We start from the raw sequence: 288,358 nt of genomic DNA on the forward strand, positions 1-288,358 counted from the left end.
TATTGCACCTTTTAACTAGTTCGTTTATGTGGTGTCCCCAGTTTAGCTTTGAGTCATAATGCATTCCTAAAAATCGTGCTACTTTTCCGAATTTAATTTCTTGATTTTGGATGGTGAGTTTTGAAAACTGATTTTGTAATTTACGTTTGGTGGTGACTAATACTGCTATGGTTTTTTCGTGGGATAATTTGAAACCCCATTTATCAGCCCGTTTCCTTATTTTGTTTAAACTCGTTTGAATATCGCTGATTACTTTGTGGTTGGAGGGGTTTCCTGCTCTCCATAGTCCACTATTATCAGCAAATTGTGAGAGTTCAATTAGTTTTGATGTTAAGTTGGTGCCCAAGTCATTAATCATGATGTTGAAAAGGGTTGGGCTGAGTACGCTCCCTTGTGGTGTACCGTTTTCAAGTGTGTGTGGTTCAGAGTAGGTGTCGCCGACTCTGGTTGATATTTTACGGTCAGCGAGGAAGTTTTCAATGAATTTAAACATTCGACCTGTGATGGCGTAGTGGTTGAGTTTGGCTAATAAGCCTTTGGTCCATACAAGGTCGAATGCCTTTCCGAGGTCAATAAATACTGCAATTAAATTCCTATCAGCTTTGCGTTTGGAGTTGAACGCTAATTTGATTGCAGTTTCCAATCGTATTAGTTGATCCGTGGTGGATCTTTTGTTTCTAAATCCGCATTGATTATCGGAGATTAAATTATTGCTCTCTAGGTGGTGTTTGAGTAGGTTGGTGACTATGGTTTCCATGACCTTACAAATGTTGTTTGTTAGGGAAATGGGTCTGTAGGAGCTAATATCGTTAGGGTCTTTTCCTTGCTTGGGTATTGGAATTACTATTGCATGCTTCCATTTATCGGATAGCTTGCCTGAGGTCCATATTTGGTTTAGTAATTTAATAATTGTTTGTTTAATGTTATTTGGGATATTTTTGTATATTGTGTATCCTAATTGATCTTCCCCGTGGGCTGATTTCGTTTTTGGTTTTCAATGCTAGGTCTTATTCGTAAGCTGTAATGTCTTTATTTAGGTTCGAGACTTTGGGACCGAGGTCTTTAAAGAGATTACTATGGGTTCTTTCTACTTTGTCCCTATGTAATTGAAATGCTGGGGTGTGGTTGGTGTTGCTACTCATATCTGAGAAATGCTGAGCTAGTCGGTCAGCTTTTTCTTTATTAGTAATGACTCCAGCTATTTTTGGGGTGGTGTTAGTTGTCTTCCCTCTAATTGATCTAATTTTATCCCAGACTTGTTTGGTACTAGTTGTGATATTGATATTCGTGCAGTAATTATGCCAAGTTGATTCCTTTGCCTGTTTAATTATGTTTTTAAGGTTTTTCTCCTTTTGTTTATATATAGTGAAATCAATAGAGTTTTTAGTGCGTTTGAATTTATTGAGGGCTTTTTTCTTATCAGTGATGGCTTGTTTGCATTCATCATTTCACCATGGGACTGCTTGTTTATTTGGGTTACCACTAGTTTTTGGTATGTTGGTGGTGGTTGCCTTTAGTATGGCATCAATCAGGTTTTCGTAATAGTTTTTAATATTATCATTTTCTAGGTTTTTGGTGTCCACTTTGCTTAGTGTTTCATTAAATGTGGTCCAATTTGCTCTTGAATATATCCATCTAAGGGTTCTTTTTAACGAGTTGTATTGGACCGTCATCTGCAGGGTGACTATTACTGGAAAGTGGTCACTGCCCAAGGGGTCAGTTTGATTCACTCTTCAGTCAGTCACATGGGTTATTGATGGCGAGCAAATGGTGAGGTCGATGGCGGACATAAGACCGTTTTCTGTGTTGAGGCGTGTTTCTGTACCGTCATTTCAAATGGTTAAGTTAGATTCTGCTGTCCATTCTTCAGTCAATTTGCCTCTTTTGTCCGTCACACCGCCCCCCCCCCGCCCCCCGGCCCCCCGCCCCCCCCCCCCGCCCAATAGCTCGTTATGGGCATTGAAATCTCCACAGATGACGATCTGATCTACTCGTTTATGATCATTTATTTGTTTGGAAGTAATTAAGTTGGCTGTGCCTGATTTTCCCCCAAGGTCATAAATGCTGAATATTTGTATTTGACCCTGTATGAATTATGAGGGACTGAATTTCGAATGCTTCGTTGCTACCTGGGTTTGGTGTTATGGTCATTGTTGTTACATTCGGGATGTTATCTGCTATATAGATGGCTAAACCCTCACCTCCTTGTCCCGTGGTTAGATTTTTCAAGTGACCTGGGGCGTATCCTGGGAGTTTGGGTATTTGTTTGGCTCTACTTGTTATTTTTGTTTCTTGAATGCATATAATATGTGGTTTGTGTTCTAAGTTTTGTAATTTGGCTTTGAGTTCACTGATATTAGTTATTAGCCCTCTAGCATTCCATTGCCATATTATAATGTTGCGGTAATCCATTATTGGGGTGGTCCTTTATTGATTGTTTTGTGTTGAGGGTTATGATGTTAACTTTAAATTTGATTCGATTTTGCTTATTATCTGTGTTATTTTATCCACGATGGAGTGGTGGTTGTTGATAAGTTCGGCTTTGATCTCTATGAGTAACTTTTCTATTGTCGGGTTTGACAGTGATTTGGTTTTGGTGTTAGTGTTCTCTGATTCTTCGGGGTGGAGTTGTGAGTTTTTGTGGGATTTGATTAAGAATGTATCTTGTTTATTTAGTCTTGTTTGACCTTGGTTGACCTTGTTTGACCTTGGTTGGTTGGGTGTTTGGGCTGTGGTTTCTTCAGTTGCTGGTTTGTTTGGGGTCATGATATGGTGATGATTTTTAATACTGGGGGTTAGTTTTTTCGCCGCATGATACGGGATTTGCTTGTTGTTCATGATATCTATGGTTTGATATTCCTTGACAGTGTTGGGGCATTCGTGGGATTTAGGTAGGTGGGGGCCCCTGCAGTTGGTACATTTGGGTGTGGTTCTACGACATACACCTTTGTGGTTTCCCCCGCATTTGTAGCATAGTTGAGTATATCTACATCTGTTACAGAAATGTCCCCAGTGTTGGCAGTTGCTGCAGAACCTGGGTTTGTTTATGTAGGTCTCAAGGGGGTGGCGTGCCCCTGAGTGACCTAGTCTTATCATGGTTGAGAGTGGGGAATTTGATTCTAGTATCGCTGTGTTGGTTTCCTGTCCCAAATGATTTTTGAGTTTATACGCCCTATTTATGAGGGTACCACTGTCTTTGAGTTTGGCAGTGATGGTTTCATTGCTTATCCCTTTATTTTGTCCTGTGAATTTTAGAACTGCTTTAAATGTGGGGTTGTTCGTGCAGGTGTGTGTGGCTAAGTCATTTGTTCGTGGTTATTGTTTATTGCTATGAGGGTCTGGTTGCTATTGTGTGTTTTGGTTATTATGTTCTTTGTCCCTATTTGTTTATCTTTCGACTTCAACCCTAATGTTGTTAATAATTTCAATTTCTAGGAATTTGGCCATTTGACTGCGAGTGCTGCAGTGTACCTTGTGTATCTTGTGTTTGGCCTGAATATTTTGAATTGTCCTTGATGAACCCTAAGGTGGGCCTGTGTGAGACTGTTAACAGTTAAGTTTATCAGTTTATTGGAGTTGCTACTGATATAAAGTGTGTGTTCTATGGGGTGGTATGAAAATTTGGCTTGGTTCTTTGGTTCTTTGGGGGTGGGTGAGTTTGAATTATTTTGGGGGTAGGTTTGTTCTTGGTAAACATTGGTCCCTTCCCTTTACCCTTGCCACCCCACACGTTAGGTTTTGATTTAGTAGTTGTGGTGGTTGGGTTAGCTTGTGTTTTGTTTTGGCTGCTGAGTAATTGTTCTTCAGTTAAGGGTTTTGATGGTCCAGGGGTCTGACTGGTATGATATTTCAGTTTGTTGTTACTGATATGAATGGGTGGGAGTGGAGTTATCGTCCCCTTGGGCGCCATTTTGGGTGTAGTTTTTCCTTTGTTACATGAGTCGGGCGCTAATTTCGGTCGGTTTTCTATTATCATGGCTATAGTTTTTTTTTTCGGGGATTGTGCAATGGCCATGTATTTGGGGGTGGGTGGCTGGTCTTGTTTTTGGAGTGGCGATATTGGTGTTTCTATAGGTATTGTATCGTCCAGTTCCTTATTTGCCGATGGATCTAGTAAGTTTTTGAAACTTACAGTTGAGTTGATACTTAAGTCGGCTGCTGATATTTGAATTAGTTCATTTCTCTCAGGGGTGGTTAGATGTGGTGTTGTTAAATCATTCCTTTCAGGAATGGATGAGAAGTTGAGTTTCTTCTCGCAAAGTTCAAGGTGCTTGGAGTTTGCACTGAGATCCAATTTCCACATGATTATGTGCGGGTTTGGTGTCATAGGGGTTGGGGGTTTATGTGATTTCGTTTCCTTTTCAAGCCTATTGTTTCTCTGAATTTGTTTTCTAGTGTTAAAGTTAAGTTTGTTTGTGATTGATTGAGACATTCCTACTTTGGTTTTGAATAAGGTTTAGGTTAGTTATTGTTGTTAATAGCGGTTGTGGTTACGACGAAACAAGGAGAGAGGAGATTCTGTTACGTTCCGTGTATCGGAAAATCTCACAGCGGTTAGCTTGTGCTGTAACGTGTGAGGAGTCTGACCAGGCGTGGTACTAGTGTGCTTCCTAGTGAGTGTTTTCGGGAACAGTGCTAACAGCTAGAGTTGTTATTATGAGAAAAGGTAGTGGTTAGTTGTGTAATTTGTCGTATTTATTCTCTATGATTGAAAATCACACAATGATATTTGGTGCTTTTATCATGTGTGGATTCAATCCAGTTGGTTCTAGTATGGTTCCTAGAGACTGTTTAAGAGAATAGGAGGAAAACTAAGTAGATACGGAATTTAGTATAAGTAAGGTAAAATATATTATATTGAGATTTAAACAGCACAGAGTTTTAATTGCCCGCAGGCTTAGTAATTTTCCTACATTGTACTAAAGTACTTAGTTATTAGTACTAAAGTACTTACTTAGTACTTGGTATGATCCAAAACGTCTGCGTGGCGGGCTGCTTGGCTGGATTTCCTTTGTCTGCTCTGGTCAAGATGGCGGCTAAGGGCTGCTAGTCGGTCAGGTTAGGTCCGATTTTAATGGTCTTTCTCCCTCTGTGGCTGGATATGTAAGCTATGTGGATTTGGCGGTCAAAGGATTTGCAATCTAAAAGTCGAAGAACAAACCATCTATCAGGGCGGAGTGCGTGCCAAGATCGGTATAGCGTATTGGTCCGGTGTCAAATTAGGTCTTCTACCCTTAGTGGTCTTGATGTGAATGATTTTCCTTTGGGGTGATGATATGGGTAATGTAAGTTTTGGTCACAGGATATGGTTTCCTTCACGTCCGTGCTCGACCCATATAAAGGGAACGCTCGTCAGTCTGGGTACCCATTGTCAACGAGACAACAAATAGAAGATGAGCAGAATAAGCAAAATGATTGAACTCCAGATGCATCTGGAATACACCAGGCGGCTCCTGGATGAGCTGGCATTATAGGCGATCGAAGAGGAAGTCAGGATAGAGGTGGAAGAGCAGAGGAAAAAGAAGAAAGAAAAGGAAGAAATAATCCTACTTCACCTGTTGCCGAGGCAAAGTTGTGAGGTAAAGCGTATGGCGAAGACGCCTCCACAGATAGCATCAGCACCAGCACGACAGCCACAGCCACAACAACCACAACCACAAGCTGAGCAACAAAGAGAACAACAGCATCCACGGCTCTGGCAAAGACAGATGGAAGTCTTCAGGGTGCCACAAACTGAAGCTTGGGATTCTGAAGCCAATCATCCCCCTCTGCGGTGCCAGCTATACGTATCAAATGAGATAAAGATTGGAGTAGGCCACGTGTTTGTGGTGCCAGGCCGGGGAGATATCATCATTATTCAGGTGCATCGGGAGTTCCAAAAAAGTCCTTTTCAGGGCTAACCAAAGCTCTATAAAAGAGACACTATTCAAGTTGCCAATTTGTGCGAATGTGAAGTAGTGTGAATATAAGCGCTCACTCATTTACTAATATGATTATGTGTGTGTATATGTTTGTATGAGCTCACGTACATTTGTGTGGATAGTACTTATTGGGGCGTGGATATTAGAGTGTGTGATTGTTTAACTTTCATTCTGTGTGGATAGTATAATTCGGGTTTGATTTTGCTTTTTCGCTTGTGTGGATAGCATATTTTGGTTATGTTTTTGCTCCTTCGCGTGTGTGGACAGTATAATTTAGTTATGTATTTGCTCCTTCGCGTGTATGAATAGTATAATTTGGGTTTGAGTTTGCTTCTTCGCGTGTGTGGATGGTGTATTTTTTTTGTTTTTTGATCCTCACCTCTGTGTAGATAGTATATTGTGGTTATTATTAATATATTTCGGGTTAATATTTTTCCTTCCCGTGTGTGGATAGTAGATAATACGTGAAGTGAGAGTAGGAGATGTTTTCCTTCACGTCCATGCTTGACAAATATAAAGCCAAAACGTTCGTCGTTCACGCCATTCAACCTTAGATGGCAGCAGATACTCCGACGACTATGCGAGATCAGCCGGTCCATCAATGATGTTTGCAAAAGACACAACTGATTAACCAGAGCACAGAAACGTAACAATGAATGCAGCTGGAACTGAAGTTGCATCAATGAATGAAAATTATAACCTGGGTTTTGCAGCACGCAGCTCAATGTTGAACGGTGATGAGGAGTTTTCATGCGCAATTCCACTGTCTCATATTTTTGGGTTTTGCAGAGATGTTCGAAAAGTTATATTCGGTGCTAAACACACAGTAGTAGTTGTTAGAAAAGCCACAAACAATGATGCAATATGGTGTCCTGATGGAGTTGATCCTGGTAAAGTAGTACTAACAAAACTATCATTGTGGATGCCATTAATGACTCCCTCGATTGCTAAAGAAGAACGATTACTTTCTTTGATAATCACAGGCGGTAAATCAGCGCTATCATGGTTGACAATGACCTCAAATAGTACCCAAATTAACGCCGCTGGTATGTTTACGTGGGAAACAGCATCACAACAGGGAGTGGCAGCACCACGACATATTTATCGCGTTTCAGGACAGTGCCAGAATAAACAACAAAGAAATCCAATGATATTTGACGACATATTGCTGGATTTTGAACGCAATCATGTTGCACGTGCATATCATCGATTGATATGCACGTGCAACATGATCAGAATGTTGACACTGTGTTGCAGATTTCACAGCGCGATTTCGCAACTCTGTATCCAATCTATTACTTCTCACTGGAACACTTGGATTTATTCAGACAATCTGACGTTGATATACACTTCCGAACTCGTATAGGTAATTTAAAAGCTGGTGGCGGTAGAGCAATCGCGGTCATACTCAGCGTAAAAGCAATGTTACTCAAAGAGTTTGGTGGCCGAATGAGTTATTGATGCACCAGTAGAAACTATGTAATGTTTTGAACAAGCAGTGTTTTGAATATGTAATCACGCGGTGATTTAAAATACGAGTATTATCATAAATGTCATCAAATCACCATATTAGTGTCAGTCTGACTCTTGGTCAGATTAAAAAACTACAGTCCGCATTAGTGAAAAAATCTGAACCACAATAACGCTAAAAAAACCCAGTCAGATTACAGGTGGTCAAAATAGTTTGTCGTTGATAGAACATCAGCTTGAACATCTTAATAAAGCCAGACAATGCAAGACTGCAATATGACTTGAACTTTCCGCCGGAGTCATCAAATATACTGCTAAGACTGGGGCTATATTTTCACTTCTCGTGGCGATACCAGCGCTGATAGCTGCTGCAGCTCCAGCTATTGCAAAAGCAGCTGCGTTAGGTGCTGTTGGAACAGCTGCTGGAATGACATTAAAAAAGCAACAGGAAAGGGTCTGAGATTAACAGGAACTCCCTATCGATACGGAAAGGGTCTGAGACTTCCGGAACACTTCGTTGATTTCACCTATGTCAAATTTTGATTTAATTGATGCTGAGCATCAAAAACTTTAGAGGTGGTTTTGTGCGCGATCAGTTACCGCAACGACCAAACAACACCGATACATGTATTATTAATCTTGATAATAGTACCGGTGCAGGAACTCATTGGGTAGCATACGCTATTGATCCCCGTGGAATTGCTTATTTCGATTCGGGGTGGCTCCACCGCAGGAATTTATCAACTATGTCGCACCACACAAAATACCGGTTTGGTATTCAACATTACCAATACAAACACTAACTGATCCACCAAATGCGGCCGTGAAGCAATTGTGGTACTCAACGCTGTATCAAAGACGCCGTCGCTGCCCCCTCACAAAGTCGTGAACAATTATAGAAGTGAGTCGTTTATGAATAATGGTAGATATTTACCGAAGATCACGCGGCGATAATACTAAGAGTAAAAAAAAGTCGAGGAAATAGATTTGTCAAATTACGCGACTAAAGACGAACTCGCTGATATTATGAACCTCTCGAGAGTTGATCTAGATGAAGTTATTGTTTTTCAGGATAAATACGGCGTTTAAAAACGAGTAACATCAAGTGGAATTAAATAATTCGTAAAGTTCTTGGTGCTACCACGGATAACACACCTGTGTTTACTGACGGAGGTAGAATCAGGGATACAAATATATCAATAACAACTATCAGAAATGAAATTGCAAGAAGCATTGCTAATCGTTTGAAGAATACCGGCGACACAACATAATGACAGGTGAACTCAGCATGAAAGTAAATAAAATTATCGTGCAAAGAGATCCAACATCTGACGAAGATGCCGCAACAAAAGGTTATGTATACGTTAACTAGAATGACGTAGACACTAAGTTATCCACGTTGCGGGCCGATTATGATGTTAATATGTTCATGAACACCAGTAGAAATTTTCAAAAACTCAATAAAATCGCAGACAATTTCTTTGGCACCTCGTTGACTGTTGACGTGAACTCTCTGATATCAAGACGAGCACTGAAACGATTAAAAAAACACTAGAAGATGTCAAAAGTGGAATTCCTGGAATAGTTAACAAAATTAATCTAATTAAAATTCCTCAAAAACAGATTGCCAACATAGTATACATAGTGTCTTTGGGATTCTCAACATGGTCACAGCAAAATACTATTAAACGTACCATGGAAGTCACTGGTGTGTACAGACTATGTTAAGCGCTGAAAAATTTAGTATATACACTACATATCCCGGGGGGCATTAAACCAATAAGTTTTCCGGGGTTGTGTCTATTGTGTTAAATAGCGGAGACAAAGAAACATTTATAATGAATCCGCTGATAAGAAATTAACCACAGCATCTTACTGGTGGTGTCTGGAATTTGTTGCTGAAACGCCTCAATTGGTTACTGTGTAAAATATAAAGGACATTCAAAAATTTAGATATGATCAAGTAAGTGAATGACAAACAGCTCTAAAACCATCGTTGAAAAGTATACAACGAAAGTAAAAAATATAGAAGATGTGCAGTTCTCATCGATGTTGTAGTATACTCAGTATCCGCACTCACTGATGTTACCGGCGTAGTATTATCAGCGCTAACACCAGTGACAGCAACAGTAGCACTGACAATGTGTTTCATCAACGGCAACCTTCGCTGTGGTTTTAAATATTATAGCGAAAAAGATATCCACGTGCACAAGCACAAAATTGCACGCTTATGTTGTAGAATTACAAACGGCAACACACACGTATTCTAAATTATTATCGCTGATATCATCAAGCTTTAACGATGAAACGATATCAGATTCTGAATTTGGCACAATGCTTAAGCCATACAATGAAGTAATTGATTTAGAAAACAACCATTTGAAAAATAATGGTTTAAATAATGACAGAACTACTTCACCAGATAGTCGCAAATACAAATTCGCTGAAAACCACGATGATATCAGAAAACTCCACTAACCTTGAGTTCAGTATTAATTTTCCAATTTCCAGTAAAGTAAATAGCTCTTGTGCAATTGCAAGTATCCTACAGTTGGTCCTATATTAGATCAAGATTATTTGGTACGCTGCCGTCAAATAATTCGTTGGCATTTGCAAATAAAAATAAACCAGATCGTACTCCTGATTGACAGGTTGTTTTTTTTACCGACTGGCAGTTATCAAATCGAACAAATCAATGATGAATTTCAACGCAGAATAAAATAGGTAACGGAATGAGAATCCAAAATAGGCATAACGGTTCATGATCCAACGCTATCATCCGCAATAGAAATAATTTCACCGGATTACACCGTTGATATATATCAGTCATCGATTAGATCCGTGCTAGGATGGCCTGAAGATGCTTCTCCGGCACCTGCACCAATACCTGAACCAAAACGATCTGATTTCACGACAAGTGATACCTCATATCCAAGGGGGGAGGGGAATGAAGGTATTTTAAGATATTATTATTATGATCCTACCAGAATTATAATGAATCAAATGTTGAATAAACATCACATGTTGGATAAATATAAGACGACCTTCAGTACTATTAATGATACCCTGCAGTGGATATATTTTGGCGGTTATGAAGATGACGGAGATATAACGTCCGTTTTAAGTGACATTAGTCGTAGACAAACATTTTCAAGAAAAATTACGCTATAGTTTTACGGAGTATATTTTAGATATAACATCGTAAGAATATCATCATTACAGATAGAAGTACTAAATAAATTATATCCAATCTTGATTACGTAAATCAAGACGCGCTAAAAGCGGTAATTAATTTAGACAACAAAATAAACAAAAATGGCTTTAAAAATACTCAATAACAGAAGCTGATCTACCGATATTTAAAGTTCCAGAATATAACCCACACGAATTAAAAAAATCCGTCAACGATATCATTGATGATTTTTTTCCTAAGATACTAGTTGAGTGGAGAAAATTAATCCCACCGCCAAGTATTCTCCGATACAACAATGGTCAGCACAGTGAATGCCGTCATATTTCGCCAGGAATTATAAATATAACCTCAACGAATGCAGTCAATCTTTTATGTGACGTAATTGATGGCAAAAATCAGACAAACACTGATATATCACCTCAGGCGCAGCAGATATATATCTTATTTACTTTTACACCACATGTTCCGCCCGGATATCTGATTGTGCAAGAACCGATTAATCCGGTTTACTTACGATGTCATAATCAGCTATTATCAAGAATAAATTTCAAACTTGCTTGACTTTCGTGGAGAAGTTTTGAGTTTAAATTTATATGTGAGGTCTTAATGATTTTTAATCGTAGATTGTCAAGGACAGCACATACTACTTGGAACAGGAGGAAAAATGCATAATAATCTCCCTCCTTGACTTTATCAAGAGGGACATTTTTTTTACTGACAAATCGACTAAAATCAGTGAAATAAAGACTAAAATCTGACACACTTTCAGTTTCTTTTACACGAAATGGCCCTAAATTTCATTTTCATTACTACAATCACTGACAGTTTCTGACATAATCCTCCTTAATTGTCTTTTGCGAGTCTTGATTGTCTTTTTAGCTTCGTATTCACGAGACAGTTCTAATCTAATTTTTTCTATTATGCGAGAGAGAGGGTGACGAATTCCTCCACTTCAATTTCTTTTACTTTAGCCAACAAGTGAAACAAGGCCCCTTGAATTCGATTTACAAATTTGCATTCTGATGGTAGTGTGTATCCCCTTTCGAATTTACGTTCTTGTAATGTTTCGAAATCGGAAATAATTTTTTCAAGATTTAGTTCATCAGATATATTTATACCGTCATGTATTAACGTTTTAATAGCAGAAATAATATCATTGATACTTTCATAGTTCACTATATACTAAATATACGTTTAAAAGAAAAATATTTTACACACTCGTGTGAATTCCTAGATTGTCATATGACATTCTAGTAAGTCCGGGAGGGTGTTTTACACTAAGGAGGGCACAAGCTCATGTGAGCCCCTACATTACCATATCATATTCTAGCAGGCTCAAGGGCGCACGAAACACAACCATCCATGTGAAACCCTAGATTGTCAAACAACAGTCTAGCAGGCTTTAGTAGAGGACGGCCCAATACATAAATCTTATCTAACTTAATTCTAAGGACAACACAACTCCCGTGTGAAGCCCTAGATTGTCAAACAACAGTCTAGCAGGCTCATAAGGATATATTTGCAGTGAACCTTAATTCTAAGGACGGCACAACTTTCCATGTGAACTCCTAGATTGCCATATGACATTCAAGCAAGTCCAGGAGGATATATTTAGAGTAAGGATACACACAATACATATAGTATTGACAGGAAATATAATTTAAAGGACGGCACAGTACAAATAGTAGCATATTTACAGTATATACAATTTTAATTTTAAGGACGGCACAATAAATAAATCTTATCTAACTTAATTTTAAGGACTGCACAACATACACAGGAGCTATTATCTACGTTCCACAGATTTCAAACCCCCACCCCCATCAACCCCGGGAGAGTGCAAAAGAATACCCACCACGGGGTGACATGGTTGGAGGGTGTATTTGTCTGTTGAATTTCGAGCATATAGGGAGGACCCCAATGATAGAACGGGTCGTATAGCATATAACGTACACAATACTTGGAACTCTGAAAATAGCTCACGCGATGGGCGTGGCTTTTTTTGCTGTTTGTATTCTTATGTTTTCTTAATTATAATCGCAGAAAAAATACAGATGAAGCAAGAAATCCAACGGATTCATTAAAACGAGAATAAAGTTTCTTAAAATAAACACCATTTATCTTAAATAAACGATTACACCTAGCTTCACTGACAGTCTTTGATTTTATCAAGGGGGAAATAATATTATAAAAACAACGGAGACAGCTGTCAGCAATAAATCATAAAAACCGAAAGTAGATATTTTTGTTTGTTTTCCTTGAAATATAACGCTATTCCTACAGAGGCTAGATTGTTGCGATAGGCCGCTCTCTTAAGACCACAGTAATTCTCATTCAATTTCTTCCTGTCCAGTTAACATTACAGTAATAGGTGCTGCGCTGAATCCTTCGTTTTTCTAACCGTTAATTGTGACTTTTATTAATACCTGACCCCCAAATGGGACTCTTGGAAGCTACATTCCGGAGAAGGACTGTTGGAGAGAACCTCCGGGAAAAGAATTAACCACAAAAAATATATTAAGTTTACAAGTCAATACTATTCTGAAATCTATCTCCTTGAGAGTCAAGGACAACGATAACTCTATTAACGGCGTTAACATACTCGCGACAGAGTATCTCCCTTGACAAAATCAATGACGTTGGCTGCATCCAACACAAACGGGAGATGCTAAAAATATTCTGCTTGTATCTTTAAGAATATGCTGACTTGTATATTTTATCTGCAACACGTTGTGCGGAAGGTGCGTAAATACCGAAATACTTGCCAGCTGTTTTTATTGATTGAAACATTATTTCTTCACTAGTCTCAGTATTTACGGATCTAACGACTCTAGGAATCTTTTTATACTTTCCTGTTCACCGAACTTGCAATTATCGCGCTGGATGATAGCTTGCAGATTATCCAAAGAGATATTGCGTTTTCGCACATCAGTATGATCAATCACAAGACTATCTTTGATCACCTCAACGTAACATTCGTATACAAATTTATGAGAGAGATAAATCTTCCACAACAGTAAATCTAAAATAACCAGCATTATCAACAACACCAAATGGTTTTTTTTTTCAGCTGACAGTGTCTGATTACAACATCACGAAATGCTTCATAATTCTTGATGATAGGATGTCTGACAAATTCTTTTTACTCCATTTTATATATAATATTATTTGTCTAAATTATAATTTGTTTAAATTATTATTGTACATAATTATGCTATATATTCTTCAGGGTTTCTTATAACCTTATCGTGTAGAGTTTTTATCAAGGTCCTTGACACTGGCAAGGTTATTTTTTTATCATAATGTCGTTTTAGTTCTCTATTTTTTACCACCACATTGCACACGCAACTGCATTTTCCCTCTAACTCCAACACCACACTGTAAGTACGGGTTTTGGAGCAAGACTCCCTCTCTGTACACTTTGCAAATGTTGTCCGCAGAATTCATTTACACAAGATTTGTTACGAGTAGTTGCATCCCCTATCATCAGCCACTTGCATTGATTCTTTGTTTGATTCATTGTATATATAATATCTTAATTTAAGTACTTGTTAAAATTATAATATGGAAGAGGTTGAGAGATTATCTACAACCTAGCCTTGGAAAACTTTGTTTCATGAATCCAGATTCGATCTTGACAGAAGAACCCCTAACTGGCCGATCCGACGAATAATCTGATTAATAATATTCGAGATGCTAAAAAAGAATTTCGCGACGATGGTGCATCTCACGTATGGTCTACATTCAAAATTATACGCTATGACAAATGTGTCGACGAAGTCATCGATGCTACAATGAACGATGAGCGGGCGGAAACGATTATTAATTATATCAACGATCAAAAATATTTTTTTCCGAATAAAATTTTTTGATTATCAGAAACAGACAATCTCAGTGATGGGTGGATTGTCCGTGACAAACGTGACCCTGTCCTTGATAATGGGAAAACCGCTGTGCTAGGTAAAAATTCCAAACCAGGAATGTTGACTGTTATTGACAGACCATATTACGAACGAGCATATCCTATAACAGAGGTTATTTATGGAATTTATTCGCTAAATGATAAAACCAACGTCGATGATCTTGCGCCGATCAGATTGTCAAGACAAAATTGTGTAGCCCAGCGAGTAATCGAACATTTTACAAACGTAGTACGTGGAAATGGGTTAACGGATCAACGATGTGAAAAAAATAAACAATTGTGCTATATTATTGAAGGATACCGGAGCTATAATAAATGATGTCGCTCAGTTAGAAAAAATACTAAATTTCCCAATAATAATAAAAACGATAACAGAAGAGATTTTATACGATTCGAAACATTATAAAAACGAGGGAACTCCAAAAACTATCGTAGATCATAATGCGCACGGGTGGACTAGCGCAGTAACAATACTTCCATGAGATCGAACCGTAAGATTTTACCCTCAAGACTCTGGGGGAAACATGTTTGATTTTATTCACGAAATAAGCAAAATCGATCCTGTATCAGTATGGCTGTTTAAGAGTTCCGATGATGAAAAATATGATCAATTTGTACGACCTAACGGCGAATTATATCGTAAAGAATCTCTTCATGAAGAAATGAAAAATCTTGCGTAGAAATTTTCAACTGAGAATACTGAACAATTCTTGAATAATTGTTTTACAGTTCCATCTATTTCAGCTCACTTTGCAAGAGAAAAAAATTCGTGGAAGCCAACAAGATTTGAATTTCTTGACGATGTGAAATTTTGTTGCTGCGAGTATGGTCATGGCGGATTATGGAATACTAAGTATGACCACAACGATCTTATCTCGGTTGATATGGTCGCGTTTTATCCGGGAATATTTCTTGGTATGGGAGAATGTTCTGGATATTTTAAAAGATTTGGTCACCCCACACACGAGATGACTAGAGTATCAATAAATGGACCCCTACCTGATTTTGATCTAACTGGATTCGTCCGTTACCACCACAAAATTATTCTGATTACGAAAATAAAATCGCATAAGTAGAAGAATAATTGGTAAATTTACTCAAGGCGGAGCATATGATTATAAACGACATTATACATGATTGATCATAGATGATGTTGAATATGATTTTATAATTGCTGATGCAACGAAGAGAAATATATTTGTAAGTCGAGAAACCGCTAACTTGTCTAACGGAACACGATTAGATACAATTTTTGGTTATATTGATGGCGTGTCACCTCAGTTTACTCATTTAAGGTCTTCAATGCTTGCTTATAAACTTATTATCGTTGATAAACAGATTCCCTACCAATGCAGTCAGAGTTGCAACATATTTTCTTTATATTGAAAGAAAATAATCAGAATTACTGACTCAATTTACCGCTCTTGATGCATCGTGGGGTGAATTGAGAACTAAACAAGAAATGTTATATAATTATTCTGAATCCGCAGATGTCGCGATTAAAGATATTTATTATAAAAATAATTAGATATCAGAATTATCATTTGCACCGTCCGTACATGATCCAGTATCCCGACACAAGACTGTTTATCTAAATGGACCCGGTAGTTATGGTAAAACAACTCGAGTGATCGAATTATTTAAACAGAATTCAGATGATATGGTTGTTTAATGCCTACACACAGACTCGTAAGAGAAATGAAACAACGAGGAGTATAGTCATGTGCTTACCATACTTTCTTCCAGTGGAAGAGGACGCATGGACTCTTAACCGAATGGGCGAGAAATACATTCCAAGGATCACCATTTGGGATGAAGTAGTCACAATCTCTAAGGATAAGTTAAACAATGTTGCTCGATTGGCTGTTATTGAAAAATACAGCTGTGATAATGTGCGGCGATCATGGTCAACCACCGCCGTTTGTTGGGTTACCTCCGCAAGAATGGCTAAAGAATTTTGTAGGTTATTATGAAAACGTAGCTGATGATCATATATCTCTTGATCCAGAATTAATGGAATTTAAGAAATCAATCAGACTACAACCAAATAAAATTCCGGTGTGAAATAATGCATAAAATAATTTCAGAAACGTCTATGAACGATGTTCTGCAAGTGTGGAGACCAAATGTTTTTATAGTGGCAAGTAGAAAGATAGTTCGTGATACACTTCAACAGCGATTATTTCAGTTGAATAAAGATTTTCAGATCTACGTGTACCATTCTGTTATAGACCAGCTGATACACGACGACAGATTATCGAAGTTGAAATTCCCGGTTCCACGGAAAAACAAAATCTCGTATTAAATGATGTTGTCGTTGTTGATGCTAGTGTTGCTGAGGATGCGCTGAGCGCGAATAAGACTCCATGGACACTGGGATACACAATGACAATTCATTCATCTCAGGGGTTAACCATCTCCGATACAGTTGTTTGGATCGTCGATGATTGTATCGAATGGTCAAACCTAGTTTATCTCGCAGTGTCTCGAGTCAGACAAATATCTCAGTTGCGGAGAATTGTCATAGACGCTACCGAAACCATTGATGATATGACAGCGATATAGTAAGAACAAAATTAGCTGGTTATAAAAAAAATGTGACAACAAAATAAAAACGCGACTTTGATCTAGATGTTGAATTTATCATGACGTTGAGACAACAGCAGATAAATCGTTGTGCGAGCTGCAATACAGTAATGTTGTGGCAGTACTCGAGTAATAATTCAAGACAATTTACCTTAGATAGAAAAGATAGTAGTCTTAGTCATACACGCGAAAATGTGATGCTGACCTGTCTTGAGTGTAATATAAGTAGGGGCGCTAGCTTACAAAAGTGATCGCCGTGGTAACTGTGTGTATTCAGGAATTACTTGTAATTGTTCTCGTACTGATATCCAAATAACCGCGTAGCAAGCGTTTGATTAAATCGTTCAACAATTGCCTGTTCACGATGAATTGCAGTATGTCCTCGTCGTATTTTGACGTTATGTTTTTTTCCTTTTGCCAGAATCAACCTGAAATAGTTGTGGCCATCGTAGGGGTCCTCGCTGATAAATTCGCTCGAAAGCAGATACAAGTTCAGCAGCTATTTTAGCTGATAGTCGCTCTGTTTCTTTATATCTACTTGCAATATCAACGACAGTTAACGTATATTTGTATGTTAATTGAAGTCTACCAATTTTGGTAGCATCGTGTGGTAAAAATAAAATATCAGCCTGATGAACTTCATTTGGCACACTAACATCAAAATATGCATATTCGATTCGTTTATGCGGTGGTAGATAAATTTGTCATATTGCCTGTCTTGCTAACCATTTTTTCAGCAACAACACGAGTAACATTTGCTGCTTTAACGAGTTTACTAATCGCTGCTCTACCCCTCCAATATCCTCTTGGAATATAATAAATCGACTCTGTTATAATAACAATCGGTTGAATAATTACCAGCTCCTAATGCTAGTTTACCCTTCATCGCAGATCTCACCAACCAATTAGCTAATGATTCTTTGAAAGATTATTTTAATGGAATTTAACGCATGAATTAATTTTACGTCTGCAATATGTCGCTGTTGAAGATCCTTACTTTTATAAACTACATCATGAACGTGACATGCTTTATTAATAGCGTTTACTGGATACTCACCAGGCCTTGCCTGATCTTGGTTATCAAGTGGGATATCAAGTCGGATATCAAGTCTGGTACCAGGACCACAATAATTATATCCTGGAAAAAGTTTTTCTCCTGGGTACTTAGCCCATGGTGTTGCTGATAACTTTGTTAATTGCGCTGCAATATCAACTCCTTTGTTTAGTCTTGCCAGTTGATTTGTCAGCGGAAATAAACTACATTTTTTGTACCACATCGTACACACTTACCCGTAAGCGCTTGTCGTTTGTTTTTCGTCGCTGTAGTTGTTAGTCCACTTGTGGGGGTACGCGTCCTGCATTTTACACAATAGAAATCCATATCATTTATTATATTTCTACATCATGGATTTAATTGATATTTCAGCGAAACGAAAGCAAAAGCCGGTAAAACATCATCCAGCGCTACCACATTATGTCCCAATGATTATAATTGACCCATCCGGGTCTTGCAAAACACAACTGTTACTTAATTTAATAATAAGGTGGATCAAATGGGATAAATTGTATTAGGATGCTCCGTCAGTTGATGATTAACGATGTCATGAAGTACTTAAGGATTTGAATGAAAATGCAAGGATTTGAATGAAAATGCAAAGTTGTTAAACGAAGACGTTATTAAATGTATTACTGATATGAATGAAGTGCCATCCGCAGATGGACTTGATGGATTTATTAACAATTTAGTTGTATATGAAGATGCAATGCTAGACAAACAGTCAAATCGAGATCGGATAATATCGCGTGGAAGATATAAAAACACGTGTGATTTATGTTACTCAGCGTTATACACCAAAAGTGATCAGAGATAACTGCAATATTTTAGTTGTATTTAACGGAGTTGATACACATACTCTGCAAAATGTTCATCAGACAGGTGCAGCGGAGATATGGACATAATTAAGTTTAGAAATTTATTTAGTCAGGCTCAGTCAACCGGCATGGATTATAGCAATAACCTTACACGACCACCGATCACGATATCGTGTAAGTCTTGATAAAATTTTCGATAGCAGCAGGGAGGGTGTAGCCGCGGATATGTGGCACGGTGGGTAAACGCGCTCGTATTTACTCGAAAATACAACGCAAAAAAGGTATCAAAAACAACTATCCCAATTAGAGAAACTCTCGGAAAGTTAAAAGATTTGGTTTCACGTTTCGTTTTTGTAAAAGCCTTAGTTTTCCAAAATGGACCTTCTAAAATGAGGTGGGTTCGCCCTCTCTGCTGCTTCAGTTCATGAACATCTAAAAAAACACATTTCAAGAATATTTCCTGTTCAGTTCAAGAATAATTCATATATTTGTGAACTTGTTCACAATATGAAGAAATCCATAGAGTTCACATGGGCAGGTGAACCTTGTAAAAATTAAAAAATGTTGAGATTTACGATAAAATGGGACATACAGACAAAAAGCACAAGTCCGATTACCAAATATTCATCTTCCGAGTCGTGCTGGAGGCAAATAGCCAGTCAAAACAACGTGTATGACATTAAAGAAACTGTCGATAGAAAAATCCCTTTGAATCAGCCATGCTTGGATTCCTTTGGACATGAGTTGGAAACTTTCCATTCTATAAACAGTTTGTGTGAAAACGTGAACCGGCTCACGGTTTGATTGAGTTGTATGGGGACAAATATGAATTGAGGTCAGTCGGTGTTGGACTGAAGATTGGTCCTTTGGACCAATGTGCTTGCATACATGTACTATCTGCCACGAGGACTTGAATATGATCAATCTTTTTAACCTCAGGAGTCCTCTCAATTAGGATGATCAGGAAAACTTGACCATTTTTTAATGAACATTATTTCTTTGTATTTCAGAGGTTGCCATTGATATGGGACTTAATCCTGCAAATGGTACAATAATCACATCACTAGGCCACATCATGATTTTCCGATTGAATATGTGCACTCAAACTACTTTCATAGATTACTTCAAACTTCCAATAGACCTTTGAACAACACAGCACCTTCCATCTCAGACAGATTTTCGCACAAATCCATAATGTCTTGTGTTGGTCCTAATGATTTCACCTCTTTCACTTGGTCTTGCTTCAGCACCAATAGTTTCCAACAATGAAGAATCTTTTAGTTTCAGATCATCAGACTCCTATTTTGAAGTTCATGCATCAGCTGCTGTCATGAAAAAGAAATTTGGAAGAGCAGTTATTTTATCCAATGGATCAGACACCCGATTTGACGAACTTGCATCTGCTTTTGTCATGAATATGAAAACTGGGAAACCCTGTTCTGTTTCATCGAGTAGTTATGATGCAAGTCAGGTGTCAGAGCCACAACCTATGCTTGGACTTTGGTCAAAAGACAATTTTGCAGACAAAATTGGGCCACTGTGCTCCATATTTTGGATGATAAACGTGCTGAAAAATAACTTGAAAGTTTATCAGGTTGATATTTAAATTCAAGTATTCTGGTTTTGTGATGCATCCTTTAATCGAATAAAAGCTCTGAAACTGGGGTTTAATTTTTCGCATCTGGGCAAGTTATTACACATACTAAAACTGAACAGTCTGATTAAATTTGAGACCTATTTGACGTAGCGCCGATCTGGCGGACACTGATACAAGGACTTGTATTTTGACCAGTATATTCACTAGTCAAATTACAGTTTCACAGTTATGGAAATAACAACTTCATTTACAAACTAATGTTTACAATGGTGAATCTTGCTGATACAAATGCAGTACTTCTGATACATTGCTTTAAATATATGGACCATTAATTCCAAAATATATGGAACAGGAATTCCAAAATATATGGAACAAGAATTCCAAAATATATGGACCAGGAATTACAAAATATATGGACCATCAATTTCAAAATATGTGGACCATCAATTCCAAAATATACGGACCAGGAATACCAAAATATATGGACCAGGAATTATAAAATATATGGACCAGGAATTCCAAAGATCAGCAGAACATGATCTCTTGTCAGAGACTACTAGTTTAAATTAATGTGTTTCATTAAAGCTTAAAGTTCTTTTATGGAGTACCCTTGTTTGCAAGCACAAATGAAATGCAACCTAAACAGCTTTCAAAAGATGACAGTAGGTTTGAATTACTTATTGGATTGAAAATGAAGTTATATTCAATTGATTTAAAATACGAATACCAAAGTGTAATTCTGAAGTTGTTTTTTTTTTTTTTGCATTCATGATGCAAATTTCAGTTTTTTGCTCGTGTGTTGCAATTAGTTTAAATTGATTATTACATACATCAGTGTTTCATGTTAAAACAATCTCAGTATTTTCAGGGAAAAGAAATTGAGTGAGAATTTCGGGACTGCCAACAATTGTTAAAAAGCTGCAACATTTGTTACTAAACAAAAAAACTTGCCAAATAGTTCATTAATTCCATTGAAAAATAAAATTAGAAATAGTTGTCTTACATTCCATTTCTTAAATTCAGCCTTGAATAGCAATTAAGTAAGAATTGTTACATGTATTATTTGTGTAGATAAAATGATGTACTGTAATTAACACTGACAAGTTTTTCCAGTTCCAATTTCATACTGTGTGAAAGTGAATGCGACACAAAATGTATCAAAATAGAAAAGATGTCACATGATAGTGGTTATTTGACATTTCACAACCGCAAGAGCCAAGCACCAAAATGACATTGATGAATGGTGTTCTGGTACATGTATTGACTTTCATTATATCACATGATATATATATATATATATATATATATATATATATATATATATATATATATATATATATATATATATATATATATATATATATATATATATATATTGCAATAATTTTAATTTTAACTTTTAATCTTAATTTTCATTGTTTAGAAAGTCATATTCCTAAAAAAATGTACATTTAGCCTTGCCAAACTCTAATTATCAGGAGTTCATGATCTCTGTCTAGAAATCTGTAAATTTAAAAATAACTTCCAAGCAGTGACCGTTATCTTTAACAAACACCATGCAAAACATGCTAATGCACTTTTAAATATCTCCTCCATTTATTTTTGAATCGTTGAATGCATCTTATCAGGGTGTTTGTTTAAACTTGCATTTAGCTCTACTGGTCAGAGACTATATGAATTTGTGGGATGGTCAGTCATCTGGCAGTCCACTAGCACAAATTTGGTATTGCTACTCCTTTTACACTGCCTATAGGATTGTCATAATGCTAGGCACTCACATTTACCCAATGGTCTAGTTGGACCTAAATGAAAATAATGCCACTTGGACATCAGAGATGGTGCTTTTACTAAAGGACTTCTATCCAGTTTGCCGTAAGAAAACAGGGCAATATGACCACCACAGTAACTAGCTTGAAAATCTTGCTGCTGCTCCAGAATATAAAGTCACTTTCAGGTGAATTTTTCACATGAAGATTTCTTATAATGCCTTGTTGGTCCTGAATGAAAATGGTGCCAATCTGTACTTCAATATGGTGGCCACAATGGCCATATTGAAATTATTGTTATCCCTACGTTTCCAAGTTGGCTAGTAATATGGACATTGTACCTTCACTGGAAGACCCTTACGATGTATAGTTGGGCTTGAATGGAAGTGATGGATATCTGATGTCCGGTATGGACACCATTAAAATAATTTGGAAAATCTTGCTATTGTTGCTCCTGCAATGTTTAATTTACCTCAGTGGACCTTTTATGATGTCCATTTCATACTAAATTCAAATGATGCTGTATGGGCATGCAATATATCATTTTCCCCAGTGGACTTTGTATGATGTCCATTTCATACTAAATTCAAATGATGCTGTATGGGCATGCAATATATCATTTTCCCCAGTGGACCTTTTATGATGTCCATTTTATACTAAATTAAAATGGTGCTTTATGGGCGTGCATTATTGCCGCAGAGTGGAAAATGCAGTTGTTCTAAAATAGCAGAGATAATTTCATTACTTAACAACCACAAACTAGTGGAATATTCTTGTCTTGAATTCCTGGAAACCCTTGTCAGTAGAGAACTAGTCTATTAAAGCAGTTTTGATATTATATGTTTAGAGCAAAATACATACTTAACGATGGTATGTATCTACAGAAATTCATACAGATTATATTGGATTCTTTCACTACCGCAAATATAAATATATAAAAGTAAAAAGTCCATGACATGTAGACAAGAGATAATGTTAGAGGAATAATTGTTGTGGCATTAATTCAAACTTTTGTTAATTTAGTTCTCCTGGCCATAAGGCCAAGTTAATTACTGTATTGTCTGTCACCCATCATGAATATCTTGATTACGGTATTGTCTGTCACCCAATCATGAATATCTTGATTACTGTATTGTCTGTCACCCATCATGAATATCCGATTCCTGTACTGTCTCTCACCCATCATGAATATCTTGATTACTGTATTGTCTGACACCCATCATGAATATCCGATTACTGTATTGTCTCTCACCCATCATGAATATCTTGATTACAGTATTGTCTGACACCCATGATGACTATCTTGATTACTGTATTGTCTGTCACCCATCATGAATATTTTGATTGCTGTATTGTCTGTCACCCATCATGAATGTCTTGATTACTGTATTGTCTGTCACCCATCATGAATATCCGATTCCTGTATTGTCTCTCACCCATCATGAATATCTTGATTACTGTATTATCTGACACCCATCATGAATATCCGAGTCCTGTATTGTCTCTCACCCATCATGAATATCTTGATTACTGTATTGTCTGACACCCATAATGAATATCTTGATTACTGTATTGTCTGTCACCCATAATGAATATCTTGATTACTGTATTGTCTGTCACCCATCATGAATATCTTGATTACTGTATTGTCTGTCACCCATCATGAATATTCGATTCCTGTATTGTCTCTCACCCATCATGAATATCTTGATTACTGTATTGTCTGACACCCATAATGAATATCTTGATTACTGTATTGTCTGACACCCATAATGAATATCTTGATTACTGTATTGTCTGTCACCCATCATGAATATTTTGATTACTGTATTGTCTGTCACCCATCATGAATATCTGATTCCTGTATTGTCTCTCACCCATCATGAATATCTTGATTGGTACAAAATTAAAATTTTGTACAAGTTTTCAATTGTTCAAATTCTGTTGTTCCTTAAATTGTAGAAGGTTTAATGTTTTTGTCTTGTATTGTACAGCTGTTAATTTTTCTTCTTTCTTTACTTAAAATGTATCATATATACACAGTACATCATTTTATTTATTTAGCTAGGCAATATTTTATGCTGTCTTATGAAGGTGTGTTATTACACATAAAAACGTAATCTTCACTTTCGAGTTCAGACTATTAGAATTACGACTATGAAGGCTTCAGTAAATCAGATAAGCTCCAATGTTGATGTACAGTTTGTATAATAATGTTAACTATGAATGTATCCATTAACACTGAGTACCATTTAACCTTGGCTGTTCTACCCCATTCTCATGATAGATACCATAGAATGCCACCATCCAATTCACATACAAGCATGCTTAGATGCCTACAGTAAAGAAACAACCATTTTGGAGCTGGTTTTCATAGCACCACCTTCAGGGAAAGCCCATTTTTAGAAATTACTATCATAAAGGTAATTGACCATAATTTCACATCACATAGTTACTATTTCAGATCCAGGGGTAAGCTGCTATTTAAAGTAACCGAGCTAGATTCTTCACTCTTTAAATGGAGGCCATGGGTTTTGCTCAACACTTTTGAGTTCAAACTATTAGAATTACAGCTATGAAGGCATCAGTAAATCAGTTAAAAGCTCAAATGTTGATGTAGGCATCATATTTTTAAATAATTGATCAAATGTGAATGGGTTTGTGATGTATACTTAGATAATGAACTGGTAGACTTCTAGGTAAAGAAAGGTCAGATACTATTTGGTCACACAGCTTCATTGAGTTGTACTACACTTGTATAAATTTTACAGGCAGGCTTATGTGCATCAAGTCTCTTCGGTGACAGGTATTCTATTTATATCACACTTCACTGTGTGTCCTGGTTACATGCATTAGTAAGCGTCTCTCTGAACATACAATTATTAGGCAGTCAAATCAATGAACTATTAGTTGTCTGTCTTGTAATGATTATCCTATGGGAGATAGTACTTTCCCTGCTGTAAATTGTATTCCCCCCACCCCCAAGTTTGACTGTCTGAATATTGTCAGTGAATACAGACTTTTTACATATCTGAAGAAGCACCAATCCATCAAGAACATTGCATTTGGATCACATGAACCTGCATATAATGCAGAGAGTTGTACAGCGATCCCAATTTGCAAATGAGAACATGCACCAAATGTTGACTCTGTTCAATGTGAAAAAGTTCAGGATCAAAATTGGTAAATGAAAACCTTGAAATATCGCTCCTTTTATCTTTTAAAAATATTGGTTAAAAGTAGTGACATAATACACAATGTTTTTGATTCACATATATCTTGTAAATAAGGGAATTTATACCAAAATAACACAGCTTCATTGGAAACACTCTGGGTATCTTGTAAATAAGGGAATTTGTACAAAAATAACGCAGCTTCATTGGAAACACTCTGGGTATCTTATAAATAAGGAAATTCATACAAAAATAACACCGCTTCATTGGAAACACTCTGGGTATCTTGTAAATAAGGAAATTCATACAAAAATAACACAGCTTCATTGGAAACACTCTGGGTATCTTGTAAATAAGGGAATTTATACAAAAATAACACAGCTTCATTGGAAACACTCTGGCATCTTATAAATAAGGGAATTTGTACAAAAATAACACAGCTTCGTTGGAAACACCCTGGGTATCTTGTAAATAAGGGAAGTTATACAAAAATAACACAGCATCATTGGAAACAATCTGGGTATCTTGTGAATAAGGGAATTTATAGAAAAATAACACAGCATCATTGGAAACAATCTGGGTATCTTGTAAATAAGGGAATTTGTACAAAAATAACACAGCTTCGTTGAAAATACTCTGGGTTTCTTGTAAATAAGGGAATTTATACAAAAATAACACATCATCATTGGAAACACTCTGGGTATCTTGTAAATAAGGGAATTTATACAAAAATGACACAGCTTCGTTGGAAATACTCTGGGTATCTTGTGAATAAGGGAATTTATACAAAAATAACATAGCTTCGTTGGAAATACTCTGGGTATCTTGTAAATAAGGGAATTTATACAAAAATAACACAGCTTCGTTGGAAATACTCTGGGTATCTTGTAAATAAGGGAATTTATACAAAAATAACACAGATTCATTGGAAACACTCTGGGTATCTTGTAAATAAGGGAATTTATACAAAAATAACACAGCTTCGTTGGAAACAATCTGGGTATCTTGTAAATAAGGGAATTTATACAAAAATAACACAGCTTCGTTGGAAATACTCTGGGTATATGGTAAATAAGGGAATTTATACAAAAATAACACAGCTTCATTGGAAATACTCTGGGTATCTTGTACATAAGGGCATTTGTACAAAAATAACACAGCTCGTTGAAAATACTCTGGGTATCTTGTAAATACGGGAATTGATACAAAAATAACACAGCTTCATTGGAAATACTCTGGATATGTTGTAAATAAGGGAATTTATGCAAAAATAACACAGCTTCGTTGGAAACACTCTGGGTATCTTGTAAATAAGGGAATTTGTATAAAAATAACACAGCTTCGTTGGGGGAAAAAGATCTTTATTGACAATTATTCTCAACACAATTTTTAAACAACTATACATCCATAAACAACAACATACCCCCAATTTTTCACACTGTCCAGTGTCAATTTGTTTGAGATGCTTTGGTAAATTGCACCCTTGCATGTAGTGCATTCCACGTATTTGTCGTATCTGTTTATAATACCAATGGAGAACTACATTTTGAACTGCAATCTTTTGGACCAGATGATGAAAATAGAACCAATTTTCCTAATACAGTGCAGGTCTCAAATTGCAGACATTGTCACTTGATACCACTAAACACTACTAAACATCACTAGTCAGCATTTTATTGATTCCACTTGTTACTGCATACTGATTTTAAAATGCACATGAATATTGTGTTGGTTTTCTCTTATCCATGTTTGAATTTATTTGTGAACACCTTTATTTAAGTTCTTTTCTGCTTTCTTGTCGACAAATATAGCATATATAATTTTTGATTTTTTGGGAGACAGAGTTCTCTTGCCAAAATCTGTTGCTTTACTATCCACAAATATAGCATACATAATTTTTTAACTTTTTTTGTCAGTATTCTCTGGCCAAAATCTATTGCTTTATTATTCACAAACGCATAATGCATAATTTTTAATTTCTTGGGGTCAGTATTCTCTGTCCAAAATCTGTAATTCAAGCTCATATACAGCATATGTGCATCAAGATACAGAAAGCATAAATTGTACATTTTTTAAAATTTGTTTTCTTTAATAATGGTGGACTTGATACATTTTTAATTTTAAAAACTTCTAGCTTATATTTGTATGCTTATTTGTTTCTGTTTCTGCCAAATTCCATTGTTAAATTATATGTGGATGTCTACATTTGTTTTGATTTTAGTCTCTCTTTAGTCACTGAAAATGTTTCAGTCTCATTTTTATAATGTTGGAATGAAGAAAAATTTTGTGGAAACCAAGTTATGTGAATCCATTTTTTAATCTGTATTACTAGGAGATTTGCTGTGAAACTTCACACAACATATTCATCCCAAGGTCTAGTTCACACAACATATTCATCCCAAGGTCTAGTTCACACAACATATTCATCCCAAGGTCTAGTTCACACAGTATATTTATACCAAGGTCAAGTTCACACAACATATCTATCCCAAGGTCTAGTTCACACAACATATTCATCCCAAGGTCTAGTTCACACAACATTTTCATCCCAAGGTCTAGTTCACACAACATTTTCATCCCAAGGTCTAGTTCACACAACATATTCATCCCAAGGCCTAGTTTGCACAAAATATTCATCCCAAGGTCTAGTTCACAAAACATATTCATCCCAAGGTCTAGTTCACACAACATATATATCCCAAGATCTAGTTCACACAATATATTAATCCCAAGGTCTAGTTCCACAACATATTCATCCCAAGGTCTAGTTCACACAACATATTTATCCCAAGGTCTAATTCAAACAACATATCTATCCCATGGTCTAGTTCACACAATATATTCATCCCAAGGTCTAGTTCACACAACATATTCATCCCAAGGTCTAGTCCGCACAACATATTCATCCCACGGTCTAGTTCACACAACATATTTATCCCAAGGTATAGTTCACACAACATATTCATCCCAAGGTCTAGTTCACACAGTATATTTATACCAAGGTCAAGTTCACACAACATATCTATCCCAAGGTCTAGTTCACACAACATATTCATCCCAAGGTCTAGTTCACACAACATTTTCATCCCAAGGTCTAGTTCACACAACATTTTCATCCCAAGGTCTAGTTCACAAAACATATTCATCCCAAGGTCTAGTTCACACAACATATATATCCCAAGATCTAGTTCACACAATATATTAATCCCAAGGTCTAGTTCCACAACATATTCATCCCAAGGTCTAGTTCACACAACATATTTATCCCAAGGTCTAGTTCGCACACCATATTCATCCCAAGGTCTAGTTCGCACAGCATATTCATCCCAAAGTCTAGTTCAAACAACATATTTATCCCAAGGTCTAGTTCAAACAACATATTCATCCCAAGGTCTAGTTCGCACAACATATTCATCCCAAGGTCTAGTTCACACAACATATTTATCCCAAGGTCTAGTTCGCACACAATATTCATCCCAAGGTCTAGTTCGCACAGCATATTCATCCCAAGGTCTAGTTCACACAACATTTTCATCCCAAGGTCTAGTTCACACAACATTTTCATCCCAAGGTCTAGTTCACACAACATTTTCATCCCAAGGTCTAGTTCACACAACATATTCATCCCAAGGCCTAGTTTGCACAAAATATTCATCCCAAGGTCTAGTTCACAAAACATATTCATCCCAAGGTCTAGTTCACACATCATATATATCCCAAGATCTAGTTCACACAATATATTAATCCCAAGGTCTAGTTCCACAGCATATTCATCCCACGGTCTAGTTCACACAACATATTTATCCCAAGGTCTAATTCAAACAACACATCTATCCCATGGTCTAGTTCACACAATATATTCATCCCAAGGTCTAGTTCACACAACATATTCATCCCAAGGTCTAGTCCGCACAACATATTCATCCCACGGTCTAGTTCACACAACATATTTACCCCAAGGTCTAGTTCACACAACATATTCATCCCAAGGTCTAGTTCACACAGCATATTCATCCCAAGGTCTAGTTCACACAACATATTCATCCCAAGGTCTAGTCCGCACAACATATTCATCCCACGGTCTAGTTCACACAACATATTTATCCCAAGGTCTAGTTCACACAACATATTTATCCCAAGGTCTAGTTCGCACACAATATTCATCCCAAGGTCTAGTTCGCACAGCATATTCATCCCAAAGTCTAGTTCAAACAACATATTTATCCCAAGGTCTAGTTCAAACAACATATTCATCCCACGGTCTAGTTCACACAACATATTTATCCCAAGGTCTAGTTCGCACACAATATTCATCCCAAGGTCTAATTCGCACAGCATATTCATCCCAAGGTCTAGTTCAAACAACATATTTATCCCAAGGTCTAGTTCATACAACATATTCATCCCAAGGTCTAGTTCACACAGCATATTCATCCCATGGTCTAGTTCATCCTCTGTGAATATGGAGCTGCTCAGATATCAGATCAGTTGCAGCTATATTGAAAATCTTGCCACTGTTACTCCTGAGATGATGAACATCAGAAAAAGTGATTTTTTATGTATCGGTCCTTAATAAAATTTTGCAGATCAGACATCCAATATGGCCACTGTCTTGAATTTTGTTTATACCACTCATCAGGAAGGGAAAGTCATATTGATGTGGTGTTTTCATTCTTTCTTTCAATCAAGTTGGTCATAAATGAATATGGTACATATTAGACATTAAATATGGACAACGTCTTGCTATTGCGTCTCCTTTTGGGGCTTTTGATGAAAAGACTAATTAGTGTCCAGTTGTTACTGTATGAAAATGGCACCAATCTGTCATTCAATATGTCTGTCATCTTGAAAAGCTTTTAATGCATACTTCTCCATAAACAGTAAACAAATTGACATAGGCTTTGCATCAAAAGACTTGATACATCATCTAGTTGTTCGAAAACATGGTGCTGATCTTTAATGCGTCATGGTGCCCATCTTGCATCTTATTGGTACTCTTTCTGGCTGGGATGGTCATATCAATATGTAGTTTTCACTAGAAGACTTCTTGTAATATTTAGTCGGTCATAAATTAAAAAACTTTTGATTTTGCAATTAGTATGGCCGCCATGGTATCCATCTTCAAAATATTCTTGTAGATCAAGAATATTGTCGAGATTTTCAACTCTCGGCACTTAATAATAAGAATGGACCTCATCTTGGATGCCTATAAATCCTTTTTAACCAGTGTATAATCAGTTCCTTTGAACAGAGATTTGAATGCAAAATGACTTTGAAGTACTTTATCAACAGGCATGGCAGAGATCTAAATGGGAAATGATTTTTCAATGATTTTTAAAACAATTTTTTTCTACACTTATAGTATTAAACTTGTCACAATTTCATACATATTACATCTCAACTTTTTTTTGCCAGTTTACAGATTTTCTGCATTTGAACCACTGTATAGGTTTTGTCTTTGTTTAGTTTTATAGAAATTATTACAGTAAGTGTACTTGAGTCATTCTTTTATTTGCATATTTAAAATGCACAGACTGTGTAAATGTGTTGTCCTATGTCCACGTGTTTTGTTCCTTCTGTTGGACATATAATAGCATTGTTAGAAATGCATAGAGATAGAATAACAGTGTTAGAAATGCATAGACATATAATAGCATTGTTATAAATACCTAGACATATAATAGCATTGTTACGAATGCCTAGACATATAATAGGAATGTCTAGACATGAAATAGGAGTGCCTAGACATAGAATAACATTGTTAGAAATGCCTAGACATAGAATAACATTGTCAGGAATGCCTATTCATGGAAAAGGAATGCCTAGACATATAATAGGAATGCCTGGACATAAAATAGGAGTGTCTAGACATTGAATAGCATTGTTAGGAATGCCTAGACATAGAATAGGAATGCTTAGTCATATAATAGCATTGTTAGGAGTGCCTAGGCACAATATAGCATTGTTATAAATGCCTAGACATAGAATAGCATTGTTAGGAATGCCTAGATGTAGAATAAGAATACCTAGACACAGAATAGTATTATTATGAATGCCTAGGAATAGAATAGCATTGTTAGAAAGGCCTAGACACGTAATAGCATTGTTAGAAATGCCTAGACATATAATAGCATTGTTAGGAATGCCTAGACACAGAATAGCATTGTTATAAATGCCTAGACATAGAAAAGCATTGTTAGAAATGCCTGGGCATTGCATATCTTTGTTAGCAATGACATAAACATCATATTAAAAAGTTCTAGATAAAATTGCTTTTATGGAAAATATTGCAATTTTTTAGAGTTTGTTTTAAATGTTGGTATTATTAAAATGATTTCAAGCTTATGTTACAAATGTGATACAAATATTTTCTAGCATTCTTGACTCTTCAAAAAGTGGTAATAGATTGTGTGAATTTAGATTTTGTTCAATGTTGCATAATCTTGCCATATTTTAGTAACAAAGTTTAAAATCAGCTGTTGTAGTTTTAACTATCATGATTTTGTTTTTATACTCAGGACAGTTCATTATTTTTGTGTGGAAGAGTTGGGATGAGTTTTAGTGTTTTGCATGTTTTTGTATTTATTCATTGTTTGGTACTACATGGACACTACGCCATTTTTGATTTTTGACAATTGGTATAGAGATGGATCTCAAGAAGTGGAATATTCCAGTACCAAACTAGGTCACAGTTATTTTTAACATTTGGACTAGAGTGGTTTATGTATCTTCTGTGAGTGGGTCATTGTCCTTGCTTGTGAGAATTGGAATGTGCATGCGAAGACATTTGATTGTGATTAGACTTGGAATATGGACTTATGTAAACATTAATCATACAGATTGTACACAAATTGAGGAATGAGTGAGATTAATGCATATTGTGAGCTTGATGCCATTCTTGAAGTCGTATCTTTTTGATGAAACATGGAAACGTGGAATGTGGGTATGTATTGTCAAGGTGTCTTAGAAGTTCAATGATGGGCAGGATCTAGACATCATTTAGGTGATATTGCATTTGATCGACTTAGTTTGCTACCTCTTTGTAAGCCATATTTCTTGTACAGTTTAGATCCAGCTTTGCTACCCCTCTGGAAGCCATATTTCATATACAGTCTAGATGAAACTTTGAATATGGGCTTGTAACCTCAAGATCAGGGATGAATTTGATAATGAACTAATTGTTTGTGATTGGTGTGATTTTAAGAACTGAATTAACAATCTGATTTTGACGAAACTTTGTAAATGGACTATAAATACGACTCATCCATTCATATAAATAAGATGATATTACATCTGATTAGTTGTTTTAATGAAAACTAAGGCAGCTCGATTTCTCATAGATTTGTGTCGGATTTGATGAATAAGCTAATCTGATCAAGGTGTTGGGTGTGTGTGATTTGGATTTTTAACGTAGCTTTAACATTTGTAAAAATTTTCAGGCATATCGCTACAATGTCTGCAGTGTGGGAGTTTATAGTGACGTCTAGCACTGGGATATCATGCCGCAGACATGTAGCATAATGTCCCACTCAGTCACATTATCCTGACACCAGGCCGACCAGTGCTAACACTAACCTCTTAATGCTGAGCGCCAAGCGAGGCAGCAGTTAGTACCATTTTTGTATGTCTTTGGTATGACTCGGCCAGGGATCGAACCCACGACCTCCCGCATCTCATCAAGGTGTTGGATAAACTTAACTAGAAAGAGCACTTGATAAATCAATCTCCTGAAGGTATTGGATAGACTTGATTACAAAGGACACTTGATAAGTCAATCTCCTCAAGGCATTGGATAAACTTGATTAGAAAGAACACTTGATAGATCAGTCTCCTCAAGTATTGGATAAACGTAATTACAAAAGACACTTGATAAGTCAGTCTCCTCAAGGCATTGGATAAATTTGATTAGAAAAACACTTGATAAATCAATCTCCTCAAGCATTGGATAAACCTAATTACAAAAGACACTTGATAAGTCAGTCTCCTCAAGGCTTTGCATAAACTTGATTAGAAAGAACACTTGATAAATCAGTCTCCTCAAAGTATTGGATAAACTTATTTTACAAAAGACAATTGACAAGTCAATATTCCCAAGGTGTTGGATCAACTTAATTATAAAGGACAGTTGATAAGTCAGTCTCATCAAGGCGTTGCATAAACTTGATTAGAAAAAACACTTGATAAATCAATCTCCTCAAGGTATTGGATAAACTAAATTACAAATAACACTTGATAAATCAATCTCCTCGAGGTATTGGATAAACTTAATTACAAAGGACATTTGTTAAATCAGTGTCCTTAATGTGTTGGATAAACTTTATTACAAGGGACACTTGTCAAGTCGGTCCCCTATAGGTGTTGGATAAACTTAATTACAAAGGACACTTGATAAGTCAATCTCATCAGGGTGTTAGATAAACTTAATTACAAAGAACACTTGATAAGTCAGTCTACTTAAGGCGTTGGATAAACTTACTTACAAAGCACATTTGATAAGTCAATTTCTTCAGGGTGTTGGATAAACTTCAGTACACAGTATGTTTGGTAAGTGAATCTCCTCAAGGTGTTGGATCAACTTTATTACAAGGGACGTTTGGTAAATAAGTGAATCTCGTCAAGATGTTGGCGCAACTTATTTAAAAGAATATGTGATAAAAAAATATTGGAAGGGATACTTGATCAGTAAGCAAATTTGGTCAAGATGTTGGATAAGCCTAATTACCAGGAGACCTATGAATATGTATTAAGTCAGTGCTGTCCAACCCGCAGCCCGCAGTCTGATTTAAATGGCCGGCCAGAGCTCGAGCAGCTATACAGTCGTTGCTTTTCGGTTTTCTGCTGTGGCCCTCGGCTTCAAGAAAAACATTTTTCAGTGGCCCATGGTGTCAGAAAGGTTGGACAGCACTGTATTAAGTGATCTTGAATTCGATCATGTGAGATTCTTCACTGGGGAGACTGAGATTTGATTGGATGTGAATGTGGTAAAGCCACTTTGATTGTCATGGTCTCGGCTTCATTAGAGAGTGACATTTATGCATAATATTGTGAAGGGCTGTCATGGTGTCTCGGTAATAGAGTTCCAGACTCACAATCCAAAGGTCAGTTTTCCAGATCCAAATTGACCAATCCTGTTTCAGCTTTCATGGCGTGTCTCTCGGCAAAAACAATTTAAAATATCATTGCATTCGAACAAAACAGTGATTTATAAGCTGTTGAACATGCATCAACCCAGCTCAACCCAACTTGCCCGTTACATGTCAAAACATAGGGACTGTATATATCATGAGTTTTCAATAAAACTTAGTATAACCGTCAGTATAATTGAGATAATTGACATGTATAATTGTAAGCACAATGCTATGCATATAAATTAGCCTTTATTTTTATAAAACTGACGTGAAATAGTAACAATTTAAATGTTAAAAGTTTGCAAGCTTGTTTACTTATGATGACCTCTTATGGTATACAAGCCTGCTTGCTGAAATGGTCAGCAGTTGAGTTGTGTAAACCTGATATGACCAAAGGCTAACTTTGGCCTACTATTTTCATTAGTATCAGTTTGCTGTATTTGCATTACTTGGTTTGACTTGAGTAATCAATAATTTTGAAATATCTCATTTGCCATTTAAAGGCACTTATTTGATGTTTCTTTTTGGGTTTGGCGAATATTAGTGACAGTGTTTTTGTTTAGTGATTCTGTACTTTTATTTCAGCAAATATTGTGTCACTTCACATGGTTACTTAAACAGGTATATCTAAGATAATTTCATGCAACTGTTCCATATATACAGGTTTTTTTTAAATGTAATTGACAATTTTAGTCAATAATATCTATACCTGTACCATTTCTAATGATGAGAATGTAAAATGATAAACTGTAAACACCTGATGATACATTCTGCTTGTTTATTTTATGTGAAGGAAAATCAGACCGACTGAATGAATCAAACTTTGGCACATCATAAAAATGAAATTTAATAAGTACATGTAAATATGCGATTGATGTTGAACATGTAACATACAAACGTTTGTTTTATTCATGAGGGTGATACTTCTAGATAATATTAAATTCTGTCCGAATGACTTCAGAAAATAATACAACTTGTATGTTTTAAGATTCTTCATTATTAGCACACGAGATAAGCCCTCGCAGCCAGTGATGATTGGGGAAAATGTGTCACTTGTCCACAAGATGTAAATTAATTTCTGTCAAAACATTTAAGAAAGTTCACAGCTTTTTGTCACTGTTTCACATTAATAAAGGCTAGTATCTGTATTGACATGACAAATGGTTTATGCTTATAATCAAACATGACTGGAAAAGCCCAGGGAATAAAAGTAATGGGGAAATTTGAGAAGACAGAGAAAATTCTCACGTTGAACAAGCTGTGTATCATTTCACATCAAATGACAAACAATACATGTATCACTCTCATCTCATCATGAACAAGTTGTTTAATTTTTTATAACGTCTATTTGTTGAATATCCAAGATGTTTTTTACTTGTTCATATCAATAAAGTTGTTTTTAGTTCATGTTACAGTTGTCATTTACTCTGGGACATTTTCTCACAAAAATCGAGAACATGTAGGATCTCTGTTTCCAGCCATCTATCCATCCATCAGTCCATAATGGTTCATTACTACTAGGAGATATGTACCACATAATTAGTCTAATCGTCACATTCCAGGTCACAGCTTGGGATATAATGTTTTCCATTCCGCCTTCATAAGATTGAACTTTAAAAAAAATGAAATTGTTAAATGAAACTTAGAATACTTTTACATCATCATTAGTCGCGATGTTTGCAACATCATTGTTATCATCATCATCATCATCTGCTTCTTCGTATTATCATTATTATTATTATTATTATTATTATTATTAGTAGTAGTAGTAGTAGTACTAGTATCACAATTATGTTATTTAAACTGTGTAGCAAAACGGGTATTTGTTGTTGTTTTTTTTTTTTTGCAAAATCACGTTCCACGCAATGAAATATGACAGCATCCTGCCCACTTTAATCCATCCAATAAATGAAATAATCAGACTTAAAAATTTACACCCATCTTAGTTTGTTCGCGCTGTTAAACAGTATATGCATTAATCATTTGCTCCAGTCACCGATATTATAGGACAGTTGACCTGTGTGAGAAGGCTGTGGTAAACAAGAAATCAAAAGACAGTCGAGCTGTGTGAGAAGGCTGTGATGAACAAGAAATCAAAAGACAGTCGGGCTGTGTGAGAAAGTTGTGAAGAAAAGGAAATTAAAAGACGGCCGCACTGTATGAAAGGAATGTGATGAAAAGGAAATTAAAATACGCTTTATACGGTTATTCATTGTGACACGTCAACTGTTTTTATAGACATAAATTGAATCACCTCTGACCTTATGAAAAGGGATGTAACTCGTGTTTCTAATGAATTCCTCAGAGATATCTTTAATTCGCAGTAAAATAACAGGCAGTGTAGACACTAGTTTCCCACTGAATCAAGTATCTATGAGGCGAATAGATGAATATAACTAAATGTAACCATCATAATAGCATACAAGGTAATTTATATTTGTTGCGACTAATACAACCACTGTTGTTCCGACCCGCTGGCTGCCATATAGTTTCTGCCCTAATGAAAAAAAAAGCCTCACATTCGAATTAGACATTACTGACACGTTGTGAACATGACTGGAGTTACAAGAACAGGCGTGTAAAGCAATGATTGTACACAGATTCATGTGATATTCCTTTACGGACCACAGAGGCAGGTGACCGTTGCATAAAGGACACACACACACACACACAGAGGCGAGTAAGGCGTTAATCGTTATTAAAATTACTTGTGACATTTCATTGACGTGCGTTTGGAAATAAAAGTCACTCGTCACTAACAATGAATCACCAGGATATCATTCAACGCATTAGTAATGAACCGAAAATATAACACCCGCACGCGTTGTTTATGATCTGTTGTTTATGTGGTAATTAACAGGAGGAGGCCGAAGCAGCAGAGAGGGCGAACAGACCATAGAATTCCGACAAACAAATAAAACAAACAAAATAAAATCATCTCGTAGAAAGGTCCAGATTTTTACAAATAAACGTTTCCTTGAGATGATTTTATTTTTTGTTCAAACCAACCCCATCAATAAAACCTTAGTTCGAAAAGGTAGCTGAAAAATAAAGTACTCTACGTGTTTATTTATTTTTTTGTTTAATTTCCACGGACGACTAACATTGGTAGGCGCCCTCTCTGCTGCTCATCAGAAACGTTAAAAGATTTTATCAAGACCCACACGATATCTTGTTCTTGGATCATGTAAATTTATTGTTATAAATCCATGCGGAGTAGCTTGCGCTCATGAGAAGAAATTTCTGAATTTAATTATATCCATGTCACCACCACACCAAGTTTGATGAATATTTCGCAGCGTGTGTGTGTCTACGCCATTAAACACAACTCAAATATTACAATTGTCTCTGATTACTTTTGGTATTTGTGTATATCGTTGAGTAACATAGATCACATCTGTATTTTTATGTCTGCCACGAGAAAATATTCTAGCTGGATTTGTTTGTTTATCTAGCATCACATCGTCGTATACAACTAAATTATTAATAAATCCGTCTAAAACATCTACGGATGGTGCTTCATCAATATCGGTTATAAACTCTATAACATCATTACCTTCGTCCAGTAATCTTGCGTTTTCATTGAAATCTTTAAGTACATCATAACATCGTTGATTATCAGCGGATGGTGCTACTAAATATAATTTATCCCATTTTAACCATCTCATTATCAGATTAAGTAATAATTGCGTCTTACCCGATCCAGATGGTCCTATGATAATCATTCTGATGGAATTCGGTAGCGCAGGATGATGCTTAACAGGTTCTCGTTTTCTTGTCGCTGAGAAATCAATTATATCCATATATATTATAACATGAATTTATATTGCTTACGCTGTAGATCTAAAACTCCAACTACTGATTTAGCTACGGTTACAACAAAAAATAAATAAATAGCGTATGGTGGAAAATGTTATGTGTGCGGTAGGAAGAAATTTTTGTTTTTACCTAATAAGCGCGGTGGTGATATTGCTAATTTGATGTCAAAGTTTCCAGGTACTCCATGGGCTAAATACAGCGGAGAAAAACATCTACCAGGATATAATTATTGCGGTCCTGGTACCAGACTTGATATCAGGCTCGATAATCAAGATCTACCAAAACCAGGCGAGGAGCCAATAAACGCTATTGATCGAGCTTGTCACGCTCATGATGTAGCTTATAAAAGTAAAAATCTACAAGATAGCAGATGTGAAATTAAATCACGCGCTAGATTCTATAAAAAATAAAAATATCAACAAAAAAAAATTAGCTAATTGGTTAGTAAGATCTGCGATGAAAAGTAGACTCGTATTAGGGTCTGGTAATATATAATGGAATTAATTTATTATTCACCAAGAGGATACTGGAGAGGCAAAACAGCAATTAGTAAACTTGCTGATGCAGCAGCGGTTAAACATTCTACTGCTAAAACGTGGTTATCTAAACAAGCAATATGGCAAATTTACCTACCACCACCGAAACGAATTCAGTACACGTATTTCGATGTCAGTGTTCCTAATGAAGTTCATCAAGCTGATATTCTGTTTTTACCACATGATACTGTACGTAGAAAAACATACAAGTACGCGTTAACCGTAGTTGATGTTGCAAGTAGGTATAAAGAAGCAGAACCTCTATCAACGAAAACATCATCTGAAGTAGCCGATGCGTTTGAACGAATTTATCAACGAGGTGGTCTGCGATGGCCAAATCTATTACAGGTTGATCCTGGTAAGGAATTTCTTGGTCCAGTATCATCGTTGATGAAACGACATAATACCAAAATACGACGAGGTCATACTGCAATTCATCGTGATCAGGCAATTGTTGAGCGATTTAATCGAACACTTGCTGAGCGGTTATTTGGATATCAATACGCGAGGGAATTTATTCAAGATAAAAGATCTCGCGAATGGGTTGCAAGATTACCAAGCGTGATAGCTGCATTAAATAATGAGATTACATGAACAACCAACATGAAACCCATTAATGCAATTACAAAAAAATATACCAACACAACGAAAAGATGTTGAAAAGCAAAAATTATTGGGTGATGTTACAGTCAGATATTTATATGAACCGGGTGAACTTGAAGGTGGTAAAAAAGAGCGACGGATCCTATTTGGAATGTTACCACACACAAAATATCCCCCGTGACAAGATCCTCAGGTAGACCTGCAATCTACAGATTAGATTCGGCTGCTCCTCAACGTGGATGTACACGTGAACAACTACAAATAATTCCCGAGAATACACAATTACCACCGCGATCACTTAACTAGCGCCAAGGGTGCCAGCACCCCGACGTCGATTACACTCAAGACAGGTCAACATGGTATTTTCTCGTGTATGACCGCGACCATTATCTTTTCTATCTACGGTAAATTGTCTTGAATCATTACTCGAATACCTCCACAACATTATACAATTGCAACTTGCGCAATGATTATTCTGCTGCTGTTTTAACTCAATAATAAATTCAGCATCAAGATCAAAGTCGTGTTTATTTTTTTTATCAGATTGTTTGTATCCGATTAACTTTTTTCTTATTATATCATCATCGATGACGTTAAATTTATTAACGATTTCAGGAATTATAATTCTACGTAATTGAGATATATTTCTCACCCTCGATACCACTAAATAAACTAAATGTGACCACTCGATGTGATCGTCTACAATCCAGACTCGTGTGTCAGAAATAGTTAATCCCTGAGACGAGTGGATCGTCATAGCGTATCCCAACACCCATGGAGATTTGTCAGCGCGTAATGCATCTTCGACCACAATGATATCAACGGCGACAATATCATTTAATACGAGATTCTGTTTTTCAGTCTGTCCTGGAATATCAACATTAATATTCTGTTTTCGTGTATCTGATGGTCTATAACATAACTGTACGGGTAATTCTGAAAATTTTTCTTTATGTAGTTGAAATAACTGTTGCTGTAAAGCGTCTCTGATTATTTTTCTGCTTGCTACTATCAAATCGTTGGGTCTCCATAAATTTAAAAAAATCGTTCATTGAGGTCTCTGAGATTACTCCGCGTATTATTTCACACTGAATTTTGTTTGATTGTAATATGATTAATTTTTTAAACTCCTTTAAATTTGCATCGAGAGCTCTATGATCATCATCTATTTCCTCGTAATAATCAACGAAATTTTTTAACCAATCATGTGGAGATGGTCCAACAAAAGGCGGCGGTTGACCATGATCGCCACACGTTATTATAGCGGTATTTTTCGTCAACAACCAATCAAGAAACATTTTTAATGTATCTAATGACACCGTGCATATCTCGTCCCAAATAATTATTTTAGGTATATATTTTTCTCCCATTCGTTCAGGAGTCCATGTAACCCCGCGCCACCGAAAGCAACTATGATACGTGCACGATTGTACTTGCCGTTGTTTCATCTCGCGTGCAAGTCTATGTGTGGGTGTCAGCACGATCATATCTGAATTTCTAAAAACATTAATTGCTTGAGTCGTTTTGCCGCATCCACCAGGTCCATTGAGATATGCTGTCTTATATCTAGTTATTGGATCACTCAACGATGGTGCTTTCGACATTTCTGATATTTTATTACCCTTACGATAAAAATCTTTCATTGGAACATCTGCTGATTCTGTGTAATTGTGTAATATTTCTTTTTTTATTCTCCACGAACCCCATCGTTCATCATTACTTGTAAATTTCATAACAGATTCTAAATATTTACTTGAAATATAAAACGAATCTGTTGCGACTCTGACTGCGGTCTCAGGAAATCTATTAATCATCGATAATAAATTTATAGAAACATAAGCCAGCATGGAAGATCTTAGATGAGTATACTGTGGGGAGACGTCATTTATGTAACTAACGATCGTACCCAATTTTGTTCCGTCGGATAAATAAACACTTTCTCGATTTACAAATATATTTCTCGCTGTTGTATCAGCGATTATAAAATCGTACTCGGCATCATCTAAAATTAATCGTGCGTGATGTCTTTTATGATCATATGCACCACCTTGAGTAAATTTACCTATAATTTTTCTACCGAGATGTTTTGCGGTTTTAAGTTTAATCTCGAGAATTTTAGGAGCTTCTTTGATAATATCATCTTCGGAAACATTAGGACATTTTTCCTTAAACTCGCTAATAACTTCATCAATACTGATAGAATCTGACATGGGCAACCAAACTTCGGTCTGTGCATGATATGATATAATCGCCTCACTGACCACCAACGATGTCAGTATCGCACAATCTAGCATATATCGTTATAAAACTATAGGCACCCAACGTTTTTCACAAAAATGTCTGCCAAACCAAACCTAACAAATCTTGTGAAGATTTTCGTTAAGCTCGAATGATTCAACACAAGCAAATCCAGTCAGATCAAAATCAGGTAATGGTCCATTAATTGCCACTCGCGTCATCTCGTTTGTAGGGTGACCAAATCTTTTAAAGTACACAGAACAATCTCCGTATCCTAGAAAACGTCCCGGATAACATGCAACCATATCAATCGAAATAACGTCGTTGTAATTATATTTAGTATTCCACAATCCGCCGTGTCCGTATTCGATCCTCGAGTAAATCAAATCGTGTTGGTTTCCATGAATTTCTTTCTCTGGCGAAATGAGCCGCAACAGATGGAAAGGTAAAACAATTAGTTAGTAATTTGTCAGTATTTTCCGTGGAGTGCTTGCACTCTAAAACCTTTTCCGCGAGATTTTTCATCTCGTCATGAAGGGATTCTGTTCGATATATTTCACCGTTTGGTCTAACAAACTGATCAAATCCACCTTCTTCATTACTTTTAAATAACCATACTGATACAGGATCGTTTTTACTTATTTCGTTAATAAAATCAAACATATCCGCCCCCATATCTGGGGGTTAAAATCTAACAGTTCGATCACGTGGAAATATTGTTACTGCGCTAGTCCATGCGTGCGCGTTATGATCAATAATATTTATTGAAGCTCCTTTCGATTTATATTTCGATTCGTACAGTACTTCTCCCGTTATTGTTGATACGGTTATTGGAAATTTTAATATTTTTCCTAATTTCAGCAACATCTTTTATTATAGCACCGGTATCCTTATCTGAATCAGCCCATGAGTTTATTTTTTTACGTCTTAAATCAGTTAATCCATTTCCACGCATCGCGTTTGTAAAGTGTTCTATTACTCGTTCGGCTACACAATTTAACCTTGAAAATTTCATGGGTGCCAGTTTATCAACGTTGGGTTTTTTATTTATCTCATAGATTCCATCAATAACTGCTGTTACAGGATACGCTCGCTCATAATACGGTTTGTCAATACCCGTCAATAGACCCGGTCTGGAATTTTTACTGAATATGGCAATTTTATTATTACCAAGGACAGGATCATATTTGTCACGGATAATCCAACTACCTGTTTCTGTTAGTACAATAAAATTTACTCTGAAGAAATATTATTGATTACCCTCGTATTCAGTGATGTAGTTAATGATAGTTTCCGCTCGCTTGTCATTCACTGTGGCGTCCTTGACAGTATTGCGAATAATCTTGAACGTTGACCATACATGAGATGCACCATCCGTGTAAAATTCTTTTTTGGCGTCGTGAATTTTCGAGATCAAACTTTTATTTTTCGGATCAACCAGATCTCGTACTGGTAAGTTAGAAGATAATCTGTCGAGGGTGAATTTATATTTAACAGGCCTAGTTTGGGATAATTTCTCAAATTCGTTCATATAATTAAAACAAATATTTAAATAAAAAATATTATATATACAATGTCTCAATGCAGATGGTTGATGATCGGTTCAGTAAATCGATGCAATAAATCCTGTAGAGGTGAATTTTGTTGGATGCACTTACAGGGCATACGGCAGGGGAGTCTAGGACCAATACCGTGTCTGCGATGTGGTGTTGGGGTGCGAGGCAAAACAGAATTATGTGGAAAGTGCGGTGGAAAACGGTTCAGAGAACTTAAAAGATATTAAGAAAAGAAAAAAATGATGGTGAAAACACTATAAAATCCGTGGAGGATTATATATCAAGATTTCAGACAAACAATGATTTAAACAAATAATATTATTGTATAAATGGAGCAAAATATATTTGTCCCACATCCCACAATAACAAACTATGAGTCAGATCGTAATGGTGTCATCAGACACTGCAGATTAAAAAGACCGGTTGGTGTTGTTGATAATGCTGGATATCTCAGATTTACTGTTGGGAAGAAAAGGTATCTCTGCCATCGATTTACGTACGAGTGTTTCTTCGGAGTGATCAAAGACGGTCTTGTTATTGATCATGTTGAAGGAGATCCTCAAAATAATAGTTTATCCAACCTTCGAGTTGTCACACAAAGCGTGAACTCTGCATGTGGTAATACTGGAAGATGTAAGACAGTTTCTAGAAGGGTGATCAAGGCCACAAACACAGAAACTGGTGAAGAAATTATATTTCGTTCGATATGTTCTGCTGCGAAATATTTTGATATTCACCCGTATTCAGTACAAAAGCAGCAGAAAATATATATAAAACCGCTTTCTCAAAACAATGTAAACAGAGAATCACCTTCCGACATCAATAATTATCATCACCACATTGAATTATTTTTTGGTCAGAAAATCTCTCAATCATGGGTTTTTCCAGGTTTCTCCACTATATATACTGGCCTCATACGCCTCTAAACTTGCTAGTGTGCGGTGGCAGACTAGGAGTTATGGGGCCTCCTCTAAACTTGCTAGTGTGCGGTGGCAGACTAGGAGTTATGAGGTTTAATATTGTGTTTTGCCTCTAAATTTGCTAGGCTGCGGTGGCAGACTAGGAGTTATGAGGTTGTACTGTCTTTGTATGTATCCTTGAACTTGCTAGGCTGCGGTGGCAGACTAGGAGTTATGGGATTTCTTGTACCCGTTGAACTTTGGTAGAATGCGGTGGCAAGCTACGAGTTCTGGGTTGTAAATATATGTTCTGTGTGTCCTCTAAACTTAGTAGAATGCGGTGGCAATCTACGAGTTTAATGAGGATTATCTTTACCCTCTTGGGCCTCTAGACCGTTGTTTGACGGCTTAGGGGCTCTCACAGGCGGTAGTGTTTCGTATACCCGTTGAACTTGGTAGAATGCGGTGGCAAGCTACGAGTTCTGGGTTGTAAATATATGTTGTGTTCTGTGTATCCTCTAAACTTAGTAGAATGCGGTGGCAATCTGCGAGTTTAATGAGGCTGTAAATACGTGTTGTGCCGTCCCGACGAACTCGCTATGGGATAATTTTTCTTATTTTAAAGATTTATATATTACCATGAAAATATCAAAGACGTTATTTCTGCTATTAAAAAACTAGAAGAAAACAGAATTAATATATCTGATGAACTAAATCCTGAAAAAATAATATCTGATTTTTAAACGTTAGAAGAGCTTAAGAATGAAAATAAGTACGTTCTATCATCTCAATATAAGTTCATAAAGCGGATTCAGGCAGCTATGTTTCAATCACTAGCTATGGTGAGCGATGATCAAGTAAATGAATTTGTTCCTCTTTCTGTCGCAGTAGAAAAGGTCAGATCGGGATTATCCAGCGAGTATCAAACGAAAAAAACAATCAGTACCCGCATAAGATACTTAAGAAAAATTATGTCAGCAGGTAACCAAAGCAACCCTGTCTGAATTATTATTTATTGATTCTGAGATTATATTTATTTATTCTGAATTATTATTTATTTATTCTGGGATTATATTTATTCTGAAATATTTTATTTATTCTGAATTATTATTTTTTTTTTCTGAATTATTATTTATTTATTCTGAAATATTATATTTATTCTGGAATATTTTATTTATTCTGAATTATTATTTATTTTTTCTGAATTATTTTATTTATTCTGAAATTGATGGGTTAGTTGGTACTCAGAATTATGTGAAATGATCAAATTCATAATTTTGATGGGTTAGTTGGTATTCAGAATTATTTCTGAATTATCATATTTATTCTGAATTATTATTTGTTTCTGAAATTGATGGGTTAGTTGGTATTCAGATTTTTTCTGAATTATTTTATTTATTCTGAATTATTATTTATTTATTTTGAATTTGATGGGTTAGTTGGTACTCAGAGTTATGTGAAATGATGAAATTCATAATTTTGATGGGTTAGTTGGTACTCAGAATTATGTGAAATAATCAAATTTATAATTCTGATGGGTTAGTTGGTACTCAGATTTATTCTGAATTATTTATTTTTTCTGAATTATTATTATTTTTTCTGAATTATTATTTATTTTTTCTGAATTATTATTATTTTTTCTGAATTTGATGGGTTAGAATCATACAAGCAGATCAAATTTATAACTCTGATGGGTTAGTTGGTACTCAGATTTATTATTTATTTTATTTTCTGAATTATCCATTAGATCGTCGGGTAAAGTTGCCTGATTTTCTAATTGATTTTAATTGAATAAAATACCAAAACCAGTAAAAATTACAAAAAATCAGTAAAATTAGCTCAAATATCAGTAAAATTAGCTCAAATATAAGTAAAATTAGCTCAAAAATATGTAATTTTTTACTGATTTACTGGTTTTGGTATTTTATTCAATTAAAATCAATAAGAGAATCAGGCAACTTTACCCGACGATCTAATGGACAAAATCACCCAAAATGGGTAAAATACCCCTCAAAAACACGAAATTTGTTGATTTTTCACTGAAATTCAGAAAAAATAAAATATTTCTGATAAAATAAATTATTTCTGATAAAATAAAATAAAATAAAATAAAATAAAATATTTCTGATAAAATAAAATAAAATAAAACATTTCTGATAAAATAAAATAAAATAAAACAAAATAAAATAAAATAAAATGTTTCTGATCCACTCCTTATTTTATTTATTCTGGAATATTATTTTTTTTAGTTGATCGACTTTAATACAGGAGTGTGCATAATTTAGAATCTGATCTCTGTTGCAAATGATCTCGATAATATGTTTTTGACGGAGCTCATCTAACTGTTCTTTTGTTAATAAGAAATCCTCACTTCCGTATTCATCAATAACTAAATTAACGTTAAATTGTTCTGTATTTTGTGAAAACACTGTTCTGATGGCGTTTTCAAGTACTTCTTTGTCATGTATAAAAACCCTCACGTGCTGGTACATTATATAATATTTACTTGATTAATTAAGATTTCACATATAGATTTATCACAAGCTCTTCTCCACGTATGTCAATTAAGCGATTAAGGTGGTCTGTGAGCTTAAAATTTATTCGTGTTAACATATTATTGTGACACCGCAAATACACTGGATTAGTTGGTTCTTGCACGATTAAACTTCCAGGGGAAACTTGTGGTGTAAATGTATATAAAATATATCCTTGTTGAACCTGATTTGATTTTCCGAGATCTATTTGATAGCTGCCATCGACTACGTCACAAATCAGATTGACCACGATAGTGCTGGTTATATTAACGATTCCCGGAGATACGTGCCTGCCGCCGCCTTGTGGATCATTATTATATCTTAAAACAGCTGGAGGTGGTATTAGTTTTTTCCACGCATCGAGTATTTTAGGAAAATATTCATCAATGACATCATTGAGTGATTTTACTAGTTCTCCAGCATTAATCCCTGGTATTGCAAATGTTGGTAATTGTTGTTCAGTTATTTTGTAATGATTGAGAAACCATTCTCTAGCGTTATAATTATTAATAATTATATTACCGTATTTAACCATATTCACAATGATGGTTTTATTAACGTATACAAGATCTGATATGACCTGATTTAGATGTTTTATCGTCTCAATGATTTGCTGTTTCACATCATCGCTGTAGCTATCAGAAAATAAATTTCGTAGTTTGTTGATTGACTGTTTAATTTCAAAATTAACAGGATCAGAATATGACTGAATAAATACCTCATTGACGAGTGGAAGTGTTACAATTTTTCCACCAACAGTAAGTTGACCTTTATCTATTAATTTAGGAAGGTTTTCACCATCATCTGCTGTCATAAAAAGGGAAAGAACGGTCTGTTTCCACGGATATTTACCTCGATATTCAGGAACTGTCATAAATTTCCTTTCATGTGTAATAAAATCAGCCCGAGTTGGTTCAGGTGGTATCGGTGTTATCTGTGGTGGTGATATTTCAGGCCAGCCTAGTACGGATCTTATCGATGATTGATAAATATCAACGGCATAATCGGGAGAATGTATCTCAACCGTCGAAGATAGCGTCGGTTCATGAACGTTAATTGATATTTTTGCTTCTTTTCCGGTTATTGATTTTATTCTACGTTGAAATTCCTCATTGATATCTTCAATCTCATAACTACCAGTTGGTATTCCAACATCTAGCCAGTCAGGAGTACCATCTGGTTTGTTCTTGTTAGCAAATACAAGCGAATTATTTGCTGGTGTACCATTAAATGATTTTGATCTGATATTTGGCCAGCTGTAATATACCCGTAATTGAGCTAATGCTATTTCTTTTACTGGATTTGCAGTAGGAAAGTTAATACTAAATTCAGGATTAGTTGAACTTACCGAGATCATCGTTATCTTTGGCGGAGTTGTGTTAGTCACGATCTGCTGGAGTAATTCTGTCATTATTAATACTTGTATCTTTAATACCGATATCGTCATGATATATTTTAGTCATCATTGAAAACTCGAAATCAGATATAATTCCATCACTGAGACTCGCTGATAACAACGAGGATAATTTTGAGTATGCTACCGTCGCTGTGTGTAATTTTATTATGTAATCGGATAATTTTTCGTTCGTGCAAGTACATATTTTTTTTGCGATGATATTAAGCACACCTGCAATAGTTGTTGCTGCTGAAATACAAATAGTTACGGCTACTGGTGCCATCATTGTCACCGCTGATAATATAACACCAGTTCCAGCAACAACAGCGGATACTGAATAAACAATCACATCAACGATAACTAATCGTCGTCGATATTTTTTTACTTTTACTGTATATCGTTCGACTTGATCTTTTAGCGCCGCCTGCCATTCACGCGCTTGATTGTATCTGTATTGTGCACCATCCATATATTTTTATGCAGTAACCAATTGAGGTGTTTCAGCTACAAATTCCAAACACCACCAGTAAGATGTTGCGGTTAATTTCTTATCAGCTGCTTCCAAAATAAATATTTCTTCTGTTCCGCTATTTAATATAACAGATACAACCCCAGAAAACCTATCGGTTGAATGACGCCATGGATACGTTGTAAATATTTCAAATTTTGCAGCACTGAACACAGATAGCCTGTACACGCCAGTGACTGTTGCAGTATATTTGATAGTTTTATTTTGCTGCGACCACGTTGCAAATCCAGATGATACAGTATATACGATGTTTGTGATATGTCCGGGAGTTATTCCGGCTGGAATTTTAATCAAATTGGTTTTATTGACGATATCAGGAATCCGCGCTACGATGTTTTGCTGTGTTTGTTCGATCGTGTCTAGGTTACTTTTGATATCAGAAAGTTTCATGCCGATGACGGGGGGAGTTCCAAAGAACTTATCCGTGGCATCATCGGTTTTTTGAAAGTTTCTTCGAAGTCTTGTAAAAGCGTTTACGTGAACATCATACTCAGCCCGCAGCGTGGATAGTTTACCATCTACGATGTCGACGTATTTGTTTGTTGCTGCGTCTTCGTCAGATGTTGGATCTCTTAAAACTACTATTTTATTTCCATTCATGCTGAGTTCACCCGTCATTGTGTCGCCGGTGTTTTTCACGCGATTAGCAACGCTTCTTGCAATTTCATCTCTGATAGTTTTAAACGATATACTTGAATCCCTGATTCTGCCGCCGTCAGTAAACACGGGAATATTATCCGTAACTGCACCAAGTACTCATCGAACTATATCATTCCATCTGATATTGCTCGTTTTTAGTTTACCATATCGATCTTGAAAAATAACAACCTCATCTGGGTCAACTCCAGCCAGGTTCATGATATCAGCGAGTTCATCTTTAGTTGCGTACTTTGACAGATCAACGTCGGATTTTATTTTCTAACTGGTAGAAGAAGATTTTCCGTAAATATCAACCATTATATTTTAAGATTCAAGATCTGTTTAAAGCGCTTTACGCGCAACGAATCGGTTGCTTGTATAATCATGCACAACTTTATGTGGCGGTTTGGATGATTTTGATATAGCGTTAAGTACATTAATTACTTCACGGCCACATATTGGCGGATCTGTCATTGTTTGTGTGGGTAGCGTTGAATACCAAACTTGCGCGTGAAGTGGTGCGACATGCTTGATAAATTCAACGGGTGGAGCTAACCCGTACGAATCAAAATAAACGATTCCACGTGGATCAACCGCGTATGATACCCAATGAGTACCTTGTCCTGAATTCGAGTCGAGATTAATAATACCTGTTTCAAGTTTATTCGGTTGTTTTGGTAATTGATCTCGCATAACAACACCTCTAAAGTGTTTTATTTTTAATTTTTTAGCAACATCAAGTAAATCAAAATTTGATGCTGGAACGTCTAACGTGGAAGCCTTAGACCTCTTCCCCAGCGAGATCCGGGTAATCTTAGGCCGCGTCCCTTTTTTTGTATCCATTTCCAGTTGCTTTCTTTAGAGCCATTCCAGTAGCTGTTCCAATAGCACCTAATGCGGCTGCTTTTGCTACGGCTGGAGCAGCAGCAGCTATTAACGCTGGAATAGCCGCAAGAAGTGGAAATATACCACCCGTTTTAATCATGTCTTTGATGGCGCTCGGAGAAAGATGAAATTGAACTCCAGTTTTTGATTCTAGGGCTTTATTGAAATGTTTAATCTGATTATTTGTCAACGATAATTTGTTGGATCACCACTAATCTGATCTCGTTTTAGTGATATTTTAGTTCCGCATTTGTTGGCGGCTTTTGATTGAAGCTTTTTTACCTGACCAGGAGTCAGAGTAACATTAACATGACCATACGACATTTTTATATAAATAATATTTTTCTAAATAACATGATTAAATATTTTCCACTGGTGCATCAACGACTCTCATTCGACCACTACCGCCTTCAAGTAACAGGGCTTTATCGCTAAGTATGACCGCGATTGCTCTGTAGGTGCCGCGAATAAGAGGTGGACCAGCTATATCAGGAGGAGGGTTAGTAACACGAGCTCGAAAGTGTATATCAACGACAGATTGTTTGGATAAATCAAGATGTTCTAGTGAAAAATAATAAATAGGATATAGACCTGTAAAATCTAATTGTGATATGTGCAAACCAGTATCTATATTTTGATCACGTCCCATGAATGTCATTAAACGATGATATGCACGCGCTACATGATTTTGTGCATAATTTAGTTGTATATCCTCGGATGGTTCTTGATGTCCATTTATCCGTAAGGAAACTGCATTAACTCCAAGGTTGTCAAATATCATATGTGAACGTTCTTGATCATTCGTCTGAGCATTATCTTGCAGCGCAATAAAAATATGTCGTGGTGCAGAAACACCTTGTTGTGACGCTATATGCCACGTAAATAAACCATTAACAGAACTTTGAATAGCATCTGTGGTTACTGTTAACCATGATAGCAATGATTTACCGCCTTGATCCATAAAAGAAATTAATTTTTGTTCTTCAGTAATAGATGGAATCTTTACTGGCATCCACAATGAAAGTTTTGATATATTTACTTTACCATCAGCAACACCAGCACCTCGCCAGATTGCATCATTATCATCACCTTTTCTTACGAGCACAATTGTGTGTTTAGCTCCAAAGATTACCTTTCTAACATTTCTGCAAAATCCAAAGATGTGAGATAATGGAATTGCACACGAAAAATTTCTATTATCTCCCAACAACGCTGCTCGGCGTGTTGCAATCCTAAGTTGTAAGTTGCATTAAAACTTCCTATAATATCAAAAGCAGCACCTGGTCTGTCTGCGTGTTCAAAATCAACTAGTTGTGGATCAGATGCAGTATCTCGAGGTGTCCGTATTTTAGTATACTGAACATGATCAGCGTTGTTGGTAATATCCTTGGCAAACATCATTGTTGGACCAGCCGATCTTGTAAAGTCGTCAGAATATCTCGCTAGACCAATTATTGTTGTAGCAACATCAACATCTTTCTGAACTGATTCAATATTTTTTCTATCGATCATGTATGTGGAGCTATCAAACAACGCCATAATCCCGTTGTTGACAAAACCAACACTCAAATTAGCAGCATATGGCGTATTAGCGACAACATTCGTTACAAGTCTACCTTCTACTTCAATAAACGCCTCAGCGGGCAAGAAATATCTACTTGTATCATGAACCTGTAATTCGATTCTCCCCCGCTGATTTGGTTGTCTTGCGTCATAAGAATAAAACTGATAATCACGTACAGATTCATACTTAAGGACAGGTGCCTCCATATCAAATGCTGGGTCTGATTCGCGCTTGAACATTTTTATTATAATTACCATTTTTCAAATGATGATTTAAATCATCGTCAACGAAGACCACTTCCTGCTATTAAATTTGCTGTTATATTTTTTCTGCTTCTTCTGATATCGCCGCTAGTTTTTGGTTTGCAGCCTGATTTATTATTTTACTTACGTCTGCGGGCATCGCCTCAGTACTTGGTAATTTTACCGGTTGTTGTTTTCGTCGCAATAATCGTGCTAGTCTTTCTTTGATCGTCGAGAACGCCTTACCAGCAACATTGACAATTGCTCCAGGAGCTTTATCACGCACAATATCGATAGCTTTCATCGATAATTGTTTTGCAACAGGTACTGCTTTTGGAGCTATCCTTGTAAATAATCCCTGAATAACATCAACAAGTCCATCTCCGTAAGTAGCTCTGTAGATTGGTAATCGTGAGTTTACCGCTCTGACCTGCACGGGTTTACGATGATTATCATGTATGATCATCTTATTTAATTTGCTATTTATCTAACAACTAGTTATCAACAAGTTCATAAATAAGTTCTCGGTAAACGCCGATATACATGATGCCACCTTGAAATAATCGCCGACAAATATCAGATGCTTCATTAATTATTTCTGGTGAATTATTTCCGGCACGTTTTCCTCCTATGAGAACTTCTAACCGTGACACATCATTAATAATATTATCAGGACAAATAAAATTATCTCCCAGACCACTGCCAGTAGCTCCTTCGTCTGTTGTTTCTGTGTCTTTCTTAGATAAGGATCTTCTTGTTTTTTTTAACATACTTTATAATTTTCGACAAAGAAGACTGTTGTTGTCCCGGAGGTGGAGAATATTGTTGTTGTTCTATTTGTCGCAGAAGTGGAGAAGACTGTTCTTGTTCTATTTGCCGCAGAGGTGGAGGAAGTTGATACTGGGAAAGTTGTTCTTGTTCTAGTTGTTTCAGTCTCTCTTTATAAAGTCTTTTTACTTCTTCTTCAATAATTTTATATTCTCGACCTTTAGCCTGTTTTTCGTTGTGATATACGCGATATATATATCTAATAGTATTATCATCACTTACTTTTTCATGACGAGGTTTAAAAATATCAGATTTATTAAATATACTATTTAATATTTTTTCGGGTAATTGTTCTTTTTTAGTATTTCTAATTTCTTCAACAACCCCTTTCCTAAATTTTGCAATCAATTCTACGTTTGTTTCTACTAGTTCGGGTTCAGGTATATGTTCTTTTTGCACGTCGGCGACTTCAGCACGAAGTTTTCCAATTTCTTCAAGTATTTCCTCACCAACAGGTGGAGGTTGAGCCGCAGCTATTTCCCTGGCTATGCCAGGTGGAAGATCTCGTAAAATCTTCTTTGTCTGTTTAGTTCTTCTTGCTATTTTTTCGGTTTGTTCTGCTGTTTGTTTTGATACCGGAAGAAGATCCTCTTTGATGACTGTTGTAACTTTCTCAGTAGCTGCAGTGACGGGCTTAAACAGTTTTTTTAGTGTCCTCTTCGTATTCAACTCGTGCTTCTTGCTGCACTTGTAGATTTTTTCTAAAGGAATCTTGCACGGGAAGAAATTCTTTAATTGCTTCTAGTCTCTCTCGTGCTATTCTTGCAGTATGAGATTCTGGATGTACCATTATTTTTAATATAAGAATTTTATAATTAATAGCAGCAGAGAGGGCGTCTACCAATGTTGGTCGTCCAGTAAATAAACAAAAAATAAATAAACACGTAGAGTACTTTATTTTTCAGCTACCTTTTCGAACTAAGGTTTTATTGATGGGGTTGGTTTCAACAAAAAATAAAATCATCTCAAGGAAACGTTTATTTGTAAAAATCTGGACCTTTCTACGAGATGATTTTATTTTGTTTGTTTTATTTGTTTGTCGGAATTCTATGGCCTGTTCGCCCTCTCTGCTGCTGCCGATAAGTAAATACTGCTTGGCAAATATTAAAAGGATAAAAATAAGTTTTCTCAAAAGTCGGCTTGTCAAATATGTTGATGCATACTGGTAACTTCAAGGTGACTAGATGATAATTATGAAATATATTGATCAAATCAGTGTTTAGAAATCTTTCAGTTGCGAGTATAAATGAATCATTACAAAGAGTTAATCTTTTCCCATTCTTGACGAAATGAGTTAATTAAATGAGCCCGCTGCCTTAGGCAAGAAAAGGAAACTTGTCGAAGTTTTTAGCTCTAGTGTATCCGGTTTACAGAAAAATAAGCAGTATGATGATGTTAAAAGTACAAGAAAGTTTCAATCGTCAGGGATTAATGAGTATCCATCGTTACTTTAACTCTCTCTCTCTCTCTCTCTCAAAAATCTATTTCGAAACCATTTTCTACGTGACCATTGTTGGGGCAAGCTGAATTTTCCCAAGGGCAAGTTCAATTTTCCAGTCAGCCATCTCACCTCTGTCTGCATGGGCTCGAGTCTCGGATTCGGCCAATGTGGGTATGTGAGAAAGCTTGCCAGTAGCTTCTGGTGGGTCGGTGTTTCTTTCTGGATTTTTCCTGAGTTCTTCCTCCACCATTAATACTGGCTGCCATGTATAGCCTATCTTGTGCTGAGAAATGGCGTTAAACCATACAACAACAACAACAATATCATCACTACCATTATCACAGCCACTACTATCATCGTTAGTACGGTATAAGTCGCCATTGCTGTTATGGCATTTCAACAAAGACACTATTAACATCTGTTGTGATGGTTTGATGTAATGCTAAGATTTGGCTTGATTTAGTTGTAGCAACAGAGATAATAGTGGTAGAGGTAGGTGTGGTTGTTGTTATTGTTGTAGTTGTTGTTTTGGTGATGCAAGTACGAGGAAGAAGAGAATGTAGATGAAAGGGGAACTGGAGGATTTTTAGTCAAAGTAGTTGTAATTGTTGAAGTGACAAATGGATCGATGCAAGTATTCGGGCTATTAGATAAAAGAATATAAACATGCAGAAAGGCTCGTATGCAAACATTGCAGTTCTACTGTGATAATTAGATACGAATTCATTCTTCCCTGTTACTGTGTTTTCTCTACGTTTGACTGCCTGCATTAAGCTTGCACAATCCACATGAACAAAGTAGCCATATAGTTATACAGTGATATGATCCTCGAGACGTCCTTGAAGTAGTAGTTTGAAACAACATAATTCACCCAGATAAGGTAATATTTGTATAACCCAGCTGGCGGGTCATCCAGGCAAGTTGACCTATTTATAACCTAGCTGGCTATACGCTTCGGAAATTGTGGCAGTGTTTGTTTTAATTTGTTTATAGCAACAGGATTTAGTATATGGAAAGAAGAAACATACTTTGTGTATATTCAGGAAGCTAGGATATTGAGAAATTTATAGAAAATCTGTAAGTATCTTTCTTTTTCAAATAATTTTAAAACTGTACAAATACATATTCATATTTCATGTGGTCACAACGGGTGACAGCTACTCAATCGATGTATTTTGCGCGTATCAGTCTGACTACATACTTATTCTTTTATATCACCCGTGTTCTTCTCTAGTCAGTGTATGGAATATATAATAGCCAATTGAGGACAACATATTTACCATTCCAAGAAACTGAACAGTGTACATATGCACATTTTTCTAAACGCTGTTCGTTGCCGTCTACAACTACGAAGTAACCCAAGTGTGTGAATATACAGAAATTTGTGTCATCTGAGAAAAATATGTACAAGTAAAAAAAAAATCTTTTCTTTGATATATAAACAATTGGGCTGCTCTCGGCCATCGTAGAAACATTACTGGAATTACATTAGTTTAGAATGTGTTTATTATCACGTATTGACACAAATATATAGAATGGATGAGGTCAGACTTGATACAGACACATATCATGGTTGAGGTCAGAATTAATACGGAACTATAAACTACCAATCGTTTTGGTAACAACTTAAGTGTAGGACGATAGTGATTCTATCACCACCATTATCATCACCAACACTGTTAGTATCATCATGACCATTATCCTCATCACCACCATTATCATCATCACCATTAGTATCATCATCACAATTATCGCCATCGTCACCATTATTATCAGCAGCACCATTAGTATCATCATCACCACCATTATTATCATTACCATTAGTATCATCAACACCATTATCGTCATCACCACCATTATTATCATCACCACCATTAATGCCATCATCACCATTATCGTCATGACCACCATTATCATCATCACCACCATTAATATCATCATCGCCACCATTGTCATCATCGTCACCATTAGTATCATCATCATCACCATCATTATCACCACCACTACTATTACCGTTAGTAAAGGTGAAAGTTGTCAGCACTGTTATGTCACTTTAACAAAGGCACTATTAACATCTTCCCGGGGTTAAACCCAACAACAACAACAACAGCATCAGCAACACCGCCATTAGTGGTAGAAGTTGGTGTTGTTGTTGTTTTTCTGGTTATGCAAGTACTATGAAGAGAATGTAGATGAAAAGTAAAATGGACGATTTAAAGTAAAGAAAAAAGTTTTATTTATTTGACTGACAAATGGATAGATGCAAGTACTCGGGTTACTAAATACAACTCCGGTGGCCTAGTGGTTAGAGCGTCCGCCTCGGATGCGGGATGTCGTGAGTTCGATCATACCAAAGACATCGTAGCGATATGACTGAAAAATTGTCAAAGCTGCTTGAAATAATGATAACAATAATAATAGAGAATGTGGGTTAAGAATAATTATTAGATAAAAGCATATAAACATGCAGAAAGGCTCGTATGCAAACATTGCAGTTCTACTGTGATAATTAGATAGGAATTCATTCTGCCCTGTTATTGTGTTTTCTCTACGTTTGACTGCCTGCATTAAGCTTGCACAATCCACATGAACAACGTAGTCATATAGTTATACAGTGATATGATCCTCGAGACGTCCTTGAAGTAGTAGTTTGTAACAACATAATTCACTCATATAAGGTAATATTTGTATAACCCAGCTGGCGGGTCATCCAGGCAAGTTGACCTATTTATAACCTAGCTGGCTGGTATACGCTTATAAAAATGTGGTAGTGTTTGTTTTAATTTGTTTATAGCAACAGGATTTAGTACATGGAAAGAAGAAACATACTTTGTGTATATACAGGAAGCTAAGATTTTGAGGAATTTGTAGAAAATCTGTAAGTAAATTTCTTTTTCATATGATTATAAAACCGTGCAAATACATATTCATATTTCATGTGGTCACAATGGGTGACAGCTACTCAATCGATGTATTTTGCGCGTATCAGTCTGACCATATAATTATTCTTTCACCCGTGTTCTCGGATTCAGCCAATGTGGGTATGTGAGAAAGTTTGCCTGTAGCTTCTCGTGGGTCGGTGGTTCTTTCTGTGGTTTTCCAGGGTTCTTCTTCCACCATTAATACTGGCCGCCATGCATAGCCTATCGTGTGCTGAAAAATGGCGTTAAACCCTACAACAACAACAACAATCACCCGTGTTCTTCTGTAGTCAGTGTATGGAATATATGATAGCCAATTGAGGACAACATATTTACCATTCAAAGAAACTGAACAGTGTACATATGCACATTTTTCTAAACGCTGTTCGTTGCCGTCTGCAACTACGAAGTAACCCAAATGTGTGCATGTACAGAAATTTGTGTTATCTGAGAAAAATATGTACAAGTAAAAATTGAGTTTTCTTTGAAATATAAATAATTTGGTTTCTCACGGCCATCGTAGAAACATTACTGTAACTACATTAGTTTAGAATGTGTTTATTATCACGTATTGACACAAATATATAGAATGGATGAGTTCAGACTTGATATATAGATGCGTAGAATCTTTGAGGTCAGACTTGATACAGACACTTGTCATGGTTGAGGTCAGAATTGATACGGAACTATAAGCTACCAATCGTTTTGGTAACAACTTAAGTGTATGACGATAGTGACTCTATTACCACCATTATCATCATCACCACCGTTAGTATCATCGTGACCATTATCGTCATCACCACCATTATCATCACCATTAGTATCATCATTACATTTATCGCCATCGTCACTATGATCATCATCACCGCCGTTAGTATTATCATCACCACCACGATTAGTATCATCATGACCATTATCATCATCACCACCATTAGTATCGTCATCACATCTGTCGTCATCGTCACTATTATCATCAGCAGCAGGGAGAGCGAATCCCACAAGTTTTTTTCGTGAACAAATCATTCTATTAATAATTTTACAAAAATAACTCTTATTTTGGAAAACAAACCCTTATTTTAGTAAATATGACAATAAAGGTGTCTATTTACTAAAATAAAAGGTTTAATCATATAATCTAATCTTGGAAAACGTTATTGCGGTAATGATTTAAATGTTAAAACCATCGTGGATTTGCGCCCTCCCTGCTGCTCTCTCTCAGCGAGAACGGGAGATATTTTTTAACTGAATAACGTATCAAGTCCAACTCGATACCGTGTCCGAGGATTATGTAAATTTATTGTTACAAGACCGTGTGATTTTCGCTGTGCATGACTGAAGAAATTTCTGAATTTATTGATGTCCATGTCTCCGCTGCACCAAGTCTGATGAATATTTCGTAACGTGTGTACGTCAACTCCGTTGAACACCGCGAGAACGTTACAGTTATCTCTGATCACTTTTGGAATTTGTGTATACCGTTGAGTTACATAAATGACATCTGTGTTTTTATGACGACCACGGGAAAATATTCTTGCAGGGTTTGTTTGTTTATCCAACATCACATCATCGTACACAACTAAGTTGTTAATTGATCCATCGATGTCATCAATGCCAGGTGCATCATTGATATCAGTTATAAAATCAACTACGTCTTCATCGCGTTCACTGACTGCTTTTGCACTCTCGTTGAAATCTTTTATCACATCATAGCATCGCTGATCGTCCGCAGATGGAGCAATCAAATATAGCTTATCCCATTTCATCCACTTCATTATCAAATTTAACAACAGCTGTGTTTTACCCGACCCAGATGGTCCTATGATAATCATTCTGATTGAATTTGGTAACACACTAACATGTTTAATTGGTTTTTTTTCTTCGTCGCGGAAAAGTCAGTAACTTCCATTTGTATACAAATAAATAATATTATGGATTTATATTGTGTGAAGTGCAAGGCACGAACCCCAACAAACGACCTAACAACGATTACAACAAAAAATAACAGAGAAGCGCTTTCTGGTAGATGTGCTCGATGTGGCACAAAAAAATTTAGATTTCAAAAAAAAAGTTTAGCGGAGGCGACATTGCAGCCCAACTTGGAAAACTCCCTGGAGCTCCCTGGGCAAAGTATCCCGGGGAAAAACATCTTCCCGGATACAACTACTGCGGTCCTGGAACCAGACTTGACATAAGACTCAACAGCGACGATAATCAACCAAAACTTGGCGAGTACCCGATAAATGCTATCGATGCAGCTTGTCATGTTCATGATGTAGCTTATAAAAACCCTGATTTGCAGCAACGACATATCGCAGACGTGAAATTAATTCATTCACTAAACGCCATCAAAAATAAATCCCTCAGAGAATCACTCGCTAACTGGTTAATAAAATCCGCAATGAAATCTAAACTAGTATTAGGCGCTAGTAATTAATAACAATGCAAGCATTTCCAATGGAGGCGATTTATTATTCCCCAAGCGGATACTGGAGAGGTAACGCAGCAATTAATAAACTCGCCAAGTCAGCGTCGGTGACAAGTGAGGTTGCCAAAAATTGGCTATCAAAACAGGCAATATGGCAAATTTATTTACCACCGCCTAGCCTAATCAACTTTGCACATTTCAATGTTAGTGTACCCAACGAAGTTCATCAGGCTGACATACTATTTCTGCCACATGATGTTGTTCGTCGGAAAACATATAAATACGCGTTAACAGTGGTTGATGTTGCAAGTAGATACAAAGATGCGGAACCGTTAACAACTAAAACGGCGTCTGAAGTAGCCGATGCGTTTAAACGAATTTATCAGCGAGGACCTGGACCACAAGGTGGTCTACGATGGCCACATCTGCTACAAGTTGATCCTGGCAAAGAATTTCAAGGTGCGGTATCATCGCTGATGAAGCAACATAACGTTACCATACGACGAGGACTTACTGAAATTCATCGTGATCAGGCAATCGTTGAGAGATTTAATCGAACACTCGCCGAAAGATTATTTGGATATCAATACGCGAAAGAATTTATTCAAGATGCGAGATCGCGCGAATGGGTTGCAAGATTACCAAGTGTGATAACTGCGCTAAATAACGAGATCACCCGAGCCACTAACATGAAACCTGCCATCGCGATCACAAAAAAATATATACGACATGATTCTTCAACATTGGCAAAGCCAGCGCCAGTGCTGGGCAATGTTACAGTTAGATATTTATACGAACCAGGCGAACTTGAAGGTGGTAAACGAAGAGCGACTGATCCCATTTGGAGTGTTACCACACATAACATATCCACCGTGACAAGATCAACTGGCAGACCAGCAATCTATAGATTAGATTCAACTGCTCCTCAACGCGGATTCACCAGTGAGCAGCTTCAGTGATTCCCGATGATACACAATTACCACCAAAATCACTAAAGTGATCCACACTTAAATAGCTGCAGCGGCGCCTCTGCGTCTATTACACTCAAGACAGGTCAACATGATAGTTTCACGTGTGTGGCCAAGTTTGCTATTTTTTCTATCTAACGTAAACTGTCTTGTGTCATTTTTCGGATATCGCCATAACATTACACAATTGCAATTCGCGCAATGATTATTTTGTTGTTGTCGTAGCGTAATTACGAATTCAACATCTAAACATTGATCAAACTCCCGATTATTTTTTTTTGTCGCTGTGTTTGCAATCGGTTAATTTTTTTCTTATCGTGTCAGTCATCGCTGACTCATCAACGGCTGATGTCGTCGACGTATCTAATACAATTCTTCCTAGTTGAGATATTCTTCGCACTCTTGACACAGCCAAGTAAACTAAATTGGCCACTCGATGCGATCATCAACAATCCAGACTTTTGTGTCTTCGATGGTTAATCCTTACGCGGAGTGAATTGTCATAGCATATCCTAACACCCATGGAGATTTATTCATAGCAAGTGCAGCATCAACAGCACTCGTATCAACTAACACAATATCATTTAACACTAAATTCTGCTTTTCCGATTTTCCTGGAATATCAACATCGATATTTTGCAATCGTGTATCATCTGGTCTGTAACATAACGGTACCGGCAACGTTGGGAATTTTTCTCGATGTAGTTGAAATAATCTCCGCTGAAGTGTGTCTCTTACTACTTTTCTACTTGCCACTATGAGATCACTTGGGTTCCAACTTTGACAGAAGTCTCTCATGGATGTCCTTGGAATTACCTTACGCATAACTACGCATTGAATTTTTATTATTCTGCAGCCTAATCAGCTTTTTAAACGTCTTTAGTTTTTCATCAAGTGCTCTATGATCATCAGACACTTCTTCGTAATAATCAACAAAATTCGTCAACCAATCATGCGGAGATTCACCTGTAAACGGCGGTGGTTGGCCATGATCACCGCACATAATAACTGCAGTATTCTTCGTCATCAACCATTCAAGAAACTGCTTTAGCGTATCCAACGGTACAGTGTCTATTTCATCCCACAGGATATTTGGGGGGATATACTTTGTGCCCATTCGTTCAGGAGTCCATGTGCCTCCGCTGTATTTGAAAAAACTGTGATATGTACAAGAATTAACTCCGCGTTGTTTCATCTCCCTGGCAAGTCTATGTGTGGGCGTTAACACTATCATGTCAGAATTTCGAAATAACTCAATTACTCGAGTTGTCTTACCACAACCACCTGGTCCGTTTAGATAAACAGTTCTGTGTCAGGCAACAGGATCATACACAGATGGTAGCAACTTGTTGGAAGATATTTCAATCATCGCTGATTCACGATAAACGTCTTTAATTTCAACATCAGCTGATTCACAATATCCGTGTAATCTTTCATTTTTCACTCTCCAGCATCCCCATGATGAAGATTCCGTTACGACGCTATTTACCAGCGGTAAGTATTTTTTTGCTATATAAAATGAATCTGTTGCAACTCTCATTGCGGTATTGGGAAATCTATTTATCATATCTAGCAAATTTATAGAAACATAAGACAGCATTGAAGATCTCAAATGTGTGTATTGACATGATTCTCCATCAAGGTAACTAACAATCGTACCTAATTTTTTTCCGTTCGACAACAACGCATCTTCACGGTGACAAAATACATCTCTTGCGGCGGCGTCAGCTATTATAAAATTTAATTCGGCATCATCGAAAATTAATCTATTGTGATGTATTTTGTGATCATACGCTCCTCCTTGAGTAAATTTCCCTATTAATTTTCGTCCGAGATCCTTCGCTACACTTTCACTGTTTTTAAGGTAAATCTCAAGCATTTCAGGAGCTCCTTTGATAATAACATCCATGGGGGTTTCTGGACGTTCTCGAGCCCATTTTTCGATAACTTCTTTTTCAGTAACAACAATTGGTGTTGGTAACCAAACTTCAGTTTGACGACTATAACATATAATTGCTTCATCGACCATCAGCGACGTTAGCACGCCACTGTCAAGCATGCATCTCAGCAACACCATGGGAACCCAACCTTTCTCTGCGAAATGTCTACCGAACCATGCATAATTGATCGGGTGCAAATTCTCAGCAAATCGAAATGATGTCACCCGGGCGAATCCAGTCAAGTCAAAATCAGGTAGCGGTCCGTCAACGGATACTCTTGTTATCAAGTTGGTCGGATGTCCAAATCTAGTAAAATATTCACTGCATGAGCCGTACCCGAGAAAGCTTCCCGGATAACACGCAATCATATCCAAGGATATCATATCGCGGTGATCATACTCGGTATTCCACAACCCGCCATGACCATATTCAACACAGCTCAGCTCGATATCGTCGAGGAAATTACCGCGAGTTGGTTTCCATGAATTTCGTTCCCTGGCTATGTGAGCAGCAACACTTGGAACAGTAAAACAGCGCGTCAGCAACTGATCGATGAAAGACTCGTCAGATGAAACTGAGTATTTTTCCGCGAGTGTTTTCATTTCGTGTTGTAACGACTCACTTCGGTATACTTCTCCGTTGGGTCTCACAAACTGATCATACTCGGAATCTTCATTACTTTTAAACAACCATACCGACACAGGATCGGTTTTGCTCGCTTCATAGATACAATCAAATATGTTTCCGTGATAATATCTTACAACACGGTCTCGCGGAAATATCCTAACTGATTCAGTCCAAGCATGACTGTTATGATCAATAATTGCTATTGGTGATCCATAACGGTTGTATTTTGATTTGTATAACTCTTCTCCGGTCAACGATTCTACCCTTATAGGAAATCTTAATAAGCGTTCTAACGCAGCAACATCCGCTATTGATGCTCAGCTATCTCTGACTCGATTAGCCCATGTTGTTATCTTGGATTTTCTCGACGGCGTTAAACCGTTGCCTCGCATTGCGTTGCTGAAATGTTCTGTCACTCGTTCGGCTACACAATTCAACGTCGAAAATCCTTCGGATTTTGTCGACGACGTAGTCGTACACGTAGTCATTCGCATCGGAGCGAGTTTATCAATTTTTGGTTTTTTTACAACATATAACCCGTAAACAACTGCAGTTACAGGATACGCTCTGGCATAATATGGAATATCAATTCCAACGAGCATTCCTGGTCTGCAATTACGACTTAACAAAACTGTTTTTCCGTTGGCAAGGACAGGATCACGTTTATCACGGATAATCCATTGTTGATCACCGAGTTCATCATCGACACCGACGATAAATTTTATCAGAATATAATATTTGCTATCATCAAGATATTTAACAATGTTGCCCGCGCGCGCATCTATCATCGTACCGTCGATGACATCATCCTGGAAAAGATCTTCAAATATATCTTCGGAGACATCTTCAGAACTCTCACGGATAATTTTATACGTCGAGAATACGTGACTTGCACCATCATCACGAAATTCCTGTTTCGCGCGTCCGATGATGCTATTCAGCGTTGCTAAATCCTTTCGTTGCGCATCGGCGGTTAACCTATCAAGGTCAAATCTCCTCCCGGTTGGTCTTATCGATGACAATCTGTCAAATTCTTCTTCCATATATAACGGTAACACAAATACGTCTAATTAAAAAAATAGCAACTATGTCTAATTAAAAAAATAACATAATATATATGCCTGAGAACTATTGTCAATGGAGAATCGCAGGTACTAAACAGCGATGCCAGCGAAGATGTGTCGGCGAGTATTGTGCATCTCATAATCAAAATTTCAAGCGAGGATCCAACGGCGGAGTTACTTGTGCCGTATGCAATATTGCAATCCGTGGAAAAACAAAATTATGTTCAGGTTGCGGCGGTAAGAGATTTCGTGAGCTCGCCAGGTATTACCAGCGTAAGCATAATCGTATCCTCACAGAACAGGAATATATTAACAACCACCCGAACTACTATTTAAACAAACAAAAGGCACTTAGTATAGACAAATGGAATTCAGAAGACATCCAATCTACACCAACTACGAAGCTTCATCAGATGGAACAGTCAGAAACTGCAGATTAAAAAAACCACTTGGACTTATCAGTAACTGTGGTTATAAACAAGTTATGGTCTATAAATCCGGCGAAGGAAAAAATTGTTATTCACACAGATTTGTTTACGAATGCTTTCACGGACCAATTCAGCGAGGACTTGTCGTTGATCATATCAACCGAGATAAATTAGATAACCGTATCGAAAATCTAAGAACTGTTACTTATCGCGAGAACTCTTGTAACACAACAAGAATTCCTCAAAGGCTTCCTCCGCAGCCTGTTATTGCTGTTACAGATGACGAAGAAATCGAATTTCCGTCAATATATTCTGCTGCTAAATATTTTTCTATAAACTCAGGATCTATTTATCGAAATATCAGACTTGTAACAAAGTTTATATACTCGGAAAAATACGATAAATTTATATCTTTTTATGAACCTGCCTAACGTTGACATCGTATTAAAGACAAAAAAATGCTAACATATATGAACGAAGAAATCATTGCAACACTTACCGATGAAATCCATGCCGTGAGAAAATTTACCACAAACAGTGAAATTTTTAATTCTACGTGGTTGACAGATCAATACGACAGCGTAGTAGAAGCTCGCGCACAAGGTTATAAAACTCATAAGCGCGAATACAGAATAGCGAAGATGCTCAATGATGAACTTCGATATAAAATTATTCATCAACACCGAGACCAAATTAAAATTTTCGTGCCGGTAGCCCGCACCATAGCGAGGATTCTCAACGACATCGGAAAAATATTCAAGCAAGAAAAACTCTCAAAAGTTCTTTCTGATCAACTCGATAAATTACTCATCGACGAATAAATTTCCATAATTTATTATGGGTAATAATTCCTGATAATAATTTCCTGATAAAAATTACCCATAATAAATTTCCGGAAAATAATCTCCGAAAAATAATTACCGTAACAATTATTTTAGCGAACAATTGCAGTGTTTTTGACAAAAAAAATTTTTCGCATATTTTTTTTACCGTCGTCATAATAATTTTCCATAATTTATTATGGGTAATAATTATCCGGAAATTATTTTTTATCGCTGTTACCATATGAAGGTAATTCTCGATGTCGAACAAGTCAAACAAATTCAACTTCAACGTGGAGTCGTTCCGATCGCTGATATCGCCAAACGGTTTCGTGTCGGTTATAACAGAATTTATGAAATATGGCGCCAATGCGATCCTGACTCGATCAGACCAACGAAACCTAATTACGCCGAGATAACATCGTTGACACGTCAGCGAGATTCTGCAACAGAGCGCTGCCAGCAACTCGAAGAAAAAATAGCGCAGTTGACGGCAGCTAATGACCAACTCGTCGTCGACGTGTTAAGTGCCCGCGAGGAATCAACTAGATTAGCAGCCACAATAACTTCCATGGATGCAAAATGTCTCGAATTAGGTGTAACCATGCATCTTGAAAAGACGATTCAACAGCTAAAAAAAAACAGAGCTGCAATCGAACAAGACTTTACCCGACAACATCAGCGTAATCAGGAACTCGGCGAGAAGCTCAGCAAACTAAAACAAGATAACAGCAAATTAGCGAATTCATTCGCCGCGCAGGCATCTGATAAAACCGCCAGTAAAAAAAGAAACGAGTAAAGATTGCCCCTATGGGTTTACCCAACGCGACAGATACTGACTGGGAGCAACAACTGCGTCAACTTGAAGCGGTGTTTAACAGGGATTAATTCGATAACACGATTATCATGATTCGTTCAAGAAATTTAATCGCATCATCGTCGTGGTAGGGAAATTTATTAGTTTCATGATAATCCGAAAACAATCCATCGCGGCGGTAGGTATAATAAAAGATTCCTACGAAAGAATATTTGGTATCGTCTCTGTATTTGCAACAGTCAACGCAGTCAGCGAATAATTTCACGTAGTGTCGTCTGTAGTCAAAGCCCATCTTCATATTAATAAATTCTTGTTCATCATAGCCGGGCGGTTTTATGATAATATTATAGATATCATTATATTTTAGTTCGACAGCAGGTTTACAAGGATACGGGTCCCAATACTCGTTGCGTTAATATGAAAATATCATCGCGCTATATTTGCTTGAATATATATGTTTAAATGCAATATCAAGGAATATTTCCACCCGTGAGAACGTTATCTAACTGCTCCCGGGACAAACACGAATGTGCATAGTTCAAAATTTCATCATCGCTGAAGAACACGTAAATGTAATCACGATCGCGCAATCGTTCGACATCGTCGTGACTCAGCAACATCTTATCGGTGCCGTCGCGGAAACACCGTATTCGGGTCCCCCCAAGACGATGATGAAATGGTGCATTAAATGCGGCTCTGATCGCATCGGCAAGTTCCCTTCGGTCAAATATGTGCACTCGAACATGCTGGTAAAATCCTTTAGGATTTCCATTTTCATTTTCAGTCATTATATGTATTTTTTTATTTAATATAATTTATCACGACGGTGCTGTTGCTGATTGTGAAACACAAGGTGTTTCTGCCGTTTCCCACCGGGGAGAAGCTTTCAGCTTCAACATCGGAATCACTGGAATCACTTTGTGATTCAGATTCAGATTCACAATCAATTTGTGTTTCAACACTTTGTGTTTCTGAATCACTTTGTGATTTATCGGAAACACTTTGTGTTTCTTCACTCGAAGATTTCAGGGACATGCTATTATGCTATGATATCGCTAATTGAAAGATTTCACCAGCAAGTTTACACTGATGGTCTCCCCACGCAGGTCCAAAAGTCTGCCCTGTTGGTCAGTGACTTTAAAATTTATCCTTGTCAGCGTAGGGTTATGACACCGCAGAAATACTGGATTGATTGGCTCTTGCACAATCAAAAATCCAGGTGGTTCTCTAGGAGTAAATGAATACAGTATATAACCTTGCTGGGCCTGATTTGATTCCGTCGTGGTTACGCTGTAACTGCCATCGATTACGTCACATACAAGATTGACCGCGACGACATCAGTGATATTTACTATCCCCGGAGAAATATGCCTGCCATCACCGCTGGTGGAATTGTCAACGCCGAAGTTACCGGGTTCTGGTAGTGTTTGCTTGTGCGCTGTCATGACATCATCGAAGGATCGATTCAGCAGCGCGGATAACAACGCTAACATCTCAGGGACAACATAACCGGGAAATTTAAAATTTCGTAATTCAGCTTCCGTTATTTTATAAAACTCCAAAAATTTTTTCTTCTCGGAAGCATCAATTACCATCTGAACCAGTCGCCGGTTATAATATCTCATTTCGTCGATTATTTGATTTATTATCTCAATATGTTTAATGATTTTGTCACGTGGACTGTATAAATCAGAAATATGTTCCTGGAAGGATTGTTGTAGAATTTTAAGTTGTGTTTTAAATAACTGGTTAAATTGATTAAAATCGCCTTCGATATCCTGCCGAGTGATGTTCCTTACGTTGGTAAATACCCAGGGGGTGAATTCCCAACCTGGCACTGCTCCGTCGTGTTGATCTAAACGATCAATATATTTTTCGTTATGTAATGGGTCCTTCATAATTTTATAGAACTCGCGTAACGTGGTAGAATTTCATGATATGACATGGTATCTGTGTAATAATCGGATTTTACAGGTTCTGGTAGACGTGGTTTTAAATCAGGTTTTTCCGTTGGCCACCCTAGCACGGTTCTGATTGAACTGTTATAAATGTCTACGTGGTAACCCGGCGTTGAGATTTCAATGATTGTTGACAACGTTGGCTCGTGTGCAGTGATTTATATGTTTGCTTCTTTTCCGGTGATACGTTTTATTTGACGCTGTATTTCTTTGTTGATTTCTTCGATCTGATAAGACCCTGTTGGTAACGCAATGGTGTTCCAATCTGGTGTGTCATCAGCGTTATTCTGATATGAAAAAACAAATGAGTTATTCGGCAACTGTCCGTGAAATGATGTCGACCTGATGTTGGGCCAACTGTGATATACTCGTAATTGTGCCAGCGCTATTTCTTTCACTGGAATTGCAGTTGGAAAATTAACATTAAATTCTGGTTGCGTCGAAGATATTGATATCATTGTGGTCCTTACCGGAGTTGTATTTGCTGCTATGTCGAGTAGCGCTCGATTCTGAAGTATCTCCGTCATTATTTATCTTCATCGTTTTAAAATTAAGATTCTTTGCACGCTCGTAATCGTTGTATGTGCTGGACATCAACGTGAATTCGGAATCTGATATTGTTGTGTCGTCAAGGCTGGACGATATCAACGAGGACAATTTCGAGTAGGCGCTGTTGGCCGCGTTGGCTAGTTGTTGATACTCGTGTAGTTTTGTTATCGCGCACGAGGATATTTTTTTTGCAATGATGTTAGCAACTCCTGCGATCGTCGTTGATGTCGAAATTGCGATAGTGATCACGATTGCAGTTGTCACTGGTGTCAGCGCTGATAATAGAACACCCGTGGATGCAACTACCATGGATACCGAATATACTGTAATGTCTAACGCGGTTACTCGGCGTTTATATTTTTTTATTTTTGTTGCGCATCTGTCAATGGTGTTTTTCAACGTTGATTGCCATTCGCGTACCTGATCATACCGGTATTGTTGAGCATCTAACGTTGTCGTTGATAATGATTTCATTATTCAAAATCATTGGTGATTTTCAATTACGCGGTAACCAATTGAGGCGTTTCTGCGACGAATTCCAAACACCACCAGTAAGATGTTGAGGTTAATTTCTCGTCTGCGGCTTCAAGTATAAATATTTCTTCGGTTCCGCTGTTTAGTATTACAGTTACAACCCCGGAATACTTATCGGTGGAATGTCTCCAGGGATATGTTGTGAAGATTTCAAACTTAGCGGCGGAAAACACAGACAATCTGTACGCGCCAGTGGCTGTTGCTGTATATTTGAGTGAATTATTTTGTCGGGACCATGTTGCGAATCCCGATGATACCGTGAATACGATGTTGGTGATATGCCCGGGAGTAACTGTAACGGGGACTTTAATCAAATTGGTTTTGGCAACGATATCAGGAATACCCGATACGATATCCTGCTGTGTTTGTTTGATCGTATTAATATTGGTCCTGATTTCAGAAAGGTTTACGTCGACGACTGGAGGAGTCCCAAAGAACTTATCCACGGTCTCACCAGTTTTTTGAAAGTTTCTTCGAAATCTTGTAAACGCGCCCACGTGAACATCATACTCTGCCCGCAACGTGGCTAGTTTACCATCAATGGTGTCTACATATTGTTTGTTTGCGGCATCTTCGGGACCTTCCGGATTTTTTAGAACGGTTATTTTGTTGCCGTTCATGCTGAGTTCACCTGTCATTGTATCACTGGTCTTTGCCACACGTCCTTCTGCGACTTTTCGTGCATCATCTCGCAGCATCGCAATTGATATCGACGAATCTCTGATTCTGCCGCTGTCAGTAAATACAACGATGTTGTCCGCGACAGCTCCAATAACCCTGCGAATTATGTCATTCCACTTAATATTACTGGTTTTTAGTTTGCCGTGCCTGTCCTGAAAAATAACAACCTCATCTGGGTCTATCCCGGTTAACGTTAGCAGGTTGTCAATTTCATCTTTGGTCGCATACGCTGATAAATCAATATCTTTTTTTTTCTTCCTTGGTTCTGCTTGATCTTCCGTAAATATCAACCATTATCTGTTACGTGGTTGTTTAAATTTGGAAATCACATCTGTGATTTCAACGTGTATTCATGCACGACTTTGTGAGGAGGACTCGCTGTTCTCGAGATCGCATCAAGAACATTTAATACTTCACGACCGCATATCGGAGGATCAATCAGTGTTTGTGTTGGCAGCGTTGACTGCCAAACTGGAATGTTGGAAAATCTTTGGACGTACCCGAAAAACTCAACTGGCGGTGCTAGCCCGTACGAATCAAAATAGATAATTCCACGTGGATCGATCGCGTAAGCAACCCAGTGAGTTCCAGGACCGTTTTTATTATCGAGATTAATAATTCCTGTTTCTGGATTATTCGGTCGTGCTGGTAATTCATCTCGCATAAATACACCTCTGAAGGATTTTATACGCAATTGTTTGACAGCATCAAGTAAATCAAAATTAGAAGCTGGAAGCGTTTTTAAAACCGTTTTGGGTACCATGACGCGGAAGTTCCTGGTAGTCTTAGACCCGCTCCGTATTGGTCCACTGGAAGTCTTAAACGATTGGGCTGAGGCATAGTTGTCTTTCGGGGGCGTCTTGTTGGTTTTTGTGTTCTTGTTTGTCTTTTTTTTAGGCTTTCCTTGTGTAAAATTCCTTTTCCGGTTACTTTCTTTAGTGCCATTTCATCAGCGGTTCCAACTGCACCGAGTGCTGCGGCTTTTGCTACAGCTGGTGCTGCTGCGGCAATCAACGCCGGGATTGCTGCGAGAAGAGGAAATATTCCACCGGTTTTAACCATGTCGCTGACAGCTTTTGGAGCAAAATCAAGTCGAACACCGGTTTTTGCTTCCAGTGCCTTATTAAAATGTTTGAGCTGGGTCGTAGTCAACGACAGTTTGTTTGGACCACCAGCAAGCTGATCTCGCTTTAACGTTATTGATGTCCCGCATGTGCTTGCGTTCTTTGATTGCAATTTTTTCGTCTGACCTCCGGTCAAGGTAACATTAACGTGACTATATGACATTATATTTCAGGGATTGATCTAATTGTCTACATATTTTCCACTGGAGCATCGATGACTCTCATTCGTCCTCCAACACCCTCAAGTAGCATTGATTTATCAGAGAGTATAACAGCAATTGCTCTGAAACCAGCGGGGCCTGCAAGTACGACGGGAGGTCCGGCCGCATCAACTGCTGCAGGTGGAAAATGGCCCACTTCAGCCTTGAAGTGTATATCAACGACAGATTGTTTGGTTAAATCCATATGTTCGAGAGAAAAGTAATGAATCGGATACCGCGATATGAAATCCAACTGAGATATCTGTAGACCGGTATCAATATTTTGGTCACGTCCCATAAATGTCAGCAGACGGTGATACGCACGTGCAACCTTATTGTCGTCAAAATTTATACGTATATCTTCGGACGGTTCTTGATGTCCGTTTACCCGCAGCGAAACCTCTCTGACCTGAAGTTTGTCAAATGCCATAGGATTTCTTGTTTGATCGTTTAATCTTTTATATTCTTGAATGCAACGAAAATATGTCGTGGCGCTGATACTCCCTGCTGTGATGATATATGCCACGTAAATTGCCCGCCCCCGGAACCCACAATGGAATCTGTTGTTGTCGTCAACCATGATATTAATGATTTACCACCTGAGTCCATGAAAGAGAGTAGCCGTTGCTCTTCAGTGATCGATGGGGACATCACTGGCATCCACAACGCAAGCTTGGATAATACTACTTTGCCATGAAGTGCTCTAGTTGCGGCAACATCAGCACCCGGACCGTGCCAGATAGCATCATTGCTATCACCTTTTCTGACAAGTACAACCGTATGATTGGCTCCAAAAATAACCTTTCGGACACCTCTGCAGAATCCAAAGATGTGAGACAGCGGAATCGCACACGAAAATCTTCCGTCATCTGATAACATTGATTTGCGCGCTGCAAATCCCAGATTGTAATTAGAGTTGGGAAATGGCATAAGTTCAGTATCAGCATTATCGTTTCCGGCACGATTTCGTGGTCGTCTTAAAATATTGGGTCTATGATCCGGATAATCAGAATTATCCTTAGCGAACATCATAGTCGGACCAGCTGATTTGGTGTAATCATCTGAGTATCTTGCTAATCCAATAATTGTTGTGGCAACGTCGACGTTATCCTGAATTGTTTCAATTTCTCTCCCGTCAATGCTATATGAAGCAGTTTTGAACAGCGCCATGATGCCGTTGTTAACAAAACCAACTTGGACATCTGCTCCGTATGGTGTGCCATCGTTTTTTAAAATACTACCTTCGACTTCAAGGAACGCTTCCGCGGGCAAGAAATATCAGCTTGTATCCTGAACTCGTAATTCAATTCGGCTCGGCTGATTGGCTGATGTTGCTTCGTAAGAATAATACTGATAATCACGCACAGATTCATCTTTAAGCGTTGGTGCATCCATGTCGAACGCTGGATCAGATACACGTTTGAACATTATATAAAATTATTGTCGTCTAAAACGAAGACCACTTCCTGATATCAGGCTTGTATTTATTTGTTGGGGTACTTGGTTTACTAGCTCCGCAAGTTTTTGATTTGCGGATTGATTTATTACTTTACTGACATCCGCGGGCATAAGTTCAGTGCTCGGCAATTTTACTGGCGGTGGTTTAACCGCTTTTGGTCTACGTGCTAACTGTAACAGTCTGTCCTTGATTGACGTGAATGCTTTACCCGCAAGATCAACAATTGCTCCAGGGGCTTTATCCTTGACAACATCAATCGCTTTCATCGACAGTTGTTTCGCAATCGGTAACGCCTTAGGGGCTATCCTTGAAAACAAACCCGTAACAACATCACCGAGACCATCTCCGTAGGTTGCTCTGTAGACCGGTAATCATGAATTCACTACTCTGACTGGACTGGGTCGAGTATCGTGTATGATCATTTTATTTAATTGTTGTTTTCTCTAACTAAAATTATTAGTCGCTGTAATAACCATCTGCGAGTTCATTAACAAGTTCACGGTAGATGCCGATATCCATGATACCACGCTGAAATAGTCGTTGACAGATATCTGCGGCTTCATTTATAATCTCGGGAGAGTTGTTTCCGGCACGTTTTCCTCCGATGAGCACTTCTAACCGAGATACATCATCGACGATATTATTAGGACAATCAATAAAACCGGATCCCAAACCCTTTCCTGTTGTCGGAAAAATTCTTGGGGATAAAATATCTTGCGGCAAACTTTCAGGAGACGTTGTTAAGTCAATCATCGGCGACCTAGTTTGTTGGGATTTTTGGCCACGCTAACTTTGTTTGGATGCAGCCTCGTATTCACTTAACGGGACCAGGTCGGGGTCTATTACTCTTCGCCGTGAAGGATATTGATGTTGCTCTATCTTTTGCAACGGCGGAGGAAGTTGATATTCCTGTGTTGTAACTCGCTCTCGCTCTTCTTCCTTTTTACTTTTCCTTTCATCTTTCAAAAATGTATTATACCCGGTTATACCCGCTTTTAGATATTTATGATCAATATCATCTTTATTTATCTGAGGAAGATCTCGTCTTATTTTATACACATAATCAGCCCATTTATCTCGGGACATACCTTTATCAGCTCCTGGTTCTAAAAATTCACGTCTGCAAGGAAAATTATCAACAATCCAAACAGAAAGTCGTTTAAAATCTTCCCTGGTATTTAATGGAATAGTTTTTATTTCCTTAACAACTGCTTCAGTAAATTTATTTAAAAATGCCCCTTTGATTGCTTCTGGTTTTCGAAGTTCTTCTATCGCCTGAAGTAAACTTTTTTGTGGTTGATCAGGATCAGGTTTTCCTACGATAGCCGTTGTAACCGCTTTGGTAGCTGCTGTTACAGGTTTGAATAATTCCTCCGCGGCCTCTGCGAGACCTTCCTTTACTTGCTGTCTTACTTGTAATTTTTCTCTGACACTATCTCTGACAGGAATAAATTTTTTGATTGCTTCAAGTCGTTCTCGAGCTAGTCTAGCAGAATATGCTTCTCCGATGTTGGCCATTATTGTTAACCTAAATTTTTAATTCCACTGCTACGTTATTCAGTTAAAAAATATCTCCCGTTCTCGCTGAGAGAGAGCAGCAGGGAGGGCGCAAATCCACGATGGTTTTAACATTTAAATCATTACCGCAATAACGTTTTCCAAGATTAGATTATATGATTAAACCTTTTATTTTAGTAAATAGACACCTTTATTGTCATATTTACTAAAATAAGGGTTTGTTTTCCAAAATAAGAGTTATTTTTGTAAAATTATTAATAGAATGATTTGTTCACGAAAAAAAATTGTGGGATTCGCCCTCCCTGCTTCATCATCACCACCATTAGCATCATCATCACCACCATCATTAGTATAATCACCGCCATTATCATCATCACCACCATTAGTATCATCATCACCATTATCGTCATTACCACCATTATCATCATCACCATTAGTGTCATCATCGCCACCATTATCATCATCGTCACCATTAGTATCATCATCACCACTACGATCACCATTAGTAAAGGTGAAAGTTGCCAACACACTGTCGTGTCACCTTAACAAAGGCACTATTAACATCAGTTGTGGTGACAGTACTTTGATGTATGCTGAGATGTAGTTTGATTTTACTTGTAGCAACACCGCCAGTAGTGGTAGAAGTTGGTCTAGTTGTTGTTTTTCTGGTGATGCAAATACGATGAAGAGAACGTAGATGAAAAGTAATATGGACGCTTTAAAGTAAAGAAAAAAGTTTTATTCATTTGACTGACAAATGGATAGATGCAAGTACTCGGGTTGCTAAAAGCAAATAAATAAACCGAAAGACGTGTATGCAAACATAGGAGTTTTACTGTGAAAATTGGAGGCTTATTCATTCTTCCCTTTTATTGTGGTTTATCTACGTTGACTGCCTGCATTTGATTGAACAACAACATGAACGAGGTATGCATATAATTCTTAATGTAATCTGATCCTCAAGTAGTAGTTTGCAATAACATAAATCACCCGGCTGTGATAACCTTTCATAACCTACCTGGCGTGTCATCCAGGTAAGGTGACATGTATATAACCTAGTTGGCTGGTATACGCTTGGGATATTCTCGAAGTGTTTGGTTTGGTTGTTGATAGAAACAGGGTTTAGTACAGGGAAAGTAAAAGAATACTTTGTGTAAATTCAGAAAGCAAACATTTTGAGGGATTTATAGAAATTTTGTAAGTACCTTTCGTATGATTATAAAACTGTATAAATACATATTTACATTATAAGTGTTCACAGTGTGTGGCAAATACCAAGCCGATGTATGATTTAATTTGATAGTAATTTTCATAAAAGATGTACATGACCTTTTGTTCTGTCCAAGTTCGTTTATAAATGGTTATCTCAAAAGAATGCAAGACGTATTTACAGCCTGAAATGGTTAATAAAGATGAAGATCAACAGACCTCGAATGGCCAGGTGGTCTAAGGGGTCGTCCATTAATTATGTCAACAAAATGGGGGGGAGGGGGTTTCAAGAAGTTTGACAATTGTTGACATGGGGAGGGGGGAGTTTAAGATAAATTAACGTCAACAATGTTATTTTTTACAATAAATTTAATAAATAAAAAAAAATAGGAAATTAATGAATCAGCCACTGTGCCCATTATAACAATTGAGGAACATTTGGCTTCCCCATGGGAAGATGATAGAAGCTAGAATATAAACTCTCGATTTTTTCATGAATTCAAAGTGTTATAGTCAATTTGAAATCTGTTAAACAAGTAAAAAATGTATTAAAATTTATTTGTAGACCTTTTAATTTCCATAATTCTATTTTTAGCATAAAAGCCAGCCGTATAAAATATTGTTAGTTTGTGGGGGGGTGGTGGTAACATTTTATTAGGGGGGGTCACTGAAAGTTTGACAGTTGTTGACAAGGGGGGGGGGGTAAAAAATTGCCTAAAAATTGTTGACATAAATAATGGACGTCCCCTAAGGCGCTAGCCAGTTTGATTTAAATCATATTTCCGTTGTCCTAGGTGACGATCTCCCAACTACCATACCTACGAACCTAGAAAGATTCATGCATACAGCGCAGAATTATAGACAGCATGCACTGCGTTATTGTTTCGCATGGATAATCAGAAAGTATAGCAGTACATGCATGTATATTCAGGAAGGATTTACGGATAGGTTATTAAAGTCTATACCTATTTTCACGAGAATGTTAAGGTAATAGATCTATGCTTTATTGTAGAGATGAACTTTCCTACAAGTTACAAGTGGATCCTAGATTGGGGTTTTATATATGTATAAAGAATAGAAAAAGCACAAGTAACAGCAGTATTAGTATCACGTTAATTATCATCATCATCATCGCGTACCCCACCGGCATTCATACATATGTATGGATCAATATCGCTGTTATTAGGCGTTTAATTTGCCTTACCCAACGTCTTTAGCATAGAAACTATTACGTAATAGATATGCTTATAATAGTTTATTATAATTTCTTTTTCACTCTTACACAGTAAGCTGACCTGGAATCGTTTGCTTCGTGTGGACCTGGCAACACTTCAAAAAAAATGTACAAAAATAGCCATGTCTGCTTATATCAATTATGTTGCTGGTGGTATGAGATGATGATGATGATATTCTTTTATTCCTCCATTTTCTGAAGATTCTAAGACAAAAAAGAAATGCATTTATATACATAGAATCACAAAAATAGTAGATTCGTTACTTATTGAATTATTTTCAATAGCAAACGAATAAATAAATTAAAATCATTACTAATCTAGATAGAGATATATATACGATAGAACATTTGAAAATGTATCCTCACAACAGAAATAGTTTCCTACTCGCTTTGCAATCCAGTACAAGTATTTCTTTCCTTATATTTTGAGTGAGTTCTCTATTCAATCGAATATATAATATCCTTTATCTTAATGAAATACTTGGTAGATAGTCTGACCATATTTATCCATGCCTCAAATTCTAAACATTCTGATATATCATTTAAACCACCAAGTAGTATAATCAGTATAACATCATCGATCTGATCACAGAAATCACGGTAAATCACTGGAGGCATATACGAAAATAGACTTTCCATCAAGTGGTTTCTGTCGTCTGAGGTTAAGGCACAATTCATCGAAATGTGCAAAATACGGTCATGACTCATTTTGCCACATAGGGGACACAGTCCAGGTCTTGCTTGCTTTCCTCCAATACGAATTAATGTCCCATATTCCATTTTTCTGCTTGACTCAGTGTAAGCTATTTTCCATGGATGATGCATTTTTAATCCTGGATTAATTTTTAAAAATCTACCAAATCCCTCTGATGGATTTCTGATACTCATTTCATGTTTTCTCTTCTCTAATATCTGTATTCTTGTCCCAATTAAGTTTTTCCATGTTATTTTGTCTGGAAATTTTCCAGTGAAAATAAAGTCGTTGAGATAGTCTTCTAAATCATACTTTTTTAGTACAGTATTTACATCATATATAAAAGAGTTGTAGCTATGTTGGGGGTCAAAAATAAAATTTCCAACAGCCCAGAGGAAAACCTTTTCAGCCGTTAAATTTGCTGATGTTCTACACATACGACCAAGGAATACGAGTTTTTGCTTATCTATGCGAGCTTCCATTGATATCATCCCCAAGCACGATGTCGTAGATCCAATAGGCGATCTTTGAGGGAAACCTTGTACTCTCCGGGCGAAATATCGTTGTATTTTCTCCATTGATTCAATGCCCTGATATGACATATTAAACCAGAGTTCTGAGCCATACAAAGCAGATGGCAATATAACTCTTTCCCAGACTTTCACAGAGACTATAGGATTCATTCCATTTGCATTTAATCCAATTGAGCATAGTGAGTTTGTTACACGTTTAGCTTTATCGTAGGAATAGATTATACGATCATTAGTTTTCATTGATTGCGAAAAGGTAACTCCTGCATATTTCACTTTTTTTGCTCTAGGAATATTCTGTGATCCCAGAGTAATTCCATTTGATGAGTACACTTCATTTCTTTTACTAAATATCATCCAATTACTCTTGTTAGAGTTATATTTCAATTTCCACTTCTGTGCATACTGATAAGCTGTATTCACGAGTATTTGCAATCCATTCAGCGTACAGCTTAGTAGAGTAGTGTCGTCTGCCAAAAGCATGCCAGGTATGTTCATCTGATTCACTGTTGTCCCGCAATTAGTCATTACTAGCTCATTCAATAGGTCATTTATGTACACGAGAAATAAAAAAGCCGACATTACACGCCCTTGACCAACGCCTCTCCGTAATGGAAATGTGTTAGATATACATCCTCTACAAGCTACACAGGCACTTGACTGTGTGTAGGAATGGGCGATTATTCTCCATATTTTTGCATTAATTCCTAATATTTTTAGTTTTTTTAATAGTCCACAATGCCACAGTCTATCGAATGCCTTTTCGTTATCCAGAAAAACAGCATATACATTAGAGTTATGATTATTAAAGTACATCAAACGCTGTCATTCGTCACATGATCTTGTTTGCTACGTAGTAGCTATCCTATCTACAAGCTGGCATGTGATCATAGCACGTGATTGAAGCACAGTTTAGGCCAGCAGATGCCTTGGGGCAATGTAGAACAGATTAAGATCAAAGACGTTTTAGAAGAGTCGTCGATATGAGAGGTTGTATATCAATAACACTCACTTAATTTAGTTTATCAGCTGAAGAAGTAACAATAGCGGTCTTGGTGATCGCAGTTCAGTACGCGATACAGAGGGTGATATATTTAAAAGAGGTAGCAGAAACGGAATTAGTGAGATTGGGTCGATACTGGACCAGAACTATCTTTCAAACGTTATTTACCGGGTACTTATTGGTTTATTTTGCGTCGTAACAAAGATTTTAAACCAAATAAAAAGTCCTAGACCAGTCAGACTTGTGTGTGGGTATGTGTAATTTGGATTTTTAACGTAGCTTCAGCAATTTTTCAGTCATATCGCTATGATATATGGTGGCAGCTTAAAGTGATGTCTAGCACTGGGGCATCATGCCGCAGACAAGTTGCACCATATCCTACCCAGTCACATTATCCTGACACCAGTCCGACCAGTCCTAACACTATCCTCTTAATGCTGAGCACATAGCTAGGTAGCTGTCAGTAACATTTTTATAGTCTTTGGTATGACTCGGCTGGGGTTCGAACCCGCGACCTCCCGCATCCGTGGCGGACGCTTTAACCACTAGGCCACCAGAGCGGTAAAGTCAGACATGGAGACTTATGACTGAAATTGTATATTTAAAAATGATGCACATAATCATGGTTTTTTATTAAACCGAAACCTTTGTTTTATTTTATATTTTGCACTTATTAAAACATTAAACACGTGGCTTAAAAGGTGACTAAGAAGTAATAAAAGATAGTATTTCAAATTAAAAAAACAAAAAATATCAGATGAATGAATTAATAAAGCAATGGAATATCTAAGAAATAAAAACAGCTTAAAAGGTCTCTTACTTAAATAAATTATCCGGAAAAATATAAATTCAAGAATTTAAATATATTACTAGGATAATCATCTGTTTTGAATACAGCATGTGCACGAAATGATTAATACAGACCCTATGAGGCAGATACACGAGGAACAAAGCCTACGTTTCATTAGGTAAACCCATCATACATGGGAATGAGCGATGTTTACCTGTGAATGAAGTATTAACTGAAAAATATTGATAGTCGTGGTCCACTTTTCATCTTGTTATCAAAATATTGGTGTAGAGTAGATTGAGTGCTCCATGCATAGAAAGAGGTAGAAATATTGGACTAGTAATGCCTATGTAATGGGTAGGAATACGTGTGTCAGCTCTGATAACTCAAATGGTAGAACGTCCGTCTTGAGTTAGGGATATCCTGGTTTTCATACCCGGCAAGGCCGTGCGTCCTCCCTGTTGCTCCGGTATTATTGTATTCGTTGTCGTGGACGTCACCATGATCATCATAACACTTGCCAACCACCTTCAGTAACTGTATAGGTAAAAAATACTGTGATGGCAGTCTAAGATACGGTGAAGTTGTTTGAATTTATGGTGGTTACTTTTGCGTATATGTGTGTGTTAGAGAGAGAGAGAGAGAGAGAGAGAGAATATATTACAAAATGCAAATGGAATGCACTTCGCACGAACTGAGTTTTATAATGAGGTCAATTTTAGATAATGCGTGTTTCTATCTCAAAAGTTCTTCGTCTGTACAAAGTTATTACAATAAGGTGTGAGGCCACGAATGGCTGAGTGGTCTAAAGCGCTCACCGTTACGGATTACTGCGATCTCACCTCTGTCTGTGTGGGTTCGAGTCTCGGATTCGGCCAATGTGGGTATGCGGGAAAGTTTGCCAGTAGCTTTTCGTGGGACACTGTTTCTTTCGGTGTTTTCCTGGGTTCTTCGGCCATCATTTTTACTGGCAGCCATATATAGCCTATATTGTGCTGAAAAATGGCGATAAACCCTACAACAATAACAACAATAAGTTGTCGAATACAAGTCTAAAAAATAGAGCCTCTAGAGTTATTACATGCAAGAAAGTCCCAATAATGTGTACAATGGCTATTGATAATCCAATATGCGAGGAAGCCCCAATAATGTGTGCAATGGCTATTCATGATCCAACATGCAAGAAAGCCCCAGTAATGTGTCCAATGGCTATTTATAATCCAACATGCGAGAAAGCCCCAATAATGTCTGCAATGGCTATTGATAATCCAACATGCGAGAAAGCCCCAATAATGTGTACAATGGATATTCATAATCCAACATGCGAGAAAGCCCCAATAATGTGTACAATGGATATTCATAATCCAACATGCAAGGATTCGACAGTAACAGTTGTTGTTTAGAATCTAGCACATCATCTCATCCAATCTCTCACAGATATAAGAAAGATTACACCCTACTCATAACTGACTCCTCTAGACTGATTGTCAAACAGTACCAAGGACAACGGACGACGGACACAGCAAACATTTTCTTTACATTAGATGATACTGAACTTAGTTGATTATATATGATGTTATCGATATTATTACATTATTACTATTAGGTGAATACACTTTGCCAGTTTGATAAAGCAATAATCCACGATATTTATATTTGCACATGTACAGTCAAGACATAGTGCTGTAGTGCTAAACGGTCAGTATTTACATGATGCCTGTAAGGACACAGTCAAAACCTTTTTTTTTTGTTTTTAACAGTACACATTTTTGCACACAAGCTGATATCTACGTTAATTTCTAAATTAAATGGTAGTCATGTATATGGATTTTGGCCGGGAGTTTGTTCTTTATTCTTTGCTACTCAGTTCTAACACATATAATATGTTAGGTTGGCGACTCATTTCACCTAAAATCGATACGTTTTTATTCACAGTCCATTTAGACGATACGATGGCCACATCAACATCACGGAAAACTATTTGCAATCTGGTCTATGCTAGGACTCTGAAACTAAAAGCAGAAGGTATGTGATATACATATAACAACCTTGTTGCTATGTTTTTACTAACACATCAATACGTATACATAGTGTTCCAGAGCGTGCTAAACGTGTTAGGCGGAAGTTATACACCATCGTCAACATTTTTATCAGTCGGAATCTTGATGACATAGTTCTCTTTTATTTGTTATTTCAGGTCTAATATACTTCATCAGATTATTCAATAAATTGATACGTAATGCAATTTTAAACAGTAAACGTATTGAGTATTGTTTTAGTTGCCTGATATTAAAAGGTGTCCCATATATAGTAATGAAATGTGTTAAAAAATGAACATTTAAAAATAAACTCTACTTTATCTGATGCCGACGGTGTATTTGGCCTCTTATAAGTTCGATTTTCATGGTAGGATTTTTGTTATTTTTTCTTACTACTGACAATAATGTTTCGATGTTCGTATACCTCTTTAATATTTTGCAGTATCTATGAAAAATAAAATAAATTTTCAGTGTGGTTATTTTTGAGAAGGTTAAAAGTATGACAGTTTGTAAATTGTCTATGAAGCCAAATGTATAGTTCCTTTCGTACGAATATATTTTTTCAGGAGCACAAAAATAACATGTATCGGTGTTACGCTTTTCAATAGTTGAACATTAATATAAATACAAAGTGAGAACCCTAAAAGTAAGATCTTTATTTCAGCTCTCAAAAACCGCGAAGTTTATTTGTTATTATTTAGTGTTTCGACCAAAAACAGTGGCGAGGTTTATCCCCTCCATTCCCATATTCAAGTAATTCATGCAACGCGCCAATATGATTTGATGGCATTACGTCATATTTCACGGATTTATTGGATGCCATAAACATGTTTCCGTGGACAGCATGTGTTCCACTGCATAAGTCTGGATTCTTTGAGATAACACGATCCACCCTAATGATTAGACATATATAACATAATCAACCCTAATAGACACATATAACACGATCCCCCTAAATGACAATTCACAGATAACATGATCCACCCTAATGGTTAGTCACATATATCTTGATCCACCCTAATGGTTAGTCACAGATAACATGATCCACCCTAATTACTAAACACAGATGACATGATCCACCATAATTGATATACACAGAGAACATGATCCATCCTAATGGTTAGACACATATAGAATGATCCACCCTAATGTTAAGTCACATATAACATGAGCCACTCTAATGGTTAGACACGGATTGCATGATCCACCCTAATGGTGAGTCACAGACAGAACGATCCACCTGATGGTTGGACAAATATAGTATGATAAACCCCAATTGCTTGACACGGATAGCATTATCCACCCTAATGGTTGGACACAAATAACATGGTCCACCCTAATGGTCAGTAACATAGAATATGATCCACCTGAATGGCTAGACACAGATGGCACGATCCACTCTAGTGAAACAGCACAGTAAACATCATCAACACATATAACATGATTCATTATTATTATTATTATTATTATTATGAAGTATAAACAAATATTTAAAATTCAACGTAACTTAAGAAATTGATGTATTGATATTGTTATAAAGTTTTAAGTTGATAGTATCACAATGTTTGACACACACACACACACACACACACACACACACACACACACACACACTGGTGTACTATACATAGTTAAACACTTCGATGGCCCAAGTGGTTAGAGCGTCCGCCTTGGATGCGGGAGGTCGCGGGTTCGAACCCCGGCCGAGTCATACCTATGACTTATACAAATGGTACTCGCTTGACGCTCAGAATTAAGAGGTTAGGACTGTTCGGCCTGGTGTCAGGATAATGTGACCAGGTGGAACATGATGCTACATGTCCGTGGCATGATGCGCCCGTGCTAGACAACACTATAAACTGCCACATTGCAGACATCGTAGCGATATAACTGACAAATTGTTAAAAGTACATTTTAAACCCAAATCACACACACACACACACACACACACACACACACACTACAGAATTACGATATCAGTATTACACCGACGATCAAAATACTGCGTAAATATCATTATTATGTCTAAATTCAATTTCATGATACCATAAATTGTGTTGAATTTATTACATTATACATTACATTTTTTTTCAAATTCTGAATTTAAACTTTTTATCAACAAGTGTTGCAAGGGGGAGGGATGGGGTAGTAGGTTACATTAAAAAAATCAGTCCAAAGTTTTTGGGCATAGGCGAAGTTATAAAATATGTAAAACTTCAACTACAATTTGATTTAGAACTTTTCTGCTATCCACTACATGTATAATACCCCGTACCTATACACTACACGTATAATATCCCGTACCTATACACTACATGTATAATATCCCGTACCTATACACTACACGTATACTATCCCGTGCCTATACACTACATGTATAATATCCCGTCCCTATACACAACACGTATAATATCCCGTGCCTATACACTACATGTATAATATCCCGTACCTATACACTACACGTATAATATCCCGTGCCTATACACTACACGTATAATATCCCGTACCTATACACTACACGTATAATATCCCGTGCCTATATACTACACGTATAATATCCCGTACCTATACACTACACGTATAATATCCCGTGCCTATACACTACACGTATAATATCCCGTACCTATACGCTACATACAAAATAGCCCGTGCCTATACACTATACGTATAATATCCCGTACCTATACGCTACACGTATAATATCCCATACCTATACACTACATGCATAATATCCCATGCCTATACACTACACGCATAATATCCCGCACCTATACACTACATGTATAATATCCCGTACATATACACTACACGTATAATATCCCGTACCTATACACTACACGTATAATATCCCGTACCTATACACTACACGTATAATATCCCATACATATACACTACATGTATAATATCCCGTACCTATACACTACATGTATAATATCCCGTACCTATACACTACATGTATAATATCCCGTGAAACTCTGAATCAGAGGAAATAGCTTTAAGAAGTATACTGGGTTTCCTTAGTTTTCGAGATCGATTTATTATTTGTGTATTATTTGCCATTTCCAAGACAACGAAATGTACATGCATCATGTGAGGAGAACCACAACATATTTTCAGGTGGGTTTTTAAAGTGTTTTCAAGGGCCTAGTTTCATTCAAGAAACAAGACAATACATTCATCGGTATTCATGTCATTTATCTACACTTTCAGAAAATATTGTTGAAATTAAAAGTGAATTTGTTGACAAATCGCCATTTCAGTCAAGCTGACTTCCGAGTTTTCAAAATTTTAACTCAGTTTTAAATCTCGCAGTACCCATCTGTAACCCTAAACGTATGCCAAATTGTTAAATTTTCGTCACGTATCTCAGTCCATATAAGGTACTTCTGTATTCAGTTGTTTACATGGACCTATTTTCGAGATTATGCTTTGCGAATATGTAATATGTGAGAGTACGAGGCCACTAGTTAAATTTAAAATAGTTATATATCTTCGACGTATACCCACACACACACAAAATTAAATACAAGCGCCATTAAATAATTCATATGCCAGGTCCCTGATGCATTACCAAACAATCCTCTCATATATATTTCCAACTTGATCGGACACTTTAAAATAATATATTCCTTGCTGTTCTTCTTATTTTATTTTCATTTCTTTGTTGGAGGAGGGGTAACTAAAGTGTGGCGTGTGGTAAATATTTTTCTGTTTAGCTCTAATTATTACAGACAACGATAAATTAAAGGCTAGTCTGTTGAACATCATCTCCCTGCCTGCCGTTCTTTATTATTAGTTTGTTAGCACCGGTATAACCCCACAGTGGTCATCTGTAAAAAAAAAAAAAAATTCTTATTGTCGCTACTCATTCTAAATGGATGTCATACGAGTCATGAGTTTTCACTAGAAAACATATTATGGTGTCTTGTTGTTGTTGTTGTCGTAGGGTTTAACTCAGTTTTCAGCACACGATAGGCTATACATGGCGGCCAGTATTAATGGTGGAGGAAGAACCCGGGAAAACCCCGGAAAGAACCACCGACCCACGAGAAGCTACTAGCAAGCTTTCTCACATACCCACATTGGCTGAATTCGAGACTCGAACCCACGCAGACAGAGGTGAGATGGCAGTGATCCGTAACGGAGAGCGCTTTAGACCACTCGGGGCCCCTATTATGGTATTGGTGTCTCTTTGGTCCCATATGAAAATAATGGCGATTTGATGTCCAATGTAGATGCACAATTAGTTGTTTAAACATACTACTCCTAAATAGATGGTCATATTAATAGAGGTTTTATCTGATTCTAGTACGGTACCATATGAAACTGGTGCCCATCTGATGTTCCATATGGCTGCCAAAGTGACCATCTTGAAAGTCTTGTTATTGCTGCTCCTGGTGAATTAGAAGAAATGTTCCCATAAGGTTTCACCAAATGATTTATTGTTGTGCCGTGTTGATCCTAAATCAAAATGGTTCCGCTTGCAAGTACAGAATGGCATCCTTTGTAGCCATGTTTAAAATATTTGATCGCTACTAGTACTAATTTAGACCAAGCTGTCTAAGATCTTGTCTTTACAGGTCCGTCTTTCTTCCGGGGGGTCTTCTCTGATTCTTCCTCTATCACATGTTCTGGACGTCATGTACAGCCTATGATGCTATGAAGAAAAGTGTTAAACCTATAAAGTTTTCATTAACTGATAGTCGATCTACTAGCCAAATTATGTGATTCTGGTGTGTACCAGTGTTCTGTTCAACTGAGGTAATCGGGATTTTTTATTTACTTTCTTTTTTCTGTCTAACATTGAGATCAATACAAATTTGCCTGACGTGCATGTTTTGACTTCAATTTGTATTTACATCTGTTACAGTTTAGAAAAGCATTATTTTGAAAAAGATTTCTTATTGTTACCTACATATTTTGCTTCCGCAATTCATTTTAACGGAAAATGTTTTCTTTGGTAGATGAGTCGTTTCTAATTTGACATTATAGAGAGTTTATGAGAATTTGATATCATACTGTAAATTTTGACGAATGCAAATGTATCTGCATCAAAAACGTAAATTATTCATTTCCATAACGTATAATGTTAATAATTGTGTTGTAAGGATTGACGCTGCTTATTTTAAGGCTAACAATCTTTCTATCAGGGTTGACGCTGCTTATTTCAAGGTTAACATCCTTTTTATCACGGTTGACGCTACTTATTTCAAGGTTAACAGTCTTTCTATCAGGATTGGCGCTACTTATTTCAAGGTTAACAGTCTTTCTATCAGGATTGACGCTGCTTATTTCAAGGTTAACAGTCTTTCTATCAGGATTGACGCTGCTTATTTCAAGGTTAACAGTCTTTCTATCAATGTTATAATCACCAAGCGTAATATATAAATCTTTATCTTTTCTAAAATATTACATGATATAGTTTTGGTTTAGAATTGACAGATAACTATTTGTATTCTCCTGAATGTTATAACGTAACAGATCTATGCCCACACCCTTTCCCCATCAAAACTTATAAACAAATACACATTATCGTTTAATACATAGACTGTTGTTTTCATATTAAACTTGTACAATATTTACATCAACTCTCAAAAAAAATATCTGAATTGATCATGGTATAGTTGTAAGTTATTATTATAATGTGCATGATTTTTCCCATTAATTTTCGCGCTACTAAATGCAGAATGAAGATTAATATTTGAGTCTAGAAAATAAAGTGCATCTTTTGAAAAAGAGCGATCCATACCTTGAATATTATTTGAGTCTAGGAAATAAAGTGCATCTTTTGAAAAAAGAGCGATCCATACCTAGAATACCGCTAGGGTTAAGGACTTTTGAAAAAAGAGCGATCCATACCTAGAATACCGCTAGGGTTAAGGACATGATACTGATTTTGTTTAAAATAAAAAATAAATATATGAGTGATTCGGAAATGCTCTGAAAGGAAGGAAGTGGTTCTACATTTGCTTTAAACATATTAAGACAAGGGCTCGAGTCGTTTCTTTTAAACATGAGTGGTTCAGGATTCAGGTGTACTTTGAGTAGAGAATTTCTAGACATTTCTCGACGCATTTTAAATTTTCCTATGAATTAAAAGTCCCATCCAATAATACGTATTATTTCAAAATCTTAAACGATCACGGAGAGGCATTTTCATATCTATTCATTCTCACTCCATGCTTAACATCCTGTGGGGTGCTGGGTGAGGACAAGGAGTTGGATGAATATATTTTGGGAACTGCAATCTCTACAGAGTATAAAGGTTCCATCCATTGAATATCAGAATGCAAATGAGGTCTCTCGCCATCTTTAATGTGATTGGTGTCCTCTATATATAACATATCTATAGTTACATACTTTAGAGATTAAATATACGTACCTATTATTTCCCAGTTAGGTGTAGCTATCAATATTAAATATAATAGTTGACAGAAAATAATGCTGATGAATTTATAATACATTATTTACAAAATAAGATATTATATATTCAGATGCTGATATCATTAAATTATTTACAAAAATATCTATTCAAATTTGTGATATTATAAATGTTTTTAATTTGTGATATCATGAATTCAAATATATGGTATACATTAATTCTCAATATTAAAAATTACGTATAAATTGGAATTAGTGATGTCATAAAATAAGTACATATAAAAATATTATATCAACAAATAAGGAAAAGTAAACCCAATGACCGCTTCAGCGTAGTTGGACCAATTTTATTTTAATGATTAGCAGATATTGTACAATTTTTTACATTATATCTTTATTTATTTATTTATTTATTGTACTATGCATATACCAACCATTATTTACAGGCCTCAGATATTGACATGGAATGCAAAGCAACTGTAAATATAAATTTCAAGTATATGAGATGAAAAATACACCTATCCCCAATTAAGAAATTCTGATATATGTAAAATATGACCGCACTGAAAACCCCATCTTAGGCCATCTTCTAATTTACAAATCAAGTAATGTTCACGCACGAAATTGTTGCAAATTTTCTTTAAGCCTCGAATTTGGGTATGTGAGAAAGCTGCCAGGAGCATCCTGTGGGTCGGTGGTTGTTAGTCGCGATTTTCACGGCTTCTTCCTCCACTAATTATACTGGTCGCCATGTATGGACTATTATGCACTGAAAAATGGCGTTCACCCCCCCCCCCCCCCAACACCCCACCTTCAGCATTCTCAGTCATCCACGATTCACCGACTCATCCTCTTGAAAAATGATACGCAGTTTGATAATCCTCTCTTAATCTGTGTAACAATCCAGGTTACAAGAACAAACGACCGCCGGACAGACGGAAATGAAGATGATTCACAAAACATCGCTGGGGGTCATTTTACAAATACATAATAAATCAAAGTTCTGTCAAAGGACCCATCCATCCCCCAAAAATGGGAAGGATAAGATTAAGCACGAGGATGATAACAACAACAATAAAAACGATACAAACATATGCAAGACAACGAACAGGAATAATCATCCTAATTATTATTATCATAAAATAATTTTTCTAACGATCGTGCCGCATACGAAAATAAGGAGAACCTATAGCATATTTATTTATTTATTTATAGATTTATACAGACTATGCATACATCAATAATTCTTATATACATAGGCATGGGGTGCTAAAGTAGTTGCAAAAAAAATATCAGTTATACGAGATAAATGGTAAGTTTAAATAACATGGCAGAGAAACTGTAACTTGCACAAGGGAATGACTGGATCAATATTCAAAACGTAATTAAACCAAATCAAGTATAGATGTTTCCCGATAAGATCACACTAGCAGACGATTTTCTGCCCATTACCTGGAGCATGGGAAACCTGGTAGTTTCTCATATATGCAACTTCCAAAATTGGCCATTTTGAACATGGTGCTCTGAGACAAAATAAACTTATAAATTACAAATATGGATACCAACCGAAAGCCTGATTTGCATTCGGTTTATGTATGTTTTGTAACAATTTCTGGAGATTCAGTTAATTTATTTCAACTTCCGAACACTATATACAATCTGCCAGCATACCACAAATATGGCTGCCGATGACGTCATTCTAGCTCTACCCCATTCTCGGCATGCATGATCCAAGACCTTCCCTGTCATCTACTCCTCCTCTTGATACGTGATACCCAATATGATAATCCTCTCTTAATCTGTGTAGCAAGTCAGGTTACAAGAACAAACGAATGACAGACAGATGGAAGAGAAGACCAATCAGAATATCTGCTGGTTTGTTCTTAGGGATGACACTTTACCGCAATTGTTAAAGCATTAAATGACCTACTTGCATCTGATGTACCTTAGAACACCAAATCAAACCAAATCATGTTTTGTGTGACTAACAAATATGATTAACATAATAAAGAAGAAAAAGAGAAAAAAAGACATTGCTTTCACACATATTTATGATATTTCAAAAAATGGAGAGAATAAACATCACACACTCTGCTCATAAAACATCACTGAAAACACTTTCCAACTCCATAATAAAGTTTAAGTTAACAGAAAAAAAACCCATCCCCCCGCAACAAACCAAAGCCAAAAAGAACAAAAAAAAAAAAAAACAAAACAAAAAAAAAAAAAACAAAACAGAAACAACAGAAAGGATAACATTAACAACAACAGCAATAGCAGTAAAAACATCAGCAAGTAAAACAATAGGAATAATCTTCATCATTACCATCATCATCACAACAACACGAAAATAATAGCAATACGAGGATCGAACATGACCATAATACCAGCGATGATGATAATATTTATTTAAATGGTTCCTGTACCATTATTTAGATACCCACTCTAAAATCTAAAGTTCCAATTATTTTTTCTTGCTAAAGTTTGGAATCCAACCGATGACTAAACAATGTACGTTACACTTGAAAACCCCATGGCCCTGCACCGTGCATACACCACACAGTACAGCAGTACTGTAAATCAGACAGTAAAATGCCAATGGAAAAATCACACCCTTTAATAATGCAGCACACTCTATTTAGATCGCATTTGGTGCCTAAATTTATTGCAGAATGGGAAGAGTTTTTGAAATACTTGGGTGAAATAGGCCAGGGATTCTTTCCTTGCGGCGATGGAACACAGCTCTGGCGATGTGGAAAGGCTGAACGCTACACACGTCACTATGCATTGGTGACGTCACAATGAAGAGACCCTGAGCCAAGAAGTAGACTGGCTTCCTGTCGTACTTGAACATAAAATTACTAGCATTCTTCAGCCTTGACCTTTTCTTGAATAAAATGGTCACCAGCACTTAAACGTAAAGGCCGATATGCGGATGAGTTCAAAATTTTTATTTATCCTGATATAAATCAAATAAATTTTTTGTAGAAAATAAGTGAAACTTTAGCTCGTCGTTTTATATTTAAGTCGTTTTACTCAGGAAATGTGCTAAAAGCGAAAGGCAGTTTTGTAAAAAGTGGCGCTCGGGATAAAGTAAATATAGTTTTTTTTTATACATCGCCTGACAATACCTTGTTCACACATTTAAGTGCTTTATTGCAGCTACTCTTTATTGTAGCACACACCTTATTTTACGTGACATTAATTTTTATTTTGTTGTATGCATCCATGATCACTCCTACCCAATCTGTAAGCAAAACAAATAGGCATCAATTTATACGAAGGGCCTAGTCAAACAATATAAGTCGTCTACCATGATATTTACATGTTTGGGTCGACATAAACAACATAAATATGGGGGTAGACATATTACATTATAGAACTATGAATGGACATTTATAATGTTCACAATGATGAGGACACTAAAAAATAAAGAAAGAAAGGAATATATGCTTTACCCATTTTGTTGTTGTTGTTGTTATATATGATTATCGTAGTTTATCATTCAATGTAGTTTTGATACAGTTCATTTACAAAATTATATGGAAGTGAAAAGTCTATATTGCATTTGCTAGATTTGTGCCCTGTAGACCTATACCTAAAACCAGTATTGCATTTGCTAGATTTGTGGCCTATGTACCTAAAGACAGTAGTGCATTTGCTAGATTTGTGGCCTATGTACCTAAAGACAGTATTGCTTTTGCTAGCTTTGCTAGATTTGTGCCCTATATATCTAAAGACAGTATGGCTTTGCTAGATTTGTGCCCTATAGACCTAAAGACAGTATTGCATTTGCTAGATTTGTGCTCAATAGAGCTATACCTAATAACAGCATTGGATTTGCTAGATTTATGACCTATATACCTATATATAGATTTGTCTCATGTAGTCCTATACCTAAAGTACTATATGCAAACAAAATTCAAAGGTCACCACCAATTCCAATGCACAAAACATTTGGAAGCCCGAGGCACAGACAACAATATTCTATTTTCAGTTTCATACATTAAGTGTCAGTATAATTATGCTGATTGACAGATATATGAACACTGACACTGATAATCCTAGAAACTGGGGAAAGTATGTCACTGTGACGTATTCTAGACATAATATATTCTCCATTAGATGCACCATTCATAAAGTTTCCTCAGTATACCAACTTCTAAAATGGACAGTTCTAACGCTGCAAGTTATTTAAGGTAATTTGTATGAATTATTGTGATGTTAACTTTAAAATCAAAGATGAAACGTTTTGTTTCATACCCCAATAGAGAAATCATCTGAAAATTAAACTTAACAAAAAATAGAAGCTTTGAATAATCACAAATTGGGAAAGGGCAGTCCAAGTATTTAATTGGTTTTTATAGATGTATCCGACTGTAAACAGACATTGAAATTCATCAATCACGTGCAGCTAACACCAAACTATAGACAAGCTTGTGGCATATAAAATCTATACCTTAATAATGGTACAGTTATGTTCCCTAAAAAAGTGGAGCACAGTAAATCAGCAATATATTCCAAATATGCATAGTCACATGGGCATGAAAAGTCAAAGCAATCTATTCCAAATAATCATAGTCACATTGGGCATGAAAAGTCAAAACAATCTATTCCAAAGATGCATAGTCACATGGGCAAGAAAAGTCAAAGAAATCTATTCCAAATATGCATTGTCACATGGACATGAAAAGTCAAAGCAATCTATTCCAAATATGCATAGTCACATGGGCATGAAAAGTCAAAGCAATCTATTCCAAATAATCATAGTCACATGGGCATGAAAAGTCAAAACCAAAGCCAAGGTTTGAAAATATGGTCTTGTATAAGAGTTTCCCACCAAAATATTTAAACATAATCGAAAGCTCATGAACTGGGGTAACTGTGACCTACTTAAACTACTGGATAAATGTATTTCTTTGAGTGGAAGCACATGCATGCACAAGCCAGCTGGATAGAGAAAAATCTATATATGTAAATCCAAGATTTTTAAATGAACCACACCTTAGAATGGAATGTTTCGGAATACATTAATGTGGCAGGGCATAATGATATCATAGTACTTGCACTCTGGTAACTGATGGGATCTGATTTTGAAAGACAAACATATCTCCACCCTTCCCACTATGATAACGTCTTTTTTTTTACTATGATACTTCATATATGAAATACTGCTATAATAACATACAATCTAATGAAGTAATCTGAATATGCATATCAATATTGTACCGGGCTGTTTTGTATTTTCCCAACTGAGCTAACACAATGAAGCTAAAACATGAACAAGCCATTATAATGGCCTGAAAATTAAATCATCTTTATATTACAGATATGGCTAATAAATAACACCAGTCAACTTCGAGTGATTGCAGTATGATGATCATTATAAAGTTTAAGTAAAAAGAATTGCATATCTCAAATGTGTACAAATGTGCAAAAAGATGATAAATTGCAAAAGGGCATGAAAGTCTAATCAGCTTATTTCAATAGAACTTAACTATGCCTTTCAAATTCTATTTGCCAAGCTGAAGTGGTTTTTGCTAAAGTTGCATACAAGGCTTTTGTAAAAATGTTAAACAAAAAAGTAAATAAGGTGTACAAATAATTATGATATAATGTCAGCTACCAGAACCAAACTAGGTCTTTGAATGCACTCATGGTATCTGAAAATCCAGTCTGGTGTTTTAACTAACTCACAACATAAATATCCAATCTGGTCTTTGAACCTACTCCTGGTATATGTGTCTAGTCTGGTATCTGAACCCACGAGATATTAATATCCATTCTGGTGTTTGAATCCATGCTATATACACATCCAATCTGGCCATTGAACCCACTCATGATATATTAAGTATTCATTCTTGTCTTTGCAACCACCCATGATATAAATACCCAGTCTGGTGTTTAAACTCACTCATATAAATATCCAGTCTGGTCTTTGCAACCATCCATGATATAAATATCCAGTCAGGTGTTTGAATCCATGATATATACACATCCAATCTGGCCATTGAACCCACTCATGATATATAAGTATTCATTCTTGTCTTTGCAACCACCCATGATATAAATATCCAGTCTGTTGTTTGAATCCTTGATATTTACACGTCCAGTCTGGTGTTTGAACCGACTCATGATATAAAAGTATCCAATCTGGTCATTGAACCGACCCATGATATATAAGTATCAATTCTGGTATTTGCAACCACCCACAATATAAATATCCAATCTGGTGTTTAAACTCACTCATATAAATATCCAGTCTGATGTTTAAACTCACTCATATAAATATTCAGTCTGGTGTTTAAACTCGCTCATATAAATGTCCAGTCTGGTGTTTAAACTCACTCATACAAATGTCCAGTCTGGTGTTTAAACTCAACTCTGGTGTTGTCTTATTTAAATGAGTGACAGACAGACAGACAGATGAATGGACAGCCAAAAACCAATATGTCTCTTTGGTTCGAGACCTATATATGAGGGGACGAGTGATGAATGGACAGCTGACAATCAATCTATCTTTCCTTCAGTAGAGACCTAAATATGAGTGCAATATATGCAATGGTTAGGTATATATTATATTGCAACAAACATTTCAACCTTAAAATCAACTACTCTTGATGATCTTGCTGTATGAGAAACTGAGTACGGCTTCAGCTAGAATGGGAGAGATAAAATCTGACTGAGTAACTGTGAATGAAGTATGTGAACAGAATGAAAGATGTGGTCCAAATACCCCAACCAATTTCCTTGCAGATGGCCATATTAAAAATGTACACTGTTACTTGATATAAATTGATTTTCATGGGGCAAAGAACTGTGAGGCTCCTGTTTTTACTTCAAGTAAAAAATGTATGTCCCACTTATAAAATGTCCTAAGATGGTCCACTCATCTTTCTTTTCTTACTGCGAAGCACTGACTACAATTAATACCATAGATGGTAAAAAAACCCATCTTTATTCACATATGAATGATATCCTATTGTCTAATATGGTAATTAAAGATTTTGTAAGATTAAAGTTCTTTCATAGACCAAATGGTCTCCACAAGTGTTAACTGTTAAGCTGACTGCTACCATATTACTGAGCTGATTCAGAGTGAAATTATGCGTTCATGTTAGGGAAAATACATTGGTGTCAAAATGTAAATACACAGTTCCAGAATGTCAACATATACAAATCTGAAATAGTTGTTGTTGTTGTAGTAGGGTTTAACACCATTTTTTAGCACACGATAGGCTATACATGGCAACCAGTATTAATGGTGGAGGAAGAACCCGGGAAATCCCCAGAAAGAACCACCGACCCTCGAGAAGTTACTGGCAAGCTTTCTCACATACCCACATTGGCCGATTCCGAGACTTGAACCCACGCAGACAGAGGTGAGATGGCAGTGATCTGTAACGGAGAACACTTTAGACCACTCGACCACTCGGGGCCCCCCAAATAGTTATCTCTCTTTGATTATGATTACCTGGAATGGGAGGGTGGTGATGGTAAATTATAATATGGTGAAAAAACCTTTGTTTGGATTAACATAAGTGGAAAAAAACATTCTGTTCTCTTGTTCAAGAATAAAAAAGTGAAAAAGATCATAGCTGTCAATCAGATTGTATTAAGAGCTGGAACTTTTAGGTGTTTTAAGAACAGTATGGACTGCAGATTGGGTGGGGTGGGGTGGGAGTTCCTTAGAAGGTGTTCTCCTTTAAAGCTAAAATTTGTGGAATATTAGTACAATGCATAAATAAAATGACAGATCCTTAAATTTCTTCCATTAAGATATTATGAGTTTAATGTCATTTTTCAATACATAATAAGCTTTACATAGTGGCCATTATAACTGGAGAGGAAAGAACCCAGGAAAGCTCCGTTAAGAACCACTGACTTACGGGAAGCTATTAGCATGCTTTTTCACAGATCCACATTGGTCAAGACTGAGACTTGAACCCTTGTGGAGAGAGATGAGATGGCAGTGATTGATAATAGCAAGTGCTTAGACCACTTCAGCCACATTGGCCCCTCTCTCTGTGAGACAGCATTGCATTGACTGGTCCACTACAAGGATAGATGGAAATTAGGGTACAAAATGATTACAATGTTTTAAACTGATACAATGTATGGCTTATCTGCAAAATCTGAACATAATTCATCATACTGGTAATGAAAGAAATAATGAGAAATGATTTTTCTTAAGATCAATCTGAGATAATCATGTTTAGTTAATGTAGGCCTTGTCATCACAACACATACAAGTAATTCAAAATTATAACATGCAACAGTAGAAGTATTAATATCATTTAAAGTGTTACAGACACATACTTTTCCATCTATTAAAGTGTTACCGACACCTACTTTTCCATCTTTTAAAGTGTTACCAACACCTACTCTTCTATCATTTCAAGTGTTACTGACACCTACTTTTCCATCTTTTAAAGTGTTACCAGCACCTACTTTTCCATCTTTTAAGGTGTTACCAACACCTACTCTTCTATCATTTCAAGTGTTACTGACACATACTTTTCTATCATACATTATCAATCTGTACATGAGAATCAGCAAAATGCAAGGAACTTTCTTATGGAAATATCACTTTAATTGGTTTGAATCTATATCTGAAAATCAAAGGCACAAATTTGCAATGCCTAATGATGGTGCTGCCCACTTGCGCAAGCTGATCACAGCATGCATATATCGGATGAAACATAACAGAAGTTTTACTAAGTATCACCTGGCATGACTGTATTGAATAGAATACATTGTGATCTCAAAGTACTGAGAGGTCATATAGAGATTATTTTGAATATAATGTTATGTCATCAAACAAGTCATTAAGTAAAGGTTAATGTCATAGGTATGAAATAAGTAGCCGATTGGTGTGATTTAAAAAAAAATGAATTGGGCATAAATGTGTTGAATACGGGCAACTGGAAAAATAAGGTTGAATGTTAAACGATTTCACAAATCAGTTCAAGTGGGTGGGGAAAAGTGGCAATCAAGTGCTGTCCATAAGTTGGCAATGATTACAACTTAAAACTCTGCACTTAAGCATTAAAAAAAATAAACCTACTTTAAATGCTTTCATTCAGGCAAGAGTGGATAGCTTCCTGGAACTAAACCTAACGAATTCACAGTACAGTATTCGTAGTAAGGGTGTAGATACCATTTCGCGGCAGTGGCTGCTGTAATTGTCTAAAAAACGTGGCTTTTAAAGATATTGCAGAAGGTGCGCTCAACCTAGTCACTAAACTGCTAAAAGCATTTAATACATGCAAAACAAATTCAAAGGTTATATAAATCTAACCCTTTCTACACAGTAAGAAAACCTGAAATCGATGGTAAATGATGCAATCTTGTCACGTAAGTTTCTGTCCACTTTACACTGTTAGTCCATTATATGCATTCTGTGTATGAAATTTATGCGTAGATTTCATAATTCTTAATTTGAAATTAGGCAGTTTACATTTTATTCTTAATAAAACGCACAAACTTGTGCTCAAAACACTTTTCACAGTACTAAAGACAGCCATATCATACCGGTTCTCTGCCGTTGAAATTTAATTATATTGAAAAGAACCGGGAACCATGCTAAGCCGCCAAATAGTCTGGTTCTTGGATATATATCTTATAGAACAGCGGTATCGGATGTTGCATGCAAAGAACGTGGATATGTATTAATGCGCGAAGCTGCTGTACTGTATTCCGAATGAGGAATGTGAGCCGAATTTTGTTGGCTCAGGAGCAGACGACAAGAATTGGAGAGTGCAGAAGTTTTTATGGAGGCAGGAACTTTTATTGAAATAGTCAGGGTAGTATATACATGTAATGTTAAGTAGCAGGTGCAAATTTCTGAAAATAAGATATTTCATTATCATTTAATCTTATTTTCTAAAAATATTGCTTTAAACGCCATAGGTACTGTAGGAATGCTTGTTTCCGTCGTAAAATTTTAAACTATTGAAAACACCCACTCCCACTATTTGTAGAAGAGGAGTTGGTGTTGTCATTAACTTCCAATTTTGCTGAGAGAAACGAGTGCCTGTACCGAATGCAGATCATATATGCTTTTTTCTCCCGCCCCCCCCCCCCCCGTTTGTGTCGTTTGAGTCGGAACGTTAATGTAACTTTTTAAATACTTTATATTTTTAAAAGAAAATGCTGACAAGAGGGTTATTGTTTTTCTTCTCTTTTTACACAAAATAGGTTCGTCCTTAAAAAATAAAGTCGAATTTAAATTTACTGTTTTACCTGCACATAATTTGGTTTAAATTATTTTACCTGACAACAACTACAGCTTGAATTCTGTGTATGTGAAACACGTATCTCCGTGTCTTCCGGTTTTGACTGAGTGTTTGAATCATAATTAGGGCAGGTCTTTTGATAAGGTTTGCCTTTGAGGCAAATATCATGTGTCCGTAAATTTGTCTTTTCATATCCATCCAGCAAGTATATCAGGTATACGTTGTTATAAGGTGGGGACTTCGATCATTTCCAATCTATAGCCCATGGGCTAAATCCAGCTAAAAATGAACACCAGGGCTTATTTCGGTTTCATATATTAATTTGTCTTTTCATGTACTGTAGGCGTATATATGGTTATATGGTGGGGATCTCATTAGTTTCCAAGTTATGGTGCAGGGTCAAACATTTCATAAGAGTAGGCTGACTTCTGTGGTCAAAATAAGTTGCATGCATTAATCATAATTTTCATCCCCATCTCTTGTACACATGGTTGTATGGTGCTAGCCTCAACAGTTTTAAAATTGTGATACAATGGTAGGTATTGACCCTCCGTGCAAACTGATGTGTAAATTTATATTTAATGCCGAGTAAGTGTGCATTATGGGCGTCGCCAAAGAAATCGCAATAGTTTCTATTATATTGACCAAGGGGATACGTTTTCTTGAGGGTGGGGATAGACTGACTCCGTGTTATCTCCTGAAGTGGTTTCTATTGATTGATCACATACGGCAATTTTCAGGAGTTACTTGAAATTTATGTAAAACCACCTCTACCCCTTTAGCCCTACCATACTCGGGGCAAGGTATTTTTATTTTTATGGTAAAACGTAATGGCTACAGTAATCCGAGTTTCTTGTGACCCTTCCCTCTATATATTTGATATCTCGGCATTTATGTTAGCGCATATCATGGCTTCAATAGCATTAGTTGTAGTTGCAGAACATTACAATTTAGCAACTAAACTAATAGTAATAATAATAATACAAATAATACAACTATTGCAACAATGATGGTGGTGGTTAAAATACGAAAACAATTACTTTTCTGAGCATGATTTATCTTTCATGCTCCTTTTCAAAATATTGCCAGGGGATAAAAACAAACGGGATTGTGCAATTAGTATAATAGAGTAATAATAGAAATAATACGACTATTACGATAATGGTGGTGGTGACTAAATTTACGACACTGGGCCATTCTTTTAGGTCAGAAATAGATATACCAATGTGTACATGTTTATTTTGCATTGTTTACTAAAAGTATATATGTCTGTATTTTGTTTGTTTCGTATGCTGATGTGTGTCTCTCTTTTATCCACAGCCGGCAGTGGACCCGACTACAATGACGTTGTGGTGACAGAAGACACGTTGCTGGTCATAGACGGTAGTGCGAGGAATCTCCAGATTTACAATCGACATGACGGTAAACTGTTTAAATCACACAAACTTGAGTCCCGTCCCACGGGTGTCTGTCTTATTAGCAAGACGGAAGTAGCTGTGTGTCTGGAGGACAGGAAGATTGTAATCCTGTCATTCAAATCTGTAGATGACGTAAAACTGGTCAAAACATTAAATGTAAGGACAGGATTTGATGAATGTCATTCAGTGGCAAAATGGAATTCAGACAAACTCGTTGTCAGCGGTTGGAAATGGGATGACAGGATGTTGTACTGGTGTGTTGTAAACCTTACCGATGGAAGTGTAGACTCAACTCACAAGGTCTGTAAAGGGTATGGTGGTATTACTCACTTGGCCATTAAACACAACACAGTCTACATCTCGTGTGACACTGATGACTCCACTGCTACAGGTGTGTATGCATATGATATTTTTAATCCACACACACACAAGTTTCTGTATCAACACCAGGAATTAAAAAAACCGCGGTCGATAATGGCTGACAGGGATTATGTGTACGTGTGTGACTTGCACTCTAACATAATTCATCAGCTGACAGACAGCGGTCAACTGGTGACCATACACACAGTGTCATCACGTCTCTATGGAATATTCTGTGATGACCAGCATGGAGTACTTTACACAACAAGCAGATGGAGTAATATGATTACTGTCTACAGACTGGAATATTCACATCAACCAGGTATTTCCATTTTATTTTATATCACACGATAACGAAAACTAAATATTTTATTTATTTACAATTCCTAATTCACATTTGGATAATAAATGTTAAGTTATACATATTACAATTAGAACCTAATTGTAAAGACAAACAGTTTAAAATATGTAAAATGAAATTAAAGTGTAATAAATATATATTTTTTTATTCTCCAGTGTGTAAACTCGAAGTGACGTTCGTCAAACGTAATCATTTTTATTGATTTTGACTGAAAATATAATAATAGTTGTTGTTTTAAAATTTAATACCAATATATTTGTACCAAATTCAATTCATTCATGATTGTTAAGCTATCTGCACTTTAGTTCTTACTATCCAATTTCATATAAAAAATTTAATTCTCTATGGACTGTCGCAATGGCGGCTGGCTAGCTAGCGTTCATCATTACCAGTGCGGGGCAATACACAGTTTGTTTTTGTCCAGTAGGGGGCGCTTTCGTTGAGAAGCCATTTGCACGCGACGGTCAATCCGGGTTACACCGGAAAGCACTCTTGGGTTACAGCGTCTAAAATTCCGCGTTTCTCATGTTCTCGCAGGTTGCATAATCTCGCGGTGTTGGATATTTCCGTTTTACATAGACACTTGCACAATCTGCTTTTCGTTTCTAATGAATTCTTTTAATAATGTTTTCTTTTTGTGAAATAAATAAGAAACTTATTGACCAATAGAAGACGTATCAGATATCTACTTTTCCTCAAACGATTATTTATAGAAATCTCCATCTTGTCATGCCGAAGCCGAATATGAATGGCGCATTCATATTCCGGATGATGTAGGAATAATTAAAGGAACTCCTTCAATTTAATGTCCGATTGATGAGTGTAATTTGGTTTGGAAAACTGATCACTCTTGGTTATTTTCACTTCCGCTTGGAAATTCCATGATTTTAAAAGTTAAAACAAGACCAAACAAAACACAAAAAACAAACACAAAAACATGCTGACAACTTGTATTCTTTATATAATTGTTTTATATTTTATAATTTTTTAAATACATGTTTATATCCTGGTGTTCCCTACTCTGGCAATATTCACCGATCAATTTTAAAAGTGCTTAAGTTAGGTCACTTTGAATTAATTTAAGCCTTTTTTTTGCAGGAAATGAATCAGTCATTTTGTTCAGCTGTTGCTTTATATGATGCTTGATTTCCATAATTATAGCATGTAAACAGAGTTACAGTACATGAATGCATGCCAGCATGCTCTACATTATACATGTTGCAAATGCAAACATGTTCACACGTACCAGTTACTTTTTTTAGAAGCACTTAATTGTAGAGCAGACTCTTACTGGTGCTGCCAGGTTTATGTTTTATAAATATATCACAGTTTTAATCAGATTGTAGATTTAAATGTTTGGATTAATTTTTTTTATATGTTTACTAAATTGAACACCAATAAACTGTGGTGAGCTTTTATGACAATAGATTTGTGAATGTTGCACAAGTCTCCAGTGTATTAACATGAATAACTTTGATGGCGTACATTGAAATTACACTCTGATCAGTGTTTCCCTTTACACTCATTTGTGCTTTAGAGACCCCCAAATTTTTTATTTCACCCCCATTTTTGGTACCAAAGTTTGTTTTTTACTCAGTCTGACCCCCAGTTTTGACACCAAGGTGATTTTTGACTCCGTCTTGCACCTCTAGAGGATAGACTGTCTGATGTTTTGGGTAGTCATTATTTTTCAATTTGCCTCAATGTTAACAGTAAAAATAATCCATTACATGCACAGGTGTTCCAGTAGAAATTCAGAACATGGATGAGAGATCCATCCAACTTTTTGAAGATGCTCTAAAAGATGGAAAGGAAACTATATACAGCATAAGACTTATGGTTGTCGGACACATGGGTGTAGGGAAGACAACCCTGGTCAAACGTCTTCTTGGAGAGGAAGTGAACATTTCTGAGAGATGTAGTACAGACGGCATAGATGTCTATGTCAACTGCTGTGATGTTTCTTTATCGACCTGTGAATGGATGAGGCGAGAAAAAGGTATGTGGGCATACAAATATAAAATATATACATTTCTCTATTTATTCACATACCAGGAGGTGAAATGTATTGTGCTGTGCTGACATCTGTCCATTCATCTCTGTTTTGTTTTGGCACAGTAACCTACATGTTTTAATTTCAGGATGAAAAAGATGTAGCATCAGAGTCTAGAGTTGAAGTTTACAGCGACTAAAAGAAGGGAATTTCCTACACAATTAGCAATGACAGATTTTCAAGATGGTCACCACGATGACTATACTAGAGATCTGATCTGTACCATTTTCATTTAGGACTAACTAAGTGTTATCAAAAGTCACATACTCATAGCTGCCAACCCTCAGGATTTTGGCGTGAATTTCATGACTTTTCCAGCGATTCACGAATTCACGCCACATGCAAAAAAATCATGAATTCCCCAATTCTCAATTATTTTAAATCTTTAATAAAATAACCAATTTCCCGTTAAGCGCTAGTCATGATATCAGCAGTTGCCGAAACCGTCTGGTACTGCGGTATTAGTGGAACTATGGCTAATTGATACAGTTGGCCCGGTAGCAAGCATTTTAGCGGATTTTAATCTGGATTTATAAGTGTAGTTTTACAAATGCTTTTGAGAGAAACTGGGGCCTAACCAGAATTTTGCTTTGCACATGTGCTGCAAACACTGATTTGAATTACCATTTGTCACCACATCTTGAAAACACATCTTGAAAATATCTCCACCAAGAAGGAAAAAGAAAGGTATTATACAAAAAGTGAAGTTTAGTTTGAAATATACCAAAAATTGGCTGTGCATTCAGACATCAAAGACTGATATACATCATGCTTTTTTGCACGCAGTGTGCCACAAAGTTTAGCATTGAGCATGGTGGCAGAGACGATGCGAGGAAGCACATTGGTAGCAAAAAGCACAAAAAACATGCAGAAGATTTCAGCTCTCGATGGAAGACCTGCAAGCTACCAACGCTGAAGCATTGTTGAGTTTTCTTGTTGAACACAATCTACCTTTATCAGCTGGAGACCACGCTAAACGTTTGTTCCGACAAACATTCCCGTTCTCGAAGATCGCTTCATGAATTCATGTCAAAATTCACTAATTTGTTGTCCCTATTTTCAGTAATTGCCAGGAGGGTTGGCAGCTATGCATACTAGAGATCTGATCAGTATCATTTTCATTTAGGACCAACTAGTCATTATCAAGCACCTTAGTGAAAAACCTATGGTGATATGGCCAACCATTCAGGAACAGCGATATGAATTTCAAGGTAGCAGCACAAGATTTTTATTCAGAACCAAGTCAGTCATAGGGTGAAGGCATGCTTAAAGTTTCATGTCCATTTTCCAAGTAGTTAAAGCAAATTGTGATGAGAAGCTTGTGTTAATGGATGGATGAATAAAGGACAACATGCCATCCCATTAAGACATCTGATATAGGTCCAGTAGAACCAAAAATAGTATTTTGACTTTTTATATCAAAGATGTTGACCATAGGGAATGTATGTCTTGTGATATAGAAGACAATTTTTCTTTTATAAGAAGAGGAAGACGTATATTGATTTCAAATTGAATATGTTTAAGCTGTATGCATCTTATGTACGAGTGCTTTACATCTGAAGATTATGATAGTTTTTACCACCTGGCAGACATATAATATATGAGACTAATGTAAAAGGCTTATATCTAGAGATTTTAATAGTATTTACAACCTGGCAAGCAAATAATATACAATTTATGATCCTCCTGTTATTTCAGGTTTTCAGATTTCTCCTTCTGTGATGTTAACTTGGTTCTCTTTGTGAAAATGGGCACAATAATCCTAGTCTCATTTTGTTCATGTCTATAAAGAGCAGTTACATGCCACCTTGGAATTAACATTTTTGTTTGCAGGTGTAACTGTTTTTGCATATGTAAAGGCAGATCTTCAAATTTCCATTGCCAGAGGCTGCAGGGGGAAGGGGTTACATAATGTTTCACATAAAAATGCAAATATCATTAATGAGACTATTCCATTTGGGACTATGAATTGTTATAGAAACTATCAGATAACTTTTCATCTCTGACATGGTAATCTAACTGTTCATGAAACATCCTTTGATTTCATCCTAATTGTTCATCTGTGTTTTTGACAGCTTTCCATGAAATGGTTACCTTTGGCCAAATTATTTGATATTGTTTCAGAGCCTCCCCCTCCCCGGCTGTTATTTTCTTATTTGCTATGAATTTTCAATTTCCAAGACTAAAATAATATATAATTTTTTGTTACTGGGTGGTGGTGGTGGTGCTAGGGTCAGCAATGAAAGATAGGGATGGTCGGCCAACCTGAAACATATTTCTTATTGTCTTATGTAAGTCACTACCACTCTTGAAGGAATGATCTGCATTTCTCTATTTAAATGGTGTAGATAATTTCGTTCAGGTATACAAAAAAAAAAGAGAAAAAAACAATAGATGATGGTAAGCTGTGTCATGCTAGGGCACAAATCATGAGTTGTCAAAATATAACTTGGAAGGTTATGTTGCCCATGACATTTTGGAGAAGGCTGTTCAGAACATCAGCTTAAACTTGCTACAAGGGATATCGTGAAGTAAAAACTGCAGCTTTATGACAGTTGAAACAGTCCTCTTAAACATATATTACTTCTCCCAAAAGAGATTTTCTGCAGGGCTGATGGATATATTTGTGAGAAGACCTTGCTGGTCAGTGTAACAATTTTTATTGAATCAACTGCTGCAATTTATGTAATTTGTAAAGACAATTTATTTCTCTGTTCTAGTTTAATGAGTATGAAAGTAATTAATATTAACTGGTTGTTGTTTGTGGTTTAGCGTCATGTTTCAGTGTATGATATACTATGCTGTTATGTATATTTTATTTAATTTATATCTGATTTAATTTAATTGTAATTTTTGTTTAAAAATTATTTTAAATTTCATTATATGTCAAAATAATGTAATATTTTTTTTACTAGGAATTTTATATTTTCCAGAAATTAGTTTCACTTTAGAGTTAATCGTAAACATTGAACTTTGTATCTTATGCTGACCTAGTTCCCGACCTTCATTCAGAAATCACTGTGACAAGTAAACAACATTTTATTTTTATCTTATTCTTTGAGTAAAATGATTGGTTTTTGTCAAGGTCATAATGGGACTACGTGCTTTTAGACATAAATACTTCTAAAAATATTCTTAAGAGTTGACCCAAATCCGGGAATGTTTTGAGTTTCAAGTTACTATAATTCCAATTGTTATGAATGTAACGGATTTTCCGCAATATGATTGGATGTAAATGGTCACGTGATACTGATCTGGAATTTTTTACACTTCGATAAATTCTGGGACTACTTTCGGTTTGCAATATAAATAAACATTGCAGACACGTCACTGTGAAACAATTGTTTTGTCTTTTAAATTTTTAATTCAGCAAATAAATTTAACTTCTACCCTTTTTATACATTTTCCAATATTCTTTGATATTCATAGTTGACTATACAATTTAGCATTCGTCTGCTACATAGCCAAGCAAAATGGCAGACTAAGGTGATTTTTCACTGCAATTTTCTACGGAGTTTTTTGAACAATTAGATGACAAGGAATTAAAAGAAATAATAGCAGCGATTGAAGCAGATGAAGATTGATTTGATGATATTGTGATGGATGGTACAAGTGCTGAAGATAAAATCGAACAGAGATTGACAAATTCCCTTACAGAGCACCCCATGACTGCCGTCACCCTAGCCATACATAACAACAACACTAATAGTGTGGGAACTGGGACAGTCGATTTTGAGGCCGCTGATTGAGATACACCAAGATTCAAGAAATTATCTGAGGAGGACTTAAAAGCTATTGAAATAAATCAATACTCAGAGGCTACTAAACGAAACATAAAATGGGGCATTGGCATTTTTAATGGTACATTTTTTAATTTTCTGTATATTTTTGTTTGCTTATTTTCAAACGTGTGTGGGTGTTGGTGTCATGGTGTGAATATGACCACTTATACAAAAATAAAAACAAATATTTATGAGACCATTATTCAAAAGACTGGATAAAGTTTATAAATGTTAATACTACAAGAATAAAATAAACAGATTATTTACATGAAATATCTTTGATGGATAGATTTTGAACATATATAATAACATATCGCATAGTTTGTTGAGATGAAAATGTTTGCATGATATCTCCAACAATGTGACTAACTACCATTGAAAAATGTGTATTATAATTCATAAAGTGATTGTTTTGCTAAGTTAAATAATTTTGGATGTGTAGTCATTAATTTCGATGAAAAAGAAATTACATAACTTTTTGCGTTGCTATTCTTTTTCTCAAGAAATAAATCTTCTGTATAAATTTGAAAGACTTTAATGTTGAAGGATAAAATTAATAATGTCACCATATTACATACATAAATCCCAACCAAAAGTTGACAAAATATGCACAAATTGCAGGACATGTTGTTTTTATGTGTATTTGCCAAGTGTAAGAATTGTATTGCTATGAATATTTTTCTATTCACTTACAGCTTGGTGGATTGAAATTAATGGATACAAACTTGACTTCAACACAATCAGACCAGACGAACTGAGTGGCCACTTAAGAAGGTTCTGTGCTGAGGCCCAACCAAAATTTTTATCATCCAGGGTCACAAAACTGCCAGCCAATAAGGCGCAAAAATATCACAAGAATTCCTTGAAAAATGTTCATGCAGCCATAAACAGATACTTGAAGGACAGTGGAAAAGATATTGACATTGTCAAAGACAAAGAATTCAAAAATGCTAATTCAATGTTAAATGCAAAACTGAAATTGAATTTAAAATCAGGTATTTCAAGGCCAACCCAGCATTACCAAGTAATTTCACTGGAAGAATTAGGAAAAATCAATGCGTATATTCAAAAATTTGACCCTGTTGCCCTTTGATTCAAAAGTTGGTATCTGCTGGCTATTCATTTTCTGACTAGAGGTATAGAATTTCACCATCAACTGACCCCAACTTCCTTAAAATTTGAAAAGGATAAATCTGGAATGGAGTACATGACTCTAAATCATGAAACACTTCAAAAAAAAAACACCAAGGTGGTGTTGATGCAAAGCTTGAAGAAATATTAGACAAAAGAATGTATGCAACTGGCACAAACACTTGTCCAGTGAAATCTGTAAAAATTTTCCTTCAGAAATGTGACAAAGCAGCAAAGGCATTATTTACACAATGCAGTAAAGAATCACTAAGATCTCCTGAATTCACTGACAAATGGTATACAGAGATGATACACACAAAAATTAGGGTTTCAAGCTGAACAAAGAGAGATTAACACTTTTGTTTTGTGTTAACAAAACTGGCACACATAAAATGAAACCATTATGTGTTGGCAAATACAAGTCTCCCCGTTGCTTTCATCACATGAATATGGACACCCTTCCATTTGTATATAGAAATAGTGGAATGCATGGATGACTGCAACAATATTTACGGGGTGGTTTTCTAAGATGTTTGTCCCCGCCGTCAGAAACCACCTGCGATCCATGGGCTTAGAGGAGAAAGCTCTACTGCTATTAGACAATTGGCCAGCAAATATTGTCGTATTCTCACTCGCGTATTTGTATTTAAATATTTTTTTTTTTTTTTACATGTCTGACGTTTAACCCATTAAATTCATGGTTGGTAATGGTTTATCTTTGTGAATTTATTTTTTTACATTTTACTCTATCTATCTATCTATCTAGTGATAGCAGATTTTTTTTTTAGAGCAACACAAGTTTCGACATTGTCGTTTTTCGATATGAATGTTATCTTTTTTGATAAAAGAAATCTTGATTCATTTTGAACAAACAATAAAACTAGAATGTATCCAAATCAACACAAAAAGCAGTGACGTAATACACAATGTGTTTAGTGAGACACATGTTAAGAGTACTGATACGTCGTGGAATAATGTTTGTTTTTACGATCTTTTTCAAGATACTTTATCCAGAAATTAAAGGTAATTTATAAAGAAAAACGAACAACACCTTTATAAAGAAATATTTATTCACAGTTATTTTCAGCACGATTATAAAACGAGTATTTAACAATGCACCCCCCCCTTCGCCTCTCTCTGTCGATCTCCATCTCTTTAGTTTTTTGTATAGGTCCCTCGGTAACTTGCGCCCTCGCTTATAGTGCGGTCGATGTTTTTGGACCCCGTTGTGCGCGGGTTATCGAGGGAGCGGTGTACTTGTGAACCGGTCAAACCAAAGCAATTCTCCTCATTCATGCCAGACATCTGCAAGAATGCAGGAGTGCAACTCTATACTGGTCACTCACTCCGTGCAACAGCAATTCAGGCTATGAGTGATGCTGGGTTTGCAACCAGAAATATTTTGTTTATGACAGACCACAAACATGAGGAGTCTCTAAAAACTTACAGTCGAAGACCTAGCACTGAACAAAAACATTAATTAGTTCAGTTTTGGAAAATATACCTAATGGTGATCAAGCTCTGTCTGTATCAGACCCAAACACGAACCCAACTTTCACTTCAGATCAAAGTCAGCAACCATCAATAAAGTCTCCAGTTAGAATTTCGAACACTCTAAGCGCTCAGTCCTTCCAGCACTCCAACACTCAACTATGCAACCAAACAAAATATATGGCTGGTTTTGTGAGCAACTCTACATTTAACAACTGCACATTTAATTTCACATTAAATAAATGAAAGGGTCTTGTCAAGTATTAACGCTCTTGAAAATGATATAAAATGTTACTCCTGTGTAAAATTTATTTAATTATTACCTTTATTTTGGTAAGGGATAATATCATCTTGTTCATATTTCTATGTTGTTCATTGATAAAATTAATAATGATTTATGGCTTGTTTGGAAATTTCATTTAGCACACTTGTTCTATCCCTATCAGTTGTTATCATGAAAGGTCGTTGTCATCTGACATAGCAGATAGGACTGGCTAAAATTAAACAAGAATGTTGTAAATAAACGAAATGTGTTGAAACCACTGGTAGCCATTGCTTCATATGTAAAGCATGGAGTTTCTGAATAAACGTAACTAAGACAGTAGTCACATTTCATTTCACATTAGATCACGACATGGATCTTGTTAAGTATTAACGCTGTTTAGAATGACATAAAATGTTATTCCTGCATAAAATTTATTACATTTTTACCTTTATTTTAGTAAGGGATAGCATTCACATTGTTCATTGACTAATTCCATAATAATTTCAATTTTCATGTTAGATTGGAAATTTAATTTAGCACACTTGTTCAGTCCGTATCAGCTGTTATTGTGTAAGGTCATGGTCATCTGACGTACCAGATGGGACTGACTAAAATTGAACAAGAATGTTGTAAATAAACGAAATGTGTGGAAACCACTGGTAGCCATTGCTTACAATGTAAAGTATGGATTTTCTGAATAAATGTAACTTTGACAGTAGTCAATATGTTCCTGTGATTCTGTACAGGCTATATATTATTGGTCGATGTGAAGCAGCGAATGAAAGGAAAGTATGCGCTACTTAAATTGGAATGCATTATTGATGGAATAAGTTGATTTGATAGTAGAAAGGATGAAACTGGAATTATAAGGATTTTATTTACTTTGTGAGTGATTAGGTAAAATTTACACATCGATCAATACCCAACCATGATCATTTAATCCTATTATAATCTTTGTTTATAGAGATATTTCTCAGTTGGGGCTTTTTCTTTACACTGGAAAGTGTCTGTTGTGTCAGTTTGGAGTTATTATTTTTATTCAAATTATTTGGATTCTTAAAGATTAATTCTTTTCCTGGAAATATTTGAGTGCTCATGTAGAATTCTTGGACAAAGACATTTATTTAAATTTTATTCTGAAATTCAAACACCAGAATATTACTGAATGTGGGATAAAAAAGAACTGTAGATGATACAGCACCATACTGACTACAGTATACGTCATCACCTTCCATTTTGGATTCTTCGTTGGGACTCAAACTTGAATTCAGTAAAACATTTCATTATTAGGACTTCTAAAATTTAATTCATGGATTATTCTTGGATTATTTTTGGATTTGATTCTTAAAACCATATGTTATTTTCTTCAATTGTTACAGTGTTTTTTTTTCCAGGGAAATAAATTATTTGTTACATTTTTCAAAGGTTGTTGTTTTCACTCTTTCTTTTGTTACTTTTTATTCGAGCCTAAACAGGTAACATAAGAGTGCATAACAGTCTGCTTATTTGGTTGAGGAAGAAACTGTAAAATATCATGAGTAACTACTGACCCAGTGAAGATAATAGCAAGTGTTTTCATACCCACATTGGCTGATATGTAATACACATGACAATAAGGTTTTCTATATTTTCAATGATGTTGAGGTTGATTACACATACATAAATGCATGCATGCATGCACACACACACAAACACACACATACATACATACATACATACATACATACATACATACATACATACATAGCAATGGTAGCCTTCTTGCATTGACTGTTTTACTGTCAGTCACTCCCTCTCAACCCCTGTGTGGTGCTGGTACACATGTACCAAAAGAGTGTTGGTGTTGAGTTGCTTGGTATCTACCCCACCACCACCACCACCACAGTATTTAAACTTGGAGTAGCATGGGGTGGCTTATCTGGCCCACCACATGTAGTGGAGAAACAAAAGACCATTGAAGTTTTATTTTCATTTTTCATTTCCAGATTGATTTTTTTGTTGCCAGGCAGTATTCAACTGTACTATCTGTTCATTCTGATTTCAGATTCAGAACAGGATTATAAACTACAGCGCCTTGTTAAAGTTCTGATTGAGAATTACAAAACAAGTGAGAGCACTGCAGATCAGGAACAGGTTGCAAGCTCTCCTCAACAGGAGAGAGCTGACCACAGTCCAACTACCATTGTTGCTGATGATGACACTGATACAGAGGTAATATATCACCGGGCTCTTCAACAGAATATTGGTCAGAATCTTTCATCTACGGCTAGTCTTCAAGAAGAATCACCTTCCACTGTAGGTCAGAGTAATCTCACCCAGTCTGAAAATAACATGATGCCCAGAAGAGAGCCTCGAGAAAGTAATGCCACTGAAAGTCATAAGACAGATCCATTGAGGGAAATGTTAAAATTGTTGAAAGAAAATCCAGACAAAACAAAGCAGGATGTAAGAAAGTATGCACGTTTAACAATGTGGGACTTTGCAGGGCAGTACGCCTTTTACACAACACACCAGATGTTCCTGACAAGACGTGCCATTTACCTGTTAGTTTCAGATGTCAGTGGACAAACTACTGATTTTGTAGAAGATGAGTGTTACTTTGACACTGAGGGGAAAGTGAAATGCAAAGTTCATGGTACGTGCTGGGCTTCATCTCATCTGTAAATTCACTTATCTTGTATTTGACACAGATAAAAGATATTTTTCAATATACAAAAAATAATCACATTCGTTTGTACAACTGTAAACATTTCTTGGTTAAGATTGTAGGAACTCGGTTGTATTCAGAAGAGAATATTGAGATGACTAAAGGATTGATTCCATACGGCTGGTCTTTAAAAAATAATATAATAAGCAGATATTTGTCAGTTGCAGCATAAAAGCATTTAAAGGAGATAAAACATGACATGCCAAGAAAGACATGATTGATAGAATTAATTATTAATTGCACCACAAAATGTGTCATTTTTGGTTCCAGATTTGATGCTGCTTTAATGACAGTAATATTCTAATACGATTAACCAATTTTCTTATGAATTAATTATTTCTTCATATTATTTTCATTCAGAAATAAGGACTTAAGGATTTTTCCCAGCAATAGTATTTTTATGTCACTCTACTGTTTTTCAGTTGTAACTGCTAACAATCAGCTGACTTACTACTTAAAAATATGTAACACATAATTAACAGTCATTTTCTGTAAAGTCAGTTATTCATGCAAGTACCTGTCTTTCCTTAATCTGAGTTTAGGCTTCTCATAATTTATTTTAAACTGAGCTGACATGCAGGAACACAAACAGCATGGTGTGAGGGACTGATATAACGTCTATAGTACAGGACCTAGGGCAGTCATTGAACTATATGGATTTTGATATGGTCAGGAGATAACCAATAAGACCTCTATTTGTCTTGCATTTTGTGGCTATAGAGCCTTTAAATAAACTGGGAAAACATAATGACCAGACAAGCTTAGACAGTGACACCTCCATTGATTGCCTGACAAACAGAAAACAATGCATACATTTGAATCTTAGGTAAGCTTAGTTGGCAACACCTATATTGATCGCCTGCGAAAGAAATAATTTGTAAACTTGACTTAGTGACTTTTGCATTTTACTTCATTAAGATGTTTATTTGGCAGTTAAATGGACAATCAAAGACTAATTGATATATGAGATATTTCAAAACTCTCATGGTTGATATCCGATTGAGCAGAGTTTGTAGGTCACATTCTTTGATCTACTGGAAATGTCCGGCAAAAGCAGAAACTTCAGGTTCTTTGGTTTTTAAGTCATTTCTTTCTGATACACATTCAATTAAATCTCTCAAAAACTAAGTATTGTTTTAGTAAATATTTTGTCAGCAAGTACATGTAAATTATTCTGTCAGTGCTTAGAATGTTTATGATATATTTTGTTTCTTGACTTTTTTAGAGCTAGTTGAGATCTGGATGAATTCCGTACATTCCTGTGCATCACCTGATACAGAAAACATGAATTCTGCACAGTTCCCTACAACATCTTATACAGTCATCCCACCACCAGTGATTTTAGTGGGGACACATGTTGATCAAATTTCACAGGTATTTAATTTGGTCAATAACACATCACTACTGATTGTTAGAAACTGTAATTTTATGAGAGTCAGGAATGTGACAATCATTTCATTCCCATGGATAGTGATTCTCACAAGTCATTAAAACCTGCAGCTATAATTAGAGGAAGCTTGCAAAATTGTTCTGTTTGTTTAATTTGAATCCATGCAAGTTTTTGAAGTAATCAAGTAGAAGAATAAATATTGATGTTTCTTTATTAAAGCCATAGGCTAAATCCATGCAAGGTTTCAAAGTTGAATAGTAGATGAACAAATATGGATATCTACACATACACTAATAAGACCCATGAACGCACACTTTGACAGAGCTCATATGTAACTAGAGTAATATCATTGGCTTCTCAATGCAAACCCACATACATTTTCCCTCTGAACTACTTGGGAGGAATTGCCTTGAAACTTCACATACATGCTCATCTTATGCTCTAGATGGAGCTAGATCAAAAAGATGCCACTCAGATATCCAATATGGCTACCATAATAACCATCCTGAAAGTGTTGCTATTACTATTATATCTGAGTGGATGGTCAAAGCATGGGGTGTTTACATAAGGACATTACATAAAGTCTTGTTGGCCCTGAATAAAATTGGCACCAATCAGTTTCCAATACAGCCATGACATCACCTGTCATAAATATGTTGTTATTGCTATTTTGTAATGGATGGGATGGTCATGTCAGCATCGGGTTTTCACTTAAAGACTATTTATGATTTCTGGTTGGTCCATGGCGAAACTATGCCAACCTAAGGACTTTTTTCACTATTTTTAAATGGGATGGTAAGATCAATGTGGGTTTTACTAGAAGATTTCTTAGGATGTCTAGTTGGCACCACATGAAAATGGTGCTAGTCTGATATCCAATTTGGCCTCAGTAGCAGCCGTTGTGAAAATCTTAGTATCGTTACTCATACTGCAGTGTTTCCCTTTACGCACAGTTGTGCGTCAGGGACGCACGCTGGAGAAAATTGACGCACACATTTTGTTGCCATGCGTTTTTTTGACGCAAAGGATTTTCATAATATTATCAGGATTTATTTAATACCCAATGCATTGGACGATGTATGGCATTGTATATACTGTGAGCATAGGCATTGACTTGTTCCCCGCTTTGTTTGCTCCCTGCCTTGCGCTCCTCTATTCGTATAGCAAAGTGCAACGCAGGGAACATATAAAACAATGAACCAGACTAGCATAGGCAATGTTATGACGGAGTAGCTTCCCCTAATCTCGCAAGCTTCTCGCGATTTCCATCGAGCAAGCTGTCATCTAGATGTTTAATCTCAAGGCTTGTTGCACTAGAAAGTGATCACCAGATTAAAACGTCATGCACTAAAATGCATTAGCGAAGAAAGAAAGTGAAAGAAGCAGAACACAAAAGAGTAACTGTGGAACTAACTTTAATGAAAAATGGAGAAAATAATTCCCTTGACTGGAATACGGCACATTCATTATGATTACCGGTGCGACTTCTGATTGCGTGATTGCAAAGACTGCAAAAGTGAATAATCTTTTAGTGACAGGATTTTAGAATTTTCAAAAATCTGCCCTCGTTCGCCATAAGATATCTGGAGAACACATTATAACCTAAGACATTATTTCACAACAATGAAATCAGTAAACTTGCAGAGACAAATGCGTTTTTTGGATTACAAAGTCAGTGGGTCATTGCAGATTTTGTTTGTTTTTAACTTTTGCTGCCATAAAAGAAAGATCTTAAAGTTCAAGTGTAACTTTAAAGAAGATGAATCATTATCCTCCTGGATATTTGAATAAATGTGTTGTAGGAAGAAGTACAATGAAACCTAAGATAGTATACATTTTATGAAAGGCAGTAAATTAACTCCCATTTCATTAAAAGATTTATTTGGCTTTCTGTATTGGCTTATATGTAATGTGTTGGAGACTGTTAAAAGTACGACTTTAAAAGAAAAATGAACTAATACAATTATTCATTAAATGGACAATGCATTTGTTTGTTAATTGTGCATGTTGGTATATTTGTATGTTTAGAGAGAGAGAGAGAGTATGTTGTGCAAGTTGCAATATCCTATTTCAAGCTGAAAAAGTACGAGTCATATGAAAATTTGTCAGTATTTTTTTGACCCTCACATTTTTTATTTGACCCCCAGTTTTGACACCAAGGGGTTTCTTGTACCCTCAATTTTACACCCCTGGGGGATACACTGCTCATACTGAATGGATGGTCTTATCACCATATGGTTTTATTAAAAGACTTATTATGATAGATAGATGATCCTAAACAAATAGTGCTGATCTAATATCCAATATGGCTGCCATGGTAGCCATCATAAAAATCTTGTTATCACAACTCTGCTTGACTAGAAACTGATGCTAGCATGGGGTGTTCGTTGCAAGACTTCTTGGTTGATCTAGTTAGTCTCAAAGTAAAATGGTGCTTATCTGATGTCCAGTATGGCTACCACAGCTGTGTTCTTGTAAATCTTGTTAGTGCTGCTTTGGTAGCCATCATAAAAATCTTGTTATCACAACTCTGCTTGACTAGAAACTGATGCTAGCATGGGGTGTTCGTTGCAAGACTTCTTGGTTGATCTAGTTAGTCTCAAAGTAAAATGGTGCTTATCTGATGTCCAGTATGGCTACCACAGCTGTGTTCTTGTAAATCTTGTTAGTGCTGCTTTAATTGTGGCTCTTGTTGTTGTTTAAGGTTTAGTGCCATTTTCTAGTGCATGATTGGTTATATATGGTGGCTAGTATAATGGTATATACACGGTGGCCAGTATAATTTGTGGAGGAAGAACCACCAAATCATGGAAAGCTACTGGCAAGCATTTTATGTGTCTACTCCCCTCAAAATAGTTTGCTATATCAACACAGGGTTTTCAACAGTATACTTTTTATGTTTCCTTGAGGGTCCTACATGAAAAGGTGACTGTTGTACATAGAATATGGCTTCCACTTTGACTACCTTAAAAATCGTTATGTCACTGCTCCCAGTTAATGGATGTTTATTATGACATGACATTTGCACCAAAAGATTGTTAATAAAGACTACTTTGTAGCAAATAAAACTGGTGCCAAGCTGACATCTAATTTGTGTACCATATCAGCTAACACAAAATCTTGTCATCGATGAAGATTTTCAGAGATGATTTCAACACTAAGTGGTGAAATATAGGAAATAGTCTTGTCTTGAATTTGTACATAGTCATTCTTTTTGTCCAGTACACTGTTCAATTTTCTTTAGGCCCTTTTCTGTACAGTACAAAATCTGGTATGCAGCTTGACTTCTCTGTGACCTTGGCAGAAAATGAAAACAATGTTCCACAGTTTTCAGCAGTCTTACAGCCTTTGAGTGACAGACCAGCTTCTTTGCATTCCCTTAATTATGATGAATTTCAAATAAATTGCATAGCTTTTATTGTCCCGCCAACATTTCTTTCTGTGCCTTAATTCCTTTGTAGGCCTTGGAGCAGCCTTTCTGTGTTTTAACTCGCTTGATAAGCAACTATGCAATGTGATGTTGATGAATTAGAGTTTGCAGTGTTTAGTCTGTATCATCATTTAACAAAGATGTGACAATTGATATTTGGACCATCCCATTGTTTGTGTTTCATTCAGCAATTATCTAAATTATGATTATTGAATTTCATGTCATGGAATATCAGTTACTAAATATGGTAATATTTTGTATCAGAGACAATCAGCCATTAGGTGCAGTGAGGAATATAAACACCCCCATATAACGCAAGCAGGAATGGTCACTGCAACCACTGCATCAAAACCTGCCCATTCTGGACAACAGCCAACATTGTCCATCAGCCAAGAGTCTTTTCAAACATCTACTGAAAGGTTACAAAGAAAAAGAAGAGCAACAGACCAGGTCTTCTCCAGTTCCATTCAGAAAGGTATGCATAATAGTTTTAAATGTATCATCAGACAGGTACACTGGTGATAACGTCATTGTCAGTATGTGCCATAGGTACTATAATTGGGATAAGGTGAGTACACTACTGATAATATTATTGTCATGTATAGTGGATGGACAGATTGGTATATGTGGGTAGATTACTTAGAATAAGATGGATGCACTGGTGATAACATACTTGTGCAATGACTGGACTAACTGGCATAGGATTTTGACATCATTTTGAACATGTGTTACGGGTAGACAACTTGACATAACACTGGTATACTTGTGATAATATGCTGGTCAGAATGTGTCATGAGTCGACTAATTAGTGTAGGACAGGTACAGTGGTAACAACATTGTGAGCATACACCATGGATAGACTAGTTTGCATATTTAGACAGGTATACTGGTGATATCATTATTGTGAACTTGCACCATGGGTAGACTACTTTGCATATTACGTCAGGTACACTGGTGATAACATTGTGAACATGGATAGACTAATCAGCGAAATATATTTTCGCTATCCATTTGGCTATAACTCCATCTCATCCTAAATTCTTCTTGGCATGCGTCCATCTACTTGAGACGATGGTGTATCTCCAGAGTAAGTTGATGTTTGGCCTTCTTTCTCACTCTCCTTTCAGCGTGCTTTATGTTTCTGTCTTCCTTGGCTTTTTGAATGCCCAGTCTGACAGCTAGGTGCCAGGTGGAACGGTCATTAGCACAGCTATTCCAGTCATTGACACTGATGTTGGCCGTCTTCATGTCCTTCTTGCAAACATCTTTGTAGTGCAGACGTGGCCGTCCAGTCGGTCATGCGCCTTCTGCTAACTCCCTGTATAACAGGTCCTTCTTAACGTGGCCTGTCCTTGCTGTAGCTCGCCATAATATAGTCTCTTAGGCAGCCAGTGGTCTGGCATGCGTACAACATGTCTCACCCAGCATAGCTGGGACTGCATCAGGATGGAGAGGATGCTGGAAAGACCTGCTTAAGCGAGTACCTCAGTGTCTGGAACCTTGTCCTGCCACTTGATGTTGAGGATTTTCCTGAGACTTGTGGCGTGAAAGCGGTTCAGCCACCCGGCCTGGCATTGGGTCACGTTTTGCATGTGTAAAGTAGTGTGGTGAGCACAGCTGCCCTATAGACCTTTAGTTTGGTCTGGATGCTGATGCCTCTTCTATTCCAGACGTTGCCATACAGTCTGCCAAAAGTTGCACTGGCTCTGGCAATGCGGAGGTTCACCTCATTGTCATTAGTCAAACTCTTTGACAGTGTGCTACCAAGGTAGGTGAAGTGGTTCACTACGTTGAGTTTTTGGCCATTGACGGTTATGTTGGGCTCAACATAAGGCCTTCCAGGGGCTGACTGATGCCGGACTTCAGTCTTCGTGGTGCTGATGGTGAGACCGAAGCTTGTGCAGGAGCTGTAAAGCTTGTCAATGCTACGTTGCAGGTCGTCTTCTGAGCCAGCGTTGAAGGCGCAGTCATCAGCAAATAAGAATTCCCCAATGGTTTTCTGTCATAACCTTGGTTTTCGCTTGAAGTCTCTTGTGGTTGAACAGTTTTCCATCTTGACGGTACCTGATGCCGACTCCAACATCTACGCCTCTGAAAGCATTAGTCAGCATGGTGGAGAACAATAGATTGAACAGTGTCGGTGCCAGAACAACCCTGCTTGACACCATTGGTTACTGGGAATGGCTCAGATGTCTTTCCATTGTCCTGGACTCGTGCCTGCATGTGATCGTGGAAATGTTGCACCATGGATATAAATTTTCTTGGTCATTCATACTTGGCCATTACCTTCCACAAGCCTTCTCTCCCGATAGTATCATAGGCCGTTGTCAAAACGACATAGATGGAGAAAAGGTCAGCATTTTTCTCTTGACATTTTTCTTGTATCTGCCTCACAGCAAAAACCATGCTGATGGTACCACGTTCTTTCCTGAATCCACACTGGCCTTTTGGCAGGAGTCCCTGGTCAAGGTGCATAGTCAGACAGTTCAGTAGGATTCTGGCGAGTATCTTTTCTGCAATTGAGAGTAAGGATATACTCCGGTGGTTGTCGCAGAACTGGCGGTTCCCTTTGCACTCATACAGGTGGTTTATGGAAGCATCTTTGAATTCCTGGGGGATCGTCTCTTGCTGCCACATCAGCAAAAACAGTTGGTGGGGCCTTTCTATCAGAGCTGTGCCCCCTTCCTTGTAGACTTCAGCTGGGATGGAGTCTGAACCAGGGTCTTTGCCACTGGAGAGCAGATATATTGTTTTATCTGTCTTGAGCAAGGTTGCAGGGTCATCCAGTCTTCGAAAATGGGTAATTGGTGGAGACTATTGATGACTTCATCGTTGATGGATGAAAGGCGATTCAGGACGCTGTCAAAGTGTCCAGCCCATCATTGAAGAATCTTCTCATTGTCAGTAATTAGTGTGTTCCCATCTGCGCTAAGAAAGCGGGGGGGGGGAATGATCCATACATCTCTTTCAGGGCGTTGTAGAAGTTCTTCATGTCATGTTTGTCTGCGTAGCAATGTATCTCATGAACTTTGTTTCTCAGCCATGTGTCTCACATCTGATGGAGTTTCTGCTGTACAGGTTTTGCGTATATTGTTGTACACATCTTTCCTGGAGGTGTACATTGGGTTGTTGAGGTATGTTTGATGCAGGCAATGTTTCTCATCCAGCAACTGCTTTATCTCGTCACAGTTCTCATCAAACCAGTCTTGGTGCTTTCTGGTTTCTTCCAGGGCATCCATGAGAAACTGTTTGGTACTGGTGCATTTCAGCTTGGTGATGTTTAGTCGTTTATGAGCCTTCTTTCCCTGTGGGCGTCTTTTGGGCGGAATGCGGATGTTGAGCTTGGTGATGATCCTTGATTAACCGTCTCTTAATCAGATTCAACAACAGATGAGCTTTCAAGGGACCAGCTGGGTCAATGATCAATGCATTAACTGAGTTTGGTAACATGTCACAGAGTTTGGGTGGCCAAGGATTTACCTGCACAAAGAAGTCAGTGATAGTATAATCTTTTAATGCTGTCCTTTTCCATGATGCCATGTTCAGTATAAATTGTTGTACAACACAGTCATGCCTTCATATTGCGTCTGATGCAAATGAAAACTCGTACTGCAAATCCCACTTGCATTGTAACATGTAATAACATCTGTTTGCTAATCCAGTTCATGTCACATGTTAAAGGTGGTCTTTAATATAAGGTAAATATATTACTTTTGAAAGGAAGGTTGAGTAATAACATGAAAGATTTATGTTCCAGAATTTGTTCATAAGTTTGAATATATGGGACATACCAGTGAGTAGCAGAACAGACAGGCTACCCACACCTTGAAAAGAAAACCCACTCATATTTGGCATTCACATTTATGATGGGATACAAAGTGTAAGAGTCATTTCATTGCATCACTTTAAGATGATGAATCTACCATATATTAAACTAGTTCAGCTGTATTGGCAAAGACAATAAGAACAGCACAGCAGAGAGGAAGGTGGCTAAAGTTTCTATTGAATATGCACCAATCTCAAGACTGAGCAAGAAACATGTGAGAGCAAGCTTAAAGCACAGGAATCTGATGTTTAATCAATAAAGTACGATGAAATCTCAGAGAACACAAAATCACATTATCTGTACTGTATATGAACACAAGTAGTGCAAGCGTGACCCCAATCATCCGCTTGATTCATCTTTCTCACGCGTCTTTTATTGCTTCAGAATTGCAAGAAGACTGAATAACTATACATATCAATTCAAAAGACAGTAACATACCAATGCACAACTCTCGGACAGATATCGCATGAATCCAGTCTAGTAAATTAACCTTTATTTAACCATTATGGTCACAAACCCTTTCTACAGGAAATTCTCAGAAAATTATAAAGAAACATTTAACGATTCTTTTACAAGTTGTTGTTGGTGTTGTTGTTGTTCTAGGGTTTAACGCCATTTTTCAGCACAAGATAGGCCATACATGGCGGCCAGTATAACTGGTGGAGGAAGAACCCTGGAAAACCCAGGGAAGAACCACCGACCCACGAGAAGCTACTGACAGGCTTTCCCACTTACCCACATTAGCCGAGCCTTGGACTCGAACCCACGCAGACAGAGGTGAGATGGCAGTGATCCGGAACGGTGAGCGCTTTAGACCACTCGGCCACTCGGGGCCCCCTCTTTTACAAGTAACTTATGCAACCGCCACTTCGAAACTGGAACCATGCTCAGTGAATTGTTACTGTACCGTGTCCTGTGCTAAAAATAAGTTTACAAGAAACAGTAATTTAAAAAATATTTCACCTCCAAACTCTGTGCAAAAGCATTAGTGCCTTACAGTCACGGTTTTCTTGAATTGTTCGCCGGTTTTAAACTCTGATTCTAAAACAACACCTTCGGCATCATCCTATTTTCAAAGCACGTACTTTAGAGGATTATAGTAGCACTAAAATAGACTTGGGCAAGTTCCATTGGCTGCATGCATTATGACAAAAATCCATTCATTGCAATACGTCATAATGCAGTCAACACCATTATATTTTATGTTCGTATGAAGACGAAATGTCTGGGCAAACAATACAAATCATAAATATTTCCTGCGATTATTTCTCCCATTTATTTTTATACCACCCACTCTCCAATAGTAACTGATAATCAGTATAACTGCATATTTTCATCCCCGTTACAGATCAGTGCATATGAAGAAAACATCCCATTCTCTTATGTATCTAAGTGCACATTATAAGTCATGTACATTACATTTATAGTTCCTAGCCACCCCCTCTCCTCAGTATCTGGTTCATCCTAAATTATATTGGGCACAGTCCATGGGCTGCATGCATCATGTCAGATAAAATCCTGATACCTGTAAAATACTTGCATGACAAACATTTTCAGTGGTTATCTCGCACATTTACTTCCATCGACTCTCCAGTAGTTAGACAGGAATAGTATATATCTTAAGCTCCATTACAAATCAATCTCAAACAAAAAAATAATACAAACAGTTGTAATGGCTAATCAAATGAACCTCGTCCCATGAAGAAAAAAGACACAGAAAAAGTAAACATTTTATTGTGTAATGGACCATTAGAGGAGCTTCCTGCAAAAAGTTAGTTACTTTGAGAATTACTAGGCAGTTGCTCATGCAGAGTTAATCTTGCTGCAAATCCACCAGAACTATTGTGACAGTCAAAATGTTATCACATACTTAACTGGCACAAAAAATCAAGCAATACTAGTGGGAGAGAGAGAGAGAATGCATGTGTCACAGACTGATGGAGGGAGTGATAAAGAATTGCATACGTGTATAAAAAGGGTAATTGACATGTGTTCTTTTGTGTCCCAGGCTGATGGATGTTAGAGACAGTGGCAAAAAACTTCAGTTTCATGAATGTGATAATATAGGGAGAGAACAAAAGTGTGTGTGTGTGTGAGTGTGTGTGTGTGTGTGTGTGTGTGTGTCACTGACAGATGGGAAGGCAATGATGGTGAACTTTGTGTTTTAATAGAGTAATTGAGTGACATATATTTTTATTCAAAGATACAGGGAAAGTGATGTAGAGAGCCTTGTAGTACAACCACTTGAGTTTCAAACCCTGCAGTATAACCAGCTGAGTTTCAAATCCTGCAGTATATCGAGCTGAGTGTCAAATCCTGCAGTATAACCAGTTGGGTTTGAAACCCTGCAGTATAACCAGATCAGTTTCAAACCCAGCAGTATTGTATTGCCAGTTGAGTTTCAAACCCTGCAGTATAACCAGTTGAGTTTCAAACCCTGCAGTATAACCAGATCAGTTTCAAACCCTGCAGTATTACCAGTTGAGTTTCAAACCCTGCAGTATAACCAGTTGAGTTTCAAACCCTGCAGTATAACCAGCTGAGTTTCAAACCCTGCAATATAACCAGTTGAGTTTCAAACCCTGCAGTATTACCAGTTGAGTTTCAAACCATGCAGTATAACCAGTTGAGTTTCAAACCCTGCAGTGTTACCAGCTGAGTTTCAAACCCTACAGTATAACCAGTTGAGTTTCAAACCCTCCAGTATAACCAGCAGATCGCTTCTTTTTGAGTCTTCATTTAGAAATTAGAAACTGGAGAACAATTTTTGTATTTTAATCATAATATGTGGCCATACATTACATAGAATCCCATTACATGAAATATCAGACTTTGACTCAGTCATTGTATAGTCAGGCAGTAGCATTTATAAAAAGAAATAAGTTTCCTGTCTATAATAAAGATATCCACTCTTCAGGACATACCTATTTTTGTTGATGTGGAAACTAGCAAAGTGTGCAAAACGCTCACTAGTGATTGATTCAAAATACCCTATTATACAACCTATAAGTCAGTAAATTTTATTGAATTGACCTGTATATGGATTATGCAGAATTGTCTTAAGCATTGCTTGTACCGGGATTATGAATTGTAATTGGTAACACTTAAAAATCAGGTCACATTATAGCATTACCAATTCTTGTTCACTTACCATGCCAATAAATTGTTACAAACTAATAAGTCTGATTTTTTTCTTTCTTCATTTTTATAGTTATTTTCTATGCATTTCTATGTGTTTGCATTTTCTAACTTCTCTTGTATGAAATAAACCAAAGAAACAAGGAGCTCACAATTCACAGATCACACAGATGTTGTATGCCTAGCCAGTTGTATTGGGTGTTAAATTCATGTTGAGCATCATATTAACCATTCCCATCAGGAAATGATGTTTTGTTTGTCATTTGAGAGTCTTCACTTTTAGTTCCATTTGTCATCAACCAGAAAAGATTATGCATTAGGTTTTAATCCAGGTTTCATTTTGTGTTAGAACAAGTTTGTTATTACTACTCCTGTCGGAGGGATTGTATCCAAGCTGTACAGATACATTCATATCATTCTCTGGTTCAGGGTGGGCAAATTACGGCCTGCAGGTATCAACTGATGTTACGTTTTAATTTACATCATATGATGTGGCTTTAAAAACATTGCTTATATTGCCTGCACCCTGTGCATACATGGTCTAGTGAGTTTTCAGTGAAAATGATGGTTGTTGTTATAGGGTTTAACACCATTTTTCACCACAAGATAGGCTATACATGGTGGCCAGTGTAAATGGTGGATGAAGAACCCGGGAAAAACCTGGAAAGAACCACCGACCACGAGAAGCTACTGGAAAGCTTTATTACATACCCATATTGGCTGAATCCGAAACTCGAACCCATGCAGGCAGAGGTGAGATGGCAGCAATCCGTAATGGTGAGCGCTTTAGACCAATTGGCCACTCTGGGCCCTGTGAAAATGATGGAGCCACTTGGACATCCAATGTGGCTATCACAGTAGTTATTTTTTTTAACTTTCTTATCGTTCAAGCTCCTAAAGTAACTGTCATATCAGTATTGGGGTTTCACTTAGAAAAGGTCTTAGTATGTCTAGTTGTTTTAAATGAAAGTGTTGCGGATCTGACAGACAGTATGGTGGCCATTTTAAAAATATGGCTACCAAGGCACCCGTATTTAAAATGTTAAGGCACCTGCATAAAGGACAATGGTCTTAACTTAGGAATTTTGCTGAAACACTTTTTATGATGTCGAGTTGGCCCTAAAAGAAAACTCTGCCAATCTGACATTCAGAAGGGCTGAATTGATGGATATTTTGAAAATCTTGTTCTCAATACTACACCTGAGTTAGTTGCTTCATATATTAAATGTTAACTGCTGACTGGGGTTGGTAGTGCGCTTCAGTGCTTTTGATATGCTGTTAAATTATTACAGTAAGACATATATCCAGTTTTAGACTTACATAATTTGACTACATGTTAATTACTGCATAGACATATTTATCTAATCAATTAGTGAAGTTTAGAAAACGTGCAAAGACGTTTGAGTCTGTGTATGGATTTATTTATAGTCAGCAGTAAGAATGCAAGCATTTTCTGTTTGCAGGAGTGACTTGTGTAGATCCTAAATTGTTGTACCAGGTTCTACACAAATCGACACAAGGTGCCCTTTCTAGCCGATCTACTTTGGAAAGAAACTGTCAAACTGTGGGTCTGCAATTTCATAGAGAAACTCCTGGTAATGGGAACTGCTTCTTTGAGGCTGTGTCCAGTCAGCTTCAGCGACTAAACTGTCCAGTACAAATATCTCCACAACAATTACGCCAAGATGCTGTTGCCTTCTTGAATGCTAATCAAGTACTGCAGGTAAGAACAATTCTATACTGTCCAAACCACGAAATTGGAATATGAAAGTAATTATTTTTTAAAAATCATTTCCATATGTAAATTAGTATCTAGATTAAATTAGAAAATATAACTTGGTGAAAGGATATATATACACACACACACACACATATAGACCTGCCAACCCTTATGATTTTGCCATAAGTGTTACTAAAATGGCCCTTAAATACGGACTTATGAATGAAAATCAAAAACTATGGAAAACTGGTTGTTGCTGAAAAATAATGATAACTGGTTCATCTGTGTTTGATATGGATCCATATTAGTCGAATTAGTGGAATTATTCTGGGAGCCAGACTAACTATACAACAGTATCTCAGACACTATAAACTGCATAAACTTTTCATGCAAAGCGTCTGCATGATCAAACTGTTGATTATAGACTATTTTAAAACTGGCGTCCAGCAAATGACGCATGTTGAAGGACTCATGGTACTAATTCAGTTCCCTTAGTAAACCTGTGCAAACACCATGATATTAAAAATTCAATAACTTAATATTTCTGAGTGCTCATGATCAAACCTATATTTATCAGTATAGATGAAAACTGGATGTCAGCTTCTGTGTAGAGGCAAGGATATGAGCCATGGCATTTTCAGGACCTGTATTTGTTTGAAACATGTGCTCTCTTCAGTTCTGCACCAAAGAATCTAGTGCTAATTTTAGTAATGGGTGTTCCAAACTCAAGACTGTTAAAGGACTGAAATACCATCAATATAACTGTCTCTAGTATTTTTTTTTTGTCACTTACAACTAGGTTAAGCTCTCAAAAGATTCTTTTTCCTAAAACATAACTTACATTATTAATCGCCAAACCCATATATACTCTATTTTATGTCACCCATTTATAGGCTGATTCCCATTTTTCCATATAATTATTACCATGTGTCCTGAAGACGAGGGGAAAATAAGCCTCTTAAAAGGTATTAATAAGCACAGAAGTATAAAAAGGAATATTGAGATTCTTGTGAAGAAAAGCAGCAAGGGACATAGTTTCGTTAATTGGACATCATGTGTCAATTTGAGTCTGTCTCTTGAAGGGAGATACGATTGCAGTCGTCATGTGAAACGGAAATTTGTTTTCCAAGAATTACATCAAATTGAGAGATAGCAACAAGGCGTTGAGCTGCATAGGTTATGGAACTGAAGTTTGTACAGCTGTGCTAGTGGTAAATAAGGTCTACTTGTACTTTACATACTTTTCAGTTGAACACAATGTTTACTGTCACTACTGATTTCGAATACTATACTTTTAAACTTTTAGAAGTTTGATATTTTGCTACAAGTTACTGAAAACTTTCAGACAAAAAAAACAGTTGCCGTACTGAAATGATCTTGTCAGGGTTGACAGGTCTGACACACACACACACACACACACACACACACACACACACATATATATATACATGTGTGGGTGTTCAGACTTCATTCCCTATGTCTGCTGTTTCCTTTTGATGCTGAACTAGTAGGATACTTAACCAGATGGGTGCAGTCAATATTGAATTTTTCTTAATTTGAAAAGGCTAAAAGATTGATTGGAATTTGTTTTTGTTTTTTTTTTTTGGTATCAAATAATGAAATTCACAAATCTTTACCATTACACTACTGAGCTTCATATGCTGTATATATTTGTTGCACTAAAACTCCAAAACCAAATTGTCTTCATGTCTTCTTCAAGGGAAAATCTTTCTAGAATAAGCAGATTTCCCGTGCTATGAAATTAAAGACACAGATAAAAATTAGCCACACATGGTAAGGAAGCACCTGCCCACCAATTTATGGCTGTGTGTGATTCCTAGAGATCTCTATTGTATTCCTTAAATCAGGATGTGATGGCATAAGTGAAAATATAGGCAAACAAGAAAACTGCAAGGTATTCTAACAATAGTATTACAAAAACTGAAAGAAATAAGAATAAATGTTACCGTATGTTTTCGGACACTGTTTATTTTCGGACTCCGTTTTTTGTGAAATATAATATTTAAATGCTTTGTAAGTTTTCGGACGTTGCTCCACTATAATTTTTTCTATAATTTATGTTTTTGGACACAGTCTAGGAAGATCTGCTGCATCATTTTAATGTACAATTCACAGCGTGTTTGCCGTTAATTTAACTGATACAAAGTTCGCTTTTGGTGGCCAATTATTTAATGTGATCATGAACCTCCATGGACTAATATAATTTAAATTTTTTAATCGTATGTATGTATGTATGTATGTATGTATGTATGTAGATAGATTGATAGATAGATAAAGATTTTTATATTAAGCCATACACAATAAATAGCAATATCAAAAAATTGAAAAGAAATATGATGTAATATATTCAAATATATTATTCAATATCAAGTAGCTTGTCCATGGCCTTTTTTAGATCCTCTGGCAAAAAGCCCTCAAATTTTGTATCACTGTCATCATCAATATTGTTTAATTTTTTGTCATTTCTGATCAGCGCATTTTCACTTCCGCTCAGATTGACACTGATGCTGCACACCTTGAAAGATTTCATTATCATTGTGCGCTTTTCCTTCAGTGTGTACATGGCATTTACAACCCAGTCCAATACTGTCTGTTTGCTTTCTTTCTTGATCCGTCCGTTGCTGCTTTCACCAGATGATTTTAATGCATTCTTAGCATCCCTGATGTATTCCATCCAGCTGCGGCGGAGGTAGCTCTTGACAGATTTATTGATGCTCACATCAAGAGGTTGCAACTTGGATGTGCAGCCTCCTGGTAGTATTACTGACACAACATTTCCATATTTCCATGTCGCAACTGTTTCTTCACGTCATCAGTGATGTGAGTCCGGAACGAGTCCATAACTAATAGTGATCGCATTCTTCTGGTGAATGGCAAATAAATTTCTTCAATCCGTCACAACATTAGCGTTTCGTCCATCCATGATTTCTCTTGAACTGCGATAATCCACCCTTTTGGTGCCTTCAGATCTAGATGTCTCTTTCCTTGAAAATAATCATTGAGGGTAATATGTCGCCAGAACCTGCAACGGCTAAAAGGACAGTAATGTGTCTCTTCTCTGCTCCAGTTGTACGAATCAAAACGCTTTTCGTTCCTTCTTTGTCCACCGTTTTACCTGCCACAAGTGCAAAGTAGATCGGTGTCTTGTCCATGTTAATAATAAACTATTGTCAAACTCGTCCTCCTCATGTCTATCCATCACAAACTTGTGGAACGAAGCAACCTTTTCTTCCAAATCCTTGGGTAAACGTTGGGCAAGAGAGGTCCTGTTTCTGAACACAAACCCATGTCTTCTCATGAAACTCTCTCCCCAAGAACGACTGGCAGGGAATTTGAAATTATATTCAGACATGGCGTATATACATATTACCTCAACACTAACTGGAATTTGTAAGTCATGCCGAGTGAGCACCCATTGACCTATCTTATCATCCATAGCTTGTCCATATGAAATGGGTCATACACGCTTATGCAAATGTCCGTTCAAGTTCAGATGTGCAGGAAAGTTAGTTTTCATCCAGATACTCACCGTAGATTTCGGTATCTTGAACTATTCCACTGTAGGTCTAATTCCCAGATGTTTTGCATTGTTCACTAGATCCTGCTTTCGCTTTAATGTATAATGATTATAGTGACCACGTACAGAACCAGATGGAGCACTCTCGGGTTCAAGATAATCAGACCCGTCATCTAGAGCAGCTTTCTTCATAGGCGGTTCTTTTTGTGATGCATCTTCAGAATCATTAATTCGAGGTATGATAAACTTATCCATCAAAATTATTACAGTACTAACAATATTATGTGTCACAACGACAGCTATCCAGTAGATAAACTTGAAATAGTGGTTGGTAATTTATTTATACTTTATGTTTTAATAGCTTGATTTGGCTCAAAAATATGATTGGTTGTGAGCGTATACATTGTTACACACGAAACCACTTCAAACAGGTGTGACAGTTATGGCTTTGATTAGAAACCATCACCTCTGCTTTATATCATTAAACAATACATCAGAGAGTCGGTATGGATTAGTAAAATTCATTGGCACTGTGCAAGAAAATAAACCTCTTATCCCTGAGGCATTATATACCAAGGTTTAAACATAGTTATTGTTCTACAGGTAATAAACCTCTTTGTAGACAATAAATATTGATTGTGGGTGCCAAATGTTTGGTACATCGTGTACTCTTTTAATGAAATCCATAGGGCTGCATTTTATTTCCGAACACACCTGTCAAAGAAATCCCACAAGTTATATTATTAGCAATTATCACCTAGACACCTTGTAATCTCTGACATGCATCAAAACAATCTTTGAACAGTCAATTGTTTCGAGTTGGCAAGCTCCGCTCATTTTGAAGCTACCTTTGGCTAGGTAGAAAAGAACGAAGAGAGAAACACAACAAATAGATCACCTTTATTTTTAAAAAATACCAACATATTAATCATGCCGACTGGTATATTGCAACTTGCTTGTTATCTTTACCCTATCTAGTCATACATACAACACTCACCCCATATGGAGCCTCACTCTTGGTGCTCTAAGAGTAGCCATCATACATATACCGGTATTTCTACATTCAATACTAAAATGTTTCTGACATAAATATTTTAAGAATTATAATTCCAAAATCTTTTATTTAGTTTGCATTAATATCTTAATTACACAGAAATAAAGCTTGCATGCATTTGTAATGTAGATTTAATGATCACTGATTAGCAGAGGGTTAAGCTGTGGATTGCAAGATTAGTAATATGCGTTCTTTTGGAAATTACACACACAATCGTGGCTCTAATACATGCATGGCTGTGTTTTCTGGCTGATGGACATGTATCAAATAGACAAAATAGGCAAGTAATGCCTGTTTTTCATTCAGTATCATTTATGTGGTGCTAGACAAAATACTTGTTTTACTTCATCGTAGCACGTCGTCATGTGAGCTAACGGTAACTTCGTTACGGATGTGGGGGGGGGGAGGAATAAATATATCTTCACCTGTATGTTTTCTGACATCTAAAAAAGTTATTATTTGTTGCAGTCCGAAAACATACAGCAAATATGGATACTTGAACCAATGTGATAATGCCATGGTCATCATAAATTGATTGATGGTGCACCTTTATGTATGCACAGGTGTGTTACTGATTATCGTGTTGCTACATTGTCTCCCTTTGATTTTGAATATAAGGGATTGATCTTGACAGGTGTTCATATTGTGCTGGTTTTGTTTTAATCATTGAAACAACCAGTGTTTCATGTCAACATAGTTTTATTCTTTATACTCTTTATTTTTCTAAGTTTTAGAGGTTAATCCAAAAAATTACTTGCCTATAAGTATGCAAACTTTAATAGGCAAAATCACAAAATTTAAGTTCTTGAAGGCAAAACCATGAATTTAAGTTCCCTCAAAATGTGATACTTTACAAAATCATAAAAACTGAGACCCTCAAAAATAAAACATACCACAGTATTCCTTTTTCATAAAAAAATTAACATAGAAAGTATGGGAAATAAATATTCAATGACTTAATCACAAAGTAATTTCATATATGCATCACATAACACAAACCTAGCATTAATCTCTAGTTTGAGTTGGGGTATTTTGAATTGCATACTTTGTTTGTGACCCCATTATGGAATTATAATGTGTTGATAAGAAACTTGATGACTCAGATGTTTGCATCAAGCACAAAAAAACATGCAATAAATATGCACATCAAGTCCCAAGCATTCTCTTTTATCATTATTTTTGTGCAATTTTCATGTGGAGTCAAATTCAGGACATATTGAGCAGCTTCATGACAATATTACATTAATCCTGACATCACACTGACCTGGTATTTGTTTGCAACTGACCAGGTATCAGGTTTTCATCTGACTAATGACAATATCACATTAATCCTGACATGACACTGACCTGGTATTTGTTTCCAACTGACAGGGTATTAGGTTTTCATCTGACTAATGAAAATACCAGATACAAGTCAATGTTGGATGTTATAACTTCAATGCTTATTATGAATGTGGACATCAGTAGCTTGGAATGAACTGATAAGATTAAAGGAAAATACCAGACACAAATCATTGTTGAACGGTATAACTTCTAGAGTTATTAAGAATGTGGATATCAATATCATGGAACTAACTGACCAGACTAAGAAATCTTTTTTTTTAACTATACAGGTATCTGCTGGCAACATAAACTTTGCTGAATTCATGTACAATGAGAGTTTTGAGGAGTACTGTGCAAGAATGGCAAAGAATGGCGAATGGGCAGACCACGTATTGGTGGTTGCAATGGCTAGGACATTACAGAGAGATATTATGATCGTGACAAGTTCGCCTTCCTCAGGCAGTGATGACATTATTGCATGGGTTGTTGGCCAGGATAATTTTCAGGGAGATCCAATTCTCCTTGGACACATCTGGGAACAACATTATGAGTCACTAGAACCGATAGGTAAGTTTTATTAATAAGTAAATATATTTGTATGCCAGTGTGATTCATCAGACATGGTGATTCATCAAATATTGGCACATAAGCACAATAGACTGAACAGTAACTAACCTTATTTCTGATTGGCTAGCTGCTAAGGTACTTGACCTTGTTGACAAAGAGTGATTCCAAAATGATTATTTGACTCTCGTCCTCGTTCTGAAACGGCATCTTAGTTTCTCATATCAGGGATGTTTAACTGAAAATTAGACTGAACAGTAACTCTTCCTAGCACGTGGGTCCGAAAAAATGTCAATAATCGCAATAATACGGCATAAATTGATTTTAAAAACAAAAAAATATTGGCACATCAGCACAACAGACTGAATAGTAACTCTTCCTGGCACGTGGGTCGATAAAAATGTAAATAATTGCAACAAAACGGAATAAATTAAGTTCAGAAACACACAGAAACCCATTTTATGACAAAGTGAACATTTATACCAGGGAATCATATGATACACACGTGTTTTCATTTTTTATATTAAATGTATTAAAACTTTTTGGTACTTTTTTGTGTAATGTATTTTCGAGGTTTGATTCAGACTTGTATTTATAAATGATGGGTTATATCTAGAGGAATTGGAGGGCTTATTTAATTTAAAATGTTCATGTTTAGTATAGGCAAAAAGAGATATAGTTTAAATTATTTTGAAGACAAGAAAACCAATTCATGGCATTTATTGTGAATATCAATCTATTCTGAATATTGACATTATAGAGAACAAACACTCAATCTGTACAAATCACTTTATTTAAAAAATAAAATAATCATAAATATTTCATCAGTACACAGTGCCAGATCCTTCTCTCACACTAAATGATTTCACAATTTAATGCTGCTTCATGAACTGTATGGTATTGCTCAAAATTGATCAGAATTATTAAGAAAGAACAAAAGATTGACATCCAACGTTTTATGTTGCAACATTCACAATTTACACCATATAAATGCAGATTTACTGTAATAATAAATTAGTGGAAAACCTGTACAGTATGAAAGAGTAAATGAGGAATTTGTCCATGTGACTGACATACTTTGTAGAATTGTGGGAATATTCAATGTGATTTATTTTTCTGTTTCTTAATTTTTGTCATTAATTTTAAAAATATAGAACTTGACCAAGACTATCTTATCATAATTTAATTCAAAAGTGTCAATTTCTGTTTACTAAATTGTCATTTCAGATCAATTCATATGTACAAGAATATTGTAATGATTATGCTCTGTTTTAAGAGTAAGCTATAATGTCAACTTGTGTATGACTCATCATTTTGGGTATTTTATGAAAAAATGATTGTGGGAGGTCACTTAAACAAGGCACAGAAAGGCTTTAAGAAGTACCAGAAACAATGAAGAAGTACATTTATTATTAAACTGAATGTTCACAAAATATTTCTATATTACCATATGTAAGAAATATGCAAATTTCAGCTTGAAATAACAAGTGGTGAAGCTTTTGCAAATAGTGACAAAAGACCAATATTAAAATGGTGGATGGTGGATGTGTTTGGATGCATGTTGTGAATTTACATGAAACAGTATCTTAAAGGTGGTTTCAGATTTGAATTCTGTTTATAAAAATTATGCATAAAACATTATATTTTAGAGCAACTTACAATTTCAACATGTGAATGACTCAAGAATATACTATTTCATAAAAACATGGAGGGGGAGGTGACGTGATAAAAATGTACAGAAAGTCTTCCGAAGTACCTGGAACACAGGAAAAGTCTATTTATTCTTAAAGAAAAATGGTCACCCTACATTTCTATATACCAATATGTAAGAAATATGCAGATGTCGTCCTGAAATAACATGAGGTCAAGATTTTGCAAAAGGTGACCAAGACCAACATTAAAAATGATGGACGGTGCATGTGTTTCAATGCTTCTTGAGAGTTTATCTGAAAAGATATTATGAAGATACATTCAAGTTTGGACTCAGCACACTCGAATTATGCATAAAACTATCCATTTTTATTTATTCCAAAAATTCTGGAAAATGCATCCCCTGTTGCTATCATAAGGTCAATAAACTTGTCACAGTGTTAGGACTGGAAATTTTTATATTTTGGTCTGGAAAAGGTCTGAAATCTTTTCCTAACTTTGCGGCAGGAACCCTCTATTGAAATATAACATATGCCAAAACACTTTGCATGATATCTAGTTGGTCTTAAACAAAAGTCATCTTTGCCGGAAAATCCACTATGGCTACCTCATTGGCCTTCTCACAAATCTTGTTATCACTACTCCTCAGTGGATGGTCCCATCAAAGGAGAATTTCATATGCAGTTTTTTGTACAAGTCTCATTGGTCCAGGTAGTTTTCTTGACTATTAATCTCACTGGTCCAGGTAGTTATATTAAAATATATTTTTTCAACTTCTTAAGTATGGCTGAGCCATTTGTGATAATAGTCATGTTTATTACTTAGGACATGCTCTGTCAAAAGTGTATATAAGGCATCTCCAGTGTATGTGGTGTCATTTCCACATGAATCATTTGGAAATCCAATTTTAAACTTCCCTTAATAACTAATAACTTTGATTAACACTTGCAGGGAATGTATCACAGTAGATGCTTTGGTACAATAGTGTATGCTGTGGCACTAGTATCAATGGCATAGCTTCTATTGCAGCCATTAGGTAAACATTTTTAAATGTTTCTTCTGATCATACATGATAGAAATGCTTCATAGGATTTACACTATTAAAAACAATGAACAGTGTTGTTTAATACGTTGCAGTTTCTCTGATACAGTTCTATGAACTATTCTTCCATTGTATGCGTGTGTGTATGATTCGGATTTTTAACGTAGCGTTATCAATTTTTCCGTCATATCGCTACGCTGTCTGCAGTGTGGCAGTTTACAGTTATGCCTAGCACTGGAAAACACTGGAACATCATGCCACAGACATGTAGTATCATGTTTCACCCAGCCACATTATCCTGACACCAGGCCTAACAGTCCTAACACTAACCTCTTAATCCTGAGTGCCAAGCGAGGCACCTGTTAGTACCATTTTTGTACGTCTTTGGTGTGACTCGGCTGGGGTTTGAACCCACAGCCTCCCACATCCAAGGCAGACACTCCAACCACTTATACCACCAGATGGGTTCCATTGCATACACAATCGGCAGAAAATTTATTTTAATAGCAGCAATTCATGATCAGCCTCGTTTGCCTTGCTTGCCTCTTCTTGAACATTAAGTCCCATTGTTCAATCATAATTCCCACCAGGGCCCCGAGTGGCCGAGTGGTCTCCATCACGGATCACTGCCATCTCACATCTGTCTGCGCCGGTTCTAGTCTCAGATTCGGCCAATGTGGGTATGTGAGAAAGCTTGCCAGTAGCTTCTCGTGGGTCGGTGGTTCTTTCCGCGGTTTTACGGGGTTTTTCCTCCACCATTAATACTGGCCACCATGTATAGCCTACCTTATGCTGCAAAATGGCGTTAAACCCTATAACAACAACAACAACAGCATAATTCCCACCACACACCACCCTTCTGGTGTATCAGTTGTGGAAACTGAATACGTAATAAACACTTGCTTTGCCAGTTTGATTATAATTGTTGGATTATAATAATTATATAGGACTGGAAGAACTGGGGGCTCATAATGTTGCACAAATGACTCATCCCACATGTTTGTCTTGTACCAAGTGGATATGAGCAGTCTATTTTGAAGTTAAAGACAAACTCTGTTAGGAACGTAGCCATGAGTCAGCACACTTATAAACAGATGATGAAACACCCTTCTTTCCCCATATAGACCTCAATGCCATGTATTGGCTCTTCTTCAGATGGTACAGTTGCACTTTGAAATCAGTGGAACTTAAGAATATCCCCATAGTCACATGAAGATTTGGAACCTTTCACTCCTCAAGTTCTGAAGTGTGCATATACGGCATCCATCTTCATTATTATAAGAATCCTTGCAGGAATTTAAATGCTGCTAATAAAATTTAGTTTTCCGGGGGTGGATGGTAAAAGTAATTTTAATTATATAGCATTTGCTAGCCATTATTATAAAATGCCCGGCTAACAGCTCACTTTAATGGTGTGACCTTAGTGTGTGTACAATTCAGATTCATGAGGAGTATCCTTCATGAACCTACGATGTGGAGATCAAACTGTAATGTTTTAGTATGTTGCATGTAACGGGAGGTTTGAAGTATAGACTTGGACTTTGGGACATGTGTCCTGTAACAGATAAGCAAATCAGCAGTGACAGGTAAGTATTACATTGTTAAAATCAATCTTACACAGCAGCCACCATTCCCTACCTCAATAAAAAAAACTATGTATTTAAGGAAAAGGCATTTTTAAGTGATCATACATATAATAGAATTTAGTATTCATGATAATGAAATAATTTATAACTAAATTGTAATTATTTTTACTTTGCATGATGTTATGTGTTCCACATTCTCAAGCTTCAAAGAAGAATATACTTTGACTATATGAATAAATCTCTTTAAAGAAAGTTTTAAAATTATTAGTAGTATTATTCTAATAAATGCTTTGTTTGTTAATGTCTGCTTATATTGTATTATTCAGACTCGTCAGGCCTCAAGGTGAAAGGTCAGAGGCAAACTGTGGAAAAGATGGAATTTGATGAAAATGACACAAAGGTTTGTTTTAGAAAACATTGTAATGTTGCTATTCCTCTTGACATACAGAATGATGTATATATTTTAAATTAAATATGCAATTTTATTGAACAAAATATACACATTTAGAATAAGGAGCATTGTCTTCTTTGACTCTGCAGTGTTTCCCTGTTGTTGAATGTAAGATGTTTATGTTGTGAGGATCAAATTAGTATTAGCTACTTGCTGGCACTATGGACATTAATTGACGTATCTTTCTTATTAATGTGATAGGGATTGTGTATAAATAACTTGGATGTGCAAGTTATTAAAGTGCTGATATTTTTCAAGGGGTAGTAATAGAATTTGTTGATTAGTGGAAGGGGACTGAGTATGAATAACTTGGATGTACATACTGTTTGAATGTTGATACACTTCCAAGGAAAAGGACAGTGTAGGGGGAGTGGGTATGAATAAGTTAGAGGCGTGTTATTAGAATGTTGTTGAGAGAAAATGTTTATATTGTGAGGATCAAGGTATCATTAGCTACTTGCTGGCATTATGGCATTATGGACATTGCATAATTTATCATTCTTATTAATAATGGACCCCTTGTGATATTATATGGACTGATTTTGGATTTGCTTCCTAATATAATCTTGAATATAGTTTCTCCTTCGAATGCATTCCCCAATGACATTACATTAGGAATATTATCCAGCTACGTCGCAGATCCAGCCCTACTAAAAGATGAAAAACATCTTATTCAGTCTATTTTGAAATTGACAAAGGGCAGTAACTCTTGCCCATTACCTCCACTTGATGCCACTAGGTGTCATCAGTTTTTAGCTTTGTCGCTCTGCAGAGCTCACATAGTACAATAGCCTCCGACAGTCCCCTGTTTTTTTTTTTACATTCCTTGTGATTCAGTGTTTGTTTTGGAATTATTCTATGGAGGGGTTGTAGATATGAATAAATTGGATGTGCATGTTATTAGAATGTTGATACACTTCCAAGGAGAAGAACTAGCTGTTGTTGTTTTGAGTTTAGGTTCATTGTTAGGGCAGAACTACTATCCTACCGGAAGCTTCTGGCAAGCTGTTTCACATGACCATACATGCTGCTGCTTTATAGCATTTGGCCACCCTTGGCCTCTGAAGAAGTAGTTGATGGTGTGTAGTGGATGGGGAGTGGTTATGAACAACTTGGATGTACATGTTATTAAAATGTTGATACACTTCCTAGGGAAGGACAGGTGATATTGAGTAATCGAGAAGGCAAAGGAGTTGTATGAATAACTTATATGTGTTTGTGATTTGCATGTTGATACACCTTCTGTTGGAAAGATTGGTTTATGTTTGTTAGTGAAAGGGGTGTGGTTATGAATAACTTGGATGTGCTTGTTATTTGAATGTTGATAGCTTTCTGTTGGAAGGACAGCTGACATTGGGTGGTTGAGGTGGAGTGGGTATGACTAACGTGGATGTGCATGCAACTAGAATGTTTAATACAGTTCATAGTGATTTAGTTAGGACAGGTGATATTGGGTAGTAGGGGGTGGTGGTATGTTTAACTTTGATGTGCCTGTTATTAGAATGTTGTTATCTAACAAAGTGTTGTTTGAAATAATCAAAATGTTAGGTTTAAATGACATTAAAATATTTAGGATTAAGAGTTGCCACCCCTTAGCTCAGTCAATGAAGTTGTTCCATTCTTTTCCGGACTGTACTCCAAAGGTAGTATTGTTATACATTCCAAAAATTTTGTTAGTGGCTAATCTAATAACAGCATTCACACAATTGGCATGCAGATTGATCTGAGTGTGAATGAAGAGAGGCAGGCAGGCTTTTTTTAAGCAGGTATGAGAATAACGTATACGTTAGATAAAAATAGGACTCATTTGAATATTGGTGATCAGTTGGATCGCTGGAATACTTTGAAGGGTGAGCTTGGGTTGAAGACAGACACATCTGTTGCAGATTCCGATATTAATTGGTAAGAATAGGGAATGGACATTTAATAATTAATGTATATTAGTTATGACTTTTAAGAAAAATACTCGTCAGTGTTAGGCCGAGTACAGCATCAGATCAGATGCAAAATGAGGATAGCATATCACATAAGAATCAGCTACCGAACTACTATAAAGCATGGTGTGGGTTTCCTATGTTTAAAATGGAGACATCATGAAATCTTGTAATCAACTGAGATCAGTTGACTTGTGAATGTCACTGATCCACATCAGTATAAGTTACACACATACAAAATGGTAGGGGTTCTCAGTTTGAGAGAGAACTTATATGGCTTTTAATGTGATGATCTCCCACATCTGAGGCTGACACTGTAACCGTCTAGGCCACCGGAGCGGTCAATTTGATCATAAACATGAACCACATATATTAATAAGGTTATCACATTGGCTAACAGTGTAACCACTCTGAAGACCAGATGTTTGATTTGATTAGACTTGTAATATACGCTTATACATTAAAAATTTCAGACATGTGTAATAACAGTCAAACTGTATCCATCCTAATAAGGTAGTCTTGTAACTAACTGGCTGAGCTTGTTACTATTCTGGTTACCATAGTATAGTCGAATCCGATTTTAATGAAACTTACAATATATCAAAATCTGAGAAGAGTTCACTAATGAGATACACACTTAATAATGTTGTAATATTGTGTCTCATTGACTAAATGACATAATCTTGACTAGACTTTAAGTTTGACTTGTGTGATCAAGATTTAAATGGGTTTCAGAAACCAGTGAAATTCAGTTGCATGATAATAGAGTTACTTTGCATTGAAATGGCTGACTTTATTACTGTTCTGGAAAACATATGCTTGGTGTGAATTTGTTTTCACGTTTCTTTAAATACTTGCTTATATCTTACTAATATTTGATAATAAGCCAGAAGCAGGCATATTAATGAAGATACTTTGAATAATTTCCTGATTATGTTAACACCAAGGAAACCGTATTTGTGATCACTTTTCATGTACTTTGATATATAAGTTTGTATCAACAAGAGCTTGGATGAGTTCACTAATGAGTAAGATTCATCCTTATTAATGAGATATTCTTACATCTGATTGGCTGAGCTTATTGCCATTGCAGTCAGTTATAATCAGTTTGAAATATGTGCTTATATCATCAGGAGCTTAATTTAAATAAATAGTGAAAATAACAAGTATTAATGAGTTTATACTTCATCTGATTGCCTCACCTTGTTATCACACTGACAGTCATAATGCAGGACGAACCTTGATAAAAATTTATCGATTCTGGATCATAAATAGAATTTTTAATATGTAAGAAGACACTATTTAGCTTATTTTAAGCCAACTTTAACCCAATCCAGAACCAGATCAAGTGAGATTTATACCCTGCAAGAGTTTGTATTTTTAATATGAATTTGACCAAACTTAGAAAATAGGCTTATGTGACCAAAATCTTGATTGAGTATGATTGTGAGTGAAACTCATACATTTTAATGAAATGACCTTGCAACATTTTAGCTGACCTTGTCAATGGTCTAGCATAGATATTCCTTGTCAGAATTTGATAAGACTTGTTAAATAATTCTGTGTTATCAAGATCTTGGAACTGTTTTATGTTGATCCAAGATATGAACATATTAAAGCAGTAATCATGTAAACTCTTATTATCAAGGTCATGGAGTCTGAGTTTGGTAAAGAAGCCTATATTAGTATTGTTCATGACAAATCCTATAACAAGTGAAGTCTGAGCATATTAGTAAAATACATGACATCTGAATGGCTGGGCTAGTTACCATTCTCTATCTATGGAAATTCCCGATCCTGATTCTTCAGAGTGTTAAATGAGTTTTTTTGCAATGAAGGTGTAGATATAGTTCAATAGGTAAAATCAAATTGATGCAAAGTTTGACAGTTATACATGTTGTGTCCTGACAATTGCCGATAAGTCTGCATATAGACATCATCAGGTGACATGTTAAGTAAGTCAGGTTAGCAATATAAGGCCTTCTTGGGTCTTTTGTTACTACAGTTGTTGTATCTTTCATTATCAAGATCTTGGATGGAAGTGTTCTATGTTAATCCAAGTTATGAACATATTAAAGTGATCCTATTATATTGAGGACCATGCATATTAATGAGATACACTGCATCTGATTTGCTGGGCTACTTAACATTCTCTATCACTGGAAATTCCAGATCCTGCTTCTTCAGAGGTGGTAAATGAGTTTTTTGTAATGAAGGTGTAGCTATAGTTCAATAGGTAAAATCAGATTGATGCAAATTTTGACAGTTATACATATTGTGTCCTTACAATTGCCAATAAGTCTGCATATTGGCATGATCAGCTGTCATGTTAAGTAAGTCAGGTTAGCAACATAAGACCTTCTTGGGTCTCTTGTTACAGTTGTTGTATCGTTCATTATCAAGATATTGGAAGTGTTATATGTTGATTCAAGTTATGAACACATTAAAGCGGTAATCATGTAAACTCTTTGGCTGAGCTGGTTACCAATTTGGAAACCAAATTCTAGTTTGATTTTACTCCACCTTGGTAAAGAAGCCTATACTATTATCGTATCCTGACAATTGGAGATAAGTCTGCATATTGATATGATCAGCTGTCATGTTATGTAAGCCAAGTGAGCAATAAAAGACCTTCTTGGGTCTCTTGTTACAGTTGCTGTATCGTTCATCTTGCAGCTAAAAATGTAATGTCTTACTCATTCTCACTAGTATAGCTAGTCTCATAATTTGCAATGGATCACTATGAAATGGGTTACATGTTCATTAGCTGAGTATGCATGTACCAACACATCACCTTCCTCCAGTGATTTATTAGAGTTGTCTGGTTATTGCTCTTTTCTGTCTGTAGCATGCAAGGGAATATTGTGAACATTACTCTTATTTTACAGTTTTTATCAGTAAGTGTGAAAAATGTTATGTATCATGGTCATGATTTAAAATTGCAGAAAGTGTTTAATCTTTTTTGGTCCATGACTTTGGAGGACTTAATGCACTTTCTGACTTACAGCTGGATATAGTATACGACAGAATGGTGTGAATTCATGATAAATCTGGTTATACATTCTAGTAGACAGATGTGAAACTTTGTGAATATTATGTTCATCATCAGAAGATACACATGTTGACAAGTAAATGTATTAACACTATATTTCAGATGAGTAATAATGTTTTGATTATAGATGTATTGTCATCTTATATGCGGTAGAATGCTAAAGAGGCAGGGTATATTTAAATGATCAAAATGCTCACCACTCCATTTGGTCTTTATATTTTTAGAACCAGATGAATGTGTTGGGTAATTATGGAGGCCACACTGTGATGCCTGGTGCTCCTGGTGTTAGAAATCCCATGCAGTATGATGTGCAAATGGTAAGTTTGTTCACATTTTTATTTTTGTGCCTTGGCCATATTCTATGAGTGTGACCTAGGTGGATATCTTTGTCCACACATACATAAACACATACATTTGTATTGAGTATCACAAACTTGTGTTTTCTACAAGTCATTCAGGATGGGAAATTGCTGTTACATACTTTCCTTGTGCCATGCTATTTTATGCTTGCCTGACCATTTTTTATTTTTGTGCCAGTCCTTTTCTTACTAACAGATTGACTTTTTCATTTGCGAAATGTCATTACACAAAAGAAGTTATTTATGTATTTGATTTAATTACAATTTTACATGTTCATAATCTGCAGTATCCCTTTCCAAGTAGCACTGCATCTTGTGTCTTTTACTAAGGAGATGCTGAAGGAAAAGGAAGAAAATACTGCGAATAACCCCATCAACTATTTGACTCTTGCAATTTATCTCAGGTTTGAGTTACTTTGTTATTTTATAGCACAAAGTGTTATTTAGTTTTCACAAGTAATTGGAATAAAGGACCAAACTGTACAAGTCAACTATCGTCTAGTAGACATTTGAATTATACAATGATAATAATAATAATAATAATAATAATAATAACAGTAGCAACTTATTTGGAGCCGTGGGAAAAAATAAGTTTTGTAACGTTTTTTGACCATTAGGTACTTTATTTCTTTTTCACTTTTTGATGCAATAAACCCATAATGAGATTTTATTTGCTACATACACTTTATGCAATAAACTGGATTAAAAGAATGACAGAGTCAGACTTTTGTATGCATACTATACACATATTTTCAAGGTGCAAGATTCAAACAAAAGCAATAAATTGAATATTCAACAATCACCTAGATTCACGGAAATATATCACGGTGGCGGAGATGCTAACTTGACATCAGGTCTGACATTTGGGTATTTTTCTTGTATGGTTGATTTTTATCGCTGCTTGCAGTCACTGATGTGCAGGGGTAAATATCGTGAACGTTCTGTATCTGTATGACTTGACTTCTGCTGAGTTTATTATTGCTTACTGACTATTTAAAGTGGGGTGGGGTACTATTAAGAAGACTCTTTTTATATAATATACAATCTTGGGCAGAACAAGACTTTCTCACTTAGAATTCTTGCAGATAATGTTGACTGTAGTTAATAGATCAAGGGAAACAACTTGTCATGTGATTGTTTTAGGCATAGAAAAGAGCTGTGTCCCTTAGACGGCTTCCTAGCCGATGAGTACATGAAGTAGGATGTGGTATTGGGAGGAAGATTATGTTCACCCAACAAATGCAAATAATTTCATCAGATTGAGAGTTTCAGTCCAATAAAGTGTGATATTTGAAGATAACCAGATACATTCAATGATCACACATATATTTATCAAATTGAATTTGTCTGATTTGAGGAGATAATTATTTTCATCCAATGATCACACAATCTGCATAAGTAAAAGTATAATATGTGAAGAGAAAATTGGCTTATTCAATGACCACACACAATTCATACACACAATTCATAATAACAAAAGTGTGGTATGTAAAGAGAAATTGAACTCATTCAATGACTACACACGATTAATTAAAAAGGGGCAATATGTGGTGAGAAGTCACCAATGATTACCCAAATGAAGTTTTATCACCGCAACATACACTGACATCAAGGCAAACTCTTTTACATTTATACAGCTGGGATTTGCAAACAGATTTTCTCAAAGAACATAAACTAAATGTCATATTGATAAATATCTCAAATGCATGAGAATGGATACTGGATGAAACATTAGAAATGAAGAAATTTTTATTTTAAAATAATGAGAAATTGAAGTTCAACTTTAAATACTAAAATTACAGCATTAGCTATCTGTATCTTAAAATTATTTAAGTAACGAAATTGTTAATGTGATAAAAATGATTGCAAAATTGAATATTAAATAAATTAAAGAAGTAACTAAAATCTCAAATTAGAGTAGACACCCTTGTCTGTCTATATTGACTCTTAAACCTGGCTGCTATGTGCTGGTGTACACAATAAATCGAATTTAGGCTTCAGATGCTCTGTTGCCTCCTTGCTCATGCACTGGCTTTCTGGCTACGAACTTTCACGGGCCTTAAATACCACATATTTGGAAATTTGCTTGAAAACTGTTGAAAGTTGGAAGACTGTAGGAAAAGATTTTGATGTTGGAGAAGTTGAAAAATTGTTGGAAAACCATAACTTGTCTTGAGACTACACATCTATGCAAAAATTATTATTTCCAATAAAGAGAGCAGGGCCTCCACTAGGCTTCGCGTTTGTTGCAAAATGCAAAGAAGTTTAAAAGTGGTACTATTTTTTACTGATTGGCAAAATTTGCTGGCGACAAACGTTTATAAATTTTAAATTTTTCATTGATATACTTGACTCAGGCCACTTAATATCTGTTTTCAATGTCTGTGCCAGTTAGTGGATGAATGAAACGTTTTTCGAACATGACTGCAGCTACCTGTAAGCTGTTAGTCGGTTTTGAGAAGCATTTAAATGTGATTAGTAGGAAATAAGGAATGACCAGGGGATATAATCCATTGTTGAACATGTTAGCTTAAAGGTTCAGTGTCATTTGCACTTGTTGTTAATTTATGTTTATGGCAAACTGTGAGTGTGAGACACACTTGTGACTGCTTAATGTTTTAGAGATTATTTACTTAGATAACACGTTTTTGTGGCCTGAACCTAACTGAGTAACACAGGATGCCACTTCAAGAATACCATTTGTTGACTGTAAAGGGTCTGAGTCTCTTATATCAATGAAAAATTAAAAATTTACTTGATACAACAAGTCTGTATCAGGCACAAAGTATATGGCTAATCTAGCTCTGAAAAACAAAGATTTATATCCAGCTGTGTCTAAGGCAGCTACCAGGGTACATGTTGCCCCTATTTCTACTGCAGACTGCGAGAAGGGGATCAGTTGCCAGAATCTGATCAAAGCAAACTTACAAAATTCTATGGGTATATCTACTCTGAAAAATTTAATAAGAATTGCCATTGATGTGTCCTGTGTTGATTTCAGGAAGGCATTTAAGAAATGGTCTGGGGAAAAAATGAGGTGGATATTGATGAAGTGTCTGCGACATTGTTCATAAAGACTAAGCAATATTTTGTATTATCAGTTATAAAGAAACATTCTTATTCATTCTTGCTTTTCATATGCTTGAACTTCACGTGAATATAATGGTATTGTTATATTTATTGATAATTATTCTTGTGTTTTGAAATGCAATAAAAACATGTAAAAGCTGTTTTATTGTCACATTTATATAGATTAAAAATGGGGCCAATATGATATTATGCTTAGCTTTAAGTCCCTGTATCATGGCATAAAATGGTTGAAAAGTGACTCCAAATTTTTACATTTGGTGAATTTCATGGCACAAAGAAAAATATTTCCGAGGGAGGCCTTGTAAAAGGCATATTTCTTGAAATTGTCATCAAGGGAAAATACTTTATTGAGAATTGATCCAAAATCCATTGATGAAATGCAGTTTGGTAACTCATAGTGCCCTTCATACGGGTATACTGTACTAGATCTATCTTGCGCATGCTCATTGAGCTATAAACAGTATTTGCAATGACCTATAAAGGCTACACTCAGTGTTGGATCAAACGAAGCCCATTATTTTCTATAAGGATCGATGAAATCTATTAAATATCATCTCTGGTAATCAAATATGATCTCTGCAATCACATCCAATCTATAGAACCTCTCCTTATCATATCAAATTTACAAATGCGTCCTTCGAAATTTTCAGTATGTCAGATGTGCATGTATAAATTGAATGTACCATAACTAGCTGATAGTTCCAACGACCATTATATTTTTAACTGTAACTAATTGTTGTACTATTTGAAAAGTATACAAGCTGGAAAACAACAGTCAGTTGTGTACTGTAGCATTTGTGATGATCATACATGTCATTGATTATAGTTTTTCACAAACTTTCATCAATTACCGTAATGACTAAAAGACTCGGTCAGTTTGTTGCCTCATCATAGACATTAAAGACCAACTCAACTGAATCCAAAATCTGGTGTGCATTTGAGGATAAAACATATATATGAACTCATATCAGTGTAGTTTTTCCTTGTTTTGTTGGATAGCAAAGCAATTACTGCCTTTGGATTGATTTTGCATAACCATCAATCTTGTGGAAGCACTTTGGGTTTGCCTTTAGCATAGTTTCTGTGTCACATTTGTGTACAAGTTGTGAATTATGGTATGCATTTATGTCATTAGGAGTATTGCTCTATTCATTTTAATAATAATAATAATAATAATAATAATAATAATAATGCTTTATTTATTGAGTGTGACTCATTAGTCAAAGACTATTCTCCCTTGAGGCCCTCTTAAGGAGAGTATAACAATGCACATTATATGAAGATAGCAATAATTACTGTTTATTTTAACATGTTTAGTATTAATATACTAAATTCCATTATCTATTAGAACACATACATGCTAGTGATATATCTTCTTAAAGACTCTAATATTTTCAGCAGATTTTACATGTAGTGGAAGCTTTTTCCACAGAACTGTACCAGAGTATTCGAAGCTCTTTTTAAGTTTCTCTGTTCTTGGTTTTGGTGCTAGAAGGTTTCCATGTGATATTGATCTCAATTGGTATTGTGTTGAAAAAGGCCTAGATAAGTCCTGAAGATACTCTGGTGCATTTCCATGTAGACATTTACATGGATTTTTTTAAATGATAAGTTTAGCATGTAGCAAATTTTAGTGAATGACAACAGGGATGGTACACTTCAGGCACCAGCCATTTTCCCAGACCATGTTGGGATTATTTGAGACTTAAAATGTGTGATCTGGGGTCATATGGGTTAGTACATGTTATGTACAAATAAATGACAATGTCCAGTTGAGAATAATTTATCTTTCATATAAGCCTATAGAAGATGGTTGGAGAAATTCAGATTTGAATACAAGCAGATAATGTATGTTTTCTTTAAAGCATGTAATACACTTTCAAAGAAAACAGAGATTTAGCATCATCAGGTATTATTGCTACAAACATACATACAGATGCAAACATTCACATAATCACAACAACACTGACATTACATAAAACATACACCAAGCGTCTATCCTTAAAATCCATTGGAACGAAAACTGTAGGTATAATTAGATGCAGTCTTTACTGTTCTCAGTAGTAGTTCAGTAGCCAGGTTTTATAGTGATGCAAACATTATCTGAGTGCATCTTTGCACTCATTAGAGGATGGTTAGTACTGTCAAACTTCCCTACTGGCAATTTTATTGGAGGAATGGAGAGGAGAGCAGTGTATTTTCAAACTAGTGAGGGTCACAAGGATAATACAGCAGTAGCAAGTACCCTTTTCCAATAGAGGTGTTAACACATTCACTTCATCAACACAAATTAACTGTGTAGACATGAGTATGTGCCTAGTGTCTTTCAATCGGTCCATTTCATGGCTAAAAAGCATTCTCAATTAAGGCTGTGATGTGTAATAACTTTTATTATTCAACACAGTTTCATTTAGTGAGTATTGTTGATCCATTTTGTGATTGGATTGGTCCATTTTGTGAAATTTACCTAATGTAAATTATCAAAATTGACTCTTGTACAGCAGTCTTAAAAGGACTTAAGACATTACCATAGCTATGCTCATCCTGTTACTTAATATGTGAAATGTTGGTTGTTTATATCTGACTACCGAATCTTTTAATTGTCTCTTTCACAATTACCTGTATGAATTCCCAAGGTTAGTTTTACATGAGATTTAACGGGAGATGGAGATATTACACTTTCTACATACTAAAACTTGCAGATAGCGTTGTTCTGAATATGTCCATGTTGTGAAGTGGGATTAAGCAAATTTAATCTAACATGACATATGTTGTATCAGGTATGCCTTCATTATGCTATGACAGTTCTGGAAGCAAACTTGTTGACACTTTAATGGAGTTTTCTATTTGAAATAGGCAATTCCAAGGCCATTCATTTGTGCCATAGGTCAGGTGACAGCGTTTACATGAGCATGAGGTTTGTAAACAAAGTCGTCAGTCCAGTTATAATATAATTCTGTGGAATCATTTGCATGTTTGGATATAATTTGAGAGAAATCATTTATTCAAATTGTTCATTGGAATTAGAAAGTGTTGTTGACCTTTTGGACTAAATTACTACTTTGGAATCATTGAGAACTCATTCAAAGACATTCAGGATTAAATCATTGTGGCACACCAAGACTTCAGTATTACATCATTGTGGCACACCAAGACTTCAGGATTACATCATTGTGGCACACCAAGACTTCAGGATTACATTATTGTGGCACACCAAGAGATTCAGGACTATTGCAATTCATTTGGAGCATTCAATACTGTTTTTCTTGTGACCAGACATTTAGGATTATATAGGTTTGAAATCACAGAACTGTAATTGTTGTTTATACTTATCTTGCAGTTTTTATTGGTCACTGGGAAAAATGGTATATATCATGGTCATCGTCTCAAAAACATTTTTTCATGATTTTTCAATTTACTGCATTTTCTCTCTTACAGCTGGATTTTGCAGAATTTAGTGAATTCATTTATAGCTGTGAAAGCTAATGCATATTATTGTTCATCTTAGAGTTTTTGTAAAGGGATCATTGTGAAGTAACCTAATTTGATATGAACAAAGTATATGTACTTCCATTCCAACATTTTGACACAAGTAGATATGATTCAAGGGATTATCGTTTCAGATTTGGATTGTCTGTACTGCTGATGACTTGGTATTGTCATCCCAGATGTAAATTGTCTTTACTGCTGATGACTAATTATTGACATCCCAGATGTGAATTATCTCTGTAGCTGATGACTAGGTATTGTCATCCCAGATGTGAATTGGCTTTAATGCTGGTGTCTAGATATTGTCATCCCAGATGTGAATTGGCTTTCTCGCTGATGTCAAGGTATTGTCATCACAGATGTGAATTGTCTTTGTGGTTATGACTAGGTATTGTCATCCCAGATATGAATATTCTTTACAGCTGATGACTAGGTATTGACATCCCAGATGTGAATGGTCTTTGCATCTGATGACTAGGTATTGTCATCCCAGATGTGAATTGTCTTTGTGGCTGATGTCTCAGTATTGTCATCACAAATGTGAATTGTCTTCGTGGCTGATGACTAGGTATTGTCATCCCAGATATGAATTGTCTTTACAGCTGATGACTAGGTATTGACATCCCAGATGTGAACTGTCTTTACAGCTGATGACTAGGTATTGTCATCCCAGATGTGAATTGTCTTTGTGGCTGATGTCTCAGTATTGTCATCACAAATGTGAATTGTCTTCGTGGCTGATGACTAGGTATTGTCATCCCAGATATGAATTGTCTTTACAGCTGATGGCTAGGTATTGACATCCCATATGTGAACTGTCTTTACAGCTGATGACTAGGTATTGTCATCCCAGATGTGAATTGTCTTTACAGCTGATGACTAGGTATTGTGATCCCAGATATGAATTTTCTTTGTAGCTGATGACTAGGTATTGACATCCCAGACATTAATTGTCTTTACAGCTGATGACTAGGTATTGTCATCCCAGATGTGAATTGTCTTTGTAGCTGATGACTAGGTATTATCATCACAGATGTGAATTGTCTTTACTGCTGATGACTAGGTATTCTCATCCCAGATATCAATTGTCTTTACTGCTGATGACTAGGTATTGTCATCCCAGATGTGAATTGTCTTTACAGCTGATGACTAGGTATTGTCATCCCAGATGTACATTTTCTTTATAGCTGATGACTTGGTATTGACATCCCAGACGTAAATTGTCTTTATAGCAGATGACTAGGTATTGATATCCCAGATATGAATTGTCTTTATAGCTGATGACTAGGTATTGACATCCCACATGTGAATTGTCTTTGTGGCTGATGACTAGGTATTGTCATTCCAGATGTAAATTTTCTTTATAGCTGATGACTAGGTATTGACATCCCAGATGTAAACTGTCTTTACAACTGATGACTAGGTATTTTCATCCCAGATGTAAATTGTCTTTACTGCTGATGACTAGGTATTGACATCCCAGATGTAAATTGTCTTTACAGCTGATAACTAGGTATTGTCATTCCTGAAGCAAGAACTAATTTTCATTTATCAATCCATTATATTTGTCTCTTAGGAAGACATTATTTTAGCAAATAATTTCAATTAATAGTTTTTACTGACATTTGGTTAGTTTGATGGCTGCAAAGTAATGTTCAAAAGTGACAGGAAATCTCTAGCTACCATCTTACTAGTACATGTAATACACCATCAATGAATTAAATCATGCAAATAATTTAAAGGATGCATATAAGAAGAAAAAGACACAAAAGTCCTAATAAGAATATAATCGGTTTCCTCTCATAGCAGTAATGCATCTGCCTAGGAAAGACAGAGAGAAGAAGAAAATTAATACTGTTAATGCTGAATCAAGAATTTGACCCCTGAAACTTAATGGCTGGTTATTTTTTATTTTTGTTTTTTTTTGTTCTTCTACTGCACAGTAAGATAAGGAGATTAATTGGTGCCAGGATTAAAGGGTATTGCTCAAGGACACCCTGACTGATCTGATCCACAGTGCCACCTCAGCTCCTGTGATCTTTTATGGCTGGATTACATGAGATATCATTTTCAAAACTTTGTTGATCATCTGTTCCTCTTGCATGGTTCCAATAATAAGTAATAGCAATAACAATAGCAACAAAATAATCATAAGGACAATTTAAAAAAGATAAGATACAAAATTTCACAACAGCTAAACCACCATTAAGGTACCCTTATTGGAGGATAATGTCTTATATTCTGAGGTGTATGTGTGGGTGAATACTAATTTTCTTTCCTCAAGATACGTATTATCCTACCTTGATTGCTTTCATATTTTTTATGCATTTATATATAAAAGTCGACACATAGCACATATAATATATTAATTTCATTTACTTTCAACTCCATTTATCAGAAAAACTTATGTGTTGATCTTTCATGCATAACTCATCTGTCCATTAGCACAAGTTTGTTGTCACTACTCCTCCTAAACTACATGGAGGATTGTCAGGTAACTTTCTACACATAATGCTGCTTGGACATCCATTATGGTTCCCACAATGGTCATCTTGAAAATGTTTGGTGTCTGCTCCTCCTTAATGGATGGTCATATCAACAGGTGTTTACACTAAAATACTTCTTGTGATGTATAGTTGTTTGCAAAAGAAATTGGTGCTTATCTGAAGTCCAATATTGCCGTCACTGAAGCTGTATTTAGAATATTGTTATTGCAACTACTACTACACAGAAAGTTGCACTGATGTGGGGTTTTCGCTTGAAGACTTATTATGATATAATGCTGTCTCTAAATGAAAATGGATCTGATCTGATGTCTAATATGGCTGCAATACAGTGGTCATGTTGAGAATCTTGGTATCAGAACTCCTCCTGAACACAAAGTTGTATCATGAGATTTTTACAGAAATACATTGCATGATGTCTAGTTGGCCCTGAATGAAGATAGTGTCTATCTGACATCCAGTGTGGATTTTGAAAATCTTCTTATCACTATTCCTTCCAAATGGAAAGACCTTTTAGCCTGGGGTATTCACTGAAAGACTTGTTGTCATGTCTAATTGGTCTTATCTTGCTTATCTGATGTCCTATATGGGCACCACAGCTACCACCTTAAACATCTTGTGATCACTACTCTTTTGAATTGAATGTATTATTGACAAGGGGATTTGACCCATAGACTTCATATAATGCATATTGACAAAGGGATTTGACCCATAGACTTCATATAATGTATATTGACAAGGGAATTTAACCCATAAACTTCATATAATGTATATTAACTAGGGGATTTGACCCATAGACTTCATATAATGTCTGATTAGTCCTAAATGAAAATGTACAATCAGTTCAAAAGAGTAATGATGTTTAAGGTGGCAGCTGTGGCTCCCATGGGTGACATCACATCAGCAACATTTTCATTTAGTAACAATGCTATACCTGTTGTTTCTGGAGATGACATCCCTGATGTAAGAAGCCCATTCAAGTATGATCCACGTGTCCAAATGGTAAGTGTCCTTTCTCTGGTATTTTCTACTCCAGTATCATCCACAGGTTTAAATGGTAAGTGTCATTTTGTATTTTCAATGTCAGTATCATCTACAGGTCTAAACTGTAAGTGTCCTATCACTTGTTTCTGGAGATGACATCCCTGATGTAAGAAGCCCATTCAAGTATGATCCACGTGTCCAAATGTGTCCACGTGTCCACGTGTCTATCATAGTTTATGAATAGACCCTGAAGTACTACCAATGTCCATAGACCTCTCCTCTTTTCAGTACATCTTTAAGCTTGCTTCTAATTGATAACCGTTGAAGTCTAAATCTACTGTAACCAAATTTGATGAGTGCATGTGTATACAATTGTTACATTCAGCTGTATACAAAGTTTCCCATACAGCTGTATACAAAGTTTCAAATACAGCTGAATACAAAGTTTCAAATACAGCTGTCTACAGATCTGATGTTCAGTATGTGGCAGGTTGATGTATTAGACATGTTATCCATGCATGAAAATGGTACCTTCATATGATCTCCAACAGAGAGTACATGCCAATGCATTAGTTACTTTATACCAACAAAAACGTCACTGACACATGCTCTATGCTTCGTGAGAATGGCTTTCTTCAGGTGCTGGTTAAATCCAGCCTTTCAATAGCCAATTGGCTATGACCCAACAAGCCAACATAAATGCATACCTGTTAATTCTCCCACCGGGAGAAGAAAAAAAACTCCTGATTTTTGGGGTCATTCGACGTCTACCTCCTGATTTCATAATATTGCCCGATTTTTGTAGAGAACTCCTGATTATTACATTTTGTCTCTCGATTTTCATTTCCCCTAAATAAAATCCTAGATCAGTAGATATACCTTTTGCAATCCACAAAAGCCATGTTCAGTTTTATCACCTGCGATTATTGTTATGATAAAATAATTATTTATTATCACACAAATTATTTTTTGGTCCAGTATTCTTTTTTGTTCATGGCAATTTATTCATTTTTTATCTTGCTAAAATCAGAAAATAAACCACAACAAAAGAATTATCAGCAATTAGTTTCAGTCCCAAGAATGGCCACTGCGTTGCTGTAGCATCTACATCCCCACCAAAGAAACTACATGAGTGAACACCTGGTATTACTGTAACATAGATACAAACGTTTATTACCACCATAAACTTAAAAGAAGGAATGAACCAACATACTATGCAGCTTATTTTGCCCACAAAAAATAACTCAGAATAAATATATTATTTAGTAAGCAATGTTAAATGCCTTTCAAGTTGAATAAGGAAATAAAGTGCGATTTAAAACGTAGGAAAAATAGTTGCCACATGTACGGTAACTTCAGACTGCTTATTTAGGTAACGCTAGTTACAAAAAAACAGGGCATAGTTTATTTGCCAATCATTTGCTGGTGCTTACATAACATGCACAGTAGAACATGGTTTCTATGAATTATGTCAGAGGGATAGTGCTTTTCACAAGATAATTTCAAAAATATGGATTAATTGTTAATTAGTCACACTGTCTTTCCTGCTTGTTTACTTAAGACTGACCTTTAGGTATTGTGCAGTTTGGCCACAACTGACCAGAATATACAAAAAAGGGCAAGTCCTGGGGCAAACCAAAGTAAGGTGCATCACAGAGAGAAAAGGCACGTCTTTTGAGAATTTCACACTGATTGGACCCATAAGATCAGTACATATTTAGTGAAAATGAGGCTTAAAAGTGCCGCAAAACGCTTCCTGATTTTAGGTCCCAATCTCCAGATTTTGTTTATTCAATCTCCCTACTTGGCTTTTGAAAGGTTGACAGGTATGTTAGTGTCAAAATATCTATAAAAAATAGGGTGGGAAGGGTCAGAAGAATATTGAACTATGTAATTCTATTCAACTCACCAACTTTATCAGCACACAGTTAACTACTTTGGTTCAGAGTTAAGTTATAAATTAAATATTTAAGGTGTTCACATGCACTGCATACCATGTTTAATTGTATTGTTAGAGTGAAAACCTTCAGTTTAGTCATGGGCTATTGACCACATGACTTGCTGTTTTCCATAAATGCAAGGTAGCAAAATCCAAACCAAACTGGTCACCCAGCAGACAATATTGTTATTATACCACCTGCATGCATCAAAGGGATAGTTGAGTCTTCTTCTGGTGCTGTGACACTGTTGTAAATCTCTGATCACAGTCGGCCATTATATGGGACTATAGCGACATGAAAAGGATATATCAGCTTCTGACAGACTATGATGTTGAGATAGTTAATTTTGAAGTCTTAAGCCCATCTTACAGATTGCTGATACACAAATACCAACGTATTTAATTTTTTCGGGTACAGGGACAATCATCTAATTGTGTAACAGAATTTCTGATGTATATCAATATTTTTAAAAATGTAATAACTGTTCTTCACTGTTTCTAGTTGACTACTGTTCATTCATATTTTGTTCATCACAAGAAGTTATGCATACCTGTTGACCAGGTAACATGCTAACAACATGTTTATAAGAGTTATGCACTGTTTTGACTGTTGACTCATCTCCTTCATAGGGTATGGGGTGGACTGTAGGTAAGGCTGGTATTGTTTGTGAATAAAGTGTTCATCATTTCGCCACTTATTTTTATTTTTAGAACCAGATGGGTATGTTTGGTAATTATGGAGCTACCAAAGCTATACCTGGTGTTTCTGGAGATGACAATGCTGATGTAAGAAACCCATTCCAGTATGATCAACAGGTCCAAATGGTAAGTGTCCTTTCATTTGTACTTTCTATTTCATTTTGATCAACAGATCAGAACTGTAAGTATCTTTTCACTTGTATTTTCTATTCCAGCATCATCCACAGGTCAAAACTGTAAGTGTCCTTTCACTTGTATTTTCTATCCTAGTTTATGAATAGATCCTGAAGTCCATAGATGTGTAAATATGTAGATCACTCCATCTGTTCAGTACATCTTTAAGTTTGCTTCTGCTGGATAACTATTGAAGACTACCTCATTTGCAACCATATTTGATGAGTGTCTTTATACAAAGATTCACATACAACTGTATACAAAGTTTAACATATAGTTGCAGATAAGTTTATTTTTATTTTGTTTTGTCATCCTCAATGGACCAGTTCTATAAGGTATTTTCTGCAGTAGGAAAGTGGCCTCATGAGTGATGTGGTCTTTCCAGAAAACAATCACATTTTAGTAATCACTACATGTAACATATAAAGTAATATTTTTATTTAGAAATCACAGACATCTTATACAATCAGTGTGATAAAAGTTAGATCAATTTTACTGAAAATAATGATGAAAGTGGTCATGAGACTTGATACAAAACCACCTTGACAGTAAAATCTGGGTCTAAACATCTGGTTAGGACTACCTTTGTTCACTCGTATAATTTTCTCAATGCTTTAGAAAGTGTAGGCGACAATGTTACTTTAAATCGTTCTGACATCATGTTTTTCAACAGCGATTCAAAAGGAATTCCTTTATTTTGTTTAGTCAAATTGTTTTCACTATTTCTACTAAACTGAGAAAATCTGACAATTTGCACCTTTTTGGAATGACTTAATACTACACATGTGTGGCAGTTTTTATTTATGAATATGAAATGACTGGTGCTTGCAGGGGAATTTAGATTGTCACAAGATTGGCTGCTTTTTGGCTGGTACCCTTTCAGTTAAATTAATAAGTTTCATTCATCCTTCAATCCTTTATTTTATGATATAATGACAAGGTCAGTCATTTTCATCATGTTGTCATTGCCAGCATCAGTCACATTCTTTCTCACAGATGTGATAATGTGATTGCTTCCTACTTGAAGGTATAGTTTTCAAATAAAATCATGTTTGGTGTTTATGATTGATGACCAGGTAGGAATGCTGCCATAAAGTCCTATGTAAAAGCCCATAATGAACAAAAGTCTAAATGCAGTGGTGTATATTCAGAACAATGTCTGAGATATTGCAAATCTGAGCTAAGATTCAGGTTTTTCTTGTCACAAATATGTAGTATAGTAAATTTCAGTCACATAACAATATAGTAATCAAAAGGTTGCAAGCATTTAAATCTCTCCATTGTATACTGATAGATTTTCAAATGAAAAATCTGTGCTACTCCTATTCACTTCAGTCAGACATAACTTCTCAAATAATTTGAATATTTGTACTGTAATTTTGCATGCATACAGCCATCATTTATATAGATTTATACCTTGAAAGAATTTCATGGAAATTGAAGATGTCTACCAGGGATTGTGGTTGATTTGTTATAAGTGATGCCAACATGTACTTTTCCAATGGGTCATTTCTGACTGACCAAAATAATTGGTATCAGCCCAGTTAAATTATTATTAATCAGCTGTTGTTCTTGACATTGTGTTTTATAACAAATTACAGTAGCATGCATTGTGTCATAGTATGTGTGAATCAGCAATGACACCTAAAAGGTGTAATGTTGATGGAAGTTAGCAACATTTTTCTTGTCCAATACTTGTATGAATATTTGTTGGTGTCTTCACTATGATGTGAGAGCGTATCACTAAAGTGGCACATCCTTGAAAATCCTAAACTTCTTTCTTTACATAAACGTAGATGACTTGTGGGGCTGGGTGTAAAGATACATAGTAGTTTTCAAGTCAGTCAATTCATCTTCAGGTTTCCAGATTGTACAACAAAATCAAAAAGAACTTGATAGAATGGTAATAATAATAGTTACAGCAACGACATAAGAGCAAGAACGATTCAAATTAAGAGTTATTATTATTATTATTATTATTATTATTATTATTATTATTATTATAAAGTGCCCATGTCCTTTATGTTTAGTGGATGGATATGAAAAATAGTGAATGTTATGTTCATCTGAGGATATACATGTCTACCAGTCATTGTACTAAGGTACTAAGTCGATGGTACAGTACAGTGATTGAATGTTTTGTCTGTAGACTTACCTCCATGTTTACACCACTCCGTTGGCATAGTGGTTAGAGCATCCGCCTCGGATGCGGGAGGTCGAGGGTTCGATCCCCGGCCGAGTCATACCAGAGACTTACAAAAATGATACTAACAGCTGCTTCGCTTGGCGCTCAGCATTAAGAGGTTAGTGTCGGCCTGGTGTCACGATAATGTGACTGGGTGGGATATCATGCTACATGTCTGTGACATGATGCCCCAGTGCTAGACATCACTATAAACTGCCACACTGCAGACATTGTAGCGATATGACTAAAAAATTGTTAAAGCTACGTTAAAAATCCAAATCACACACACATATCTCCATGTTACAATATGTGATGATATGCTGGACAGGTAGAGTATATTTATATGAAGAAATGGCTCACCATTCCACTATGTCATTTCTACAGATGAATATGGTTGGTGATTATGGAGGCCACAATTGGATGCCTGGTGATACGGTTGATAACATCTCTGGCCTGATAAATCCCGTCCAGTGTGATCAGCAGTCTCAAATGGCAAGTTTGTTCTCACATTCATTTTTGTATCTTGGCTATGCTTTATGAATTGGTTCTGTGGTTTTGCCCATGTTTAGACACATGAGCGCATACATCTGTCATGTTCATCACAAAGATGTATTTTCTAAAAGTTATTTTCATCTGGTGCTGTACTGTGACATTCATTCCATCTGATGTGCCAATTCTCCTCTTCCCTTCTTTTATTCATGATTTTTCATTTTACCAACAACTTGCCTTCCTTCATTCGCGAAATGTCATTTTCTCATGTAAGCAAAATTACATCCATTATACTACCTACAATAGAGGTCTCATGATGTTTAGATACCCCATGTAATTCTTTTAACTATACAGTGACTTGTATCATCTTAGGGTTAGTATAGGGGTGTGGTGAGGACGGATATAATTATATGAATGCATTGCTCACCATTCAACTACTTTTTGTTTTTAGAATCAGATGGCTTTGTATGGTAATAATGGAGATCACACTGTTATGCCTAATGTTCCTGTGGATAACAGACCTAGTCTAATAAATCCCATCCAGTATGATGTTCAAGCACAAATGGTAAGTTTGTTCTCACTTTTTTTTTGTATCTTGGATATGTTCTTTTGATAGTTCCTGAGGTGTTACCCATGTCTTGGTCCATCCATACTTATGTATCTACATTCATCCATCATTGTACATCACAGAATTGGTACATTTCGGATAAGTTAATTATTTCTGTCCAACCAATTTGACTTTACGCCTTTTGTCCTTGTACAAAATATCACTTTTAGTTTGTCACATACTTTACTTGTGCTATTGATTTAATTACATTGTTATGATCTAAATCAGCAATATTCCCGAGAAATACCATACTATAACACATAACAGGAGATATTTTGTTTATTGAAACTGACTCATTGTGTCAATTAATCATGCAGCTCATGGCTTTGTAATATCAATTTTCTTCATTCTAAATGATACTGATATGCTTATGATTGCCATCCAGAGCAATGAATAATAATGCATTCAGAATAATTACTTTTATTTTGACTTGCCTATGAATTCAGTGTAAAAGGTACCTTTGTTTGCAACTTATATTTTGCAGTGTTGTTTGACTCGCCATGGAACTTGATACAAATGATGGTCATGGTCGAAAGATGCTCATATTCATGAATATTTTTCTTCTATGATCAAAATTTTAGGAGGTATTAACTTTTGGAGGGGTGGAGCTCTACAGATAGCATGAACTTCTCAGAGACTGACAAGTGTGACGTGAAATTGTTTGCATTTGCAACATGCACAGTGGAGAGAATGTTGGCATTCCTCAATGTTACTTTCATGCACTATGGCTGGAATTTCTTTGGATACTGAACTTTTTGGAAACTCTAAAAGATCTAAGCACTCAAATAACCAAAATGACTGCTCCACATGTGCTAAAAGTCAGCCTGAATAAGTCTAACGTACACAGTCTTTTGCAGTTATTAAAGTGGAGAAAATGAATTTTGCCAGACTAGGCAATACCAGATTTTGAAAGTGCAATGAATGAATGACAAAATATACCAAATGTAAAAGAAGTTATCATATCTCTTGTTTACCTCTGAAGTCCAGGAAGTGAAAATGACAAACCATAGTTAGCAGCTTTTTCATAGGTTAACATCTGAGGTAAGGCCAAGCTGTATGCTCTATAACCCAAAACGTTGTGGAGTAGTCATCAATCATACACTACAATAAAAGGGAATTAAAAAGTATTTTGACAGTACTTAAAATATACAGGGTCATTTTCAAATAGCCAATTTAACCAGTGCGAAAATCTCAGAAATCAATGGAAGATATATGCATTAACCAGTGCATATACAAAGGATATTGTATGATGAGTTAAGTACTGTTTGGATTATAGGAGTGTTTTGATCATTTGGGCTGGGTTGAGATGCTGATGCAGGATCCTTTAATTTATGTGAAGAATATACTCACTATTCCACTAAGTCGCCTTTATTTTTAGAACCTGATGAGTATGTCTGGTAATTATGGAGACCACATTGCTGTGCCAAGTTTTCCTGGTGGTAACATCCCTGGTCTTGAAAGTCCTATCCAGTATTATGCAGAAGATTCCCTAGATGCAGAAGATTCCCTAGATGCAGATGAGGATTCCCTAGATGCAGAGGATTCCTCAGAAGATTACCTAGATTCACATGATTGGAGGATTGTAAGTTTGTTCTTGTTTTTAATGTTTGTATCTTGGTCATATTATGTTTATATGTCAATCCATTGCATCACAGAGTTTGCTTGCACTTGATAACTGTCCAAGACTACCAGTGTGTCTGGATACCATCACTTGATACATAACCTCACAAAAGTTCAATTCTTCCTTTATCTTTGCTCAAAAGCAGTTTCTGCCAGGATGATGGCTATCCATCCTTCTAGTGCCAACATATGTGTGTTTGGCATAGTTTCTGATTTACTATTTTATACATTTTGTCTTAGAATAGTATCATCGTATTCTGTTGTAACAAGCTTAAACTGGTCTAGGTCAGTGACAGAACTAATCATGATGTAAAACTGTGTCATTTGTTAACAAATCTAAACTATGTCAATTTAATGCTTAACGGCTGATCAGTTACATAATCCATTAGCTAACAGATATATATTGCCGACTGTATTACTTAATGGAAGATCAGTTACATAATCCATTAGCTAACAGATATGTATTGCTGACTTTATTACTTAATGGAAGATCAGTTACATAATCCATTAGCTAACAGATATATATATTACTGACTGTATTACTTAATGGAAGATCAGTTACATAATCCATTAGCTAACATATATATATATTGCTGACTGTATTACTTAATGGAAGATCAGTTACATAATCCATTAGCTAACAGATATATGTATTGCTGACTGTGTTACTTAATGGAAGATCAGTTACATAATCCATTAGCTAACAGATATGTATTGCTGACTTTATTACTTAATGGAAGATCAGTTACATAATCCATTAGCTAACAGATATATATATATTGCTGACTGTATTACTTAATGGAAGATCATTTACATAATCCATTAGCTAACAGATATGTATTGCTGACTGTATTACTTAATGAAAGATCAGTTACATAAATATAAAAGAGACTGGATCAAAAACATAGCCTTGAGGGATATTTTAATTAATAGTATGGGTTTGTTAGCTAATGTTGGAAATGGGTTTTTGTTCAGATTTTTATGTTAGCATGATCCAAACCAGATTAAAAAAAATAATAGTGTAACAGTTTTTGACAGGGATATGTATGATCAGCTGGGTCAAAGGCTTTCATGTATTGAGAAAAACAATTCTAGTCAAAGGACCATTAGCGATTTATGTAGCCAAAGTTGTTAAATTGGTGAGTTGCTTCACATAAGCAATATTGTTTTACCGAGTTATAATATCTTATTTTGTTTTACAAGTTTAATATGCTTTTCTAAACGTTAGAGTGTTTTTGTAGTTGAGTAAAACAATCCTAGTCAAACAACCATTAACATTTCAGATAACCAGTTATGTTAATTTGATGAGTTATATTTGGCGTAGGTGATATTTTTTTCTAAATAGTGATTAAGTGATTCTACCTTATGAAATAGAAAGTCAGGTTTAAAAAAGTGAGCACACTCACCTGGACTCTAGACTGAATCTTGATATGTGCTTATTTTGAATACTACATTTCTCTATTTGAAGATACCTGTAATCTTTGAAAATTTATGGCATAGAGAAAGTCATTATACTACAACTACTACTAATAATGATGCACTATTGCATGCAGAATAACTGATGTCAACATTTTTATTAATGTTGTTATCTTTGTGCTTTGTATCTAAATGTATTTTTGTTGTTGTTTTTGGGTGTGACACCATTTTTCAGCACAAGATATGCTATACATGTTGACCAGTATAATCTGTGGATGCCCAGTAAGAACAATCAACCCACCAGAAGCTACTGGACATTTTCTCGCAAAACTATATTTTCCAAACTTAAGACTCGAACCCACACAGACAGACATGTCAGCGATTGGTAAAGGCAAGCAATTTAGACCATTCAGCCTGTGGGGGCTATCTCAAGGCATTGTGAGACATAATTTTGTAGATTCAAGTTATCTTTTGAAGTTATTTTTTAATCGATCAGCGTGAAAGTTGATAATAGTATTGCCAACACTAAAGGACTTATTATAGTTGAATGTTTTATATGATCGAATTTTGTGAATGTATGATAACTATTCTCACAGTTGGAGCCACGATTGGCTGAGGGGTCTAAAGTACTTACCTTTACTGATCACTGCCTTTTCACCTCTGTCCAGGTGGGTTTGTTTCACAGGCTGGCAATGTGGATATGTGGGTAAATATAACAGTAGCATAATGTGCATTGGTGTTTCAATGTTGCATCATTAGCGAACATATCTGTGATTGTGAATTTAGTGCTTAATGGAATATCAGCTACATATGTCATTTGCTAACAAATCTGTATTTGTGAATGTATTACTTAATGGAATATTAGTTATATAAGTGAGAAAGAGAGTGGAACTAAAACATTATCATTCAGGGATGTTTGAATAAATAGTATGGGTTTGTTAGCTAATATTGGAAATGGCTTTTTGTAGATAAATGTATCTACGTATGAGAGATGTATGATCAACGGGGTCAAACCTTTCTTGTACATGAAGAAAAAATTCTAGTCAATACAACCAATAACGTTTGAGAGTAATGTCTTAAAAGTCACAGGGATGCCTATTATTTTGCTTTGCAAATGATATTGATAAAATAAGTTGATTGGATCTTCATGTGTAGTTCTTTGGATAATCCATTATCAGTTTGTGCAGTTCTTATAGATAATGCATGATGCTTTTAAAGATAATTGAAATATTGGTTCCTTTGAAGGCATGGGGCAATTACAAGTCATTGTATTTTGGTTTATAATAATTATAATAATATTACAATTATTATTATTATTATTATTATTATTATTATTATTATCATTATTATTATTTAAAATAATATCCTTTATTTATTCAGGGTGACACAATTAACTTGCATATGGCTTACATTATGGCCCTGCAATTACAAAATATACACATTCCAATAGTAACAAATGTACAAGGTTAACACAGACTTCATAAATGAATACAGATATAACAAAATTCTATAAATAAAAGTTTTAGAAGTTTAATTTACGTTTATCAGATAGATGTTAGACTGTTATCACAGCTACAGCTGCAAATGTTATGAGGGCTGTTCCATGGGACCAGGCAAAGGCAGCGTTGAAATTGGGTAGCCACCCTAACATGTGATTGAGACCTTTCAGGACCCACTGACATAATTTACTGAACAATAAAATCACCTACCAATAGATTTTTGGATATATATATATATATATATATATATATATATATATATATATATATATATATATATATATATATATATGTATATAACGGGTGCATGATAATATCAAATACCGGTATATTTTTGTATTAAACTGACGAAACAATAATCATGATATAACTTTCTTATATTGAATATTGTGCGATATTGATGTAAATTTTGAAAAGAAGAAGGAAACGAACTTTATTGTTATTGTAAATTAATATTAACCATATCTCACTACTTGTAATAGTTTCTGATTGACAAGTTAAGTTTTCTGGCAGAACTACAAATCTAGTGTACCACATGAACAAACACCATCCCGGGAAATGTGGTAATTACAAGATGACAGACTATAGGTCATCGATCCCTGCTAATGCGAGCTCGTCATGTGAAGATACTTCCAATCTTTCTAAAGTTAATACGTTAAAGCCAATCCAGAGGACATTGCCAGGGCTCATTGGTATGAAATACCTCTTACATTCTTCTCATGCTTTGCATATAACTGACAAGGTGTGCAGATTTATAATAAAGGACATGCATCCATACCGGATAGAAGATTCGTCAGAGTTTAGAGACCTCTTACATACACTTGACCCCTCATATAATGTTCCTGGTAGAAAGCAGTTTTTGCAGAGGTGATCATTCCTCAAAAATATGCTCAAGTCAAGGCACTGGTAACAGAAGGCCTACGAAATGCTGAGAAGGTTTCATTGACAACAGATAGTTGGACGTCGAGGTCAACTGAATCATATCTGACAATCACGTCAACTCACATTCGTTAAAATTGGAAGCTGATAAACGATGTTCTTTAAACTCAGCCCATGTATGAAAGACATACAAGTGAGAATATAGCTACTGTGATTCATGAGGCCCTCAAAGAATGGGAAATACAGTCTATCCCCATACCACCTATTGTATCAGATAATGCATCAAACATGGACAAGGCAGGGGCTCTTTTAGGATGCAACTTGCACATCAAGTGTTATGCACATACAATTAATTTAGCTGCACAAAAGTGTCACATTGAACTTCTCCTCAGCAGGATTCATCGAATAGTTGGGTTCGTCCACCAAAGTAGCAGCAGGGAGGGCGAATCCTACAAAATTTAGAAGGTTCCAAATGTCAAAATAAACCCTCAAAATAAAAAGGTTTCAATCGGAAATAACGTCCACTACGTTTCAAGAGGAATTCTAGGAGGGAGAAACCTCCTTGGGAGGTCCTCCTGAGTTAGTCCAAATATGGTTTCTGGTTGAGAAACCCATTAATGGCGCTTCGATTTGCCAAATGAACCAATTGGTTGTCGTTGGCCTCCCTGCTGCTATGAATTAAAAATTGCTATACCAAATAATGGTGCATTCGGAATCTTACACAGCTACACTAGCTATAGAGCGAGAAGAAGCACTTAAAAAATATATCCCTGTAAAAGAGGAGTTCCAAAAAAAAATGTGCAATCGCGGCAGGAAGCACAAGTTGAGTACACAGCGGAAACGGAACAGTTGTTTAAACCTATTACCGCGGTTACTGGAGATGCTTTAACTGCTATTAGGGGACCTAAAAAGGAACCAGGTGAGAAACAAGAAAGTCTTATTCAGGTATTAAAAGAAACTGCTGAAAAAATGGCTGCGGTCCAGCCTTAACCTGAAGGTGCTGTTGGAAAACCAAAAAAAGGAAGAAAGGGAGTTGATTTTAGGGAGAAATTTACTGAAGCGAGTCTAAAAGAAATTCAAACTTATAAAACAAAAACCCACCGGGGTATAAGCAAATTTATTGAGTTTGCTGTCGAAAGATTTAATACCAGAGGTGATATTTTAAAACCCGAACATATTAAAGTAGATAAAAAAACGTGGACTGATTGGTTGTATAAAATAAATCGAGGAGGTGATGAACAAATAGACAAGAATAGTATTGATTATAACATTTGCTCGCAGGGGATAACGAATTATAATAGGAATCAAAAAGAACGACAAGAAGAAGAGAAAGAACAAAGGCTAAAAGTAGTAGAAGAGAAACGAAAACAGCGACGAATAGCGCTGGCAGAAAAGAAGGAACGGCAACAAGAAATGCGAGAACGAAAGAAAAAAGAAGAGGAAGAGAGTAAAAAAAGTCTGTTATTGTTGTTCCGCACCATGAGCTTTCTCCTACACCTGAAGAAGACCAAGATGATCCTCCTTTATATCTTCCTTCGCCTCAGCAGCAAATAGAACAACAACAATCTCAACTCTGGTCCGGATTACCATTGGATCCTGCAGAGATGTTTGAAGAGACCCCTATAAAAAAATCTTCAAGGGGATTCAAAGAAGCATTTAATCGATATTGCTGCGAGATATAATCATACGACTTATTTAAGACCTGAATATCTTGGAAATGTAACACGTGAGCAGTGGCCTGCTGCAGTATATTTTACCTCTGAAGAATCACCTGTTGACCTAACCGATCCCAATTACTTATCATTTATGCAAAAGGTCGAAAAAAGACGATCAAGAAGTGAGCCTAACACCGGTGCTACTGGCAGTGGTTTGGGAAGTGGTTTTATTCCCTGTCCTGATAATATCTTCAATGACGTTTCGTGGTTAGAAGTTCTTATAGGAGGAAAACGCGCTGAGAATAACTCACCAGAAATAATTAATGAAGCAGCTGATATCTGTCGGCGATTGTTTCAAGGTAGTGTCATGGATGCTAGTATTTACCGAGAACTCGTTGATGAACTCGTTGATGATTATAGCGATTAAACAGTAGTAAATAGCTTAACATGGTCATATGTCAGTAAGGTGATAAATCAAGCTGCAAATCAGAGACTAGCAGCGTTGATAAATCAGGAATCTGACGCACAAAGAAATATAACAGCCAATTTGATAGCAGGAAGTGGACTTTGTGTGCGACGACGATTATCACCATTTGGAAAAATACGCAATAGTATAAAATGTTCAAACGCATATCCGACCCAGCATTTAACATAGATGAGCCGGTCAAGCAAGATAACTCAGTTCGTGATTATCAATTTTATTCCTATGATGCAGTCAAACCAGATCAACGGGGGCATATCGAACTTCAAGTTCATGATACAAGTAGATATTTTCTACCCCATGAGGCTTTTATTGAAGTAGAAGGTAAACGTATAAAGGCGGATGGTACTAACTACGATGCTAATGACCGAGTTGGTTTTGTCAACAACTGGATCATGGCATTGTTTAATAGCGCCACCTACATGATTGATGGAAAAAATATCGAGTCGATTCAAAGTGATGTTGATGTTGCTACAACAATAATTGGTCTAGCAAGATGTTCTGACGATTTTACAAGATCATCCAGGCCATCGATGATATTTGCTAAAGATATTACCAACCACGCTGACCATATTCAATATATTAAGTTGTGAACACCATGAGATACTGCATCTGACCCACAGCCAGTTGCTGATGGTCCTGAGTATGAAGCTAACAAGCTGGTGCATTTGATGTTATAAAAAGCATTTCCGGGACTTACAATTTAGGATTTGCAACACGCCGAGCAATGTTCTCAGGACTCAGCAGGAGTTTTTCGTGTGCGATTCCATTAACTCCTATCTTTGGATTTTGCAGAGATTTTAGAAGGGTCATCTTTGGAGCTAGACACACAGTTGTGCTTAACAGAAAAGAAAGGGATAATGATGCGATTTGGCGAGGAGATGGTGTTGATGATAATCTTAATGCTGGCAGAGTAGATATAACAAAACTTTCACTTTGGATGCCGGTATTAACTCCGTCGATCACGGAAGAACCGCGATTACTCTCTTTTATGAATCAAGGTGGCAAATCATTGCTATCGTGGTTAACAGTGACTACAGACTCCATCCAAAGTTCCATCAGAGGTTTATTTACTTGGTATATAGCATCACAGCAAGGTGTTTCTGCGCCATGACATATTTTTATTGTGCTTCAAGATAAAACCCGATTTAATAACCAGACACAATCCCATATGATATTTGAGAAACTTGGCGTTACTGATGTTTTTTTGAGAATAAACGGACAACAAAAACCAAAGATATATCATTAAATTTTGACAATAATCATGTGGCGCGCGCGTATAATCGTTCGTTGACGTTTTTGGCGCGTAACACGAATATAAATACTGTGACGCAAATATCACAGCTTGATTTTACAAATCTGTATCCGATTTATTACTTTCCGCTGGAGCATCTTGATTTATCAAAGCAATCTGTCTTTGATATACACTTCCAAGCTCATATTAATAACCCGCCAGCTGTTGGTCTCGACCTTGGTTACAGAGCAATCGCGGTCATACTCAGTAACAAGGCAATGTTACTTGAAGGTATTAGTGGCCGAATGAGAATCGTTGATGCACCAGTGGAAAATATGTAGACAATTAGATTAATCGCGCTTATTATAAAAATGTCATATAGTCACGTTAATGTCACTTTGACTTCTGGTCAGATAAAGAAATTACAATCGAAAAACGCGAGTGCGTGTGGGGCAACGATAACACTAAAAATGATCAAATCGCTAGCGGTGGTCCAAACAAGTTATCGTTGAATAAAACCCAACTAAAACATTTCAGTAAAGCAAAGCAAGCAAAAACCGGAGTTCAACTTGATTTCGCTCCAAAAGCTGTCAAGGATATGGTTAAAACTGGTGGTATATTTCCACTTCTCGCAGCAATACCAGCATTAATAGCTGCTGATGCCCCAGCTGTCGCAAAAGTAGCCACGTTAGGGGCTGTTGGAACAGCTGCCGGAATGGCATTAAAGAAAGCAACTTGAAAAGGATACAAAAAAAGGACGGGGTCTAAGACTTCCAGGAACTCCGCCCTCATGGTACCCAAAATGGTTTTGACACAAGTATTGCACACACCGATGTCAAAAAATTTGATTTACTCGATGCTGCTAAACATCTTAAAATAAAAAATTTCAAATGTGTTTTTATGCGAGATCAGTTACCGCAACAACCGAATAATCCAGAAACTGGAATCATTAATCTCGATAACATTGATGGTCCAGGAACTCACTGGGTTGCTTACGCGATCGATCCACGTGGAATTATCTATTTCGATTTGCATGGGTTAGCATCACCAGTTGAATTCATCAAATATGTGCAAAACACCGCCATTTCAGTCTGGTATTCAACGCTACCAACACAAACACTAACCGATCCACCAATATGTGGCCGTGAAGTATTAAATGTGTTTGACGCGATATCAAAATCAACCAAACCGCCTCACAAAGTCGTGCACGAGTATACCGCTGGTCGATTTAAACAATCCGTAAGAGAATAATGGTAGATATTTACGGAAGATCTCTCATCGAAGCAAAGATAAAAAAAACGCGGTGATGTAGATTTATCAAAATATGCGACCAAAGATGAAATTGACAATCTTTTAACGTTATCCGGGATAGACCCAGATGAGGTTGTTATTTTTCAGGACCGATATGGCAAGCTAAAAACCAGCAATATCAAATGGAATGACATAGTTCGCAGGGTTCTTGGAGCTACCCCGGATAACATCCCTGTGTTTACTGACAGCGGAAAATCAGAGACTCAAGTATATCGTTTACAACCATCAGAGATCAAATCGCAGCAAGTGTGACTAATCGCTTAAAAAATACTGGTGACACAATGAACTCAACATGAACGAAAATAAAATACTGGTGTTAGCGGATCCAACATCCGACAAGGATGCTGCAAACAAACTATATGTTGACAATGTAGACAATAAATTATCCACACTGCGGGCCGAATACGAAGTTCATGTAAACGCGTTTTCAAGACCTCGTAAAAACTTTCAAAAAATTTAATGAAACCGCAAAAGAATTCTTTGGTGATCCGCTCACCGTTGACATAAATCTTTCTGATATCAAAACCAACATTGACACGATCAAACAAACACAGCAAGATATCATAGGTGGGATTCCTGAAATTGTTAACAAAACCAGTTCGATTAAAATTCCACCTGGAGTTACTCCTGGGCATTTCACCAACATAGTATACACGGTATCATCTGAATTTGCAGCATAGTCTAAATAAAATAAAAATATCAAATATACCGCAACAGTTACTGGTGTGTATAGACTGTCTGTGTTCGGTGCTGCAAAATTTGAGATTTTCACAACATATTTTTGGAGGCATTCCACCGACAAGTTTTCCGGGGTTGTTACTATCTCATTAAACAAGGGAACCGAAGAGGAATTTATACTAGAAGCAGCCGATAAGACATCAAACTCAATATCTTACTGGTGGTGTTTGGAATTCGTAGCTGAAACACCTCAATTGGTTACTGCATAAGATAATAAATGACCCTGACAGCATCAACAACAACATTAGATGCGCAACAATATAGATATGATCAAGTGCGCGACTGACAGAGTTAAAAACCCTCATCGACAAATACAACCTAAAGGTAAAAAGATATAAACGACGAGCAGTCATCCTGGATGCGTTAGTTTACTCGGTAAACGCGTTAGTTGTATCCACCGGAGTAGTATTATCAGCGCTAACACCAGTAACAATCGCAGTAACGATATGCGTTTCTTCATCAGCTGCAATCACAGGGGTTTTTAATATAATCGCGAAAAAAATATCCTCGTGCACGAGCACAAAATTGCACTATTATATCATACAAATAAACACAGCAACAGCCGCATACTCAAAATTATCGTCGCTGATATCATCAAGCATCGACGATACAACAATATCAGATTCCGAATTCGCGTTAATGGTTAAGATATACGAAGACTGCACCAGCCATTTCAAAACAACAAAGATAGATAATGACGGAATTACTTCAACAGATAGTCGAAAATACAAGCCCCAAGAGAATTTCAATGATAACGGTAAGTTCGACTAACCCTGAATTTAGTATTAATTTTCCAACTGCAATTCCCGTTAAAGAAATCACACTAGCACAATTACGAGTATACCACAGTTGGCCCAATATCAGATCAAAATCGTTTGGTGGATTACCAGCGAATAATTCGTTTGTGTTTGCACATAAAAACCGACCCGATGGTACACCCGACTGGAACGTCATTGGGATACCAACCGGGTCTTATCAAATCGAAGAAATCAATGAGGAATTACAACGTCGAATAAAAAATATCACAGAAAAAGAATCACAGATAGAAATAACTGTTCATGAACCAACCCTGTCTTCTGCAATCGAAATAAGCACCCCAGACTACGCCATAGATATATATCAGAGTTCGATCAGAACAGTGTTAGGATGGCCTAAAATTCCACCCGAGAGCCACCGATACCACCTGAACCGAAAAAGTCTGATTATGTCACGGACAATAAATCATATCACGATGATGTCTTCACCATAATCCTTTCTCGTGTGCGAGATCTAACAAATCTAAGTGAATATCGTAATGGGTTTTGGTTTTTTGAAAACAATGGGGTTTGGACTTCACTGGATCAAGCTGATATTTTGGGACATTTCGATACCCTTAATAAAAGATATAAGGACATGTTAAATGAATTACGGCAGAGTTTTCAAGAACATATTTTTGATTTATCGTTAAAAACCTCAGTTATCAAACGCATAGAAATATTAAATCAAATTGCACATGACATGGAATTGGTTAACCTACGACTTATTCAAAGTGTATTAAATGCCAAAGATGGTTCTGTCAGAGTAGGGTTTGCAAATAGGTATAAAATACACGTAGATGATATTTCAACATTTAAATTTCCAGGGTATATTCCACCAAACAGACTCAAAAAATCAGTCAATGATGTCATTGATGAGTTCTTTGATGACATACTCGCACAGTACAAAAAAACATTACCGCCGGCAACTATTCTCCGGCACAACAATGAATCGGAAGGGACAGGCCGACATGTATCCCCGGAAATTGTAAATGTAACTAATGTGGTCGCGGTCAATCTTGTGTGTGATGTAATCGATGGCAGCTAAAGCACAGACACGACAGTATCAAATCAAGCCCAGCAAGGATTTGTTCTTTATTCATTCACCCCGAAAGACCCACCTGGATATCTGATTGTGCAAGAGCCGATCAATCAGGTTTATTTGCAGTGTTATAATCCACTGTTATCAATAATAAATTTCAAACTAACAGACCAATCTGGTCACCTTCTGGATTTAAGAAATGAAGCGCTACATATTAATCTACTTGTGAAATCGTAAAGTATTCAATCCTAAAAATCACATTCAAAAAATAATCCTGACAGTCAGCTTGGATATTGTTTTTTACTGTCGCTCAGAATTATAAGAAATTTATTTTTTACTGAAAAACTGTCAAATTTCTCAATTCTGAAGGGTAATATGCCTGTCAAAATCATGAAAATCGTCCGATTTGCTAATTCGGAAGGTAAATATGCCTGACAAAATCATAAAAATCGTCCGATTTGCTAATTCGGAAGGGTAATATGCCTGACAAAATCATAAAAATTGTCTGAAATTCACAAGCTAGTATAATAATTTTATTTTTCTGCACGAGCAACACTAAAAATATTTTATTTATATATATTTTGTGCACATCGTCCGATTTGTTAATTCTGAAGGGTAATATGCCTGTCAAAATCATGAAAATCGTCCGATTTGCTACTTCTGAAGGGTAATATGCCTGTCAAAATCATGAAAATCGTCTGATTTTGCTAATTCTGATGGGGTCTACTAGTCAAAATCATGCGAATTCAGTAAAAAAAATATACCTGCAAAGAAATTTATTTTTTCCTGACAGACCTTGATTTCTACTTAATCAAACGAGTATTATATATATACCGGCACGTGAAGGTTTTTATACACGACAAGCAAGCACTTGAAAACTACATCAAAGAGGTGTTTATGCAGTCCCCGGTCAGCACAGTTGATTTAGTTATTGATGTATTCGGCAATGAAGACTTTTTATTAACGCAGGGACAGTTAGATGAACTGCGGCAAAAACGTATTTGTGTGATCACATGTGACAGAGACCAGATTTTAAATTACGCGCATTCCTCCATTAAATTTGATCGGCTTAAGGAAATATTATTTAACTCTGCAGGTCAGATTGATACAAGTGAAACAGATGCAGATTAGATCGATACAAGTGAAAATAACTCATGAGATTAAGGTAGGTCTGATGTAGGTCCGATTGATGTAGGTAAAACAAAAAACTAACCCCTGATTCGCGGAGGCAAACCCTGACTGGCCTGTTTGATATTATCAGAGATGCCAAAGAAGAATTTCGTAATGATGGAGCATCTCATGTGTGGTCTACATTCAAAATTATACACAACGACGATGTCAAGGACGCTACAATGAGTGATGCACGAACGAAAACGATCATCAATTGCCTCAATCAGAAATATTTTTCCAGAATAAAGTTTATTGTGCAGGCGGATTCCGATAAATGGATTATCCGTGACAAACGTAACCCTGTCCTTGCAAATGGAAAAACTGCTCTGTTAAGTAAAGATTCCAAACCAGGAACGCTGACTGGGATTGATAAACCATATTACGCTCGAGCGTATCCTGTGACCGCGGTCATTTACGGAATTTATCCGATAAAAAACCCAACATTAATGATCTTGCTCCAATGAAATTTTCAAAGCTGAATCGTGTAGCTGAACGAGTAACAGAACATTTCACAAATGCGATGCGCGGAAACTGTCTAACGGCTTTACGACGTGAAAAATAAACAAATGGGCTGAATCGGTTAAGGATACAGGAGCTACAATAAACGATGTTGCCGAGTTAGAAAAAGCATTAAGATTCCCCATAACCGTAGTAACGATAACAGGGGAGGTATTATAAAAAATCAAAATATAATCGGAACGGAGCTCCAATAAATATCATTGATCATAACGCTCACGCTTGAGCCAGTGCATTCACAATATTTCCACGAAATCGAACTGTAAGATTTTACCTGTCTTCGGAAAATTCCTAAGAAAGGAACTCTGAGAGAGTCATGTTTGATTTTATTAAACAGATAGGTGAAAACGATCCTGTGTCAGTGTGGTTATTTTAGAGTTCAGATAATGAAATATATGATCAGTTTGTACGCGTTAACGGTGAAATATACCGTAAAGAATCTCTACATGAAGCAATGAGAAAACTTGCTCAGAGATATTCCAAAGATACTGACCGATTACTAACTAATTGTTTCACTATTCCATCAGTTGTAGCCCATGTTGCCAGAGAAAAAAATTCGTGGAAGCCAACACGAAGTGAGTTTATTGAAGATATACAATTAAATTGTTGCGAATACGGACACGGCGGATTGTGGAATACCAAGTATAATTACAAGGAAATGATATCAGTTGATATGGTTGCGTGTTATCCAGGAAGCTTTCTCGGGATGGGAGAATGCTCTGGATACTTTAAAAGATTTGGACACCCCACAAACTCGATGACGCGGATGGCCATTAATGGACCATTACCCGATTTTGACCTAACAGGATTTGCTTGTGTAGTGTCATTCGAAATGGCTAAAGGTCATCATGTTATTTGTTATGCTTGGTTTGGTCGGCATTTTAGTGAAAAACTTTGGGCACCACTAGTGTTGTTACGATATATGCTTGATTGTAAAATACTGGTATCGTTGACAGTCAGTGAGGTAATTATATCATATCGGGCACAGACTGAAGTTTGGTTACCAACATCTGAACTGGTTGATTGCGAAAGTGATGATTACGATACATTAATAGCCAACCTCGAAGAGAAAAGAAACGCGAAAGATCTCGGTAGAAGAATAATTGGTAAGTTTACTCAGGGTGGTGCATATGATCATAAATGACATTATAAAAGCCTGATTATGGATCCCGTCGAGTATAAATTTGTGGTCGCTGATGCAACTGCGAGAGGTAAATTTGTAAGTCGAGAAAAAACTTATTTATCTGATGGAACTCGACTGGGTACGGTTGTAAGTTATACTGATGGTGAGTCACCTCAGTATACTCATTTAAGATCTTCGATGCTAGTTTATGTTTCTATAAATTTGCTATCGATGATAAATAGATTCCCTGACACTGCAGTTAGAGCTGCAACGGACTCATTTTACATCAACAAGAAATACCTGAATTCGGTAACTCGTTTTACAACTGATGATGAATCATGGGGTTCGTGGAGAATGAAAGAAGAAATGGTGTATGATTATTGTGAGTCCGCAGATGTTGAGATTAAAGATAGTTATCATAAATCAGAATTATCAGAAATGTCGAGTGCACCATCTGTGTACGATCCAGTGTCCAGACACAAGACTGTTTATCTCAATGGGCCAGGAGGGTCTGGTAAGACGACTCGAGCCATTGAATTATTTCGGAATTCGGATATGATAGTGTTAACACCTACACATAGACTCACGCGAGAGATGAAACAACGAGGGGTTAACTCATGCACTTATCACAGCTTTTTCAGATACAAGGGCGACGCATGGACTCCTGATCGAATGGGAGAGAAATATATTTCGAGCATTATAATTTGGGATGAAATATGTACGGTACCGTTAGAAACATTAAAAATATTTCAGGATTGGTTATGAACAAAAAATACAGCTGTGATAATGTGCGGCGATCACGGTCAGCCACCTCCATTTGTTGGACCACCCCCACATTTGTGGTTAAAAGATTTTGTTGACCACTTCGAAGAAGTGGCTGATGATTATAGAGCGCTTGATGCAGAATTAAACAAGTTTAAGAAATTAATCAGACTACAACCGAATAAAATTCAATGTGAAATAATGCGCAAGGTGATTTTAGAAACTTCAATTAGCGACTTTTGGAAAAAGTGGAGACCAAGAGAATTGATAGTGGCAAGTAGGAAGATAGTCAGAGATACACTTCAACAACAGTTATTTCAATTACACAAGAAAAAATTTCCAACACTGCCAGTGCCATTGTGTTATAGACCAGCTGATACGCGGTTACAGAATATCGACATTGATATACCAGGACAGTCAGATAAACAAAATCTCGTATTAAATGATGTTGTTGCAGTTGATATCAATGTTGTTGAAGATGCACTGCGCGCTGACAAATCCCCATGGACGCTAGGATACGCAATGACGATTCATTCATCTCAAGGACTGACTATCTCTGATACAGTTGTTTGGATTATTGATGATCGTATCGAGTGGTCAAACTAAGTTTACTTAGCTGTATCCAGAGTCAGAAGAATATCTGAACTGAGAAGGATTGTTTTGGATGAGTCAATGGCTGATGAAAGTAATAATGAAAACAACAGTGATATAATAAGAAAAAAATTAAGTGGTTACAAACAGAGTGACAAAAAAAATAATCGAGAATTTGACCTTCATGTTGAATTTATCGTGACACTGAAACAACAGCAGAATAATAATCATTGTGCAAGCTGTAATTGTATAAAGTTGTGGCAGTATTTGAATAATAATACAAGACAATTCACCGTAGATAGAAAAGATAATCGTCTTGGTCATGCATGAGAGAATGTGATGCTGACCTGTCTTAAATGTAATCGACGTTGGGGTGCTAGTTAAGTGATTTGTGTGGTAATTGTGTGTCCTCGGGAATTACTTGTAGTTGTTCACGTGTGAATCCACGTTGAGGAGCAGTTGAATCCAGTCTGTAGATTGCTGGTCTACCAGTAGGTCTAGTTATGTTAGATATCTTGGGTGTAGTGATGCTCCAGATAGGATCAGTCGCTCTTTTTACCACCTTCAAATTCACCTGGTTCATATAAATATCTCACAGTAACATCACCCAGTATCGGCTGTGTTGAAAAATCACGTCGTTGTGGTATATGTTTTTGGTAATTGTGTTAATAGGTTTCATGTTGGTTGTTCGAGTAATTTCATTATTTAATGCAGCTATCACATTTGGTAATCTTGCGACCCATTCGCATGATCTCTTGTCCTGAATGAATTCCTTCGCATATTGATATCCAAATAACCGCTCAGCAAGAGTTCGATTAAATCACACAACAATTGCCTGATCACGATGAATCGCAGTATGTCCTCGTCTGATGTTGACGTTATGTTGCTTCATCAGCGATGATACTACACCCTGAAATTCTTTGCCAGGATCAACTTGTAACAACTGTGGCCATCGTAGACCACCTCGTTGATAAATTCATTCAAAAGCATTGGCTACTTGAGATGCTGTTTTAGTCGTTAAGGGTTCCGCATCTTTGTATCTACTTGCAACATCAATTACAGTTAACGCGTATTTATATGTTATTTGACATCTTCGGATTTTAATGGTATCATGTGGCAGAAATAATATATCAGCCTGATGAACTTCATTAGGAACACTAACATCAAAGTGTGCAAAGTGAATTTGTTTAGGCGGTGATTAGTAAATTTGCCATATTGCCTGTTTGGATAACCAATTTTTAGCAGTATCGCGCGTAACTTTTGCTGCTTCAGCGAGTTTACTAATTGCTGCACTACCCCTCCAGTATCCTTTTGGGGAATAATAAATCGACTCCGTTAAAATTAATTACCAGCACCTAACGCTAATTTACCTTTCATTGCGGATTTTATTAACCAACTAGCTAATTTTTCATTGAGAGATTTGTCAGTGATGGAATTTAGCGCGTGAATTAATTTCACATCCGCAAGATGTCTATGCTGCAGATCTTTACTTTTATAAGCTACATCATGAGCATGACACGCCTTATCAATAGCGTTTATCGGATACTCATCTGATTTTGGTTGATATTGGTCATCAAGTCGGGTTCCAGGACCGCAGTAATTATATCCTGGGAGGTGTTTTTCTCCTGGGTATTTAGCCCACGGAGTACCGGGTAGTTTTGTTAATTTTGCTGCAATATCACCTCCGTGTTGCTTTTTTTTTTTTACTTGACTTTGGCTTTGGCTTTGATTTTGGTTTTGACTTTGGTTTTGACTTTGGTTTTGGTTTTTCACCTGACTTGCCAGTGGAAACAAATTTAAATTTTTTTGTACCGCATCATTCACACTTGCCCGTAACCGCAGACCTATTATTTTTTGTTGTAATGGTTGTTAGATCACTTGTTGGTGTACGCGCCCTGCATTTCACACAATATAAATCCATATTATTTTATATTATATCTAATGGAAATAACTGACTTTTCTGCTACAATACGACGAGAACCAGTTAAGCATCACGCAGCGCTACCAAATTCTATTCGAATGATTATCATTGGTCCATCTGGGAGTGGTAAGACGCAGTTGTTACTTAATTTAATAATGAAGTGGATGAAATGGGATAAGCTGTATTTGGTAGCACCATCTGTAGATGATCAACGATGCTATGAAGTGTTAAAAGATTATAATGAAAGCGCAAAATCGTTAAGCGGAGGCGATGTTGTTGAATTTATAGCTGACATCAATGAAGCGCCAAGTATTGATGATATTGATGGGTCAATTAACAATTTAGTTGTTTACGATGACGTGATGTTGGATAAGCAATCAAATCCTGCCAGAATATTTTCCAGAGGTAGACACAAAAACACAGATGTAATTTATGTAACCCAGCGATATACACAAATTCCTAAAGTGATCAGAGATAACTATAATATTATTACTGTCTTTAACGGAGTTGATACTCACACGTTACGAAATATTCATCAGACCTGGTGTAGCGGCGATATGGACATAAATAAATTAAAAAATTTCTTTAGTCGTGCTAAAATAACCCCACACGGATTTATAACAATAAATTTACATGATCCTCGAACATGGTATCGAGTTGGTCTTGATAAAATTTGTTAATTCATAGCAGCAGGGAGGGCAACGAAAACGAATTGGTTCATTTGGTAAATCGAAGCGCCATTAATGGGTTTTTCAACCAGAAACCATATTTGGACTAGCTGAGAAGGACCTCCCAAGGAGGTTTCTCCCTCCGAGAATTCCTCTTGAAACGTAGTCGACGTTATTTCCGATTGAAACCTTTTTTTTTGAGGGTTTATTTTGACATTTGGAACCTTCTAAATTTTGTAGGATTCGCCCTCCCTGCTGCGAAGTACAACTGCATCAGCTAAACTGAGAAGCCAGGCTGAATTGCAGGGTCTACCGGATGATAAGCTTATAGCTGACGTGCCCACTAGATGGAACAGTACTTATGACATGATTTCAAGGTTTCTTGAAATGCAGTGTGCAGTAATTGCCGTTTTGAGGTCCAAAGATCTTGCTAAATTAAATGAGAAACATTTGAACACATTGGCAGATGATGACATTTGTCTGGCAGATGAGGTAATGGTTTGTCTAAAACCTCTTAAAGTGGTGACGACCACTCTTTGTGCTGAGTCAGTTCCAACCATTTTTGTTATCATGCCTCTTCATCGCAAACTTATTGACAGCATTTTCCAACATAGCGATGATGACTATCTAGTAATAGCTCAGATGAACAGGGCTTTGGATGATGATCTTAAGGACAGATACACTCATCAAGAAAAAACTCTCACTATTGCTGCTGCCTTGGATCCACGTTTTAAAGCCTCACCTTTCCTCAGTGATGCATGAAGGACTGAAATCTTTACCAAAATTTTGCAGAATACATCAGAAATCATTGTTAGAGTGAAGGCTGAACATGACACTGATCACTCATCCGTGGGTGATAGTTGGCAGTCAGAACTGCCACCTTTACCACAGCTAACTGAGCAGTTATGTGTGTCTGCCTATTCTGCTGGTAAGGATGCTCAACCAGTTTGCAAGAAACTCAAGTCAGACATTGGTCAGAGTCATATAGATAAAGGTACCTGTTGTTCGGGCATGCAAGACCTTCTTGGTGATGTCTACATAACTGGTGTCGAAAAAGAAAAAAATCGATCTCACTCAATGCTCTACTATAAAATTTAGAATCATTTAATGTTACTGCTGCAATAACAAAACCCGCATTTGTTTGGTCCTCGAAAGTTAGCATTTAGCGGTGACTTCAATAACCCTTCATCAAAGCAAGCTAACTAGAATCTTCAATAAAAACAAAGCACCTTCATGAAATGAAGTCAGCACGAAACTTAAATAAAAGCAATGGAAGCTGATCGATTGTTTCATTTTCTACAGTGATTTGAATACTTGTGAGACAGACTGGGGTGTATTATTGTGACGGGAATTATGTGTGGTAGGGGTGGGGTGCAAGAGAGATTATTGTACTGTGAAAGTTATTACTTTGCTGGAAAAATGTTGAGGCTTATGATCGCTACGACAGGCAGCATAAATTCGAAATTAAAGTTCGAATCTTTTGAAAGCATATATATTTATTTTGTTCACGTGTTTTCATTTCACTATTAATAGCCTCATCCACTTTGTAGCCTTTTTTTACATGTGAGTTATTTGTGCTTTCTAACGTGAATGATATTTACACTTTTTAACATGTAATCCAGGAACAGCCTTAGCAAACGTGGGATCGATTTTGGATCATTTTGTCAGGAGCCCCTTGATTTATGTGTGGGGACCCCTGTTCGCATGGCATTAGGAAATAAACCTTAAACTTTTTAAAGTTTTATATGATATTGAACTTAAAATTTCTTCTATAACTTTAAAATTACTTTATCTCTCTATAGATATAATTACAAAAATTACTAACGCACAGGGCCACTATGAGCGCGGGCCCGATTGGGCCAAATCGGCCTAAAGCCAGCCCTGATGTCATCTATACTAGAATTTATGGATTGTTTTAATATAAATGTACAGTACTTTATGCATTATGGATACTTCTACACAATATTAAGTTGCCAATACACATGTGTAATCAGGTTAGTTTTGTCTTCAATTAATCAAAATTTCAATTTTTATTTTCTCTCAGTGTAAAGCCTACTCACTGATGTCAGGTCACCTCTTATAAATTTCACTTGTATGTGAAATTTGATTTGTGATACCCTTCTCCACTCATCTCTACATCCACTTAAGTCGACAATATTACCTTGGTAACAGTGATATTGAGATAAATGGGTAGTACTGTACTATGAAAATGTTGACTTTCTTTGAAAATTGGTGACAAAATATTGAGGTTGGCAATTTTTTGGGAAAAATTTTTATTAATGCCAGCACCATCTCAGCATCCAGTTATCGCCTGCCACAAAGCTGGGTAGCCTATAGCCTGTAAGGTACTGGCTTACCTCGGGATGAGTGCCTCATTTTGTGCAGGATGTTGAGAGTTTCTTCTTGACAAGCGGATGTCAAGAGTGTACCCAGCCAAAAGAGGTGGAACGTTCTCAGCTCTGAAGCTGGAACATCAGGACTGTGTGTCCTGTGATGGCTGATGACCTGCAAGTGATAGATGATATCCCCAAGATAGCACTTGATTTACAGCAAGCTGCATGAACTGAATATCAGTATCACAGCTTTCCAGGAAACAAGACTAGCTGAAACAGGTTCAGTGTGTGTAACCAACTACATCTTATGCTGACTTGAAATGAGGGCTAACAAACACTGAAGATGGCAAGAATTTTGCAGGCAATAATGCGTTGATGAAGAAGTTCAAGAAACTAATAGCAATATCTGAGTGTATGATCTCCCTTCACTTGTCTTAGTTGGAAGCTTTGTTAGGCATCAGTTCCTATGCTCCAACCTTGTACATATTCACAGAAGACAGGGACTGCTTATGTTATATTTTACCTGACATCATTGAGTGTGCACCACAGGCAAGAAGCTTATTCTCTTTGGTGACTTTATTGCAAGAGTTGAATCAGACCACTGATCATGTTCATTATTTCTTGGATAGTGGTGTCAGCATGATTAATGAAAATGGCTTAAGGTTACTTGAATTTTGCACTCACAAGCAGTTTTGCATCACCAGCAAATTGGGGGGAAGGGGAAAGATTGACATAAGATGTTGTGGCGCCACACAAAGTCCAGTCATTTGTATCAACTTGACCTGCTTATTGCCAGGAGACATAACATTTCCTGTGAACTTCACATGTACACCTATCACATTGCAGACTATGACACCAACCACTCACTTAACAACAGACTCTGAGTGTAGCCTGTAAGCTAGATGAGTCCAGACATGAAGGCCTACTTCAAATGAATATATTTAACATGAAAGACAATTGCAGTTCTCAGCCCACTGAGCAGATTATGCCACAAGAAGGCCTTAAATGGAATACAGATTGTGCCACAAGAAGGCCTTCAAGGGAATGCTGATGAAGTCTCGAATGCACTGAGTTCAGTCAAGTATGAGTCAGCTATCACCACAGTTTGTAAAGACATGATGGAAAATAAAGACTGGCTTGAGACCAGCAAGTCAGTAAAAATGGTACCATTGATAGAGGCAAAGAATGCAGCCTGCCTAGTGCCTCGAACATAACTTAAACCCAAGATTATACTTCTGGCTTTCAAATTGGCAAAAAGTGCAGTGCATATGAAAGGCAGTTTATGGTTAAATATGTTTGCATAAAAACAATTGTCTACATTTAATGTTTTAACATAAATTATAAATTGGGAGTGGAAGTGAAAGCATCTTAAGTGTCTTGTCCAACCATTATGCATGATATTTTAACACTGCATCTAATTGTAATTTAATTGATTTATAATCATGATTGGGGAGGTAGGGACTGGGAAGTGGGGCTGGGTATAATAATTATGTACTGACCAAACATTGTACATATATATTTTTGAATACTGTTTATAAGTTTAGAGTAAATTGATTTATCTGCATTGATTTGTTTAATAGAACATTTGATTTACAGGGCTGGATTAGAAGGGTGTATTTTATTTTCAGCATAGAAACAATGTTTATAACTATCTAAAAAATTTATGTTTGTATATATGTCTGTCCAATTATTTCACTTAATTCATACAAAATTGTTGATATTAGGTAAAATCGTTCCCATAAGCTAATGTTTTTGTTATTATTTAATGCATGTCCACCTCTAAATAAAATTTGTCTTCATCTACATATTTATACATGTATCATGACATTGTATGAGAAAGTATTCTTGATTTTTATCCATGATATCTGGTCCATGCTGAATGGCCATGGTAGTGAATTTAGCCTCGAACTTTATGGGTCTTATGTGAGAGGACTAACAGAACAACCACCCACACAAAATGTTGAGACTAAATCAATCAAGTTCAGTGTATTATTAAAGCATGTTGACGCAGAAACATGTTATTATTATAATTAAGAAATATCAGTGTTAGGAAATGAGTGAGACATTTTTGGTAGCTTGTAGGGTAAACAACAAAATTGTCCAAAAGTAATGCATGTTTTTATCATCAGACAACATTTAGAAATATTTGGACAAATGTCTATTCACCATTCACAAGCTTATCATTGTATAAATGCATTATATGTAATGCTACCTGCCATTCTTATAAAGGAGATTTATTGTCTCATACTTAATGTGAATTGTCTTATATTTCTAGTATTATTGTCGTAAACGTGGTCAGAAATACTTAAGGAAACTCCGATCTTATCTAAGAGACAAACCAGCCATCATTCACTTGGTTGATAAGGACTTTGCCATTGACAACTCAGTTGTTGACAGAACATTAGAGAAGTTGAAGAGGAAAATTGTTGATGTGGCCTCTCAGCAGCCCTACTGGGGAGAGGAGATACCCACTCGGTGGTTTCTCTTGGAACATCAGCTGATAAGGCTCAGGGATGCTGGAAAGAAGGTATACATTTAAATGCATGGTTACCATTTATATGAAACCCTTGGATTATATTTCCTTAATGAATGATTTTGAATTGTCATATTGTTCAAGACAACTGTAATATAATTTTGAATCAGTGTAATTTGTATCCCATTAGTCCAGTGTGGCAAGTGGCTTTAAAATCTTGAAACATAAACCTTATTAGAGATAATCCGTCCATAACATCAGCTTCTCTAAAGCTGTTACTTCGTTATCACCAACAACAACAACAAATATCTTGCCAGTTTTATCAGAGAAGTGACAACTCTTAGGTTAATGAAATTTTGTTTTGGCTGAATGGATAAGTATTTTTAGAAGTAGGTGTCCACCCTTGTGCGTGCATACATTAAAATGTCCAGCACAATCTTTGGATATATATGATCACTATTCTGTCAAGCATTCATAATTTCAAATTGGTTTGAAATGAGCATGGTTTTCCTAATGTCAATTGATTAGCAGATTTTTCTAAATAGCTGATTGCTGATCTTAGTTAATAGTATCCCAGTTCCATTATTTTCTCTATTAATTACATTTTTTAACTGAAACATATGCAGCTGTCATGTTATCCTCATATATAGGCCAAATGAATGTAACATTATTTTATTCATACTGTATATTCAGAAACTTACAATAATTTGTCTTCAACTTTTTCGTTGTGTTGAGATGTGTGTCTGTGTCTGAAATGTTAAACCAGATGCCTTCTTCAGACATTGTTGAAACATGTAAACAAGATAAGCTCTTTCGGCATTTATTTTTTGTTTCATTTTAAGATTTAGGGTATTATAGATTCTTTGCTGCCTCTTAACACATCATATAATTCATGTTTCATCAGTTGTTTTTACCTCCATTTAAGCATGACCCAACTCCAAATTTTTGATAATCTATTCTTGGACATTATGCACTTTAAGTCTTAGCTCTCCACATTATATGCTAGAAGTTCTTCTGGAATGACATATTATATATCATCCATATGCACAAATTATCAAAATTCCTAAACTAAACAGAGGTTATACTTAAATATTCATCCCATGGTTTAGTTGGCCACAGGTGAAAATGCTACTAATTGGACATTCATTATGTCCACGACAGCCCACATCCTGAAAATATTATAACAATGGCTAAGTGGATGTTCATGTCACCATCAGGTTATCACCAGAAGATTGTCCCTACATGAAATTGTTGGCACTTAGCCAGACAGTGGACATATTGAACATCTTCTTAACGGTATTCCTGAATGGTAGTTATGATCACATTAGTGAAACAGTTTTCACTTAGAATTACTAAGTCTAGTTGGTCCTGAATGAAAATTGTGTTGATGTGACATAGGATATAACCAGCAAAACTTTCGTTTTGAAAATCTTGTCACTACTTCTATATATACAAAGTCATATCAATATGGAGTTTTCAAAAGAAAACTTCATATGATATCTAGCTTTTGTCCAAAATGAAAATGGTGTTGCCTGGAAAGCCATTATGAGAACATCATGTAAAAAGTGTGATTATTTCAGATCCTTTTGAATTGTGATATATTGTTGTTCATAATGGAAAGTCATGCTGATACTATATCAAATATGACCGTCAGAGTGACCATCTTGAAAATCTTGTTATGACTAATTATGTCCATCTAAATGAAAAATGATATCAACAAGGGTTTCTGTGGTAGACTTTGTATGGAATCTAGTTGGTCTTGAGTGAATATTGTGCCGATCTGACATCCAGAATGGTCCCCAGTACCCATCTAAAGAATATTATTATTGTTGCTCCTCCTAGATGGAAAGTCGTATCAACATTTTATGATGTCTTATTGCATCAAAATAAAAATGGTGTCACTCTAACACTCAATATGGGCACCATGGAATCCATCTTGAAAATCATGGTATTGCTACTCCTAAATAGAAAGTCGGTTTGACCTTGCATTTCACCAGAAGACGACTGGTAATAGTCATAAATAGTTGGTCTTAAATGATACTGGTGCCAATCTGACCTCAAATGTGTATCCCTTGGCAGCAGGCTTGTTGCTACTCATAAATGGAGTATTTGCCAAAGACTACTGGCAGGAATTAATGGTGATATCAACATGGGGTATTTACCAAACAAGGGGCCAGGTTTCCATGGGGCAGGGAAAACACAAGGCTCAATGTTCATTGCATATTTTGTAGTTGTTTCATTCCAAGAAATTCGATATGACATTTTAAACTTTAAAAAAAAAATTTGTTTTGTCAAACAACTTATCAGTATTTTCTGTCAGAAATGTACATGAAAATTTCATTCAGTGTCAAAAGACATAAAAACTACAGGTCTTGGGAACCGAATCATGCATCCAACATTATGATATCCATCAACTCATAGAGCAAACTATGCATTTTAATAAATGTAATTTGCCACTGCTGTTTGTCATGTGTTGGCTATTCAATTTCTGTCTTACAGAAGACGCAAGTATATTTAAAAAAAAAAAAAAAACCTTCAAATGTGAAGCAACATGTTTTGATCAGCAGCTAAGTGGTGCAAGCTCTCTTTCCACTCTATGGTTTCAATGCATGAATAATTAAAATTTCTGTGAATTAACTATGCTTTCTGCCATGTTATGGGGCCCCGGGTGGCCGAGTGGTCTAAAACGCTCACCGTTCTGGATCACTGCCATCTCACCTCTGTCTGCGTGGATTTGAGTCCAAGGATTGTCTAGCATGGGTACGTGGGAAAGCCTGCCAGTAGCTTCTCGTGGGTCTGTGGTTCTTCCTTGGGTTTTCCATGGTTCTTCCTCTACCAATTATACTGGCCGCAATGTATAGCCTATCATGTGCTCAAAAATGGCATTAAACCCGAGAACAACAACAACAACTGCCATGTTATTGCTTACATGAGTTAGGTTATCAGGCCATGTTGTAAGTTCACGTAGGTATTGGCAAGGTCATTTATGTAACCTGCAGTGTACGCATACAGTTGTTGCAGAACAAATTATTGAAGTGATAAAGCAAAGTGATCAAGCAAGCTGTAATCTCACTTGGATATAGGCAAGGTTGAATAAGAAAATCAACTTGAATATTGGCTAGGTAAAATTTTGGATATCTATGTCTTCACAATTATTGGCAAGGTCAAAATAAGATACCTTTATCTATTTGAATATTGGCAAGATCAAATTAGATTACATGCCATAATGGCAGTTTAAAGCAGATAAAAAAGAAACTATTCATAAATTCAGTAAAATTAGTCACATTAAGAGCTTTGACAACTTGTAATTGCAGGTGATTTCTCGCAGTACTGTGGAAGAGTTAAACAAGGAAGGAACTGTACAAATAAAAGACGGTGAAGAATTGGATCTGTTTCTTAAATATCTGCATGAAACAGGAACAATCATCTACTTCAGGTGAGATTATAAGAAAGGTAACAGTCTTGTAGAATTGTATTATACTTTTATGTTATGATGGTAGTTTCAATGTTGCAGGTGCTGTGTTGACAAGTTGCAAGTATCAAACCTGCTGACCTGTACAGTTACTAAAATTACCCTTGACCTATGGACTTGATGAAAAATGGAAAATTATATGAAAGTAAAATTGTTATGTAATCTGATATTTTCTTGTTTGGATTTAATCTGTATTTGGATTTTATTCGATTTTATGTGGTGTTTGCCAGGGTACCAAGTTTAATTTATAGGAATATCTAAGAAGCATTTCATCGCTCCATGTTTTTCATACAAAATGTCATACAAAATGTTTGTATGATCAAACTGTTGCTTATAGCATTTTTCAAGATTTGGAATTTAATGAAAATATATTGTAAGTGAAAGGGACAATTGGACTTACAGAAAAAGATTCAAACAATCAGCACAGACTTGTAAAAGGAATATTCCAATTTCATGGGAAAACGTGCAGGAAGGTCAACACTTATGTATATTGGGCATCATGCTATGCTGCCTTGAGTATGCCATATGGCAGGAGATAGAATTGTCTCTGCCATGTGAAATTTACATAACAAAACTGATTACATGAGGATGAGAGACCTAGGAAAAAACCACTGAGCTTCATGGGGTTTGGAACTGCAGATTTAGAAAATATACTGGACGTAGCTATGGTCAAATTGTATTTTAAAAGCTTTTTTAGTTGAACATATTGTTTACCTTGGCTGCATCAAATTACACTTAATGTTTCAAATATAGCTGAAAATTGATCTGACTTGTGGAGAAATACAGAACGTCTTACAGAATAGGTTTTGTTAGGGTTAGCAGATCTCCACAGTGCATTGATTATTTTAAACACCATTCATGTACTCAAGTGCTCTGATTGAAGAATTTAATCCTATAACATCAACAGAACATCCTTAACGAGTTTTGTAACTTAAAACCTCACAAGATATGTTGTGATGTCACAATGGACCTTAAGAAAGGAATCCTTTAACACCATACATGGTTAGATTTAATACATCCACTGTAATTGCAGAAAGAGCATATTTTTGTTGCTGCCAATCTATATATCTGCAAATCTTTTTGAGAAAAAGCATAAATCTTATCAATTTATAGTTGTACTCTATGTCTCAGAGTTCAGACATCTATTTCAAACTCTTTTACCAATGCATACATGCTATACAATTTAGAGTCGTATTACCCAATGGTTCTGTACATCAGTTCTAAATCCATGTATGAGAAAAAGCATAAAAGCTGTCCAGTTTAGAGCTCTACTGTATACCTCAGAGTTATATACATCCAGTGCCATGATTAAGGCCTTCCAGGGCTCAAAAAATTTAAAATGTTATGGTGCTCCCCACTCCAATAAAATGTGAAACCCCAAAAACACACTATGAAAAGCTAAAAAGGTGGGAAAATACCAGTGTTGCCATCATTCCAATTCAAAATACTTATACATTCAGATCAAATTGGTCATATATTATTCATTCAATTTTATCATGAACAGTTAATTTAAATTTGTTCTGGTGCTCTATGCATGTGCTTAGTGTACTTAATGTGTAATCCGGCCCTTTGCTTGTCAACTTGTGATCAAAATTTAGAGCTGTACTATATACCTTAGAGTTCTGTTCCAAATCCCATTTTGAGTAAAAGCATAAAAGCTATCTAATTTAGAGCTGCACTGTATATATTGTAGTTTTGTCCTAAATCCCATTTTTTATCAAAAGTATATAGCTCTCTAGTTTAAAGCCATGTAATCTTACCCACTTTCTCATGGTAATACGTAAAGGACCTGATTCAATTCTCAGTCCATTTTAACAATTTTTAGTGTATTTTTTATCTTTTTTTATATAAACTTCTGATCTGCCAACCCTTATAATTTTGCTGTAAGTCTTACAGAAATGGTCCTTAAGATACTGACCTACTGAATAAAAGCACACCTTACGAAAATATGATCGACTGCAGTAAAATTCGGATACTGGTCTCTCCATGTTTAAATCAGACCAAGGTTTTAATATTAGATTCAGTGGAATTATTCAGGGAGCCAAACCAACTTTAGCAAAGTACCCAGATGCTTTAAACCATGCATGTTTTGTGATGCAAATCATGTGCATAATCAAGCTGCTTATTTTATTTTCTAAAATTGGCATCCAGCAAGCAACATGTCTTGAGGAAAGGGACAATAAACCTCTTATAAGATTTAATAGAACAGAAGAATACAAGGGAAATATTCAGATTCGTGGGGGGGGGGGAGTCAGGAATGGCAACAATTATGTTTAGTGGACAACATGTGTTGAGTTGAGTATGTCACATGGCAGGAAATATGACTGCCATCGTCATGGCCCATAACATTTTGTTTTAAAGGTTTACATCAAATTGAGAGATATCAAGAGCTTTGTAAGGTTTGGAATTTCAGTTTATGAAACTGTACTGGATGTAATAAATGTTCAAATAAACTTTACTAATGTTTGAGTTCAACACAATGTTAACTATCATTACGTCAATCTTGAATCAAATTTCTAGACCTTTAAATGCATGTTTTCCAGCTTTGCAATAGCCGTTCATGATATTTTGTTATGCCTTTCTGAAAACTGATCCAACTTAGGGGAAAAAAATTGACTGTCTTACTGAGAAGTTTTTATTAGGGTTTGCAGATCTGAGATGTTTGACAAAGACTAGCAGGATTAAATGTAAGCTTTGTGCTTTATACTATTTTTGGTATATATGTATTAATATGCCAGTTACCTAATTAAAATTTTTGGCCATTTCAGCAGCTTGTCAATGTGCTTACACATTTTACAGTAATTTTAGTCATTGACATTGTTTGACAATTATCACACAAAAGCTACACACTTCCTAATGAAAAGCGTGGATAGTCCAAGGAACTTGATCACTTTCCAGCAGTTCATGGCTCATCCTTTGGTTCCTGATGGTGTCGAACTAAACCTCTTTTAGCAAGTTTGGTTGGGAATTCCGGTTGATAGTTGGATCTTTTCTATCATAAGATAGGGTTACTGGCTTCTATTCCAGGATCACTCTTCCCTAGTAAAGGTCACTTCACCAGGTAAATCAGGCCCAATTAAAGTAAGAGCTATATTTCCTTCTCCAAAAGGGTGCAGTAAAAAGGGCTTCACTTACATCCTTTCCAGTTTATGCTCTTAGCAGCTTGGAAACCTCACAGGGACCCTTTGAATGCTCCAGATTCTCTGACTTGGGAATTCCACCATGATCTAAATTGGTGGGCTAATCATGACTGGCATCTGGCCGAAGTACCCATGCACCCCTGGAACTCACTTCTTACCAGTTCCCTGATGTATCAGATTCAGGGTGGATTGCTCACCTAGAGCTGGAGGGTCTGATTCTTCAAGGTGTAGGGTCTCAGGAAAAGAATATCCTCCACATCAACAGTTTGGAAATGAGGGTAGTGTTTTTATCCCTGCATGTGTGTATCCAGCTCATGAGAGGTCGCTGTGTGATGGTCTCTTCCCAAAACAGCTTCAGATGGGATATTCATTTGAGTGTACTACATTCCAGGCAAGATGTACCTTTTGACAGACAGTCTGTCAAGAAAAGGGTCTCTCCATCAATCCCAAATTAATGTGTACTACCTCCCGTAATAAGCAATGAAACTATATATATATATATATATATATATATATATATATATATATATATATATATATATATATATATATATATATATATATATATATGTGACGCTTCCATGTACCAATTTTGATAATGAGTTCAAAATGCTAAGCATACAGAGGCCTTTTTGCTTACAATTGCAGTTAATTAGAACTCCATTTTGAATGAAAAGCCCACAATATGCCCATATAACCAACAAGTATACAAATTCTTAGACTTCTCCTTATGCATGGTGCACCTGAAATATGCATGTTTGTAATAATGAACCCTGTCTGTTTGGGGGTCAAATTGGCAGATGCTACAGTGACTGAAAGAAAAAGCAAATTTGTTCTGCTCAATAACTTGAGTTCTTTATACTGCAGATAACAGTCTTTGTGCTTGACTTTCTCTTGACATAAGGATGATACCTATAATAAACAATTTTCATGGCAAAAGGTCAAACGTATGGGTTTCTTTGACTTCAAGAATAGTATGGTTTATGCACAAAGACATGAGTACATAAGTTCTACACCAGTATCTGGACCAGACTTTGTGGATCTCTGCAGGTGTTTTAAGGATGAAGCCTCAACTTTTGGGGTCAAAAGGTCAAATATCAAATCTCTGCACAATGATACAGCTAATTATGGACATATAGGACAACTAAGTGCTTGCCGTAGATAGAATATTAAGTTCATGTTTATGTATGACATGTGATTTAATAATTTTATGGAATTGTATATTCAAAAGTAGCTGCAATGAATTGAAATTATTTTTACTCAGACAATAAAGCATAAAAAGCATTTAAAGTTTTGAATATTTGTATTTATCAGAAAAAATCACACACATTTAGTTACTTGCTCCAAAATAAACAATTGTCAGAACTGAAAACTATATTCAAGTATGTATTTATGTATGTATGTATGTATGTATGTACATACATAAGTATGAATGTATGCACATGTGTATGTATGTATGTGTGTATGTACGTATATTTAGATGGCTGTATTATGGATGGATGTATGTATGGTTGATTATTATTTATTTTCTTTCAGAAAAATGCAAGGCAGAAACAAAAGAGCAAAAATTAACTAGCTTACTGTCTTAAGCATGAATCTTATAAAAAAGAAATTAATCATTACTTAATTTCAAATCAAGTGATATACTGTTATTTTTCTACAACAGAAATGAGTTAGTACTTCATTTTAAATAATGTAAAATGATTCAGTTTTTAACCAATAGAAAAGAGTCATTACCTAATTCCAGATACTATTATCTTTCAGCATGGAAGTATTGCGGGAGAATATTGTTTTGGACCCAAAGTGGTTGATTGATGCCCTGAAACTCCTCATTAATGCTCATCCTAACCTACCAGAAAGTACCCTGGACAATGGCACCCAATCAAACGGCCCCGCTGATAGTTCCATCACGCAGAAATGGTCTGACTTCAAGGAGAAAGGAATTCTTACCCCAGAGCTTGTCGGTTTGTCTTGCTTTCTTGTTGACTGGTTTAAAGTATGTGTCTCCTTTTTATCCCCTCACCAATGAAGTTGTGAGGGGAAGATAACATTTGTTATGTATTTGTTCATTCTCAATGTCTCAAATTACTTGTCACGTACACTCATTAAAATTGGCATGTGTAAGACAGCCATACTTGAACATGTACAAAATGTATGGTGTTCTGGGTAGAATGGTTCTACCAGTATCACTTAATATCAATATATCTTAATATCACCTCATTTAAAAATACATGAAATAAAAAAGATTTGAAGGCCAAATCACTTATAAGTAATTTTTAACAGATGAATAAGGTAGTGAGCTTGCCAGATAAGAAGCATATGACTGTTGTTTTAATAAAGAAATGGGTACTAGAGAATACCCACTCTTCCACCAAATTTGCGAAAGGTGAGTCGGTAATCTGAATGTGTGCTTGGGCCCATACTCACTGAAAATCCCGACACAGCTCACCTGTCACAACTGGTTACAGACGCATTTCTGTAATCTATTCCAAAAAGTTTATGTTGTTCGAGAGCACAGTTGTTCATGCACTTGTGGAAAACTCATAAAACTGTTTGTAATTTAACCTGTCACGTTTTCAAAAAATTATGTCCTATAAAGAAGTTCAGGTTGATTTCAGCCCAAAGCAGATTGCAAAAATCAAAAGTGTGACATGAAACTAATACTGGGTTACAATAAGGCTTTCACCAATGAAGTTAACTGGAAATGTCCCTGTTTGATGGATGAAAACACAACTTGATCAGCTTTATCCGGCCAAACATTACAACAACTCCGTGATATTGAACATTTTTTAAGTCAAATGTAATTCAACTACAGAAGATCCATGGGATATTTTCATTTGTCACAACAATTCAGCCATTGTTAGAAGCTGCAGATTCGGCAGTTGTAAAAGCAGTTACGTTAAGGGCTGTCAGATATGCATCTAAGACGACTCTTATAAAAGCGGCGAGAGGTTGCAATAAAAAAGGGAAGATCTTCGATTATTAAGAATGACTTGTAAAATACCTTCAGGCTGAGGTTTGTGATATTCAATAAGATTTGCAAAAGACCACACCATTAGCAACTCTTAATTTGCTTGCTAGAGGAAAATATATCATTTCCTACTTGTCTTTATGAACGATGAATTTTGAGCCAACCATTCTGGACTCAAGATTCCCCTCCATTAGGAAACCAGCAATATTAGCCTGGATTCACCAACAGGACCTGGAAGTCATTGGGTTGCATGCGTGATAACGGCTCAACCTTTTTTACATTTTGACTCCTATGGGCTTGCACCACCACTTAAAGTTCTTGATCATTTACCCATGGCGGCAGATGGAAACTGCTGTTTTATTTAGCTCTGACATTACAAACTTGGTTAGACAGACAAATTTGTACTCATCTTGTTTTTGAAGCATTGCATGCACTCAAGTATTCACAAACATCACATGCATCTTTGAATTGTCAATTAGAAAGTGTGCTTAATAGTATAAAAATTGTATTTACCAATGTTACTGAGCCAAACTTGGTGCTGGTGTAGATTTGCCACAAAAGCATATTTGAATGAGTTTACACGTTATTGCTGATTTTGACCCAGCAGAGATTTTGTTGTTTGAGCATGAAACTGGAAACGTTAAAACAGCTAACATGGAGATTCAAGCAGGTGTTGTAAAGCTGCAAGGCGATATTGCGAGAAGCCAGCCTGAAATCAATGAAAACGGGGATTAGGAAACTCTGGTATATTAATTGTGTTTATTAAGAATTACATTGATCTGGCAGAGGAAAACGATATTTGGATGCAGAAATTGCATAGTTGCGCATCATTATGGATTGCCAGTAATCAGTGAAATATTAGCCACAGCAGTCAGCTTCGAGACATTTAAAATTGAAGTTGTTGTATATATTTAAGAACTGAATGTCTTAACGATGCACAAGGTTGGATCACATCTTATTCATTTCATCATGGATGAGGTATGATACAAATATTAGTACATAATATTCCACTCTACCAGCACACATACCAAATACCAGTGAACATGTTACAAAATTCTAGAATATCTTCAACATATTTATGCAGTATCAGTACAATTACTTACTGGAGATGAAATTCAGAACGCAGTATTTATCCAGAAGCTCACGTAACCATCTCTGATGTTTCTGTTCAAGATTATATTAATTATTACTTGTCAGTGATGAAATTTGACTTTGGTGATGAAGTTGCAGAATTTATCAACTGTGATGGATCAGCTAACCAGTGACACTAGCATTGATAGCAATATTGTTCCACTTGCCAATGAACCAGACCCTTGTATACACTTAATAAATCATTTTAAAGGCCAAACAAGAAATTGACTGCTGGAGCCACCCTGATGTACAGATACCAAGTTAAATCCAGCTTGGAACCATCGCTTACAAGTCCATACTCATGCTAAGGACTTTTTCAGTGAGCGATGTTAACAGATTGTCCCAGATATGCGACAGGTTCTAACGGGCCCCATCCCTATTCAGCATCTGTTTGTGAGCATAGATGTAAATCTATTCTTTAAAAAACAACCATTCAAACCAGGCTTGTTGATCTTTATTTCATGAACATAGAAGACCAAGTTTAAGCTCATCCGAAGTATCAAGGCACATCTAATAGCTTTGATCTAGATATTAAATTCACCATTGAAAAGGAAGAAAATAGCAAAGTATCTTTCTTGGACACAGTCAGAAACATTGACGGCACTTTGAAAATTAGGGTTTATCATAAACCTGTATATACCAACCAGTATATTGGCTTTGTCTAGCACTGTTCATTAGATCAAAAACTTGGGTTGGTCAGACTATTACATCATAAAGCCAAAATTGTTGCATCTGACCAAAAAGATTTAAAACAAGAAATAGATCATGGCAATGCTGCCCTCCAGAGGTGTCTTTATCTGGAATGGGCAATTAAGTTTTCCAACGGGCTGAACGCTAGCCCTAATTACAATACAAGGAAGAGTAGACCAACTGGGAGAATATATTCAAAAGGCAACATCATCCTACCATATGTAAAAGGGACTTCGGAATGTTTGAAATGCATTTTTCAATGACACAAAATTAATGTTTGTTTTAATCCGACTGGAACCTAAAGCAACTGTTAGTTCACAGTTAAGTTTTCACCAAAGTGTATGAAATGCAAGACCGTATTGGCATAAATGAAACCACCAGCAACTTTTGAGTACAAATATGGAATTGTTTGTAGTAAATTTGCAATCAGCAAAAACCAAGTAAATGTTTGCCAGTGTGTGTGCATATCTAGGTGCATTTATGATTGTAATTGTCATATTATAATATGATTGATGTGTGTACAAGTAGAGACAAAAAAGTGGTTTATTTGATTACTGATCTAGGTCCAAGTCTTCTGTTTCACATGACTCTCCTTGTATGGGTGCCTATTAGTAACTTTAACACCCAGACATGTGAGCATGATGTGAGGACAAATTCATGGAAGGTAGAAGGTTGTGACCTTTAGCAGTAGTAAAAATACAAAATTCTGTCTTAATTGCTTTAAATGAATATATTTTCAAATGTGTCTCACAACTTACATGTTATTTGACAGATAGATGTAATATTAGTTTATTGTTCATGTTATTAGAAGGATGCATGTAAAATTAGTTTCTTTCTTTTCACAGATGTTTTATGGACTAAGGATAAGCATCCAGAACTACATGCCCATAGAAATCACATCTTGTTAATAATGGAACAATTAAATATCATTGCTAAGCCGAGGTCATTTAGTGAGATTGGGGAGAAGGTCAGTTCATATGAATATTAGAGTTTTCTTCTTTTGTGCAAATTTTCCATGTAAATGTTAAATATGCATTTCAAAAAGATTTTTGTCTTTCTATAAATAAACATTATAAATATTTTTTTAATCAAACTCAACTGAAAATCGGTAAAGCATGTAAACGCAATTTTAAATGAATTACTTGGCAAATATATTATTCAATATTTATATATACAACCTTGCTTTTCGTGAATAATGTACATCTTGTACCATGACTTTTCTCTTCCATTTACTAATAGATGCATTTACTGTAATCTCTTCATAAAATGTGCCATTTTCAAATCCTGCTGGAACAGACTTTCTGTTAATTCCAAATCCATGTATACTGGTATGTAGCTCTTCTGGTCTTTTGACCTTAAAAGGTGCATGAAGACATGTAAAGGATCATAACTCTCTATCTGTTTCTGGGAGTAAAATTAAAGCAGTTACCTCCCATTGTACGGTTTGCTGGCTTCTACGTAGCTCTTCAACAATACTAAATCATTTACTTTTAAAATCAGTAAAATTATACCAAGAATAGCATTGATGGAGACTGAATTCCAGCTGGCACAATGCCATCCCCGTCCCCCTGAGGTGAGAAATAAATGACAGAAAAGAATACTGACACTTATGAACCTAAAAACATTATCAGATTTGGAATGAAGTGGAAATACATTCTTCTTAAGCACGACTCAACAGAATTTGACCAAATTTGACAAAAAGCGGCCAAACATGAAGAATCTTATAAATTGTTACAATGACGCTGTTCTCTTTGCAATTTCAAAGCTATTACAAGACAAAACACATGTTTGACATCTCAAAATCTGCAAATATGATGTGATAGAAAATACTCTAGCTAGAAGAATATTTAAACTGATACCAATGATTTTGTCCCCAATAAAATATGTTTACCATTACATTAAAATGGAAAAACATTTTGCAAAAATCACTTAAATAATTTTACTACAAGAATACAGGTAGAAAAGGCTTGCGTAGTTATATAAAAAATGTAGATTAAACATTTAATATGGTTGTCAGAAATTGTTCATAAAAACACACAGAACAGAATTTCAGCCAGAAAAGAACACCGGCAGAAAGGATGTTTCGTAAAATGCTGCCATGTGCATATCAGTTATGGCTGTGATTCATAAATGGTTTGAAAACTTTAAACAACATCTCAAAACTACTTCAAAGATTTTAAGTAAATTTGACACCAAGGATGCAGGCATTGCTTTAATCGCTTTAGTTCATCTTCTCTTAAGGCCACATGAGTTTGTGTTATGGCCCAACCAATTTCCTGTGTGAAATCTGTCTGCCATCAGTTGATATAGTAAACTTCTTATCAAAAACACCAGACCAGTTTGACCTAATTTGGTACAAAGTATCCTGGAATGAGGAAATTTCATATTTTTGCAAGTGATGCCATTCTACCATAAAAAATATGGCTGCCATTTCTAAAGATATTTTCAAAAACCGGAAATGGTATTTTCAAAAACTTGAAATGACCTGTCCTAAAAACTGCAAAGACACACATTTGATCAAATCTGATGTTTAAAATGTCTACAAAGGATGCCAATTTTTCTTCAGATATTCTAGTGTTAAAAAAGTACAAAGGCCTCTGTCAGTGTTCATTCCACAAATGGAAAAGTGGGGCCTAATTGGTCCTACCAGGTTGATAGATGAGGTCATTTAGAAAATATGGTGTCACTAATATCATTACCTGAAAATATTAACACTTATTGCAAAAATTAATAAATCGATGACTCATGCACCTTTAATTATTATCAGCTCTTGTTGTGATTCTTCCATATTGATATTGAAAATCCTCATGCAAGAGAAACTGTTTTCCTCCTTAAAGAATTTATTTTGGACATTTAAGACTACTTTTTTCTTCCCGGTATGTTACTTCGCAAATAAACGAAACAGTGTTTTCAAAGACGCTTTCATCATTTCCTCTTTATATATCTTGTTAATGATCACAAAACTTGTGTTAACATTTCGTGCCAAGGATGATATCTCCAGAAATATGGCCACCATTTGTAAACGTGTAAATTCCTTTCAATGAATACTTTACAGAATCAAACACATTTTAACCAAATATTTTATAGAAAACATTTCGATTTGAAAAGTATTTAAATTTATACAGATTGTACCCTACTGCCATCAAAATAAGACATTGGAAGAACCTTAAACGGAAAGCATCCAGCTGATCCAAATTTAATGGACAACTGGTCTTGCATTTGGCTGTTATGTCAGTCATGTGAGCAGTCTTTGACTTTTAAGTCAGTCGTGTGAGCAGTCTTTTACTCTTATGTCAGTCATGTGAGCAGACTTTGGCTCTTGTGTCAGTCTTGTGAGCAGTCTTTGGCTCTTATGTCAGTCATGTGAGCAGTCTTTAGCTCTTGTGTCAGTCATGTGAGCAGTCTTTGACTCAAGCATCAGTCTTGTGAGCAGTCTTTGACTCATATGTCAGTCCTGTGAGCAGTCTTTGGCTCTTATGTCATTCATGTAAGCAATCTTTGGCTCTTATGTCAGCCATGTGAGCAGTCTTTTACTCTTATGTCAGTCTTGTGAGCAGTCTTTGGCTCTTATGTCAGTCATGTGAGCAGTCTTTGTCTCATATGTCAGTCATGAGAGCAGTCGTTGACTCATATGTCAGTCATGTGAGCAGTCTTTGGCTCTTATGTCAGTCATGTAAGCAGTCTTTGGCTCTCATGTCAGTCATGTGAGCAGTCTGATTTTTATGTCAGTATTGTGAGCAGTCTTTGACTCATATGGCAGTCATGTAATCATCTAAGGTCTGTTTCAGACTCTCTGCTATCTATCTATCTATCTATCTATCTATCTATATATATATATATATATATATATATATATATATATATATATATATATATATATATATATATATACATATATATATATATACATATATATAGTGGCAACCTGTAATCAACTATGGCTGAATTGTTAATTAACATAAAAACTTTATAAATGTTTCATAAAAAAAAAGAATCCAACAAAATTATACAAAGTAGTTATTCAGGAAGGGATTTCAATTTCATATATTAATAATCCTGATTTTGCATCAAATGCCGATGCAGTAATACATATCTTTAAAAAATATTTAAAACGAATTTTCTTCAGAAACCTACAACATCAACATCTTCAGAAACCACAGACTGTGATAAATTTTATAGCATAAATCACTTTAAAAGTTGATGCAAATGATGACATTTTGACATCAAATATAGCCACTATCACTAAAAGTATATAACCATGTTTGCTGTAAGTTTATCCCTTTAAAACTGCGCAAGAAAATATAATCAAATGTCAAAAAGTATCCTGGCTTAAAAGGCCTTGCTAAAAGTTATCTTGTAAGTAAGCATTTTCCAGATTCATTGGGCATATTATTCATATTATGTACACTTTATCCTGTGTTAAACTGGATTACACTGTTTTGATGCTGTGTTGTAGTTTAGTAAGTTACAGTATTGATTAAACATTGCTATGTAATGGTTTTTTGGTCTATTTTATGAGGTACCATTGTAGGATTCATTCTACGTTTTAAGAGATAGCAATGCAAAATCAACTGAATGTGCAAAAAGCTTGCATGAAAATTTAAATCCTATCATTATTTCTTCAATAAATCACTTATTTATTCAGAATGTTCCCCATTTGTTTTCAGTGTTTTCGTTTATATAACCAAAGACCAGTGACTGTATAATATATGGCTTTTCTCTGTCTGTCTGTCTGTCAATTGATACTTGTTTGTGAACTCTGTAGTCTTAATTTATAACCAGATTTGATATGTAAGCCTAAAGGATCAATAATTTGAATGCCCTTGGTTATAGGCACCATCTGTGTGTATTAATGAAGTGACCTTACTTTTGAGTTTCTTATTGGCTGAGCATGTGAACAATCTATAAGCCATATTTCTGATTAGAATATGACCACATTTGGCATGTAAGCTTATATAATTGCTGGGTGAGTTTAATTATCAGCAACATCCACGCAGATAATGAGGTAATCCTGTATCTTATTGGCAGAGCTTGTGTTCTGGTAACTCATGAAAACATTAACATGTTTTAATATCTCGCTAACCTGAAATATGAGATGTACTATGAAATAAGTACAACTCTTCATACAAACACATTCCCAGACAGAATCTGTCATCATGTCGGTACCACACATGAATTTAAAAGTAGGATTCAACCCAACAGAAAAGTTTTCTACGAAGCTGTTTCTCACAGCCTGATGACCATTCTACTACATCTGGTAAATTAATGCTGTCTCAAATTCAATGATTAGCCTGTGAATACTAGAATATCTGTGTATCTGGAATGATGCTGGTTAGCAAAAAGAGCAAATCAAACAACAATGATGGGAAACAAGTTTGTGTAGCATAATGTCATTGATGCGGACCACCATAATTTAAATAGTGGTAAACAGAGGAATTACACAAATGTTATTGGAGTGTGTGATGAATTTAATAGCAGCAGCATCATTCATGTTACTATTGCCTCGGAATAATCCTCATACAAATAAGAATATTCCATTTTTTCATTTAATGGAAAGTTCCAGAAAGCCTAGAACTTAAAATAACATGTCAGAGGCCTATGTGCAGTAACACTTGTCTTTCCCTCAGATGGCACTTTTCAGTTGATGTTTTAATCAATACCAAAAAAATTTCCTTTTAACATGTTTTAAGATGATCTCCAGTAATTGGGTATGTTTTCATATTTTATTTATTTAATTTGGTTATTGTGAATTGAGGAATTGTACAATCTTATTTTGGACTGTACTGTTTTAATCAATGCCATTATTCCGTTACCCTTCTGGCAGTGTTAGGAAAAGTGTGTGTGATTTATAATTTTAACATAGCTTTTAACAATTTGCCAGTTATATCACTATGATGTCTGCAGTATGGCAGTTTATAGTGATGTCTAGCACTGGGGCATTATGCCACAGACATGTAGAATCATGTCCTACCCAGTCACATTATCCACACACCAGGCTGACAGTCCTAACACTAACCTCTTAATGGCACAGGGAGGCAGCTGCTCGATGTATCATTTTTTATAAGCCTTTGGTACGACTTGGCTGGGTTTTGAACCGGCGATCTTTCGCATCCGAAGCAGATGCTTGAACCACTAAGTCAACTGGATCACTGAATATTCTCTTTACCTTCACATTCTCCCATCAACATATCTGTGTAGTATGATAATATAATATGATGGTGCATTGAACAATATTAAATGATAACTCTATAAGTCAGTCTGGAGAGAAAGAAAGGCCCTTCTTTCCACTTGTCTTCTTCATCCCAGGTTTGTATGGGATCATTCTCTAATCCCTTTGACCTCACAACAAGAAAACTCCTCTTTGTCATGAGGGTATGGAATCCTTATGGCCCTTAATTGCTCGGAGGAGGAAGATTTCTTGATTGACCATTGATCCAGCATGGGTCTTCATGTAACTGTCACTGGTCAGTGGGAGTCCCATCAGCAGTACAGGCCGGTGTATGGCTTGACGCACCTCCTAAGTCAGGCGTGTTTGAATTAGATATCGACATTCATGCATTTGAGTAGTACCGTATATACTCGCGTATAAGCCAAAAGATTTAGGAAGAATTAAAGGCCTGGAAGTAAGGGGGTCGACTTATCCACGGGGCAATGTCTAAACTTGACAGTTTTTATACATTTTTGGTGACTACTGTAATGGCTGTAAATCCTCGGGCGCGAAACAGTAAAAAATTTCCGTGTCCTAAGATACAGGCATGTAAAAAATAACTTTCATATCCCGACATTTATTAAAGTGTTATAAAGTACTATGATTGATTTTGTTATTATTTTGCAAGTGCATATTTTCTAATTTCTCTAACATGAAAGTAAATAAAGGTAAATCGAGACTTCATAATTCGCAGGACGTTTGAGTTTATATGGGAGACCAGGCTGAACTATAATGTACAGTACTTAGTGCAAAGCGTGCATAGCACCACTTAAATCCTTATTTGTTCACATACATATTAGATGCAGATTTTGCTTTATTCATTGTTTCGACCAAATTGCATTCTTCCAGATAACATTTCGGCTAGTCCTTAATAGCTGTTTCATTTACGTTGAATCACGCGCTCACGAGTTACTCTCTTTAGTGATATAAGTGATCCTGCAAACTGAGGTAATATTTTAAAAAAGGTAACACAAGGCACATAACCAGCATAATTTACATGTTTGGGAAGAGTGGTAATAACAAAGGCTAAAATTCTCATATAGTTATACTAAGATCAACATCAATCAGTTTTAGTTTTATGTTTTAGCTGAACAAACATCATAACTTTCCACACAATGGAAAGCTTGATGTATCAGCGTCTCCTATGCTGATAGTTGGCGAACGTGTCTTTCATTTTGTGACAGCAGTACAGGCCTGTTAATCATTAAAACCCTGAAACTGGCATGTGTTAAGAGGGAATTTTGACCGGCAACTATACTGATACATTGATGTGTAATTGCCTTTTTTCCATAATATTAGCACGAGTACCGTAATTTTGTAAAATGGGGTGTAATGAACTTTTCAAAAGCCAAGGATGGACAACTGTGATCAAACTGCACAATAGCTAAAGATTATATTAAAATAAACAAGTAAGAAGGCTAGTGTTGCTAATTAAAAGTTAATCCTTATCAATGCAATTATGTTGTGAAAACGACTTGACCTCCATTGAAATTCAAAGAAACCATGTCCTACAATATTGTGTGTTACACAAGCACCAACAATTGATTGGCAAATAAAGGATTCCCAGTTTTGTTAAACTAAAGGTACCAAAATAGCCAGCCACTTGGTACCTTATATATGGCAACTATTTTCCCCTCTTTGTATATCTGACCTTATTTCCTTATTATCAACTCGTAAAGTATTTAGTACTGTTTATTATAAAACATGTATTTCGAATTGGTTTCTTGATGACACATTTGCTGTTTAGTATATATTTTCATTCCTTCTTTTAATTTAACCAGTGTAATTTTCTTTTGTGGGAATGGCGCTTTAGCATATGGAGTTGCAGCATTCATAGTGATCACTCTTGGGGCTGAAATTAATTGTGGACAATTTTATATATGTTGTGGTTTATTTTTTGTTCTAGTTTAAATATTTTTATTGTTGTAAAATTTAAAAAAAATAATTTACGTGAATAATGTTTAAACTTAACATTCTATTTAGTGAAGAAGCGAATTCTTTCTTGTAAAGTAATTATTTTGTCACAACAGTAATTCACAGGTGATACCACAGAACATGTAGGACTTTTCTTGTTTAGAAAATTGAAGACATAATGTAATAATCGGGAGTTCTCTTTGCAAAAATTGGAAGATATAAAATCGGGAGGTAGGCAAAAAGCGACTCCAAAAATTAGGAGTTTTTTTTCCCTCCTGGCATGAAAGTTGACAGGTGCGGTGTAAGTTCGCTTACATCAAAGCAAACTACAACTCATCTTTTGCGATATTACCATAATTTTCGAAGCATTATTTCTGAAACTGCATTGTTGTATTTTGGAAATATCATTAAAGTTTAGCGCAATGGTGCCCATGATTCGACTCCATGGGATGTGCTTAATTTAGCACGCAATCAAATCTACAATGTACATGCGGTGGTGCCATTATATAAATACGTACAGTAGCCTAATTGCGAGCGTTGAATCGAACCATATTGATGTTCGTTGTATTGTTTTACTGGGATTATATTTTAAAGACTTGGGTATTTACAATTTGAAAGCAAAGAGAAAAGGTAATTACCAGTGCACTGATATAAAATGTCCAATGCAATAATGCATAAACAAAATATAATCGAGTCAAAAGGGAGAGGTAGTGTTACAGCAACTCCCGACTGCTAAATTCTTGCCACGATTCAACTAGATTATACACAAATCTAACTTACACAGAAACAATAAGAAAACAGAAAATTAAATAAATTACTTAAGTATACATGTAATTTTTGTTAAATACAAGTTTGCTTAAATAAACACATTTAGAACTAACCTTGTACATCTTGATATGTCTCGGAGTTGTGGGTCATTTTTACGTGGGTCATGCACTTTTAGTGTTTATACCTGTTCAGTTTGGGGTTCGGCTTATACACGAATGGGCTTATACGCAAATATACGGTAATCAGATTGGCAATCCCCACTTTTGTGTGGATCTTTTCAATCATCAGATTTGAGGCCATCCATTCCTAGAAAGTAAGCCATCCTTCACATGTCAGTGGATGACAGTGCCATGATATCAGAGCAGTTCAGATGTTGCTTGTCACAAACCTTAACATTCTGCTCTTCTGGAGCCAAACAAAAAGGAGGTTGGCTGGTTGTCTCCCGAAGTTGATATAAGAGTTATGCTAAGTGTGAAATGCCTGTAGGTGGGGACATTTTCTCCTCATGTCACAGTTAGGGTACAGGATTCCCCTAGAAACATTTCCCATCTTCCTAAAATCGTGCTAGCAGGAGCAGCTTCACCATGGCCTATGAGAAATTCTGGGAATAAGTTATCCTTACTTAAGTGTCTCACTTGCGTAGGAGAGAAATTTGGTTGTAAAGACCTGTCTCCCTCCAGGAGCAAGAGCAGGAGAGCAGCATTCTTTCTGCTGTGATCAGCTCAAGCCAATTCATGAAGATTCCATTAGAGATGGTCCCCCCACCAATGGTTCCCTCTCCCCACCAACCTATTGACTCGGGCAGTAGAGGATGGAAAAGATTAGGTCTTTTGACAAGACAGTGATCAAGGTTTACCACCATTTTCTCCCTGATTTTTGTCCCGAGCCTTTGGTTGTAGAAGACAAAAAAAATTATGTGGACTTTGTAGCGACATAAAAACCAGATATTATTTTACTCTTTGAGTCAGCTATGCTAATTTTTGGTAAGGCACTTTCCCAGAAGTTATCTAATGCCAGGATTTCGCCAGGCAACAAAGGTAGTCTGTTCCCCCATTTGTGATCTGACAGCTGGTTTTATACTGTTCACTCTACTTACTAACCTCTTGAGCCCTCATTTTGGGCCACCACAAGTGGGTATGTTGATGATGACATCGGTTTGCTTTCTAATCAAGATGTTGCAGTTAATGGAGCTTAATGCTTATCACCATAGCATTGCTTGCCAATTTTGTTTGGCCACCTCCTTAAGTCATCTGAAGGAGGACTCTGTCTCATGCAGCTCTTCAGTGCTTGCTGGATGCAGTTGTAACACTCAAGAGATGCCTTTTCCATATGGCACAGCTGCTTCACCTCCACATTGATGTTGCCCTGGACACTCAAACGTCTTACTGGACCACAGTAAGAACCTTCATAGGGCTGCTTCATTGGAGGCAGAGATGCTTTCTAAGAGATTTGATTCTCTGTGAAGTCCCAGCATCTTAAGGACCAACAACACCAGTTCCTCCCATCAGCTCTTGTCCAGCAAACCTGGCTTGAAAGCATGGTCATCAGTATTGTTTCTTGGGGCCCTTATCAAACTTATTTAAAGAGATACATCCTCAGACCAGGTGCACCCTATTATAAGTACCAGTCTTGCTTATTACAAGTTGGAAAATGCAGTCAGTCTTATCATGGGAGGAAATAACTGGGCTTGTTCCCCTTTGCCCTGTAGGCAGTTAGAACTGGGATTATTTCTGTAATAAAGAAAACATACCAATTTCAGATCCAGGGTCAGCCTTTTCTAGCAGGGATCCCATTGTTTTGTACCAGTCAGTTATGGTGTAATTAAGGAAACCCATACACACCCTTTTGACACATTTTCCAGCATTATTTCTAACTGCATTGTTCAGCCCAGGAGGCATTCCACATCCAAATCCTCTCAATATAACATGGAGAATCATTTGCATTTCATGCAGTAGGAAAAGGAATAATCCTAGCTGTCTCCCTCAGTGTGCAGTCACAGACTTGCTGATTTGAAGGGATGAAAAATATTTAGTTCCTACTGTTAAGAGCTACCAAAAATCCTCAATGAAATGCTTAAGTTTGCTAAGTGTCCTGATGTTAGTTCGGACCTACATCTGATTGATCCTATCAAATAATCAGGTATTTTGAGCTGAGACTGGTATTATGCAGTCTAAATGGAATCGCTTTTGTGTGTTGTGATCTTTGTGAGAACTCCCTTAAGTACTGTTGTGTGAAGCTTCTTTCGGGATAATTACCTTTAAAAATATTATTTCTGCTGTCATTAACATCCGCAAGATGAAGGAGCAAACTTCAAGTATAGAATAGCTCATCTGTGGCACTCATGGGTAATCTAATTTAACGAAGTAATACTTATGTGTCACTGTTGCTAGGTTCCTTTATGTCCTGAAAGTCGGATGCATTCATGATACGAGGACAGCTAGTGGTCATGGTTCTATGACATGGGAGACATATTATTTTGGTTCTTTCTAGTTTTAGACTTTCTGGAACTTTTAATCTAATGGAAACATGGAAATTTCTAGTTTGGATGAGTGGAATCCCATCCATGAAAAGGGTAACAAAGACAATACCAACAGGTAAATATAAGATTATTAAAATTAGTTTTAAGCATCTACCTGTCAGAAAATATAACTACTGCCTACTTAATGTTTTCACGCAAATTTATTGATGCAACATAATTAAATGGGATGTATGAAACTAATAATCCAATAAACTTTAGAGATATTGCCAAATTAAAACCTAAACACAATTGCTTAGATTTAAATGAAAATGTCATAAAAATTGCTTAATCGAAATTAAATAATGGATATTAATAACTGAGTGAAAAAAGATAAATAACTGCTGATCCTGAAGTATCAATTCTACTGAGGTTGGCTTGATAAATATTATTATATCGGTGTCATGTAAGTGAAGCAAAATTTAAGTACAGTCAGAGTTCACAACATTAAAATACTTGTGCATAAGACAATACAGAAAAAAGAGAATGCAATCCAGAATGCAAAGATTTAAAGATTTTATGGTAAGATTAGTGTGTATTCCAAATAGACCAACTTCATGTACCTTCATAAAATTTTAAGACATATATAAAGAATACAAATTGTATGGCAAATACCAATCCTTTCAAGTGCACTGTATCCAGCAAGGGATCACATGTGTCAGGGATAGATTAATATAAATGCAATTTACTGACAAAGTACAGTGCAAAACTAGTTTCTAACTAGCCTGAGCTCTTTCGACTCTAAATAATGAGTCTTTTTCAAAGTCAATCACAAGACAAAGACAAGACAAACAGAAAACTTGTTGAGGTTACACAATTTTACATAACTGTTTCTCACAGAATAAAAGCTAGAAATCTTTTGTGTTTCAACTGGTTTACTTCAATTTGCATTTGCTGAAATATATACACACACACACACACACACACACACACACACACACTCATATAGATATATATACTCTCTATATATATGTGTGTGTGTGTGTGTGTGTGTTGTTTAAGGTGGATAACTATTTCTTTGCCCCTTGTATGCCTCATGATGGTAAAAGTTTTGCATACTCCAGATAGACAAATTTCATGTACCTTCATACATTTTAAGACATGTACAGTGTATGCTTGTATGTATGTATATACATATATATATATATATATATATATATATATATATATATATATATATATATATATATATATATATATATATATATATATATATATATATATGTATATATATATATATATATATATATATATATATATATATATATATATATATATATATATATATATATATATATATATATATGTATGTATGTATGTATGTATGTATATATATATATATATATATATATATATATATATATATATATATATATATATATATATATATATATATATATATATATATATATATATATATATATTGTTTTAGGTTGAGAACTATTTCCTTGCCCCTTGTATGCTTCGTCAAGAATCTCCCAGAGTAGTTATCTCCGTTGAACAAGATCCCAACATGGTGAGCACGCCGGTCTTATGCTGTGTCTTTAGAGGGAAGTATTTACCACCTCCCATCTTTCACAGGCTTATTGCTGCCTGTGTAACTCGCTGGCCAATCGCAAAGAAGAAGGAGACATCAGAAAATCTCATTTTCTGTGGCTGCTGCGTTTTTGACATTGACCTTTTTCATCGATTGACCTTGCACTCTAGGAGCCACATTGTTTATGCAAGAATAACAAGGATGGTGATTGATGAAGTCAGGAACCTGGATGCAAAGTTGTGTACCAGAGTTAGAAGGTTCATCACTCTGAATCTCTCCAAGATTACTTCTTACCTTGGTCAGAACTTACAATACGAGTTGCGTATACAGTTCCCACTGTCGCAATGTGTCTCTGAGGATGGCATGTCTTATTTATCACCAGCTTTTGAGACATGGTTTGCAGATGAGGTGAGTTTCTTGTTCATCATTAGTGGAAGGATGGGGCATACTATTATATTATTGCCTTCTCCAAATGTAGTGTTCTACTGTCACCGTTGTCTGGGTGTGTAACCAAGTGCCCAGGCCAAAGATGAAGTCACATTACCTAATAAAATCACATGTGATTCCCATTGGAGAAGGTAGTAATAGATTTAATATATCACTTAATGTGAAATCATGTAATGTTTTACCTGTGACCAGAACAGGTGTATTGACTGTTGTTAGGGACTGATCCCATAGTCTAGGAGAAATATGTAATGACGTGATGAAATAAATTCCTGTTGTGAGACATGAGAATTTTTCCTAATGCTATTGTCCTTACAAAAATCAATCTTGTCAATAGGCTTTCTGAAATATATCTTCTAATCTACCTGATGTATATTGAATTTAAATTCATGTAGTTAACAATATGTGAATTTGTCACGTGATCTACTGTATGTACATTGACTTCAAATACAATTTATCATGTGTTCTAGTTGACAATAATCTATATTGGCCTAAATTAATTCCTGTTGTTAGGCAATCTCTGAACTAGATAATGTATCATGTACTTTACACAAATTCAGTCAACATGTTTTGAGTGTTCATTTGCAGTGAAGCAGTTATTTATAACATATCAGGGGCCCCGAGTGGTCGAGTGGTCTAAAGCGCTCTCCGTCACGGATCACTGCCATCTCACCTGTCTGCGTAGTTTCGAGTCTCGGGTTCGGCCAATGTGGATATGTGAGAAAGCTTGCTGGTAGCTTCTCGTGGGTCAGTGGTTCTTTCGGGGATTTCCCGGGTTCTACCTCCGCCATTAATACTGGCCGCCATGTATAGCCTATCTTGTACTGAAAAATGGCGTTAAACTCTATAACAGCAACAACAACATTTTTAACATATCAGAGATTTGGTCGGAAAGGTAATAAAACTTACACTTTGGAGATCATTTTCTCATTAACTGTAAAATGCACATTTTAACAAATATTATTGTATATTTCCATGCACTGACTATTCATTCAAGACACAAATTAAAATATTAGGGCTTGCTTTCACTTTAATCATGAACTTTGAATGAAATGAGCCAAAAATATAAAACCACAGCTACATCTTCGAATTTATAATTTAGCCGTAGCTGTAACATTTCTCAGGAACTTTACATTAAAGTTTGAAATGAACATATCTTCTTTAATTTATTAATAAGGTTTTTTAAAACTTTTGGCATTGACATTTCTGCAATAAAATTGTGTAGAAATAACAGCATTATAGCATTGCATATTGTATTGAAATTCATTCACAGTGGTATGTAGCTATTACAAGCAAATTTTACTAGACTTTGTATTTAGGTGCATTAAAGTCTACAAGCTGATGGTCAGAACTCTGACAGTTATTCTAAGTTCGAAGAGTTTTACTTGGTGTTTTGGCTGTGAGCATGGTAACACCATCAGGTATGAATAGATGTTTTTCTTCAGTTTGTGGTTAAAAACCTATAATGGTGTTTTGATATTTCATCCATGATATCATGTTCAAGCCCAAATAATTTTGTCCTGTACTTTTTAGTAATATTCTGAACATGCTAGCTCGCCCCTGTAAATTGCAACATTATATGCTGGAGATAAATTCATAAAATGTCACTCGACACAATTATTAAAAAATGTATTGACTTCGTTTTATCATTGTAGTCACAATGTCATATAATGAAAATAAACATCCAGGTCTATGTAATGCTGAATCACTGACATACTGGAAGCAAGGGATGCCGTGGTGTCCATTTTGACATGTGTTTTTTATTAAAAACTTATGTTATCCAGTTTGTCCTAAATGAAAATGTTTCTAATCCAACACCCATTATATCCACCATGTCAGTCATTTTGAAAACACTTAAGATGACAAACCTATCTGCTCATATGAAAACAGTTTTTACTAAAAGACTTACAATTTGGTCTAGTTATACACTATATGAATATGGCCTTGATCTGACATCTAATATAATTTTACCATGCTATCATCATTCCACCTGAACAGATAGTCATATTGACATGAAATTTTCACTAAAACACTTCGTATGATATCATATTGATCCTATAAAATGATGCTGATCTGACCTCTACTATTGTTGTCACAGTGGCTGTGTTCAGAAACATAGTGTATCTCTACTCACCTTAGATGGATGGTCAAATCAACATGGGGTTTTCAGCAAAATACTAATTATGATGATGGCCCTGAATGAGAATGGTTCATTTGAAGGAAGATGCTAATACAGTATGAGGGATGTCAGTGCCACAGACATGTAAAAGTACATATGCCATGAACAATGAAATGGTGGCTGATTCTAGTGCTATAACCTAGCATAATTTTCAGAGTGTGGTAATGCGCCTTCATCTGAACATAGAATTACTATATTGCTAATGCTTACTGAGAAATAAAATTGAAATTGACTCAGTCTTTCGGTCTTGCAGAGCAGATTCACAGTGCATACACACCATCAGTAGTGAACACATTATAGTCCCTATCTGGTATAGTTGACACCTAAAGTCACAGAAATCAGATTGAACAGATTGTTGGAATCTTAAATAAGCATAAGAATCCCTTTCCTGACATCATCCTAGTGGCAAATTAGTGTCATGGATACTTAGAGCACTGTTTTCAGTGCAATACATATAGAATGAAATGAGCTGAAAATTGGAAACGTTAATAATTAAACCTTAGATCTTACATATGTTTCTACAGCAGAATTTCCTTTAGTCACAGTGTCCATATGTCTCATTTTCCTTAAGGCACACTATGGCATTAGGTGTGATTTTCCTTACAACACACTGTTTGGGGGAGTGATTTTCGATTTAGTTTCAATTAAACTTGGAACATGAGCTTATATTATCAAGCTGTTAGATGAGTTCCATAATGAGCAAGCATCACAGATACAGTGTATTGCATGGGATTGGTTGAGCTTGTTTCCACTCAGGAAGCCATATTTCTGATCCAGATTTTGTCAAACATGGCAATCATGCTGGTATTATCAAGGTGTTTTAGTGAGTTCAAGGAAGTGCAAAGATGAACAGATGTTAATTAGTGACCATAGCCCCTATAATTATTTGTACATGCACAAACACAATTACATACACTATCTTACATTTATACTTTCACACACATACATATACTATCATGCATCTAATGACATGATCACACACCTAGAAGCACTATCACATACAAATATATGCATACACTATCACAGCTAAGAAATAACATTTTACCCATACAGTCACACACATACAATATCACATACATGTAGATACATGCACATACAAGTGCTATCACATGCATACATACATACATACATAAATACATACATACATAAATACATACATACATACATACACTATCACAACTAAGATATGGCATTTTGCAGAGACATCAGTCCCAGTTCAGTATATACTTATTCTTTAAGGAAAAATGGTGTTGTCACAATAATACCAAATAATAATACATGTATGTCATTTACCATAAGGACTGCTCCAGTGGCCTAAGTGGCAAGAGCATCTGCCTCGGATGTGGAAGCGCACAGTTCGAACATCGGCTGAGGCATAGCAAAAGACTTATAAAAATGGCACTAACAGCTGCCACGCAAGGTGATCAGCATTATGAAGTTAATGTTAGGACTGGTCAGCCTGGTATCAGGATAATTTGACTGGGTTGGACATGATGTCACATGTCTGCAGCATGATGTCCCATACTTGACATCACTATGAACTACCACACTGCATACATCACAGTTATATGACTGAACAAGTGTTAAAGCTAAGTTAAAAATCCAAATCACACACACACACATTTACCATATGATTGTATCCCTTGTTCTGTCCCTTTTTGGGGTGAGAGCGAGGTCAAGTGGTGTAGCATGTTATTTTATGTTCATGGGAGTTAGGTGACAGAGTCTATTACTCAAAGCACAAGTTCAAAAACTGCTTTTAATGATTTATAACTCTAACCTGTTTGATTATATTGGTACAATTTGATCATAGTTAAATATATAATATGGAATCTAGAGACGTTCCTCTCAGTTTGTGTGTGTGTGTGTATTTATTCCATTAATTAAAAAAAATATAAATGTACCTGTCTTCATGTGAGTTTAGGAAAAATGTAATGTGCACAAAAAAATCATTTTTCCTAGTGTCTTTCTCACTGCTACCAAAAATGATTTTCCGTATTGGAAATGGTAGGTGAAAAGCAGAGGACACATCATTTCAGACATCGGACTGTAGTTTAAGAGTGTTTTTTTGAGGGGAAAAGTCCATCCTCATTATAAGTAAATAGTCAATATAATATCATGAACCTTTGCTGCAAATATTTTTTTGGATTTTTAGCAGTGAGATCCCCATAACTATCCATCCTGATGCTATTTACTTACATAGCACTGTTGAGAAATCTGATTTGCAAACATTTCCTAAAGTCAAGCACGCTACATATGCAAAGAGATTCCCCACTTTTTTCTTCATCTTCAGAAACTAGAGCCAACATTTGATTTTACACTTTTTACATAAGTGTCATGATCACCTGAGTTGTCATTGTTACTGTATATTTAGTCATTGATTGAATCTTTTAGTAACATTAACCTTCCTCTTTCTTTAGGGGCTTGATCCTGATACACCCATAACACCAGAGCACATGAATCATTCTCGTCTGTGTGTTGCTCTTGTAACTGTTTGTGGAAATGCTATGAGAGACATTATCCTTACCTACTTTCCTGTGCCATACAAAGACATCTACCAAGCAATCCTAGCCAAAAGAGCCAACCTGACCAGGAGACAGGGAAGACCCCTTCTTAACCCTGATCAAATTCAATTGGTTTTCCCGGATCCACAGGGACAAACAACAGGAACAGTGGACCAGTTTGACCTTTCTTTACTGTATACTCTCATCAGAAATATCAGCACAGTTCCTGCTCCAATAACAGGTTGGGGAAATGATCCACAAGATCAACCAAGGGACAGCTCTCTAGGAGCAAGTGTGGAGCGAATTCGCTCATATAGGAATCATATCAGTGGTCATTCACCGGATGGAAAGATTAGTCGACAAAACTTAGAGGATTACTGGAACAAATTTGAAGCTGTGCTTCATGACATTGAAGCTGTAATTAATGGACAGGTATACAGCCAAGAGTTGGAGAAGCAAAGGAAACAGGTGATCTCCATCTATGAAGCCTGTTAGGTACAAATGAAATCATGAAGCAAGAGCAACAGATACAAGGTATAAATACAGTGTGTGTGTGATATAATGGCAGCAACAGATCAAATGTATAGGTACAGTGTACATCATATCATGTCAGCAACATATTCAAAGCATAAATAGAGTGAGTGTGATGTGATAGCAACAACAGGTAAAACATATAAGGACATCATATGATGGCAGCAACAAGTACAAAGTATAAGTACAGTGTGCATCATATGATGGCAGTAACAGGTATAAAGTACAGTGTGCATCATATGATGGCAGTAACAGGTACAAGTATCAGTACAGTGTGCATCATATGATGACAGTAACAGGTACAAAGTACAGTGTGCATGATATGATGGCAGTAACATGTACAAAGTATAAGTACAGTGTGCATCATATGATGGCAGTAACAGGTACAAGTATCAGTACAGTGTGCATGATATGATGGCAGTAACAGGTACAAAGTATCAATACAGTGTGCATCATATGATGGCAGTAACAGGTACAAAGTATAAGCACAGTGTGCATGATATGATGGCAGTAACAGGTACAAAGTATCAGTACAGTGTGCATCATATGATGGCAGTAACAGGGACAGAGTATAAGTACAGTGTGCATGATATGATGGCAGTAACAGGTACAATGTATCAATAAAGTGTGCATGATATGATGGCAGTTACAGGTACAAAGTATCAATACAGTGTGCATCATATGATGGCAGTAACAGGTACAAAGTATAAGCACAGTGTGCATGATATGATGGCAGTAACAGGTACAAGGTATCAGTACAGTGTGCATGATATGATGGCAGTAACAGGTACACAGTATAAGTAGTGTATGATATGATGGCAGTAACAGGTACAAGGTATCAGTACAGTGTGCATGATATGACGGCAGTAACAGGTACAAGGTATCAGTACAGTGTGCATGATATGATGGCAGTAACAGGTACAAGGTAGAAGTACAGTGTGCATGATATGATGGCAGTACAAAGCACGGTGTGCATAATAGGATGGCAGTAACAGGTACAAGGTATAAGTACAGTGTGCATGATAGGATGGCAGTAACAGGTACACAGTATAAGTACAGTGTGCATGATATGATGGCAGTAACAGGTACAAGGTATCAGTACAGTGTGTATGATATGATGGCAGTAACAGGTACAAAATATAAATACAGATGTGCATGATATGATGGCAGTAACAGGTACAAAGTAGAAGTACAGTGTGCATGATATGATGGCAATAACAGGTACAAAGCACGGTGTGCATAATAGGATGGCAGTAACAGGTACAAAGTATAAGTACAGTGTGCATGATATGATGGCAGTAACAGGTACAGAGTATAAGTACAGTGTGCATGATATGATGGCAGTAACAGGTACAAGGTATCAGTACAGTGTGCATGATATGATGGCAGTAACCGGTACAAAATATAAATACAGATGTGCATGATATGATGGCAGTAACAGGTACAAAGTAGAAGTACAGTGTGCATGATATGATGGCAATAACAGGTACAAAGCACGGTGTGCATAATAGGATGGCAGTAACAGGTACAGAGTATAAGTACAGTGTGCATGATATGATGTTAGTAACAGGTACAAGATATCAGTACAGTGTGCGTGATGTGATGGCAGCAAAAGGTACAGAGTATAAATAGTGTGCATAATATAATGGCAGATTTTGAATACATTTTATGTAAAATGTATTTCAATGGCTGGTTTCAACTTAACCATGCTATTTGAATAAGGTTTAAAATTCAAAGCTTTTCTGAATACTGAATGGGTACTATTTAACATCAGAATATCAATATTGAGTGTGAAACACATGGATACATAACAGGAGTATTTAAAAGTAGAATGACAATAATGCATGTGAGACGCATGGATACTTAATGGGAGTTTTTGACATTAGAATATCATTATTATGCTTGAAACTCATGAAAACATATGTAAGTATTTAACAGTGGAATATCGATAATGAGTGTGAAACTCGTAGCAGTATTTATTGTCAAGCACACAAAATATTACATCACATTTTTATCCAGTGGTAATCCTAATCTATTCAACTGGATGATAAAATCATTCATTATTTATCATTAGAGAGTGAATATTCCTACTTAAAACTGCTAATTTTACCTCACTTAAAACAACTGATGATATTATTGTTATAAGAATATTTTTATTTAAAATGTTATGCATTTTTTCTACCAATTCTCCCAGAAGTGATTACGGGAACAACTACTTCTTTTACAAAAGGCTTACTTCTGACCATAAAGGCTTTTCCAATGTGTATATTTTTTTATCTATATACTTATGATGTCTGTAAGTGGATGCTTTGCCAAATGGTACAATGACATGTACATGATGTTAATATCTGTGGAAGTGGATGTTTTACCAAATGATGTTACGACATCTACAATAGCTTCATGTCTGTGGAAGACAATATTATATCAACTGTTACTTAGTTCTACATTACTTTAATGTCTGTGGAAGTCAATATTATATTAACTGGTACTTACATGTACATTACTGTGATGTCTGTGGAAGTCAATGCTACATTAACTGGTACTTACATGTACATTACTGTGATGTCTGTGGAAGTCAATGCTACATTAACTGGTACTTACATGTACATTACTGTGATGTCTGTGGAAGTCAATGCTACATTAACTGGTACTTACATGTACATTACTGTGATGTCCGTGGAAGTCAATATTATATTAACTGGTACTTACATGTACATTACTGTGATGTCTGTGGAAGTCAATATTATATTAACTGGTACTTACATGTACATTACTGTGATGTAGGTGGAAGATGATGTTGTGTCAAATGGTATTATGACATCTACAATATGTGTTAATGACTGGAAGTTGTAATTATGTTAAACGGGCTTATGATATCAATAAGTGAATTTTATTTTTGATGGACTAAATAATAGATTTTTTTCTGTTATAGTTTAAAATGAATGTTTACATAATGAGACTGTTTACATATCTTATTGAACATTAGCTTGACGTAAAACAACTTTTATTTTCATACATCATATAACTTTATGGACTTGGTTTACATACTTATAAGATGCATTGTAACAAAGGTCTAGTGTTTAGCTGATGTGGAACATTCAATCTATTTTTTTTTTCATAAGTTCTAGCAGTCCATAGTTTTTTTAAACAGGTATCTATGTGAAGAACTGTATGCTTTTTTCAGATTTGTCCTGTAAGAGTTATTACAGTTGTGGAAGCGGAATGCTTGATCCCAGGCACCAGAACAAATGCACACAAGATACATGATCCTATGTCAAGAGTCACTACAGTATGTGGCTATATTTAGGACCCAGCATTACCCACAATCCAACAAGAGACACTAATATGCGTGACCAAGGACCAAGCATCATGATGATCCCATGCCAATATATAATGCTGTATCTGGCCATAATTAGGACCAAACAACATGTATAATCCCATGTTAATAATACTACTGTATTTAGCCATAACTCAGGCCCAGCATCATGCTTGATTCCATGCCTAGAGTTACTACTGTGTGTTGTAATAATTTGGATCCAGCATTGTGATAGAGCATCTCTGTTGAGTTCATTGAGAAATACATCACATTGTCTTGTGACGTTTTAATTGGATGTATAAGCGGTGGACATGTGACTTGTAGTTTGGATATGCAAGTATTGAGCAAAAATACAAAACAATTATAGTCTTGTCTATGAGAATGTTCCTGTTATTTTTGAGAAATAGTGAATAATGGTGGTGCTTTCACTGAGGGCAGCAAAAGTACTTCCATTCAAAATGTTACCTAATGTAGACTGGGCAATTTCATTTCATGTTATGATATCTTTTTGTCTATCTTATAGCTACTTTTGTCAAATTTATAGTCATAGTAGCATGAGGTTTTAAATAAAATACTCATGTTTGGTCTTAAATGAAAATGGTGCCAATTATACAACAACTATACTTCCTTTCAAAATATAAAGTACTTCAGATTAGACAATTTCATTATATGTTATGATATATCTTTCGGCCATCTTATAGTTACTGTTGGTAAATATATAGTCATAGTAACACGAGGTGTCAATTAAAATACTTATGTTTGGTCATAAATGAAAATGGTGCCAATTAGAGAAGTATCTTTTGAAGATGTTAGATAAAACATAAATGATTTTGTTACCAACGTTGATCTGTCGAAGTTTTCAAAAGAATGTCAGAAATAGTTTAATATCCCGTGGTTAATAATAATTATTGTGGTGGTTTCACTGAGGATAACACATTAAGACTGTTCATGTTATTTTTGAGAAATAGTGAATAATGGTGGTGCACTTACTGAGGGCAGCACAAATACTACCATTCAAAATATAAAGTATTGCAGATTGGACAATTTCATTACATTTTATGATATCTATTTGGTCCATTGTATAGCTGCTTTTGGTAAATATATAGTCATAGTAACATAAGGTTATAATTGAAATACTTATTTTGGTCCCAAAAGAAAATGGAGGCAATTAGAGAGGTGTCTTTTGAAGATGTTAGCTCATACAAAATTGGTTTTGTTACCAATGTTGATTCATCAGTTTTCAGATGAATAAGATAAATACTGTTAATATCCAGCAGTTAAAAATGAATAAGCTAACCTGTATGTAATTTTTTAATTCCTTTTGTAATGTAGAGCATCGATCTATTATAGGAACTTTTTTCTCGTAATATCTGATTAAATTGTTGTTTCTGATATTGTCTAATTTGTATCTGATGTACTTGATTTGTTTTAATATTAGCAAGTTATTCTCTATACATTTAATGATGTGCCCGACAACATCCTTGTGAAACCCAGTTACCTAAAAAAATCCATATAATTGAGACCCTGTGCTCTACAAAAGTTCTATCATATTTGTTAAAAATTATGCTGGGCAACTTGCAAATATATTTAGACATGTTATTATTGTTATACTGTATATTGTATCACTAAAATGATACATATATTGAGCATTTCTGCCTTGAATTTATGCTTGCTCTTTAGCACACAAAAAAGAAATTGTGTTAGCCAAAAGAAAACCTCCAACATGGCTCAGTGTAAAATTAAAATTGCTTTGTTTCAAAGACATCCAATTTAAATTCTTTGATCAAATTTCCTAAAATTGTTCTACACTAAATTAACTATATATGTTTTATTTTGTGTTGTCAGATTTGTGTAATAGGCTGTATTTATACACGCATTTGTATAATAGAGTATTGATATGTTTGTTTAGCAGACTATATTTATATTTATTTTTATTTCATGGACTATAAAAAAATAGTTGTTTTCATACACCATATGTATATTTGTATAATAGACTGTAGGTATATTTGTATAATAAACTATAGGTATATTTGTATAACAGACAATAGGTATATTTGTATAATAGACTATAGGTATGCTGGTATAATAGACTATAGGTATATTTGTATAATAGACTATAAATATTTTTATATATCAGACTATAGTTATGCTGGTATAATAGACTAGCTATCTATATGTATATTTGTATAATAGGCTATAGGTATGTTGGTAAAATAGACTATAGATATGTTGGTATAATAGACTATCTATAGGTGTATGTGTATAATAGACTATAGGTATATTGGTATAATAGACTATATATAGGTATATTTGTATAATAGACTATAGGTATGATGGTATAATAGACTATCTATAGGTATATTAGTATAATTGACTATATGTATATTTGTGTATTAGACTATCGGTATGATGGTATAATAGACTATCTATAGGTATATTTGTATAATAGATTGTGGATATATTTGTTAATAGACTATACGTATATTTGTAAAATAGACTTTTGATCACTGGTAATGTTACTCCAGTAGGCATTGTGCTGATATTTTGAATGTATGTTCACAAAATGTGCTGTGTAGAAATATCTTGCTTGGAGGAAAGGAAAGAGAAAATAGTTTTCATTCGATGTTTCTTCATAAAATGTTCATTACTTTTTAATTGGTTTTTAAAGGGTATAATTCTTGATTAATTTTTCTCAAGTGGTCACAACACCAAATGAGCCAATGATATGGCCCAGTTTCTGTTACATGTATTTGTGTTTTATCTGTAACATGTCCATCCATCAGCAAATGTTTTAGTGCCACTTAGGGACTATATTTCTGATCCATTTTAAATAAAACATGGAATATTGATTTTATAATCAAAATCATTAATGATTTCAGTAATGAGGGCTGTTCCATTAAAACATACATGGGATGGGGGGAAGTCAGTTTTGAAACTGGTTAGCCACACTTAGATGTGACTTTGTCCTTTCAGGACCCACCGATAGAAATTAATGATAAAATCACCCACCGATAGAATTGGGGGGGATATATTATGGAAAATATTTAACTCGTAGAGAGAATAGTCTTAATATTATTTTATTCAAGACATAGCACAAAAATACAATTATGTTACTGCTTGACACTAGCCTTTTTAAGTAGAGAAGCCCGCAGGAGTTCATACTTTTGAAAACTGGTGGTCCTTCTGACTGATAGAAAGTCCATCTCATTTATTGATCTAATAACTGAAGAAAATGTGTAATTTATATGACAAAATAAAACACACATACAGAGTTGTTATTTTACCACAGTTTACATTAAATTCCTTAACAATTTATATGCTTTATTTTGTAATGCTGACAAATATTGGCGTGGTATTTGTTATCGTCATTATAATCATCATCATCATCATCATCATAAGCAGCATCAGCATCACTGTCACATGCACCATCCGTTCCCATTGTAACATTCTTTTTCATCCATTCATTCCCATATCTCTCTGACACAAGGCCCATTATAGCACAAATTATGGTTTGACTTGTCTGCCTTGGGTACATTTTTTTATACTCAAAAAAATAAATTTAAACCTAAGAAGAAATACTAAATTATTGAATTAAGACAACTAAATAAACTAGAATGGATCTAATGTTAAATTGGTGGTTTAAGAGCTTACAGTACTATAAAGGAATGGATCTAAATCTAAATTTCTGTTTAATAGTTTAAATTCAATAGTATAAAATGAAAGTTTATAATATTTACTTTCACTCAAAAGAATGTATACAATTTTGGCCGCTTTGTTAAACGTGTCAGTGGAGCAGTCACTAATAACTGAAGAAAAAAAAACCTGACTGGAGGAAATGATATGGTTCTGTTCTGACCCTACAATTATCGGCAATAGCCCCGATACATTTCTGACAATATTTGTCCATCAGGCAGGTACTGCCAATTTCCAAATCTTCTCAAACTCACATAATTTCACATAGCATATGAGCCTCCATGTTTCGCGACAAAATTAGTATTTCTTAACATTGCACATAGTTTTGCAAAGGCTGCCTTATTCAGCAAACTAACAGACTCCTCACTTTCAGAACAGCTAGGGGCTGCCATCTCAGCTCATGGGTTCTAATTGTACCAATTCTAAATTTATTGCTATCAACAACAAATGTTCCCAAGCGTATTATATGCAGAACAAACTGAACATGTCATCTAATCCTTCTTTTTGCTGTGGGTTACCACGGAACTTCCTGCTTACAGGTACCTTGGAATTTTCATTCTCTTTTGGTTTGATGGTACACACGCATTTTTTGTTTTAACTTCATTTCACTTTCAACTTTCACCGTGTTTGACATGTTTATAATTAAAAGAAAGATTTATACAATCCTATAACATGGGATAGATATGTTTGTTATATCCACAGTTTAAAATTGGAGCACCCACAGACCACCCTGCTTTAGGAAAGTGGTAGACCTTCTGAAAACCAGGTGGCCTCAGGCCAGCTGACCTGTGTTAGCGTCAGACCCAGGCCAGCTGACCTGTGTTAGCGTCAGACCCTGTATGTAGGTCCCAACATATAGGACAATGTTTGTTGTAGAGTTCGAACAATGCTGTCAGATCAAAATTGTTTTCACTCATTTTTGTGAAAATATGGAATACTCTTTAACCAATGTCTGATGTTACTACACGTGCGTAGACAAATAATAAAACCATACATTTGCAATCATATCAATTAACTGTTGTGATTAGTTATGTTAAAAAGCCCCTTTCTGAAAATAGATGCACTCATGTTGATGGTTAGAAAGTAGGTTTTAGTTCATTCATGTACCAACTTTAATGCTTCATTGTGTTACTGAGTATTTAGTAATGGTAGTGTTTTATCTGCAAAAAGGAAGTTTAGACGAACAAAATGGAATGAATGCATGTGTGTATTTGCTCTCATCTACATGTTACACGGTTTGTGTCAACCAAGTTTAAAATATTTCACCTGCCATTTTGTAGTGTACTTTCATAAATTAGGAAAAAATAATTATTCTTTAAGGGTAGTATTCAGGGCTGTTCCATTTAAACATACGTGGTACCCAGGGAAGGCAGTTTTTAAAAAATATATGCCAGGGTAGTTCAATTTCAGAGTTCATATTAGAATGACAAGAAAATTCTAAATTGCATCTATTGGGGAGTACCCCAATTAAAAGTGGCTTCCCTGGGTCCCATGTATGTTTTAATGGAACAGCCCTCAGCATTTTTACTAACTTGTTGCAATTACAATATTGTAATCTTGTTAGTCCTATCAGTTAAAATTCATTACAATGTATAGCTTCTATATTGCTCTCAAGTCATGTCACCAGAATACACTGAAAAAGAATATGATAATGTTTATACACATACATTTTTATAACATACATAGAATTCAGTTTCTACTTGAAAATAAAATATTGCTTAAAACCAGTGGTAAATGCATATATGCATACTGACAAATAGAGAGCATGATTGAAATAAGAGAATGAAAACACAGACACACACACACATACATACATATATATATATATATATATATATATATATATATATATATATATATATATATATATATATATATATATATATATATATATATATATATATATTGTTTTGCTTCTACTTTTCCCTGTTTAGCTCACATTTTCCTGTTCTGTCCAAAAAGAAGTCATTTCTCTCTAAAATTCAAGTCTGGCTTAAACCCTGTTATATATGCGTATATATATATATATATATATATATATATATATATATATATATATATATATATATATATATATATATATATATATATATATATATATAAAGAATACAAATCATATGGCGAATAACAATCCTTTTAATTTTTAATTCAACTTGTTAACTCTATTATGTGGTAACTAGTTTATTTCAGCTTGTTGCTGATACCGGAAAATAGTTAAAGGTTGAATTCCTGTAGATACAGCCATGTAAAGTTTCGCAAACATAACCGGTTTTCTGTTTTATTTGTTTGTCTGGTCTATGTTTTGTATTTGCCTTTGAAAAAGACTCATTAAAAGAGTTGAAAGCGTTCAGGCTAGCTAGATACTAGTTTTGCACTGTTTGTTGTCAGTTTATTGTGTGTGTATATATATATATATATATATATATATATATATATATATATATATATAATGAAAATGGGGATTGTTTTATCACATAACATTGCAACCACAGAGAAGAGATTACCAGATTATATTAAACTTTATTGTTTATGTTTAACAGGTTGTTGTACATGTCTGTGTTGTGAATGTTATACATCATGGAGTAAACAATTTATACTGGTATGATTACTCAGAGATATTTATTTTTAAATTTGTAATTTAATTTTCAAACATTTTTCGTGACAACTAAACTTGTAAACCACAACGATTTACTCTCTGTTGAAAGTGTTAATAAAGATGTACATGTACCAGCTGGTGAATCATAAAAATCACTTTTGTGTGAAAACATCTCTGTTCATTAAGGGCTATTCCATTTAAACATGCATGCTACCCTGGGAAGGCAGTTTTAAAAATATATATATATAACAGGGTATTTTGATTTCACAGAGTTCATATTAAAACGTTAAGAAATTTCTAAACTGCATCTATGGGTGAGTACCCCACTTTAAAAGTGCCTTCCCTGGGTCCTATGTATGTTTAAATAGAACATGCCCTAACTTCATGACAAGAACATTTGTCATTTATTTGTTGGGATGGATCAAACTGTTGATAGCCACGTTTTTCTTTTATTAACCTGAGACCTGTTTTCATGTTTTTGAATGACATGCAAAAGTTCATAAAGAAAGTCAGGTGTGTCAGTCTGAGATGTACTCATTTTTTGATACAAAACAATTTTTCTTTTCATGCTTAAATTGCAATGCGTCAGCAACTAGAGATTTCCAAAATAATAATTTTGAATAAGGTATTGGTCATGCCTTTGGTATTTAAACTGCCATTGTTTACCTGGCTTCGACATGTCAGGTGATAAAAATATTATAACTGATGTTATTTTCTCTGATGGACAAACACAAACTCAAAACCAGTTAAACCTGGTGTGTGTGTGTGTGTGATGAGGATTTTTAACATAGCTTTAACATTTTTTTAGTCATATCGCTACGATGTCTGCAGTATGGCAGTTTATAGTGATGTCTAGCACTGGGGCATCATGCCACAGACATGTAGTATGATGTCCCACCCAGTCACATTATCCTGACACCGGGCCGACCAGTCCTAACACTAACCTCTTAATGCTGAGCGCCTAGCAAGGCAGCTGTTATTACCATTTTTGTAAGTCTTTGGTATGACTCGGCTGGGGTTCGAACCCATGACCTTCCGCTTCTGAGGCGGACTCTCTAACCACTAGGCTACCTGAGCAGTATTAATTAAATATGGTAACAAAAGAAAATTATAGCAAAGTCTTTGGAATATATTAAACATTAAGAAGCGTGAAAGACAAATGAAAAGCTACCTGCAAACTCTGTGTGCAAGGCATGTATTGATAATTTCACACTGATGTCATCAATGGCATTCAACCAATTAAACAAATCTATCTCGCTCATTCGACTTGATGATTGACTCTGTTTTTATCCTTTCAGACCTTTGTTTTTGATAGTGCATAAAACCTTTCCAGACTGCTATGTTTGTTTTAAAGATAAATATTTATTACGAATAACATGGTGAAATGTATTCGCATGATTTTCCAGATTTATTTTGAGAAATTCTTTGATGATGCAATTAGACTCTTGTAAGGCAAGATGAAGGATAAGACCTGAGTAAATCAAATGTTTTAACCCACCGGATACGGGAGTCCAGCCTGTTGCAGCCCCATTGTAGAAATCATCCACACATTTCAAAGATAACAAACAATTGTCGAATGGTAGCACTCACACAGACGTGAGTTGAGTGGTGGCAATATTTGAATGTTGCTTTGAGTATAGTTTATTTCACACCATTATATCCTCACCCTCTTTTTGATGCCACTCTATGTACTCGTTGGACGATGATACTTGACTTCAGTGTTACGTTTACCCTGACAAAATGTAATGCTAATTGCATCTTGAGTAGTCCTCATGCAACAAGATAATTACAATCCAATAAGTCGACACTATCTCAATGTTGTGATCAGTTGTGCACAAAATGCAATATTAAATTACTCATTTTATATCATATAAATACATTTTCTGTAAACCAGATTGTTCATGAACATTTAAATGACAGTTTTTAAGTTATATAACTTTTAAACTCATTATGTACTATATGTGATGTCTGACTCTACTACAACAAGCCACCAATATCCCTTATATCACACTTATATAGAAATCTAGAAAAGGCCCCATTCCTTTACTATCAACGTCAGAGTTTAGCCCAAAGTATGCAGTCATGTTTGTAGAGTAATAAGTGATGATTATTTTTTTAAAAGTTAATTTAGCAATGCAAATAAATAAGAAACGTTTTCGAAAGCTTTACCAAGATCACAAAATACCCCTCTTTCAGCTAAAGGCTTTTAGGTGTTACCACACCACCAACTGCCATATGAATAGCATACCGTTGTCCTCCAGCTTAAATGATCCTTATATATATATATATATATATATATATATATATATATATATATATATATATATCACGTAGTACATGCTAGAATATTAATGGCAAGTAGGTAAGGTTAATTTACTGTTTTATAATAACTATCATTGCATGCCACGTTATCACTGTATTTTATTGATGAATGAAATACTGCGGCCACATGGATGATAATTATGCAGACACACAGCTGATAATTATATTGAACACGTACTATGTTATTACTACTTTAGTGCTTAATTTCTTAGTTTAAATTCCAAATTAAACCTCTGACTAATTCATAATACCAGAACATGTTTAAAATTTCTACCCCGAATACCCAAACCATCCATATTGGGATCAGCTGAGACCACCATAACAATAATATAGATATTTGAGATTGCATCTTCAGGATCCTGTTGCTAATTTAAAAAATCGTGATCAGGATGTTATATTGTGGGCTGAGTAGTGTAAATGTAATTGACAAGTTTGTTTTGGAAATTTCTATTAAATGAATTTGTTTTGTTAGGACCAGAGTATAAATATTGGTTATAGGGTGTCGTTTTATTTGTGGGAGCTCCTTCGACCTTTAGCTATGATAAGCCATTCACCTCAGGTGTGGTCTCGCAATGTCTTTTTCCGAAACATTCAAAGGATTTTATGTGCTCATGTTCACAGCCTCCGATAGTATGTGTTGTTTCTTAAGTATAAAAAAAAATCACCAAAAAAAGTTGGAAAGAAAATGCATTTATATGATCATTTTTTGTTGTAGGGGTTTCTCTTTATTTTGTTATCTTCTTGAATGAGTATTACTTTGATGTTCCGTGGATACAGGCCCTTATTTCCTCCTTACTCGCATCTTCTATCTTTAGAAATGTGGTGGCTATATTCCACCAAACATTTGAATCAGTATTTGGCATCTCGAAGCTTGTTAGCTAATAAAAACTCGATGCATGTAAGTAACGTTCGGATTTATCAATCGTATATATTCATCTACATGTTTGCAGGAGGTCGGGAAATACAGTCCATTTGTTGACACAGATTTAGTTCAAACGAAGCACAATGAGGCAAAGTAGCGAATCGTTATATCTACTGATTTTATTCTGGTCAATTCTGGGATGTCCTTTCAATCTAATAATTTACATTGTCGAATATAATATATTATGCTTTATTCATCGTCATTTCGCTACGTAACATACTGGAATTTATGATACAAATTTTGTTTAATACCTTAATAAATCAGGTGTTTAAGATAAGGATTTTTTTTTTTTTAAATTTGGCTCAAACTTGACATTAGAAGTCATGACAGGTAGAGCAAAGGCATGGTGGGCGGGATTTTTAATGAAAATTTTAGTACTAGTCGGAGATGGTTTTAATAAACTTTGCCAGTGGTTTTTCCCAAAAATTTGAATGACAGTGGCCGATATATTTTTCTTCATAACACTTTGGGTTTTGAGGCCGTTGGGTTTTGACAAGATATGTTTGTAGGAGAAGGGGTAGTGTCCTGTTATATTTCATAACATTTTTAGTCACAGTGATGGATGTTTTTTACTAAACTTTTAACGATTAATGGTCTGCTGTACTTGTGGAACTTGTTATTAATAATGGCTACTCATTTATCGTAAATATTTAGCAGTTAGTGGCTTTTGGGAAATAGTTGTGTTCAAATGTTTAATGATGTTGGAGAAAGAGGTAAAATGCCCATATTTTAGGGTTACAATTATAATTTTACTCGGATGGTGCATTTAAACGGAGCTTGTAGCCAACTGTTCGAAAAACGACCCAAAAAGCCAGAATGGGTAAAAAAATTAGTTGAGTATACAGCTGTCCCATGACACGTTTTTGTATACTCCTTACTCTCAGTTTGTCGGGATTAATGTAAACAAAATGCAAAGTGATCATGTAGCGACTTATGCGCACGTGCATTTACCGCCGCTAATCTGTCTGAGAGAAACGTTCTGCATGGACAATAATCAGTATCAGGTAAGCAATACTCTTCAGACAAGAAGGCATTTCAAAATCATGCAACAAGAAAGTATGTCAGATTCATGCGATGTGAAGGTGTAAGCCAGGTAATGATAATGTAATAAAATTTGGAGTATGCGCATCTGGTTATAGCGCCCCGTTTTAAGGAATTCTTGCATATTTTGTGATTACTTGTCTGAGCAAACTTCACGGAGAAAAGTGTTAGTGAGTTTTCATGATGCTATTGTTCACTAGTAGTGGATTCAGGTCCAAACCGAATGAGTGTCGATGGAATCATAACGTCCCTGCTAAAATATAGTGGTGTACATTGGTGGTGTGATTGCAATGGCAGTATTTACGGTAGGAAACCGGTAAATTACACAATGAAATCTATAAGAGGGGACTCGACAGACACCGTTTATGTCGCCATGGTGGCAAATATAATGCAGTTATACTGGCGAAATGTGCCTGGAAACCATGGATTGACTGGCCTAGGGTGGCGGAGTTAAAATAGTACCATGTGTTAGGGGAGAGTTGTATAGTTTCTACAGCGAGAACTGCATGCGGGACGGAAACCTAATAAAGAGAAATCATGCAGATGTGCAGTTGATAGATATTTGGCAGGTTGTGAGATATGTGATCTTGCGTTGATTAGAGTAAAATTTATGTATAGAATGGACACGTCTGGTTTTCTAATTTACAACTGAAGTTGTATGGAAGTCTTTGTAAATTTGAGGTAAACTTGTGACTTATAGCGGGAATCGCGCCAGGGTTTGACACCGCTCGGTCAGGTAAAGACCCCTGGCTTGTAACAATAATAATAAAAAGGTAGGTTCAAGGAGAACAAAAGTAGAACAGGAAAGAGAAAAAAACATTAAGATGTAAGAAAAAGAAAAAAAAAAATAACATGTTTAAGCGTGAGAGAGAGAAGAGAAGAAAAGAGAAAATATCCAAGTAGTTAAACAAATTTAGTACAAATGGAAACAAAGTTTGCACAATTTTTACAATGTATTCATTGGATTAGTTCAAGGTAATGTCCCACCAAGTTGTTTTTATTTATTTTAATTTTTGGGGTGGGTGGGTGGGGTGTTTATAAGTTTTCATTTTCATGTATGATTTCTATCAATATAAACGCTCCAGTGGCCTAAGTGGTTGGAGGGTCCGCCTCAGATTCGGAACGTCGAGGGTTCATATCAAAGACTTATAAAAATGGTATTGCAGCTGCCTCACTAGGCGCTCAAACTTAAGAGGTTAATGTTAGGACTGGTCAGCCTGGTGTCGGGATAATGTAACTGGGTGGGACATGATGTTACATGTCAACGGCATGATGTCCCAATTCTAGACATCACTATAAACTGCCACAATACAACTGTTTCTACCTGTCCCTGTGAGCTGAAGCTATTATTAGAACATATGTTCGAATAAATCATTGGTTAAGCTACCGCATTTGGTTCTAAATAGGGTATGTTAAACTAGGTCCACCGGACAACCAACATAATATTGCAAAGGAATTTTATGTTGATCCTGATTCAGAGAATTTTTACGATTTTGAATAGATGGGTTACTTATTATTTCAATCGATAACGTGTTCCACAGTTGAATTGTGGAAGGCAGATATGAAATATTTTTTCTTAACAAAATGTAGTTTCTCACAAATCAGGTTGACTGGTATTCGATGATTGACTAGAGTACGTCTCATTGTTAGCATTGAGTACTGTATGTCTCATTGTTAGCATTGAGTACTGTATGTCTCATTGTTAGCACTGAGTAGTGTATGTCTTGTTGTTAACACTGAGTAGCGTATGTCTCATTGTTGACATTGAGTAGTGTACGTCTCATTGTTAGCACTGAGTACTGTATGTCTCATTGTTAGTACTGAGTACTGCATGTCTCATTGTTAGCACCGATTACTGTATGTCACATTGTTAGCATAGAGTACTGTATATCTTATTATCACTGAGTACTGTACGTCGCATTGTTAGCACTGATTAGTGTATGTCTCATGTTAGCATTGAGTACTGTATGTCTCGTTGTTAACACTGAGTAGCGTATGTCTCATTGTTGACATTGAGTAGTGTACGTCTCATTGTTAGCACTGAGTACTGTATGTCTCATTGTTAGCACTGATTACTGTATGTCTCATTGTTAGCATTGAGTAATGTATGTCTTATTATCACTGAGTACTGTACGTCTCATTGTTACCATTGAGTACTGTATGTCTCATTGTTAACACTGAGCAGTGTATGTCTCATTGTGAACAAGAGGTTGAATCAAATCATCGGTTTAATTTATACACTGCTTTAGAGAGATGAAATACGTTTTCAAAATTTTGCAGAAGAATAGGGCAGGGCGCTATCTACATTCTAAATCGTTCCGCCTACTCAATGATGTATTCCAAATGGCCATTCAGTAATTTATAAACAAAGGGGTTGGTGGAGTTTGGTTTCAAAACAATATAAAGTTGACACATTTCACAGCCATACTTCTGAGTTCATTACTCTGTGTGCGTGTGTATGTTTTGAGAGAAATGTGGGATAGAGGGAGCGGGGCTAATAAGATGCAGTGGAGAGTGACTAAAATGTAGAAAACACAAACAACATTGGCTAGCAGGGGCACCAGCTGAATTATGGGGGAGGGGCAAACATTTAATGGTGAGCTATTTTTTTACGGATGTAGTCCAAAACATGTTTCGATGTGAACTCGGGGGGAGGGGACATGGGGCAAGTGCCAAACCCACCCACCCACCATTTGCTACATTTTGCGGGCGACTATGTTCGCTATGTATGAAATATCATTACGAAGTATGTTTGAAAACAAATATAGCATACTCATTGGGCCTCCAGTACTCCCCATAAATACTGGTTTGTACACTCAAAGGGTAATTAGGCCGCTGGTAACAGCCCCTAGAGGGACCCAATACCCTATTCATCTCAGCGAACTGTTGTTTATCTGGGAACGTTGTCACCCGATGGGTATGTTTAATTTATTATATTCTACCCACTTGGAAAATTTGTCTTCATGGTTAAATATAGATATAGCACTTGTTGCTTATTAGAAAAATCTATCCGAAATTACACGGCTATCAAAATCCTATCTGAACCGCTAATGCGTGGGTGCCGAATTTTTACCATTGAATTCGGCACACGGTTCTTCGGCACAGTACTATTAGAAAATAAGATAAAAGTGGCAGAGAACTGCTTATTATTCATACGTATGGTGAACTGCCAAGCCAGTAGATGAACTATATCAGTCTGTATGACTGAAGCGTTCGTTTCTCATAGGATTAGATTATTTCTATTATACTGATAACATCAGACTGAAATGCCAGTCAAAGGTGCCTGGGGCTTTTCTGTTAATGCAAGGGAAAGGCTGAAGGTAACCCGATTTAATTTACAGTGTGAATAGTCTTGACCTGCCGAAGGGAGCGTTATGGCGATGTGTACAGAAAATTGGTTGATCTTTAACTTGTTCAACAAATATATTGGTAACATTGGTTATGATTAAAAGAAACATTTATAATGAAGATGACCCATAGTAACAAAGGAATCTGAGTGGTGATCCAGGCCTGACTACACTTCGTCACCAGCGATATAACAACCTCTGACAAAAACATATGTTCTAAACAAAATTTCATTACCTAATGCTCCTGTGTACAGATAAAACAGCTTTAGAAACAGACACACAAAAATATTTCACAAATTTATTTCTAAATTAAACTGTTTATTTCGCTTCTAAATGGAATCATCATCTTAAGAAATATATATCTAATGGTTTCATTTCTTTTTGGCAACATACACGTGCGTGTGCATCGAAACAGATTATCCACCTTAGTACTATGCATTCGCAACATAAGGCAAGGTGTGGATACTATTTGGTCGGAAGACATTCACATATCAACAACAAAAGTCTACAAACCGACAAGGATCAATGTACATGTTCGTAATCAGAAATCGACCAAACGCAGCTCAGACTACATCTGCATAATAAGTCGATAAGCGTAACACCATGTACAGACATATGTAATGTTTCTATTGAGTAAGCCTTCAGATGATTATGCAAAATTACTTTGACATATTAAGAACTGGGGAAACGTGGTCCCACCAAATTTAATAGATGGATGGATGGATTCTAACTTACTTACTAATGTTTGACTACTACATGTATATAAAATAATATGAAATAAAATAATCAAATATTGGCAAATAAAAATTAAATTGTATAGAATTATGATATGGATAATATATCAACGTTCACCTCTGCTCAAGCTAAAATCACCTTTGCCTTCGAAACTGTAGCCACGTTCCATGTGTATGTGTCTTCTTCAAATTAAAATCCAATATTGCCAAGCAAGAACTTTTCAATCCTGAAAATGAATGAGCATTCGGGCCATTGGGAATTATCCGGCTTCGAAATGGTTACTTAAGGAAGGATAAGTATTATCATGCAGCGTTCTAAAAGTCAGAAAAAGAAAACATACAGTCAAGAGACTCAAAGACAGTTATAGTAAAACAAAAAGCTCAGGACTGCAGTGATAGTGCTCAATGTTATTACTTATATCTTTAATAGTAAACTGTTTAACAAAGGTATAACTCGAGGACGATATGGTCTTTATACATGCTAAACTTGGTGCGACTCAATGATTTAATTCAGGTGTGTATACTGACCTTTGTTCTATGAAGGTAAGTCGAACACCTCTATATTCGATTTAATGTCATGTTTAAGAGCAGGGAAAAGCATATTTTGTATTAACTTTATTCGTTTATTTAATTGGTTAATTTCTCTTTGGCGATATATTATATGCCTGTGCACAAGGACACTTTTCCCACCATCTTGCCACGTTAACATAACTGATGTTACGGTCTGGGCAGACTTTGGTCGGAACAATTGTCACGTGACAAAACAACAAAAAACTCTACGAAACGACCAAGAAGCGTCAGAGTAACATATGTTCGAGATTTCAGCATACACAGGTCAGGTTGTGTCTGTATACTTAGGACATTCGCTATATGCAACCGTAAGCATAATCATATATCATGTTTCTGCATGGTTTGCCTGTAGCTGATTACATAAAACTGATTAAGACAGAGAACAATTGCGGAAAACGTTGCCTCACACAAAGAGAAGAAAAGTCGAACGGGTAACTGCGATTCTAATATACTCTGAAACCTGATTTCAGTATGAAAATAAATGCAGTAAAATATGTAATATTACTATGGAAATGACAGTGTTCACATCCTATTCAAGACGTGTATTCATTCTACCATTGGTCAGTGAAGACTGACATTATTAAACTACCAATTAAATAAACAATCTGTGTGGCTGTACAGTAAAACCCCAAGCCCCAAACCTACACTGAGATCTAATTTATGTTTAGACATAATGTTTTGTTTTCTATGTTTGAAGCGGGAAAAGAATAGGCACAAAAAACACCTAGGAAAGAAAATAACCAGCACGTAGAATTGTGAAGTCATTGAATAAGCCGGAAAATCTCCTTGAAAAAATAAAATTTAGGTAGAATTTTGAAACCACTGAATAAACAGCATATAAACTGTATTCATTATTGTGACACATTTGATGGCACAAGTCTTTTATTACTTTTCATATTAATAATGCATCAACAACATGCTCCAGTTGGATGGAACAATCATACCCTTACAAATACCGACACATCCTACCCTTACAAATAAATCATATCTCAAATAATGCAAGTACCAAATGCTTTCACTAATAACATGCTGACCGCTTGAAACCTGGGACTCAATTTAAGTTAATGACGTTTTATTCATTTACAATTTCAACACTAAAACATTTGTGAAATTTAGACATGGATGATACTTAAACGAAAATAAACATAACCCTAATCCCATACTGCATGTAGATCTCACTAGCATTTCAATTGATTGGGCGTGATTTTCCGCAACGCCTAGTAAATATCCAAATTTTTAGCATACCTTACCGAATGCCATACTTCGTTATTGGTATTCCATTCTTCATTTCCAACTGTTTTTATTATACTTAAATTTTCATTTTCGAAAAAGGTATTATTTTTTGTTCATTTTAAATGATCTTTTATTACCATATACTTTCGTGAAACTCTGTTTTATATTTGGTTTATATCTTATAAGGATCAAAGTTTGCTTAGTCGGAGTAATTCTCCATGGCGAAAAGAATTTTCCATAGCAAAAGGAATTTTTATTTCCTGGTATTTGTATATATACTTCACTTTCTTTCATAATATAATACAATCTTAGATTACAGGCAGAATTACAGAACACTCGTCATTCTTTCTTATCCATTGTGCTGTCAGCATTTGAACAATATATCTCAAAATGTATATCATTTTATATAATCCGCCCGAGGTAACACCAAATACAAACATGTCATGTTTTGTCGCAAAAAGATTTTTGGGGAGTTTTGTAACAATTATTTTTTTTCGGTTTACTGTTAATGAGACCATTTATTCAGCGGCCCATACTTAACTGCATAAACATAATTAAACCCTTTTATTAAAGCATTCCAATTAAACTACCCATATCGGCTCATGAATAATCTCTCCAGTAAACCTTATTCGGCTTTTTTCTTTAAATTTCAATCGCCAATTAGGCTAAATCAAAGGCATTCAGCTGGTATATTAAGTCTATTGAAATGAACTTAACTCTATACAATTAACCTGAAATAAACACTGATTATAACTTTATTGTTTGAATCACCACAAGAGCAATTTCGCTGAAAGACAAAGCCCCCCCCCCGTAAGTTATTGTATTAACTCGTCATAAACCCTTCCAGAATTGATAATGACTGCTCCGATTGGTTGCACGTGCATTTTCCATCGCATTTAGATAAGTATCGTTTGTTCGTGGAGAGTGGTAGCACTCCAGTATAAAATTCAGCAGAATGCCAAATTGGACACATTTTCTTCAACCCTTGTTGGGGCAACCTTCATAATCACTAACTTGGCTATTTCTGGTGGTTTTGTGATGTAAGTGAATTTTTTTTCATTTTCCTCAGAATTGTTAACTTGCGTTCACACGTTTCGCAACAAGGAATTATATATATATATATATATATATATATATATATATATATATATATATATATATATATATATGGATCATCGTTAATAATGTTACCTTCGTTCCCAGTGAATATGAGTTGGTCAATTTTGGATATTTGAATCCTGCACAATTTTAATTTAGGATGTAGTCATATCGTATAAATGTATATGTATTTCCTATCTATACATGTATATTCAACAGCGGTTGAAATATATTAATAAACGCATCCATTTCAATTCATTAGAACATGCATTTTGCATAAATATAAGTTTAAATAATTACTGGCAATTGTTTTATGCTGGCCGGTATCTTTACTCGCCTATGCCTGTTTATGGTGTCACCATAATGCTCGCAATGTAAAAAGTACACCGAATACAAACTGATATCTAGCATTTAAATGTCTTATAGTAAAGTAATAAATTAAGTCATTTTTGTAAGTTTTATTTTACAACCGTTACGACTGATAATGAGCTTTTTATTTTGAAAGAAGCACTATACTGACCAAAGCTTAAATGAATCAACCTCATTTGTACAGCCATCAAGAAACTGTGGTTGTTGCATACAAATGGTAAAACAAACCCACATAGACTTAATGACACATAATTTATTAACCATATGCAATGTAAAATGTGTGGACGATATCATCACAGAGTGTTTATTTAATTATTAACACACCTGTCAGCGAATAGCGAAAACCGACATTGTTAATACAATCGCTGCTTACAATATTGCCACCCAACCTAAAGGTATATGCACACACACACACACACACACCAGTACGTGATCAATTTATAACGTTAATGTGCTACTAGAAATAGAGAGCACAGCTCCAAATTTGAGTAGGTGAATATGTGTTAACCTGACTGACTTCGATGATTCAAATTTTCTTGTATTTGGACATATTATTTTTGGATTATCGAGTCAAGTTTTTAAAGTACTTTTACACACAGGTCCCCAATTTTGATTTAGTGGTCAGAAACACAGATTTGTTGCCTAACGGAGCAAATAAAATTTAGAAATTCTGATCCCGTTGCAGTATGTCCGGATAGCGAGATTTCTGGATAAACAGAATTTTCCGCATGTACAAAAATCTTGTGTGGCTTTTTATTTGGGTTGATACTAAATTTATACAAATCAAATATTTAATTTCGTTTAATGTTGAGAGAAGGAATAAGACAGGGCAAAGACGGGAAGACGGTCAAAGACACAAATTTGTATACTAAAAAAATAAATACACAAGAATTTAACAATTTTGCTTTGCTTCTGTGATAACCGTTCTTTAAAAATAATATCAATTAAACTCAATTGACGTATCGTTCTTACAAGGAAAGATACGTTTTAAACTTATAATACTGGAAAATATTTACTTTTGATACAAAACGTACGGTATGCGAGAAGTTTGACTGTAATTATATTACACGTGTCATCACATAATTACAATCAGAGTGATTACAATCATCAGTAGGAGAGTAAACACCTTCAACTCAGTTAACAATCAACAGCGACAAGACAAGGACGGTTTCAAATAGTTGATTACGCAGTATGTAATCTGTGATTATGATTTTTCCATAATATTTCTATTGTAAAATAAATGACCCTTGACAGAAATTTACAACGAAATAGAAATTATATAAAATGACCGTTGAAAAAAGAACATTACATCCACATTACTATTTTTAGTGGACCGAACGGCCGAGCATATAATGTAATGAGTGGGCCGAGAACGTCGATGAACAGACTCTGATATGGTCCCAGGAGTCCCGGAACCCATTCGATAGTGTTTGTATTGGATCTTACCAGTATATTTATGAATTTTCCAATAGTCCATTGGCCTTCTGAAGCACACTGTCTGTTTTCCCGAAAATTGTTAGAATCCTCTCTAGTCGGTTGACTTACGCACAGTACGCCATAACAGATAAACATTACAATACTTTCCTTTCCAAGAATGAGTGTCCAACGGATACAGTATACCATGAAAGTGCAAGTGCTGAAACACCGAGGAAGGATTTGACCCAAAGGTTCAATGTGAGTAGTGATGTTTATGTAAGTGAGGTGTCAAAAGACATGAGCGTGCAATTAGGTCTTAGATGAAACGGATCATTCGGCATTTTAATATCCCTGTATGTTAAGATCTAACATCTTACCCACATGCTCTACATAATTTCTCTACTCGAGGTAATGCATCACAACGCTTCATAGTGTCCAAGCCGACATACAAAGATATATAATGGTGTGGTTTAAAAAGTTTAAAAAGGGCTGAACTTAGATTGGGGAAAGGGATCGTGTCATGTCTTTCATTTTGTACTGGGGTGGGGGTTGTTTTAAGCGGGCATAGCTTAGGCCCCATCGATGGACTCTTGTTTAAATTAAATTAGGAATACTCAGGATTATCTCATTGTCGATAAAGGCAAATAGAACTCGTGTATATAATCAGACAATTCCTTGTTAAACAGACATCGTATAAATGCTTACGCCTTTTATAAATATTATTCATTTCTATTTGCCCAAAATTATATCCAAATTTCGTCGACATAAAACTGGTCCTACATTTGCCATCTGCTTCTGAATTACTGACGTAGCGATCTTTTCAAGAGTGGTTCTTCATACATGGATGTTCTGCTGTGAGTAACCCTGATATGTCCCAAGCCCTCCCGGTTCAGGTGCACATTACATGCACACGGAGTCGCGTTTATGTGAACTTCTGAAGTATTTGACACTTACCGTGAACAATTAAAAGTAGGGATTGTAAAGAAAGTGAGGTTTTTATAACCAAGTAACTTATTACACCATGTATTTGGGCCAAATGACTTCAAATGGGAATAGTAAAAAAGCCTCTACATGCTAATTAATTTATACTAGTAATTGCTAATTGGCAAACATTTAATAAACTGATACTAGTAATTCATTAACAGTAGAGCCGACCAGTTTAATTTTACTAGTTCTAAAACTTCGCTAAGCAATGACAAGTCCAAGACATTTCAAACTGTTGAAACATCTATAAAAAGAGAAAACGAATAACGAATAATGCGTTCATACCATTGTGGCCGTACATTCAAACAATACTGGGTTTTGATTTCGTGGATTACTGCACAGCAGAGGAAGTGGGTTATTTAGTTCCGAAGCGACTGGAGTGAAGTGCTTGTAATAAGAACACACCATGGTAACTGACACTGGCAGCTCCGATGGTAGGATTCGAATCCGAATGCTTTCGGCCGTGAGTTTGGCACACTGACCACATTTCCAACGCAGCTCATTAACAATATTAGGAGTGTCGGATATATCTCTTTCAATTGCAAGTGACGTTAGAATGTGATTTAACTCTCATAATTCCTTTCATACGTTAACAGATTAAGGCCTAGAAATATTTTTTAATAAATAAATTTATAGATGTTTGTTGTCTAGAAAACTATGTTTTATTAGTTTAAAAATTATCCAAATGTCGCAGTAGTCATGAGCTGGTTTTGACAATCAGTTGTCATCTGTCATATGAATGGGTTTGTTCTTTGATATAAACATTATTACATTGAAGAGATTGTCTAAGAAACTGAAAGCAAGAAAAATGGAAGTCTGACACATCTGACAACAGTTAAGCATACAAATAACTTCCCAAAATAATGATGATGACGACGACGACGACGACGCAGTACCATGTCAGTATAAATGAGGCGACCAATAAACTTAAGTGTAAAGCTGTTAAAGGAAACTGAATGACAAAGCAATTACAAGATATGCTATACTTAATGACTGAAATGCTTTATGGCTTTACGATAATTAATTTATTTTACAAATCTTAATTACAGGCACATCATGCAGTCAGAAGAATCTATTGATAGAAACACCAACTTGGCTATCCCAGTACGCAACATGGCTGAACGATACATTAAAATATTAATGGAATTGAAACTCACTGACATCAGGGAATTCGTTTCTAATAACAAAGAAAAATCATATAGAATGATTAAGTACCTCTTTGAGCATAATATTGACGACCAGTTGATAAAGTGGGGCATTGCATTAAATAATATATATCACATTAATGAAGTAATTGGCGAAATTTAAAGGAACTCCTTAGGGATAGTTACGGGTGGGAATACCATTTAAAGGAAAGAAATCTTTTGAATTTAGCTGTTGCAAATATTATAAAGAATGAAATCTTTTGAACCGGGGATAAAAGTGCAATCGATCAAATTCCAAAATGTCTTCAGTTCGATATCTTTTATTCGGATTTATTGGTAGAATATTATACAAAAACTCCTTTATATCTGTAAAACAGTGTCGCTTGAATATCCAATCGAAACTGTTGGCCTAGGCCTATTTCAGTAGAAGTATTGTTAGAATTATGATGTTAATAATATCAGTATTACTAATAATCCTATATTAATGAAACAAAAAGGCATTGTTTGGCTAAGATGGAACTTGGTTGGTAGGTTGGTTGGTTGGTTGAATTGCATGGTTTCTTAAATCCGTGATCATGTTAGTCACATATGTATGTGAGGCTGATGCACTCAGAAGCATACGTATCGGTTGTACTAATAAAGAAACTTCTTGATGTCAATGAAGAATAAACTGGCATTATGAAAATCTTTCCCACAACAAAGAGATGACTTTATCGCCAAAAGATAAGAGTTCTCAAATTGCACGCATGCCTGAGATTGCCGGAACGAGGCTTACAGAGAAAACCGTAACAGAAGCTGCTGAAAATGAGGATGCCACTAGCTAGCTATACTAGTAGAAACATCGTCACAGCGATGGCAAATGTATGTACAACCAATGGGAGCATTTTTTAACATTTCTGAAACGGTTCATGAGGAGTTAATAAACTGGAAATGCAGTAGATAACAAACATAAGAAGACACGAAGGCATGCTCTTTCAAGTCAATTACATCCATTTTTGCTCTTGTTCAAATTAAATTTTGCAACTTAATATTTTTATTTTACAAACTTAGAAATATTGATTCATTTTATTTAAAATTTTCAGCTGTTACTTTTGTTCAGGACTTAAAAGTTCTTAATTTCAAAGATTTTGTCTCGTTCACTTTATCCATTCTAATAAGTTTTTCATTTATTAGCAAATAGTAATCACATTTAGTAAAAGCCATTTCTTCTTGCTTGAGGTACTCTTTCAGAAGAGTTTAGTATTGCGCACTAGACTTTTTATTTAATATATATCATTCGCGTTGACAGTTCGACATATTTTACAACAAGTCAAGGACACTAGTTAGAAAACTACTATACCCTGATGCAGTGCCATCAATCATTGAATCAAGCAGCGCGAAACACCAAGGTAACCCTTAAAGAGAAAATTACACACAGTTCCTAAAAGTAATTACTAGCTCTAGTGTATCATTAAAATTTAATATTTTCTTAATACGAAACTATTTTTTCACATGCTGATAACCACGAGTTTATTACAACATCCATTAAGACTATAATGCGTAAAAACTGGGTGAAACGGTTTGATGACATATTTATTTTGAAAACCACATTTTAGTCCGATAATTTAATAGCAACATTATTTTCACTTTATGAGTAATTACATATAAAGCATTCTCTCTATGGGTAATTATAGATACAGCATACTCTATACTGTAAGTAATTATAGGTACAGCATACTTTATACTGTAAATAATTATAGATACAGCATACTCTATACTGTGAATAATTATAGATATAATATACCTATATTATAATTAATTTTAGATACAGCATACGCTATATTATAAGTAACACTGGTCAACAGTGAAATCATTACTGACTTGAAAAGGCCCTAATCTGTAGTATTTTGGTGTGCCGAACACGAATATAACCGTGAAAAATTTGTATTGGCTCTCGTTTTGAAGATATTCATATACCTCATTTTCTATGTTTCACTGTGTAAATTTCTCCAGTAGGACTGCAGCAACATCCGGAATAATGATGTAACATTGCATAATACCATCATGCTCACATCATCCACAGTTGATTGCATCATTTTCTGATGCAATGCAATACTAATGCCATGCGGCTGCTGAAGTAAGTTGACGTCAGCAGTGTACTATACATGTGTAGGCCTATTATACTAATGCCAGGCGGCTGCTGAAGCTGACGTAAGCAGTGTACTATATAAAGCCCAATCAGATAGGTTCAGCATTTAAAATATTTTAGACGTTGTGCGAGACAGTTCAAGCTACTGTTACATAAAACTTATTATTTTATCCATTTACGTACAATAAAGAACAGTAATGCCTCGAAAGTGTGTTAATACCGCGGACAATTTTTGCTATATTTGTGGGGAAGTGACATTTGCCAACCAGAAGAAAAGTATCAATTCTCAAGTGAAGAAGGCATATCATCTTTACTTCGGATGCAAGGTTGGTGACCAAGACAAGCCTTGGGCTCCGCATATATGCTGTGCTACATGTACAACACAGCTTTCACAGTGGTTGAATTGCAAAAGGTCATCAATGCCGTTTGCAGTCCCAATGGTGTGGAGAGAGCCAAGCAACCACCTAAATGACTGTTACTTCTGCTTGGTTCCTCCTCTTTCCGGCGGAATAACGAAGCGAAAGAAGTCGAGAATAGTCTACCCAAACATTCCGTCTGCATTGAGACCAGTTCCACATGGTGAGGGACTTCCTATTCCAGAACCTCCAGCAGAATATTCTCTTGATTCATCTGACGAAGACAAAGGTGAGTCGACCTGTTCTTCTCCTGGTCCATCAGCATGCAGTGATCCAGATTTTCACTGTGGTGCATCATCAACCCCACACAGAATAACACAGGAAGAACTAAATGACCTGATTCGTGATTTGGACTTATCAAAGAACAAGGCAGAATTGCTAGGATCAAGACTCCAACAATGGAATCTTCTAGAAGAAGATGTCACAATTACTGCATATCGAAAGCGCCACCAGCAATTGGAGCCTTTCTTCAGAAAGGAAAGTAATCTGATATTCTGTTCCGATATTGAGGGCCTCATGAATGCTTTAAAAATCACTCATGACCCACAAGAATGGAGACTATTTGTGGACTCTTCGAAACTGAGTCTCAAGGCTGTGCTTTTGCACAATGGAAACATTCTTCCATCTATTCCAGTAGCATATGCTGTCCACATGAAAGAGACATACGATAACTTAAGGCAGCTACTGAATTCCATTGAGTATAACAAGTACAGCTGGCACCTCTGTGGTGATTTGAAGGTAGTTGCCCTTTTAATGGGACTGCAGCAAGGATATACAAAATACATGTGTTTCTTATGCGAGTGGGATAGCCGAGCAAGGGAAATGCACTACATGAGGAAGGAATGGACTCACAGGCAGAATGTAGCCATTGGAGAGAAGAATATCCAACACCCAGCTCTGGTTGAGGCTCAGAAAATCTTGCTACCACCCCTTCACATCAAACTAGGTTTGATGAAGAACTTCGTGAAAGCCATTGACCGGACTTTGCCAGCATTCCGATACCTGCATGAAAAATTCCCTCGACTCAGCGAAGCAAAGATTAAAGAGGGAGTTTTTGTGGGTCCTCAGATTCGAGAGCTTTTCAAAGATGACCGGTTCAACAACTTGCTGGAAGGTGACGCGAAACAAGCATGGAATGCTTTTCGCCTAGTTTCTACAAACTTCCTCGGAAATGTTAGGGCAGAAAACTATAAGGAACTAGTAGAAGACATGTTGATGAAGTATAAGAAACTTGGCTGCAATATGTCTCTAAAGATTCACTTCCTTCATTCCCATTTGGATTTCTTTCCTAGCAACTGTGGTATTGTTAGTGATGAACACGGCGAACGTTTTCATCAAGATATCGCAACAATGGAACAAAGATACCAGGGAAAATGGTCCACTACAATGCTGGCTGACTACTGCTGGACACTCCTCAGAGATGCTCCCGAACAGCTGTACAAGAGACAGGCGAAGAAATCTAAGATGTAGTCAATGACTTGATTTTTTATAGGTAGGCTATTACAGTTGACCTTTTACTATTGGAATGCATTTCGTTATGTAAACATTAATTTCTTGCAGATTACAAAAAAACTAGAGCCAATTTTGCAATTTGACTGTCATATTCGTGTTCAGCACATACAAATTGATAAGAATTGACTAATTTTATTTCAGTAACATGACTTTTGTAAAAATTTGTTGTCCAGTGTAATTATATATACATCATAATATATAGATAATTCTAAATACAGCATACTCTGTACTATAAGTCATTATAACTACAGAATACTCCTAAAAATTGGATAACATATGTTATTGTTTTGCTATCATTATAATCAAATCAAAATTGTCGGATTGTACAATGATATTATGTTTTTCGTTTAACAGAACATATACTGATTTAACTGGGACAGGTACGTTGGTTCATACAGAATGGACACTTGCATTCAGCAATCATCTCCAAACATGCAGATTGCATACTATAAAATTAGTCAAAGTGTTAGTCTAGCAGGTAGAAACCTTAGTATGTTTCTTTTACACGAATTGATGTTTCCTTCCGGCTTAAAAACGGGTCTTTTTTAAAAAGGATCTCTGTTTGAGAATTAAATGTTCTTTGGCAACTGTAAGTTGTAAATTTTGTTTGAAGCATAGTGGTGGAAGGGAATTCCAATGATGGTAAGATTAAGATGGAACTGTCAGTCTTTTATAGGATTGAATTAGTGTTCACAGACCACATTATCCCCACGAATAGGGTTGTACAGTGTAGATTGTATCCCTTGTGGTGTCGTATCACCTTGGACAAAGTCCGTTGTATTAGCGTATCATCGTATTTCAATATCTTGTACTGCTGTTCCTTAAATTTTTACCCCCAAGGAAAATGATAGGCTTAAGGCTTGGATGTTGTTGTTTTTTTTAAAAATCCTCCTGAAGAGCCCTTTATCCCTCATTTTAAATTTGGCTAGCTGATAGTGTAAACCAAACATGTGCACACGATCCTGCTAGTCCTATAGGGCACGTGCAGAATGCAGATGTTGATGGTGCCTCAGATATTTATTTAAATGTGACCTGTAACGATTAAAATATATACATACGAAATGTCCATTGGTAGATTTAGTACTCCTGTTTAAAGGATGCTTGTAAATATTATATTTGAAACAACATGCATCATAAGACATCATGTAAACAAATAAAATAATTTTTATCAATCTGAGGTGGCTTTTCATTTTCCTTCTGCGATATAAAGTACCTGCCTGTCTAGTAAGATCCATTATCAACAGTTCTCGCGATGATGACGATGATGCTGATGATGATGATGTTGATGATGATGATGATGATGATGATGATAACTACTCTAATCACTTAGCCTAAAACTATTTGATTGTAATAATTGTTCAAATTAATATAGTAAATATGTATCACAAGACATAATTTCTACATATGGCAGTCGTCAAAGCCATACATATTCTAACCTTGACATAGCTTGGAGATCTAAAACTTGAACAACTAACTTCGATTCAAAACCTTCTATTACACTGACGAAAATGATACCCTAGAGAGAGCTATAATCTTGGCCGGTGGCCTAAATGGTAACGTGTCTGCCTCGGATACGGGAGGTAGCTGGTTCGAACCCCAGTCATACCAATGACTTGTAAAAATATGATACTAGCATATTATTTGTTCGCTAACAGTATTAGGAGGTTAGCGATAGGATGTTCGGTCTAGTGTCAGGATAATGTCACTGTGTCGGACATGATGATACGTGTCTGCGGCATGATGACCCAGTGCTAGCTCCTGTGTGCTTGACATCAATATAAACTGCAACACTTCAGACATCGTAGCGATATGACTGAAACATTGTTAATGCTAGTCAAAAATCCAAGTCACACACACACACACACACACACACACACACACACACACACACACACACACACACACACACACACAGAGTAATTTTGGACAGACGGGCCAGGAAGGACAATAAGTAAACCGATGTAGGAAATCTCATCATTTTCTATAAGATGGTGGAAGACAAGAAACGATAAACATATGCAACAGTTAAATAATGATATACAACAGAATGTAAATGATAAGGAAAAACTCCTATTAGATTTTGGATGCATCCTTTACTGAAATGCTGTAATCTTTCATTTATCAACAGTGGACTTGTTAACCTATATATATATATCAACAAATGAAAGGTATAAGAATAGCCACTAAATCTAAATCTTTGTTACTGTAGAAAGTGTCCATTACAATGCTGGACGGCTGATGTTAATACGTTAAAGTGCAGTTTCCATTGTGGCAGAGTCAGAATTATCGAAATATAAAACATGTCACTTATTTAAATTGGAATTACATGTGAGTAGTAAGGTGGGATACCCTACGTACAATGGGAATTAGCATTAAAAACACCCCTGGGACACTCTACGTACAATGGAAATTTAACATGGCGAAAAATCGTGGGACACTCTACGTACAAGGGGAATTAACTTGGCGAAAAATCGTGGGTCAATATACGTACAAGGGAAATTAACATGGGGAATAAATCGTGGGTCAATATACGTACAAGGGGAATTTAACATGGGATTTTTTTTTTGTTAAATATGGGATTTTTTTTAAAAAAATTTTTAAAAAAGGGGTAGGCAATTGAAAAGTCATTCTCTTTTCGAGAAATATGGCTGGCCCTGAAAAGGGCCTTTGGCTTTCTTCTGCTTCTTCTTCTATTTTCTCCATTTCCTCATCCATCCCCTAATCTTTCCCCAGATTCCTTTGTTCTTCCTTTTTTCTTTTTCAGGTAACCAGTCTGGGTGACCCATAGCCCTGAACTTCTCTTGTATCTTGATCCAATTGTTGTTGAGTTTGTCAAAGGCCTCTTTTTTCTTTAAGTTTTCTTTCTCCTTTCGTTCTTTATTCCACTTGTCTTTGATCTTTTTCACTTCTTCCTCCATTACTTTTCTCATAAGTTGTTCCGATTTCTTAAGCTGGTCTAGGCCTTTTTTGACAAAGGACCACTCTGTCCATTCCATTACGTCTTCCAAAAAGCACCTGACTTTTATCACATTATCCATGGCTTCCTTTAAGTGACCAATCTTTACATACTCTGGATCTGTAAAGCCTCTTAGTCTTTTTACTTCTTCTTCTATCATCTCTTTCACCAGATCCATAGCTAATTTTAGGTTGGTCACTTGTCTTCTGACAAAATCTCGGGTAAGTTCATGCTTCCATTCTCGTTCAATCCTTTCCACTGCATAAGCTCCATCCACCATCCAATACCAAATGTCTTTCAACTGGTCAAACAATTCTGTTACAGCTACCATCTTCCTTGTCTTTATTCCGTAGAATGGTTCCAACGACGAACGTGGTGGGTTCTTATAGTGAAAGCGCGGACGTGATGGAAAACATCCCCCAAAACATAAAATTGATCTTACCTAGATCATGACCAAACATCGCGCGGACGTGAAGGAAAACATCCCCCTACTTTCTCATTTCATATAATAAAACCCAAACTATACTCTCCACATACGTTAAGAAACAATAAAGAAACCCATAATCTACTATTCACACAAACGTACGCTAACCGTTACAAACACAAACACATACACTCACACTATGAATAAAGAGTTAGTGTTTATATTCACACTACTCTACCTACACACATTGGCAAATGGATCGTTATTTCTTTTCTAGAGTATTGGTTAGCCCTGAAAAGGGCTGTTTTTTTTTTAACTTCATGGACACCTGGTTAATGGTGACACCTTCCAGGCCTGGCGCCACATACACATCTTGTCCCCCAGTTACTTTTTACCTTTTGGGGGGAGAGAGCAGAGGCAGGATATGTGGCTTCAGAATCCCAATTTTCGGTTTCTGGGATTCTGAAATTTTTTCTTCTTCTCTCCTTTTCCTCCTCCTCTTCTTTGTATCTTCTCTCCTCCTCTTTGTATCTTCTTTCCTCTTCTTCTTTATATCTTCTCTCCTCCTCTTCTTTGTTTCTTCTTTCCTCCTCCTCCTCTCTCATCCTTCCCTCTTCCACAATGGCCTCCGCGGCCAGTTCGTTCAACAGGCGCCTGGCATATTCCAGATGCACATGAAGTTCCAACAGTTTCGCCAATTTCGTGTTCATTTTTTGGTGTTGATCAATCAACAAGGGTAGCTAGACTGCCGAACGAGTTTCAATTTATAGTGAAAGCGCGGACGTGAAGGAAAACATCCCCCTAAAAACATAAAATTGATCTTACCTAGATCATGACCAAAAAACAACAACGCGCGGACCTAAAAGAAACACTCACTCACTTTTTATGCTACCCATCACTATTTTAAAATTTTTTATAAATCACTTCAATAGACTATCCACATACGCAAAGCAATTCAATCTAACCCAAAATCTACACCTCTAACAGAATAAAAACAAACAAACATCATTTTAATCTACTATCCATACCAACGTACGTGAGCACTTACAAACACACAAACACATACCCTCACATTTTTTAAAAAAGAGTTAGTGTTTATATTCACACTACTCTACCTACACACATTGGCAAATTTATCGTTATTTCTTTTTCTAGAGTATTGGGTAGCCCTGAAAAGCCTCTGTCAGCTTCAGGTTGCTGCTGCTGCTGTTGTTGTTGTTGCTGCTGTTGCTGCTGTCTCTGAAGTCTGTACTTCTCTGTCCATTCTTCTTTTTCCCTGTTCATTTCTTCTCTGAAGAGCTCTTCTATCAGGTCTTCAGTGACTTTTAACATTCTCACATTCTCTATTTCTTCTGGCTTCGGTATCAGACTGTGTCTGACCCTATGCAAATTCACGTAGGCTTCGTTGAGCTTAGCTAGTTTGGAGCACATCTTCTTAGGAGGATGAGTCGACAATGGATGGTTTGACTGGAAACAACCCCGGTTCTTAAAGTCAAAGCGCGGACGTGAAGGAAAACATCCCGCACACGGTTTTCGAACCGCAACGTTCAGTGAGTGTCATGAGAGGGATAGTAAGAAATGAAAGAGCATCAATCCAACATTCTTATAGCTAAACAAAAGACAAAGGCATTTTTTTCAAAACACAACATTTTTTATTCAAAAATCACTTAACACTAAACAACAACTCTAACATTTTTAACAATAATCCAACAATATAACATCAAACATTTTTTTCAAATCACAAACATTTTTTTTCTCAATTGACAATCTACTTTAAACAGGGCTGACAACGTTGTGAATCAAATTGTGATTTCCACTGTTGGAAATCATTAGGCCATTGATGGACACTACGTTTCCTAGCTTGAGACAAAAGATAAGCATAATGGTCACAAAACCATCGATCTACTTTCACATCGTTTCTAGCAGAAGAACGAGGATCAAAATGAGTCACTAAATGTTCTAAGGAATAGCCCAGGCTGCGATGATGCAGAAAATACACACAGTACTGTCCACACACCAAGGAATCTGTGCCTTGTAATTTCACGTTATTGAATTGGGTAGTCTGAGCATTTCTTCTCATAAAGTCAATGATATCGTCTTCCAAAGGGGGCAATCCGTACGAATCAAAATATTCCACACATCCTTCTTGAGGAAAGTAGACGGCTACCCAGTGGGTTCCTGGAAGATGACTGTCGTCCGTGTTGATTACGTAAGCTTGATGGTCTTGAGGTTTGCGATGAGGGAGTTCATCTTTAGCACAGACGACAGGATTCCAAGAAGCCGTATACGAACTGTGGTTCAAAAGGTAATATAGTTCCCAGGTATCCATGTTTTGTGTGTGCTTTTTTTCTTCTCCACAGGTAATAATAAGTCGTCAATTCGATCCTGACTTTTTGCTTGAAAATGTCTGACGAATAAATGGTTATTCGTTCTGTTTCCTCACTCTGATTCAGGAGAGCTTCGATACGATGGATCCCTTGAGTGGTTAATGGTGGACAAGAATGTTCACGCAAGTCTTTATACCACTGATGCAACACGTCTTTGTTCGAGATGAGACTCCAAGCTTCGTCCAGATACTCGTCCAATTTTTCTTCTTGACTCAACATCAGGCATTTATCGTGTTGAATTTGATTGGGATGATCGTTTTGACATCCATAACAATTTTTCTTGATCAATTCCGTCATTTTTTCCACCAAGTGTTTGGCAAAACAGGAGACTAAATGGGCGTCTTGTTCTGGCCATCTTGACTTCATCATGATCACTTCTTCTTCTTTTTCCACGGTCTCCTCACATTTCATGTCCAAAGTTTCTCCACTAGGTAAAGAGGGATAACAGTCTTCCATGGCTTCTAAAAATCTAGAATGACTTCTCTCAAACTGTTGATTTCTATGGTATTATCGAATTCGGCATACAGGATGACGTTCACTGTTGCTGGTAGTTCTTTTGCAAACTGAAGTTCCACACGAATCTGGCCGGATTTTATAGGGTGGAAATGTCCCTCGTCGCTGCCTTGGTCTGGAGTGAAATCGAAAGCCCACAAAGCATAGCCTCCTGCATACTCGTCGTACGTAATGCCGTGACTGGTGTTGGTTCCTAACTGGCCGGTAGCTTCGTACAGGGACAAGTACGATCTCAAGTAATTCATCTTCTTGTCACTAAAGTCAGGTTCGAAAGGTCGGGTACACAAGGTCTTGCCATCGCGACTGCCTTCGATTTTCTTCACGTTGAAGTGTTGAAAGTTGAAAGGATTTTCAGCGAAGGCTCCGTTGAAGGCTGAATTCGAGACCATACCAAGGATTAAACGCTTGGGTAACTGTCCTTGAAACAGATGATCTTCGATCATAGAATGCTGTCCCTTGGGAATGGTGAACGTTTTCACTTCCACACGTCGTATGGGATACTTGGCGGTCGTTCTGCTCAACGTTTGACTGATGTCGTTTCCCACTTTGGGTAACACTTCCACGCGTCGTACGTAGAGTTTGGCCTCTTCTATTTTGCTTTTAGGAGCCTTAGCAGGATCAGCCAGCAAATGGAAAGCGGTACTGCTGCGATTCAGTCTCAAGCGGACATTGACCCCGTTCAGCAAATATTTCTCTTGCAACCACATGTCCAAATGCAAACGATCCATCAGTTCTAAACTCTTCTTATCTATGATTTTGCTTTCTCTTTGCTCAAAGCCGGAATTGCTTCCATGCAATGCGTCGAACTTGGTCGCTTCGTCAGGTTCCCACAGCACACAGACATTGAGATGAGTATCCTTGGCATCTATTCCGTACGTCAAGAGATTTTCCAGGTAGGCACGGTAAGGGTAAGTATCCATGCTGCTGCTGACTAGTTTGTTATTCAAGTACAAATCCACTGAGCTGAACAAGGAATGCATGAAATTGTTGACGGGAGCTATATTCTCAGTGTCATCTACTCCACCATCATCCTTATCTAGAACTTGGACTTTCAAGTACAAGTAACTGCTATTCAGATCGATGTAATCTTCGGGTTGTCCTTTGATTTCAAACTCGATGGGAGCGGAATCGGTCAATGAGGAGACGGGGTGAAATTCCACCCACTGGGATTCTTGCATCGTCATCATCGTGGGGGGCATGGCAAACAGATCTAGTTCCGTCTTGGAACAGGCGCAAGACTCTCGGTGCATCATTTTGTTCTGTTCTTTCTCAATAATCGAAAACGTCTAAGTCTCGAACGGTTCTTCTTTTCTTGGCCTTTCTCGCTTGAAGTCTGGTGAAAGGGTGTTTTCTTCGTCGTCTCTTTCTGCCTTGTCCTTGCTGAATGCCTGACTCGGTAGCGTGCAGGGCATTTATAGGTGTGTCTCGTCGGCCTAAAATGTCTTTGCCCGTTTGCAGCAAGACATTTTTGCCAGCCCTCATGAAGGCTTCTTTAGGGTTTTGTTTGTCGATGATGACATTTTGGAGAAATTCTTTGCCTTGCGTCAGTGCCGCATCTTTCAAGGCGTGCAATCCGCGTGTCACCATCGGTTTCAACACTGGGGCCACCGAACGAAAGGCCGATTTTAACATATCTCCTAAACCGTGTCCTCGCTGTCGAGCAACCCCTCGGTACACTGGATACATGACTTACTTACGAATCGTGAGAAAACCGTTTTGGAAAATGGTGTTTCACCGTGACTTTTCCTTTGGTGAATGGAATATTTTGTCCCAAATCTCCTTTTATAGTAATGTTGACCGTGTCCAAATACGACATGCTGACAGGCAAATAGTGAGGATGGACAAATTCGCGGTGGACGTGGTAAGTGTTTCCACCTTCCTCGTCAACGTTCGTGGCAGAATCCACTTTGAAAGGAATGACACGCAGTAACGGCACGGAGGTGTGTCCCACCACGTTGTACTCCACCACATCGGAATACACAAATATCAAATTCAGTCCTTGGTTCAGTTCTACCGGGGTACGAAAATACTTGGCAAAAGACTCGTTGTCGTAAATGATTACTTGCTCACCTTTTTGATCAAATTTCTTTCTCATCTCCATGTCTCCGCCCAACATGTCAAACAATTCAGGACAAAATGAAATGGACATGATTTTACTCCGGTCAAATTTCATCGAGAAGCGACGAGCTACTTTGTGGTACTCCATGGTGACACTTTTGTTGTTGACATGCTCAAAAGCTTTCCCAAACACGCCATTAAACCTGGAGGCTATGGTGCTGACCAAATGATGACCACTAAAATAATAGCCTGGGAGAATGGACAAGTGGTAGGTCCACGTTTTAGTTTTCTCATTATAGGTTTTAATGTCAGATATGGTTCTCTTATTAAATTCCTGTTGCAATTGCTCGTCATTACCTTCCACCTTAAAAAAAATTTCGATTGGGAAGGACATTGAGGACTTGGGTCGGGTGAATCATTTCTACTAAAGCCACTTCCCAATGGGCTTCGTGATCTAAGGGGATGGCGTGAGGTAATTTGGCCGTGTAACAGCACAACGTGTTGTGGGGAAACACCTCCATGGAACTGTCACTGGGTAAGGTTAATTAAAATTGGTTTTCGTGACTCATAATTCCAGAGTTCTGTGGCTGTCCGAGGGGTTATTACTGGACGTCAGAGGCGTGTCTCCGCCCAAAATGCGGTTCTGATTGTGGTTGGAGTGGTGACTGACACTGGCACTGGACACAAGGTTCCCGTTGTTCCCGTTGGAAGAGAATTTCAGGAAGGGATTGGGAAGCAGGTAACCGATGCAACTGCTCAATAAAATGGTCTACAATTGTTTATCTCCTTGTTGCAAACTCAAATTGGCAATGGCTGCCCCGATGACACAATACACCACGAAGATTTGGCAGAAAAAGACGATTTGCGTTTTAGGCACACGTTCTCCACACCACACCCACAAGGGTTGTTTTTGCAAATCTTGCACAGAAGAACTAGGTGAAGGAGGAGTGGTCGACGTAGCTGCGTCTGCTGTGTGAAAGGGCATGATGGTCACTTCTTTTTATAGTCGATGACTTGCGAAGCGTCGATCCAAGAATCAAAACTGGGTGGATATCCTTTCCAACGTGCTTTGACTTCTTTGACACGTCGTTTGCCCACTTTACGGGTTCTGCGTTCGAGAATGCTTTCGATGTCGTACACGTCGTCTTCTTTTTTGGTGACACGTTGTAACTCGGGTAAATAAAACGTTCCTTTGAGCACTTCTCCGTTCATGTCTTCCAATTTATAGACGGCAGGATGACGGCCATGCACTCGTCCAGTGACGCGAAAAAATTCGGTCATCCAGTTAGGTAAGTAACCTTTGTCGAAAGTGCGTTTGGTTTTGCCAATGCGCACCCAATCTCCTACGGCCAACACTCCACTTTTCTTGGGGACAGCCCTCGTCGGGGACGTACCGAACAGATGCTCGAACACCAGCACTTCGTTCTCGGGAGTCACGTCTTGCGGGGCACGTCCGATGCTTCGATGGTAAGATTGGTTGTACGCTTGAACCAGGTGCGGTAAGATGTCGATGTACTTCAGAGTGTGGTGATGCGTAAAATATTTCCACATGCGTTCTTTCAAAGTGTGTTGAAAACGTTCCACGATGCTGGCTTTGGTTTCGGGATTCTCGGTGGTAAAAAAATGAATGTCACGTTTCTTTAATTCTTTTTGGAAAGCTTGGTTCAGAAATTCGGTGCCTTTGTCCGTTTGCCATCGAAGAGGGTGACGACCGCTTTGTTTCAACACCCGTTGCAGGGCTCGCACTAACTTGCTGCTGGATTTGGAAGTCAAGGGCACGACCCAGGCAAATTTGGAAAAGACGTCGATGACACAAAACAAATATTTGTAGCCACGATTGTAGCTGGCCAAATGAGAGACATCGGCTAAATCGGCTTGCCATTGATGATCGATGCCTTCCACTCGGGTGCGACTTCTGGCAAACTTGCGTCGAATGGGTTTGTGTAAAGTGTAGGTAGCTTGTTCTTGTAACCATCGTTGCACTTGAGGTAAACGGAGACATTTCAGTCGCGTTTTGGCAGCACGATACAATTTTGGAACTCCTGCGTAACCTGCAGGATGCGAGGGATCGTAGTAAATGCTGGCTAAGACTTTTTCCATTTTTGGTGTGTTGGTTGGTGTGTTAATAAGACACCCACTCTTGGAGGATGCTACTCTTTTTCTCTTGGGGTATTTTCTTGGATTGCAATGCTTTGCGTGTGCGACCAGCAATAGGTGTTGAAGAGGAGGATGTCTGAGCGGGGGTTATCGGTTCTTGTTTCACTTCTGTCTTCACTTTCTTTTTCTCTTGTGGTGAAGAAGGGGTTGCCATCATCTTTTTAATCCATCCAATTCTGGAGGTAGGTGGTGTTGTTAACTTGCGTACTTTTTCTGGTGGAGTTTGAAACCCTTCTTCTTCTTCTTCTTTTCCTTTTTTTGTCTTGGTCACTGGTACTGGTGGTACTGGTACTGGTACTGGTACTGGTGATGGTGCTGGACTTTTCATCAAGGTCTTAAAATCTTTCAGAGTGGGTAAAGCTGTTTCGTCTAAAGCTTTCTGGTGAAAGAGTTGCAGTCGTTGCAAGAGTTGACCTTACTTTTGCGATTTTTCTGTTTCGGACAAATCTTGGCGATCCATCAAGGACTGCAGTTCGTGTTGTAACTGGGACATCTCGCTCAAATTGGGATTGGGGGGTAAATACGGGGTGCGTTGTTCTTGCCACCGATGTTATTCCATCCATCGTTTGTAAGGCACTAAAGCTAGTATTCGTCCTTCCATGGGGTTGTCAGCGGTCGATTATGAGATCTTGGGACTTCCGAGGGCCTTTTTATCTTGCTCCCACCAGTCCTCCCAACATGGTTCCCAAGACTCCTTTCAGTATGGGGCCTAACAAGAGAGGTAAAATACCTCCACGCTGCACTAACATCTTCTTTTTTTGACGAATGGGAATTTTCTTTTGAACCATTTTCCGAAGAACGTGACGATGTTTGCCTAAGCATTGTTTCTGGTGTTTGGACAAAGGGATCGTGCCTTTCAAAACGTTCAAACAACATTCGCACACGGTATCGATGACCTCTTTGGAGGCCGTTTGAATGAGTTTTTTTCGTAGGGGTGGAGAAGCTTTGGACAGGACAGATAACATGTCCCCATGTTTGGCTAAACGTGGTGACAGTCCTTTCCTTTTCTTTCCTTGGGGTTTTCTGGAGGGTGACATCTTTGAGTCTTCAGGAGCACCAAAGAAACACTGATACCCTACTTGGTCACAGGCCTTTTTTATATTGGAACGCGTCGCCACTGATTGTCTTTACATCGTATCAACTTCATGACAGGCATGACACGTCGTGCAGGGGTACGTAACGGACTAAATCGAGCCAGTTCTTGCTTGGACAAATCCAGTAAACTTTGTAACATGCCCAATCTTTCTTGAACTTTGATTTTGGGAGAAGGTACTTTGTGAGCAGCAGCCACTGCCACTAAATTGGAGGGTCCTGCCACTGGGGAAGTTCTTTTGGGGGTCATCAACGGAGAAGTTCTTGGTGTGATCAACGTCTCCAAGTACTCTTCAGTTCTGGGTGTCATTAACGGAGAAGTGGATAAACGTGAGGCTGCCGGAGACGCAGTCACCGCTGTGGCAGGTCGTGGTTTGCGAGTGTAAGGTTGCGTCCTGGCCGAAGTACCTCTCTTGCGACTAGTTTTCTTCTGTGGACTTTTCTTTTTCTGGGGGCTTTTTTCTGTTTCTTTTTCTGGGGGCTTCTTTTCTTTTTCCGGGGTGGTGTCTGGTAAGAGGAGGGTCCTGCCACTGGAGAAGTTCTCCTTGAGGACCTGGTCTTTTTCTTCTTCTTGGGGCTTCGTTGGACTTTTTTCTTGGGTATAACTTTGGGGGCATTAGGATCCCATCTTAAGAGAGAGCGGATGATGACCCCTCCTAGAGTACCGCTCCCTCCAGGTTTCAAAATGATTTGTTTTTTGGTTTGAGTGTCGATGCGGGGATCGGCCAGCTGGACCAAAGCGACTTTGTTTCGATCGAAAAAGCGTTTGGTTTGATGAGGAATCTGAATGATTCCTTGGAGTATTTGACGTGCCGTCACCGTGAACCATCGTAAGACTTCTTTGAGACTAGCTTCTAAGACACGGGCTCGTGTTTGTGGATTTTTTTTTCGACTGATGCCATACAAGGCACGAATCTATTTGACTGGAAGATGCGACTGAAGGGACGTCATGTTCACACTGTGTGAGACAGACGAAAAAGGATCTGAGGTTTTTATAGATCTTTTTATGTGGAGTGAAATGAAGTCGAGGACGGAGACGTGTACAGGACAGGCCCTCCGTCTTGGCACCAGTGGTGAAACAAGTGGGTACGAAATCGCAAATCCTCGGGAGTCGTAGATTTCAAATCGACGAGTAAATAGGCGTGTGGTGTTTGAGTGGCATCGTCGTACGTCTGAGTCAGCCAAGGCGTTCCTAACTGTTTGGCTAAGACTTGCACTTGCGATTTATCTCGAGGGCTTTTAAACAAGACCACGTAATGCGCATTGAGACTGATGGTGCGATGGGCTTTACTTTGTTGAAACAAATTTTGGGTGATGTAAACGACACTGGCATTACGGTGATGCCCTTTGCGCGTGAACCACAATTTAATTTCTTCTTCGTCTTCTCCTAACATGTCGTCGAAAATGACCAAATGGGTTTGACGGGAGTCAGAGACGATGCTGTCGTCTTCTTTAGGAATGCCTTCCACAAACACGATGGAATCGCCTTGACTTTCTCGCAAGAGGTTGTACGCCGATTGCCACTCTTTGTAACACCACACGATCCGTTGAGGTGGCCGATCGATCAAATGATGTTTATGTTCGATCAAACGTTTGACGAATTCGGTTTTGCCTGAACCGCTAGGCCCAGCAATGAGCATGCTAAAGGGATGGCGAAGATTCAAAGCCTCCCAACTGACACGATCTAAGTGTTCGTCGATGACTTTGACAGTAGAGGAAGAGGGAGCAGAGACAGCAGAGGTAGCCATTGTGTGAGAAATGTCACTTGTGACACGAAAACAAACAAGACAAGAGTTTATATACTTTTTCAGAACACGTTTATTGAATTTTTTTTTCAAACATGAATACGAAAGACAAAAATACATAAAAGCCAAAGGCTTAAGTACAAGAATAAAAGGCACATGATAACCATTAAAGTGGAATAAAAACAAGTGTCTGTACAACAACATGTTTTGGGTAATGTTCTAACCAGTTCTATAGTAGGGGGTAAGGTCACACAAGTGTCCTCCCGAAAGGGTCTTTCAGGCCTGTCCACGACAGTCCCGTCCTGGGTGACGGGTTCTTCTGGCACCGTCACTAACACGGGTTGAAAAGTAACTTTTTTCCTTGAACAACTCTCGTGCATACTGGGCCACTTCTTGGGTCCAAGCCTCAAAACCCCATTCTTTCCAGGCACGGACATCTGTCCAATGGGGATGTAAGTCACAAGCTACATACACATCGTCATACACGTCTTGGGTAGCTAAAAGTTGACGAATCTTTTTTTCCTGTTGAGGTCGAGAAGTATCCAGATGAAAACGCAAGGCTTTGAGCAAAAGGAGTTTTTTGTGACCATTTAAGGCCATTGAGGTGGTAAGTACTGATCGTAAAGAGTCCACAAAGAATCGGCTGGTAAACGAAATCCCAGAAAACAAGTCACTAAGACACACACCACTTGTCGTCCCAAACTGAATGGATACAGTTCTTGTAATAATCGATGGTAATGATCCACGGTTTGAACATGGTCATTGAGTTCCTTCCACGGAATCTGTTCAATAATATGTGACATAATCCGTGGCATGGCAACTTGATTTTATAGTGTCTTTGTTTCGGAAGCAATAAAGTTAATTTCTAACCAAACATGTTCGTTCTCCAGTAGGGAATTTAAATGTTACATACTGTAACTGAAACGTCAGAGTTTGTCTAGATGTTTCGTCTTTTTCTAAGCAGATTCCATGTAACAAATGTTGGTAATCCTTTAACTCGTCTTCCTCAATACGTTGCAGTAAGTGAATCTCGAAGAAAACCAAAATTACGAACGTCTAGTCCATCATCATCCCCAAACTGAAAGTGTTCAACAAGGTCTGACCACTGAAAAAATTTCTGACGAATCAGTCCTCTTATACCATTCAGGTACCAGTGGTTAAAGATCTGGTGACGTAACGGATGCAATTGTTCTTTACGTTTCACTTGTATTTTCACCAGCTCTCGGTAAATCCTTTCTCTCAACTCCTCAGGCAAGCCCAAAATGTTCTCTTGTAAAGTATCCATAAGTATATACACTGTTTTTGGAATCGTTTTGTCGTGGCCAATAGCCTCGTTTAACTTTGTGCCTGACGTAATATCCACTCATAATCAGTCTTCTTGTACTTTGGAACAGAGCATAATTTAAAAACGGATGAATCACTTTGAGTTTGCGTTTTACTTGTATTTTGATCAGTTCTCGGTAAATGCGTTCTCTCAACTCCACAGGCAAAGCACGAATGTTCTCTAGCAAAGTATCCATGAATAGGTCATACTAAATCCTCTTTGGTCTGACACAAGAAATGTACTGTTTGCACAAACATGGTTTTACTTCAGTGTCGAATTTAAATCATTTAGTTACTAATTTGCACATTACAATTCGTTTAGAAGTTTCCTCTTTCACTAAGTTGACATTGTGTTCAAGATGTTGGTAATTCGTTAACTCTTCCTCTGGAATTCGATGCAGTAAGTTTACAATGATGTAGATAGAATCGTCCATAACAAACCAATCCTTTTTAAAACTAGAGGATCGTTCATCAATGTCTGTCCGATGGAACACTTTCAATTGAATCAATCCTTGTATAGCCTTCAGGTACCAGTGGTTCAAACACCGGTGACGTAACGGATGCAATTGTTCTTTACGTTTCACTTGTATTTTGACCAGCTCTCGGTAAATGCGTTCTCTCAACTCCACAGGCAAAGCACGAATGTTCTCGTGTAAAGTATCCATGAACAGATTATGGTAAGTTACTTCAATGTCTCGGTCCCACTAAGGGTAAGTAATGACAATTCGGTGACCATCGAGCATGTTCAACGTAAGCCGAATCTTGCGGTTCCCAGTGGTGAAGTGACACACCGCAACTGAAGCACTTGACTTTATCTCCTTCGCCCAAGTAGAAAAATCCGGCTCTGGCTAATTCTTCGGGGGTCGGTCCTCCCAGATACTTAGGCCATTTTCCTTTGAACGATTGAAGACGATTTTCAAAGTCGCAGTATTCCGACAAACGCACAGGGAACGAATATTCGTCTTTCACAGGTTCGTTTCGATGAGGGTTGAGTGACATGGGTAGGAGTTTGCTCAGGGCTGGATGACATCCGTAGGGGGGTAGACGTGAAGGTGAACATTCCCCTTTAAAACGAAACTCAGTAAAATGTCCAAGAGGACGAGCGGCATCACTTTCGCATCCCTCAGGTTTGGCACGCACAGCATCCCTTTCCATGATAGGGGTAGTGACACTAAAGTTCCCATGATGCTTTACGGCATCGCTAAGGTCACAGCGTACAGCATCGTACCCATCGCAAGGCTCACAATCGCATTCCACTTCCGAAGCCTCACACTTGAATTGTGCCTTTCTAAACAACTTGTTCTGTGTTTCTCTGAAAGTATTCATCTTGTTCGCTCGGTCTTGGTAGTCACAATGAACTATCAATCTTGCCTAGGGTTCCTTTTTATATACAGACCAATACCGACGTGACCGTACGGCAACGTAAAGTGATTGGGAAGTCTCACTCGCTTCTGGTACACGATTTGATAGACTTTTTCCAAGGGTCGACTGACGATGTGGTGAGTGGGTAAACGTACAATCTTGTTCGGTTGATAGGTGGTCACTTTAAAGTGTCCATCCTCTCCCGATTGCAAGGCTTCTTTCAATACCCCAAAGTTCACCACACGACTGGTACGATAATTCAGAGTCAGTCCTTTTACTTTGCACATCGTGTGCACTTGTCCTTGTTTGTCCCGGTATTCGTAGCCGTAATGTTTGGGTCCGCCACTGACGAAACTTAGAATCTTGTCGTCGGGATGCTCGTCTGTCCAGGCTCCTAAACGGTCTCCTTCGATGTCAGGGTGATGTTGAATCGGGTGATGGATGTAAATGCAACTGTCCGTGTCAAAGTACAGGACGCGTTCCCCTAACAGATCTAAAGCTTCGTACAATTTTAAGCGAGCATGAGCTGTCACGTATGCCGCAATGATGACATTTCCAAAAGGGTCGTCTTGTACAAAGTCCAAATCTTCTTCGTAATTGACCAAGATCAAATTCTCTCGAACGACGTCCACGTATTTCATGTATTTGGTTTTGTCGTGAATCATCTGGAAGTAGCGGGAAGGTTGTGTCAAATATTCCGTCTTGGGTAAACACGGTCGTTGTGCCATTTTACCCCACAAGCAATTTAACATCACTTTGGCAAACGATCGCCTGCCTTCGTTTTTCTCGATGTGGTCTAAAGAGATGCCTTCTTGTTCATAGTATTTCTCTTTGAATTGTATTTGGTCTTCGGGAGTGTGACACCAGGAAGGATAGCCGCTAGCTTCTTGGTTCAGTTTCAAAAAGGCATCCACGTAGTCGGCGAAAATGCCTTTCTGACTGGGGTCACCCTTGTGGTATTGTTGTGTCTTAGGAAAGTGGCAAATTTCGTACACTTCTAACAGTTGGTATCCCATGTCCAGAGCTTTGAACAATTCTACGCTGACCCAAGTTCCCGTCAAGGCACGTTCTTCCTGGGTGTGCTGTCAAGGCTGGTCTTGGTTGCACGTTTCGGCACAAGTACGGCACAAGGGAAACATCAGTTTGCCTTGACAATGGTGAGGTAAGACGGAATGGTATAGGTTCGTGGGAGGCAAGACTTTACACTTGATCAAGCCTTCGTATTGTCGAATGTTTTTCAGGTCGATGTGTTCCGTCAGCAATTGTGGGTGCCCTACAGGAAAGCGACAATATTTGCACACGTAGGGATACAGCGAACACACGTCCAAGTATTTGATTTCTTCTCCTTTCTCTTCGTCGGCTTGGTACAGCAAACAGGTGGCATTGGTCCTTCCTCCGTACAAACTATCCCTCGGGTTCAACGGGTCCATGAACTGGTAACTTTCCACGAGGCGTTTAAACTCGGGATCGGTTTTCATTCGGTGATCGTACTCGTGTTCCCACATTTCCACCACTTGGTATCCTTGCTGTTCTAACTTTAGGCGCCGCTGACAAGTGTCCTGGTACAAGTCTTCCATGGTTCGTTGTAAAAACTGATTTTTAGTGATACGGTCAAGGTAACAGACGGGACATCCGTGAAATAAGCAACCGTTAAACTCGTACACGATCTTAGGGTTTTCTAAGTCCCAGCCATCGACCGAATACGTTCCGATGGTCTTTTCGCCCCCTCCGTTGCGGGCATGCTGAATCCACTTGTCTTCCTTGTTGCACAAGTAATGTAACCAACGTAGGGCTTTGACCGAGTATTGACGTTTGACAAAGTGGGTCGTTTGAGGACTGATGACAGCCACGGTGTTTTCAGGCATGAATCGTTGTCGATACACTAAGGAACACGCTTTGGCAATGGTGCAAGCTTCTTTCAAAGGATCGACCCCTCCGTGTTCCATGAACAGTTCTCGAAATTTTCCACAGCAACGCCGTAAAATGTCCACGTCGGAACGACAATACTTTAGCATTTCTTCTTGAAAGTCGAAAGGTCCGAGGCGTGAGCCTGGTACCAAGCGTAGAAAGCTTCTCGTTGTTCGGTACGCATGTTGTCGGGGTCGTAATAGTGAGCCTCGGGTAAATGGGGTAGAACGGCGTGTTGATTGGCTTCTGTATTGAAAAAGTGTGGAAAGTACCCTTTAGCCATTTCTGTCATTCCAAACGTTTTAGGCATTCGACTCAAAGGCATGGCCAAATAGCCCATCGAATCTTTAAACTGTACTTGTCCCACTTGCATGAAAATGATTTTGGCTCCGTTCAAAGTCACTTTAGGACGCTCGGTGCCTTGTTCCGTATAGTATCTGAGAAGAAACTGTCCATCGTATCAGGAAAAATTGTGAGCCATCACCGTGGCATGACGATGACAATCTCCGTAACGTTCGATGTCCTCTTGGCTCCACGTCTTGTCGATGGGGTCTAAGACCCATCGAGCGAAATCGGCTAACGTGTTCGGTCCCCGAAAGATTTTTTCACGCCCTCCAGGAATTTTGCTACAGTGAGGGCAATGACTGAAGATAGGTTCTTGAATGCACTTCTCGCACGCTCGATGAGCCACGCAGAAATTAGGAATGTGAATGCCGGTCTCTTGCATGCATTCGAAATCGAAAAAGATGAAATTGCCTTTTTTCTTGCGACCGTCCTCTTTCTCTGGTGGGGGTTGGTATTTTTGCACGTAGCATTGGTGTTCCAAGTCCACGATGTGGTGACAAATGTGACATTTTTTCTTTCCTCGACATACGTGTGCCTTCGCATTATTGGTAAGTATGCCTTGTCCACAGGTAGGGCACAATCTCAGCAGTTGACAAGCACATTTCTGCTGTGAACCTTGCGTCTTCAAATGTTGTTGGTAACAGGTAGGGCTGACAAACGTGCGCAGACAAGTTGAACAAGGCACTGGTTCTTCGCTCAGACAGGGTGGAGAGGCCAAACATCCTGGACATTTCATTCCACAATACTTGTGTTGCTCTCGATTGTTATAACCATAATCACATTTCTCACAATAATAACCGTATCCCAGGAATGCAGTGATACTGGTAATGGTATCGAAATGGTCATCGTGATGATAAAGGTGAATGTATTTTCCGTCCTTAAAATCTTGGCCTCGAAACAACAGAGGCCCGCGCATTTCTTGAGGGTGCACTTTCAAGGTGTAGCGTGGAGCTAGGACATCTTGCAATTTTTGTATCTCAGGAATACCACAGGGTGTGTCTTTGGACAGGCCAGCTTGTTGCAACAGGAGTTCTGCTTCGTTTCGTTGTTTGGCTCGATAGGAACGTTGAATAGTGTTCCAGGTTCTTTTCCATTCTACCGTGTCGTTCTTGTTGGCATAGGTTCGTCCCACCACGATGGCACGGGCTAAACACATCTGGTCATGAGTGATGTTAATTCGGACAGACTCGTTTTGGTGCTGCGACGATCGTCCACCAATAACATCCCTTTGCGTCCGGTCCCTTGAGGAGGAGAGACGTGGGTCATGTCCAATGTGGCTTTTCCATCGGTGATGTCAAACTGGTCATTAGATTGTTGCACGTGTTGAATCTTGTCCATGACTTTGGAAGCGGTCAATTCTGCAGGGGTGCTAAACTCGATCCAAACAGGGGATTTCAAACCGTCGTGTTGTATGGAAAGTCTCAAGCGATCGTCTTCTTTGGGTTGACATTGTCGCTTGAGTGCAGTGAGCAGAGAATCCCACACCCCAGTGATAAACACTTCTGCTTTCTCTAACGGCACTTCAGCCTTGAAATCTTTAAACTTCACCGTGTATTTGTAAGCCGTGGTTCTAAATTTTCTAGAGGAGCGCTTTTCCGTCTCTCGAATGGAATAGTATTTTTCAGGGTTGACTAAGGGTGGCGAACTTGGTTTAGAGGTTTCAAATTCTGGTTCACTCATGTCCTCTTCAAAATCACTGGCATGAATTTGTGCCAAGATTTCAGCCCTGGTACGAGGCGATAGATCACGTTTCTGCCTCTTACTTTCTTCTTCTTCTTTCTTCTCAAATGAATAGGATCGTTTCATCTTGAGTGCAAAACGTCAAATGACTCAAGTTTAAACACCTTAGACTAATTTATAGTCATGGCAGACCAGCGTATATAAAAAGGGTGTGTGTCTTGTCCTTTCACTATTCATTTCACTCTCAAGCAGAGCACAACGATGGAAGAGACTAACCAAATCGAACGTTTCGTCAGAGCTTTGCGAGGGGTCATTAGAAAATTCTCTTCAGACCAGCCGACGGACTACTCTCCTTCCTTTCGAGATAAAAGTCAAGATACTTGCTATATCTGTCAGAAGAAAGGGCATTGGTCTTCAGAGTGTCCAGACCGTCAAAAAAGAAAAAAAAAAGACAGGGGCTAAAAAAGACAAAAGTAAAGATACCTGTTATTATTGTAAAGAAAAAGGACATTGATCTCCAGATTGCCCAAAAAAGAAACAAGAGGAATCAGAAGAAAAGAGGAATTCTTCAGAAGAAGAGAGAGATTCTTCAGAGGAAGAGAGGGATTCTTCAGAGGAAGAAAGCAGACAGGTGAAGAAAAAGAAACAGGAGAAGAAAAGAAGAAGGGAAGAAAGTGAGGAGGAAGAAGAGGAAAAGAGTGTGACGGTGAAGAAATTCAAAAAACAGAGAGACTAAACAAGGAGACAGAAGAAGTCAATGAACTTTTAATTAAAGTTTTGTGTTGTGAATTGTGAATTGGATTGTAAAAATGGATAAAAGAATAAATTAATGATATAAGGTAAGTGTCTTTGAGTTTTGATTTTAAAATAAGAACGTACACTCACGCACTCATACAAAAAGACACGTACTATAAGGGTAAAATGGGTGGGTTATTTTTTTGAGTTATTGGCAAAATTGAAGGGCTATATCTTTTCGAGAAATGTGGGTGGCCCTGAAAAGGGCCTTTTTATTTTGGTGTAGGGGTGAGTTTAAGCAATCAACTTTAACTGCCTTAAGCCTTTGCCACGGCCAAGGCCTACTTCTGGACTGCGTAATGATGATGATGATGATGATTGGGTTGAAATCACTAAGGGTGGTACGGTAGGCTTAGTCACAGGGTTAACGTGTTTAGCTCGGGAAGGTCGTATTCTCTTCGGTCGTAATAAAGACGTCTGATACATTTGTTTAAGACTTCTTAGCACCGCTAAAATGTCCAACAGTACCGTGACCGTTTGATTTTCACCCTCTTGTTTCTTTGCTGCTACTTCTTCTTGCTGTTGTTTTTTTTCTTACCTCTTCTTCTTGCCGCTGTTGCTGTAGGAGAAAAGCTTGTTCCGCTTCCTTTTGTCGTTGTATAAATTTCTCCAATTCTTCTTTCTGTCTCTGTCTAAAATTCTCCACTTGCGGTAATGAAGAAGGTAACGAAGGTTCCGGAACAAATTCTTGCGAGGAGAGAAAATCCACAAAATCCCAATTCACCTCTTCTGAAAGTAAGTCCGGGTTCCCTTGGGCAGTCTCCCCTGTTGGTGCACCCCAATGGATCGTTTTCTGAGTTTCCGTCATGTTGAATCACTGTCGCATAGATTGACTGCACACAAGCGCTAGCGAATCTATATAGACAACGTGACGTCGCAGACTGCTCTCTTCGAATTGGATGCGGGCTGACTGAATTTTGTAACGCGTGTTCGGATTGGTGAATGAATTCAATCCGTTTCAATCCTACCTCTACCTATAAATAAGCGCAGTTCACTGCATTGATTCACCTGTTCTCGGAGCTTCAAGATGTGGACCGATGTGCAATCTACTACGCTTGTGTCTTCCATGATGTTCAGGACGGACATGCTCATGTATGTCCGATCCAAGTGGACCGTTGTCCACAGGACAAACACCAGTCTGTGGATACGTAGGATCTACGTCGAAAGACAAGGATGCCTCAAAAGAGTGCTGATTTACGGGCCAACAGTGAGACGCAGCCTAAGGACAAGAAGAAGACCAATGCGGTGCCCTTTATGTTAATGGAAACATTAACATAAACCCAAAGGCCCTTTTCAGGGCCAGCCATATTTCTCGAAAAGAGAATGACTTTTCAATTGCCTACCCCTTTTTTAAAAATTTAAAAAAAAAAAAATCCCATATTTAACAAAAAAAAATCCCATGTTAAATTCCCCTTGTACGTATATTGACCCACGATTTATTCCCCATGTTAATTTCCCTTGTACGTATATTGACCCACGATTTTTCGCCATGTTAATTCCCTTTGTACGTAGAGTGTCCCACGATTTTTCGCCATGTTAAATTTCCATTGTACGTAGAGTGTCCCAGGGGTGTTTTTAATGCTAATTCCCATTGTACGTAGGGAATCCCACCTTACTACTCATGTGAAGAGAATGAAAACGTCTCAGTTTTACATTTCTGCTAACTTTGTTTGAATAAATGAAAATACGGATATCTTCCATTAGCCAAAGCATGTCTCAGCGAGGTGCGAAATCAATAGTCCCGCCCGAATAATCGACTTAGCTTGGCCTTTCAAGATGAAACAGTATGTAATTTGGAAGTATAGTTGGAATGTCAGGGCCAACGATCCTCCCCCCCCCCCCACACACACACACATTTCCATATATACAGTCGATCTACGTAGGTCTCTATTGTACTTGGCCACCTAGTTTGCATTGGTCTAGGAGAATCGTGCTTGGCATTATTTGTAAACAAAATAAACAACTGCTTCGTATTTTGTCTTATAGTTGTTGCTTTTTTCTTCAAGAAAACTCTATTCACTGATAGTAAGCACGCACAGCAGCCATTTTTACCCACCCCGCTTTAACGTATAACTTTTAACTTATAAAACAGATTATTGTCAGCTTTACTGTCAAGCCGACTTTATTTACTTTTGAGTGTTTTTATCACTTCGCTCATTTCTCCCTCTCTCTCTCTCTCTCAATGTTTAAACAAAATCAATTTAAATAGACATATTTGTCATTTCCAATAAATGATAAGCTATATTGCAAGAGCTAGGGAATAAAACATCTTTTGTTTAATAGCGAATGTTGGACAGTAACTAAGTCATGTAGATTCTACTCCCAGATTTTGACATCGGTATGCGATGCCGGATCAGGTCAAGTATGGGGGGGGGGGGGGTGTCCAAAATTTCGAAAAGGCCCCGACTTTCATCGAATGGGCACCAAAGCAAAAATATGTCTATTTACTTAAAGTATGCATATTACACAATAAACGTGCACAAGAATATAACGATGGCACAATTTCAAGGGGCAAATGACTACGTGTATGTGTGTGTGTTATGCACCCCACCCCCCACCCCCCGATCCAGCTCTGGTAAGTAAGGTTAAAAGTCTTAAATCAACACGTAATTAACGTTGCACTTTAATAATAAACATACGTGTTCACCATAAATTACACTTTGAGTACTTGGACTGCATCGTTTAAACGGGGCTGTTCATATGGTGATTTAATGACCAAGGGTAACTCTGTCATGTTGTCAGGCAACTAGCTGATTTAATGACCAAGGGTACCTTTGTCGTGTTGTCAGGCAACTAGTTGATTTAATGATTAAGGGTACCTTTGTCGTGTTGTCAGGCAACTAGTTGATTTAATGACCGAGGGTAACTCGGTTATGTTGTCAGGCAACTAGTTGATTTAATGACCAAGAGTACCTTTGACATGTTTTCAGGCAACTATATGCTCTATTCTGAGTGGCTGTTAAAATGTATGGATTTCAACTGCTATTTTGCATGCATTCATATACAGTTTGAACGTCGTTTAAACGCAGTTTGTGCAGGGAGATTCCCTATTTTGTCTTTCCTAGAAGCATGATCTGATTATAAGGAAGGACCGGTTTTACGTTCATTGGAGTATGAAGCAAGCAAAAACAAGTTGAGTATAATCTGCTTCACAGATCAGCCTAAAGCACGTGCCTTTACCTATTTCTATCATCTCATATGTCGTAACTTAAGCCGATAAATCAGCCCCACACCAATAATAATATTGACCGACGGTTTAGGGACTGGTATCGTAATCCGCTTCATAGATCATGCCGCTTGAACTTAGTTTGTCTGCTTCATTCTTTAACGTAAATATATAAATACTCAGTGGTAAATGATTGATAACGACACATATTAATCAGGTGATTTTGCATCTACCTAACCGAGCGTTATCATCATGGGCAATCTTTGTAATTGTTGGGTGTATTAAGATCAACGTCTTTGATGACTCCGATTGCTCGGAAGGAACCGAACATCTTTTTTATGCCTTCGTCTTTAGAAGGTAGAAGGTTCTGGTACTAATTTGCCTCACATGTCTTCTTACACTACTACATAAACCCAAAATGGTCGACTATCAAGTTGTGTGTGTCTGTGTGTATGTGTGTGTGTGTGTGATTTTGATTTTTAACGTAGCTTTAACAATTTTCCTGGCATATCGCTACGATGTCTACAATGTGGCAGTTTATAGTGACATATAACACTAGGGTATCATGCCACAGACACGTAGCATCATGTCCCACCCAGTCACATTATCCTGACACCAGGCCGACGAGTGCTAAAACTAACCTCTTAATGCTGAGTGCAAAGCGAGGCAGCTGCAAGTACCATTTTAGTAAGTCTTTGGTATGACTCGGGCGGGGTTCGAACGCGCGACCTCCCGCATCCGATGCGGACGCACTAACCACTGAAGCAACTGGAGCGTTTTCGAAATTATGTAAACCAGGTGAGCGATATCGGACCCAATTGGTCCTCTTGTTAATTGGTTGCAATGAAGCTTGGTAAAAATTATGTCAGATGACATTAGTAATTTTTATTAAATATTGCCAGCTTTGTCTTCTAAAAATATATTAATCTCGTTAGCGCAGTTAGTGTTCAACCAATTTGTTAGAGCAACTGTTGTCGCGCAGTACTTGATGGACTGCAACGAAATGCAAGCAGTTCATATTGGCAAATCACTTTGTTCCCGCAGTTTTGTTTAGAGTTATTTCCCTTTTTTGACTTGTAACTTGATCTTGTCAGTGCAACTAGCTTTGGTTTCGCAACTTAATTTCATAAGTGCATCTAGTCAGGTTTTGATGGGTTGCAATGAAATCTGGCAATCGTTGTCGTGAAGGCACGCATATAGAAAATACTCAGCGTAAACAATTTTGCTGTAGATTAATGTAATATATATATATATATATATATATATATATATATATATATATATATATATATATATATATATATATATATCACAAAAGCTCGTCAACGCATTTCTTCTCTACAGTTTATTTCATGGATAGAAATGATCCTTGGTATAGTCTTCACACATCTTCAAATGGAAGTGTGAATTTTCATTTGTGTACGAAATATTGTAAATCCGTCATGAATGCCGTCTATGTACGGGATATTGCAAATCTGTCTTGAATGCCGTCTATGTACGAGAAATTGCAAATCTGTTTTGAATGCCGTCTATTGCAAATCTGTCTTGAATGTCGTCTATGACCGATTTTGAATGATCATCATCTGAACCTGTACGTTTCGACCGATTACTGTTGCAATTTTTATTTCAAAGTTATCGCCCTTTCTTGCTTAAAATCTTACTGAGTGTCGGACAGAATCTTTTAGAAACCACTAATCACCATTAAATTTTATACCTGTTATCGTCATGATTTCCCAAGCAGCTGAATGCAGTACAAGACAGAATCTTGTGAATACAACTTGTCTCATGTTTTCTGTAAAATTTGGAACAAACATATTGTGACAATCATCTTAAGATGCACATATTCACAAATCTTGGCGTTCCTTTGACATCTGTAAGAGTTGAGGTCCCATTTTACTTACATCTGCGTTCAGCGTATATAGAATTTTATGAATACAAATACACCCACTTTGTTAAGTGGAAACTTTGCACATTTCATGATCTTCAGAAGATATGCATCTTTCCCAATTATACGCCAACATTATGTACGTTGCCCAACCCCATTCCTCTAGTTTAGTAATGTCATTTGCATTTTGTCTTCTTTGAGTATTTGCATCGTTAGAATTGATATTCAGCAAGCAGTCCTCTGGAAAACGAAACATTTCAGATTTGAACCCAGGTGTGGTGTCACTGCTGTGCAAAATTAAAAAGCACTGCAAAGTGCTATCTATGTACTTAGACTTGTAATCATCATGAAGTATATAAAGGTACATTACAAAGTCACGAGATATAACACTTTTTAAATCGAGTACTTTGTTATGCTTGCAGAAATCTGAAACAAAAACATACATGCAAAAATTTATAGTAGCTAAACATGCACAATTACTCTTGAAAAATAGTTTTTATCATTTGTAATGCAAATGTTAGTCTTATCGCATAGTTATTTATGAGATTCTTGCATTAAAACGTGATTCAGTTTCACTGCCTGTCAGCGTACATTTTACGAAATTGTACCTGTATGTGAATCACCTTGTCTACTACAAGTCTCATCAATTTAGATTATTTTGCCTGCCATTTTGAAATTTGCATATGCCCACCATAAAGCTGAGCATAGTGAGCTATGTTGTTGTCCATCCCTCCTTCTGTCTTTTACCGATTTCCTTTTTGCACAATAACGTGTTTTCCGCCATCTAAATTTACTAAACTTAGTGGCTGGCTACACATCGAGACGACCGTGGGACGAGGGTAGAGGCGCTGTATAATGGCTGTATACTCGCTTTATAATCGCGTTGAGAACAGTTTTCATTAAGCAGTTTTCTGTAATGAAATTGTTTGCTGTTCAATATAAATTACTTTTATTTTCAAGATAATATCTGAAAGGTAGTAATAAAAAACAACTCCGAGAGGTTTCCACACCCTTTTTGCACAACAAAATAAAATTCCGTTTGATAAAAGAATAGAGACATATGTTTCATGCCAAAGCCGCCAATTTTAAAAATAAAATTGCTTTATTACTTAAGTAATGATGCCGTGATTTCATTGTACGCAGTATCATACTTCTGCTCATTCTTGAGCACGTGTCCACCTCAGAAATTTTAAGTTCACTTCAAACCTTGGAAATCGCGTCTACGTAACAAAAAGCATCCATCAAATTTAACTTGAATTCACCGGGTAATCCTTTCTCTTGGTTGTTTTGCTATTATTGATTACATTTGTCAATGACGAGAATAATTTAAGGGAAGTTTATTGTAACTTGCACAATAATCTTTATAACCGGTCGAGTTTTCAATTGAAATGAGTTGACGTGACACACGATCACGTGACATCTGGCTCATAGGTGGGATTTGCATGCCTTTGAACTCTTTTTTATTTATTCCATTCTTTTTATTTGATTTGATACAAAATATATAATTAATGTAATAATACAAAGCAGGCATTGATATGATATTCCGCTGAACAGATTTGTATGAAAATTGAGATACGAGTCTTAAATACTGTATCAGCATTATTTTGCAATACTGACGGACTGCAAATAGTGTAAATCCGTTGAATTTTCGTACTTTGAAATCAGAGACTACATTTCTTTTCACAACTTCAAAAAGAATTTGCAATGCTATTTACTCAAAACATCAGCAACGGTTTGTTCATAATCTTGTTGACCTCTCCGGTGTCTTAAGGGGTTACAGTGTCAGCCAAGGATGCGGCAGCTCGTGGGTTCGAACTCAGGCTGAGGCATACCAACGATTTTAAAAATGGCACTAGCAGCAGGCTCGCTTGGCGTTCAGCATTAAGAGGTAAGTGTTAGGACTGGTCGGCCTGGTGTCAAGATAATGTGACCGGGTGGAACATGATGTTACACGTCTGCGGCATGATGCCCCACTGCTAGACATCAGTATAATCTGCCACACTGCAGACATCTTAGCGACGATAAGACTAAAAAATTTAAAAGCTGCGTTTAGCACACACACACACACACACACACACACACACTGTTGCTTAAATCTAGGAATATGAAACTGTTCATATTGCCGTGAATACAACATACGCGTAGTTAAAAAAAAAAAGAAAAAAAAGCGTACCTAAGCCCTCTAGCTACAGATTGTTGTGTGTTAGGAGACCAACATTTTGGGGTGGGTGTGATTTTCTTGAAAAAAGAAAAGGATGATTTTTTGTGTGGATTTTAAAATTAACGGCTCTAAAATGTGAAAGTCCTAAACGTTAATCTTATGAGCATATTAAACTTTTTCGAGATATAGAAATTTATTCAAATATCTGAACTTCTAAAACATATAAATTTAGATTTTAAAAAAAAAATCTTAAAATTTTGAAGCTGAAAATAGAAAATTCGATTTTTGAACTAAATTTAATAATCTGCAACTTCCTCCTGGCGCCAAAATAAAAATGTTTGAAATCTGATTAATTAAGTGCCATAGGAACCCTCAGCTGTTATCTAACGCTTATATGAGATGATTAACGAATGTCCAAAACTGAGATAACCACGCCCATTTGTTAGCATAATGGTTCTTTATTAAAAGTCTACGATAAATATTTTTCAAACTTGTAATGTTTATAAAGACGTACTTTACGGTTTATTTTGAAAATCTCACGATAATATGCTAAAAAGTATACAGGTATTTTTAGTTATATGTATGGACGTTATAATGACCAAAATATTTGGCTGTCTGTGAACCGTTAAACAGTTGGCAGCAGCGCCTGTCATATTTACTGCATCGAGAGTTATTCCACCACCATTTTTATGGAGCCAGCTCTCCGGTCTTTGTGGACTATGAAGACTGCCGAATAAACAAAAACAACTTTGACCGACATATGAAAGTAGGTAGGTGGAGAGCAGGGATTGGTCAGTGGAAACCATTCTTCCTTGTGTGTTCATTCTAGAGACAGTCTGTAACCAGACATGGAACAACCAGCATCGAAGCGTAAGCGGTGTGAGTTACCAAATGAAAGGGGAATGTACCTAAAATCGAGCTATTTTGCCCTCTATGACCAAGCAACCCCCCCCCCCCCCAGCCCCTATAAATTTCATAACCGAACATTAACATCTATATTATCGCTAAGTACAAGCTTGACAATGTTTTCAATCACGTCCGCGTGTAGACACCAATCATCTCTGGATGTTAATAACAACACAACAAATAATATGCCAGCCAAGCAAGCTGCGGGTTTGAAAGAGACGCCTAGATTTAGATAAACAATGGATCACATCAAATCCGTAATTGATTGATAACAAAATTCGTATTGGATATATAACTTTGAAAATAGACTTCACGCAATCTAAAACCTTAAAAATCACCGGCCGTGCTCTATCATTTTTCTTTTTACATTGGATATGTATTGCACGATTAAAGTAGTTATACCCGCACACAAAAAAAATTCAAAAAGAAAATTATCAAGTGTAAAGAAGAAATAATTTCATGACTCGATAAAGAAGTTTACAACGCTGTTACTTTCCCAAAGCTACGATTTCCCACCTATAGAGGACGCAACCGTAAATAACGTACATTTACCCCTACAAGACGAAGTACATTCTTCTTGTTGTCGAAAACTAAAACACTATAAACTATGGATAGGGAACGTTTAGATGAAATTACTGAAAAATATTTTAATGTTCAGCCTTATAACGATATTCGCGCGCACACACACACACACCTATATATATATATATATATATATATATATATATATATATATATATATATATATATATATATATATATATATATATATATATATTGAGTTCATATTGGCTATAATAATGCTAAATAAAGAGTTGGATCAAAGTCTACACTCTGCACGTTCAAAAAGTATTATGATTATTTTAAACATTAATATTTTACATTTGCTGTAAATTACTGTACTGTAATTCTTTATTTGATATATTTTACTTACGCTTTTTCTATACCTCATATCATATGCACCATAGAGCTTTCTGTGGGAAATTGGAGGATTTAGAACTTTCCCATCCCTCATCCTATTTTATCCAACAGCTTCAATCCCCATTTTTGTGGTAAACAGGGTCTTTCGGAAAAAGAAAGAACCTTTTTGTCCCATCATCAATCTTTTAGTTTCATCCGTATGCAACATAGTGAACCATATTTGCTGTACAAAAGGACGATCACACGATGTATCACATAGACGTTTACGTGTGGAAATTAAACACTTGAATAGCTAGGTTGAAAAGAAGGGATAAATGAATGTCATATCCGTTTTTGGTAGCGGAAACTACCGATTGTGTACGGAGATTGCCGAATAATTTTTTTTCATTTATAAAAGCGGATTTTTAAGTCTAATTAATCATTTTTATGTTGTGCATACATAAAACATGCGGCTTTTTATGACTATAATAATATCACACGTTTGCACAATATAGGTGACCTGTAACCTAACATTTTTTTTTACATACAAATCGAAATCTCAGTGCTTAAAAATCACTTCAAGACTTTCAGAAAAGTAGAAACATGGAAAACTCCTGATGGCAGAGCTTAGACGAGTGCATAGGAAATCTTCATTAAAGGGAGGTAACTCCAAGCCAAACAAACCATAGAAGCAATCATGACAACAGGAGTCAACATAGGAGGAAGTCAAGCACTAGCTATCTATACCCTAAAAGGAAAAACACACTCGACTTTCAAATGAAAGAGATGTGAAAGGATGGAGAGGGACAGTAAATTCCAAACCACTCCTACAAAGCCTATAAAATCCGAACAGAGCAAATATACACCCGAAAATTCTTATAACCATTTTCAATCTTTTATTAGTATTCTTTAATCGCAGAAACACTTAGAAAAGAGAGGACAATGAATTACATGATACAAAAACTTTTAACTTTAAAGACGTTTCTTTCTGAACACAAAACTACAAAAAACTTTAAAACAAATACAGGAATAACTTCTACAGCTTTCTTCTCAACCATTTATATTTTAATACTGTATTCGCAAGTAGTCATGCAACAAACACCATGACATGATTCGGACAAAATCTACTTTTTCACTTTTCATTAGATTCCACAAAAATTTTTAAAACCCAAAATCAAAATTTAAGGCAAAGGAAGAATAGGGGTGGGGTACAGTGCCTAAAAACGGGACTCCAGCTCTCGCATCCTACAGATGTAAATCTTTCTCAAACTAGACGGACTTCATCCAACATCTGAATTATCATAAAAACCCATTCGTATACTTACTAAACTCCAAACTTAGCCTGCTATGAAAACGTTCAACACATCTTCTTAATCTTTATCTAGCTTACTTTCTCATATTTACACGATAAAGAAAACGAAAAATTTGACCAAACCATAGATTCCTCATATGTGATGAGCATCGTGTAATATAATACCAATATTTTCAGTGCAATTTTCTAGTATTTGACCTACCAAGCCGGATGTTTTCCATCTTGTAATAGTTGATACAAATTTCAATTCCTGTTTAAAAACATGCTTCACGAAGAAACCAATCAACTCTGCGCATACAAATTTTATAAAAATCTGATGGTACCACGTTGGATATTTTCTTTCACGTCCGCGACGGGAGAATTTTTAATTCCTTTCACAAAATAAAATAAACAAAGACAACTTACAAACTCAACATTTTTGGCTTTCGTTCACTCAGGGGACGTCGAGGAAGAAAGATCGGAGCGCCAGCTGGAACAACGAAAAGGGTGGAGATGAAAAGTAAGTACGGCGTGGTGCACGAGTTACCGACCAACCCATTCAACCTAATATAACGAGAAATGGGCGAGGCAAACTAGGAATTGGAAGGGAGTGCACAATGCATTGGAGCCACCGGAAAATGAAGGGAGTGCACCTATAATGGTAGCCACCGGAAAATGAGGGAGCCATCAAGCAGCGGTAGTCACCGGAAATAGGAAGAACAAGTAAGCACGGATTACAGTGCAGCTTGTATTCCGGAGAAGTCCAGACGTCCATATTGGCACGACGTGAATAGATCGAACAACTATTCAAATTGCCTGAGTGAATGTCAAATTTTGATTTACTTGGTGCTTCTAAACAACTAAACATCAAAAACTTTAGAGTTGTTTTTATGCACGATCAGTTACCGCAACGACTAAACAACACCGATACAGGTATTATTAATCTTGATAATACTACCGGTGCAGGAACTCATTGGGTAGCATACGTGATTCATCCCCGTGGAATTGTTTATTTCGATTCGTACGGGTTGGCTCCACCGCAGGAATTTATCAACTATATCGCACCGCACAAAATACTGGTTTGGTATTCAACATTACCAACACAAATACTAACCGATCCACCAATATGCGGCCGTGAAGCAATTGCGGTACCCAGCGCTGTATCAAAGACGCCATCGTTACCACCTCACAAAGTCGTCCACAATTTTACAAGTGCGTCGTTTATGAATAATGGTAGATATTTACGGAAGATCCCGCGGCGATACTACTAAGAGTAAAATCAAGTCTACGAAATAGATTTGTCAAATTACGCGACTAAAGACGAACTCGCTGATATTATGAACCTGTATGGAGTTGACCGAGATGAATTTGTTATTTTTCAGGATAAATACAGCGTTTTAATAACGGGTAACATCAAGGGGAATGACATAATTCGTAAAGTTCTTGATGCTACCACGGATAACATTCCTGTGTTTACTGACGGGGGTAGAATCAGGGATACAAGTATAACAATCGCAACTATCATAAATGAAATTGCAAGAAGCGTTGCTAATCGTTTGAAGAATACCGGCGACACAATGGCAGGTGAACTCAGCATGAACGGAAATAAAATACTCGTGCTAAGAGATTCAACATCCGACGAAGATGCCGCAACAAAAAAATATGTATACGTTAACTACAATAACGTAGACACTAAATTGTCTACGTTGCGGACCGAGTATGATGTTCACGTAAATATGTTCATGAACACCCGTAGAAATTTTCAAAAACCTCGCAGACGATTTCTGTGGCACCCCGTTGACTGCTGACGTGAAACTCTCTGATATCAAGACGAGCATTGAAACGATTAAAAAAAAAACACTAGAAGATGTCATAAGTGGAATTCCTGATATCGTTAACAAAATCAATCTGATTAAAATTCCTCACAAAAGATTGCCAACATAGTATACACAGTGTGATCGGGATTATCAACATGGTCACAGCAAAATAATACTATTAAACATACCGCGGAAGTCACTGGTGTGTACAGACTGTCTGTGTTCAGCGCTGAAAAATTTAGCATATGCACTACATATCCCTGGCGTCATTCAACCGATAAGTTTTCCGGGGCTGTGTCTCTTGTATTAAATAGCAGAGACGAAGAAATATTTATACTAGAATCAGCTGATAAGAAATTAACCGCAGCATCTTACTGGTGGTGTCTAGAATTTGTTGCTGAAACGCCTCAGTTGGTTGCTGTGTAAAATATAATAGACGTTCAAAAATTTAGATATGATCAAGTACGCGAATGGCAAACAGCGCTAAAAACCATGGTTGACAAGTATACAATGAAAGGAAAAAATATCGAAGACGTGCAGTTCTCATCGATGTTGTTGTATAATAGGTATCCGCGCTCACTGTTGGTACCGGCGTAGTATTATCAGCGCTAACACCAGTGACAGCAGCAGTGGCAGTGACAATATGTGTTTCATCATCGGCAACCATCGATGGAATTTTTAATATTATCGCGAAAACGATATCCACGTGCACGAGCACAAAATTACACGACTATGTTGTAAAATTACACACGGCAACACAAGCGTATTCTAATTTATCGTCGCTGATAATACCAAGCCTTAACGATGAAACGAAATGCTTAAGACATACAATGAAGCAATTGATTTAGAAAACCATCATTTGAAAAATGACGGTTCAAATAATGACAGAACTACTTCAGCAGATAGCCGCAAATACAAATCCGCTGAAAAACCACGATGATATCAGTAAACTCCACTAACCCTGAGTTCAGTATTAATTTTCCAACTGCGATTCCACTAAGTGAAATAGTTCATGCGCAGTTGCGATTATACTACAGTTGGCCCAATATTAGATCAAATCATTTGGTACCCTGCAGTCAAATAATTCGTTGGTATTTGCAAATAAAAATAAACCAGATCGTACTCCTGATTGGCAGGTTGTCGGTTTACCGACAAGCATTATCAAAGCGAACAAATCAATCATGAATTTCAACGTAGAATAAAATCAGTAACGGTACGAGAATCCAAAATATCCATAACGGTTCATGAACCAACGCTATCAGCCGCGATAGAGATAAATTCACCGGATTACGTCGTTGATTTATATCAGTCATCGATTAGATCCGTGCTATGATGGCCTGAAGTTGCTCCTACGGCACCTGCACCAATACCTGAACCAAAACGGTCTGATTTCAAAAGTGATACTTAATATCGGGGGGTGGGGGGAATGAAGGTATTTTAAAAGCTTATAATTATGATCCTACCCGAATTATGATGAATCAAATGTTGAATAAACATCACATGTTGGATAAATGTAAGACAATCTTCAGTACTATTAATGATACCCTGCAGTGGAAATATTTTGGAACACGGCCCCTTGAACTCACTTTACAAATTTGTATTCTGATGGTAGTGTGTATCCAGCTTCGAATTTACGTTCTTGTAATGTTTCAAAATCGGAAATATTTTTTTCAGGATTTAGTCCATCAAATATATTTATACCGTCATGTATTAATTGTTTAATAGCAGAAATAACATCATTGATATTTTCATAGTTCATTATATACTAAATATACGTTTAAAAAAAAAAAATATTTTACACTCTCATGTGAAATCCTCGATTGCCATATGACATTCTAGTAAGTCCAGGAGGGTGTTTTACACTAATGACGGCACAACCCCATGCGAGACCCTAGATTGCCATATAACATTATAGCAGGCTCAAGAGGGCACGAAACACAACCACCCATGTTAACTCCTAGATTGTCAAACAGCAGTCTAGCAGGCTCAAGTGGGCGTGTTTAGTAGAGGACGGCACAATACATAAATCTTATCTAACTTAATTCTAAGGACAACACAACCCCCATGTGAAACACTAGAAGATTGTCAAACAACCGTCTAGCAGGCTCATGAGGATATATTTACAGTAAACCTTAACTCTAAGGACGGCACATATGAACCCCTTGATTGCCATATGACATTCCAGCAAGTCCAGGTAGATATATTTACAGTAAGGACGGCACAGTACATATAGTAGCATATTTACAATATATACCATTTTAATTTTAAGGGCGGCACAGTACATAAATCTTGTCTAAAATAATTCTAAGTACGGCATAACATACACGGGAGCCATTCTCTATGTTCAACAGATTTCGCACACACACACCCCGAAATCAAACCCGGGAGAGTGCAAAAGAGTACCCACCAAGTGGTGACATGGTGGGAGTGTATGTTTGTCTGTTGAGTTTCGATCATATAGGGAGGACCCCAATGATAGAACGGGTCGTATAGTATATAAGGTAACCAATACTTGGAACTCTGAAAATAGCCCACGCGATGGGCGTGGCTTTTTGTTGTTTGTAGTGTTATGTTTTCTTAATTATAATCGCAGAAAAAATACAGATGAAGCAAGAAATCAAACGGATTCATTAACTTGAGAATATTGTTTCTTAAAAAAACACAATTCATCTTAAATAAACCGTTACACCTACCTTCACTGACAGTCCTTGATTTTATCAAGGGGGAAATAACGTTATAAAAACACGGAGACAACTGTCAGCAATGAATCATAAAAACCAAAAGTAGATATTTTTGTTTGTTTTCCTTGAAATATAACGCCGTTCCTATAGAGGCTAGAGTGGTGCGATAGGCCGCTCTCTTAAGACCACAGTAATTTACTTTCGTGCTCAATTTCTTCCTGTCCAGTTAACATTATAGTAATAGGTGTTGCACTGAATCCTTCGTTTTTCGAACCGTGAGTTGTGACTTTTAGAAATACCTGACCCCCAAAAAGGACTCTTAGGAGCTACACTCCGGAGAGGGACTCTTGGAGAGAAACTCCGGGAGAGAGAATTAACCACAAAAAATATTTATTTACAAGTTAATACTATTTTGAAATCTATCTCCTTGAGAGTCAATGACAACGAAAACTCTATTAACGGCGATACCGCTCCGCGGCAGAGTTATCTCACTTGACAGAGTCAAGGACGTAGTCTGCATCTAACACAAACGGGAGATACTAAAAAACCATTCTGCTTGTACCCTTTAGAATATGTTGATTTGTATATTTTATCTGCAACAAATTGTTCTGAAGGTGAGTAAATACCGAAATACTTGCCAGCTGCATTTATTGATTGAAATATTATTTCTTCACCATTTTAAGTATTTACGGATCTAACGATTTTAGGAATCCTTTTATACCTTCCAGTATCACCGAACTTGCAATTCTCGCGATGTGTGATAGTTTGCAGGTTATCCAAAGAGTTATTGAGTCAATATGATCGATCAAAAAACCAATTTTGATCACCCCAAGGTAACATTCGTATATAAATTTATGAGAGAGATAACGCTTTCTCCAACAGTTATCTAAATTAACCAGCATTATCAACAACACCAAAAAAGTTTTTTTTTTTTTTTTTTTTTTTTAAGCTGACAGTGTCTGATTACACCATAATGAGATGCTGCATACTTCTTGATGATAGGATGTCTGACAAATTCTATTTGCTCCATTTTACATATAATAGTATTTGTCTAAATTATAATTTGTTCAAATTATTATGGTACAGAACCTTGCTATATAGTTTTCACGGTTTCTTATAATCTTATCGTGTAGATTTTTTTTTATCAAGGTCCTTGACACTGTCAAAGTTATTTTTTTATCATAACGTCGTTTTAGTTCTTTATATTTTTTGCCATCACGTTACATACACAACTGGGTTTTCCTTCTAACTCCAACACCACACCATAAGCACAGGTTTGGACCAAGAACCCCTCTCCGTACGCTTTGCAAATGTTGTCCGCAGAATTCATTTACACAAGATTTGTTATGAGGAGTTGCATCCTATCATCAGCCACTTGCATTGGTTCTTTGTTTGAGTCATTGTATATATAATATCTTAATTTAAGTACTTGTCTAAAATAAAATACGGAAGAGTTTGAGGGATTATCTACAATTCAGTCTTGGAAAACTTCGTTTCCTGAATTCAGATTCGATCTTGCCAGAAGAACCCCTGACTTGCGGAGGTGAACTCTGGCTGATCCGACGAATATTCTGATTGATAATATTCGAGATGCTAGAAAAGAATTTCATTACGATGGTGGTTCTCACGTACGGTCGACATTCAAAATTATACGCGATGACAAAGGTGTCGTCGAAGTCATCGATGCTACAATGAACGATGAGCGGGCGGAAACGATTGTTAATTATCTCAACGATCAAAAATAGTTTTTCAGAATAAAATTTGTTGTATTATCAGAAACAGAGAATCCCAGTGCTGTGTGGATTATCCGTGACAAACGTGACCCTGTTCTTTCTAATAGGAAAACCGCTGTTCTAAGTAAAAATTCCAAACTAGGAATGTTGACTGGTATTGATAAACCATTTTACGAACGAGCGTATCCTAAAACAGCGGTTATTTTTGGAATTTATTCGCCAAATGATAAACCCAACGTCGATGATCTTGCGCCAGTGAGATTGTCAAGACTAAATTGTGTAGCCGAACGAGTAATCGAATATTTCACAAACGCGGTACGTGGTAATGGGCTAACGGATCAGCGACGTGGAAAAAAAATAAACAAATGGGCTGAATTAGTCAAGGATACAGGAGCTACAATAAATGATGTAGCTAAGTTAGAAGAAACACTAAAATTCCCAATAAAGCTAAAAACGATAACAGAAGAGATTTTATACGATTCAAACATTATAAAAGGGGGGGAGGAGCTCAAATAAATATCGTTGAACATAATGTGCACGCGTGGGCTAGCGCAGTGATAATATTTCCACGAGATCGAACCGTAAGATTTTACCCCCAAGACTCTGGGGAAAACGTGTTTGATTTTATTCGCGAAATAAGCAAAATCGATCCTGTATCAGTATGGCTGTTTAAGAGTTCCGATGATGAAAATATGATCAATTTGTACGACCTAACGGCGAATTATATCGTAAAGAATCTCTTCATGAAGAAATGAAAAATCATGCGCAGAAACTTTTAACAGAGAATACTGAACAATTGTTGAATAATGTTTTACAGTTCCATCTTTGGAGGTCACTTTGCAAGAGAAAAAATTTCGTGGAAGCCAACACGATTTGAATTTCTTGACGATGTGAAATTAAGTTGCTGCGAGTATGGTCATGGCTGATTATAGAATACAAAGTATGACCACAACGATCTTATCTCGGTTGATATGGCCGCGTGTTTTCCGGGAAGTTTTCTTGGTATGGGAGAGTGTTCTGGACATTTTAAAAGATTTGGACACCACACACACGAGATGACTAGAGTATCAATAAACGGACCTCTACCTGTATCGAATCATTCGAGTTTGCTAAATGTTTTCATCCGATCTGTTATGTTTGGTTTGGTATGCACTTTTCAGAAAAAAACTGCGGGCACCAATAGTGCTGTTACGATATATGCGTGATTGTAAGATAATATTTGTAAGTCGAGAAACCGCTTACTTGTCTAATGGAACACGATTAGGTACAATTCTTGGTTGTATTGATGGCGTGTCACCTCAGTTTACTCATTTAAGATTGTCAATGCTTGCTTATGTTTCTATAAACTTATTATCGATGATAAACAGATCCCCTACCAATGCAGTCAGATTTGCAACAGATTCGTTTTATATTGAAAGAACGTATTCAGAATTACTGACTCAATTTACCACTCATGGTCCATCGTTGGGGTGAAAGGTGAATAAAACATGAAATGTTATATAATTATTCTGAATCCGCAGATGTTGCGATTAAAGATATTAATTATAAAAATAATTAGATTTTAGAATTATCATTTGCACCGTCCGTACATGGTCCAGTATCCCGACACAAGACTGTTTATCTAAACGGACCCGGCTGTTCTGGTAAAACAACTTGAGTGATCGAATTATTTCGACAGAATTCAGATAATATATTTGTTTTAACACCTATACACAGACTCGCAATAGAAAAGAAACAACGAGGAGTAAAATCATATACTTATCATAGTTGCTTCTGATAGAAGGGGACGCATGGACTCCTGACCGAATGGGCGAGAAATACATTCCAAGGATGATCATTTGGGATGAAGTATGCACAGTATCTAAGGATACAACAAAAATGTTTCTCGATTGGCTGTTATTGAAAAATACAGCTGTGATAATGTGCGGAGATCATGGTCAACCACCGCCGTTTGTTTGGTTATCTCCGCACGAATGGCTAAAGAATTTTGTAGATTATTATGAAGAAGTAGCTGATGATCATAGATCTATTGATCCAGAATTAAGGGAATTTAAGACTACAACCGAATAAAAATCAGTGTGAATCAATGCGTAAAATAATTTCAGAAACGTCTATGAACGAATTTCTGCAAGCGTGGAGACCAAATGATTTGATAGTGGCAAGTAGAAAGATAGTTCGTGATACACTTCAACAGCGGTTATTTCAGTTGCATAAAGAAAAATTTTCAGATCTACGTGTACCATTGTATTATAGACCAGTTGATACACGACGACAGAATATCGAAGTTGAAATTCCCGGTTCAACAGAAAAACGGACTCTCGTATTAAATGATGTTGTCGTTGTTGATGCTAGTGTTGTTGAGGATGCGCTGAACGCGGATAAGACTCCATGGGCACTGGGATACGCAATGACAATTCATTCATCTCAGGGGTTAACCATCTCTGATACAGTTGTTTGGATCGTCGATGATCGCATCGAATTGTCAGACGTAGTTTATCTCGCAGTGTCCCGAGTCAGAAAAATATCTCATCTGTGGCGAATTGTCAAAGACGCTACAGAAACCATTGACGATGTTATTGACAGCGATATAATAAGAAAAAAATTAGCTGATTATAAACAATATGACAAAAATCAAACAAACGCAACTTTGATCTAGATGTTGAATTTATCATGGCATTGAGACAACAGCAGAATAATCATTGTGCGAGCTGTAATACAGTAATGTTGTGTTAGTACTCGAGTAATAATCCAAGACAATTTACCTTAGATAGAAAAGATAGTAGTCTTGGTCATACACGCGAAAATGTGATGCTGACTTGTCTTGAGTGTAATGGAAGTAGGGGAGCTAGCTTACAAAAGTGATCGCGGTGGTAACCGTGTGTCTTCAGGAATTACTTGCAATTGTTCACGTGTAAATCCACGTTGAAGAGCAGTTGAATCTAATCTGTAGATTGCAAGTCTACCTGTGGATCTTACCACGCTGGAAATTTTATGCGTTGTAATACTCCAGATACGAACAGTAACTCTTTTTTTAACCACCTTCAAGTTCACCGGGTTCATATAAATATCTTACAGTCACATTACCTAATACTGGTTGTTATGAAAAATCATGTTGTACGGGTATATTTTTTTTGTAATTGCATTTTAAAGGTTTCATAGAAGTTGCACGAGTAATTTCATTATTTAATGCAGCTATCACACTGGGTAATCTTGCAACCCATTCGCGAGATACCGTATCTTGGATTATTTCCTTCGCAAACTGATATCCAAATAACCGCTCAGCAAGCGCTCGATTAAATCGTTCACCAATTGCCTGTTCACGATGAATTACAGTATGTCCTCGTCGTATTTTGACGTTACGTTTTTTCATCGACGATGATACTGCACCTTGAAATTCTTTGCCAGGATCAACCTGTAATAGTTGTGGCCATCGTAGGGGTCCTCGTTAATAAATTCGCTCAAAAACAGATACAACTTCAGCAGCTGTTTTAGCTGATAGTGTCTCTGCTTCTTAATATCTACTTGCAACATCAACGACGGTTAACGTATATTTGTATGTTAATTGACGTCTACCAATTTTGATAGTATCGTGTGGTAAAAATAAAATATCAACCTGATGAACTTCATTTGGCACGCTAACATCAAAATGTACATACTCGATTCGTTTAGGCGGTGGTAGATAAATTTGCCGTATTACCTGTCGTGCTAACCATTTTTCAGCAGCAACACGTGTAACCTTTGCTGCTTCAGCGAGTTTACTAATCGCTGTTCTACCCCTCCAATATCCTCTTGGACTATAATAAATCGACTCTATTATAATAATAATCGGTTGATTAATTACCAGTTCCTAATGCTAGTTTACCCTTCATCGCAGATCTCACCAACCAGTTAGCTAACCATTCTCTGAAAGATTTGTTTTTTATGGAATTTAACGTATGAATTAATTTTACGTCTCCAATATGTAGCTGCTGAAGATCCTTACTTTTATAAGCTACATCATGAGCGTGACATACTTTATCAATAGAGTTTACTGGATACTCACCAGGCCTTGGCTGATCTTGGCTATCAAGTCGGATATTAAGTCTGGTACCAGGACCACTGTAATCATATACTGGAAGATGTTTTTCTCCTGGGTACCTAGCCCATGGTGTTCCTGGTAACTTTGTTAACAGCGCGGCAATATCACATCCTTTTTTTCAGTCTTGCCCGTTTGGTTAGTCAGCGGAAATAACTTAAATATTTTGTACCACATCGTTCACACTTACCCCTAAGTGTTTGTCGTTTGTGTTTCGTCGTTGTAGTTGTTAGTCCACTTTTACACAATATAAATCCATATTATTTATTATATTTCTATATCATGGATGTAATTGATTTTTCAGCGACACGAAAGCAAGAGCCGGTCAAGCATCATCCAGCGCTACCAAATTATGTCCGAATGATTATAACTGGCCCATTCGGGTCTGGCAAAACACAACTGTTACTTAATTTAATAATGAGGTGGATCAAATGGGATAAATTGTATTTAGTTACTCCGTCAGTTGATGATCAATGATGTTATAAAATACTTAAAGATTTTAATGAAAATGCAAAGTTGTTAACGAAGACGTTATTGAATTTATTACTAATATTAATGAAGCGCCATCCGTAGATAACCTTGATGGACTTATTAACAATTTAGTTGTATATGACGATGTAATGCTAGACAAACAGTCAAATCCAGCTCGGATATTCTCGCGTGGAACACATAAAAACACAGATATGATTTATGTTACTCAGCGGTATACACAAATACCAAAAGTGATCAGAGATAACTGTAATATTTTAGTTGTATTTAATGGGCAAGTTGTTACACATACTAAAACTGACCAGTCTGATTAAATTTGAGACCTTTTTGACGTAAAAACAATCTGGCGAACACTGATACAAGGACTTTTGTTTTTGACCTTCGTATTCACCAGTCAAATTACAGTTTCACAGCAATAAAAACAACAACTTCATTTATAAAGCTATTGTTTACAATGGTGAATCTTGCTGATACAAATGTACTTCTCAGACATTTCTTTAAATATATGGACCATGAATCCCAAAATATATGGACCAGGAATTCCAAATTATATGGGCAATGAATTCCAAAATATATGGACCAGGAATTCCAACATATATGGACCAGGAATTCCAAAATATATGGACCATGAATTCCAAATTATATGGACCAGGAATCTCAAAATATATGGACAGGAATTCCAAAATATATGGACCAGGAATTCCAAATTATATGGACCAGGAATCCCAAAATATATGGATCAGGAATTCCAAATTATATGGACCAGGAATTCCAAAATATATGGACCATGAATTCCAAATTATATGGACCACGAATTCCAAATTATATGGACCAGGAACCCCAAAATATATGGACCAGGAATTCCAAATTATATGGACCAGGAATTCCAAATTATATGGACCAGGAATTCCAAAATATATGGACCAGGAATCCCAAAACATGTGAACCAGGACTTCCAAAATATATGGACCATGAATCCCAAAATATATGGACCATGAATTCCAAGGATCAGCAGAACATGAGCTCTTGACAGAGGCTACTAGTTTTAATTAATGGGTTTCATTAAAGCTTAAAGTTCTTTTATGGAGTACCCTTGTTTACAAGCACGAATGAAAAGCAACCTAAACAGATTTTTAAAAAAATGACAGTAGGTTTGAATTACTTGTTGGATTGAAAATGAAGTTATATTCAATTGATTTAAACTACGAATATCAATGAAAGGGTAATTCTGAACTTCAGTTGTTTGCTTTCATGATGCAAACTTCAGTATTTTGCTCGCATGTTGCAATTACTTTAAATTGATTATTACATACATCAGTGTTTCATGTTAACACAATCTCAGTATTTGCATGGAAAATAAATTTATAGTGAGAATTACTAAAATAACAAAAACAAATTTGCCAAATAGGTCATTAATTCCATTGAAAATAAAATTAGAAATAGTTGTTTTACATTCCACTTCTTAAATTCAGCCTTGAATAGCAATTAAGTAAGAATTGTTACATGTATTATTTGTGTAGATAAAATGGTGTGCTGTAATTAACACTGACATGTTTTTCCAGTTACAATTGAATACTGTGTGAAATTGTATGCGACACAAAATGTATCAAAATAAAAAAAGAGGTCACATGATAGTGGTTATTTGACATCTCACAACCGCAATAGCCAAGCACCGAAATGACACTGATGAACGGTGTTCTAGTACGTGATTGACTTTCATTACTTTATATGATATATACATATTTATCTCGCAATAATTTTAGTTTTAGTTTTAACTTTTAATCTGTAACTTTCATTTTTTAGAAAGTCAATGCATTTTTTGCCTTCCCAAACTCTAATTACCAGGAGTTGAACACATCAGTCGAGAAATATATAAATTGAAAAATAACATAGCCAAGTAGTGACCGGTATCTTTAACAAAGACCATATAAAACATGTTAATGCACTTCTAAATATATTCTCAAGTTATTTCTGAATCATTAAAGGCCTCATATTACGGTTTTTGTTTAAACTTGTATTTAGCTCTACTGGTGAGAGATCATAATACTTTCTGGATGGTCAGTCGTCTGGCAGTCCACCAGCACAAATTGGTATTACTGCTCCTTTTAGACTGTCAATAAGATTGTCATAACACTTGGCGCTCACATTTATCCAATGGTCTAGTTAGACTTAAAAGAAAATAATGCCACTTGGACATCCAAGATGGTGTTTTTACTAAAACACTTGTTATATCTAGTTTGTCTTAATAAAACAAGGCCAATATGACCATCACAGTAATTAGCTTGAAAAAATCTTAATAAAACAGGGCTAATATGACTACCACAGTTGTTAGCTTGAAAATCTTGCTGTTGCTCCAAAATAAAAAGTCACTTTCATGTGAATTTTTCAGATGAAGATTTCTTATTATGCCTTGTTGGTCCTGAATGAAAATCGTGCCAGTCTGTACTTCAATATGGTGGCCACAATGACGATATTGAAATTCTTGTTATCACTATATTTCCATGTTACCTAATAATATCGACATTGTACCTTCTCTGGAAGACCCTTACTATGTATAGTCGGGCTTGAATGGAAGTGATGGATATCTGATGTCCGGTATGAACACCATTACAAAATTTTTGAAAATCTTGCTATTGTTGCTCCTGCGATGTATAATTTACCCCAGTGGACTTTTTATGATGTCCATATTATACTAAATTTAAATGATTCTGTATGGGCATGCAATATATAATTTTCCCCAATGGACATTTTATGATGTCCATTTTATACTAAATTAAAATGGTGCTTTATGGAAGTGCATTATTGCTGCAGAGTGGAAAATGCAGTTGTTCTAAAATAGCAGAGATGATTTCATCACTTAACAACCACAAAATAGTGAAATATTCTTGTCTAGAATTCCTGGAAATGTTTGTAAGTAGAGCATTAGTCCATTAAAGCAGTTTTGATATTATTTGTTTCCAGCAAAGTACATACTTAAAGATGGCATGCATCTACAAAAATTCATACAGGTTCCATTGGATTCTTTCACTACCGCAAGTATAAATATATAAAAGTAAAAAGTCCAAGACATGCAGACAAGAGATAACGTTAGAGGAATAATTGCTGGTGGCATTAATTCAAACTTTTGTTAATTTAGCTCTCCTGGCCATAAGGCCAAGTTAATTACTGTATTGTCTGTCACCCATCATGAACATCTTGATTGTTTGTCACCCATAATGGATATCTTGATTACTGTATTGTCTGTCACTCATAATGAATATCTTGATTACTGTATTGTCTGTCACTCATAATTAATATTTTGATTACTGTATTGTCTGTCACCCATCAAGAACATCTTGATTACTGTATTGTCTGTCACCCATCCTGAATATCTTGATTACTGTATTGTCTGTCACCCATCATGAATATCTTGATTGTCTGTCACCCATCATGAATATCTTGATTACTGTATTGTCTGACACCCATAATGAATATCTTGATTACTGTATTGTCTGACACCTATAATGAATATCTTGATTACTGTATTGTCTGTCACCCATCATGAATATCTTGACTGATACAAAATTAAAATTTTGTACAAGTTTTCAATAGTTCAAATTCTTTTGTTCCTTAAATTACAGAAGGTTTAATGTTTTTGTCTTGTATTTTACAGCTGTTATTTTTCTTCTTTCTTTACTTAAAATTTATCATATAAACACCGTACATCATTGTATTTATTTAGCTAGGCAATATTTCATGCTGTCTTATGTAGGTGTGTTATTACACATAAAACGTAATCTTCACTTTCGAGTTCAAACTATTAGAATTACAACTATGAAGGCTTCATTAAATCAGATAATCTCCAATGTTGATATACAGTTTGTATAATAATGTTAACTATGAATGGTCTCCATTAACACTGAGTACCATTTAAACTTCTCTGTTCTACCCCATTCTCATGATAGACGCCATATAATTCCACCATCCAATTCACATACAAGCATGCTTAGATGCCTACAGTAAACAAGCAGCCATTTGGGGCTGGTTTTCATAGCACCACCTTCAGGGAAATCTCTCTTTTAGCAACTACTGTCATAGAGGTAATTGACTATAATTTCACATCACGAAGTTACTACTGTCATAGAGGTAATTAACCATAATTTCACATCACGTGGTTACTACTGTCATAGAGGTAATTGACCATAATTTCACATCACGTAGTTACTACTGTCATACAGGTAATTGACCATAATTTCACATCACATAGTTACTACTGTCCAGAGGTAATTAACCATAATTTCACATCACGTAGTTACTGCTGTCTAGAGGTAATCGACCATAATTTCACATCACGTAGTTACTACTGTCATAGAGGTAATTGACCATAATTTCACATCACGTAGTTACTATTTCGGATCCAGGGGTAAGCTGCTATTTAAAATAACCGAGCCAGATTCTTCACTCTTTAGGTGGAGGCCATGGGTTTTGCTCAACAATGCGGAGAGTTGTGCAGCGATCCCATTTTGCACAATGAGAAGATGCCCAAATGTTGGCTTTATCTGTTCAACCTGACAAAGTTCGGGATCAAAATTGGTAAATGAAAACCTTGAAATATCGCTCCTTTTATCTTTGAAAAATATTGGAATAAAGTAGTGACATAATGCACAATGTTTTTGTGCCACGTAAAGTGTACTAAAACCTCCTGGAAAATTATGTCAACAATCTACTTTCCGATGTTTGGGTATCTTGTTAAAAGGAGAATTTATGCAAAAATAGCACAGCTTTATTTGAAAAAGCTCTTTATTGACAATTATTCGCAACACGATTATTAAACAACTATACAGCCATAAACAGCACCATACCCCCAATTTTTCCCAATGTGCAGTGGCAATGACATCCTCTTTTTAATTTGTTTGAAATTCCTTGGTAAATTGCGCCCTCGCATGTAGTGCATTCCACGTATTTGTTGTATCTGTTTATAATACCAATGGGAAAATACATTTTGAACTTTAATATTTTGGATAAGATGATGAAAATAGAACCAATTCTCCTAAGACATTGCATTTATTGTTGGATACAGTGCAGGTCTCAAGCTGCAGAAACTGTCACTTGATACCACTAGACACTACAAAACATGACTTGTTAGCATTTTATTGATACCACTCTAATGGTAGTCTCTCGAGT

At 36.5% G+C, this 288,358-nt stretch overlaps 1 protein-coding gene across 1 annotated transcript; it reads left to right on the forward strand.

Annotated features, from left to right (window-relative positions):
• The first annotated feature begins 57,091 nt into the window (after positions 1-57,091).
• LOC149784772 (uncharacterized) lies at positions 57,092-217,664 on the forward strand. The gene is made up of 22 exons (XM_089932789.1): positions 57,092-57,215; positions 81,767-81,856; positions 99,810-100,589; positions 102,367-102,627; positions 111,395-111,985; positions 113,283-113,431; positions 117,142-117,352; positions 125,305-125,564; positions 131,767-132,043; positions 136,645-136,718; positions 141,980-142,072; positions 154,832-154,945; positions 155,035-155,055; positions 158,125-158,232; positions 159,653-159,856; positions 182,303-182,554; positions 185,815-185,936; positions 190,877-191,076; positions 194,750-194,871; positions 206,742-207,254; positions 211,890-212,507; positions 215,689-217,664. Exons 2-21 carry the CDS (start codon positions 81,784-81,786, stop codon positions 212,466-212,468), a joined length of 5,004 nt encoding a protein of 1,667 aa, XP_089788915.1. The 5' UTR covers positions 57,092-57,215; positions 81,767-81,783; the 3' UTR covers positions 212,469-212,507; positions 215,689-217,664.
• The last annotated feature ends 70,694 nt before the right edge of the window (positions 217,665-288,358 follow it).

The sequence above is a fragment of the Sinohyriopsis cumingii genome, chromosome 14 (genome assembly GCF_028554795.1).
Source record: "Sinohyriopsis cumingii isolate HCF-2022 chromosome 14, ASM2855479v2, whole genome shotgun sequence".
Lineage (NCBI taxonomy): Eukaryota > Metazoa > Mollusca > Bivalvia > Unionida > Unionidae > Sinohyriopsis > Sinohyriopsis cumingii.

What these genes read in the sequence shown, in the direction of transcription:
- LOC149784772 (XM_089932789.1), top strand. Translation starts at nt 81,784, where the DNA reads ATGGCCACATCAACATCACGGAAAACTATTTGCAATCTGGTCTATGCT. An exon ending in AGTGAAATGCAAAGTTCATG is followed by an intron (nt 111,986 to 113,282) that starts GTACGTGCTGGG and finishes TGACTTTTTTAG; the next exon opens with AGCTAGTTGAGATCTGGATG. An exon ending in CTCCAGTTCCATTCAGAAAG is followed by an intron (nt 117,353 to 125,304) that starts GTATGCATAATA and finishes TTCTGTTTGCAG; the next exon opens with GAGTGACTTGTGTAGATCCT.